Source organism: Camelina sativa, chromosome 15 (assembly GCF_030686135.1).
Source record: "Camelina sativa cultivar CO46 ecotype springtype chromosome 15, ASM3068613v1".
NCBI classification, from domain to species: Eukaryota; Viridiplantae; Streptophyta; class Magnoliopsida; order Brassicales; family Brassicaceae; genus Camelina; species Camelina sativa.
The window spans coordinates 27266747-27550057 of NC_141894.1; the positions used below are offsets into that span (position 1 = coordinate 27266747).

General features: G+C 36.5%; 30 protein-coding genes, 5 long non-coding RNA genes, 3 other non-coding genes and 5 pseudogenes across 61 annotated transcripts; 20 read left to right on the top strand and 23 right to left on the bottom strand.

Moving 5' to 3' along the window:
* The first annotated feature begins 13358 nt into the window (after window positions 1-13358).
* On the top strand, window positions 13359-14675 carry LOC147927184 (uncharacterized). Its single transcript, XM_087487346.1, has 6 exons — window positions 13359-13493; window positions 13580-13844; window positions 14030-14123; window positions 14212-14354; window positions 14434-14518; window positions 14606-14675. Exons 1-6 carry the CDS (start codon window positions 13359-13361, stop codon window positions 14673-14675), a joined length of 792 nt encoding a protein of 263 aa, XP_087343472.1.
* A 535-nt stretch (window positions 14676-15210) lies between these two features.
* Window positions 15211-17780, bottom strand: LOC147927185 (uncharacterized). The gene is made up of 4 exons (XM_087487347.1): window positions 17594-17780; window positions 16878-17509; window positions 15795-16667; window positions 15211-15678 (listed from the first exon to the last, which is right to left on the bottom strand). Exons 1-4 carry the CDS (start codon window positions 17778-17780, stop codon window positions 15211-15213), a joined length of 2160 nt encoding a protein of 719 aa, XP_087343473.1.
* A 3658-nt stretch (window positions 17781-21438) lies between these two features.
* LOC104747471 (uncharacterized) lies at window positions 21439-22859 on the top strand. Its single transcript, XM_010469102.3, has 3 exons — window positions 21439-22005; window positions 22102-22452; window positions 22535-22859. Exons 1-3 carry the CDS (start codon window positions 21564-21566, stop codon window positions 22723-22725), a joined length of 984 nt encoding a protein of 327 aa, XP_010467404.1. The 5' UTR covers window positions 21439-21563; the 3' UTR covers window positions 22726-22859.
* A 396-nt stretch (window positions 22860-23255) lies between these two features.
* LOC104747472 (basic leucine zipper 23) lies at window positions 23256-25273 on the top strand. The gene is made up of 3 exons (XM_010469103.3): window positions 23256-23682; window positions 23794-24664; window positions 24926-25273. Exons 2-3 carry the CDS (start codon window positions 23914-23916, stop codon window positions 24952-24954), a joined length of 780 nt encoding a protein of 259 aa, XP_010467405.1. The 5' UTR covers window positions 23256-23682; window positions 23794-23913; the 3' UTR covers window positions 24955-25273.
* Window positions 25274-25663: 390 nt separating this feature from the next.
* LOC104747473 (WD-40 repeat-containing protein MSI2) lies at window positions 25664-27859 on the bottom strand. Its single transcript, XM_010469105.3, has 6 exons — window positions 27417-27859; window positions 26881-27204; window positions 26655-26798; window positions 26389-26513; window positions 26148-26243; window positions 25664-26053 (listed from the first exon to the last, which is right to left on the bottom strand). The coding sequence occupies exons 1-6, from the start codon at window positions 27732-27734 to the stop codon at window positions 25810-25812; spliced, it is 1251 nt and encodes a 416-aa protein (XP_010467407.1). The 5' UTR covers window positions 27735-27859; the 3' UTR covers window positions 25664-25809.
* A 150-nt stretch (window positions 27860-28009) lies between these two features.
* On the bottom strand, window positions 28010-29764 carry LOC104747476 (gluconokinase-like). 4 transcript variants are annotated; one of them, XM_010469106.3, is made up of 5 exons: window positions 29406-29764; window positions 28970-29046; window positions 28849-28897; window positions 28692-28771; window positions 28010-28598 (listed from the first exon to the last, which is right to left on the bottom strand). In XM_010469106.3, exons 2-5 carry the CDS (start codon window positions 28989-28991, stop codon window positions 28192-28194), a joined length of 558 nt encoding a protein of 185 aa, XP_010467408.1. In that variant the 5' UTR covers window positions 28992-29046; window positions 29406-29764; the 3' UTR covers window positions 28010-28191. The 4 variants fall into 4 exon arrangements, with proteins under 4 accessions (XP_010467408.1, XP_010467410.1, XP_087344816.1 ...); XM_010469108.3 differs by having other exon boundaries at window positions 28692-28763; window positions 29406-29677; XM_087488690.1 differs by having other exon boundaries at window positions 28692-28763; window positions 28849-28891; window positions 29406-29645.
* A 249-nt stretch (window positions 29765-30013) lies between these two features.
* On the top strand, window positions 30014-31745 carry LOC104747477 (chloroplast protein FOR GROWTH AND FERTILITY 2). Its single transcript, XM_087489589.1, has 2 exons — window positions 30014-30500; window positions 30870-31745. Exons 1-2 carry the CDS (start codon window positions 30192-30194, stop codon window positions 31677-31679), a joined length of 1119 nt encoding a protein of 372 aa, XP_087345715.1. The 5' UTR covers window positions 30014-30191; the 3' UTR covers window positions 31680-31745.
* Window positions 31746-38012: 6267 nt separating this feature from the next.
* Window positions 38013-40121, top strand: LOC147927186 (uncharacterized). The gene is made up of 3 exons (XR_015581772.1): window positions 38013-38404; window positions 38494-38602; window positions 38764-40121. It is a non-coding gene; the product is annotated as an uncharacterized LOC147927186 (long non-coding RNA).
* Window positions 40122-49949: 9828 nt separating this feature from the next.
* On the bottom strand, window positions 49950-52718 carry LOC147927187 (uncharacterized). The gene is made up of 3 exons (XM_087487349.1): window positions 51329-52718; window positions 50749-50918; window positions 49950-50588 (listed from the first exon to the last, which is right to left on the bottom strand). Exons 1-3 carry the CDS (start codon window positions 52716-52718, stop codon window positions 49950-49952), a joined length of 2199 nt encoding a protein of 732 aa, XP_087343475.1.
* Window positions 52719-52851: 133 nt separating this feature from the next.
* LOC147927188 (F-box and associated interaction domains-containing protein) lies at window positions 52852-54114 on the bottom strand. Its single transcript, XM_087486995.1, has one exon. It carries the CDS (start codon window positions 54112-54114, stop codon window positions 52852-52854), a length of 1263 nt encoding a protein of 420 aa, XP_087343121.1.
* Window positions 54115-54769: 655 nt separating this feature from the next.
* On the top strand, window positions 54770-56115 carry LOC104748767 (F-box only protein 8 pseudogene; annotated as a pseudogene).
* A 4484-nt stretch (window positions 56116-60599) lies between these two features.
* Window positions 60600-62453, top strand: LOC104747478 (F-box only protein 8 pseudogene; annotated as a pseudogene). Its single transcript, XR_015581604.1, has one exon. The product of XR_015581604.1 is annotated as an F-box only protein 8 pseudogene (transcript).
* A 13173-nt stretch (window positions 62454-75626) lies between these two features.
* LOC104748768 (F-box only protein 8 pseudogene) lies at window positions 75627-76970 on the top strand (annotated as a pseudogene).
* A 1507-nt stretch (window positions 76971-78477) lies between these two features.
* LOC104747479 (uncharacterized) lies at window positions 78478-79307 on the bottom strand. Its single transcript, XR_015581465.1, has 2 exons — window positions 79103-79307; window positions 78478-78961 (listed from the first exon to the last, which is right to left on the bottom strand). It is a non-coding gene; the product is annotated as an uncharacterized LOC104747479 (long non-coding RNA).
* A 1018-nt stretch (window positions 79308-80325) lies between these two features.
* Window positions 80326-80986, bottom strand: LOC147927189 (uncharacterized). Its single transcript, XR_015581577.1, has 2 exons — window positions 80842-80986; window positions 80326-80764 (listed from the first exon to the last, which is right to left on the bottom strand). It is a non-coding gene; the product is annotated as an uncharacterized LOC147927189 (long non-coding RNA).
* Window positions 80987-84172: 3186 nt separating this feature from the next.
* Window positions 84173-85856, top strand: LOC104747480 (putative aquaporin PIP2-8). Its single transcript, XM_010469113.3, has 4 exons — window positions 84173-84633; window positions 84723-85018; window positions 85276-85416; window positions 85513-85856. Exons 1-4 carry the CDS (start codon window positions 84354-84356, stop codon window positions 85630-85632), a joined length of 837 nt encoding a protein of 278 aa, XP_010467415.1. The 5' UTR covers window positions 84173-84353; the 3' UTR covers window positions 85633-85856.
* A 519-nt stretch (window positions 85857-86375) lies between these two features.
* Window positions 86376-88907, bottom strand: LOC104747481 (pre-mRNA-splicing factor SYF2). The gene is made up of 6 exons (XM_087488591.1): window positions 88764-88907; window positions 88017-88158; window positions 87520-87710; window positions 87184-87424; window positions 86933-87069; window positions 86376-86841 (listed from the first exon to the last, which is right to left on the bottom strand). Exons 2-6 carry the CDS (start codon window positions 88138-88140, stop codon window positions 86614-86616), a joined length of 921 nt encoding a protein of 306 aa, XP_087344717.1. The 5' UTR covers window positions 88141-88158; window positions 88764-88907; the 3' UTR covers window positions 86376-86613.
* Window positions 88908-93634: 4727 nt separating this feature from the next.
* On the top strand, window positions 93635-96263 carry LOC104748769 (L10-interacting MYB domain-containing protein-like). 2 transcript variants are annotated; one of them, XM_087489357.1, is made up of 4 exons: window positions 93635-93737; window positions 94587-94880; window positions 94969-95418; window positions 95531-96263. In XM_087489357.1, the coding sequence occupies exons 2-4, from the start codon at window positions 94596-94598 to the stop codon at window positions 96089-96091; spliced, it is 1296 nt and encodes a 431-aa protein (XP_087345483.1). In that variant the 5' UTR covers window positions 93635-93737; window positions 94587-94595; the 3' UTR covers window positions 96092-96263. The 2 variants fall into 2 exon arrangements, with proteins under 2 accessions (XP_087345483.1, XP_087345484.1); XM_087489358.1 differs by having other exon boundaries at window positions 93682-93737; window positions 94592-94880.
* Window positions 96264-98120: 1857 nt separating this feature from the next.
* Window positions 98121-100612, bottom strand: LOC104748771 (pentatricopeptide repeat-containing protein At2g16880). Of its 3 annotated transcripts, none has more exons than XM_087486716.1 (2): window positions 99925-100536; window positions 98121-99808 (listed from the first exon to the last, which is right to left on the bottom strand). In XM_087486716.1, the coding sequence occupies exon 2, from the start codon at window positions 99780-99782 to the stop codon at window positions 98235-98237; it is 1548 nt and encodes a 515-aa protein (XP_087342842.1). In that variant the 5' UTR covers window positions 99783-99808; window positions 99925-100536; the 3' UTR covers window positions 98121-98234. The 3 variants fall into 3 exon arrangements, with proteins under 3 accessions (XP_087342842.1, XP_087342843.1, XP_010468667.1); XM_087486717.1 differs by having other exon boundaries at window positions 98121-99677; window positions 99925-100497; XM_010470365.3 differs by having other exon boundaries at window positions 98121-100612.
* A 9456-nt stretch (window positions 100613-110068) lies between these two features.
* LOC104747482 (UDP-glycosyltransferase 90A1) lies at window positions 110069-112908 on the top strand. Of its 2 annotated transcripts, XM_010469115.3 has the most exons (4): window positions 110134-111261; window positions 111984-112001; window positions 112080-112415; window positions 112580-112908. In XM_010469115.3, exons 1-4 carry the CDS (start codon window positions 110332-110334, stop codon window positions 112766-112768), a joined length of 1473 nt encoding a protein of 490 aa, XP_010467417.2. In that variant the 5' UTR covers window positions 110134-110331; the 3' UTR covers window positions 112769-112908. The 2 variants fall into 2 exon arrangements, with proteins under 2 accessions (XP_010467418.2, XP_010467417.2); XM_010469116.3 differs by lacking the exon at window positions 111984-112001 and having other exon boundaries at window positions 110069-111261.
* Window positions 112909-116713: 3805 nt separating this feature from the next.
* Window positions 116714-118058, bottom strand: LOC104747483 (putative calcium-binding protein At1g02270). 6 transcript variants are annotated; one of them, XM_010469118.3, is made up of 5 exons: window positions 118036-118058; window positions 117828-117879; window positions 117641-117734; window positions 117431-117548; window positions 116714-116936 (listed from the first exon to the last, which is right to left on the bottom strand). In XM_010469118.3, exons 1-5 carry the CDS (start codon window positions 118053-118055, stop codon window positions 116912-116914), a joined length of 309 nt encoding a protein of 102 aa, XP_010467420.1. In that variant the 5' UTR covers window positions 118056-118058; the 3' UTR covers window positions 116714-116911. The 6 variants fall into 6 exon arrangements, 2 of the variants coding, with proteins under 2 accessions (XP_010467420.1, XP_010467419.1); XR_015581903.1 differs by lacking the exon at window positions 117828-117879 and having other exon boundaries at window positions 117880-118038; XM_010469117.3 differs by lacking the exon at window positions 116714-116936 and having other exon boundaries at window positions 116962-117548.
* Window positions 118059-120036: 1978 nt separating this feature from the next.
* LOC104747485 (uncharacterized) lies at window positions 120037-122776 on the bottom strand. 4 transcript variants are annotated; one of them, XM_010469120.3, is made up of 4 exons: window positions 122411-122776; window positions 121685-121847; window positions 121063-121355; window positions 120037-120960 (listed from the first exon to the last, which is right to left on the bottom strand). In XM_010469120.3, exons 2-4 carry the CDS (start codon window positions 121806-121808, stop codon window positions 120247-120249), a joined length of 1131 nt encoding a protein of 376 aa, XP_010467422.2. In that variant the 5' UTR covers window positions 121809-121847; window positions 122411-122776; the 3' UTR covers window positions 120037-120246. The 4 variants fall into 4 exon arrangements, with proteins under 4 accessions (XP_010467422.2, XP_010467421.2, XP_010467423.2 ...); XM_010469119.3 differs by lacking the exon at window positions 122411-122776 and adding an exon at window positions 122003-122272; XM_010469121.3 differs by lacking the exon at window positions 122411-122776 and adding an exon at window positions 121931-122118.
* A 7221-nt stretch (window positions 122777-129997) lies between these two features.
* On the top strand, window positions 129998-133074 carry LOC104747487 (transcription factor ABORTED MICROSPORES). Its single transcript, XM_010469123.3, has 9 exons — window positions 129998-130352; window positions 130593-130706; window positions 130824-130991; window positions 131077-131149; window positions 131233-131301; window positions 131380-131988; window positions 132085-132339; window positions 132444-132620; window positions 132713-133074. Exons 1-9 carry the CDS (start codon window positions 130195-130197, stop codon window positions 132959-132961), a joined length of 1872 nt encoding a protein of 623 aa, XP_010467425.1. The 5' UTR covers window positions 129998-130194; the 3' UTR covers window positions 132962-133074.
* A 71-nt stretch (window positions 133075-133145) lies between these two features.
* Window positions 133146-138289, bottom strand: LOC104747486 (putative ubiquitin-conjugating enzyme E2 23). The gene is made up of 8 exons (XM_087488638.1): window positions 137933-138289; window positions 135639-137687; window positions 135298-135435; window positions 134670-135152; window positions 134447-134516; window positions 134218-134357; window positions 133814-134125; window positions 133146-133724 (listed from the first exon to the last, which is right to left on the bottom strand). Exons 2-8 carry the CDS (start codon window positions 137652-137654, stop codon window positions 133470-133472), a joined length of 3414 nt encoding a protein of 1137 aa, XP_087344764.1. The 5' UTR covers window positions 137655-137687; window positions 137933-138289; the 3' UTR covers window positions 133146-133469.
* Window positions 138290-143841: 5552 nt separating this feature from the next.
* LOC147927190 (uncharacterized) lies at window positions 143842-144712 on the bottom strand. Its single transcript, XM_087487350.1, has 4 exons — window positions 144390-144712; window positions 144206-144294; window positions 143991-144105; window positions 143842-143883 (listed from the first exon to the last, which is right to left on the bottom strand). The coding sequence occupies exons 1-4, from the start codon at window positions 144537-144539 to the stop codon at window positions 143842-143844; spliced, it is 396 nt and encodes a 131-aa protein (XP_087343476.1). The 5' UTR covers window positions 144540-144712.
* A 949-nt stretch (window positions 144713-145661) lies between these two features.
* Window positions 145662-150661, bottom strand: LOC104747488 (uncharacterized). 7 transcript variants are annotated; one of them, XM_087487631.1, is made up of 16 exons: window positions 150395-150592; window positions 149625-150179; window positions 149131-149200; window positions 148987-149008; window positions 148725-148797; window positions 148592-148648; window positions 148435-148490; window positions 148025-148256; window positions 147731-147814; window positions 147565-147639; window positions 147151-147240; window positions 146757-146821; window positions 146438-146651; window positions 146263-146351; window positions 146059-146173; window positions 145662-145942 (listed from the first exon to the last, which is right to left on the bottom strand). In XM_087487631.1, the coding sequence occupies exons 3-16, from the start codon at window positions 149168-149170 to the stop codon at window positions 145895-145897; spliced, it is 1260 nt and encodes a 419-aa protein (XP_087343757.1). In that variant the 5' UTR covers window positions 149171-149200; window positions 149625-150179; window positions 150395-150592; the 3' UTR covers window positions 145662-145894. The 7 variants fall into 7 exon arrangements, with proteins under 7 accessions (XP_087343757.1, XP_087343758.1, XP_019092846.1 ...); XM_087487632.1 differs by having other exon boundaries at window positions 150390-150563; XM_019237301.2 differs by lacking the exons at window positions 148987-149008; window positions 149131-149200 and having other exon boundaries at window positions 150395-150661.
* A 1049-nt stretch (window positions 150662-151710) lies between these two features.
* LOC147927191 (uncharacterized) lies at window positions 151711-157258 on the top strand. Its single transcript, XM_087486940.1, has 2 exons — window positions 151711-156597; window positions 156722-157258. Exon 1 carries the CDS (start codon window positions 153743-153745, stop codon window positions 155021-155023), a length of 1281 nt encoding a protein of 426 aa, XP_087343066.1. The 5' UTR covers window positions 151711-153742; the 3' UTR covers window positions 155024-156597; window positions 156722-157258.
* A 2309-nt stretch (window positions 157259-159567) lies between these two features.
* LOC147927192 (uncharacterized) lies at window positions 159568-161690 on the top strand. Its single transcript, XM_087486941.1, has 2 exons — window positions 159568-161279; window positions 161404-161690. The coding sequence occupies exon 1, from the start codon at window positions 159568-159570 to the stop codon at window positions 161017-161019; it is 1452 nt and encodes a 483-aa protein (XP_087343067.1). The 3' UTR covers window positions 161020-161279; window positions 161404-161690.
* A 5588-nt stretch (window positions 161691-167278) lies between these two features.
* On the bottom strand, window positions 167279-179418 carry LOC147927193 (uncharacterized). The gene is made up of 5 exons (XM_087487351.1): window positions 179290-179418; window positions 178929-179238; window positions 167654-167747; window positions 167425-167567; window positions 167279-167346 (listed from the first exon to the last, which is right to left on the bottom strand). The coding sequence occupies exons 1-5, from the start codon at window positions 179416-179418 to the stop codon at window positions 167279-167281; spliced, it is 744 nt and encodes a 247-aa protein (XP_087343477.1).
* LOC147927194 (small nucleolar RNA R71) lies at window positions 170458-170564 on the bottom strand. The gene has a single exon (XR_015583099.1). It is a non-coding gene; the product is annotated as a small nucleolar RNA R71 (small nucleolar RNA).
* A 428-nt stretch (window positions 179419-179846) lies between the features above and the next one.
* Window positions 179847-180317, bottom strand: LOC147927195 (uncharacterized). Its single transcript, XM_087487352.1, has 2 exons — window positions 180181-180317; window positions 179847-180105 (listed from the first exon to the last, which is right to left on the bottom strand). The coding sequence occupies exons 1-2, from the start codon at window positions 180315-180317 to the stop codon at window positions 179847-179849; spliced, it is 396 nt and encodes a 131-aa protein (XP_087343478.1).
* Window positions 180318-189564: 9247 nt separating this feature from the next.
* On the top strand, window positions 189565-196955 carry LOC104747489 (transportin-1). Its single transcript, XM_010469127.3, has 29 exons — window positions 189565-190024; window positions 190512-190799; window positions 190966-191055; window positions 191187-191264; window positions 191354-191434; window positions 191599-191649; window positions 191795-191880; window positions 191996-192062; window positions 192163-192219; window positions 192313-192342; window positions 192425-192487; window positions 192614-192727; window positions 192798-192911; window positions 192985-193083; window positions 193161-193286; window positions 193368-193442; window positions 193560-193631; window positions 193759-193869; window positions 194199-194282; window positions 194427-194534; window positions 194675-194776; window positions 195262-195324; window positions 195402-195476; window positions 195565-195636; window positions 195728-195852; window positions 195939-195990; window positions 196069-196137; window positions 196248-196307; window positions 196414-196955. Exons 1-29 carry the CDS (start codon window positions 189839-189841, stop codon window positions 196492-196494), a joined length of 2679 nt encoding a protein of 892 aa, XP_010467429.1. The 5' UTR covers window positions 189565-189838; the 3' UTR covers window positions 196495-196955.
* A 1172-nt stretch (window positions 196956-198127) lies between these two features.
* Window positions 198128-204744, top strand: LOC104748773 (transportin-1-like). The gene is made up of 31 exons (XM_087486749.1): window positions 198128-198259; window positions 198471-198601; window positions 198709-198768; window positions 198877-198996; window positions 199074-199187; window positions 199284-199382; window positions 199470-199592; window positions 199975-200049; window positions 200163-200237; window positions 200448-200558; window positions 200652-200738; window positions 200918-201025; window positions 201168-201269; window positions 201420-201482; window positions 201565-201639; window positions 201726-201797; window positions 201891-202018; window positions 202110-202161; window positions 202251-202319; window positions 202432-202542; window positions 202635-202718; window positions 202825-202932; window positions 203072-203173; window positions 203331-203393; window positions 203469-203546; window positions 203642-203713; window positions 203783-203907; window positions 203995-204046; window positions 204130-204198; window positions 204303-204362; window positions 204483-204744. Coding segments are annotated over exons 1-31 (2673 nt in total). The 5' UTR covers window positions 198128-198258; the 3' UTR covers window positions 204567-204744.
* Window positions 204745-220772: 16028 nt separating this feature from the next.
* LOC147927196 (small nucleolar RNA R71) lies at window positions 220773-220879 on the top strand. The gene has a single exon (XR_015583068.1). It is a non-coding gene; the product is annotated as a small nucleolar RNA R71 (small nucleolar RNA).
* A 5677-nt stretch (window positions 220880-226556) lies between these two features.
* On the bottom strand, window positions 226557-228125 carry LOC147927197 (uncharacterized). The gene is made up of 5 exons (XM_087487353.1): window positions 228018-228125; window positions 227444-227935; window positions 227211-227285; window positions 226825-226932; window positions 226557-226679 (listed from the first exon to the last, which is right to left on the bottom strand). The coding sequence occupies exons 1-5, from the start codon at window positions 228123-228125 to the stop codon at window positions 226557-226559; spliced, it is 906 nt and encodes a 301-aa protein (XP_087343479.1).
* Window positions 228126-230421: 2296 nt separating this feature from the next.
* Window positions 230422-231155, top strand: LOC147927198 (uncharacterized). Its single transcript, XM_087487354.1, has 2 exons — window positions 230422-230463; window positions 230709-231155. Exons 1-2 carry the CDS (start codon window positions 230422-230424, stop codon window positions 231153-231155), a joined length of 489 nt encoding a protein of 162 aa, XP_087343480.1.
* A 5249-nt stretch (window positions 231156-236404) lies between these two features.
* LOC104747491 (uncharacterized) lies at window positions 236405-238515 on the bottom strand. 2 transcript variants are annotated; one of them, XR_761163.2, is made up of 4 exons: window positions 237971-238515; window positions 237514-237552; window positions 236843-237420; window positions 236405-236606 (listed from the first exon to the last, which is right to left on the bottom strand). It is a non-coding gene; the product is annotated as an uncharacterized LOC104747491 (long non-coding RNA). The 2 variants fall into 2 exon arrangements; XR_015581379.1 differs by having other exon boundaries at window positions 237278-237420; window positions 237971-238500.
* A 172-nt stretch (window positions 238516-238687) lies between these two features.
* Window positions 238688-254009, top strand: LOC104748775 (transportin-1-like; annotated as a pseudogene).
* Window positions 241626-242138, bottom strand: LOC147927199 (uncharacterized). Its single transcript, XM_087488108.1, has one exon. The coding sequence runs from the start codon at window positions 242136-242138 to the stop codon at window positions 241626-241628; it is 513 nt and encodes a 170-aa protein (XP_087344234.1).
* Window positions 242183-243150, bottom strand: LOC147927200 (uncharacterized; annotated as a pseudogene).
* A 12702-nt stretch (window positions 254010-266711) lies between the features above and the next one.
* On the bottom strand, window positions 266712-267317 carry LOC147927201 (uncharacterized). The gene is made up of 3 exons (XR_015581944.1): window positions 267263-267317; window positions 267111-267157; window positions 266712-267001 (listed from the first exon to the last, which is right to left on the bottom strand). It is a non-coding gene; the product is annotated as an uncharacterized LOC147927201 (long non-coding RNA).
* A 3670-nt stretch (window positions 267318-270987) lies between these two features.
* Window positions 270988-271093, bottom strand: LOC147927202 (small nucleolar RNA R71). Its single transcript, XR_015583223.1, has one exon. It is a non-coding gene; the product is annotated as a small nucleolar RNA R71 (small nucleolar RNA).
* A 10819-nt stretch (window positions 271094-281912) lies between these two features.
* Window positions 281913-282463, top strand: LOC147927203 (uncharacterized). The gene is made up of 2 exons (XM_087487355.1): window positions 281913-282138; window positions 282249-282463. Exons 1-2 carry the CDS (start codon window positions 281913-281915, stop codon window positions 282461-282463), a joined length of 441 nt encoding a protein of 146 aa, XP_087343481.1.
* Window positions 282464-283311: the final 848 nt, after the last annotated feature.

Here is a 283311-nt window from a genome sequence, read left to right on the forward strand (position 1 = left end):
TCCATCACTCTTGTACGCAATCAACGCCTTCATCCTTTCCAACTCCATCTGATTTTCCTTGTGCATATTTAAGATGTTAGCAATCTCCTCTTTTTGTCTCTGAAGCGCTTCACGCATTTGATTCAAACTAGTTAACTTTATAAGATCTTCCTTCACTGTTTTCAGTTCCTCCATCATAGCTTCATCCCACCAATTAAAAATGTGATAGTCCCCATCCTGCATTTTTTTTTTTTTTTTTTTAAACGAAAACCTCAAGTTATGCAAATAAATCTGATCTTTATTCAACCTCGGGGAAACTGTACGTCACTTACCTCTCTATTTCTACAAGTGTAGTGGAGCCTCCCTGGGTTTGTCAATGTAAAAGAAGGTTGTAGGTTTGGCCTTTCACCACAGTAACAAACAGCCGGGATCCCATACTCCGCATCGTCATACTCGACTGGACTCGTGTTTGCCAAATCAGACATTAAGAACGAAACTGATTACGTAATTGAAGGAGGGAAAATAAAGAAAAGAGGAACGTTAAACTATTAACCGAATATCCATCTCTCTAAATCTAATCCAACATCTATGGCAGCGGCTCTCTCTGTTTCCCCCGAATCAGTTCAATGAACCCTAATTTCCCTGAATCTTATAAGATATCGATTATATTCGGTTAGCTTTTATAGAACATTCTGTTTTGTGTCGTTTTTTGTATTGTAAAACAACATGAACTTTCCAAGTTGTGTCGTTTTTCCAATAGATACAAACGGCGTCGTTAGCTTGATAGTCAGTGCCGGTCCTGACCTAAAGCCCGTAAAGCAAGGGCTTTAGGCTACAGATTATATTAGCGATTTTAGGGGAATTAATATCAAAAACGGTGCGGTGGTACAGTGGTAGGATTGGCCTTTACTGTCCTTCAGTGTCACGAGTTCGAGCCCTTGTATAGTTGTTTTTGTAACTTTTTTTTTCTATGTTTGTTAATGGGCAAAATTGGTTGGGCCGGCACTGTTGATAGTTTTGTGTGTTTGCCCGGTGAAACTAAGTACACGTCGTCTATACGGTGGGTTCGAAGCTAGGGAATTGCCATTTTAGACTTTTTCGGAATATAAGGAGCAAAATGACATCTATTAGACATTTTCGAAATAAAAGGAGCAAAACGACCAAAACGACAGATATTGGCATACACGTTAATTAACATCTTCATTACATAGTAATTTAATTATCTAATGAAACATATGTGGCGAGGTGAAACGCAACACAGAAGGGAACCGACGATACACCTAAAGGATTTCACATATAGATTTGGCCACCCACCACACTCCGCAATTTACACAGATGATGTCATAATAACGTGTGTTGGTCGATAACCTGCCCCATTTCAACAACTACGCATGGCACAGTCCGGGAAAGGGATCAACGAACTGGAGGGATATACAAAAGAATCTGTGTACGTGTTTTTACGCGCCGTCTTAAACATACACAACCGTTGGAACAGATCTTCCCCGATAAGCCGTACTCCCTCTGATTGGAGTGGATAGTGATGTGCATCAAATTGGTGAAGAAAACGAACCGCCATCTGCTCGTCCCCATATAACATAGAGAATATTCCACATGCAAGAGTGGACTCGGCTTCTTCGGGAACGTTTTTTTTTAGTAGTGCGATACCGCGCTGAATGTCTCACTCCTCGGCAACGATCCATAGCCCCTCGTTGTAGATTGCTATTCTGTTCCCTGCGTCTAAGCATTTTTCGAAAATACGCCTGTGAATCCCTTCTTCCTGGCGTTCACCATTTGGCTTCCTTGTCGTTTGGAATGAAGAAGGATGTTCACAGATGTGGTAGATGCTGGCAACCTTCAGAACTTCAGGGGCAAGCACCGTTTCCACTCCTCGCCGACCAGCCTTTAATAATGGGGCAAGGAACCACAACCCATCAATTACGAGATACTGGGCTATTTTTATCAAGATCTCGTCTGGCAGATCAGTCTTCTTACGCCTAGAAGTCACCATTTTTTTGGAGTTAAGTAAACTAATAGCAATATGTGCAGATACAAATAGACGGAAACTACAGCCTGCCCACTAATAAAACCTACGATGTGAGAGGTGGTTGGGGAGTTTGGCGAAAATCCTGGTAATTTATACTAGTTTCTATATGACGTCGTTTTAAATTAGCCTATTGTTAACTACTTAATTACGAAGGAACCCATTTTAGGTTTATGAGCTCTCATGCACGCCTACTCGATTAGAATTACTAAAAGAAATTAGTAGTGCGAACCACATGTCAGTTTCGTGTTATCGGATTTCAAATTCATTATATTCGAATTCGTTAAATATCGGCTGTAACTCATCCATCAGCTAACCCTTAGCTTAGACTATGACATTTGTAGGTTCTCTGATGTGACACAATAAAGAAGTGAGTCGTATTTATTTTTGCTTAGATATGATAGTTTTCTCATCATTATGTTTATTTGATGTGTATCCAGTTACGTAATTATCATCACTTCCTCTCAACGAGATCAATCCAAAGGGTTGCTATTCACTTGTTTTGATTGTACGATTATTTAAGCTTCTGTACGTAGACGACTACCACAATATATTATGACTCCCAACGTACATCAACTATGGTGTGGGGAATAAATTATCCTTTTGATAAAACAATACAACATTAAAGATTCTACTTATTATTAGGAGATAGTACAAGCATTCGGTCATTTCTTTTACTTTATAAATAGAAACTTAGTTCATTTTATTTGGACATTAAAAAAAGAATGTCATTTTATATCTTTAAATAAATTATTTTTGTGAAATAGATTCTAATAATAACAATTTTAATATTCAAAATTCTACATATTATTTTCTATCTCAATTTCAATAATTATTAGAATATAAAATAAAAAGGATAGAGTAAGTTTTAAAAATAAAACCATTGTACATAGTATGACGAAATTAAACCAATATTTGAAATAGAAAACAACATTTGATTTCTATTTCTAGTCATTTTTTACTCTGAACCTCATTCCCCGGACAGTCTGACGAACGTCTGCATTCTTTCTGTATGGGTTCCAGAGCTTTCTCCTTCCTGGGCAATTGTTTCAATTTTTATCCCATCGTGTCCCATCACATTGTTAATGTGGTAATGTGCTGCAAACTCACTTCTATAAGTTAAAAAAAAAAAGTACATGTGAGACTGTGAACAGATATGAACACATACGCTTTCATACCAAATACAAATATAATATCAACTTAAATATGCTTGTGATGTCCAAGTCCTTCGAAATCTGCTCGAATGAAGATTCTAGAAGACGCTTCGGTTTGTATAAGACATGGTACGCCTACACACATTTACGTAATTTAGTTGCTAGACAAATTACATGTACTTGCTTCTATCATAATATCAATTTACTCTAACGTACCTTCATAACTCCCAACCTTAAAGAACCGGAAGACACAAAACACTGGTCCGGATTTGTGGAGAACATGACATCCCTTTGATTCCCAATCAGAGAGGAATTGATGGGCATAGAAGTCTGTGAGACGACATTTGACACTTTCATTCCTGCATTAACGCACAGTTGATATCAAAGTTAAATCTATGAAGTTCAAATATATATATGTATATTACTATGTTTATAGCATAATAGGTCCTTAACCTACCATTCAGGAGAGTGAAGACAACTTCAATACACATGCCATCGTAACGTCTTCTTATGACGTCCACATTTACGATGCACCCACAAACATCTAGCGCGGGAAAATCAAAATTTCTAGATGTAACGTTTATTTTGTACTTTTGCAAATGATACACTTAAAACCGACGTTCTAAACTGACCAAACGACCACTAAATAAATCTCAGCAACCATCGCAAGTTCATAATTTAACGTACATTAATATATACATATTAAAGAAATTATAGATAAAACATACCGAAAGATACGGGATGAGTAACTCTGCCACTAGTTATATCATCGATATCCTTGAAGCGGAAGTAATTTTTGTGATTCAAAGGTTGGATCACATCCATGGTTGACTCATGCGTAAACTTGATTTGGTATTGGTGATGAGTATTCCTCTCCTTGAGAGTTGGATTGATTAATTTAAACTCTCGAATATCGTACCAGGTACCGATTTCAGGGTTTGGCGGGATATTTTGGTATTCACCCTGTAGAAACGCCACTTCGATTGTGGAACCCTTCATAACAGATAAATTGTTATACATCAAAAACTGTTGGATTTAGCGAAATAAGCAAGACTTGTTTAACTAACCTCTTCATCCACAAGTAAGAGAACCCGTTTTACAAAGCATTGGCGAATCGACCAAGCGTTCAACACCTTGGCGTGGATACACCAACACCAATTCCTTCTCTCGCGGTCCAGTTCAGCAATACGATCGGTTCTGAAGCTCATGGTGATTTCAGATTTTGGAAAGACGAAGGTTGAGAGCAATTTAAATATTTACGGAGAACGACACCTTGAAACGACGCGGCCTTTCGACTTTCCATGGTGTCCGTTTAATAAGACCCCAAATGTACGTACGTTTCCAATGTAGTATACGTACATATGTATAGTTGTATATTTACAACACTAACAAATAACCGGGAATCATAAATTAATAACGAGATCCCGACCAAAAGGAAAGAGGATATCGCTAAGCCGACACCTTAACCATTAAACTCCTAAATATTAACAAGCATCGATAGACCATAATTATGTTTCCCTCAATTCGAAACCCTGAACCATAAGTGTGATAAACACTTCAAGAGATGGTTTAATCGGGCTTGTTTTAAATAATATTCGGTTATTAGCGGTTTCAGATTTACAAGCAGAATAAAGGTAGATCAAATATTTAGCTGTTCATGTCCAGATTAAGGGTGTGGAGCATAAAAAAAGGTAGACAATTTATGCATGTATTTCTCATGCATTAACCATAAAAAGACAAATAAACTAAAGTTAGAAATAATATCTATCTTGAATGGTAACTTATAAAGTGATAAGAGGACTTGATGCTTTTCACCCTTAATCTGCACTTGAACAGCCACATATTTGATTTATAAAGTGATAAGAGAACTTCATGCTTTTCCCCATTCAAGGCCTTACTCGTGTAAATTTATTTGTAAAATATACTTGTATGGAAACGTGTCTTTTTCTACAAACCGGATTTGAGTCGAATTATATACGAACTACACAACTTGTCCACTTTCACGTCCGGAACAGCCAATAGCTATTGCATTAAATGCGACAAGTACATGCAGGGATTTGACATCTTCTTTAGTGGAAAGTCGTTCTTACTTAAATTTTGAAATGACTATTATCTCATCATAGTGTTTACTGAACACTTTTTAAGCAAGTAATAATTATAAACTTTGCCCAACGAGTACAGTATACTATTTATCTGAACGAAATATATTTTTGGTTACCGAGACGACGAGAGAACAACCTTTATCGTGTGAACCAATATGATGTTGCGTAAGCATTACGTACTCCTTTTCCCAACTAAAACAGTGTAACTTATACTTCATTATGTATTGTGCTAAAAGGAGACGTAGAGTAATTATATTGTACAGTATATATACAAATTTCACCACCTAACTCCTCTGTTGTTGAAGCATATATAATAGCTCCAATAACAAAATCCCAAAAAAAGAAAAAATGGCGAAAGCACACAATAAGCTCCCATATCTCCCTGATGATATTTTACTCGAAATCTTTAGGCTTCTCGCAGTAGATGGGCTGTCGCACCTTGCTCCAATTTTAAAGTCAGGTCGGCGAGGACTGAAGACGGTGCTCGCCCCCTATGTTCTAAAGGATGCAAACATCTACAACATCTGTTGGCATCCGTTATTGATCCAATCGTCAGACGACCCAAATGGTGGCCCTCAAGATAAAGGGATGCATAGGCGTATATTCAAAAAATGCTTCAAAGCTGGAAACAAAGTTGCAATCTACTACGAGGGCCTCCGGATTGTTGCGGAGGAGAGAGACATCAAGCAAGGCATTTATGTTCTATCTCGTAACGTTCCCGCAGACGCTGAGGCAACACTGGCATGTGGTATCTTTTCTATGTTATATGGAAGCGAACAGATGGCGGTTCATTTTCTTCACTTATTTGATGCACAACACTTTCCTCTCAAATCGCATGGGGTCAGATTTGTCGGCAAGTCTGTGTTTTGCCTGTTGTTTACATACCAGGTGGCACTTCAAAACACGTTCATAGATAAACTAGTCTATCCATCTACTCACCTGATCCCTAACCCGGACTGTGCCGCCATCTGTTGTATCCAATCCGGTTTCTTCTCTATAAACTTTCGAGATTACGACATCTTGTATACTAATTGTGGACTTTGGTGGTTGGTGAAATCTATATGTGAAATCCTTTAGTTCTATAATCTCCAATGGTTGCTTTTTAAAGTTTTTAGGTTTTTGTTGTAATGTACGGTTGTATACGTCTGGTACGTACATGTGAACTTATATGAGCGGTGGTACGTACATCGATAATTTGTAGGGTATGTTATTATGAAGTATGTATAAGTAATTCGAACGACGGAGAAGTTCATGGTTATCTCATATTATGGTTGTCATTTATTTGATTCCCGTTCGATAACAGATAATTTCTATTAATTTGACATAGTCGGCACGAACTATGTATTTATGGTAATTGCAGCGTGTATGGTAATTAAATAAAACATAACGATATGAACGGGACTAGTCCATGTGTACGTACACGTCGCACACAATAGAACTAGTTTGGCACCGTGTACAACTATGTATTTATGTACGATGCCCTGTTTCGGTGTACGTACACAAATACATAGTTGTGGCAAGGTGGTAGATGCCATACGTCTGTGTATGATGGCGGATAACACTAAAGAGAATACATTCGTTGATTATAAAATAAACTCCGGCATACACCGGATAACAGTTCGAGGTTCCAAAAAGATAAAAACAACCATCAAGTACATAATATTTCAACATTAACTTAGTTGAAAACGTCGTCACTAAGGTTAAGCCGCAAAAAAAAACATGAAAAAAGGATCTTAAAAGAACGAGCGCAACTCCTGTGCATACCAGTAGAAAAAACAGGACTTACACCCAGTGAGGTAGCTACTGCAAGTACACCTACGGTGGTGGAGGAGAGAAGGCGACGATCTCACTTCAAAAAGGGGACCACAAAGATGGAGGTTCGCAACATGGAACATAACCAGGCCAGCGACTTCAACGGTGGTGTTCATGTGAGGGACCATGAACCAGAAAATATTGCCAAACGCCTCGGCCTCCATCACTTGGCCGGTAAACGTTGCGAACAGCACGTAAGCGAAATTCGCATACGGATCCGTTGGTGCAAAAAAACGTAGCAACGCCATACCTTCACCAACGGTCGGGGAGTTTGAAGCTAGCCTGACGCCCTCAAGATAGTTTGCTAAGATGTGGCCCCTGTAGAGGAGAAGCTCAAAGTAGGGCCTGAACTTAGACTCCATAGTGATGAACTGTGGCCACGTGATGAACGGACGAAGCTGAACAGTTTGGAGGTCGACAGTGTTCAGCGCCTCGACCAAGGCGGGGATAGGAGTGACAGATACGGGGATAAAATTGACAAGGAGCCTTGTAGGGTTTGGCAGCTTGATGGCCAGGAATATCTCGTTTGGAGGGGTGTTCATTGTTTTTATTTTTTTGTTGGAGACGATATGGGCTGTGGATGGTATTTGCTATGTGTAGGGAATAAAACATCTTCTTACGTATACACCTCTATATATAGTGAGGACAGTGGTAATTTTTTTTTAACTATAACAGGTAATTAACTCGATGGTATTTAACAGTAAAATGTACTGATTGTATAGGAATATATTTATATAAAAATGTAATGATTTAAGTCTGTTTATTAGCCACGCTAAAAGTATTCAACAAGCTCTGTTGGTTCTTTGGTACTCGTGTACGTATATAAGTAAAATTACATAACTGATATTTGACATCTACAACCCTGCAAGTCATATCGATTTAAATTGACTTATATGGACGTCAAATCAGTTGGCCATTGCATTAAATTGGCAACATGTCATTGCATTAAATACGAGTACTAATAGATACAAACACATTGTTAATTTCTCTATATTATATATTAAATATAGTGGTTTCAATTTTAAGTATAAAAGGGTACAATTCAATACAAGCTAGACGGGCATGTAACTGTTGATGTAGGTCCTAGCCATGTATCGTACAGAATAAGATATTCGAGGAACTATTAGTTTTCATGGAACTAAACATTTTACTATGTTCAGCTTGTGGAGAATAGGAGAGCAACCTAAAGTGTATTGAAAATCTACCATATTGCTTCATCCCTATGCTTTGCATGTGTTATCAACTTCGTTAAATATATTTGTGTACGAAAATTAAATCAATTGCCCAGTTATCACATCTGACAAAGTTCGTGCTTAGCTTTATTATATTGCCTTATTCTGCAAAGGTGTATCGCTGACAAAATACTTCGTTTAATATTAAGATTAGAAAGGATAGGAGATAAGGTGTACACGGAAACGAGGAAATGCAAACATGTTTCGTTATAACTACCAAAGCATTTGACTAATTCGGCGAGCGCACCACCAGATTGTGCATTTCCTGCAACGATGCCTGTTAGGGCCCACCATAGTGTCCACGTCTTCTTTCGTCATTGAGAGCGCGCATTTTATTGCGCACGAAGGAGTTGTTATTTCCCCATCATCAGGGTAGTCAAAAAACACACCATAAGTTGTATTGTGTGATGTTCCATAGTGAATAAGTTCAGTGATAAGTTCTTCACACATATCTCCAACCTCTTCAGAGTCAAGTGGTAGTGTTTTATAGAAAACAGCCTGGACTCCGGACCCTTTACGGACCCTTTACAGATGCACAACATGGCAGACGCAAGAGTAGCGTCGGCATGTGTTGGTACGTTACGCAGGAGTAAATTTACGGCCCCTTCAATGTCCCCATCTTTTGTTGCAAGATGAAGGCCTTCATAATATATGGCCGTTGGATTATCCGCATCAAGGCACCTTTCAAAAAACTTCCTGTGACGACCACCAAAAATGATATCATCGGGGTCACTGCACATGTTGAAGATGTTTGCCTCTTTCAAGACGTCGCGACGGTAAACTATAGTTTTGCCTCTATTTCCGAAACGTAGGAGTGACTGCATGTACCACCAGTGTTTTGCTGCCATTAGTTTAGCTATTCGCGCCAACAGATCGTCAGGAAGATTTGGGTTGGTCATCTTTGTAATGTAAGTATTATGTGCACATAGAAATGCAAACGATTTATAATACAAACTTGTTGATATGGTTGGGGAATTATTTGGTATGGATATAAATGATACTTGATATAACTGCGTGCCAAGATGGCGAGGTGACATCAAACCACTAATTATTAAGATTTTTCAACATCCACTAACAAAATAGATGGAGTGTCGTTTTGAGAATCTTAATGGACCGTTAATATTTTACGCCTCTTTACATCATAACCATATTAGATCCCCCACATCCTATTAGTATACACGTGTCATAACCATATTACGGATTTGAAGTCTACTATAATCTACTATCTCAATCTTGATTATTCAATACCCGCTCAGCTTAACGTAGTGGCAAACATGACACCAGTTGGCAACTGTGATGTGACAACTAATACCCGCAAAAGTCTTATATGCGAAGACGTAGAAGAGTTGTTTTACAAGCAAGTAGAGGGATGTGACTTATATCTCATCGATGTGTCTTGAAGAGTACGTTTAATATGATGTATTTGTAATCATTACTAAGTTACGAAATCTGGTCACAATTGTACTAAACGACCATAGTGTGAACTAAATAAGTTTCTGGTTAGCATTCTATATATATAATAATTAAAAAACCTGTAACTCCCACCTACAACTCTCCCTTTATTATTGTATGTAGGTGTTAAACGGTACTCCACAAGTTGCAACACATACGAAACATTGTTTTAGATGTTAGCAAGTGAAAATGCCGCATGCAACTGGAAAAATGTCTGATATACCTGATGAAATATTGATTAAAATCCTCGGCTTTCTCGCAGTTGATGGTTTGGAGTACCTTGCTCCAATACTGAAGGCAGGTCATCGAGGTGTAGAAACGGCGCTCTCTCCCGAAGTTTTAAAGGTTGCTAACATCTTCAGCTTATGCTGGCATCCGACGATGTTCCAAACACCACATCACCCAAATGGTAGAGTCCAAAATGAAGGGATCCATAGGCGTATCTTCGAAAAATGCCTAGATGCTGGCAACAAACAGGCAATTTTTTTCGAAGGTTTCCGGGTAGTTGCGGAGTTGGAAGATATTAAGCAAGGCATCGCACTTCTAACTCGTAACGTTCCCACGGAACCTATCTCGACACTAGCTTGTGGGTTTTTTCTATGTTAGTTGGGAACTGCGAGATGGCTACTCATTTTCTTGAACTGTTTGATTCACATCACTACCCACTTAAATCGGAACGAGCAAGGTTTCTAGCCAAGGGGTTGTTCCGGTTGCTGGGTAGATATCAGACGGCGCGAGTAAACACATACTGGGACACATTCGTCTATCCTATTGCTCCCTTTATCCCTAAACCGGAATGTACTTGATTGTGTTTACGGGAGCATGATTTCTACTCTCTCCGGTATGAAGATTATGACATTGTCTGCAGTGTGGCCTCTGGTGGTTGGCGAAAGCTATATGCGAGATCCTGTAGTTATATTTTCTCATAAGATGTTTCACCCTAAACGTACTATCTGACGAATATCCTGTTATCAACGCAGTTCTTAAATCTTCTAGAATCCATGTAAGTACTATAAATCCGGCCTTTAGTTTAGAATGTCTCCTGGTGTACTAAACTTGGTTCATGTAACACCTAATGTTGTATCCTTTATAAGAACGCGGTATCTATCGCTACTTATTATGTTGTTTAAGAATGGTAAGTGGTTGGGTGCCTAAACGTGACCATCGGAGATGAATTATGAATATAAAACTATATAACTCGTACCTTTCCATTGCAAAACCACTTAAATATAATACTAAGACGTACACAACCTGAAAGATGTTAGTGTAATAACAACGTTTATAATTTCATTGTACGTTCAAGAGTATGTACGTTTAGTGTACGTACAATAGTTTATACTTTAAGGCCTTGTACATATTAGAGTTTGCAAATTGCGTGTACGTAGAATGGGAAGGAATAGTTCGGGCATTATCTCCCTTTATGCAAATTTTTTTTTTTGAGCAAAACCCCCTTTATGCAAATTAAATATAAATAAATCCGCTGATGCAGATTCTTCTATTTCGTATTAGTATATACGTGGCGCCACCATAATAACGGATGTCAAATGCGTTATACATTACTTAGACAATTATTTCTCTTATATTCTGCTAGGCTCTACTTAGGGTAGACATGACAGCAGTAGGTTGGACGAAGTGACAACTCCTACCCCCAAAGTCGTGTTACCATAAACGTGATGTGATTTGTATCTCAGCGAGTTTTAATTAAACAGTCGAAAGTGACGTATGTCTCGGCACATTACAACAATAAACGGGTAGGGTGTTAGCTAAATAAGTATCTCGTTAGCGTTCTATAAATTATAATTACCAGTCCCACTGAGTGCAACCTGAACTTTGAGTTCTTCAAACACCCTTCTGTACAAGTAGCAGTTCCTACTGAAAAATCACAGCAAGATGGCGTCTGCGTCTCAAAAAATGCCTCATCTACCAGATGAGATGTTGATTATCATCTTCGGGTTTCTCGCAGTTGATGGTTTGAACTACCTAGCTCCAATAGTCAAGGCAGGACCTCGAGGAGTCAAAACAGCGCTTAGGCCTCAAGTTCTCAAGGATGCTAACATCTCCAGCATTACTTGCCATCCTTCTTGGTTCCAAAAATTACATCATCAAAATCGTAGAATAAAAGAGGAAGGGATGCACCGGCGTATCTTCGAAAAATGCATTGACGCTGGGAACAAAAAGGCAATCTATTACGAAAGTCTCCGGGTTGTTGCCGAGGAAATCGACATTGAGGGAGGTATTGCACTTCTAACTCGTAACGTACCCGCAGAAGATGATGCCACACTAGCATGTGGGTTTTTTTCTATGTTACATGGGAACCTCGACATGGCGGGTCATTATCTTTACCTGTTTTTTGCATACCACTACCAACTAAATACAACTCAAACAAGGATTTTGGGCAGGGAGTTGTTCATGTTGCTGGGTAGATATCAGACGGTGCGAGAAAACACGTACAAGGATACATTCGTCTATCCGATTGCCCATTTGATCCCTTCTCCGGAATGTGCTAAATTGTGTTTATTGGAGCATGGTTTGTACCCTCTCAACTATCGAGACTATGACATGGTGTGCAACAATTGCGGCCTTTGGTGGTTGGCGAAATCTATATCCGAGATCCTTTAGTTATATTATCTCTTTAGATGTTTCGCCCTAAACGTTTCATCTAAATGTCTTCTGTTATAAACGCCGTACTAATATCTACGTCATAGGGTGTACGCGCACTGAATCCGGCCTTTTGTTTCCATGGTTTTCTCTTCTAGTTATTTTTAAGCATGTACCACTTGATGTTGTATCCTTTCCTTTTTTACTGTTCTATCTTGCAAAACAACTATACACAATTGATATATCTACCTATTGTGTATGTACAACAAAGTGTGTTTGGGTACATGGGTACTTACGTTTGGTACGAGTAATGTATTGTTTTGTTACAACTGTGCATTCGGTTGGTGAAGTCGGATGTGTACACATCCCTATGATACATAGGTATCGGGCCTCAATTTTAGTAAGCCCATTCGGTAAGGATTTTTTCCTTATTTTCTTAATAATAAGGTCTCAATTTAAGAGTTTGAGTTGAGGCCCCATTTAAAAATTAAAAAATTACATCGGACTTACTGATAAAAACAATTTAAAAGAAAACAATACAATTTCTTTTCGTATTGGGCCTCCAATGTTGCTGGACTGGCAATGAAATTTTGGGTTGTTTCAACCAAATTGTGACTAGGATAACTCTACGTTTCAACCATTGAATCAATTTTGTCGAAGTGGGTGGGCGCCATAACGTAATTAAGAAAGTATTGGGGGGGGGGGGGGGGAAAACATACATCAACAAGAAAATAAAATAAAACCACGTACAAAACGTAAATTAGTTGTCTGTACGTACATTACGAATTAAAGTAAATTTGAAATATAAACCCGAAGAAAAACAAAGAAAGCGAAGAGTCGCGCTTATTAGAGAAGGAGAGAGGGGGAGTCGGTAGAAAGACGCAACTACCAGTGGCGACGTTTTGTTTTATTTAAACAGCATCACCCTGTCTCCTTTCTAAACCCAGGGTAGAAACGAGTAACAGGAAATTATCAGAAAAACCAAACCATGGAGTTTAGAGTTGATGCCATCGCTGATCTTAGACCAGGAAAAACGAATTGGATTATCCAAGCGAAGGTCTTGAATTCGTGGTATGTTACTGAGTTCTTTCAAAAGCGGGTTCTGCTCCTTGCTGATACACGGGTTAGTCCACTTTGCTTTATAAAATATTTGCACAAAGTTGTTAACCAACACAGTGGTCTTATACACAATTGATATGCAATTTATAGGGTGATACAATCGAGGTGGCGTTTTTACCAGGGACCTACAAGAAAATGAGGAAGTATATCTATGATGGTGATTGGTATGAAATTAGGAATTTCAAGGTCATCCAGCCAACACTTAGGGAGAGGAATACACATCATCCTTTCCAAATCAAATTTACTGATGAGTCGACGATGGGCCTGCTCTCACCGGTGAATCAAAAACACTACTTCCGTTTCGAGGATTTGGGTGATATATCGCGAGGGAGAATTACCCATCCCATATCATTCGGTATGCTTATCTTCAATTTTCACTTACACAAATCGTTTGAAACAACGTTAAAAACGTTTGCTAAATGATATATTAGTGCACATTACTAGTTTTTAGTCCTGATACTAAAGAAATAAGTTAGTAGACAATTTCATATCAAAATACATAGGTCGTAACGTTTAAAGTATGTGTCTATCCCGAATCAGATGTCTGTGGGTGTGTAGTTGGAGTGGAAGACAGAAGATTGCTCGAGGGGGCAAATGCGGCCAATGAAGGTGTCCTCACCCTACTGAATGGGAGGTAAAGGAGATTTGTGCTACATTTTTAATACATTGGCATTTAAAGTTTTTTCCTATTCCCGTTCTATATTAACATGAGAAAACCGTAGGAATGAAACCCTCAAGTGTCGTGCCCTAGATGACTATGCTGCTCGCTTCATAAATGCTTGGGAAGCATTCGGGTGTCATCTTACTTTTACATCCGAACCCGTCTTTTGTATTTTGCGGTTCTGGAAGGTTGGAAGCTACGAAGGTACGTTCGATTTGATAGATCAGATAAGGAAACTAGCCTTGTGAAACCATATACATCTAATTTTGTAAATGTTCTGTAGGTGCTCATTGCCTTGTCAACACAACCGCCTCTTCGCAAATCTATATAAAACCTGATTTCGAGGGAATGGAACATCACAAGGCGATGTAAGCTGTTTGTTTTCCTACTAAAATATATAATTGTATTTCTTGCTACTGTCAAATACGTTAATACACTTTCTATATTTACCGCAGATCTGAATTCGCTGGACGTTACTATATAGAACATATAATGGAGCACGTAGGGGAGAATGCAGTACCTTGAGAATAAAGGAACTAGATGGGCGAAAGGGAGAGCTCAGGGAGTTTAGCATATTGAAAGAACCGCCACAGATCTATGCAATTTATTAACTTTTTTTTTCCCGGTGTGTGTGTACTTTTGAGTGAACCCATTGTTATGCTGATTCTGGATAATATATGGTTATGTTTTGTCAACAAAATATAAAATTTAGTGTACATAACAATAGTTATCTACGATAAGTGTACATGTCAACACTATCCTTCCATCGCATTATGTCCTCTTTAATGGACCATATAAAATACACAAACAGATATATTTCGCTTTTCTAAGCTTCTTATTCAAACAGAAAACCGTTTGCTTGAGATTTCTAAAAAGCTACATGAGTAATAGGCCCAACTAGGGCAGCCGGGGACAATTTCTCCAACAATTATAGTTAAACAACAATGTGGGCTTAGAAATTAAAAAGGTCCATCATTACAAAAAGCTCTGTTGGCACTTAGGAAAAAAGAGTATTATCCTCACGCCAAGAAAAGATAACACGTCTATTGTCGCCCATGCACTACGTATTAGCTGGACATGTTGTACGGTTGTGGCCAACCTGTTGACACTGAAAACAAGCATGCTGTTTGCGGGGCCGCTTCATCTCCAACGCAACCTTGACAAAGGACTTCATCCTCGACATCTTTGGCCTTCCTGGAGGATTCCTAACAAAAGGCGGTTTACATCTGGACGGTGTAATATCAGTAGGAACGATGCAGGATGTATCTATCGGCATTATCGCCTCCGCATACCCACTGCAGAGGCTGTCTCTGCGGAAGTATGGATGGTGCTGGTTTATAACTGATACGTTGGCCGTGTATGCGGCTGCGATAGCATGTACGCATGACATCCTCTCTAGATCAAAACGCCTACATGAACACCTCTTATACCTCAGATTGACAACATGCGTTGAGGTACCACCACTTACTTCAAATCGATCTTCATCAATTTCTTGAACCTTTAGACGCCTTGAATGTTCAATACGTGCCTATGAGTAAATGAAAGCGTAAGTTCATATAACCAAAACAACACAACATATCCACTAACATTTTCCAGGCCTTTCGTTAACATATATATCGATGGATATGTTAATGAATCTCACACCTGTAACAGGTTCTCCACTCCTTTGGTGAGTAAAGTTGGCATTGCGGCAGCTTGTTTTCTCCTTGTAGCAAACCAACGTGTCAACATATTCCAAACAGCTTCTAATAACTCTACAATGGGATAGGCTCTCGCAGGATTCAATACTTTGTTTAGCGATTCTGCAATGTTGCTCGTGGTGAAGTTGTACCTATCACCAGGAAAGTGCGCCCTGCTCCACTTGGTTACATCTGCACGCACCAAGTAAGCATGCAGTTGCGGATTCGCTTCTTGAATTTGCTGGAAGATTTCTTCGAAATCAACTACACGGTACGCTGCAGCTGCTTTTTTTACCAGCCGGAATGTTTCGCTCCCACTAAATCTCAGGATAATATTCTTGTGAAAATGATAAGTGCAGATTCCTCGACTTGCCAGGGGGTACACTTTAGCGATAGCTTTACCAATAGATTTATGCCGGTCAGATATCAGTGCAAGCTCTTCATCATCAGGAATTACACTACTTAATTGAGTAAAGAACCATTCCCACGACACGTCGTTCTCTGTATCAACAACCGCATACGCCAGAGGGAAAATATTAAAATTCCCATCTTGTGTTGTCGCTATCAGAAGAGTCCCTTTGAATTCACCTTTCAAAAAGGTTCCATCTACAACTACAACTTTCCGCATATACCTGAAACCCTTAATGCATCCAGCAATCGCAATGAAAACATACTTGAATCTGTCTTCTGCATCAACGACCAGTCTAGTAAGGGTCCCCGGATTAGAGGACCTCAGCTTGTATAAATATGCAGGTAATTCAGCGTATCCACTTTCAGGTGTACCCCTAACATACTCCCGCGCCTTTATAAGTATACGATGTGCCTTCCAGTAGCCAAGCTATTATATGAAAATGGTCAGTAAAAGACATCAACACTAAACAATATCAACTAGATCGAATTATATATATGTGTAGTGCAGGCCATAGAATCAACTAATTTCTGACAAACCCAACAAACTTAAGCTACGATCTATATGTACACCCTATAGACCATCACATACACAGAGCCAACCATAAAACAAACATATTAAAGTATTCCGGTAGCCAACCTGTACACCATATCGTAGGTTGAGCCCATCCCCAACAAGATTTGGCACAACAGAACCTCCCACACCACCAACATAATCCTTGTATAATTGAGCTAGGATTGGTGGTTTAGCATTACGGCTACGGCCATATCGTTCCGTAACAGAGAAAGTATGTTCACGACAATATTTGTGAATATGAAACACCGGCGAATCACCCATGGTTGAAGCCCGTATTCTCCATTTACAAACTTTTACCCAACTCTCAACGATTAACAAAATGGGCGTTGAATATAGAACATTGTAATCATATTTATCGAATACACTCAGCACCCTCAACCGTGCCACCAACGTTTCTTTGCTATCAAACTTATCCCCCACAGCAATATCACCACCTCCGTTTTCTATTTTGCGAACCTCCTTCTCAATTGCATCAACTGCAGAGTTAGTCTTGCGGGTACGGTTATTTGATTCTGTGTTACACACATTTTCCTCTATACAAGACCCACCCCCAGGTCCGTCGTCCAATGATTCCTCTGCTTCATCCGGGGCGAAGTTGGAGTACAGCAGATAGTCTTCATCCCCTGAACTTGCACCATCGTTGTCGTCACAGTAATCAAATCTACGGTTGTCCTCGTCCCCTGCTTCATCTTCATCTACATCATTTCCTACATTATCTTCACCGTCTTCCTTCCGACTCTCTTACTCATCATCTTTCTGTCCCATTTCCTCTGCCACACCTACGAAATCATCTACAACGACTTCAGGGGTCTTGGGTGTTGGTTCTAGGGTTTTTGGTTTAACTTCCTCGAACAAGGTTTCACCAGATTTAGCTTCGATCTCAACGCATAGCCGGATGAGTTCACTCCTATGCTGTTTGAGAAAGTTTTGAAACTGCCGACCATTCGAAACAATCACCGGTGGCATATAACATCCGCTTTTTTATATCTATCTAACATATAGCTCAACTTTATGGCGGAAGTTCTTTCGCAGAAACCAAAGTCATCGTACACCATAGCAGTAAAGTTTTCAAACTTTGTTTCTTTATCGGCAACTATAATCCTGCACCCTTTTCTAGTATCAACATCAAACAACCATCGCTTTTTGTCTACCCTCCACCTCCCACACGCCAAAACGATATCTTGCTCTTCCATGGATGAACCGAGAGGAAAGATTTACGAAACTGAGTAGGAGAAAGACATTGGCTCCGGCCGACAAACAGAACACGATTGATGAATCTGCTACAAACTTTATTACATGAACACCATAGATCGGAAGAACACGAAAGGTGTTTAGATCTTCTTCCAATAAGTCTATCGCAACGCTAGACTGTCTTTGCCAGCTCAAACAAATTCGTGTTATTCAGGTAAGACTTTACAGCTGTCAATCTTGCTTACTAAATCTACCACGGACAAGAAGCCTACCACAACACTACGAAAACTATTTCAAAAAACAAACAAAGTATACCAAAAATATCTGTAAGGAGAGAAGCCTGTCGCATAAATCTGTCGCAACAGGCCATTAGTCTACCATAAATATCTTTCCACCTTTTTACGTTTACCGCTACACGTGCTAAAAACAAAAGTCTATCATCAAAGGGAAATTCCTCTACCAACTTAATCTAACGAATCGATTTCATATACGTCGACTGATAAGTGTACCAACACTACAACTAAGTGTACCATCTACGTCGACGGTAAAGTGTACCAGCACTACAACTAAGTGTACCAAAAATATCTGACGTACACCTTTAATCAGTCCACGTGTATAAATCTACCATCAAAGGATCGGTAGACTTAGTCCCAACTTCCAATGTTTTTTTTTTTACTAATGGCATTAGCCGTAATTACGTTTTTTCCCAACACTGGTTTCAGGGGTATTAAGGGTACAGAGTTTATTCTAGTAATTACCAACAATTGTGTGTTACTTTTGTAAAAAGGAAGCTTTTATGTAATATTCTAGTAACTCTCCCTAAAATAATTGTTATTTCAATTATTGTAGTTCAATTGCCAAACACATTTGAATATTTCTAATTTGCCAAAAAAAATGTTTAAAAATATATTATTGAATTTTTCCATTAAATCTATATATCCTCTTTTTAATAAAAGGGAAGTACACAACTTCAAATTGATAGACCATATAATATTACTATAGGTTATAACTAAGACTAATTATTTGATAGGTTATATGGATTAATTATTTGATAGGTTATATAGATTTAGGATTATGATCTTCTTAAAAAAAATATTCTAAAGAATAAAATAAAATCTCAAAGAATATTTTACTAACCATATATAGACAAAAAATCTCAGAAATTAACAGAAATTAATCAATCTTCCATATATTACAAGTGATTTCTGATTATACTAAAAAATAAAATCTCACCTAACTTTATCAGAAAACTTTGACTGAGTAACGGGTCAAAATTTGAATATTTAAATTCATTTCATATATTTCTTTTGTTGAATTATATAGTTTTGTATACTTTAATAAACTTTTGAAATAATTTAATTTGGAATCTTTAAAAATAGTTTAATTTTATATTATTATGAATTTCATAAATATATGATAGATCAAAAAGTTCAAAATTATAAACACTCTAATTTGATTTGTTATAGCACGGGTCAATAATATATCACTATAATATGAAAAAAAATTCAAGAAATATGATTTTTTTTTTGCTAGAGCACGGGTTAAAATTTCAAAATATGATTTCTCAGATTAAATTTAAATTTGGAATAATGTTGTTTGATAGGTTTTCTCGGTCACAATAATTTTGACAAACATATGTTACATATTTGGTCCTAAAATTAAAATGCGCTATAATATAGGTTAAATCATAGAATAACAATCAAAATACAATATATAATTTTAAACACTAAACAAATCAAATAAATTTAACAAACAAAAATTAATTTTTTTTAACACAACTTAATCCGCGTTATACCGCAGGTCAAAATATAGATATAGTCGAATATATCTTACAGAATATATGTTATTTTCATAAGTCATATTTAATATATAATTTCATGTCATAGTATTCTATCCAAAAAAACCTTTCAAAATAAATAAAATAATCACATATACGATGTTTTAAATAAAAATGACCAAATAAACAAAAGGAACAAATTTAAACCCGTGCTCTAGCACGGGTCATATTCTAGTCTATACTATTAAAGCAGAAGTACTCACTATACTCAAATTTGACTATGACTTTGTTTTGGTACGTTTTTCATTAAAAATGATCAGAAAATCACTTAATTTAATTAAATTAACCTATAGTTATGATTTATCTAAATGACCATTATACCCCTTGCTCGACCACTTAATTACAACCGGGTCGGGACGCGGATCCTCTTTAACCCGGAAATAGAAGAAAAAAAACTCACGGATCTGTTTCTACTCCAGTTTTATAATATTCAGATCATGTATGTTGTTTGGTTCAAGAATAATTATTACTGTCACCAAACAGAGGTAAAATCCCTATAAATAAGGAAAATAGTATCCGAGTATTTAATGGCTTCAGTAATATCAAATATTAACTACTACCATATTTAATCCCTATAATTATTGCGAATATTAATAATAATGAGAAATCTTTAATACTTATGGATTGTGACTTTGTTGCTTCCAAAATAATCAATAGATTAAATACGAAATTTTATATATATATATATATATATATACATGTAAACTTATTTGATTTGCTTTTATATTGTGAGATATTTACGAAAACAACAAATCAAATTAATACAATTAAATAAAAACAAATCATATTTTTCAATATTTTCTTAACAAAATTATAGTAATTAATTATGATTAGTATAGATGGAAAGAATAAAAAGCGCAGAAATTATATATATGTAAAGTTGTAAACTAATTTACAGAAAATGTGTACTGTATATCCCACATCTACTAAATATTTTGGAATATGGTTCATAATCACTATAAATATATGACTAATATGTTTTGAGTACAAATGAGCAGGAATCTTGATTTATCAGGTATCCAAATTTAACAGTTTAATTTGGTTATATATTTGAGTATATTTAAACTTTTAAAAAGTAAACATATTATAATATATTTACATTTTTTAAAAAAGTATAAGAGATTATAAATATTTAAATTGTTATAGAATATTTAAATTATTATAAATATTTGAACTCCGTCGAAAATTTAAAATATTATAATATACTGTACTTAAATCTATAAAATATTTAAGTAAATTTAATATTTTTACTCTTAAAAATTTTTAAATATAAAAAAGTTTAAGTTAAACTCTTTAAGACATGTATTTTTATCAACTATAAATTAAATTGGTTTTTTACAATTTTGCTGAGATTTGATATATCAAATATTAACTTCTACTATATGCATTAACCTTGTTTTATCAATTGGTTAAACTATCACCAATTTTGCTGAGATTTTATCAAACTATCAATTTTGCTGAGATTTGGTATTTAAAGCTCCCACTACTATATGCATTAAACTGGTTAAAGTACACTTTATGGGCCCAACAAAACATTAAACGGGCCACCAATACTAGTTCTTAGTCCTACGTGTGCTTCACCAAATTTTTAACGTTCGCTCACCAACTTCTTTTTTTTTTATCCTTTTAACTTAACTTGGCCTTCTTCGTCGTACCCAATTTATTTCTCTCTCCCTCTAACCATCTTTTCTCCAATTAATTTCAAGAAAAGAAAAACAAAAATGTCGCCGTCGTTTTGCTCCGGTCGATGCTCCGTCGCGCTCTTCCTCTTAATCTCCGCCGTTCCCATATCTTACCTCATTTCCTTAGAGCTAGCCGTTCCTTCGACTCACGTCTTCTCTTACCATAGCTCCGGCTACTTCCGCGAGTGCGCCAAATGGGACGACGTTGGTCGGAGGTTCCTCGTCTCCTTCATGGACGGAGGTGGTATCGGAGAGATTGTTATTAAAGATTCCGACGACGACGTTCTTGAAGAAGTCACTTTAGTCAAAGACGTTGACCTCGCCGGTAACGCTTCCCTAGGAATCTCTATCGACCGCGTCAGAAACCGTCTCCTCGTCGCCGTCTCCGACTTGCTTGGTAACCGTTACAGCGCTTTAGCTGCCTATGATTTGTCCACGTGGCGCCGTCTCTTCCTCGCTGAACTCAGCTGTCATGGTGATGGTAAGTAAAAACCCTTCTTCTTCTTCCTCTAGTGTGTTAGCCGTCGATGGTTTCTTGAATAGGTTTGAGAATATAGCTTATATGGATGTTATGTAGGTAAAGAGAAAACGTTTGCAGACGATGTAGCTGTTGATGAAGAAGGCAATGCTTATGTGACTGATGCAGTAGGTAGTAAAATTTGGAAGGTTGATGTTAATGGGAAGCTTGTGTATACTATTACAAGTCCTCTGTTTACTCCACCTGGATGGTACAATAACCTTGTTGCTCTTAACGGTATTGTTTATCATCCGGACGGGTTCCTTATTGTTATCCATACTTTCTCTGGTTACTTGTACAAAATCGACTTAACGGATGGGAATCAAGTTAGTGTCATTGATGTTTCTGGTGGTACATTGAGGTTTGGAGATGGGCTTGAGTTGTTGTCTCCAACTAAGATTGTTGTTGCAGGTAAAAGTTTAGACATCTTTTGAGAAGTTCTGTTTTTTTTAATTTTAAAAAAGCCAATGCCAATGAATGTGAGTGTTTTCAGGTAGTCCGTCTTCTAAACTGGTGGAGAGTTTAGATGGGTGGAAGACAGCTTCTGTGACGGGTTGGTTCAGCAGCGGTATGGTTCATAGGTTAGCCTCGTCAGCTACAGTTAAGGAAGGAAGAGTTTATCTAAACCACATTGTTGGATTTGGGTCTAAAAAGAAACACATGCTTGTAGAAGCTGTGTTTTAGAGACTTTTCGTTCTTAGTTATATTATCTCTTGTTAAATTGTGGTAATGATCTCTACATGATTCTATTGAGCTCTGATGTAAAAACTTGTTTCCATCAAATTTATGTTAATCTATTACATAGTTATTCTTTAGAAGATCTTGACACCATTCTAATTACAAATATCAATGTTATCGTCTATGAATTTTTTAGAAGATTTAAACCAAAACTTTGAGTAGAAGAAACAAAATCACTAAAAGTGAGGCAGTCATGACGAGTCTTGGCGTTCGTCCAGGAAGCAAAATATTCCATCGAATCATCAGTATACTGATGCAACGTGACCACGTGTCGTAGCTTGATTAACAACAACTAAAGAACAAGTGGGATGTACAACTAAGCAAAGACTAGAAAACAGAGAGCATATTTAGATTTAATGGAAAAAACTATGGAATAAGATAATTTCCCATTAACTCTTTGATCAAAAAAAAAAAAAAAAAAAAAAAAAAAGATAATTTCCCATTAACCAGAAAACACAGATCAAGAATCAAATCTTATGGATAATTTTGATAAAGGTTCTTCTTTCACCATCACTACTTCACATCACTCATGTAAAGATAAATTTTCATGACATCTTTTTTAGTGTTCTGGTCTAAATTTTGGCAGAAAAGGTTAAAAATTAGGGAACTTAAATTAATTAATTAACCAAAGTTTTTATACGAAATTAATTAGGAAAAAAAAAAAGAAAAAAGAAATTTTCTGCAATTCGAAAAATCCCTTTTGGTGCGTCCATGTCTTTCCGCCATGGAAATGATGCCATCTGTTAATAACTCTTCAACCATCAATGTCCATTGCACCTCTTCGTTTTTAGGGTTTTCCCTTTTTTTCCTAAATTCTCTCTATAATAAACCCTTCTCGCCGTTTCGCCCTTAAATTTCTCAATTCACAATTCGCATTCATCTTCTTGCTCATCCGTTTTAAAGGTACTATTTTTTTTTCATTCAATTGAGTATCAGCCAATGATTAGAGATTCATAATTGGATCGTTTGACTTCTTCTGAATCGTCTTGAATTGTCTTTTCACTCTGCAATTAGGTAATTTACTTGATCGGGAAGCTTGAAATTGGTTCTATTGTTTTGTTTCGAGCACAAAGTCTCGTACTTTTTTGGTTAGGGTTCAGTCAATTAGAGTCAAAGGTTACATTTTTGCTAGTAATGGACGACGGGGAGCTTGAGTTTTCGAATTCGAACATGGTTGGTGAATTATTGCCTAGTAGCTGTTCAATGGATTCCTTCTTCGATGAGCTTTTGAGGGATTCTCATGCTTGTACTCATACTCACACTTGTAACCCTTCGGGACCAGAGAACAACACTCATACACACACATGTCTCCATGTGCACACCAAGATTCTACCTTCGCAGAGTGAGGACAAAGTCTCTACTGATGACACATCTGAATCTTCAGGGAAGAATAGCAAAAAGAGACCTTTGGGGAATCGAGAAGCGGTTAGAAAGTATAGGGAGAAGAAGAAGGCTAAAGCTGCTTCCTTGGAAGATGAGGTTACGAGGCTTAGAGCTGTTAATAATCAGCTGATGAAGAGGTTGCAAGGTCAAGCTGCATTGGAAGCTGAGGTTACGAGGCTCAAGTGTTTGCTTGTGGATATAAGAGGAAGGATTGACGGAGAGATTGGTTCGTTTCCTTATCAAAAACCTGCGGTTGCGAACGTGCCTTTCTCTTACATGATGCATCCTTGCAATATGCAATGTGATGTTGACAACATGTACTGCCTTCAAAATGGGAACAATGGAGAAGGTGCGTCGATGAATGAGCAGGGGCTAAATGGTTGTGAGTTTGACCAACTACAATGCTTGAATAATCAGAACTTAGCTGGCAAGGAGATCCCTCTCTGTAGTAATGGAGTCGGGACATTTAATGTCAATGGATCCAGCGCTAATAAGAGAAAAGGTGAAATTCTTGTTCTTTTGGATCTCTTTCCTAGAGGCTGTCCATTTCAGTTATGCCTTTATACGGTTTTCTTCGTAGTTACCTCCATGTCTTCAATTCTTTACGTAGCCTGATAGTGGTTGATTCTTTGCCTTAGGCACCACTCTGTTGTGTTCTTTGTGGAATTTTGTCATTTTATTAGGTTCCTTCATCATTTTTTGTTTGAACTTGTGGTTTGTGTAAATTTAGTTTATGAACTCATGGCTCTTGCTCTTGGAACAGGTGGTCCTCGTGCAGCGAAAGCAGTTTGAAGTATCATTGATCATGGGATACTATCAATCATTTTCATATTGGCAGTTAATTTTCTTCTAATAAGTAGTAGAGTTCAACTGAATCACCAGCTTCCTTCAAGGCCGTTTGTGCTATTATCCTATTTTTTAATCTCTTGTTTTTTCCTTATGTAATTGCATTCCTTCATTGAGCTCGTTGAAGCTAGAAATAAGACTTGTTAATATTCAATTCGAGTTTGCCATTTGGTTTTGTACTTTAGTAGCTTCTGCTTTGTGGTTCTCTTTAAAGATGTTGATGTTGGATTAAAAAGTTATGAGAATCCGTCTCGACGATTAGTAACTTGATGTTTTCGTTCGACTGGTAGAGTCTCTTGCTTCTGAAATCACTTATATGCTGCATCGATTCTTAATTGCTGAAATTGCAGCTTAGGAGTTGGTATGGGATTTTCCTTGATGTTCCATGGAGTTGAGTCTCTGAACAGTACTATACGTAAAAGAGCAAGAAATGAATGATTCTTGTATCTTGTTGTTTATCTTAACCAGGTTCTGTAGTAGCACAGTAACTCAACTTGCTTAAGCATCCTCTTGCCATGCTGATGATTAATCATGTCTATGAGCACCCGCAGTTTTGACTACCTTTCAATCGTCGAGATGCAGGAATAATCATCAAATTTTGAACTAGATTTCAATTTTAGCCAGAAATTTTGATTTTGTGACAGGAATAATACGATACCAACAAAATCCAAACCTGGTTTACATTAACAAACAGAACTGATTCATGTTAGTACTACAGACGCAAAGCTTGTTTTTCGAATCTAGATAAAAGCACGATATGACTTAAGTACTGCAGAGACAGACCAAATCATTTCTTATTTTTCAGGACTGGTGTGTAAAATCTTCGTTGATGTCGGCCTCAGCATCCTCATCGTCGCGATAGATGCTTTCCGCCATCTGCCAGACCTGAAGACTGTTGTCTTCGGCTACACTTGCAAGGACCCAAGGCTCCTTTTCGTTCCAAGCAAAGTCTGATATCTTCGCCTTGTGGCCTCCATGAGAGAAGAGTAACTCTGGTGGACCATCTTCTGCGTCCAACTCTATCTCAAGCTGCTCTTCTCCAACCCTGTAATCCCCAAAAAGAAACCTTACTCAACGTTGAACAATTTCAGATTAAAACTCATTGTTCTAAGACCTGCAAAGGATATGATGAAACATACCTGTTCAGGTCCCAGACCATCAGCCTTCTGTCCTCCCCAGAAGATGCGAGTACTGTCTCATGGTTAGGATCCCACTCCACTTGGAAAACCTCTCCCCTGTAATTGAAGTCTTTCATTAAAATGGTGGGTTTTCCAACAAACAGCCCTTTACAGTTACTCAGTGCAAAGGCATCAATATTTAGTTCTAACACAATTTATAGATGGCGCAGAAGAGGATATGAGAAAATGTTAAGGAACGTACTCGTGGCTGCTCAAGACATGCAATGGTGCATTCAGCTTGCGGAGGTCAAACAAGGCAACAGTAGAATCTGAGGAAGCTGTGGCTAAAATCCATTCATTGAATGAATTGAAAGACAGATAGTTCACCTGAGAAACACAAGAAAGTATGGCCATACAGAATCTGTAGCTTTTAGTCAATGACTTCCGATTACTGATAGATACATGACTTCCAGTTAACTAATTTAACATTGTTTGATATGTGCAGAGATATAGGGGAGTGGTTCTTACCTCTTTTTCATGTACTTTCACTTGGTGTTGCATTTGGTTTGTCCGTGTGTCCCATATTATCAATCGACCATCCTCACCCGCAGACCCAAAAAGGTTCTCATTCTTCATGTGCCATGATACATCTGCAACAGCACTTTCATGTCCCTGGAACAAAACCAAAGGAGTAAAGATACAGCAAACCTCATCTTCTGGAAAAAAAGGAGACAATATGCCAACTTCCACTTACCTCATACACAAACATTGCATTCAAAACCTTATCTTGCGGTGTAGCTGAAACATCCCAAAGACAGATCTTCTTATCCTGTGAACCACTCAGAAGATAACCCTCCTTGAAAGGACTCCAAGACAATCCATACCCTTCCTTGTCATGTCCCACTAACCTCAGATCAGGATCACACTCACTCGTTTGTGGCTTTTCAGCATGTTTGGCGTAATTAAACAGAAACACCTCACACCCACTTGTCTTTGCACCCACAAGCGTAGGCTTTTGAGGCATGCATCGCGCTCTGTTCACTTCTCCATCAACACGTATCTTCTGCCTTATCTCCACCTGAAACATATCGGACAATTATAAATCTTATGCATCGACTTAAAAAGAAAAAAGTCCAAGTTTCATACCTAAGAAACTAAAACTCGTTAACCTTATCAGTTACATTTCTAACACTCTCAGCTAGTACTTTTATCGAACACTTGGTGGGCATAGAACTAGAGCTAAGAAGAACGCCAAAAAAAAAAGGAATCTATCTCCAGGAATCAAAATACCTTAGGAATGACAGGATCCTGATTAGCGCCGCGCAAACCAGGTTCACCGTTTGGTGTCGGAGTAACGACGTCGGCGACCATGAGGAAATCTTGAGAGTCACCGGAAGTATGAGTTCCGAGTATAAGCTTGTGGACGCCGAAGTAAGGGTCAGCCGCGTAAGGACTGGGCGGAGATGGAACCCAATTGACGGTGAGAGATGGCCATTCGAGTGGGTGAGAGATCAAAAGATCGTAGAGAAATGGTGTGTTCTTCTTCCACACAGAGAAATCTTCCTCCACTTGTTCCATTCCCGTCTCCTCTTTACCTTCATCCGCCATTATCTCTCTTGCCTCTCAATCTCTCGCTCGCTCTATCTGATTTCTGTCCTCGAGGGTTTTTTTCTGGTCGATTTTCCCGCCAAAAATATACAGAGATGAGCAAGGGCAACAAAACCTCGACGGTGAAAAAGAAATGCAGTGATGTTGTTTTGCTTTTATACAAACGGACGCTTTGCCGTTTCAGTGTTGGGGAACCAGCATGCATGTAGTCTTGAGTTTATGGGCCTCAAAGCCCACTCTTAAGTTACCATTTTGTTACTGAGATAAAGTTTCCATTTCGGTGGAATATAAAAATTACTCATATCTAAACAAATTACAGAAGATAGAAAATGGAGAAGATAAAATGAAACATTTTACATTTTTAAAAATCCATTTTACTCATGAAAGTAAGTTTTTATTATTGTATATATTGAATACCAAAGATGAATGGTTTTTTTTTTCTGGATAAAGTCTTCTCTCAAGCCTCAATTTCAAGAATTGTGTTGACTATAACTTCAGGGGTTAGAACAACACTGATTTTGAATATCTTTTCACATTCATCAGCTTGAAGCAGATCAAACTGAGACTGAAGAAGAGTGAGAGGCATGAAATGTTCTCCTTCAGAAGCTCTCTTTTGTAAACGAGCAGCAATCACCTCTGCATTACCTTCCAATAATACAAACTTAACCTTGCAACTTGTATAGCTTCCTGGTTTGTAATCAGGATCAGAACCTCTCAAGATCTCTCTATACTGTTTTCTCAATGAAGAACATGCGAGAACAACGGTTTCTTCGTTTAGTAAACGTTTTCGCAAACTCTCTTGTATTTTTTCAAGCCACGGCTTTCGATCTTCGTCTGTAAGAGCAATGCCTTGGCGCATCTTATCTATAGTAGAACAATGAGCTTTCAGTTAGTGGTTTGAAACATGCATTTTCCCCAAACTTGGATTCTGTCAAAGTATATATATGATTCTGTTACCTCTGTTTGATAAAGAGTGAAAATCATCGGCATCAAGAAAGTCACAAGACAGAGCTTTTCCCAACATCGTACCTATGGTGCTAACAAAGTGAAACAATAACGATAAACATCTTTCTTCATCTTTCTTCAAAGAAGAGAAATGAAAAAAACAACTTACGATTTCCCAGCTCCGCTTACACCCATAATCACGATGACTTTACCTGTCACTATATATGACTAACAAGAATCAGAGAAGAAACGGATCAAAGTGTTGACAATAAGAACATGTTGAAGCTTACCTTCATTGTCACCACCTGACATGTCTGTCTGATGTCTCTGATTAAAACAGGTTTTGGTGATTCTTGAAGAAAACAATCTGCGAGCAAGAAAAGCAAACATATTCTATTAACTCTCAATCTTAGCTTATAATTCTTCAACATAAAACTATATAAATAAATGATCCTGCTTAAAGTAGATCTTGATTTCAATTATTTGCAAAGCTAAAACCTTTCAATCTTAGCTTAAAGCTTATAAACAAGATTGTTCAATCTTCTATCTCACTGACATGATTAACCTACATTTTTGAAATTGAGATCAAAACTACTATGAATCATATTTTCTTGAAATCTTTGCTGAAATTGAAGAAATAATATGAAACTTCATAAGCATTGAATGATCGTTCGTTAATGGATGAAATTCAAACATTAGAAAAAAGAAAAAAAATCAAAAACTTACTGTGATTTTGTTGTTTGTTTCTTTACTCCACAAGAGACCAAGGGTGGAGCAATTGGAGTCTTCTTGATCAAAGACGAAATTCACAAAACTCGCTAGGTTGATGATATATATGAATCGAAACTCCAATGTAAAATTTGGATTGAAATTGAAAGAAAACAAAAATAGGTGAGAGATTCATTATATTAAAAAAAATAAAATTAATTAGGGTGATGGCTGATGAGACGTGAGAGGAAGAAAGACGAAAACTTTGGAGAGAGAGAGAGATGAAATACAACCAAAGATGGAAAATAATCATTAAAATATTAATAAATATGATAACGAAATGTTAAATTTCTTAAACTATTAAAAAGAAGAAGGTTAAAGTCAGAATCGTATAAAAATATTAAAATCACATTAGGAATAATTTTTCTCAATATTTAATACACAATTCGTTTTTCAGTGATAAGAATTATTTAACAGAAAATATTATTCTCTTAAGTTAAAGAGGAATAGAGAAGAAGATAAACAAACAGATTTAATAATTAAATCATTAATATAATATTATTTAAATAATATTTATATTTATAGTTGATTCGACATGATTTTATTAGTATATTCCTTTCACTTTTTGTATTATTGATTTACAAAGGAAACAACAACAAAAAAAAAAAAAAAAAAAGTTTTTAAAAAAGTTTATCTCTTCACCGATTGAGAGAGAGAGAGCACAGTGTCCCTCACTCTCTCTTTCTTTTCTTTTTCAACTTCTGAGAAAAACTCTTTAGCCTCTCCGAAAGAGAAGGAGACGCCATGGATAGGCTTCTACAACCACCGTCATCTTCCTCACTTACTCTCTCCAATTCTCATTCAAGAGCATCTCCCTTCCTCCCTCGCCTCCACAGACTCGATTCGCCGAGTCTCACCTTTACCTCCTCTCGCCGTCCCGAGTCACGCCGACTCAGCTCCATTTCCTGCTTCTTCCGCCACAATCCATCGCCGGATACGTCTCCAGGACTGAACCAGACTAGAGATTTCTTGTTTCCGTCTCCTAAACCCGATGAGTCGAAACCTAATCCAGGATTCATCGAACGGATCGTGAGGAGTTTTGAGCAGCGCAAGGTAAATTACATATCCATGACTATGAAATCTTCTGCAATTACGTTGTGGCTTTGCTTTAGTTTTGGGGTTTGATTTCAGAAGATATTGATAAGAGCTATTGGATTGAGTACTATTGTAGTTTAGGGATTTTATAGCTGCATTGCTGAGGAATTTGAATAGCTTTATGTATCTCCGTGATCAGAGATCTCCGATTACATCTCGTTGATAGAAGAAGGTTAGGATCAGTGGATTTATTAAGTAGTTTACTATATGTTGAGAGCATTGTGCTAAAAAGCCTTTGTGAAATGTTGTGGTCTAAGGGCTTTTCTTTGTGTACTTACCTTCAGATAGCTTAATGCTCTGTTATGCGAATCTGTGTGTTTGTTGCAGACTATGTCCACTGGAACAGTCATATTAGTGGCTGCTGTGGCTGCGCTTTTGGTTAACCCTGTTCTTGTGCCGCCTGCTTTTGCTAGCTTTCAAACGGCTACTAAATCTACTGGTAGTGCTGTTGGTGGTAAACTCCTCCGGACTGAGGTATTGACAAGTGCCTGGACTGGTTTCTTTGCTGGTTGCTTACACACGTTGTCTGGACCTGATCACCTTGCTGCTTTGGCTCCACTTTCGATTGGACGAACGAGAATGGAGAGTGCTGCAGTTGGAGCCCTATGGGGATGTGGTCACGACGCTGGTCAACTCATCTTTGGTTTAATATTTCTGCTTCTAAAAGATAGGCTTCACATCGAAGTCATAAGAACTTGGGGTACAAGAGTCGTGGGCTTGACTCTCCTCGTGATTGGTGCTATGGGAATCAAAGAAGCTTCTGAGATCCCGGAACCATGTGTTGTTACCTTGGAGAATGGGGAAACAGATGAGAAAAGCTCAAAGAAGAAAAAGATTGGGTTTGCCACATTTGCGACTGGGATTGTTCACGGCCTGCAACCGGACGCTCTGATGATGGTATTACCTGCGCTGGCTCTTCCTTCTCGGTTAGCCGGTGCTTCATTTCTCATTATGTTCTTGATTGGGACGGTGATTGCCATGGGAAGCTACACAGTGTTTATCGGGTCATGTAGCGAAGCGTTGAAAGAGAAGGTTCCTAGGATCACAGAGAAACTAACGTGGGCATCTTCTCTTGTGGCCATCGGACTTGGATTGGCAATTATTGTCAGCCAGTTCTTTGGATTCAGCCTGTATTGAGAGACAAAACATTTTCCAGTATTTGTAGTTAGCTCTTAATGCAGCGGAAAATCCTAAGTTAAGCAAGCGCTAAACCTAGTTTAAAAACGAGTTTGCAAGCGACAAACTCGAAGGATAAAACTTTGGAATCCACCAAAAAAAGAGTTCTGGAATCCACCAGAAAAGATAAAAGAGATAAACTAAAGTTGTTTATATAGTAAAACAAAGCTAGCAAAACCCTAACCAAAAATGGAAAACCAATAGAAATATACATAATTAAGAATAAATAAATAAAAGCTAAATTAATTAAAATCCTAACGATTATGCTCCTGCATCAGCTCTAGAGGATAATATAAGATTTTTTGCCTGTACCAACCAAATTTGTATCTTGCTTCAGAATCTACTTCGTTTTTTTAATTTTCTATCAAATGGAAGTTTGAGTTTGACTCCCCAATTTGGTGAGCATCCCATATCATTATCCTTCTAAGATTTTGACTGAACGAATGTAAAACCATGAATGTTTTATAAAAATAAAGTAGCTTTTGTACTCTCTTAACGTTCATCACAGATAGTTTTTGATGTAAATTAAGCCTGGGAATCCACCTAAGTGTTGATCAATGAAAGCAAAGATTTAATTAGCATGTGATGAATCATGTATGAAGGTAGAATTGGAGATGGATATATTAGCTGTGAATCCTCAAACAACACACGATTAAACCAACTTGAATCTTCAAGCTAATTCAAACACATCAATTACTTAGAACTCGAATGCAAACAGAATTCAAAGACTACACACTTTAAATGAAAAACAACTAAACGTTCACTCGATATTCTAGGCTTACAAATAACGGTCTAACAGGCCGAAGGTAAAAAACAAATCGTAAAATGAATGAAAATAAAGCCTTTGTGTTTTGCACTTAATTGACCAAATATATCAAAATAAGGCAAGTTTTGGTGTGTAGTCTTGAAAGCTTGGGTGTGAATCCATGACTCTGTGGGGCGTACAGGTTCATCGAAGAAACATCTAAAATGCAGCAACAATGATAAGAAAAGAGCCGTTGGTGTTTGATTGTGTTTGGCTCCACAAAAGGCAAGTCTTGGATCTTTAGGTTCCCATGTGGTAAGGTGTAGCTGGGCTCCTGTGTGGAAAAATTCAATGTAAGCCAAATGTTCAGCATGAAATCTAAGCTCTATATGATACTGATGTTAATCTATATGTCAATTATAGCCATTAAAAGACCAAACAATAATCACTTTCAAAACCAATGGAAGCCAAATGTTAAGCATGAAATAGAGTCTCCAAAACCAATGGAGGCCAAATGTTAAGCATGAAATCTTTATATTATACTAGATGAGGACCCGCCCGATGGGCGGGTTTAAACTTTTATAAATTTATGAAAATTTATTTTACGTTATTTATAAATTTTATTTTTGTTATAGTACACTGATTTATATATATTTACAAATCTTTCATGTATGTTTTACATTAAAAGTGTATTTTTTACACCTAAATATACAATATGTTACAAATATATTATTTATCACCCACCTTGAAAATGTCTATATGAACACATTAAGCTAACTATTTTATTTTCACTTTTGCATAGTTTTTTAATTACTAAAATTGTTGGTTCAAAAAATATTTTGAATAAAAAATATATTACATAATATACTAATCAATTATGTATCATCACAATTCATAATAATGTATGACCACCATGGAGAAAATCTCGGCTCCGCCATCATTCCTTATGGAGAGAACCACACATGTGGCAAAATCAATTCTTTTAAACCTTTCCACAAACCAGGGTGTAACATTCTTTGAGCTCCTATGGATCTATCAACAATGATTTATGTTTTTCGAATCTATGTATCTATGTTTGTTGTAAGCTTGTGTTTGATTAGCCTATTTTATCCATCCATTAGGTTGATGAAAATATAAATTAAATTAAATAATCCAAAAATACTACAATAAAATTTAAAATACATATTAAGAAAAGAAGACGCATTGTCTGTCAGAACTACGAGACAGATTGTGCAGGGCTGGAGTTATCTGTCAGGCGTTCGAGACGGATTGTGCTGAGTTGATTGCAATGGTGCAGACGCCGGAAGATTGGCCCGCTTTCTCCAATCTGTTGGATGATTTTGCTTTCCTCCGAACCTTCTACCCTTCCTTCACCTTAGTCAAGATTCCACGAGACGTCAACGTTAGAGCGGACTGTTTGGCCCGGACTTCACGAAGCTTACCCTCTGAATCTATTTTTGTAAACTCCTATCCTCCTGTTTGGGCCACCAATCATGAAGTTCTTTTCTAATTTATTAATGTTTGGTTGGAAAAAAAAAGAAAAGAAGACGCATATATTAATTTTTTTTTGTGTCAACATATTAATCTTACCTATTCCCAACTGAAAAAGGAGAAAGTAGGAGAAAATTTTGGTTAAAAAAATAAAAAATATTTACCTTCCCATTAAAAAAAGATTACTACTAAACAAAGTTGAAAACAGTATTTTTGAATAAATTATATAAATATGAGAAGATCTATGTTTATATAGAAGTGAATATTTACAAAAATTTAGAATTAATAATTAACTGTATATTTTTTAAATCATTTTTCTGTTTTTTTTGGTAGAATTAATAACTTGAAATTAAAATAAGTTAATAATATTATAAATTCGAATTTTATGAAATATATATACATATAATCTTCTTATAATTATTTACAAAAACTTTTAATTTTTATTATAAATTATAAATTCTGTAATTTTGATAATTATCTTTTTACATTATTAATATTTTTAAAATAAAATATTTTATTTTTGTTGTAATCAAATTCCTCCTATTAAATATTAACTTTTAATACTAGATGAGACCCGCCCGATGTGCGGGTTTAAATTACTAAAACTAATGGCTCAAAAAACATTTTGAATAAAAAATATATTACATAATATACTAATCAATGATGTATCATCACAATAATGTATGACCACCATGGAGAAAACCTCGGCTCCGCCCTCATCCCTAGTGAGAACCTTGCATCCAACCTCCTCCATCATGGAGAGAACCTTGGCTCCGCCTTCCTCCATTGGGGAGATAACCTTGCGTCCAACCTCCTCCACCTTCCTCCCTTGCGGAGATGACCTTGTGTCCAAACTTCTCCACCATAGAGAGAACCTTGGCTCTGCCCTCCTTCTCTTTGAAGAGAACATGTTCACATCTTTTTGCTATCTCAAAATGGCTTGCTCCGAGTCTCCGACAACCAATGAAAGTAAAAACCTTTTTCTAACGTCACAAAATCTTTTGATAATAACTAATGTTAAATTTCTCAATGTATTCAAGGAAGTGTCTTTGACACACCATGATGTAGTCTCTGTCTCTGTAATGTCTCACTTGCCACCTTGCTTAGTGAGCCCATGTCTATTTTTAGTCTATGGGCCCACCTTCCTAAGTGGGTCCTACATCTATTCCCGGCATGTGGACCCACCCATATTCGATGGCCGGTTTGTTACGTTTGGGAGGCTTTAAAAACTTGTTTACCGACCGCACAAATCAACAAATGATCTTTTCTTGTGTTTTTTCTTCACTTGCACAGTTCCGACAATCACTTACAGGAAGGTCACCCATAATGAAGTTCTCTGAGGACCCTTGACCGAAAAATAAATGCATTTTGGTGACATATGTGGTCAAATCAATTCTTTTAAACATTTCTGCAAACCAGGATGTCACAGTCTTTGAGCTCCCATGGATCTATCAACAACGATTAATGTTTTTCCAATCTATCTATTTATGTTTGTTGTAAGCTTGTGTTTGATTAGCCTATTTTATTCATCCATTAAGTTGATGAGCTTCTACTCGTTATCTCCTTTGGGATTGAATGAATAATAGTAACAATTATGTTTGCAAAAAAAGGAAGGGTTTGTGACTACCAATCAGGGTTGAGAAATTAGAAAAAAAAAATTGACATAATTAAAGAAACAATAGAAAATTATAACTACGCTAATATATGAATCCCAAATAATTCAAAGATAAAAATGTAAATTAAATAAAACAATCTAAAAATACTACAATAAATTTTAAAATACACTATTAGGAAAAGAAGACACATATATTAATCTTATTTTTGGGTCAACATATTAATCTTACATATTCCCAATTGAAAAAGGAGAAAATAGGAGAAAATTTTGGTTTAAGAAAATAAAAACAATTTACCTTTCCTTTAAAGAAAATTCTCAATTAAACAAAGTTGAAAGCTGTGCTTTTTGAATAAATTATTTAAATATATCTATGTTTATATAGATGTTAGTAATTACAAAATTTAGAATTAATAATTAATTGTATATTTTCCTTAATCTATCTTTTTATTTTTTTTTGTAGAATTAGAAACTTAAAAAAAAAAAAATATATATATATATATATATATATAAGTGATTACAGGTGACCTTAAAATTAGAAACTTAAAAAAATATATTATATATATATATATGAAATATATATATATATATATAATCTCCTTATAATTAATTAAAAAAAACTTTTTATTTTTTATAAATTCTGTAGTTTTTGATAATTATCTTTTTACATCATTAATATTTTTTAAAATATAATATTTTATTTTTGTTGTAATCAAATTCTTCCTATTAAATATTAACTTTTACACATGTCAAAATCTGTGATTGATAACTTGACACATGTCAAAATCTTGTTAATGGCTAACTTTCAAAACCCTACTTTATATAATAAGATAAGATGTCAATTATATAACCATTAAAAGACAAAACAAGAATCACCTTGAAAAGCATAAGTATTAAAGAAACGGTTACTAAGAAAAAACAAAAGAAACGGTTATTTGATAGATTAATCGTTTAATCCTAAGTTTCAAGTTTTTGGGTACATGATTGATGCTCTCATTTGCCATAAACTCCATGTCAAAATATTTGGCTGTCTCGCGCTTAAGAAACTAGCAATTCAACATTTCTTTGATATCCATTACCTTTTTTTAAATCACTAACTTGCATATCATTGTAGAGAAAAAAAAAAAAAAGGATAATCAACTTTTACGGTACCAAAAAAAACCATTGTCTTGTCGAGTTGTACCTTTTTGGTGCAAAACAAAGAGATTTTTGCTAAATGTGCCACTTTTTATTTAAAAATTCTCATGAATGCGGAATCCCGTTAATTAATTCCAAAACAAATTGTGTTATACCAGACAAGGGTGATCAAGATAAATGTTATCCTTCTTACCACCAACCTTCATCTTCATGGGTCACTTCTTACTATCTCCAACTAGGTAAGAAATGCCTGTGGGTGAAAGAACTGAATAATATTTTTTAGGCAAATCCACGGCTCACACTCGATAAATATTTTTATCGAAAAAACAATACATCAACATATAAAACTCTCTTTATCAAAAAAAACATATAAAACTTAAATCCAACAAATATTAGATAAGAAATAATAAAAAATTAATATTTTATTTGAAATTCAATTTTTAATATCTAATTTCAGTTAGAGTTTCTTTGAAAGTATTGAAAACGAAGTATACTTTCCCTTTATTATAACAAGTTTGCAGGAATATTTTTAATGAACAAAAATTTTGCAGTAGTATTAATTTTATATCCTTCATCATCGAGTATTACCATGACTAGGATAGGTAAACCCTAATACACTAAAACCTCCGTAAATTAATATTTTATATATTAAAACCACAAATTAATAAATTTTGTTGGCCCGATTAACAAAACTCGACAAAATAATATTTTTTTGAAATCGCCATCTAAAATATGGTTCCAATAATATTATAAATTAATAATGATGTAAATTTACATGGATATGATTTTAATTTTTAAATGAATTTTCTCCTAGATCTCATTTTTATAAAACAATTGTTATGTTGTATTTTTAAACTATAACTATATAAATACTCTATAACATGTCTTAATTAAAATGGCTTATTTTTTTTAAAGTTTTTCAATTCCTAAATATACATCATTTTCATTTTGATAATTTTACAGACTACGAAAATACGATAACTGATATTATTATTCCTAAATTTGAATTTAAGTATGTCATATGTATAAGTGATTAAGTGAATTTGTTTATAGCATTTATAATTTACTGTCAATAATATTTTCTAAAAATAACAAATTCAATTTCAAAACCATAAAATTTATAACATCCAAAAATCTAATCTTGTTTTAATAAAATTATCTCAGTTTCTAATTTTAGAATTTAGACAATTAAAAATACATCTATAAAATAATTATTAATTTTTACTATAAGTTAATCAATTAATACAATAAAAGAAGGAGGTGTTTCTGACACAGCCTCAATACTGAAGTTGACACCTCCGTTGTTTTTATTCTTATTTGGACAAAGAAAAAGGGAAACAAGATAGGGAGCGTTTAATCAATCGATGCTCGATTTTCTTCTTCTTTCTAATTAACTTAACTAACAAAATTAACATCATCGTCGGATCTGATCCAATTGGTGGAGAGAGCTGTGGCTGGGATCACCAGCATCGTCGGAATTAAAACCATTCTCGCTGGGGCCACCAAAACTGCGTTGCTTCTCCATTCTCGTCGTATTCAACGCCAATTTCGATTTCTTCTTCTTTCTAATTAGATCTCTACTTTTCATTTTGGGGATTAAGGAAGATTTCTATGTTGTGAATCGAGAACACGAAGCAATCTCAGATTTGTGCATCGTTGGGCAGAGATGCTTCAACGTATATTTCTCCTCTCCGATTCTGGGTAAGTGTATCTTCAAATCTTTCTTTCCGGATTCAGTTCGACTTTGATTGATCAGTCTAAAATTTGATTCATTTGGTTTGTGTTCACAGAGAGGTAATGATAGAGAAGCAGCTTACAGGTCATCGCGTTGATCGATCCATATGTGCTTGGTTCTAGGATCAAACTATTAGTCAAAGGCCTCAAGGCTATTCCTTTAAGGTAGTTTTATACTAAAGTTCCCTTTTTTTGAGTTCATTGATTGATGGGTTTGTTTGATTTGACAAAATCGAATCTAAAGTTGGTGACTTTAACTCATGAGTCATCTTTTAGTTCTTGATTGTACTGTCTTAGTGTGAATGTTTTTTTTTTTGGGACAACAGATGCTTTCATTCATTCAAATCAAAGCAAATACAAAGGAAAGAGATGCAGAGATCTCAAAGTTTAAACTGAAATAAAGATTACAAAGATGGGCATTCCCCAATGCCATAAAGAGATAGATAGATATCATCGAGATAGAATCCATGAGAGCTATGAAACAGTCACTAAGAAGCGGCTTGGAACATGAGAGATCACGGTAGCTCGATTGCTCATCCTCGAGAGAGTCGGTGGATGACAAGATAGTCACGGTCGAGAGACATTGTGACGTTAATAGCAGAGCCAAAGCCAATAAACTCACCGGAGCGAGGGGCACTAACAAGAGCACCACATTGGCAACGGTTCGGTAGACTAAGGTTTGATGGTCAAGGGTAGGGTGCTTTAACAACCAAAGCGGAGGTTCAGGAACAAACTGGTAGCACCAGGAGTAGCTTCGATAATAGACAGTCCGAGTGATGAGGATGGAGCTGCAGAAAGTGTGCTTGAAGTCGTCGGATGCAGGAGTTGAGAAACAGGGCATAAGACCATAATACTTCAAGATTTTTACAACAGACCATACAAGTGAAACTAGAGCCATGACTAGCCAAGGATATGATTTAGGCTTGGTCTGGTGGGTTGGGTTTAACACCAAAGTGGTGCGGTTGATGGGATGTTGTTGAGAACTAGCAACGCTAATTAGCATAGAGATAAACGGGTTGTGGTTCTTCCAGTTAACAATCGAGTTCACAGTTTGAGCAGATATCCGGGCTCTCCCATACTCTAAGTTACTACAAATCATTCTAGGTAAATGGATTCTCAGATGCAGTCTCCGGACACCGAGTTCTACCAAAGAACCTAAGAAATGTTTATTAGCTAACAGAGGGATAGAAGGAGTAGACCTGGGATTTTGGAGGATGGGTAGGGCCGTTTGGGATGTTAACAAACCAAATTCAAGTCCTGAGCTCAACCGCAGAGATCCAAAAGACTTTAGGGCTGGTCAGGGGAGTTGACATGGGTCTACCAAGCTCGCAGTGTGATAGATCTTAGAGACGAGAGTCCACAAACGGAGATAAGTCGCATCTCTGGGAGCTTCCTCGCCAAACAACAACTCAGGAGCCGTGGGGGAAGAGGAAGCATCAGGGGCGAAGCACAAACCAGATCGGAGGAGATAGAAACACATGGACATTGGATCCGTCGAAGTGTGAATGTTTAATATGTGAATGTCTTAGTGTTAGTGTGAATGTCTTAGTATGAGTTTAATATTTTAGCTCATGGGTCATGTTTTAGGAGGTGCAAATTCTCTTGTAAACCCAGTTTTTGTTTAAAACTTAGATATTTGAGTTTTATAAGAACTGTGATTATCTTAAAGTAAAACTCTTTATTAGTTTTATCTGTTTAAATATTTGGCGATGTCTAAAATATAAGTATCATCTTTAATATCATCCTTAAAGAAGGTTAAGACTGATGTCGATAGCCTTCACTCTCCTTTAAATTTGTGATGTTTTGTCTGTTTTATAGGTTTATATATATTTGCTCGTGGCAGATTTTCGTTGTGTCCATTAATGCTTCATGATTGACATGTATGACATTTTTTTTATTCTCTTGCTTCATCTTGAACCTTTGATTATATAATTAAGAGGTTTGTTGTGGTTAAGTCCTCATATGGTCTTGTGGCAGTGGTCTCATTTTCACTCGCCATCGCTGGTTGCTTTTGAGATCCTCTTTGTTTACATCTTGAAGATAAATATGGTAATTATCAATAACTTTTAATCATTAATCAAGAAATATATGATTGGTTGATTTATTGTAGTTTTGGTTGTGCTCTTTTGTTTGCAGTTGTTGACTAAAAGATTGTCTTCCTACCATTGTTTGCATTTGAGGTAGCAATTTTGATAGATGTTGTCAGCCATTCCATTCAATGCCTCAGGAAAGGGCCGAAAGGCCAAAATGTACAACCTACTCAATTTCTGGTTTCTATAAAATATCACGAAACTGTTGTTTTTCATCTGCTTACATTTGTTAGCTATCTACTCCTGCAAATGAAAATGTAAAATAGGGTTTATATCTGTGAGAATCTTCGTAGTCTTTCCTTCAAAGTTCTGGTGCCTTTGAAGTTAGCTGCAATGATCTTTCTCTTACGACATGTATGGTTGCAACATCCTATCATTCGTTTATCTTAATCTCTCTCAGCAATACGTTTAAGTGTCATTCTTTTATGTGACTCTATATGATTAGTGTATGTGTAAAGACATGGTCCAAGAAATCAGAATTTAGTGGTAGTGTATGCTAAATCAATTTGTTTCGTATGTTTGATTTCTTTTCTGAATTTAAGTTGCATATTTAGATTTGGTCTTGTAACCCAGTTTTCAAGGTAAAGAAATCAAAAACCAAAAACGAGTTCAACAAACAAAGAGATATTCAATAACAAAAGTAAAGTATTTATCCATTAACTTTCTCCACTACTAACGAAAATAACACCAAAATATAATGGAGGTGAACTGGTGAAAATAACCAAGAAACAGAAGAAATTTAAGTCCGGAAAAAATAACATCTCAGCTTTTTCAAACAACCATTTTATTTATTAAATCTCATTTTATAATCTACAGTCAAGGTATGTAAAATATATATATATTTAAAACAACAACGCTATTTAGCTATTCTACCAAAAATAAAAAGCATAATCAACCATCAAAGTTGTTATCATTAAATTTAATACAATCAGCCAAAATAGATTAAATAAAACAAAACAACTAGCAGTAATAATTGTGCTCCAATGCATCATACAAGAAAGAAAAAAAATTGATTTTAGTCTACAATTTGATTACAATAATTAACGAAAATTCAGCAACAAATAACACAAAAAAAAAACTAAAAACAAAAATATTACGAATAAAATTGTCAGAACTATATTATCATACAAATAATTAAAATAAAAACAAAACAAAATACATTCTCGCGGCGTAGTGTGGGTTCTACTCTAGTATTCTATAAATTAAAAAAATGAGATGGTGCTAACATTAAGTAGTAGAGGTTTTACTGTATTGGGTTTAGAGTTTCAATTTATTATCTCTATGTTTCACAAAGAGTGTTATTCTGGAGGTTTTCTTTGTTTCACAAAGACTGTCACTTTATATTTTCAATGTACGATTTTATATTCCTAATGCATCTTTTATATATGATTTCCTAGTTTTATCCATAATCTATGACTAAATTAATCCATTAAACACTTATTAAATAAGGGCATATATATATATATATATATATTAATGTTTCTTAATTTCTGTGAAATATGTCAAAGTGACATTTTTTTTTTTGGATAAAATGTGAATTATATTTACCAAAAGGAACGATGTTTAGTATAAAATTTGGAGATAAACCAAGGAATAACTATGACACTCTTTGTGAACAGTGGGAGTAATTTTTTTTTTCTTGTGTGCCCCCAACCGATTCCTAGCGATATTATAATTTGTATTTTTAATTGGGTTTAGGGTTTCGATTTCGAACCTGACGTTCGTATCCCACCTCATCAATAAATCTTACCATTTTATTTCGCGAAAACGAAGAACAACCAGCTACGGAAATGGTTCTGATCTATGACCGGTTGGGAGTTCATGCATGGGTTCAAATTTGAGGAGAATATGAACTTAGAGTTCATATGCATACCAAAATTGAATACCGAACATCCCTTTGCTTTGTCTTTATTTATTACTGTCGTGGTTAAAGATGTTGATGCTGTTGATTCGTCGTCTCCGTCTCTCACTTTGCAAACTATATATGGTCAGAAGACCTCTCTTTCCCCAATTGGAACTCTACATGGACCAAACCCACAACAGGCTTTCTGTTGCGTTTGGTTAAAGCACACAAATCGAGTCTTCAATTTCCAGTTCAAGATAAGCTACAAAGCTTGATCATGATGCAACGAGATGGAGAGAAATGGCGCATCTAAAGCCACCGGTGATAGAATATAGGGATATTCTGTTTAAGTTCATAGCTAATATCTTGTTAATATTGTTCATTGTATCCCGAGGATATCGGACCTTATTGTAACCTCGATGACTATATAATCTCTGTGAATACAATCATCCTCCTCAAGAAGATTTCATAACTTTCATGGTATTAGAGCTTGTTCGCTCTTGATAACCTTAGCTTCCGTCTCTCTCTTTCATCTCTTTCTTTTCTTCCTTCTCTCTGTTTTTCACTTTCCGGTTATGGCTGCCCCTCAAGGTCAATATGAGCGAGCGTTTGGTGTCACAAACATCAAATCTCACATTCCGCTCATTCTAGACCTTGACGATCATAACTATGATGCTTGGAGGGAGCTTTTCCTTACTCATTGCCTAACATTTGATGTTCTTGGACACATCGACGGAACTATACGTCCGGAAAATGCAAACATGCAGCTTGGCACAAGCGAGATGGCTTGGTCAAGCTCTGGATTTACGGGACCCTGGCACCAGATCTATTTCGTTCTTCTTTTAAAACTGGTGAGACATCTCGTTACATTTGGCTCCGTATTGAAAACCAATTTCGCAACAACAAGGAAGCAAGGGCGATTCAGCTGGACAATGAGCTTCGTACTATGACCATCGGTGATCGTTCGATTCAGGAGTACTGTCAGAAGATTAAATCCCTCGCTGATCTCCTCACCAATGTCGACGCCCCTGTGAATGAACGACATTTGGTCATGTACCTGCTCAATGGGCTTAATGAAAAATTTGATTACATAATCAATGTAATCAAACACAAGGAACTGTTCCCTACCTTTGATGTGGTGAAATCAATGCTGGAACTTGAGGAATCTCGCCTTAAAAAATCTCAACGACTCACATCCACGCACACGGATCATTCCTCGTCGACCACAGCTCTCACTGTCTCAGCACCAACTCCTACGGAGACTCGATCTTCATCACCAGCAAATCATCGTCAACAGTACGGCAACAACAGAGGAAATCGACGGAACAATCGATCGAGAGGAGGAGGACGACACAATAATCATACGAGGCCAACTTACCCGAATTGGGCCGCACCTCCATTTTGGCAAGGCCCGTTCCCTTCTTGGCCCAACTACTATGGGCAATGGCCACAACAACAATTCCGACCCTCTTTCACGACCTCTCCGGCTCCGTCGTATCAGCAAGCACATCTCACTGCAATTCCTCCTTCGTCTCCGATGACAGCATGCATCGCGGATCCGAATGCTTACCAGTGGATAATGGATACAGGTGCGACAGCTCACCTCACCTCCTCACCAGGTAATCTCCACTCTAATATTAGTCATAACACTGATCAATCAGTCATAGTAGCAAACGGTTCCAAAATTCCGGTCACGTGTATGGGTTCCTCTTCCATTAAAAGCCTTTCCCGTCCTCTCAACCTCAAAAGTGTGCTTGTAACACCCCAAATTGTCAAAAACCTTATTTCTGTTCGAAAACTTACAACTGATAATTGGTGTACGGTTGAATTTGATCATTTTGGGTTTTCTGTGAAGGACCTTCCAACTTGGAGGATTCTGCTCCGTTGTGACAGCCAAGGTGACTTATATCCACTTCCAGCATCCCTCAATAAAACTATGCCCACCTCTACTGCTCTCCTTGCGTCCACACGTTCTCTATGGCACAAACGCTTAGCTCACACTCAATCGGCTTCTCTTGATACCAATCTTTCTAAGTCTTTTGGTTTTTGTAATAAAAACAAGTTGTCTCATTCTTGTGAACCTTGTCATTTGGGAAAACAAATAAAATTGCCGTTTGATAAATCTCTTTCAACTGTTTCTAAGCCGTTTGAAATCATACACTCGGACGTATGGACCTCCCCTGTCTCTAGTATAAGTGGGATCAGATATTATGTTTTATTTCTTGATGCCTTCACACATCATCTTTGGGTTTATCCACTTCGGAGAAAGAGTGATGTCTTCTCCAAGTTCAAACACTTTTCCAATTTGATCAAAACTCAATTCAATGCCTTCATTCAAAGTTTCCAGTGTGACAATGGTGGTGAGTATAATAACAAACAATTTCACGATATGTTTGACAAAAATGGCATAATAGTTCGGTTCTCATGTCCTCACACCTCTCAACAAAACGGTAAAGCTGAGCGAATGATCCGCACTATCAACAATGCCATTCGAGCTCTTCTCTTCCAGGCTCGTTTACCACCATGCTACTGGGTAGAAGCTTTGAATGTTGCAGTTCACGTCTTAAACATTCTCCCCTCTACCGCAATTCAAAACAAAATACCTTTCACTTTGCTTTACAACAAACCTCCTTCATATGATCATCTTAGGGTTTTCGGGTGCCTTTGTTTCCCTTCATTGAATCATAACAATCTCTCCAAGCTCTCTGCAAGATCAATCCCATGCCTTTTCCTTGGCTACCCTTCTCAACACAGGGGATATCGCTGCATGGATTTGAAAACACAAAAAATAATTATCTCTCGACATGTGATGTTTGACGAGAGTAAATATCCAGCAGCAGATTACCAGCATCATCATCCCTCCACTTACACTTTCCTTGATGATGTTGATGATACCCCTCCGGTTTTCAAAGCTATCCTCGAAACACCAATCAATCACGAAACACCTCCACCAGTTCCTCCTACACAAACAGTCACCACTTCAAAAACAACCAATCCTACGCATACAATGACCACCAGATCAAAATCGGGCATAGCTAAACCAAAACCAGTTCTGTCTCTTAACATCGCCACAAAATCGCCACTTCCAAAAGGTCACAACCAAGCCCTTCACGACCCTAATTGGAATCCTGCTATGACTGATGAATATGGTGCTATGGTTAAGACTAGGAGTTGGAATTTGGTTCCAAGGCCTCCTAAGGTCAATATAGTTCGCTCAATGTGGCTTTATAAACACAAATATGATGAGAATGGTGCATTAACTCGTCACAAAGCGAGACTTGTAGCGAACGGCAAATCACAGGAACAAGGAGTGGACTTTGATGAGACTTTCAGTCTGGTTGTAAAGCCTGCGACAATAAGAGCTGTGTTGGATGTTGGTGTTGCGTTGAACTGGCCCATGCATCAGCTCGATGTAAAGAATGCTTTTCTGCAAGGGGACTTGAATGAGACCATATATATGCATCAACCACCTGGGTTTGTCAGCAAGGAGTTCCCGAATCATGTTTTCAAGCTCAATAAGGCCATTTATGGCCTAAAGCAAGCTCTTAGGGCTTGGAACTCTCGGTTTACAAAGTATTTAACCAAGCTAGGATTTGTAATGAGCAAAGCAGACAACTCTCTGTTCGTTTACAAGAATGGTACAAACCTAGCTTATCTCCTGCTTTATGTTGATGATATAATGCTCACGGCTTCTTATCCATCACTACTTAAGCGGGTGATTGACAAGTTAAAGGAAGAATTTCCAATGTCAGATGAGGGAAGACTTCGACACTTTCTGGGGATTAAGGTTGACTACAACAAACGAGGTATGTTCTTAAGCCAGCCAAGTTATGCGCAGGATATCATCAAACGTGCCGGCATGACTGAATGCAAACCTTGCACAACTCCGGTGGATCTTCAATCTAAGCTCTCGGCGACTGCTGGGGAACCAATCCCAGATCCAACAACTTACAGAAGCTTGGCTGGAGCTCTGCAGTATCTCACATTCACTCGCCCTGATATAGCCTATGCAGTACACCAAATATGCCTATACATGCACGATCCGCGTGTTCCACACATGAATGCACTGAAACGTATCATCCGCTACTTGCAAGGGACAGTGAAACATGGTTTGCAACTGGTGAAAGGAGACATTACAACACTAACAGCTTATACTGATACAGACTGGACTGATTGCCCTGACACAAGAAGGTCCACTTCCGGCTACTGCGTTTTTCTTGGCTCCAACATTGTCTCGTGGTCAGCCAAATGGCAACAAACAGTTTCTCGGTCTAGCTCGGAGGCAGAATACAAGGGAGTAACGAATGTTGTAGCAGAACTCACCTGGATCCGTAATCTGCTTCGCAAACTACAATTACCTCTGCGCAAGGCGTCTCTTGTTTACTGCGACAACATCGGATCAATCTACTTGGCAAACAATCCCGTTCAACATCAGAGGACAAAGCATATAGAGCTCGATATACACTTTGTCCGTGAGAAGATAGCCATTGGCGAGGTTAAAGTCATACATGTAGCTTGCTCACTTCAAAATGCGGACATCTTCACTAAGGGCTTACCAACATGTCTTTTCAATGAGTTTCGCGCCAGTTTAACCATCCGGAGTCCCGAAGCTTCAACTGAGGGAGGGTGATAGAATATAGGGATATTCTGTTTAAGTTCATAGCTAATATCTTGTTAATGAACCCTAAATCATCTCTCTCTCTCCGCCACACGTATCTATCTATTCTTTGACCCTAACGTCAAAGCTTTTGCTTATAGGATTGAGATGATGCAAAAAGTTTTATACTTACAACACGTTGGCTCAATGGACATTGCCTTCAAGGAGATGCAAATGAATTCATTCTGCGCTTAGTTATGTCCTATTAAGAAGAAAGAAAACGAGAGAGGCATATGAATGATTTGAGAGAGTTATAGGCAAACGGGAATTATGAAGCCTTGTTTTGTGATCTTTTTACCAATTAGTCTAAGCATATGGAAGCCAATAGTAAAACATGAAATCTAAGCTCGTTCTTCACACAATACTATAAAGGTAATCTTATATTTTTCGCATGTGTATGTTCAGTATAGACATAATAAAGATTAATGGATTCGGAGACCCTATTGGTATTGCGTACATCTGCTCTACCAATTAACCACAAAAATTGCTAAACAAGAATCACTTGAGATGTTTTTTTTTTTTGAATTAATGTTAAATTATATTCAAAGAAAAAAATAAACGTTTTACAACAGTTTTATAGAACTGGTGATTACATTCTTAAACCTTTTCAGTAAAGAAAACCATAGCCTCAGTAGAACCTTGATGCCAACCAAGACTGAATGAGGGAGCCATCCTTATCTTGCATTGTGTTAACTCTGTTCCGGACATTCTTATCAATAATCTTCACCAGCTTCTCCCCTGAAGAATGTGGTTCCCCATGTCTCCTATCGTTTCTTTCCCGCCAAACAGAGTGCAGAACATTCTGAAAAGTATAGTTCAGTAGGAACCACCGTGTTTTGTCCAAGTCATTTCCCATGAGCAACTGTATTACCTGCGTCCAATCGGTTGTGTACTTGACTGTAATAAGCTTCCGTACCAACGAGTCCCAAATCTGCTGCGTGTACGGACACACAAAAAAGAGATGTTCTCTTGTTTCAACCGAATGATTGCAGAAAACACAACCTGTAGTTGCAGGTATGTTCCAGTTGACCATTCGTTCCCTTGTTGCGAGTCTGTTTTTCACCACAAGCCAGGTAAGAAAAGCATACCGAGGTGTTGCTTTAGAAAACCAAATTACACGAGACTCCTCCATTAGTGAATGCGTTTCATGGATTTGTAACCAAGTGTCCTTCGTGTGAAAGTTCTTATGATATATGTGACCTTTCCGCTTCCACAGAGATACATCCTGTCGGGTCTGATCACGGACAAGTTGTTTCTTGTGGAGTTCTTCTTCAACTAAGTTGAGGAAATCATACCGACTTCTTCGTCGACGAGTCTGGTCCATTGCTTCAGCTACCGTACTTGACATTGGTATTCCCAGCGACAAGCATCCCCGATCCCCAACCCTTTCGTAAAGACGACCCAGAGGACTCCAGTCATCGAACCAGAAAGAAGTAGAGTCACCATTGTAGACCTCTATTCGATGAAACTGTTTTGTTGAGTCCCTGTACTTCAGGAGTTTCCTCCATATCCAGGAACCAGAAGTAGTATTGTCTTTTTCAGACCAGAACGAACCACTACGGATGAGGTAACGGTGTATCCAGCTGACCCATAGGGAGCTCTTGGCAGAGAGGATTCTCCAAATCAGCTTTAGGACACTCACTTTATTAGCCTCACATAAGGAGCGAAGCCCCAAACCTCCCTCAGACTTAGGGAGACAGACCTCTGTCCACGCTACTTTCGTTTTCTTGGCATTGAGAGATGGGCCTGACCACAGGAACGCCGAGCATAATTGGTCTATTTCGCGAATACAAGCTTTTGGAAGTCTAAAAGCGGCGATCCAGAAGTTTGTAATGCTAAAGATCACCGATCGGAGAAGCTGAAGACGGCCAGCAAACGAGAGTGTTCTAGCAGTCCAAGAGCTTATCTTAGAGCGTATTTTTTCTAACAGAGGAAGATAGTCTGCTGAAGACATGCGTTTGGGAAGGAGTGGGAGACCAAGGTAACAAACCGGTAAAGAGCCAGAAGCAAACGGGAATTGCTGAAGGATCTCGTTTTTCTGTTCAGTGGATACACCAGCCATATGTAACGTTGATTTCTCCAGACTAATATTCAATCCTGAGTGAGTCGCGAAGTCATCAAAGACACTTAGTGCCCCTTGTATAGATGTCTTGTCTCCATCAACAAAGACCATTAGATCATCGGCAAAACATAAATGAGTTAACTGCAGATGTCTACAGTTCGGGTGAAAACCAATAACCTTGTCGTTTGCTGCCTTGTCAAGTTTGCGGGAAAGCACATTCATGCAAATGACAAACAGGTAAGGACTGAGAGAGCATCCTTGGCGTAGGCCACGCAAACTACCGAAATAACCTGCTAGCTCACCATTAACTTGGACAGAGAAAGAGGCTGTCGTTATGCAGGTTTTTATCCATAGCACAAACTGTTCCGGGATGTCCAGAGCTCGGAGGGTTGTGAGGAGGAATTCCCACTGCACTGAATCAAAAGCTTTGGATATGTCTATCTGCATTGCACACCTGGGGGAGACCGTGCCCTTATGATAATCTTTTATAATCTCTGTGGCGAGGAGCACGTTTTCCATTAGCAGTCTATCTTTAACAAAAGCAGACTGATTTGGAGCAATACACTTAGGTAGAATGATCTTTAACCGGTTTGCAAGGACTTTAGAGATCACCTTATAGATTACATTGCAACACGATATGGGTCTGTAATCTTTCATTACCTTTGCTTTTTTCTTCTTTGGAATCAAAGCTAAGATTGTAGAGTTGACGCCCTTAGGTAAGAAGCCAGTCTTAAAAAAAGATTGAACCGCAACTAAGAAATCCTCTCCCACAATAGACCATGACTCCTTAAAAACTCTGTAGTGAAACCATCAGGGCCTGGCGATTTGCTAGATGGCATCGCAAACAACACTCGCCGAATCTATTCTTTAGTGACCTCATGAATTAAAATTTGTTTATCACTCTCTCCGCATTTGAACCCCAAAATCCCCTCCAGGTCCTCTCGAGACCAAGCCTCTAGATTTGCAGGTTGCATAGATAAGAAATCCTTGAAATATCTCTCTGCTTCCAGTTTGATATGATCCAGTTTATCAACCAATCTACCATCTTCACACAGAATTTCCCTGATCGTGTTTCTTTGTTCCCTCAGTGTTGCAGAAATGTGAAAAGCCTTGTTATTTTGATCACCCACTTTCAGCCAATGGAGTTTTGCTTTTTGTTTTAAGTAACTTTCCTCAATCTCCGAGAGTCCTTGCCATTTTGCATATGCATCAGCCTCAGCACTTACCGCCTGTGGAGATGGGTGTGCCATTGTTTGTATCTGTAGCTCACATAACCGCTTATATGCTTCTTTCGTGCTGATGGTGATATGACCAACCAGTTGTTTCCCCATAGATCTCAGAGTCGGTTTCAGACCCTTCAATTTCTTGGAAAACCTATGCATTGCAGAAGTAGAGTGGAAGAGTGGTGGAGTCTCTGCCCACAAATTTAAAAGGCCGCTTAACTCTCCTCTCTTCCTCTGATATATAGAATCTGCATCGCATATGGTCTGAACAACCCCCTGATTCAAAAACAGAATATGACTGGTGATATTGCTGCAACCATGTTTTGTTGATTAACACCCTGTCCAATTTCTTACAAATGACCCCGTCATGCCTTTTATTACACCAAGTAAACTTCTGTCCCTGATAACTCATGTCCGTAAGCTCACAATGACTGACCAGATCCTGGAAATCTCGCATTCCAGGAGAAATAGTCGGTGTTGTAGCAAACAAAGAATGATCTCCTCCCTCTAAGGCCTCATTAAAATCACCACATATGATCCAAGCTTTGTTCCTAAACATTGGTGAATCATGATGATATCGGAGATCTTGCCAGAGAGATTTCCTATCTGCAGCAAGATTCGCAGCATATACAAAGGTTGCAAAAAACTCTTCCTGTTGCCCCTCAATGTGGATAGAGACTGTGATTAATTGGGAAGTCTTATATACCGGAGTGACCCGTACATTATCCCTCCAAACTAACTAGATGCGTCCCAGACGATGCTCATCATAGTTCGATAACATAGACCAACCATTAAAAACCGATCGAAACACTCGATCTACTCTTCTCTCCTTTACTTTTGTTTCAAGTAAACAGCCAAAATCAAAGCGACCTTGGTGTATCCACTCACGAACTACATTATGCTTTTCTGTTTTATTAAATCCCCTGATATTTCAAAAGAATCCAGACATCAGAGATTTTTGGGAGTTTGACGTGTGTGCATTGTACTAGGAGGTAAGTTCCTAATGCTCTGCTGACCTTCTTTAGAGAGAAACTTGTGGCCGTCCTTTGAAGCACGCGGGAGAGAGGGTCTGACTGTCACTGCAGTACCCTGAGGGTCATTGGTGCAATCAACAATAGGCTCATTAGTCATCTTCTCCACAAACAACTTAGCATTCGTCCCCACATCTTGGTTCTCCACTTTGTTGCTATCCGACTCTACTTCCTCAATCTTATCCCCTCGTTCATCTTTATCACTGAGACAAGAGAAACTGTTCGTCACAGTCGAGATCACCTGATCACTTTTAGTGAGCACTTTCCCTGGGCTGCGAGCACTTTTTGTTGGTGTCTTCCAACCTTCCCCATGATCCTCTACATTTTCCTGCACAGCAACAATTGCATTACCCTCAGTAGCGTCTACTGTTTGTCGCGCATTGTTCTCCTGTTTTTCACCCTCTTGCACCTCTGTCACAACAGTCGCCATGATTTGTGTAGTAACCTCCAAAACACCAGTTCCTACACTCTCCTCCGTGTGCACTACCCCGTTTTGTCCCACAGGGGTTACTGGAGATTCAGTTGCGAGACCTCCATCAACCTTTTTCTTTAACAAACAATCTGTGCTTAAATGTCCCCATTTAGAGCAATCCGTGCACCTCAGAGGTAACCATGGATATACAAATTCCACCACTGTATCACCACCCTTACCTGACTTAAAGGAGAAAAACTTTGGAAGTGCTCTTGTTAAGTCCACCTCAACTAAAATCTTCGCGTCCTCAAAAGATTTACATGCCTCAGTATCCGGATGTAGTCGATGTGGCACCCCGAGAGGGCTAGTAATGGCACTCAACACTTTCCAAGAGAAATACTTGGCTGGAACGTTCTTCACAATGATCCACAAAGGTATCGTTTTAATCTCCTCCTGCTCCTGCTCCACTATAGGACTCCATTTAGACAGAACCACCGGAACACCACAGAGGTTCCACATACCACGTCTTAAGATGCGAGCACGAGTGCGCTCATCCTTGATACGAAATCGCACCGTAGTTTTATCCACCACGTAAACATCAATCTTCATGGTTTTATCACCTAGTGTCCAGATCTTGTTCACCAGAGCATGTATACCCCCCACGAACGGAGCTTTAGCCAGAAACTTACCAATCAAAAAATCCTCCCAGAGGGGATGGGCTTCCGCAAAGACACTGTCCGGTATTGTAGCCGTCGGCATACCGTCAACATCCTCAACAGCAAGGTGGATCTGCTCCATCTCTTCTGTGGACTTGACCATAGATACCCATGAACGCGGTTTGGGAACGGTGGCCACAGTAGAGTTGCCTGAAATCTCCCCTTCCTCCTTATTCTCCACTGTCTCCTGGTTATTTGGATGTAAAGGGTCCCCCCCCCCCGGCACCGGAGAGACCTCCGGGGGCATTGAAACTTGGGTGGAAAGCAAAAACCCTAAATCGCCTATTTGATCGCCTCCTTACAAAAACGCACCGTTTCGAATCACTTGAGATGTTACAAAATAAATAATTCAATATTCAAAATAAATAACTCAATGAGTTTCAAGTTTCCAAGTACAAGATGCTCTCACTTGGATCCATGAACTCCATGTCCATGTCCAAATATCTTTCAGGGTTATTGAACCAATAATCTGGTATTCCTTTGATCTCAACCTTTTTCAAATCATTGATTTGCAGATCATAGTAGAGAAAATAAAAAGGAGAAATCAACTTATTTGGTACCAAGATGACCTTGCCTTTTATAGTTGTATCTTTTGCTATCAGTAAATTATCATTGACTAAATGCATCTGAGAGGGCTGCAAAACCATAGTCTTCCTCGACCATTCCTTATTTTTGGCATCTTCAACGATCCACAAATCAACTTTACCATTCACTTGGAGAAAAGTGTAATCAAATACAGCTACCTTTCCACCATACTCAATTGGAGTCACACCCTTCTTATATCTAGGTAGTATGTCTCCAGCCAAGCGTGGTACTTGCATGGTATTCAACTCTTCAGACCTGACGTCGAAACTCACGAGCATATAAGTATGTGAATCAGTCCAAGCCAAATAATATAAAATTCCATTCATATTCAGTTCTATAGGCGAAGGAAGATGATGAGGAAACTCCTTTGCAACCCTTTTCCACGAACTACCAGCTTCTAGTACGAAAATCCAAAGCTCTGACTTTATATTTTTCAGATCATTGTCTGATGCAAAAGTGATTGTGCAGAGTAGTTTATACTGATCATTAACAGGGTCGTGGCAGATAAAATAGAGGATGGTATAAGGAGCTCCTTCAGCTATGATATCAGATTCTTCTACGGCAGGTAAGATGACAATTTGTCTGGTGGTGGGGTTATAGATACGCGCCTTTAAATAAATAGTGAAGCAAATAAAGCCACGAAGAATGCGCAAGAAGAAACCTCCCATCTTAGGGATGGTCAGATCTTGGTCGAATACTAAGGAAGACGGAGACGTGCTGCTTGGAGTGGATGATAAGAGCACAGACTTAGAATATTTGTAGCGATCCAATAAAGACATGTAAAGACGAGGTTGACGTTGAGATGAGACCATGAGGAAACAGTTGCAAAAATATCTGGAGGACAATAGAGATGACCAAAACTTTGAGACACACTTGAATCTCAACACTGATTTCGGAGGTAATCTCGTCAGAATCTCAATCAGGAGATCCAGAGGAATGTCCCGTGCGAGCCAAGTTTTCGGATCTTGCATGGCTCTTCGTCTACTTATGCTTCTTCTTCTCGACCTCTTCTTCATTCTCTCCTTTTGTGCCACGGAAAGGAGAAAAGAATATCTCATTCTGTTGCACAACAACAATCTCCAATCACCACTTTGGAAGTACCCACAAAGTTTCTATCCTAATCCACCTACTCCTTAATCATAAAATACACAAAACTGTTTTTCTTTTTTTCAGAAATTGGAAAAGAAAAAAAGGGTTTTCAGATGTTGATCGACAAGATAGAGTTGGTCGCCTAGACTCACGGACAAAAGAAGATAAGTTGCAAATTAGGGTTTGCACTTTGAAGAGCGATGATGACGATCACAAGTCTTCTTTTTTATTTCTTTTTTTTTTTGCATTGATAGCGAGTCTTCGATTTTGTTGCAATGTATATCTTATATAATAAACCTGACCCGAATTGTGAACCCTGAGTATCTTTCGGGTTATAGGTTAGTCGAACAATAAATTAATAAAAAAATTATATAACTTTGTTGTAAATATTAAATATTTAAGTTTACCAAAAAAGAAAAATTAAATATTTAAGATTTAATAAATCTTTAAGTTTATGATGTCTAGACGTGAATCCTGAAACTTGGAAGCGGAAAAGAGTATAAAAGGAATAGTCGTATTGCCAGCGAACTTTAAAATCCTAAATCGAGATTTGTATCCCGGACCCGGTGGCCGTCTCTTAAATTTTTTTTTTATGTTCTCCCGATTAGAAGAGGACAACTAACTATGGTGCGTTTGTCTCTTCGTGTTGCAGCATCTGCCATACTACAGAATAGAGAGAGAATGAAGTTGAGAAGAAGAAGAGGTAGAGGAAGAACCACGCAACGAACACAAAATAGGGTTGCACCACAGATTCCTATAGAAGAAGAAGAAGAAGCAATGCGTAATTCAATAACTTGGGACGCACGACACCTCCCTGTGGATCTCCTGATCGAGATTCTGAAGAGATTGCCTGCGAAATCTGTTCTGAAATCCAAGAGTGTCTCGAAGTTTGGTTATCTCTCTTGTCCTCTAGAGATTTTTGCAACCGTTTCCTTATGGTCCCATCTCAACCTCGTCTTTACATGTCTTTAAAGGACCGCCGCTTCTATTCTAAGTCTCTGCTCCTATCATCAGCCGTTCCAAGCCCGTTTCCTTCTACCTTAGAATTCGACCAGGATCTGACTGTCCGTAGGATGGGAGGCTTCAACCCACGCTTTCTCCATGGCTTTATTTGCTTCATGTATTATTTAAATGCCCGGATCTATAACCCTACCACCAGACAACTTTATATCATACCTCTTATCAAAGAATCTGATATCATAGCTGAGGGTCGCGACCTTCATTATGATCCTTATACCATCCAATACTATATGGGCCACGATCCTGTAAAGGATCAGTATAAACTACTCTGCACAATTTTTGTAGAGGATATGGGAAAGAAAAGGTCTGAGTATTGGGTGTATGTTCTAGAAAGTGGTGGCTCGTGGAAAAGGAAAAGCGTTGCAAATGATTTTCATCCTCATGAGCCTGATATATTAGCATTATGTATGAAAGGAGCTATATATTACTGTGCGTGGACTGATACATATACATGTGTGCTTGTGAGGTTCGATGTCAGGTCAGAAGGATTTGATATGATGCAAATACCTTGGATAGAGAAGCTAACTACAGATGAGAAGACAGTGTCTCAAATAGATTATGGTGGAACAGTAGCTGTCATTGACATTACCTATCTAAAAGAGACAGGTACCGTGGATCTATGGGTTGTGGAAGATTGGACGAAGAAAGAATGGTCGAGGAAGACTTTGGTTTTGAAGCCTTGTCAGATGCATTTAGTCATTACCAATCGTTTGACAATAAGAGGTACAAATCTAAAAGGCAAGGTTATTTTGTTTCCGCGAGACTTGATTTCTCCCTTTTACATCTTGTGCTATGATCTACACACGAATAATCTCGAAAGGATTGAGATCAAAGGGATACCGGATTCCTGGTTTAGTAAGGATGAAGATATCACATATTTTGACGTGGATTTCCTGCATCCGAGTGAGAGCATCAGGTACTTGGAATCTGAGCGTAAGATTTTCAGATAATTGTTTTTAGTTATTTTAACTTTTAATTTGTTTTTTTCTACATTCTTCTATCGTATGTCTTTTACCTTCTTATAAAGATAGCAAGAGACTAAATAAAAAGTTTGGTATAACCACAGAGAACTTGAGAGGGAACATATTAATAAGTTACCTTTATTTATGTTAATTGTAATGCATTAAGACAAATGGGTTAGGACATATTTAGGCGTTTATAAAAGATTAACCAACAATTCAAAAGAAGCCAGTTAACACATGGAGTAATGGATATCTCCACAAAACTGGCGGAGAGCGAACTTGTTAAATTCAAACTTAGAATATGCCCAAAAATACAAGAATTGGTTCGCTACATATCATTATGAGGAATTGCAGTGTATCACCCAAAAAAATTTAATAATTTACTGACTGACTAAAGTAGTTTTGTCCCATCGGCTAGAGCTTGAAGAATTCCCAACGGGCCTGCGTATTCAGGTCCAATACGTTGTTGTATCCCTGCAGATATTTCTCTTTCTAACCACACAATTACCAGTACACCTGTTATGTTTCCCAATATAAGAGAAAAGATAGGGACAAATATCCATATGAGTAGTAACTGTTAAAAGCTTATATTTTCTATAATATTTCCAAAACTAATCTAAAACCATCACCTCCACCTCCGATCGTTGGCCACCGTCCAGCCGCCCACCACCTCCACCTCAAATCAAATCAGTACATCTCCTCAGCCCAAGACTAGAGCAGGTTATATGGTCTATGCAACAAACTTATTTCATTGAATAACCAAAAAACACGGGAACTAAATCGAAATTGAACTGAACCAAGATACATATAGTTTTCTTATATATTTGGAATGATAATATTATGTGTACTATTTTAAAATCTCGAAATAATATTTATAAAACCAACTAATCAAAAGTGAAACATTACAGTATCATTAACTTTATGAATAATTAAAAAAAAAATTGAAGAATCAAAATACCATATTTTAATTGAAAACCACAAAAATAATTGTAAAAAAAAACTTGAAAACAAAACTTATGTAGTTACTTTTCTTTAATATAATGAGTTAAATATTACTATTTGGTTTTGGATAAAAGTTGAATTTTAAATTTCATTTTTGATTATCATATTTATATTATTTGGTGTTCTATTAATTTTTTCACATGTTTTAATATTGAGTGTAACCCAATCTAAAATATTAGGGGCATTCTCAAAAATGCCCCTTTTTCCATACTCATTTTTTAAAATACCACTTTATGTTGACTATTTTTAAAACTACCCCTCTTTATATACAAAATGACCAAATTGCCCTTTTTAGTGACAGCAAGAATGTACAGTCATCAAAATCGAAAATATTTTCCCGCCAAAAAAATTTCCCGCCAAATTTTTTTTTCCCGCCAAAAAAACAAAATTTTCCCGCCAAAATCGAAAATTTCTCCCGCCAAAAATATTGAAATTTATATATTTTAAAAACATTGTAAACGCTTTTAAAAAACTTTTAAAAGCGTTTACAAGGTTTTTAAAAAGTTTTTAAACACATGGTAAACGCTTTTAAAAACCTTGTAAATGCTTTTAAAAAGCTTGTAAATGCTTTTAAAAAGTTTGTAAATGCTTTTAAAAGGTTTTTAAACACCTTATAAACGCTTTTAAAAACTTTTTAAAAGCATTTACAAGGTGTTTAAAAACCTTTTAAAAATCTTATAAAAACTTTTACAAAGTTTTTAATATCATTGTAAAAGCGTTTACAAGGTGTTTAAAAACCTTTTAAAAATCTTTTTAAAAACCATTTGAAAACCTTTTAAAAAACTTTTAAAAACCTTTTAAAACCTTTTAAAAACCTTTTAAAAATCTTGTAAAAGCGTTTACAAGTTGTTTAAAAAACATTTTAAAACTCTTTAAAAAATCTTGTAAAAGCCTTTACAAGGTGTTTATAAGGTAGAAACCTTATAAAACCTTTTAAAAACCTTGTAAATTTTTTTTGGCGGGAAAATTCTTTTGTCGAAATTTTTTAACAAAATTTTTTTGACAAAAAAAATTTTGGCGGGAAATTTTTTTCGAAAAATTTTTGGCAGGAAAATATGTCGGAAATTTTTTGGCGGGAAAATTTTGTTTTTCTTTTTATTGAATAAAATAATTTTCATCTAAGGGTAAAATGGTCATTAAAAATTAAAAGAGGGCAAAAATAAAAATGGCCAGAAAAGAGGGTATTTTTGAAAAGGGGTATATCAAAAGGGGCATTTTTAACAAATTCTCAAAATATTATCTTAACTATTTGAGCGTTAAATTATTTGAAGTAAGTAACTCATGAATCCATCAAATTTTGATAGATTAGATCAACATGTAAACTCATTTATTTTTAGGTTAAATGATTAAATATGCATACACATCACTAAATAAAATCTTATAGCTAGTTACATTAAGTTTTTATATAGTATTAGTTTTTTTAAGTACCTCATTTCTCAATAATGCTATATATATATATATATTTATATATATTTGCATCGTTTATAGAAACGTTTTTTACAAATAATTTTGTTATATATAGCATCATCTTCTGGATTATAATAAAAAAAATCTGTTAATCTAGTATATATTAGTTTTAGTAAAAAGGCCCAAAAAAATATAATTTTCTTGCTAAGTTTTCAAAATCTATGACCCTAAACCATCACCTCCACCTCTGATCGCCGGCCGCCGTCCAGCCGCCCACCACCTCCACCTCAAATCAAACCAGTACATCTCCTCAGTGGCTCAGCCCAAGACTAGAGCAGGTTATATGGTCTATGCAACAAACTTATTTCATTGAATAACCTAAAAACACGGGAACCAAATCGAAATTGAACTGAACCAAGATACATATAGTTTTCTTATATATGTGGAATCTATATATACATTTTTGAAGTACATTTTGGGTTCTATCCTTTTATTTGTACTTATTTAAAATTTTATTTACAAAGTTAATCCCTAAAAAATTTCCAAAAATAACATTACGTCATATTTGTTTCCTAAATATTTAACATTCTATTCCAACTAAAAAAATTAAAGCAATCAATATATGGAAACAGAAACTATGATATATTTAACCACACATTCTATTGTGTTTTGAAAATATTTTATCTTCGAGTCCTTTGCAAACAAAGAAAACAACAATTTGATATCCATTTTGTTTTTCAAAACCTGTGAACTTTGATTCTTAACGTAGGAAGAACTTCGATTCGCATTTATTTAAATATTATAATTAATATATATAAACTTAATAAAAATTTAAATATTACGAATATGTAAAATTTAAAAAGTTTAAAATACTATATAATATGGTTATATAGAAGATGAGTTATAAAGAGGACGTATTGAAATTAGTAAAATATTATTAAATTTGTGCTAACACGGGTTAAATCCTTATTTTATTATTTGTCAACACTACAAATATTAGAATATTTGACATAAAATCAAGTTGATTTAAATAATATTATGTAAAATAATTAAATCATTAGGAAAAATATGACTTAATCACAGTGTGTAAATTACATATTATGTATTTAGATCCCTTATTTTTTGTTATAATAATTAAAATTTAAAATAAAATCTCAAACACTAAACATAACAAGCAAATGGTTATGAAATGTATTGCGGGTTAAAAAAATAATATAGACATTTAGCCGTACAAACGGCCAGAAAATTTAGTTATTCTTCTATTTACAAAACATCCAATATTTAACAAACAAATACAATATAAAATATAAATAATATAAAAATTATATGCACGCGGTATACCGCGGTTTAAATTCTAGTGATATTATTATTTGTACTATTTTGAAATCATGAAATGATATTTATAAAACCAAATAATCAAAAATGGAACATTACAGTATTATTAATTTAACTTTACGAATAATTAAAAAAAAATTGAAGAATCAAAATACCACATTTTAAAATGAAATTAGATAATTTGATGATTTTTATCAATATCTGATTAGAAAGATATGTTAAAAGATTTTTTTTGAACCTATGCTTTTTGAAAAAAAAAATATAGTCATTTTCTAGGTGATAGAATTACAAAAGTTGAAACTTCTTAGTTACTAATTAGATTAGTTTCATTTTAGAATAATGATAAAGTAGGAAATCAAATCAACGAAAAAAGAAAATGGCTGCTACAACAGTTAGAAAAATTAAAACCGAAGAAAAAAATACATCTTCTTATCTTTTGGCTTCCATCTATTTCATTCAATCTCATAGGAGTAACTTAATTAAAAACTTGGTTTTGGAATTGATGATTCTTAGGCAATCAAAAATAAATAATAAAAGGAATTATTATGATTTCCATATAATCATAACATAAATATAGAATGTATTGAATAAACTAAACAAAAAGAAACAAAAATTTTAGCAAATATATATATTTATAATTTATATATATTGTATAGTTAGTAAAACGCGCAAAAAATTAATTTTCTTGCTAAGTTTTTAAACCTTGTTTGGGAATGGGAGGAGGAAGATGATGCTGCATTCGGTTTGGTTAAGCATATAAACCAAGTCTCCAGTTTCCTAAAAGAAAAAGGACAGAACAGCAAAGAGACAGAAAGAAGAAAGAAAAAAAAGAAAGAGACAAAACAGCAGCAAACGACGCCGTATTGCCGAGTCCCGGCGACTGACTCTCTCTCTATCCGGTGAGTCCCGGCGACTGACTCTCTCTCTATCCGGTGAGTCCCGGCGACTCTCTCTCTCTCTCTCTCTATCCGGTGAGTCTCGGCGACTCTCTCTCTCTCTCTGTCTCTCTATCCGGTGAGTCCCGGCGACTCTCTCTCTCTCTGTCTCTCTTTTAGCAAGATCTAGCTATGGTGCGTTTGTCTCTTCGTGTTGCAGCATCTGCCATGCTACAGAAGAGAGAGAGAATGAAGTTGAGAAGAAGAAGAGCGACGCAACGAACAGAAAATAGGGTAGCACCACAGATTCGTATAGGAAGAGCAATGCAAGGTTCAATAACTTGGGTCGCACCAGAGATTCCTCTGGATATACTGATCGAGATTCTGACGAGATTGCCTGCGAAATCTGTGTTGAGATTCAAGTGTGTCTCAAAGTTTTGGTCATCTCTCTTGTCCTCGAGATATTTTTGCAACCGTTTCCTTTCGGTCCCATCTCAACCTCGTCTTTACATGTCTTTATTGGACCTTTACCACAATTCTAAGTCTCTGCTCCTATCATCTGCTCCAAGTACTTGTCCGTCCTCCTCCTCCTCTTTAGTATTCGACCAAGATCTGACCATCCGCAAGATGGGAGGTTTCTTCCTGCGCGTTCTCCGTGGCTTCATCTGCTCCACAGTTGACTTAAAGCCGCACATCTATAACCCCACCACCAGACAACTTGTAATCTTACCTGCCATACAAGGATATGATATCCTAGCTGCAGAAGATCGTTACGACATATTATACTTCATGGGCCACGACCCTGTTAACGATCAGTTCAAACTACTGTGCACAATCACCAGTATGTCAAACAACGATATGCAAAAGATAAAGTCAGAGCGTTGGGTCTTGGTAGTAGAAGCTGGTGGTTCGTGGAAAAGGGTTGCAAAGGAGTCGCCTCCTCATCTTCCTAATCCTTTTGAACTAAATATGAATGGATTTTTATATTACTTGGCTTGGACTGATATGTATACTTGTGTGCTTGTGAGTTTCGACATGAGGTCTGAAGAGTTCAATATGATGGTTCAAGTACCTCGCAAGGCCGGTGATGAGATGGTACCTAGAGTTAAGAAGATGGTGATTCAGGTAGATTATGGTGGGAAAGTAGCTGTTTTTGACTACACTTATATACTAAAGAGTGGTACCGTGGATCTATGGGTATTGCAAGACGGGAGGAAGGAAGAATGGTCGAGGAAGACTATGGTTTTGCAACCTTCTCAGCTGCATCTACTCAATGGCAATCATAGATTGATACCAAAAGGTACAACTCTAAAAGACAAGGTTGTCTTGGTACCACCAAACTTGGTTGCTCCTTTTTACTTTCTCTGCTATGATCTGTAAACCAATGATCTGAAAAGGGTTGAAGTCAAAGGAATACCTGATCGCTGGTTTACTAAGCATGACACAGACACATATTGTGACATTGAGTTTATGAATCCGGGTGAGAGCATCCAGTACCTTGAAGCTCCTTTTTCAGATGTTGATCGACATGATAGAGTTGGTCGCCTACACTCGCGGAAAAAAGAAGAGAAGTTGCAAATTAGGGTTTGAACTTTGAAGAGCGATGGTGACGATCACAAGTCTTCTTTTTTATATATCTTTTTGCATTGATCGCGAGTCTTCGAATTTGTTGCAATGTATCTATATATATAAAGTTAGCTTTTCTCACTTCTGGTGCAGCCATCTCAGCTGCCATGTCAGCCACATCTTCTTTAAATTTATAGGCTTTACAGATTTTAATAAGTCCTTTAAACAATCATACAAATGACAAACTGATCAACTAAATTTCATCTAAAATCTGTAGGCCCGACACTATTTCATTCAAATTCTCTAGAGCCATCACTATTTTTAAATCCTATGAATTCAATTTTTTTATTTTAAAATAAATTTAAAATATTCATTTAGTGCATATTTTTGTTAATTATAATTAATCGAAAGTTTAAATAAAAAATAATTATGTAAAATAAATTAAATACTAAAATAAGAAAATAATACTATAATTTTTCATTAGTTGTAATAATATAGTTAAAGATTTCTATTAAACTGATCATAATTTAAAATTTCAAATATCAAAACAAGGCAACCCAAGCAACACTTTCAAACAATCAAGGAAACACAACTAGAAATCAGTTAAAATAATTATTTGGCAGCACTTCACAAATCCATCACCAAAGACAAAGACGCAAAGAGATAAACACACATTTAATAAACTAAAAAGATTCAGATATATAAATGTCACAATCAGATAACCGTAACACAAAATTATATGAAAAAGACAAACGAAGAAACAAAAACACAACCCGGACTTTATAAAATTACAGCAAGATAAACAAGAAAATTAATTTTCCCCAAAACACAACTCACATCGAATCAAAAAAATCACTCACAGGACAAACGGAAAAAAAATTACAACAAATAACAAAAAACAACTGCCTTACAGATTTTAATAAGCCCTTTAAACAATCATACAAATGACAAACTGATCAACTAAATTTCATCTAAAATCTGTAGGCCCAATACTATTTCATTCAAATTCTCTAGACCCATCACTATTTTTAAATCCTATGAATTCAATTTTTTTTTATTTTAAAATAAAATTAAAATATTCTATTAGTGCATATTTTTGTTAATTATAATTAATCGAAAGTTTAAATAAAAAATAATTATGTAAAATAAATTAAATATTAAAATATGAAAACAATACTATAATTTTTCATTAGTTGTAATAATATAGTTAAAGATTTCTATTAAACTGATCATAATTTAAAATTTCAAATATCAAAACAAGCAATCTAAGCAACACTTTCAAACAATCAAGGAAACACAACTAGAAATCAGTTAAAATAATTATTTGACAGCACTTCACAAATCCATCACCAAAGACAAAGACACAAAGAGATGAACACACATTTAATAAACTAAAAAGATTCAGATATATGAATATCACAATCAGATAACCGTAACACAAAATTATATAAATAAGACAACCGAAGAAACAAAAAAACAACCCGGACTTTATAAAATTACAGCAAGATAAACAAGAAATTATTTTTCCCCAAAACACAACTCACATCGAATATAAAAAAATCACTTAGAGGACAAACGGGAAAAAAATTACAACAAATAACACAAAACAACTTAGTTAGGAAACCTAAAGAATCCAACATATTTTCATATAAACAAATTTGCAACCCAATTGACATTCACCTTTAACAAAATCAACAAGGGATAACCAAATATCCCCAATAGATGCAAAGCGAGCAAGGAATCAACCAAATATGCAAACCCCAAAAAAAAAATCAAAGGAAAACGATTACGATAGGAATGACTGAAAAAAAACGATTACGAGCATCAAAGACATAAGCTCAATCCTCAAACAGACCTCTAGATAGGAAAATTGCTCTTCTCTTATCCGTTCACGAGGACATCGGATTTTGAAAAAGAACAAATCAATTTCAACTCAATAACATACAAATAATGGTCCAATTAACCCACAAATTATAAGCTTTACAGAGAAATTGGGTCTGAATGAAACAAACAAAAATAACCTAGAAAAAAATTAACAATAAAATCCACAATAAATAACTTAGTTATTTTTCTTAATAAATTTCACAATATTTTTCACTCCAAACACTAAAACATTGACAAAAAAAATTACTCCAACAGTTTACAAAATACATAAATATTAAATAACAATCCAACCACAAAATGGAAAATAATAATAAATTAATGACAACTAACAGCTACAACAAAACAACAACTTCAACTAAACAATGTTAACTCCTAATAATAACTTTTTTTTAAAAGCATTATAAACACACAAGATGATCTCAATTTTTCCTTTAAAACCAGCAAACTAAATTATACTTACTCCAAAACATATTTTTATTAAAATATCCAACAAAACAACATAAGCAACCAAAATTAAATACAAAAACAAACGTAAAGATGAATTTACAAAAACCAAAAAAATTATACACAACAAAACTCGGAATACACCTTCATCTAACTACTGCGCGTAGCGCGGGTCGATTGCTAGTATATTATATAATAAACCTAACCCGAATTGTGAACCCTGAGTATCTTTCGGGTTATGGGGTTAGTCGAACAATAAATTAATAAAAATTATATAATTTTGTTGTAAATATTAAATACTAGAAAGTAGCCCATGCGATGCGTGGATTATGTATTCATTATTAATTTGAAATAAAAAATGAAATTTCTATTCAATTGTATATGAATTGTACATGTAATTGTTAATATGTGTATTGAAAATTAATTTTTATAATACGGTTTAACTATAATATTTTAATATATATTTGTTATATGATAACTTCATAAAAGAGTCATTTTGAGATAGAGAAAAAAAGTTAAAGTACACACTACACAGTATTGTTGAAAATATTTAAACAATATGTTACTATAATAATATGACCATTGTTTTAGTTACCGCAAAATCAATTTAATTTGGTATTTTTGTTAAGTAATTAAGATAAATTATATTTATTTACACTTTTGTGTTTTTTTATGGAAAAAATTGATAAGTAGTCTAAAAAGAAAATTGTAAGACCTTACTATATAATTACTTTGATAGATAATTTAATGTTGTTCTATATATTAATTTTACTTTCATCATCTAAAAGTAATATTTAACAACAAATAATATCCTTATATATATACAAAGTAACTAAATTCTAAACCCTAAACTCCAAATACTAAACATACTAAACATTATCTCTTCATCACTCTTGAATTAACTTACCTCAACTTTTTATGTTTTGTGAATGATTTCATAAATAAAGCATTTAACTTTTATAAATTTTATACTATGGAGTATTATTATACCATTTTTTCCATTGCTTGCTTTTTTTATGACTCACTTTACCTATGTATAATTAACTTTCATTTTGCTCGGTCCAAACGTTTAAAGTGCCTTTGATATGCCTCCATCTTCATGGATAGTGATTCTCTACAATCCAGCATGGCCAATATTGTAATATGAAACAAAATCCCTTTCATCCAACAAAATGAAAATGTTGCCACAAATCATATTCCAGTCTTCTTTCCATTTATCATTGAATTTTTTTTTGTCAACATATAATCGACAAGGCCCGATTTCTAACCAGTCCCTACTAAGCGGGGTAACGCGACTTAGTGGATTCGAACTTCGGTGGGATCAGTCGCAGAGGTGGTGTTGTAACCCCTTGACTAAAAACACTTCCCATCATTGAAAATTTTAAAAATTATGTGGGACTGTATTAAATGGTTATATTAGACAATACTCCATGTGTTCCTGATTAATCCATATTTTAGGATTTTCAAACATATTAAAAACTGAATTTACTTCCATTTTATTTTGTGTTTAACGAATTTCAACCAAGAATATTCAGTTCTTTTTTTTTTGAAGTTTACAATTTGTCATTAATTCCTCATTAAATATATATAGAAAACCTAAAAATTGTTTTTTGTGTAACATTTGTTTTTCTCTATAAAATGCATTAATAAGGAATGGATGGAGTAGATTTTAGTGAGAAAAATATGTTGTGACTATTATAATATACATATTATTTGATGGCCTGATGTTCATATATTTTACCATGTTTTCCCTTAGTTTATTCACATCTTTTGCATCTTTTGCTAGCCATTTTCATCATTATTGTGTAGTTTTAGGCCAAATCATGCATTAGAGTTTAGTTGCATTGCATTTGCATCTTTTCATGCATAAACAGGTGATTTTGAAGCTTAAGGAGCATGGAAACAATCCTAAGGAGAAGTGAAGCAATCTTGAGGAGGAAAGCAAGAGAGTTAAGGCTGAAGAACCAAGCTCCGGAGTCCAGCTCAACCAAGCACTCGACCGTGTGGGTAGATGGACTCGACCGAGTGGAGTGTGCACGAGAGAAGCCAGCTCGACCATGGACTCGACCGAGCACTGGTCAAGTTGACCGAGCCGTTGACTACTTTGACTTTTTCTATTTTTAGGGTTTCCACCTCCTCACCTATATAAGGCCTTGTACCTGCAGCCACCAAGGAGAGCAGCTTTTTAGATATTCCTTAAACCTAGTTTTTACCTTTTTTAGCTTTATTCCTTTTGCATTTTTATTTTTAAGATCTTGTACTTCCTTAAGAGAGAATACTAGATTCTTATATTTTGTTGGTTCTATAACTTTCAAGATATTGAGAATTTGAGTTTCATCCTTTCATCAATATTGAAGATCTTTGTTTAATCTTTCTAATAATGCAAGTTTCAATATTTTCTGGGTTTTTGACTTTGTTCATCATGTATTGTTGTGAGTAGTTTGCTTAGGATCTTGAGGATGGGTTAGGATGGATTGATCTTGTGGTTTGTGTGATTTGGTCAAGCTTGATTGTTGTAGATCTCTTCTAGGGTAGATGATCTTAATGCTGATTCTATATCTGAGAGGGTAGAGTCTGATTTCAAGCTTCTTAGCATAACACCAATGTTTAGGAAGCATAGATAAGGCTAGATCTAGAGCTTACCATTAGGCTTGCTAAGAGATTAGAGGTCTTGTTTGGTTTGAGATGTATTGCTTAATGCCTGCTTGTGTAGATTCTTTACTGTGTGAGAACAAGTCTAGAAGATGCATAGGCTTGATTGTTTCTTGACCATGAGAGTGGGAGAAACTTGTCTTAGATTTATATGTCTAGAGGTTAGCTCAAAGTTTCCTTGAGATTTGTTGACCAAGTTAGACAACCACAATGATTAGTTCATCCCATGAATCCATCCTCAGGACCCTCTTTGTTTATTGAATTTACAGTCTTAATCCTGTTTCTTGCTTGTAGTTTGATTTGGTTTAGCATTACTCTGTTTTTATTGCATTGCTCTGTTTTTCCGAATTTGTCTAGCTCGACCACTCACTCGACCTACACTCGGTCGAGTGCTGCTCGAGTTCATCCCCAGAACTTTGTGTTTCATGATTTGTGATTGTCTTGTTTCATTCCTGTTTCATTCTAGTTGCATTTACTTAGTGTCCTGTTCATTACTAGTCTTTCATTAGTTCACTAGTAGAAGTTTCTATTTCTGTTCTTGCATCATTACTGTTATAATCATCCTGTTTCATTTGCATTTAGTTCTTAGTTCTTGTAGTTTACTTTCTGCATTTTACATTTTCATCTTAGGATTGTTAGTGACAAACAATCTTTACATTTGTCTTAACTTAGATTCATATGCATATCTTAACTGTTCACAAACACTCATTTAGGATTGATACCTCTTGTACTGCAATAGCATAAGGGGAATTGAAACACCCATCCATCATTCCATTCATACCTTACCATTGCATCATCATCATCATTCACCACACAAATAAACCTGTTTTAATTTGGCACCATTGCCCATTTGAGTGTGTTTTGTGACATTTAGGATCCATATTAGTCTAAGATTAAGTTCGTTTATACACTTGAATCTTTTGTTGTTGGGTTGAAGTTCCATTTCAGGTACCAGCTCGACCATCAGCTCGACCCCAGCTCGACCGAGTCGTGATCGAGCACTTGATCGAGTCAGACGCCGGATCTAAATAGACAGCACTTCCCAGTCGACTCGACCATCAACTCGAGCCTGTGCTCGACCGAGTGTCTGTTCGAGTCAGTAACCATGTTTCAAGGCAGTCAATTCCATTATGTACCTATGCAACAGCAACAAAGTTTCCAGACTCAATGGTGTCACCCTCCAGCGTTTCAGACCTACCAAGCCCAAGAACCTGACTTAAGAGAAATGATGCAACAATTGTTGCTTGGGCAAGCCAATAAGCAGCTTGAGGAAGCAAGGCAGTTTGAAGAGCTGAACCAAAAATTGGATTCTTATTCTCATGACCTGAGATACCAGCTTGAGAGTCTGACCTCTTCATTCCAGTGCATGGAGAGCTCCATTTCCTCTACTTCAGCTCCTAAGCCACACCAACTTCCTGAACAAGCCATTCAAAACCCAAGGGAGATCACTGTTAAAGCTATCCATCTCCATGAGGAATATGTCACTGAGGACAGTGAGGTTCAAGGTGGGGAGGATTGGTCACTAATTGAAGCCCAGAGTGAAGGTCTTATTGAGCAGACTGAAGCAGAAAAACCACTCGACCAGGTGGTCGACCACACACACGATCGAGTACCTGATCGAGTGACTGATCGAGTTGTATACATTCCTCCTGCTTACAAACCGCCTCTACCATTCCCAGGACGTTTCAAGGCTCAAAAGATAAGGGAATTGAGGGAGATCATTGAGAAAAAGGAGAAGATAGCTTTGCAACAAGAGAAAGAGAAAGCTTTGAAAGAAGAAGCTGTGGTTGTGAAACAAGAGGAAGTGATGGCTTTGAAGGAAGAAGTAGTCATTGAAAAGAAGGAAGTAATGGCCATACAACAGGAGGTAGTCATTGAAAAGAGGGAGGAAGTGCTTGCTTTGCAAAAGAGGAAGTGAAAGCCTTGAAGGAAAAGGCTGTTATTGAGAAGAAGGAGGTGATGGATATACAAGAGGTCATCATCGCTTACCAAGAAGAAGAGAGAGGACCTGCTTTGGAACAGTATGCTCCATACCCTCTCTATCAGGATTTTTTACTTGAGATGTCAAAGAAGAGGGCTCATGACCAAGATATGAAGGATTTGAAAGAGATTGGGAAAGGTATTGTCCCAACAAAGCTTGAAGATCCAGGCTCATTTAACTTACCCTGTTCCATCAGCTACATGCACTTCAATAAGTGCCTTTGTGATTTAGGAGCTTCAGTGAGCTTGATGCCATACTCAGTGGCTGAGAAGTTGGGGTATGAGGACTTCAAGGACAGCAACTACTATGTCAGTCTAGTAGATGGATCCAAGAGGGATGTGGTTGGAGTGATTAAAAATCTCCCTATCAAAATAGGAGAAGCAAGGATCCCAACTGATTTTGCAATCATGAGCATGGAACAAGAGCCTAAAGACCCTCTTATCTTGGGAAGGCCATTCTTAGCTACAGTTGGGGCTGTTATTGATGTGAAGATGGGGACTATCAAGCTCCACCTGACTGAAGACTTCACTATGAAGTTTGACATTAACAATCCCACTAATCTGCCCTCCAAATATGATCCACCTTACACTATCAAAAGAAAGGAGGATCATGAGGTCTCAAGTGAGGAAACTGCTTCAAGGGGTAAGCTAACCTTTCAAGAAGATTCAGTGGAGAAGCTTAAGAATTCTGTTCAAGAACTGACTGCTTTAGTCAAGGATCTCCAAGTCAAGCTGAACAAAAGGACTTTGAAGAGAGCAAGGCCAAAGCTCAAGGTTAAAAAGAAACATGGTTCAAGTGCTAAGGAGGTAGTGATCAATAAGGAACACAAATGTTTTCAAGTAGAACCAGGGGGATTTCATCACCTCCTTGGTCTCCAACTCAAGCCTGAAGAGGCATCAAAGTCAAGCTTAGTGACTTTAAACAAGCTCACTAGGGAGGAAGTCCCTAAGGTATCCCTGTATATATTACTTTGGAATTTTGGTATTTTGATTTTTGCTTTGGTGTTTTCATGGTTAGGAAAGCTAGGGAGTCTGAATAGAAGAATCAGACTCAAGATATGGAGACTCGCGGTCTAGCTCGACCCCCCCACTCGGACATGCACTCGACCGAGTCACGGTCGATTGGCATTGTCGAGCTGCCCCAATCACCTTCCTCCAGTCACCAGCAGGACCCCAGCTACACCTTTGATAGTATGCAGGAGGATGTGGACAGCTTCTTCTCCAATCCTTGAGGTAACATTATCACCTTACCATTGTATATACCATAGCATTTCATATGTTGTGTTTTGTTTTAAGTCTTGAATCCTCAAACAAATTTCTTTCACACAAGGGACTGTGTGATTTAAGTTTGGGGGAGGGTTTGAGATAGCATTTGATGTTGTGTTTTGTTTTCTTATTTCAAATTTTTAGCATAATCATGTTAGCACTTGCATAAGCATCTAAGGCATAGAAAAACCATAAAAATTTTAAAAATTTTGAAAAAATCTTCATAAAAAAAGAGTGTTCATGTAGTTTGCATTGCATATTAGGATCTTGTTTAGCATGTTTCATGTAGAATTGCATAATATTTGCATTAGGGATCTATGATGAGTATTTCCTTGTTAGCTTGCTTAATTCACTATACTAGGATCAATGCCCAATTTAATAGTACTTTGATGCTAGTTGAGTAGTTAGAAGCATAAGATTGAACCAAGCCTTGAATTCCTGCATTGCATTTGGTCTAAATTGAAGCATGTTATGATTTGATGCCATTTCCTATCTATAAGAACCTAATATTGACTGTTAATTATCAACTTGTGCATTGCTTTAAACTCATGGATACCATATACATATTTGGATCATCTTTCTCCTTTTGCCACTCTTGTTGATCCAAGTAGCTGATTTCACTTTTAAATCAGTTTCCCTACCCCCAAACCAAACCTTCTTTCAAGCCTTGTTTATTCTTGAGTGTGTGAGGCCTATTTTTGGGATTGAGCTTGGTAGAAAGTGTTAGGTTTGAACTGACAAGAGTAAGACCTTGTGTAGTTCTAGTTTGCATTTTTCAAACTAGATAGGACTAGGTGGTTCACTTGTTGGGTTTGGGACTTGGTTGTTTTGGAAAGAAAAGAAAGAAAAGAGAAAGAAAAAGGGTAGAGTCTTTAGGAGGGGAATGTGTTTAAGCAAAAGCTAAAGTCTAGTGAAAGGATGGGAAGTAAAAATTGTTATCTAAGATGGTTCTAGTTAAAGAAAAGAAAAGAAAGCAAAGTGAAGTTTAGCAAAAGGCTTGTATGTCTTAAGAATAAGAAGAAAAGAGAACCATAGCAATAAGAAAGATCAATTAAGAAACCTCTCCTAAGACTTGAAAACCAAAAGAGAAAAGGGTTAAAGAGAAAAGAAGAAGTTAAAGGGTAGCACTAGGATCATTTGGGTTTAGATTGCTAGGATAAACACTTTGGGTGCCTTTGGGTCAACAAGGTTTTATTCTTGTATGTGTCTAGGTGTTCTTACCTTTAGCATTCTTCTAAAGCTCAGTCCATTTTCATGAGAGAACCTTGATATTGACAAGCCCTACTCTAAAAAGAGACCATCTTTGTCTCAAAACCCTTTATTACCAAGCCAAATGAGTTTAAGCATTGCATAGAATTGATTCATGTTCTTGATTAATGAATGTTAAAGGAAATGGTTGATTTGAATGCATGTGGATGTCTTAGGCTCAAATCAATAAAGGTTGTGAAATGCTTGTCTAAAATTTTTAACTCCAGCTCATTCAACTTGCATCATAGTATTAGTAACTTAGACATTGATTCTAGATGGTCTATTTGCAAGCTTTAGGAGCTGAGATCCCACTTTTAAACCTCACTTTCCTTCTTATGTCTTGTTTATTTGCTTGAGGGCAAGCAAAGACTAAGTTTGGGGGTGTTGATGTTCATATATTTTACCATGTTTTCCCTTAGTTTATTCACATCTTTTGCATCTTTTGCTAGCCATTTTCATCATTATTGTGTAGCTTTAGGCCAAATCATGCATTAGAGTTTAGTTGCATTGCATTTGCATCTTTTCATGCATAAACAGGTGATTTTGAAGCTTAAGGAGCATGGAAACAATCCTGAGGAGAAGTGAAGCAATCTTGAGGAGGAAAGAAAGAGAGTTAAGGCTGAAGAACCAAGCTCCGGAGTCCAGCTCGACCAAGCACTCGACCGTATGGGTAGATGGACTCGACCGAGTGGAGTGTGCACGAGAGAAGCCAGCTCGACCATGGACTCGACCAAGCACTGGTCGAGTTGACCGAGCCGTTGACTACTTTGACTTTTTCTATTTTTAGGGATTCCACCTCCTCACCTATATAAGGCCTTGTACCTGCAGCCACCAAGGAGAGCAGCTTTTTAGATATTCCTTAAACCTAGTTTTTACCTTTTTTAGCTTTATTCCTTTTGCATTTTTATTTTTAAGATCTTGTACTTTTTAAGAGAGAAGACTAGTTTCTTATATTTTGTTGGTTCTATAACTTTCAAGATATTGAGAATTTGAGTTTCATCCTTTCATCAATATTGAAGATCTTTGTTTAATCTTTCTAATAATGCAAGTTTCAATATTTTCTGGGTTTTTGACTTTGTTCATCATGTATTGTTGTGAGTAGTTTGCTTAGGATCTTGAGGATGGGTTAGGATGGATTGATCTTGTGGTTTGTGTGATTTGGTCAAGCTTGATTGTTGTAGATCTCTTCTAGGGTAGATGATCTTAATGCTGATTCTACATCTGAGAGGGTAGAGTCTGATTTCAAGCTTCTTAGCATCACACCAATGTTTAGCATTACTCTGTTTTTATTGCATTGCTCTGTTTTTCCGAATTTGTCTAGCTCGACCACTCACTCGACCTACACTCGGTCGAGTGCTGCTCGAGTTCATCCCCAGAACTTTGTGTTTCATGATTTGTGATTGTCTTGTTTCATTCCTGTTTCATTCCTGTTTCATTCTAGTTGCATTTCTGTTGCATTTACTTAGTGTCTTGTTCATTACTAGTCTTTCATTAGTTCACTAGTAGAAGTTTCTATTTCTGTTCTTGCATCATTACTGTTATAATCATTCTGTTTCATTTGCATTTAGTTCTTAGTTCTTGTAGTTTACTTTCTGCATTTTACATTTTCACCTTAGGATTGTTAGTGACAAACAATCTTTACATTTGTCTTAACTTAGATTCATATGCATATCTTAACTGTTCACAAACACTCATTTAGGATTGATACCTCTTGTACTGCAATAGCATAAGGGGAATTGAAACACTCATCCATCATTCCATTCATACCTTACCGTTGCATCATCATCATCATTCACCACACAAATAAGTCTGTTTCATGGCCTTAAAACATAATATAAATTTTGTGGTCTAAGGTTATTTAGTCTGCTTGTCCTCCGGAACTGGCTTGGCTCCTTTCTCGATAAGATATTAAAACAAACACATAAACCTAAAATAAAGACGTTAAACTAATCCTCAGCAAAGTTGAAATAATGTCTACATATATAATAACCAAGAGTAAATTTTGATTAAAAAGTAAATAAAGGAATTCAGATTAAAATTTAGTTAATCATTTTTTTAAAGAATCTACCTTTGTATCTTGAGAAGACTTTAGCTGAGCCTTTAATATCCATTGATTCCATTCCATGGCTTCTATATAATATAGTTCTGCTAGCTTCACTAAGCTATAAATCTACAAAACTAAAAATAATAAATAACATGTCAAAATAACATGTTCTATAGACATGTTATCATCAACTTGGATCATCGAGGATTGGAGAAGGGTACCATCATAATCAAGAAACATGACGATCTTTTTTCCTCTTGTAGCGTTGATGATATATGTTATAACAGGTCTAGAATTTGAGAGTAAATTTGAGTCCAAGTATTTAAGCAAATGTCTACCTACGTGAATGTTAGATAGATGTTACTCTTAGGTTCAAAATATTTTATTAACAGTTACAAATTTGGAAATTATGGAATTTGGTGTCATAACTTTTGTAACATAAATATTTGCAACGAAAATCTTTTCATTAGACTAAATACATTTCAATGCATGGTTATTGAAATTATAACTCTCTTTAATGCATGGTAAAAGCAATTTGTAACCCACTACATGATATTAAATATAAATTTTTAATATATTTTCCATATAAGAAATAATCAAACTTAATGATTTAATTTATACTATTTTAAATATGTCACTTACATTTTTCTAATGAAATAAATAGATAGAAAATCAAGAAAGTCAACATATATGAAAATTTTATTATATATATATGCTCTTGACAAGATCGATTTTCTGTTGATATGTGTCTTGATATGAAAAGAAAAACTATTGTTGTGTAATTTATCATAATTTAATAAGATTTTAGTTGAAGTGTGGAACTGACTAACTTGATTGCGTACTCAATTATTGATAGAAAATATTATATGATTTTAAAACGTGTAAAAATTAAGGTTTATAAAATTACATAAAGGCTTAATCATAATCATGTATTTAAACTATTTCATTTCTCATCCAAGATATGGTTTTTATTATGATATTTTCTTTTATTATAAAAAAGTAAATGTGTTTTTTTTCACTACAAAGGATGAAAGACAAATTAAATAAAATGTAAGAAAAATGTGTAAAGTAGATGTATCAAATATCATTATATATATAATATGAGATTTTATTATAAAATAATCTGATTTTGTTTGACAAAAGAAGTTAAGATATAAAAGTGGATTTAAAAATAATCTGATTTTGGACAGGATTAATGTTACATACTGTTCGGAACTTCAAGATGTTCGGGAACTTGACACAGACATTAAACCGGAAATGATTTAGAATTTGGAGGTGGAGTAGGAGAATTAAACCAAAGAAACCTGATGATTATGAGATCTATGAAGGTACATCAGAGGTGGTAGCTGCTGGGAACAATGGTTGTGAGAAGGTGAGTACAGGTGAATTCGACATCGTTTGGTTCGTATACTCCTGATGGGTGTAAGGGCTGTCAATTATATTTGTTGGGCTTGTAACTGGTCTTATTTTGTCAAGCCTAATATGAAAACTTAAAAACAATGGCCTTTAAAACTAAGAGAGGACATGTGTCAGTTATATAATAAAGCAGGTGTCATGTTCTAAGCAGAAATTGAGAAAAACCTTCTCTTATTATATAAGATTCAATTATTAATAAATCTTTAAAATTATGATGTCTAGATGTGAACCCTGAGACTTGGAAGCGGAAAAGAGTATAAAGGAATAGAGTATTGCCAGCGAACTTAAAAATCCTAAATCGAGATTTGTTTCCCGGACCCGGTGGCCGTCTCTCAATTTTTTTTTTTTATGTTCTCCCGATTAGAAGAGGACAACTAACTATGGTGCGTTTGTCTCTTCGTGTTGCAGCATCTGACATACTACAGAATAGAGAGAGAATAAAGTTGAGAAGAAGAAGAGGTAGAGGAAGAGCGACGCAACGAACACAAAATAGGGTTGCACCACAGATTCCTATAGAAGAAGAAGAAGCAATGCATAGTTCAATAACTTGTGACGCACGACACATCCCTCTGGATCTCCTGATCGAGATTCTGACGAGATTGCCTGCGAAATCTGTTCTGAAATTCAAGAGTGTCTCGAAGTTTTGGTTATCTCTCTTGTCCTCTAGAGAATTTTGCAACCGTTTCCTTATGGTCCCATCTCAACCTCGTCTTTACATGTCTTTAAAGGACCGCCGCTTCTATTCTAAGTCTCTGCTCCTATCATCAGCCGTTCCAAGCCCGTTTCCTTCTACCTTAGAATTCGACCAGGATCTGACTGTCCGTAGGATGGGAGGCTTCAACCCACGCTTTCTCCATGGCTTTATTTGCTTCATGTATTATTTAAATGCCCGGGTCTATAACCCTACCACCAGACAACTTTATATCATACCTCTTATCAAAGAATCTGATATCATAGCTGAGGGTCGCGACCTTCATTATGATCCTTATACCATCCAATACTATATGGGCCACGATCCTGTAAAGGATCAGTATAAACTACTCTGCACAATTTTTGTAGAGGATATGGGAAAGAAAAGGTCTGAGTATTGGGTGTATGTTCTAGAAAGTGGTGGCTCGTGGAAAAGGAAAAGCGTTGCAAATGATTTTCATCCTCATGAGCCTGATATATTAGCATTATGTATGAAAGGAGCTATATATTACTGTGCGTGGACTGATACATATACATGTGTGCTTGTGAGGTTCGATGTCAGGTCAGAAGGATTTGATATGATGCAAATACCTTGGATAGAGAAGCTAACTACAGATGAGAAGACAGTGTCTCAAATAGATTATGGTGGAACAGTAGCTGTCATTGACATTACCTATCTAAAAGAGACAGGTACCGTGGATCTATGGGTTGTGGAAGATTGGACGAAGAAAGAATGGTCGAGGAAGACTTTGGTTTTGAAGCCTTGTCAGATGCATTTAGTCATTACCAATCGTTTGACAATAAGAGGTACAAATCTAAAAGGCAAGGTTATTTTGTTTCCGCGAGACTTGATTTCTCCCTTTTACATCTTGTGCTATGATCTACACACGAATAATCTCGAATGGATTGAGATCAAAGGGATACCGGATTCCTGGTTTAGTAAGGATGAAGATATCACATATTTTGACGTGGATTTCCTGCATCCGAGTGAGAGCATCAGGTACTTGGAATCTGAGCGTAAGATTTTCAGATAATTGTTTTTAGTCATTTATCTTTAATTTGTTTTTTTTCTACATTCTTCTATCGTATGTCTTTTGCCTTCTTATAAAGATAGCAAGAGACTAAATAAAAAGTTTGGTATAATCACAGTGATCTTGAGAGGGAACATAAGTTACCTTTATTTTACACGGCATATGTTTATTAAAAATTTGGGAAAACTCAAGAGTTATTTAACAAATCTACCACATTCAAAAATATTTCTTGTGACTTCTACCACATTTGATAACTTCTTTCACACAATACCACAAACCAAAAAAAAAAAAGAAAAAAAAAACCTGTCTCATATTTGTTTCATTTTTTTTTAATGAGACATTTTCTTTTTTATTTTATTTTATTTTATTTGTCTCCACATCATCCATCGAATCAGGATAAAATTCTGTCTGCTTTTTGAAAATTTGGATAAAAGTCAGTAGTGATATGTGAGGAAAATTTAATGACATTTGATCTCTTGTTTTTTTTTTGTCCAGTTTTACTCCGAAAATAGGTCAAAACAACACTAAATTTCTCATCCATTCTTCTTATGTTCCTCTACTCCCTTTAGTTTCAACAACCATAGTTAAGTGACAGAAGCTTAGGTATTTTTACGGTGGACATAATTTAATTATTTTTCTCAATAAACTTTTTTATCTTTGTCTACTAGATTATAATAATAATGTCCATGATTTAATTATGTTCACGAATATTTGAAAATATACTAGTTGCTAGTCTGGTCTATAGACAATAAATATAAAAAGTTGTATATATACTCTTATCCATGTTTACATAAGAAGAACTTGTCTACTGACATTTAACAAATTGACCTTGTCTACAAGTCTTGAAATGCAAGTTGTCCACATATTTAACTTGTCTACAAAACGAAATAACTTGTAGACACTATACACACCCCATCAATAGACACGTTGACTTCATGCCTCAAACGTGGACAATTTCTGTTAAGGATAATAGTAATTTGTCTACATATTTTAACAAATGCATATTGTCTTACATATATTCTCAACAACCTAACTACTTGTAAGTCATTAACTAAAGTAAATTGTCTACTGATCTTGAGGAAACAAAGTTTATGTTTGTTCGTATGAAGATCGATTGTGTTAACAAAGAACTCAAACCTTAAGTCTTAACAATGGACAACATATCACAGTCTACCATGACCAACCAAGGGCAAGTAACGTGTGGACAAGTTGTATTTCGTTGACAATGTTGTCTATCAATCCTGAAAATTGTGGACAACAATATACAACAATACATGTTAAAATGGTGTCCTCTATCAAATTATAACTAAAATCATTTCTAGATTATAAATCTTTTTAGTTGATGACTACTTAGACTAGACTTGTAAAACTGGTGGACAAGTTGTCGTCAATCTTTCGAATATTGTTTAACAATTTGAATATTGTGAAATTCCCCTAAACACAAAATTCATGTGTCAGATTCTGTTCTAAGTACTGTTACGTTAACTCTGTGCATTACAAGAAATGCTAATTTTGGAATCATGTTCTCGTTTTATTTTGTGAAATAATTAATTCAAGGAGACAAACAAAACTAGACAGCATAAAAGTAATGCACAGAGCAAAGGTTTGACTTTGGCAAAAGGAAGCAGCAAATATAAGTAAACGGACTCGAGAAGAGACGACAGTACGTTGTCTCATTCCTTAATGTGCATATTTATCCACGAGTCTCAGTACTTTCGCTGGATTAAATCCAATAACTTGGTCCTCTAACCATCCCCCTCTGAAGAAAATAATGGTCGGGAGATCACGTACGTAGTAGCGTTCTGCGATGACTGGCGCCTTGTTAATGTCGATTTTGTAGAAATTGAGCTTACCCGCGTATATCGAGTCCTCTTGCTCCAGTATGCGGTCCATCATGGAACATCGTTTGCATTGGTCGGATGTGAACATAACCAGCACTGGAAGTTCAGACATCATCACAAGGGAATCCCATTCCGATTCCGTGATATTTTGTACTACATTATTAAATGAACAAATATAGAGTTGAAACGATATATATCAATGCAAGAAAACACTAAAGCAACAATATATAGTTATTATATATATATATATATATATATATATATATATATATATATATAATTTGTTAAAGTTACCCGTATTGAGCTTAGCGGAATAGGGCAAGTCCTCGTTAGACACTACCGTCTGAATCAAGGGATCTGAATCTGAACACATCCCAACACTAAACCCGAAACACGCCAAGCACATTACAGTTACTGCCACACGGGAAAGAACCCTAAATTGGTCCATTCGGTACTTTCTGATATGTCTCTTTGTATATCTCTCGACTCGTTTGAAAGTGTTGAGAACAAAGCCGTCTACTTTAGTTTTATAAGCGTCCACGATCTACATTACATCCCACACACTACATTAGTTTTACTTGAAAATTCGCACGTTTATTCACTTGCTTGAAGCTTCTCTAAAGTCAAATCATTTGCATATTATATACATATATCGAAATCACCACATTCTCACTCTTCAATTAAGAATCTTAGCTGTATATATTTTGTCCTTATCTTCTCCCACTTGAACACTTCAAAATTAATAAACTAAAACACGAGTTTCTCTTACATATTCCTTTTTTTCTTTTTAAATGAGAAAAACAAAAGAGAGATCAAAGATGAATTATAGATTATGCTTTTAATCGAATGTTACAACATTTAGATAATATTGTTATCATACAACAAATAATGGTTTTATCATCCACGACATAATTAGTCACATAACTAAATATAGGACGAAACATTTCACAATGACAATCCACGACATAATTAGTCACATAACTAAATATAGGACGAAACATTTCACAATGACAAATTGTATTTGTAGTTTTGTACTATAGTGATAGACGATTCGGCTTACATGATACTTACGATATCGATTAGTAACTTTCTATGTATTACTTAAAATCACGATAATATTTATCAAAACTTGAATATTTTGAGTAATTATTGACCTGCAAAATGCTTTGAAAATCGAACTCAACTCTATAGAAAATTTGAAAAGTTCTTTTTCATATTAAACAAAAATGGCTTTCCACTGAACATATTGTTCTGAGATGTAGTTGATTCGAAAAGAAAAAGAAATATATCTTTAAAAAACAAACAATGTATTTTGACAACATCATATAATTGAATCGTATTACAACTAATTAAAAGTTGTGGCAAGTGTAATTATCAATCGTATTACAAAATTATAAGTATGAAAAATCGCATCAAATCGTTTTGTCCGGTTGTGGCTTTTTTGTATAAATAATTTGAGTATGATACATAAAGGTCCCTTTGAAGAATACACCAATATTAGTGAAAACAATATAATGTTTGAGAAAGGACAGCCTTTTAACTAAAATTTCAAGGAACTAGAATCGTTTCATACGAAGAGGAATGGATACTTTGGTTCCCACTAGAGAGGTGTATTCAGAAAAAAGAAAGCAATACATGAATGCTTCAAACACAAGGTAAAAAAGATATTTTTGCAAACTAGAATTGTTTTCAGAATTGTCTACGAGATAGAGACAAACAAACCTCCTCTTTTTCCTCAGTGGCAACCAAGGCCTTTGTCATCATCTCCATCACCATTAGGTCCATCATGGAATTTGAAGCTCTTCCCACATGATTTCTTCTTCTTCCCCTTGCCATACCCCTTCTTCATCTTCCCCTTGCCTCGAAAGTCAAGGGGAATTTGCTTCTTCTTCTTGCCACCATAGTCTTTCTTCTTCTTGCCACCATACTTTGATCCTCCAGCTAAAAAGTTGAGCCCTACAAAACAACCACATATTAGAAGCCATTTCACGAAATCTGAACCAAAACACTTGTCAAAGTCAAGCAAACCTCACCTTCCCACACGAAATCCATACTAAAACCAAGCAACCTAACAAAACCTAACTGGGCCAGATTTGTGCAATTAAAGACAAATATCTTTGCAAAATGATGAACTAGAATTGTTTTCAGACACCGAAGTCTCCGAGATAGAGACAAACAAACCCCTCTTTACTCAGTGGCAACCAAGGGCTTTTGTAGTGATGGGTTTAACCTATAAATAAATGAGTTTACATGTTGATCTAATCTGTCAAAATTTGATGGATTCATGAGTTACTCCGAATAATTTAACGCTCAAATAATTAAGATAATATTTTAGATTGGGTTTCACTCAATATTAAAACATGTGAAAAAATTAATAGAACACTAAATAATATAAATATGATAATCAAAAATGAAATTAAAAATTTAAATTTTATCGAAAACCAAATAGTAATATTTAACTGGTTTTATAAAAGAAAAGTAACTACATAAGTTTTGTTTTCAAGTTTTTTTTTTTCAATTATTTTTGTGGTTTTCATTTTTTTGTGGAATGCCCTAATTAGTGTATAAATTAGGTAAATATACCTCTTTGTATGTAAAGAAAATATTAGAAGATTCCTTTTCTTATCAGTAATTTTTAAATTAGGTTAACAGTTTAATATATTAATAAAAAGTGTGAATATAAAAATAAGTTCTTTATATTATTTATATATTTTATTTTATTTTCAATAGGTTAAGAAATTTTTTATTATTATCTTCTAATATATTAACAAATTTAGAACTGATACATGACTATATTTAGATTTTATTTGAAACGTGACGCAATTTTTTAGTTAGCAACTTTGGAAACTAAATTTTAGAAAATAAGATATCATGGTTATTAGGTGATTTTATTTTGTATTGCCTTACAAAGTTATTTTATATATTGAACGTTGTTTTTGATAATGTAAAGACAGCTAGTAGGACTGTTAGAGTGGATTCCAATATAATTGAGAAACTAGATTAAAACCCGTGCTAGAGCACAGGTTGAATTTTTTTTTTTTATATTGTAATTTTTATATAAATTATAAATTATAAGAAAACATCTGCTAAATATAATGGACCCGTGCTAGAGCACAAACTGAATTTTCTTTTGTTTATCTTGTAATTTTTATTTAAAGCATCATATATGTGATTGTTTTATTTGCTTTAAAAGTTGTTTTTTATTTCATGAAACACGATGCCATTAAATAGTCTAAAAAAAATTGTGTACTTCCGTTTTATTATATAGGGGTTATATAGTTTACAAACAGAAATTATGTACTTCAATTTTATTATATAGGGGAAAACTTTTGTTTATTATCTAAAATAAAAAAACTTTCAATCCGTGATACCAAACAAACAAAAGGAAGAAATTTTTGTAGGGTTTCATTGTGTAACCATAGTTATTTTTTTTAGGTATATGAATATGAGCGATGTATTTTTTTGTGAGAGGTGATTTGTATTATTTATATTGGCAGTTTTGAAGATTCTTCCGTGATTACAATAACTTTTATAGATTAAGATATTAGGAATCACGATTAATAGGGGAATATTCTGTTTATTATTTTTGGAAATCAATTATGTTTGTTGTTTTTGGAAATATATTCCGAAAATGAACAGTTTACACGGATTACACCTAACATATATCTTGTAACAAATTAATATCAATTTTTTTATAACCCAATTATAACCTACTATTAAAATTATATAGTCTACAAATTTGAAGTTGTGTACTTTCCTTTTATTAAATAGGGGATTACAATAGTGAGGTTTTCATAACATAACATAATACGGTAAAACCTCTATAAATTCATAATATTGAGACCAAGACATTTTATTAATTTATAGTGATATTAATTTATCTATAAATTAATAATTATTATTTTATAGTATAAATTAATAATTATTAATTTATAAATATATTTTTAATTGTTTAATTATTTAAAATTATGAATTGAGATAATTTTAGCAAAATAATATTAGAATTTCGGATGTTGTAAATTTTGTGGTATTAGAATTGAATTTGAAATATTTAAAAAATATTATTGACAATAAATTACAAATACTATAGACAAATTTACTTCTACACATGACATATATATATATATATATATATATTAATTTATGAATAAGAATATCAATTATCGTATTTTAATAGTCTATCAAACTATCAAAATATAAATGATGCATATTCAAAAATTGAAAACTTTAAAATATTTTAGCTATTTTTATGAAATGTTATAGAATATTTTATATCATTATAGTTTGAAGATATGACATAATAATTTTTCTACAGATATGAGGTTTAGGAGAAGCATCCTATATTATATCAGCATATATATATATATATATATATACATTTACATGATCATTAATTTATGATATTATTGGGACCATATTTTACATTGGAATTTCAAAAAAAAATATTATCTTATTATCTTATCGAATTTTGTTATTTTTTACACTGGTCCAACTTAGGACTAGCAAAATTTATTAATTTATAGAGGTTTTACTGTATATATATATATATATATATATATCACAAATATACCCTAATGTTATCTAATCACTAGATTATAACCCGCGGTATACTGCGAGATTTTTTTTTTGTTAATATACTATTTTAATACTAATTTTGCTAAATGTATTCTTTTGTTTTTTTTTTAATTTCAACTTACTAATGTACTCTTTTGTTAATTTTAGTTATTTAATATATTATCCTTGGTATACCGCACAACAATTATTGTTTAATACAATCTTAATTAAATCATGATTTGACATTTTTTATATTAGTGTTGTTAAAATAGTAAAATAAGAATTTAATCTGTATTAACGTATAATATTAATGATATTTTATTTTTTAATATTATCAATTCAATATTGTCATGTCATATAACTCGTCATGTAATATAAATTGTTTGTGTTATTTTAAAAAATTTAGTAAGTTTAAATATTCATAATTTTAAAATTTTTAATTAAGTTTAGATATATCATTTATAAATTATAAACTTCTTAAAATTTTATAATTTACTATATACAATAAATTTACTATATATGCATGTTGAACATACACTTTTTATTAATTAATTAATATATGTTCATTAAAAAAATTCAAATCACAATATATGTAGAAAAGATAGATTTTTATTAAATTTATGTATTATATGATGATTCATTACATTTAAAATTTAAAATCAAAAAGAGATGATAGGAGAATTTTCTTAAAATCTAGAATAAATTTTCTAAAAATTATATTAATTGTAGAATATTATATATATGGATATTAAAAATATTTTAATTGTGTTTGGTTATAAGAATAGTAGAGAGAGTTAAGTAAACTTGTTTGTATATGAATATAAACATTTAATAGTATTTAATGGTAAATGTTTCCAAAAACATATTTTTCAACAAAAAGTATTGCAAAAATACTAGTATAGATATGTAACATGCAAGATTCTCTCCTTTATAAAGCAACACAGAAGAGAAGGAAATATCCATAGTGAAAGTGAGAGCTAAGATAAGAAAAATGTCGAAAGAAGTGAGTGAAGAAGGAAGACATGGCAAAGACTACGTGGATCCACCTCCAGCTCCGCTTCTAGACATGGCTGAGCTTAAGTTCTGGTCTTTCTACCGAGCTATCATCGCGGAGTTCATCGCCACTCTCCTCTTCCTGTACGTAACCGTAGCTACAGTCATTGGCCACAAGAACCAAACCGGTCCTTGTAATGGCGTTGGTTTACTCGGCATTGCATGGGCCTTTGGTGGCATGATCTTCGTCCTCGTCTATTGTACCGCCGGTATCTCCGGTAAATAGTTCAACAAAACTTCTCCTAAAATTTACTAATAATATTTCATTTTCAAGATGTTTAAGATATGAAGTTTGTTTAAACTGCAGGAGGTCACATTAACCCAGCTGTGACGTTTGGTTTGTTCTTGGCTCGTAAAGTGTCGCTCCTTAGAGCGGTTGCGTACATGGTGGCTCAGTGTCTTGGAGCCATTTGTGGAGTTGGACTCGTTAAAGCCTTCATGATGACTCCATACAAACGTCACGGAGGCGGAGCTAACGCTGTCGCTCATGGTTATAGCACCGGAACTGCTCTTGGTGCTGAGATTATTGGCACATTCGTCTTGGTTTACACTGTCTTCTCCGCCACCGACCCCAAAAGAAGCGCTCGTGACTCCCACGTCCCGGTTAGTAAAACATCTCAAACCGGTTGTGTGTATAAAGTTGAAATCTTTAAAAATGTTATTTCATGGGTTTTCAAAATGGGTTTGTGTAATTTCAATAAAGTTGAATTCTTTTTGAATATTTTACATATGTTTTTTTTAAATGGTTTAGTGTAATGTTTGAATAGTTTTCAACTTTTCAGCATGGGTGCAATTCGTGTAAATTCTATGATAATAAAATAAAAAAGTTGAAATGTTATGATTGTTTTTTATATTTTTAGGTTTTGGCACCGTTACCGATTGGGTTTGCTGTGTTCATGGTGCATTTGGCTACTATCCCCATTACTGGAACTGGGATTAATCCAGCTAGAAGCTTTGGTGCTGCTGTTATCTACAACGATGACAAAGCTTGGAACGACCATGTAAGTAAAGTCATCTCTCATTTACAATCAGTTTTAGTTAGTTTTTGTTGAATAATAATTAACTGAACTTTTGGGTTAATGGGTTTGATATTAAAGTGGATCTTCTGGGTTGGACCGTTCGTGGGAGCATTAGCAGCAGCAGCATACCATCAATACATCTTGAGAGCTGCAGCAATCAAAGCCTTGGCTTCATTCCGCAGCAACCCAACCAATTGATGCATGCATGAGAGACTTCTTAGAAACTATCGAAATTTGTTTTATGTGTGTTTAGTGAGAGCAATTTGTGTGTGTTTTAACTTTTAATTTGGTGTAATGTTTTTCTTTTTAAGGATTTATTCATTTTCAATAGTTAAGTTTGGTTTAATTCATCTTTGTATCGTTGGTTTATTTCATGTAGGACATCTTATGATTCACTTTACATTGTAGTCCGAATTAAAACATTCCTTGGTGTTTTTGTCTTACCGTACTTGGATTCTTCTTATCCGATTGTCGGATTACAAACAACTCACATATTGACACATGCTCCTTAGTTAGAACTTAGAAGTAATAGACTAATATAGCTAAAGCCTTGGGGCATGGAATAAAGATGGAGTTTAGCAATAAGCAATGTCACACGGCTCGTCTTTTCAGAAAAGTAGAGACACAGAGAGGATAGAGATTAGAGAGGGTTTGTGTGGTCCTTTTGATAAAGAGGTCAAAATTTTGGAAAAGAGCTCAAAAGCAAACAGAGATGGAGAGGAAAAAAGATAAAGGACCACCACACGAAATGGTCCACACCTCAATTGTTTTCACACTCTTTCACAATGTAGCCGTTACTTATGATCACTATCTCTCTCTACTATACATGCCTTACTTGGTTCGACAATCCCGAAATCACAGTTAATGAAAATGAAGTTTGTTTCCAAAATTTAGAGTTTTTGCATGTCCTGACTCCTGAGCTTTGGCTACCGAGATTCTAGTTTTGAGAAGGAAACATAAAAGTAAAAAACAACTCTGGTTACCGTTTGTTCACTCTGGCCAGAGAATTTACTGGTACAGAATTTTGTATGGATTTGAGGTGGCTAAAGAAAAGATCATTCTACAATTTAGTTCTCTCAAGGATAATTTAAAGACAAATAAGCAAACAACAGCATAGAGGTTTACTTTTCGAACCAGATATCCATTCCCTTGTTTCCAAACCATGTGAGCTCAAGTAGATTAGTCGGGTAACGCAGTTCCTCGCTCCAAGTTGTTTTTGATCTCCAACGTGTATTTCCCAAACGCACGCTCGATCTTCTTGTTGAAATGCTCGTTTCTGTCGTTGATGGAATCGATATCCTTCTCTTCCCGGAACTTTCTCCTCCTGCTAAACTCTTGTCGCTTTTGTTCTCTGTCGAAGAGCTCTTTTGCCATCTTGTCTATCTTATCTTGCGAAGTTTTTGGAGCCTGCAAAAGTTTAACAAAGGATTGAGCTATTCTATGTGTCTTTGCTATATAAATTTGAGTCTAAAATTGACCAAAATGACTAATCACAAACCTTCCCATATTGCAAGCTTGACGCCTCACGGTAAAACTCTGGATCAGCTGCTCTCATTCTGTTATACTCCTCTAGATCAACCTTAATGTTCTTTGTCCGTTTCTTATATGCGTTGTATAACGTCTTCTGGTTAAAGACTGAAAATATTTTAACATTTCACACATTAGCCTCCCAATAATTGATTTAACGATCGACGTGAAAACATTAATGAAAAGAGAGCAAAGTAACAATTCAGTAAGAATGTCACGTACCATCCCAACCAGCAGGCGTAGGTTCCTTTTCCCATTTTTTGTACTTTGATTCTGCTGCTTCTTGAGTATCAAGCATATAAGCCTTTGTCAGATCTAAACCATTGGCATCGAGAAGTTTCCCAATCTTTTTCTTCCTCTCCTCCAACCATTTCTGTTTTGAGATTCCTTTCGTCTCTGTTGGTGCTTCCATTTTCTTCTTTTCACTCCCGACATCCGTCTGATTGGATTTTCTAGCTTCATTCTGAAAAAAGTTAAGTGGAAAAATGGAAGAGTTATTACATTTATAAAATCTTTGTATTTTTAAAGAGTTACAACTGACTGTACATAAAGACTTACCATCTTAAGTCTCAACTCAAACAACTTCTTCTTCCTACCAGTAAGTTGGCTCACGTCTACTTCAGGTTCTTGGTTATCCTCTTCCTCCTCTTCTTCTTCAGAACTATCTTCCTCTATTCTTTTATCATCGAGCGAATCCCTCCCTTGCTCACGATTAGGGTGACCACTCCCACCGACAGCTTCAGCTAATCCTTTTGGCAAACAAAAAAAAAACAAGTCTCAGATCTAAGAACAACACGATTTTTTCATGAGTCAGAACATCACATTAACAAATAACAAGTCTCTATCCGTGTCTGCAAAGAGTGAGTAAATCACAGAATCAAAACTCAGTCACATTGAGCATCACTAGAAACTTAATGGGCAGCTCTCTAAACGAATAACACAGCAAACAAACAATAAACTTCAAACAGCTTCTGCTACGCATCAAAATCATAAACCATAATCACAGGAAACGAATCAACACAGCTAAACAACTAGAAGAGAGAAAGAACACAAACCTGCATTCTCCTTCTCCAATCTTGCCTTCACTTCAGCAATTTTCTTAAAGCAAAACTCGACACACTCGTGATAAGGATTCGAAGCATTTATACAATCCGGATGCACTCTTCTCGCATTAACCATATTTCCAAGTGTACAAAACTGCAAAGAAAAACCAATAGAAAAAATAGAGTTATCCCCAATACAGCATTGAGATTTGAGAACAAGAACCAAAGAGGTACAAGTAATAATATACCTACATCACAATACTATATAAACACCTAAGGCACCTAATAACAATAGAATCCACACATCAAGCTGATGCAATTAAGATCTTAACTGAGTTCAATGTTAAAAAAAAATTGTGTCATGATTGAAGCTAACTAAATAACACAGGAACCTAATGAACACAAAATTCACATACAGAGATGATGCAAACAAGAACTTAAACTGGGTTGACTAAAAAATCATAACTTGATGCAAATTCAAATCGAGATAGAGCTAATTTGTTCAAACCCTAAAACAGGAGACGAACGATTTTAGAATCCTTAAATTATAAATCACTATAAATCACCATTAATTTCTAAATTCCATGTAAGAAACACACAACCTTATGGGTAACATCTCGACGAAAAACCTAAAAGTAATGGAAACATATATAAACCATCTACTCAAAACCAAAACGATTGAAATCGATGGAACAATTAAAACCTTAGAGATACATATAGAAGTAACAATCTTAACTGAAATCGAATTAAGAAACCAACCTTTGAAGAAACAATCAGCAAGTATGAGAAGAACACCAGAAATTTTCACGGACGATAGAACTCTTTTTTTTTTTTTTCCTTTCTCCTCAGTTGAGAAGAAGAAGAGATTGGGAAAAAGACATTGTTGGAAAAAGAAAAGTCGATATAATAAAGAGATAATTTGATGGGCTATATCTGGGCCTGTCAAACATGACTTGGGCCAATACCAATTGGAAAAATGTAAAAATATCAAATTACCAAAAGTGGCGAGAAAATCATGAATTTTTACATACGGTAAGTTAAATATCTATTTTCTATTAATTTCCAAATATCTATTTTCTCAACAAGTTATTGTCGTATTCTTTGTTTTTGGAATAGCAATCGTCTGGCATCATCACCTCGGTAACATGTAAACCATGAAATTTGTCTCATATTTTGTTGGTGTCTGTTTTTGTGAATCTCATATAGACATATTTCTTCTCTGATGTGGCCTATATAACACATGTATTAGATAATGTTTATGGAAAAGGTCGTTAAAGCCATGTCTCCATCATGGTTAGTGAATTTTGGTTTATAGTGCAGGCTTTTTGATGAAGGAACTTGAGTATTGTTGTAAGAATCCTAAAATATCTATTTGAATTTCAACTGTTTGGAACTTGGAACTGTGATATGTTTTTGTTCTAAACAGCATTATTTAGTTGATAAGATTTTAATACTTGTGTTTAGCTTTCTGGGACTTGCTTTAGACGTGTAAATCTCTCTTATGGTACTTTTTAATTCATTTAATTCATTTCAGTACCATATATCGATGAAGAAGGAAACTCATGGAAAAACCGATGTTTTTATCAGTAAATTGTTGAAGTCAGCAACATGACAAGGTATCACCATCTGTCATGCTTTGGATGCATATTGTAGTGTTGCAGGTCTTATATTCTGTTGACTGATATGGAACCAGTTTATAATGACTTTGACTCTTGTAATTTAATTTGATATCACAAGCTTACAACTTTGCAAGTTTAATTGAACAGCTTTAGGTTTATACACATGTAATTAAGACGTGAACATGTTGTTTCAAGGAACACGAGATATTTTATCTAAGTTTTGTGTGATGTCAATAGATAACAATTCTTCCAGTGAATATGTTTTACCAAGACAAAAAAATTGATATTTGAGGTAACTTTCACAATTTTATTCTCCAGTAAAAAATAATCATGTGAACTATGCTTCATAACCTTTTCGATTAGTCATTTTGTTTGGTTCATCAATGAATAATATACAAGTACATAGTAAAGAAAATATATGGCCAAACAAAGAGAGTTATTGCATGCTTTTGATTTAGTTTTATAAATGTCGTTCACGAAAAAATATTGTTGTTGGACAAAGAAGGGGGGTGTATTCAACTTGATATTTTAAGTGATTTGTGTGAAACTTACAAATCATATGTTATTCAATCATGTATTTTAAAAAGTCTATTAAAATCTATTGTTATTGAACTGTTGATTTAAAAATCTACTTTAAAATCTACTGTTATTCAAAATAGTTTGTGGATTTGGATTTTAATGATTTTTGAGATTCTGGAGGATTTAGGTGGGATTTGTTTAGTTAAAAATAGAGAAATCCAAATCTTATGGTTTTACGTGGGATTTGAAAGAATTTTACAATAAATCATATCAACTTTCCTAAAATATTTCAAAATTCCAAATTTTCTAAATCCCATCAAATCTTCCAAAATCATGGTTTCAATACACCCCCGAAGATTGGTATGAGGTATCTCAGGAGAAAGATTGATAAATAAATTAAAAAAAAAAAAGATTAATAAATAAATAAAATAAAAACCACGATGTGGTGGGCTAGTGGTTCTAGCTTGGAAGGAAGAGTCGCCCTGTTGGTCCAAGCCAGGGATCGATTCTCCTCAAGCGCAGAATTGCTAGCTTTATCCCTTTGGCCACATGGGTATAGGCCAATTGCTTACGGCCCATTTGAAAGTCTGGGGGACCCTACCCATGGGATAAACTCTCTCCAGGGATTAGTCTCGGACCCCTCCATAGGTCTGAGGATTTACCCTGAGTTATCAAAAAAAAAAAAATTGATAAATAAATAAAATAAATGAACTAAACAAAAGAGGGCAGTGAATTTGATCAATAAGCACCACCAGTGTTTTGGTTCACATAGGAAATTGTAGTTCAAACAAATAAGTGATGAAGATGATTTACAGCACTTCGCTTTCGTCTTTGATTCTTAATGAGGACTTCATTTCGTTCAATTTCTCAGGTATATTACTCTCTTCAGTAGCTAACATAGCAAAAAAAAACTCCCATATGCACTGCACTACATAGATTAAAAAATAATAGAGACAGTTAGAAGATAAATGTCAAGATGAATGAGAAATACTATAAAGACTAATAACAAGAAAAAAATGAATTTTGATTTTTAAATATAAATTACTGTGGAGAACTTTCTATATAGAAAAAAACAATAAACAACTAAATTAATAGTACCATATAGTTTTTTTTTTTTAATTACAATGTTAAATACAACATCATGGTAGTCTTTCTACTTGCATACTAAAGTAACTAAAAAGAATTTAAAACTAATTTAAATATTTTTTTTAAAAAAATATAGATATCTAAGAACCATTGTATTTTTGCTTTAATCATTTGTACCACTAACAATAGCTCGATTTCCGCAAAGAGGTCAATAAATCAAAGTGTTTCCTTTGAAACCTCTAACTCAATATATTGATTTCAAAGGAGTTTACAAAAAATTACACAGAACCACAAAGATACAACTTAGTTCATAAACATTGAATTTAAGAAACGATTTATCAAAATAATTTATTTTGATGAATCAAAGAGTTTTTCATGGCAAAATAATATGCAAACAATTATATTCAATAATTTTAACATACATGGTGATACATTAGCTACATGATAACTTAAAATATTGCCGTTAAAAATAAATTATAGATTTATGTTAAATATGTAGTCACATGAATAAATTGTTTCTAAAATTAAAACAAACTAAACTATTAAGTTAAAGAGATTTTTTTAAAAAAAAGTCAAATATTAAGTTAAAGAGATGAATATATCATTTACCTATTTTTAAATTTAATTAATATATTTGTAGTTGCTTTTGGATCTACATAATAATAAACAGTTTTGTGATGGTATCTTTTACATATAAAAATAGTAAATAAATCAAATATACCTGCTACCCGGGCGTAGCCCGCGATAATTCACTAATCACTTAAAATATTAGATTGAATACATCCCTCTAAAAGAGCACATCTATTGGTTATTTGTATTTAATTTTATTTTTTTAAATGAAAAAAAAATTATGAAAGAGATATCTCTGCATAGACAATTTTGGTAGAAATAGTTGCATAGATATAAACAATTTGAAAAAGATGAGTTGAATAAAATAGGACGAATATTGTTCAATTGATTCATCTGCGAAATATGAGATGAACAACAAGTAGAACATCGATCAAGATGCTCAAATAAGATTGTGACCATACACAAGCTTTCCAAGATGAACATAATCTTGTGTATCTCTGTACAGATTAAATGTGAGAATTGAGTTGGGTTGTTAAGTTTTTTTACTGCTATAGAATTTTGAGGGTGAGAATTGAGTCAAAGGAGGGAGCAAAGAAAAAGAGTACTAAAAAGATAAGTTGAGTCATAATTTTCTGCAACAATGTGTTGTTTTGTCAAATCAGGACACTTCAATATTTCCTACAGAACAAGAGATCATATTTGACTATAATGATCCAACTACACAAATATACTATTTGTAGCAGGGTCAATCAAAGTCAATAAAACCATATAAATTGATTTAGACTCAATTTCATTTCAACCAAATCTAAGTCTAAGTTGAAACAATTTTTTTGACATATATTTTACTTAACCAAATATTTTAATTTATACAAAAATTGGAAAAAAAAAATTATAATAGAGATAATGGAAAAGATTATCAAAAATTCTCATATTGTTTTTAGCTTCCTATTTATTTTCTTTCGACCATAAGATTTACTGATTTACTATTTTATATGTAGTAATAAAAGTCTCCCATTTTAATCTTGTCCAAAAAATAGATAATAATTATGTTTAGCCAAAGATAGGTTTTTTTTGACTAAAACTGCTTGGTAAAAAAAAATAATAATAATAATGACAATAAATTTTCACTCATTTCATATTAAAATGTTTGCACTTTGTTTTTTTTTTTTGACTAAAATACACTTTACTTTTGATATAACTAAATACCAAAATGTAAAATAAGGATAGACAACTTTTTGCACTTTTTTATGACTAAAATACACTTTACATTTAGTTCATTTGCTATTTTTACTATGTATTTTTGGAGAATAATGTTGAATATCAAATATTCACACTAAAATTTTTCCTTAACTTTTATTTAAATATATAACATGTTATTTTACGGGCAAACGTACTTGTGATAATATTATGTGTAAACTTAATCAAGTTCATGTATATAACAAAAAAGACTCATGATAATTAACTTAATTATATAACTTGTCATATTTAAAAGATCTAGCACGTAAACTTGCTTGTGTATGTAGTATTTTTATGCCTAAACTCAATCATCCACATGATTAAAAACTCATAATAATTAACCTAATTAAATAATATACATAAACTCACCTATTTTTGAAGAAAGAAAACATCAAGCGTAAGTATGCCTAAGAAATAAAAAACACGACTCATGGTAACTAAAGTAATAAAAATCTATACTTTACCTATCTTATTAATTAACACTAAAAAATTCACAATATGCTTTAGTAGAATCAAAGAGTAATTGTCATTTTATGCAACAAATTAAAACCTGGCAACATATTAATAAAATAATAATAAAAAAGTGTCCTCAGAGAAGTAGCTCCATTCAGCCGTTATAAAATGGGGCCCTAGACGTACGCATAGACATAGTTATCTCAGACGAGAAGCACCAGTCTTGAGCGGTGGAAACGGTCTGTCTCTGGTAAACGTTTTACATATATATACCTTGCTGTTTTGTTTAAATCATCAAAGAAAAATTTGTTGTTCTCCTCCGTAACGGTCTAAGATTGCTCTCCATTTTAGACAATCATGAATCATGAGTCACAGAATCGTTTTTATTTAAATACAAGTTAGGGTTAACATAAGACTAGATCTAGTGTAACAGAAAGAGCTCAAAAACTATTGCTATGACTAATTATTCTATGTATTATGTGTTCCGCTTCCTCGTCAAGTGTGGTCTTCTGGATGTTTAAGATTATGTTTTTGTGAACCATAGATTGCATAGTTTCATCACATGAATAAGCATTAAACAAGCACTAGATCTAGTTGGTTTTTCAGAATCTGCACTCCAAAAACTATTGTTATAACCTTTTTTATAAGTCTTATGTGTGTCCTCATCTTTTTGTGGTCTCCTGGATGTTTTTGGATGATCATCTTTTAGAAGATTATCCTAAGTAAATTTTGCTAGATTGAATTTGTTCTGTGAATTTGATTGATAAGTCACAATAACAATTGCAATTGTTTATAGTATTTGTTTCATGAGTTTCTGGCTTTAATACTAGGATTAGTTCTAGATTTAGCCATGATGTAAAATTTCTATGACATATATATTTGGATATATACTTTATATAGATTTGGTTACGGTTTAAAGCTATGTTTTGAGAATCCGTAGATTCATGGAATGGAAAAAATATATATTCCTGCCAATTTTATATATTTATTTCTCGCGGTATCTAACGGTATTACCGGTCAAAACCGTTAATATAATATTATTTTGGAAGTAACATAACATATGTTTTTGTTGTTTTCTTTGCTTTATCTATTGATGTAGTAAAGAATTATGACACCGAGAGCCTCGTGGCAACCTGAATACCACAGAAAATTTGTGGACTTATGCGTCAAGCACAAGGCGTTAGGGCATTTACCTGGAATGAAGCATATACTGACACCTTTTGGAAAAGAGACGGGAGCGAGGTTCACCATAAACCAGCTTAAGAATCATTATGATATGATGCTCAAACTGTGGAAGGTGTGGTTAAGACTGGTTCAGTGCAGTGATATGAAATGGGATCCCCAGACAAAAAAGTTTGGTGCCACTGATCAAGACTGGGCCAACTATTTACTGGTACAAACCAACATTTAAAAAATATATATAAATTCTAATGTTTTTGTGTTTGTTTATAATAATAAACATCGGATTGGATTTGTTACAGGTGCATCCTGAGGCTCGGCCGTATCGGTGGGAGTGGCCTCCATTGTTTTTCGAGAAACTAGAGGTTATCTTTGCAGATGTTAACATAGATGGTGATGAAGAAAATGATACTGGAAGCGCCGCGTCTAACACAGGCCATCCTCGGTATATATGGTCGTCGTCCTCATCACATGATATTTTTGTCGAGTTATGTTTCCAAGAGTCATTAAAAGGAAACAAACCAACCAGACGTAAAGGAAGTTATCCAAAGGAGACTTGGGATATGATGGTCGAGACGATGAATCGGGAAACAGGAGCAAACTACACACCAGTGCAGCTCAAGAACCACTGGTTTAGTACAAGGCAAAACTGGAGGGAATGGTGTGAAACTGTTGGTGCTCCCACCTTGAAGTGGGATGCCAATACAGGCAAGTTTGGAGCAACCAACGAGGACTGGAAGAACTACTTGAAGGTATAACAAAACGTTTACTCGATATCTTTTTTTTATATATCAATTGGTAAATTTGAAGCTTGGGAATAACACTAGACTGAATCTTTTTATGTTGTCGTTGTTGATTCTATAGGTTAATCGTAAAGCTTCAAAATACAGATGGAATCCCATCCCTCACGCTGAGAAACTAGCAACCATCTACAGAGGTATCGAACCTGGAAATGCTCAACCCCGTACTTATCGCAGGAGAGTGACCCATCATCATTCTGAAGCACCACAGATGCATGAACCAGCTCCCTCATCAGCAGTCTGCATAAACGAGCCAGTCACAGGAGGAAGTGACGATATAGCTGATAATTATGAGGACAACGTTGACGAGGATCATGAGCCTACTCCGCTGATTAGGTTAGACTTGGAGGATGTTGAAACTGTAACTCCGGTATGCCACAGGTTCAATACCGAGCTGATGGAGAATATTCCGGTGGATGCATCGACTTCGGTCAAGAAATACGAGTATACCATTCCGGAATGCATGGAGTGTTTGGACGCCATGGATGAGGTTGAGAAAGGCAGTGATCTTTACATGTTTGCCTTGGACTTGTTTATGACGAAGGAGCACAGGCAGATCTTCTTGCTGTTGAAGACCTTAAGTTTGAAGATGTCTTGGCTGCTTCGACGTCGATACAGTGACTAAGATCCTACCTCCCATGTCTAAGAAGGCAAACATGGCTAAGAATATCGTATTATGTATGTTTATTTTCTTTATTTATTTTTATTTTCAAGAAAACTTTATGTTTGGTTGTTCAAGTTTATTTGATGTTTTTATTTCTAGTTTATTTTATATATGTTTATGAGTATTATGCAAAGCTCTTTTCCTTTTCCATTTTCCTAACTGTTATGCCAAACTCATGATATAGGTATTATCTACAATATGTTGGAGTTTCCTTGAACAACAAGTAACCATCATCTTCTTAATGAATTTATGATTTTTTCAAATATAGTCATATAGGTAATAAGGATGAAAAACATGATTTTGCTTCCTGCAGAGAAGTTCTCGTTTTCATTTAGATTTTCGAAGCTCTTCTTATAGCTAGCTAGTTACTGGATCATAAAAATTCATCTCAATCAAATTAAAAAATCATCTTTTATTAATGCATTCACAAAAAACATCTTCTTATAGCTAGTTACAGTATTCTCATAAATAATATTAAAAAATGTCTTCTTTTTTTCTTGTCGCTACATAAAAAGTGTCTTTATTTGACATATTGTTAAATCTAACGCCTAAAAACGCATTAAATGTATCTGACAAAGAAAACAAGGGAATATGTATAAGTAGACAAATTCTTCTCTCTGGTTCTCTCCTTTTTTCTTATTTCTTTCACAACCATTCTTTGATAAATGTATTTTTATGCCACTAATATTTGTTTTTCTCTCCATCTCTCGATAAATTTAAACACTGCTGAACGCTCTTCATGTTAAGAGGGGGTTATAAGAATAGGTTTTGAAGTAGTTTATTTTTTTATAAAAATGATTAAAGTTTGAAATCTGATCAAATTTTGTTAACTATGTCTATTGGAGAGGTGATTTCCAAAATCAACATGGAATTGTAAATTGTAAAAATCAAAACACATGGATTTTGAAATAACATGTTTTATCCTTGGATTTGAATCCTTCTATTTTACACTTTCAAATCCATTCAAATCCATTAAAAACATAATGTGGATTTTGAAATCCAAAAACAAATCATTAAATGAATAACATGAGATTTTAACAAGTATTTGTAAATCATATGATCAATAACACATAATTTTGATAAGTATTTTAAAATCTAGAATTGAATAACACATGATTTTTGTTTGAATTTCTAAATCCATTAAAATCATAGAACCAATAACCTCTTGTAAACTTTTTTTTCTTTCTCAGTGGAGAAGAAGAAGAAGAGATTGGGAAAAAGACAATTGTTGGAAAAAGAAAAATCAATAATAAAGAGATAATTTGATGGGCTATAGATGGGCGTGTCAAATATGACATGGGCCAATACCAATTGGAAAAATGTCAAGAAAGTATCCAAAAGTGGCGAGAAAAACATGAATTTTACATACGCTAAATTAAATATCTATTTTCTATTAATTTCCAAATAAATTATGTATTTTTGTTGAATTATTTTAAAAAATTACCAACTTTCGTTGATTTTTTCATGAATTTGAATTATACCAACAATTTAACGGTTTGGTTATCCATTAACAGATTCTTTTAAATAGAAAAAAAAGTTTGTGATTTTGTTTAGAAAGTCATTTTAACATTTAATATCTTTTTATCGGATGTCCCCGAGGGACAAAACATATATCTATTAACATTTAATATATATTAACAAATTTATTTACGTCATGTCTCATTTGACAAGGTCAACGAAAGTTCCTGATTTATTTGGAAATTCAATAAAAATTGGAAGTTTAATTTACCACAAGCAAAGATCAGATTTTTTTCCACCAATTTTGGTGAGTTCATGAATTTTTTGACATATTTCCCAGTAATAATAAGAAGAATAACTTTTTTTTTTGTTTAGCATCAAACTGACTTTAATTATTCCTAGAAAGATAAATAATTCAGTCTAGGTTTTCTTATTTGAATTACAACTTTCAAAATTGTTTTGTATGTTTATATTGATGTAAATATATGAGACTTGAAATATTTCTAAGAAGTTATCCCCCTATATACAATTGTTTTTAAAAATAAAAATCATTTTTAACATATGAATACTATATTATAATGTCTTTTAGCAAAGTATAATTTAAGAAAATCGAGATACAAAATGAAAAAAAAAAAGTGTTCTTCCTTCAAGATATTGAATGGCCCTTTAATCTTCCTCTACTACAGAGTTCATTTATTACATCTGAGTAAGCAATAGTTTCAGTGTTAAGTTCCTCCTTTGATTCACTTGTTGTTTGATTATTCTCTGTTTCTGCCTGCAAATTCTGCTTCATCGAGCCAAACTTTTCAGAAATTTTCGCCAACAATTCATCAGCTTCACTCAGCTTACCGTCTTCCATAAGTGAAGTGATGATACTGTTGTACGTAAACCGATCAGGCTCTAGTCCTTTCCCCTCCATTTCGGATAGAAGATCATATGCTTCTTTTAACTTCTTGTCCTTGCAGAAAGCCGAGATCATCGTGTTGTATGTTACTGTATCAACCTCTCTCTCCTCGATTAGCGTATTGAAGAAATTGAGAGCCTTTTCTGTCATACCCTCTTTACAAAGACCATTGAGAAGAATGTTGCATGTATAGTTATCAGGCTTGAAAGAGTGTTTGATCGATTCGTTATAAAACTCGAATGCTTTTTCGACCCGTCCTTCTTTGCAGTATCCTAGGATGATTGAATTGAAAGTACTATCATCAGGAAGCAAACCGCTCCCTGCAAGCTCATCGAATTTCTCCATTGCTAGCTCAGTTTTTCCATGGTGACAGAGACCTCCAATTAAAGAGTTGAACGTGCTCACCGTAGGAGTTATCTTTGTCTTCTTCATCTCATCCCACATCTCCAAAGCTTTCTCCACTTTTTCTTCCCTGAAGTATCCCGTGATCAATGTGCCATAACTAACCTCGTCAACGATATATCCTCGTTTGCACGCACTATTCAGCAAATTGTAAGCATCATCAGGTTTCCTCTCTTTACATAGAGCATCAAGAATGGTATTAAGGGTAATAGTATTCATCTTAAAGCCTTTTTGCCCCATCTCACGCATCATCTCAAGGGCACCACTCAAATCTCCTACTTTCAAATATGCTTTAATCAGAGTATGATAAGTTACTCTATCAGGAGAAAACCCGTGCACTTCCACCAATTCCTTAACCTTTCTAGTAACCACTTCCCTTTGCTCTTCCTTACAAAACCACTTAAGAGATATATTGTGAGTCACTTGGTTAGGTTTAACTCCATCAATCTCCATTTGATCCATTAACTTCCTAGCCTCCAAACTAAACCCCGATTTGAAACACCCATCAATCAATGTATTGTAAGTAACCACATCTGGCTGTAACTTCAAATGCTTCATCTCATCCACTAATTCAAGAGCTTCCCTGATACTACCGGCATTGCAAAGCCCATTGATCAACATATTATAAGTCCAAAGATCCGGTAACATGTTTGTTTGCTTCATCAGCTCCACAATCTGAAATGCTTCTTTCAACGAACCCAGCTTACAGTAACCATACACTAAATTATTGTAAGTAACCCTATTTGGCACCAATCCATGCTTCTTCATATCCAACAACAGTTCCTTAACATCATTCAAACGCCCTTTCTTAGACATTGCTTTCAGAATCGTATTGTAAGTAACATTATCAGGATTCACATTGAACTCACTAACCATCCTCTCTAACATTCCTACAGCATCATCAAGCTTGCCTTCTAAGCAATACCCATTAACCAAAACATTGAAAGTTATCACATTTACGGAAACACCAAGCTTAACCATATCATCAAACAGTTCTCTAGCACTCGAGATAGAGAAGGTAGAAGGGTACCTAACTAAACCAAGGAGAAGCGTGTTGCAAGTGAGCAGATTTGGTTTGTGCTTTAACCGAGCCATCTTCTGAAAGATCTGTAACGCGACGTGAGGCTTTCCAGCATGAAGATACGCACTGAGAGCAATGTCGAATAGAGCCTTAGAGGGACGAGGCGAGAGATGAAGATTCGGGTGAAGGAGAGAGTTGCAAAGAGAGAGAGATGCATCAGAGGTGCGTATGTAGGAGACGAGAAGAGACTTGGCGTCGGCGAATTTGTGGTGAGAGATAAGAGAACGGACGACGGTGAGAAGGGGAAGAGGTGAATCCGATGGAAATGATTCTGGAATTGAAGTCTGAGCCCATTGGAAGAAGGAGACTAGGGTTTCGGGTTTCTTAGCGAGTGAAGGAGAAGAGAGGAGAGAGGTAAGGAGAGGCTGTGTGATTTGAGGGATGTAGGGATTTAGGGTTTCGAGCAAATGGGTTTTTTCTGATGTGAGGATTGATGTTAGGGTTTTTAGTAATTGAGATTCCGGTGGCTTCAAAGTCGCCATTTTTGTTGGCAAACAGTGGAATTGATTGCATCGTCTCCAAGAAGAAGAAGAAGAAATGAAGCTTTTCACAGTGATGGCTAAAACAGTAATGTGTAAGATAAACCGGGATTACACTGAACCGGAAATTGTAGACCCGATTTTTTGTATGAATAACCAAACGCAACGGACACTGTCGTTTTCAGGATTATCAAGAAATTGATTTCTTTTTTGTTTTGTTTTAGTTTGTTTGATTTTAGGTGTTTAAAACCTGAATGAGATGAATTTTAGTTTGATTGGTAATAAATTTTTAGAGTTAAAAGGTACTAATCTTGAATTTGACAAGAGAAAAAGGTATGTCAAAACTATATATGGACAAGAAAACAAATGTATATTTCACTTTTAAAAATGTATACATAAAATTATGGAAACCAAAAATGTCTTCATTCAGTAATCGCAATCATCTTTTTTTTTTTTTGGCCAAATTCCTACATTCGTAGGAAGCAGGACTTGATCCCTGGTGTGATGGTGCCTTCTACAGTTGGACTTACCGCATGCCACTACACTCAAATCACTTCACAATCGCAAACATCTTTAGGAAATACATTTTTCAAATTATTACGTACTGTATATATCATCCAACCAAACATTTTCCATGTTTAAACATATGATAAATTTAGGTAATTCATCAGTTCCTAAATATATTTGCACTATCTTTTTTCTACACTAGATATTCACTTGCGTTACATCGCGGGGCTATATTTTTTATTTAGAAAGTCAATATAGAATTTATTTATTATATTAACTATATATGTAAATAATATCTTTTGTATTTTTTAAATCTACTATAATTTTACGTCAATATATTATGTAGTCTATAACTTTCATTATCAACATGTAGTGATGTTTTATATAGTTAGGATATCTTTATTGTTCATTTAAATTTAATTTAGTTACATAATATATTTTATTTTTATAATTATATGAGTATACTATAATTTGATTTTGTAATTTTTGTTATTTCATCTCTATATCATTTAACACTTTTGTATTTATAGTTGTGCAAGTCATTAAAATTGTGGAGCGTTTTTTTGTAAAAAATTTTTAAATCAAGAAGTTTAATCGGAAATCTAGGCTGTTATTATTGTCTTTTTTTTTTTCTTTTTTTTTTGTCAACAACAGATCAGCTCAAACGAGCCAATTGGTAAGAAAATCGTTTACAAACAAAATTTGGTGCGGAGATGTACGCGCTTGGCGTGCCAAAGAATCCGCCCTTACATTAGCATTTCTAGGAATTAAAGATAAAGAGAAAGAAGGGAATCCTCCCTATCAGTGTTGATGTCGTCAAGGTACGCCGAGAAAGCTGGCCAGTCGGAAGGAGAAGACACCATCTTCACCAAGTCTGAGCAGTCGGTATAGAAAGCCACCTCTCTGAAGTCATGGCCGATCATGCGGCGCATCGCCCAAAAGAAGGCTGTTATTATTATCTACGGTTAATCAATTGTGTTTAATATTTAGTACAATTTTTCTATAAAATGGATTAGTTAAATATAAAATATTTAATGCTAATGGGCGTTGGTCCGATACTTTTGGAAATTTGAATAGGAGAAAATCTTCTTCAATTAGATTCTGAATTTGATATTATTTAAAGTAAAAAATAATTATAAAATTTAATAGCAATGACATAATTGTAAATAGGTTTGAACTTGAAGATTTATTTCATAAATGTTTCCAAAAATGTATATATAGATTGAAATTTGGATGACCCTAAATCTAGAATAGGAACCCTTACCAAAATACTAGTCATTGCTCCATATTTTCATATATTGTCATATAAAATCATCTCCTAAACACGTAAACTGCAAAACGTACGCGACACAATATTGATCAAATTATCTTAGAAAATAAAAAGGTACCATTAAAGTTCATTCAAGTACATATTCTAAAAGTTTCAGATTACTATTAGCAACCAACCTGTAATAAAACAAGATGATCAAAAATCAAAATACCGGCTAGAAGTTCAAGCGAACTTCTTTTTAAAGATTAATATACTTCATAGGTATCTGTCCATTGAAAAAGTATTAGTGAGAAAAATATACATACGTAATCATGTGAAAATAATTTTTTTTTTAAAACATAATATTTGACAAGAAAAGGCCGTCATTTAAAATGTTTTGTTGTAAAGTCTTAAGAAACTCCTACATTTAAGCTTTTCAACACACTTTAGTCTACTAACATTAAAATATTTTATGTTAATGTCGAAGAAACAAGCCAACATGAATTGAGACAATGTTTTAATGACTTAGTCTAGATCTAGAAAAAGAAGTGAGAAGAAAGTGTGTTCGTGACGTACTGTTCCATCACTTGTGATCGAAAACTCATTTTTTACTTAATTTATCGAGTGTATATTGTAATTGCATATTGTAGTGCTATACAAATTGAATATAAAGACTAAAAGTGAAAATAAAAACAAAAAGAACGAAAAAAACAAGTAAAAGTACATATGAGAGGGAAATCGAGTTCACAATCATATGTTTTATCTCTACAACAATATACGATATAACGTCTGGAAGGTACAAAATTATAAACGATTCTTTTTCACTAATTTACAAACACACACTCTATGGCGATGATGATACAATAACAACACGAATACAAACCAATAGATTATAAATACAATGTTTTATCAGTTATAAATTAATATATATATATATATATTAACATAAATATAAGCATTTGCGTTTTAAATTTAGAACATCTAATCTAACTACTGAAGAAGCATTATATATTCTATATATGTCGACGAAACGAGCCAACATGACATGAAGCTATATAATGTTTATGAAGTGAACTTCTAGAAGAAGAAACGAGCCAACATGACATAAAGCTATATATATATAATGTTTATAAAGTGAACTTCTAGAAGAAGAAGTAATTGTATATACGTATCTACAAAAATATCATAAAGTTATAGGTATAGTCGTATAGATGACAGATGTAGTGCAAATCTCACAATTACCTATATATATAAAAACGTATTTATAAAATCTTTTGATTAAATATAGTTATTATATTAGTTGTGAAATTATATATGCATATTTGATTTTATATAATTTCTTATAACATATTATTTTCTAGTGGTCGATCGTGATATAATATAACACGAAGGATTCCGAAGAGGATACTGAATCCCTTATCTTTTATCTTCTTCCATATATTTTGTATATTATATTTCTAGAGTATTGGTTTCTAGAAGAAATTTAGAGAACTTATGGTCTTTGCTTCCGTGAGAAAGTGATTCCTAACATTTGTCTTGCCCAAATCTTTCGTGATTCCTTTTTCTTTCTTCGTATAATTTTGACGTTTAAGATAGCCATTAATATAGAGGAAATTACACGATTTGACAAAATTACTCATGCGTGATATTTTTCATATAAAGCTACAGGCATTATTAATATAGGGGAAATTCCACAATTTGTCAATTTTGAGTTTTAATAATGCATGGATTATCACTTTTTCTAGCGTTGCACAAATTGTCATAGTTAGAAAGTGATTTCACTGATTTGTAATAAATTTATTTATATTACAAATGAATGTAAAATTACAAAATATTCACTTGTATTTACATAAATGTTGATATATGGTGTACATAATAAATGTAGAACTATACCGATGTAGTATAATGGTTTTTGCTATTCTCATCATTAATCAGTGTGTCTCCAACTTAATACAATGTGCAAGTTATTGATAAACGATAACTAATTTTGTATTTTAGGTCTATTAAACTTTAGGTTTTTTTTTCTCAATAGTCCATTTCACTCGTAATAAAAACGTTATTTTTTCTTTGAATATAATTTAACATTAAATTTTTAAAAATAATTAATTTTGTAAACTAAAATTAATGAGTAAAGTATCATAATTGATATCAAAAATGTGTTATCTTGTATTAAATTTTAATTAAAATACAAATGTTTAGGCCAAAAGAAATCACTTGTAACTTGATCTTATTTTAGCAAACTCACTTGTAACTTGATAGGTATACAATAAAACTAAGTAATGTGTTTGTTAAACATCAAAGATGACACTGTTCTTTTCCGAATTAATTTTCTTTTTTTTTTTTACTTTCTTCTATCTCACTAATTTAAATCCATTAGCTGATTGTTTGACACATACTTTTGTGATTAATTATAAATATTATTCTTTTGTTTATAATAATGGTTTCCTCACTTTAATGCGTGTCGTTGGAAAAAAAAATCTTTTTATGTCCAAAAAAAAAGAAAACAAAAATCTTTTTATGAATTAAAACTGTTATTTAATGCACCAACTCTGTTGTCATGCTATTTTGATAATAACCAAATAATTAGTCAAATATCGTATCCTATATATATATATGAGAAATTCCTTTAAATACCACTAAAAAGGTTTTTTTTCCAAAAATACTACATTTTAGTTTTTTTTCCAAAAATACCACAAAAGTTTTTTTTTCCAAAATTACCACTAACACAAAAAATTGAATTTTAAGCATGTAGAATTTTTTTTTTTTATGTTTGGGTTGACAAATTTAGTTTTAGGGTTTAGTTTTTAGGGGTAGGGTTTAGTATTTATAATTTAGGAATTAGTTTTTAGTATTAGAACTTTAGTTCAATTATGTGATATTTTTGGAAAAAAATACATTTTAGTGGTAGTTTTTGAAAAAAAAACTAAATTGTGGTATTTTTGGAATAAAAAACTATTTTAGTGGTATTTATGACAATTGCCCTCTATATATATATAGTAGGCTTAAAACTAAATTCACAAAATTATATCTTATAATGACATTCAAGTCATGAGGTAGAATATATATTGTTGAAATAACTTGACGTACATAAACTAATACAACATATTAAAATTTTATTTTAAAATAGAAAATATACAAGATTTTGTATAAAATAAAATTTAACCAGTGTTATAGCACATATACTTATCTAGAATCATTATAATATAAAATTTACAAATAAGTTTTTTTTCAAGTCATCATATTTAGCATATGATTTTATTGCATAATATTTTATCCAAAAAAACTTTTAAAAACAATCAAATAAATTATATTTTATATAAAAATTAAAATATAAATAAAATGAATTTCAACCCGTGCTCGGGTCTTAATCTATTAACCTATTAAGCTATAAACTTCAAATTCAAAACCAATTGGTGGATAAATCCATATATTATACTAGTTAAAATCTTTGTCCACCTTTCAATGTGGGATAATGCTACTACTAATATGTTTTCTTTAGATGATAATCTTTCTAACCATAGATTTCGTTATTTTCGGATAAAGATCAGTGGACCAATCAAGGTCAGACCGATCATGGATCGGGCTCTTATTCCATATAAAAATATGAGTTTCCAATTCAAAACTAATTGGTGAATGCAAGGGTCCGATTTTATCAGATAGGATTTTTCGGATTTTGGATTTTTTGGATTTATAATTCTAAAATCCGTTCTGATATTTTCAAATTTCTGATTCGGATCGGATTTTTCGGGTTCGGATTCTGTTATCAAAAGTACTCAAAAATCTAAAATTTTGTGTCCAAATCTATTCAAACTACTTGAAATGAACCAAAATATCTAAAAATTACGCTTATTTTTTACCTAAATATACACCTAAGTTATTACAACTTGTAAGTATTACTAAAATATTATTACTATGTATTTATATTTTGGGCATGTTCGGATATCCATTCAGATTTCGGTTCGGATCGGGTTCGGATTCGGATTTTCGGATCCTTAAATTTAGAATCCGTTCAGATATTTCTAAATTTTTGGTTCGGATCGGGTCAGATTTTTAGGCTCGGATTTGGATCGGTTTCTTTGGATTCGGATATTATGCTCAGGCCTAGTTAAAAGTTAGGAAAATTCTCATAAATACCACTAAAATGAGTTTTTCTCAAAAATATCACTTTTAGTTTTTTTTTCAAAAAATACCACTTTTTTATCACAAAATATATATTTCCTAAAAGTACCACAAAATTAAAATAAAATTTTACATTAAAAACTAATCCCTAAATCCTAAAAACTAATCTCTACCCCCTAAAAACTATACCCTAAATCTAAATTAGTCAATCCAAACCTAAAAAAATTTACCCAATGAAAAATTAATTTTGTGTTTATGCTATTTTTAGAAAATAAAGATTTTGTGGTATTTTGGGAAAAAAACGTAAGAAGAGTTGTATTTTTGGAAAAAACTGAAATTATGGTATTTTGAGAAATTTCTCTAAAAGTTATTTGTGAAATTACACAAAAAGTTATATTAAAGAATATAAAATATTATTATATTAAATGTTTGGATTTTAGCTAGTAAAATAGTCAGAAAAAGAAAGGAGAAGGTGTGATTTAAATTATTTATATATATATATATATATATATATATATATATATATATTTTTTTAACGTTTTTTATTAAAATTAAAGGAAAGGTGCATAATCTAGAAATAAACTACTCCGTAAATACAATGGAGGATAAAAAAACGTTTGAGCAATTACTTGTTGATGATGAGCTAGCTTAGCTAATTTATCATCAACTTGATCACACTCTCGTTGTATAAGCGAGAACGACAGTTCAGTAAAACGATCCGCCCAACTGCGGATATCAACGAGAAGATCATCTAGAACTTTGTAATCGCCTTCCAGAATAACTTTGCAGTAACCACGACACGAAACCAATGGTATAGCATGTAGCAACGCGAGACATACGGTCTCCAAAGGATTAGATGCTTGCTTAAGTTTTGAGCTTCTGGATAACAGAATAGGTTCCTTTATCATCACAGATTATCTAACCAACTCCGATGCTACCATCATGATAATTGAAGCTTCCATCAAATTTAACTTTGACTATACCTGTTTGTGGTGGGTTCCAGTTGCATGATTGAGGGGAGTTATCTGGCGGTGTGCAACGACGAGATTGTTGTGCAGATGGTTGTGTCGCAACCAACCATTCCGCAACATCATCAGAAGCTTTAGTAAGAACTTAATTTAATGGTATTAAATGGATAAAATTTAGGTTCGTTTTTAAGGGTAAACTTTTTTGTTTACCTCATTTTTCATATATCAATGAAAAGATGTCTAGTAATATTAAATATAAACAAAATATTTACTTCAAACTAAAATCAGAATAAATCAAAATAAATTAAAAAAAAAACAGAATCACTAAACAAAATAAATATTTATGTAACATTATATTAAAATAAAAATAAATTAAATAAATAAAAATATTGAAACGAAAATCATTAAAAAATTAATTTAGTTGAACCCAAACCAATATATAATCTCGTTTAATTATAAAATCTAAACCCTGATTATCCTTCGTAAATCCAAACCGACATATAAACTCATTTAATATTATAAAATTTAAACCACAATTCTCCTTTGTAAAACCAAAACCGACAAAGAAACGCTTTTAATATTATAAAATTTGAACTTTAATTCTCCTTTGTAAATTCAAACCGACATATAAATTTGTCTAATATTATAAAATATAAACTCTAATTAATTATTCTTTATAAACTCAAACCGATATATAATCTTTTTTAATTGTAAACTCAAATCCTCATTTGTAAACTCAAATCGACATATAATCTCGTTTAATTATAAAATGTAAACCCTAAATCTTTATTTTTAAAACCAAACCAACATACTTTAATTTAAAACTAAAATCATCATAATCCTCTTATATAAATTCAAACCGATATTTAAACTCATTAATAAAAAATCTACTGATTTTTTTCCTTAATTTCTTTTGTTTTATGAATTTAATTTTGATTTATGAAAGAGGAGTTGAACAAAAAGGCATGCATGGTCAATATTATGGTCAATATATAATCAAGCAATATTCTCAACATTTTTTTTTCTTAATGTGTTTAAGGAATCAACTCCCTTTAGAAACTCGAATTAAAAGGATAAAGTTCAACTTCCATTACAGAGTTACCAATTTTTTTCACCACTAGTTTACTACTAAATACTTGGTAAATTTATAAATTACTAGGTTAGACCCGTGCGATGCCGCGGGATATTATTCTATATATTTTGAAATACATTTGATATTCAAAGTATAATTTTTAATTTTTTGAAATTATATTAATCATGAAAATTATGGTTTACACAATGTTAAGATATAGAAATGAACCGAAAAACCTACAATGGTTTGTAACTCCGTAGTATTTGTTATTACAATCATTTATTCGTATAATTGGCTTAACTCTACTATATGCTATGTTTTTTTCTCCTATTATTATTGGAGATATATTAGTGTAGTGTTATTTTGTGGTGTATTTTTGTAGTTTACAAATTTAATCATCTAAGTTTATATAGTTTGTGTTGTTGTTACGTTATTATTTGTTTGTTTCCTTTTGTAAATTACCTTTTTTATAATAAGTCGACATATGTCAAAGTAAATAGACATATTTTACTTTAGTTTGGTTTTAAGTTATTATTTAAATATTATACTTATATTAAATTGTATACAACATTTATAAGGATTATGTTAATTGTCAAAGTTATTTTAAAAATTATAGATGATTTAGTTTTCTTAAATTAAAACATTTTGTTTTCGATCTTAAACATTGTTTAATTTGTCACTAGTATTCTTATATGTAAATCTTGAGAAGCAAGGAACCTTTGTTATCACAGACCAAAATTCAAACACTGCAGTCATCACTGTGAAAAGGAATCACATAGTAAATGCATAAGCAATAAGATAAACATATGAGAATTTTTGTTTGATAATACGTAACTAATTTACTCTAGTTTATGTATGCTTCAGAAAGAGAGTTTATCTTTTAATCACGCTTGAGAGATTACTCTAGTTTGGTTCATATCCCTTATATGTATAAGTTTTCTCACAAAAACAAAAAAAATACTGACATGTTGCGCTCACAAAGCTCGAGAAATTATTTCTTTATTTGTCTTCAGTTTTTAGCAGTATTTCTATTTACATACCACTGTATATATATTTTTTAAATGACACCCAAAATTTAATTCTTTTATTTTCTTTGTAACTTAATTGTATCAATTACTTACATTTCCATAAAATTTTAAGAACTTTTGATTCATATGGTGAGATAATATAAAATTCATATTATAATTTCCATAATTTAAATCTTAATTATTATACAAGAATTTTATATATTCAAATAAAACTAAGAAATATATACTACACAAATAAACTTTTGATCCCAAATAATAATTTTACCGATTATAGATTTTGTATATATAAATTACAGTAAAATAAACTGCCAAAATGACGTTAGATTACAAATAATACGTAACCAAGAGGTTAAAAGAATCTTGTGTCCTTAATCTTCACCTTCCTCAGTTGTTATACACATGTTAATTTAGGTTCTTTTATTATTTTTCTTTACACAATATTGTAATTGGGCTGAGCCCATAATAGAAATCAGAAGGAATGATATAGAATGGAGAAATATGATTATTGGACAAAAATATTGAGGTGTATTAATTTTTATAATTTGATTGACTAACTGTTTTAACTGATGTGTCAACTCCTTTTTCAACTAAAAAGCTGATGTGTCAATACTGTAGAGAAACACATTCAGTTTTTATCGTATTGATCATTTTTTATTTTGAGTTTTTTTTTTGCACCGAACTTTTAGAATTTAAAGTGTTTGCATAAGTCATAATTGGTTTCGAAAGTAATAATGGCGAGCTCGAATTATTGCACGCAGAAAAGGTGAGCAAATGAGAATTGTGACATTGACAAAATAGTTATTTATGCACTAAATTTAGTGATATTTAATCAAATATTACTTCCTATATGGCTATATATAGAGGAGATGAAATCTCTATATAGAGGCTTGCAAACCGAACACATATATAGTACTACGACACAAACAAACAAAACATGGCAGTTTCAACAAATCATCACGTGGTTCTCTTCCCTTACATGGCAAAAGGCCACACCATCCCTCTCCTTCAATTCGGTCGTCTCCTCCTCAGTCACTGCGACAAAGAACCAACCATCTCCCTCACCGTCACCGTCTTCACCACTCCCAAGAACCAACCATTCGTCTCAGAGTTCCTCTCCGACACACCGGAGATCAATGTCATCTCTCTCCCTTTCCCGGAAAACATCTCAGGGATCCCTCCCGGCGTCGAGAGCACCGACAAGCTCCCTTCCATGTCACTTTTCGTGCCCTTCACGCGCGCTACGAAACTTCTCCAACCACTCTTCGAAGAAACACTCAAGAATCTTCCACAAGTTTCGTTCATAGTCTCCGATGGATTCCTCTGGTGGACATCAGAATCAGCGACTAAGTTCAAGATTCCTAGATTGTTTTTTTTCGGCATTAACTCTTACGCCTCTGCAGTCCTCAAGTCTACTTTTCATCACAAACTCTTTACCGAACCGGAAATTAAATCTGATACAGAACCAGTCACTGTACCGGACTTTCCATGGATCCAGGTTAAAAAGTGTGATTTCCACGATATACCTAGCGATCCGAAACAATCAGGTCCAGCTTACGAACTATTTATGGACCAAGTGATGGCGAACAGCAAAAGCCATGGATCTTTAGTCAATAGCTTCTACGAGCTCGAGTCAGCATTTGTTGATTACGAGAAGAACGACTCTGATAGACCAAAGTCGTGGTGTATTGGACCACTGTGTTTGACAGATCCTCCTAAACCGGGGAGTGCTAAACCGGCTTGGATTCAATGGTTGGATCGGAAGCGAGAGGAAGGACGTCCGGTGTTGTACGTGGCGTTTGGAACGCAGGCAGAGATATCGAACGAGCAGCTCAAGGAACTTGCTTTAGGCTTGGAAGATTCCAAGGTACATTAATATTGCCTTGAACGGTTCTTCTTTATAGAGGCTTTTGATTTAACCCTTCGAAGGGTTATACTTTAGTTTTTCCAAGATACAGTAATTCAAGGTAGGTTTTCACACATTAATTAAGGTGTTATACTTTAGTTAGACATGATTAAATTAAGGTCGCCACGATAATTAGGGGTTCCAAACTCTAAAAAGGTGTTCTCTATGTTAAGTCAATGCTTTTTTTTTTTTCTTTTTTTCTTTTAGGGTTCAATAGTAGTAACCAAGAAAAGAAGAGCAATATCAAAACGTTGCAAACAAACGTCCAAAACTTAACATTTTAAATATCATTTTAAAAACTTTGTTTTCTCTATCTTTTTTTTTATAGTTGAAAATATAGTTTTCTGTCTGTCATTTAAAAAAGATAAAGACAATCCTAGTGATTATATCTTTATGAAATTGGAGAGCCATTTCCATTACTTAACCCTACACTACAGTGTCCACTGTCGACTGTCATCGTGACCGGCTCTGAGTAATATAGGTTTTTTTTGGTTTGTCAGCCTAGTTTCATGACTTTAATTTATAGTGTGACTACAAAAAAACGGTATTATTAAGTTTAAGACTTTAAGTTATCAAATGCATATTGCGAATTAAAAAGTGTTTTATCTGAGGAGGTGTTTTGATTCTACCGTTACGTTTTTGCTCGACCTAAATCCATGGTCTTGAATGCGAAACTATACAAGTTTGGCATTATTTGCAAGGTATGCTTTATCAATCCACATGTCGTGTCAATATTAAATGTTTCACTTTCATGCATGTCGTATTTTGATTCATTTCAGGTCAACTTTCTGTGGGTCACAAGACAAGACGTGGCAGAGATTATTGGAGAAGAATTTAACGATAGGATAAGAGAGAGTGGGATGATAGTGAGAGATTGGGTGGACCAATGGGAGATATTATCACATGAAAGTGTCAAAGGATTCTTGAGCCATTGTGGTTGGAACTCAGCGCAAGAGAGCATATGCGTTGGTGTCCCCTTGCTGGCTTGGCCGATGATGGCAGAGCAACCACTCAATGCAAAGTTGGTTGTGGAGGAGATAAAAGTTGGAGTAAGAGTTGAAACGCAAGACGGTAGTGTGCAAGGATTTGTGACAAGAGAGGAACTAAGTCGAAAGGTATTGATTGAGATACAAACAAAGATGTTCTATTTTTATATTTATTTTCATAAATCAATCTAAAATATTGTTAAACTAAATTAATTATAACTAACCCACGTTTTCATTTTAATTTCAAAATTTTTATATGTTAGATTTTAGTTTTAATTTCTACTAGCGTACAGGTTAAAGAACTAATAGAGGGAGACACGGGGAAAAACGCAAGAGAGAGTGTGAAAGAATACTCAAAAATGGCAGAAGCAGCTTTGGTTCAAGGAACTGGTTCGTCTTGGAAGAATTTAGATTTGCTCTTAAAGGAGTTATGCAAGAGTAGAGAGCCAAACGCCAAACGGTGCTATAAGTTGAGTGGTTGAGGACTGGATAACTGAGCCGGGTTTAAACCATAATCAAAATCAATATCCAATATATGGTTATGAGATCTTGAATAATTGGTGTAGTTGAAAAATTGTTTACTACGAACTAAACCTGTGGAATAAACATTGATCCTGAATAATTGATTTTTTTTTTTTATTGACGATCAAACTCCATATATTAAGTTATCGGAGATGACTCTCTTCGAAAGAGAGCCAATTAGGTGCCGACGAGCTTACATGGGAAAAATAGAAACCTCGTGCTCTTGCACATTTTGCAAGTTTATCGGCACGGATATTATCCTCTCGGGAAATATATCTAATACTAAAATTAGCAAATCTATCTCTGAAATGAATAAAATCCTTCAATTCTGATGAAAAGGTTGGCCAATCCTTGATATTAGACGTCATCCTTAGGAGGTCTGAACAATCCGTAGCAAAAAGAGCTTTATCCAAGTCCAACGCTAATAAGCACTCCATAGCCCAAATAAGGGTATCTAACTCTGCATGTAATGGGGATAAGCTTCTGCGTGATCCTTTTAGCCCCATGTGCAGGACTCTATCACCGATAGACGCAATCCAGCCATGCCCACTCCTATTCACCTCTGTATGCCAAGATCCATCTATAAAGCATACAAGAGATTCTTGAGGAATTGGGATCGAAGGTATGCATGCTTCTACTACCGCTGGTGCTAAGTCTCTGTTATTTGCTCTTCTCCAAACTTCTTCTTCTTGGATAGCTTTCTCCATAGTATCTTGCGGAGACTTAGATATATTTTCAAACACTTTCTTATTTCTTGCCTTCCAAATGTACCACATCACCCAAGGGAAAGTTCGCAGATTTTGATCAAGAGCACCATAGTCTCTACCGCTCCCATATAGAAAATCGAGATTGCTATATAGAGAAGATGAGGGAAACACCATAGGATGGGTAGGTATTGTCGATAAAGCCCATACTTGACGTGCTGGGGGGCATTCGAATAGCATATGATTTATAGTTTCCTCCTCCGCTCCACATCTAGGGCAATCTTTATCTCTGCCAATATGGCGATAATGCAGGCGTTGACATGTTGCCATGCACCCAGACACACATTTCCACACGAAGTGCTTAAGCTTCCGTGATGTTTTTAACTTCCATGCTTGCGCCTTGAGTGTCGTGACACTAGGTCCCTGAACAGGGAGGTTACAAGCAGGGCGAGAGATAGCTCTCGCGGCTTCGTATCCAGATTTAACGGTATAATTCCCAGACTTTGTCAAGGTCCATGAATAACCGTCTCTCGAGGCATTCAAGCTCGGTTTAATTCCCAAAATAAGGGTAATTTATTTCGGGGGAAAGAGTTCCCGAAGACGCTCCATTTTCCACTTTTTGTGTTAAAATCAATCAAGGTGTTAACACAGATCAAGGGGTTTCTCTCATTAGTAAGTCCTTGTGGCGGTCACGCTGGCGTATCTGGAATCCATGGTTCAGTCCAAATGCATGTGTTGAACCCCGAGCTTATGGTCTTACGGATTCCATATGAGAGAACATGTTTTGCTGCCAACATGCTTCTCCAACCATATGAAGGTCGATTTGATACTTGTATCTCTAATGGACTACAATATCGAAAATATCTCCCTTTAAGAACTCGACTAAGGAGCGAATCTGGATATCTCAGCAATCTCCATAGCTGCTTTGCCAAAAGGGCAAGATTAAACTCTTCCAATGTTTGGAATCCTAGCCCACCTTCCGAGATTTGGGTACACATTTGCTCCCATGATATCCAGTGTAATCCTTTACTATCTGCTCTGTTGCTCCACCAGAAATCGGCAATGGCACTAGTTAATTTGGAACATATAGCTTTTGGTAAGAGAAAACACGACATTACGTATGTCGGAATTGCTTGTGCCACTGATTTAATCAGGACTTCCTTGCCACCCTTCGATAGGGATTTTGAGGTCCATAAGTTTATTCTCTTATGAAGTTTATCCCTCACAAATGCAAAGACTTGTGCCTTTGACCCATGAATCTTTTCAGGAAGGCTCAAATAGGTACCCATGCCTCCTTCTTGTGATATGCCAACAATAGATTTGATCTCTTGTCGTATATGGGTCGGGACCTCAGTTCCAAACAGTATGGAAGATTTGGAGAAGTTAATTTCTTGTCCGGATGCCTCGCCATAAAAGCGGATTATATCAATAATTTCTTTACATTGTTGAGGGTCAGCTCTGCAGAAGAATAAACTGTCATCTGCAAAAAGTAAGTGTGAGACCCGTGGGTTCGCATTCGAGATACGTAATCCCTGGATCTTCCCCTCTTTTTCAGCGTTCTTAATCTGAGCGATTAGTGCCTCAGTACAAAGAATGAATAAGTATGGGGAGATGGGGTCTCCTTGTCGAATCCCTCTAGTTGGCCGGATTCGTCCCTTGGGATCGCCATTGATCAGAACGCGGTAAGAGACAGAAGTAATGCATTGCATTATCCATCCTACCCATTTTTGATCAAATCCCATTTTTTCCATCAAAGCTCTTAAGAAATTCTATTCCACCCTATCATAAGCTTTAATCATGTCTGTCTTAATAGCCATAAATTTTTTCCGGTTGGCTTGGTTGGAACGAAGGGCATGGAAGTTTTCTTGAGCAATGATGATATTATCTGTGACTAATCTTCCTGCCACAAAAGCAGATTGGGTCTCGGATATAATTTCTGGCAAAAACCTCTTGAGTCGTAAGCTCAAAATTTTTGAAATCACCTTATAAATCACATTACATAGACTAATCGGGCGAAATTTGGACATTTCACGAGGTCATTCTCCTTTCGGGATTAAACAAATATTTGTTTCATTTAGCTTGCCGTCAAAAGTCCCAGAGCTAAAGAAGTTCTTCACCATTTTTGTGAGATCACTTTTTATGGTTTCCCAAAAATTTTGGAAAAACAAGACAGTCATTCCATCCTGGCAAAATTGTTTACTACGAACTAAACCCGTGGAATAAACATTGATCTTGAATAACTGACTTTTTTATTCGATGGTTTTGGCGATATAAGACTAAATTGATGAAAGCTAAACCGGTCTCATAACCTTACAGAGTTACAGGTATAACTTCTCAAAGTAGAAACAACGTGCTGGTTTAGTGGTTTAGCACGGTACAACCATCATGTATTGTGAATTAGTGAAGAGTTTGTCTCGATGAAAGCTAAACGGCTAAACCGGTCTGATGCCAATATGCTTTAGCAGAACAACCATCATGCATTGTGAATTAATTAGTGAAGTTGTCTCGTTGACCATTAACCATCAACCATCAACCATCAACCATCATTAGCTTGTCCTCTTCCAAAGTATTAAGAGAAATTACAAATTAGTGAAGAGTTTCAGCCATTGATGATGATTTTATTAATTCGAATTAAAAGTATAAAATCCATAACTTTTTTAAAAAAAACAAAAGACTAGATTACTTAGTTAATGTTTTGACTCTCTTGTATGTCACATCTTGTTCATTTTGTTTTTGGTTCGATGGATACGCCAACACAAAGTAGTTAGCAACTTCCAAATGTTAAAAAGATGATATTTGTTAGAAAAATTAACTGAAACTTGAAATCCACCATAAAAATAAATAAATAACATGTCTAGCTCTGCAATCATTGCTAGCTCTTCTACAACCTTGAAATTGCAAATATAATTTGATACAGCAATTGAGTACTTTCATCTCTCACCTTCTTTCTAGAAAGTGAAGATTGAACAAGACAAAGAAGGTAAAGAAGAAAGGACACATTGCACCTACTCACGTGCACTGGGAACATGTCATGTACAAAGATTCAATTTCTTTATTTTTGTGGACTCGATTATTATAAAATGTTACAGTTTTTCATTGACGGATATCTGAATTAATTAAATATTGAGCTACCCTTTTCGTATAGGTGCTTAGAGCAAACCTATTGCAGATCCTCAAATTAGTGTCTCTAACTTTTAATAATATTAAAAATAATATTAATTTAAATTTAGATCTTCATCCCATTGGTTTTAGTTTTTATCCTTCCATTAGTCATCGCCAAATATGAGTGTTTTGATTCCAAACTCAACTCAAAACTGAACATTGATTTCTTGTTCTATGTTGAGTTTGCAACATATTCATCTCTATCCGGACATAATATAGTCACATTTCTAGCTGGTATTAGATATTACTCGATCGGTTGCCTCTGAGAACCATTGTCCAGGTACATATGAAATAAAACAGAACAAATCTGTTAGCCTTTCTTGAATTCAAAGAGTAATATACAAGTGACTGACATAAAGCTAAACATCATATAATAAAACAAGATCAATACTCAAGTGCTTTTCACGGAACAAGTAAAGATGAGGATGATGATGCAAGACAAGCAGTTGGAGGCAAAGGAAGAAAATTCTGCAGGTTGTAGAGATGATGAAATCAAGACACTTAAAGAAGAACTGGAAAATATGAATAATAAGATGGCTGAGCTTCAGAGTGATTACAATGAGCTTCAACAAGAGTATGAAAAACTAAGTAAGAAACAGAATTGCACACAAAAACAAAACTGGGGATTGCGTTGGCAAAAGGTGAAGAAAGGCTATAGACAAAGTTGCAGTCTTACTATAGACAAAGTTGAATCATGAAGAAACAGCAAATGAGTATTGACAATCAAAACTTGTTGATGAGCAGAGAGCATCGTACTGATAATAATAAGGAGGAACTAATTCTACGTGAAGCAACTGCGCAACTCTGTCACCACAATCGTTGAAAAGCAAATCCCTCGAGTTCACAACTCTAAAATAATCCTTAGTAAGCAAACCTATCATCATCACCAAATCACAAATTAAAACGCCACATACACATGGAAACAACAAACATCAAAGCCAAGAAGATTGTCACAAAGTTAAATACCATCGCCACGGTTATTAGTACGGCCATGGAGTATGTAATTTATAAGATAAACAACAAACATATTAACAAGCTCTTCGTTCCCTACCCAAAACTCCTTTAGAACAAAAAAAAAATCAGAAACAGAGCATCAAGACATGGAGTATGTAATTTATAAGATAAAACTGTATGCCTAATTTGTTAGTGATACATCTGGCACGCTGGTACCATCTTGAAATTGGAATCCAATTCTCTTCACGTACCTATGAAGTATGAACACAACAACCTCAACAAAATCATATTTGTTTCAATTGAATCAGAACAAACAAAAAAAAAAGGTCGAATCTTTGAATGGGAAAATCAGAATCTGAAAATAAAGGAATCAAATTTTGTGAGAGTAAAAAAAAAAAGAGACTCACCAAAAGAAAAATCGATTCATGCTTTTTTGGTTTCGTTTGTGTGGAATTGAAAGAGAAAAGAAAAAAAAACAATACAAAACAAATGAGACCAATCAACTTTTGACACGTGGGTGTCTCCCAGTATCTAAAATGATGGGGGCAGATGCACAGGTCTCTGATTAATACCGATTAAAACTTGTTTTTTTTTTTGATTTTATTGTTAAAAAATAAAAAGACATCCCATCAGGTTGTTCAATGGGATTGCTCTTAACCCTAGGCATATTACCCTGAACCCGAAACCCGAATCCGAACCCGACCCGAAGTAGGAGATTCGGGTCAGATTCGGGTAGTATGTAAAACCTGATCGGGATTAGTACTTTTGAGATTCGGATACCTGAATATCCGAACCCGAATATCCACCCGAAGCAGAAGTCAGATGGTTGAAAAATCCATGTAGAGACAAGAACATTACTTGGATTGGTCGACTTCTTTACGAAGCCTCAGTGTATTCTATTTGGAAGGAGCGGAATTCACATCTCCATACTTCTCTCTCTCGTCCAGCCTTGGCCTTGATCTAAGAGATCAAGAACATCATTCGAGCTCACCTTGGCCCCCTAACGCTCAAACAAAAGATCTCTAACCCAGATGACTCTCTCTTAGTTACTTGGTTTCGATATTTTCTCTAATATTTTCTCTTGATCCTTTGTATAAGTTGGTAAGTGTTACTCGTTTGGAGACACTTTTGTATTATTTTCCTGGAGTTAATGAAAAGGTATATTATTAAAAAAAAAAAAAAAAAGAATATCCACCCGAACTAAATATAAAAATATGCATTTAAAGAGATTTGAACCCAGAACCTTAAGAATTTAATGGTGCACTTTTAACCATTTTGTCATCTTAGTTTCTCTGTATTAACGTGAAACGTTAAATATTTATATATATAAAAATGATCTAAAATTTATAAAAATAATAAAAAATTCGTTTTCTTTTTATGGTTTGTTTGAGTTTGGGTAAACCCGAATTATTCGAATCTGAACCGGTAATATTCAAACCCGATCCGATAGTATAAAAAACTCGAACGGGTTCTATATATCTAAACCCGAAAATCCGAACCCGATCGGGTTCGGGAATCCGAATGTCCAGGGCTATATATATATATTTTTTTTTTTGAAGATAAAATATTTTTGAAACCACATATCAACTTTATTTAAGAACTATCAATTATTGAATCTCGAGTTTGACAGATAAAACAGATTAGAAATTTTAGTTAAAAGGGTATAGCACATGTTAATAATATTGACAATTACTTAGTTAGCATGTTGAAATAAAACTATCACTATCACATCTCATGTTGAGTAGTTTTATCAATGTGAATGGTATATATTAAATATGACACTGCCAAAAGAATAAGTCAATGTTGTTCAATGCAATGGAATGATGCATATACTGTTTGACATATAAAGCAGAGAATGAAAGATAGAAAACATCTGTTTAGTGGTTAAAAAAGGGTCCAAAATAGATCAAATTTGTTATTTGCTGAATTTAATGAAAAGAGGTTATTTACTAAATTTAATCAAGTTTACACAATGAACATGTTCGTTTCGTCGCCGCAACTAATTGACGTCCAAAATCAAAAGCTGCGTTTGCCGCAGCATCATGCCGCATGTACCTGCGGCAATCAAACAAACAACGATATATGCGGCAGCCACAGCCGCAATAACTTGCGGCGACTAAAACGAACAGGCTAAATAAGCTATTTCTTTGAGTTTTCCTTATACTTAGTTTATTTAAAAAAATTCATTTGTCGAAAGCTGAAATGCCATGGATGAAAAGAAAAGATGAATCAACAAAAAGATGGTAAATAAGGTTTCAATCCAAAACTAACTCTCATTTCTCTAGAAAACATATGGTACAATAATTCATATATCTACTAGTACATATTAGCAGTGTATTAAATATCAGAAATAAAACAAGACATGTGAATAAGAACAAAGTGTTTTATTGATGTCAGAGAAAACAAAAAGGGACAAAGTAATATATTATCACCAAAAAGAATTAAACAAGAAAATAATACATTAATACTGGAGGGTGAATAATAATTCACCTTAATATGACTCAGATCAGGTTTAGACTATTGTAAAAAACATCTTTATATCAAACATAAACTAAACACTCTGTCTTAATTAATCTTCTAGAGTATTTGGTGTAGTTTACTTCTTGTATTAACAAACATCACAGAAGCTCATCAAGAAACGTCTTCCCTTTATATTTCTCAACCTTAAATCCCACCTCCTCCATCCGCAACCGCTCTGTCTCGAGCTCAGCCAGCTCTGCTTTCATCTCCTCGACCCTCGACCTCGCTTCCGCTACTTCCTTCTCTATCCGAGCCAAATCAGCCTCCTGAATCTCCATTTTCTGTTTCTTAGACCTCACCAATCCTTCTTGCCTCACTTTCTCTGAGTCTGTGTTTTCTTGATACTGAGCAAACTCCTCAAGAACTAAACGCATCCAGCCAACGTCGATGTTCACGGACTCCAAGTCCTTGAGAACCGCGACCATCTCTTTTACTTTTAGTTCGGTCAACTGCCCTACCGGGGTTGACCTAAGTTCTTGCATCAATGTGCATAGACACTCTAGGTATCGGGATCGCATTGATGCTGATTCTAGCTTGCAGTTTGCGGCTATGTCTCCATGTTTGTCGAGGATTGACCGTAGGATTGTGGAAACACCTGAGCTCACACGGTATTTTCCAACTGAAACACACGAGTCTGACATTACTGATATAAGGTCTAGCTCTACTCCGTCCTCATCATCATCATCATCATCATTGGTGCATGATCTTGGAGGGCTTACGACATTGAAGACAGTAATCTCACTGGCTGTGTCATTCTTGCCACTGTGTACATGTTCTCGAGGTCTTGGTGATACAGTTTTGCTATGATCAGCCTGAACAATAATATCAAAACAAAACAGAACATGGTAAGATGACACTGCAAGCTTGTAAGATTCCACTTAAATAATAGCTTAGAGAGGGTAATTAAGACATACCATGCTGTTTGGGGATAGAGGAACCGTTCGTGATGGCTTCTCTGGCTTATGGTTGAAAGAATCATGCTGACCGTTGAGGTCAATAGAGATTTCATCAGAGGATAGAGAGGGTAACGATTTGTTGGCTTCTGGAGTTGCTGTCTTCTTCACAGCTACTGGGGAAGGTCTTGACTGACGAACCTTTGGGGAATTAGCAGCACCGTTCTGATATTGCCTTGTATTCAAAGGTGAAGGTGGCTGTGACTCTGTCTTTTTCTTACCGAAACTCCCCGGGAGGCTAAGAATCGCTGAACCTGTAATAAACAATTCAAGAATAAGGAAAGGAAGGATACAACTTTGCCAAAACCATTGAAAGCGAACAACAACGCCTTGATCAAGTTATAACTGTATTTAATAACAAACAACCCTCCATGAATTATCCTTAAAGCAAATACATAAAACAAGGGCAAAGGCTCAACAAGCTGCATCGACAGATCGATAAGCAAAAACGTATGAATGATGAACACTTTCAAGTAGTAGTAGCCCATTAAGAATCAGGCAATTCCATCACAACAAAAGCATTGCAAAGGCATACTTAAAGATTAACAGATCAAAAACATAGTGTGAGGACAGATAAAAGAACCTTGCTTCTTAGAATGCTTCTTCCCACGGCCATGAGAAATCTTCTCTAAACAATCAGAAGCACATTCATGGAAAGGGTTTGCAAAATATCGACAATCCGGGTGAGCTTTCCGATTGGCATCCATGGATTAAAATCAATAAACAGATTCAATCAGAAGCAACAACTGAAAACAAACAACAAAAAACAAGAAGCTTATATCAGTATGAATTGCAAAAACAAAAAGGAGCCAAGCTCTAAGAAACTAACATAACAAATATGGCCTTTCAAGTTGAACCAAAGTCAAATTCAGGGTATGTAAAAAAGGTCAAGACTTTACACCTCAAATTTAACAACTCCACACAACAAAATAGGATTCACATCTGGTTTCCACCAAAGAAGACAACTTTACCAAAACATATGCATAAATGAAAACTATGGTACCAAAAAGATCCCCACAAACAATAACTCGAATCAAACAAATTAAATAAAAAGAAAAGACAACTTTTTTTAGTTTGGAAAACATCGTTTTCTCTTTGAATTTAATGATAGATAAAGCAGAGAGACCCACAACAATCTCTTTGTAACCATAACAATAATTAATAAAGCACCGATTTTTACGATCAAAAGCTTCAAACTTTATTCACCCCATTTGCATTTACACATAGAAGTATACATAGAGAGAGAGAGAGAGAGAGAGAGAGAGAGAGAGAGAGAGAGAGAGAGAGAGAGAGAGAGAGAGAGAGGTACCAGGATACTAGGAATGGGGAAGAGAAAGGTCTTGAGTGGAAGAGAAATAGAGTTCTTATCTTGTACTATATAAGAAGAAGACGTAGAAGAGGGAGGTGTTTGATCTGTCTTTTGCATAACAAATTTGATTTGACCAAAACCTGTAAGAGAATATAAAGAACGAATAGTTGAAGATTCGACTAGGTTGACCATTAAATGGGGGGAGGAGAATGGAGGTAGATGTAGCAATCAATCAAAGGGGCTTCCAGAAGTTGACAACTAAAAACCGGAAGCTGCTAATGAAAACGAGAAAAGGGAAATGAATAAAGAAAAGAAACTTCTCTTTCTCTTTTTGTCTTAGTTTCACACCTACTAAATTAATTAACCGATTTTTTTACTCACGTGTGTGTGACTAGTAGCTTCTTATTTATGTTTTCTCTTTGGTTTCAAGTTTAAACTTTTCATCTTTGTAAAATTGTTGGTTTAATTTGTAGTTAGGTAAAATAAGTGGAGTGGAATAATGTATAAATGATAAAAAAAAAAATATATACTGTACTAAAAATCTGAAATTTTATGAGACAGTTTTTTTGTGCAATTTTTAAAAAAAATAAAAAATAAAACATCACTTAATCAATTTTGGGTACTTTTTCATTTACACTGTGTAGAATTGGATACCGAACTAACTTGCCTTTTTATTCACATTCATATTATCGTTTATATACATACAACATTAGGATTACAATATACAAGACTAGGGTTACGTAAACCGTCATACAAGAGTAACAGACCTAAGCCCAACACACACAAAACCCACACATATGGCCCAACACTCCCCCTCACGTTGGAGCATGTGGATTGGAAATGCTTAACGTGGACATTAGTGCCTCAAACTGAACACGATCCAGCGCTTTCGTCACGATATCAGCCAGTTGATCCGAAGTCCCAATATGATGTGTGGCAATGGTTCCATCAGAGAGTGCATCCCTCACTGCATGACAATCATTCTCAATGTGTTTCATGCGCTCGTGGAAGACCGGATTTGCAGTAATATGAATAGTTGCTTTACTGTCACAGAAGAAACGTGTGGGAGATGTTTGTTCGATGCCCAATTCTTTCAACAACCGACGAAGCCATTTGATCTCGCGAAGACCGGCAGCCATGACACGATACTCAGCCTCAGCGGAAAAATGTAAAACTGTCTTCCAAGAAATAGGAGAACCACCAAGCATGACAACAAAGGCACTGATCGAACGACGAGTTAACGGACATGAGGACCAATCCGAGTCACACTAGATGGTGAGAATGAGATCATAATCTGCTTTAAGAAGAATACCTTGACCAAGACAACCTTTCAAAAAACTGACAACATGAAGTGCAGCATCCCAGTGAGCTTCACGAGGCTTCTGCATGAATTGAGCCAAAACATGGACTGAATAACTTAATTTCGGACGTGTATGGGTAAGATAAATAAGACGTCCTATCAGACGACGGTAGGGCTTTGGATCAAGAAGCAGCGGACCATCATTATTGGCGAGATGATGACTTTGTGGTAAAGGCGTTGTCACGGCTGGTGTAGCACCAAGATCACCACAATCGGAAATAACATCCAAAGCATACTTGCGTTGAGACAAAAATATACCTTCAGAGCCACAGCTGACTTTAATACCAAGAAAGTATATGAGTTTGCCCAAATCCTTCGTATCAAAACAACGAGACAAATAATCCTTGAATTTTTGAAGCATATATGCGTCATTACCACAGATGAGAAGATCATCGACATAGACCAAAACATGAAGCTCAATGTTCGCACGAGTGTAAGAGAACAGAGAGTAATCCTCATAAGACTGAACAAAGCCAAACCGAAGCAAGGCATCAAACAACTTCTTGAACCAACACCGAGGAGCTTGTTTAAGGCCATAGAGTGACTTTTTAAGAGACAAACTTTGCCAGGGTGATAATGACGAAAACCAGGAGGAAGTTTCATGTAAACCTCCTCTTCCAAATCACCATGAAGAAAAGCATTATTGACATCCATCTGATACACTTCCCATTGTATGGCGGCAACTAACCGGAGAACATATCAAACCCTGGTGATCTTAATCACGGGTGCAAACGTCTCGTTATAATCTTCCCCTTCGACCTGATGATTACCAAGTATAACGAGACGAGCCTTCTACCGTTCGAGCGTGCCATCCGCCTTATATTTCGTCTTGTACACCCATTGACTCCCAAGAGCTACTTTACCGTCGGGTAGGTCTGTGACATCCCATGTATCTTTGTCTTCAAGAGCCACAACCTCCATAGTCATTGCATCATTCCAGACTTTGATCCGTATGGCCTCTTTAAATTTTTTTGGCTCCTTAGACTTTGTAAAGGTAGCTAAGAAAGCTCGATGCCCTGGAGAAAACTTATCATCAAAAACATAATATGTCAATGAGAGAAGTGGCATACCTTGGATCGTTTGGGAAGACTTTGATGGCTGAACAGGAGGAGCGTGATGGGTAACCGCAAGTGTTGACAACACGTGATTGGTAACGACATAATCACTTAGACGAACATTTTCCATACGTACTCGTTCACTACAACGTAATGGAACAGGCGCTGGACACGGAGCAGCAACCAGAGGGGCAATGACATCAACAGCTGGAGACGGAGGAGGCGGAGGATACAAGGGTTCAGTCAGAGACAATGGAACAACAACAGTTGGTGTACTCCCCCTTACTTGAGTGTCCGGTGAAATAAGCCACTCGCCATCAAAATCACTAGAGTTCAGAGGAACGTACGATGAAGACTCAACATTTTCAGCATAAGGGAAAGAAGTCTCTTGAAAAATAACATCACGGGAGACAAAGAAGACATTCTGCTCAATATCATAGACCTTCCATCCTTTCTTACCAAAGGCATGCCCAACAAAAATACAAAGACGATTGCGTTCCCCATATTTGTCTTTATCTCGGGAAACACGATGCACATAACAAGCAGAACCGAACACACGCAACTGATCATAGGCAGGTTTACAACCATGAAGAATCTCATAGGGAGAAAAACCTTTGTGTGTCGAGGAAGGCGTGCGATTGATTAAGTAAGCAGCGGTAAGAACCGCCTCTCCCCATAACTTGGTCGGCAAAGTGGCTTGAAATAACAAAGCTTTAGTGACATTAAGAATGTGCCTATGCTTGTGTTCTACTCTTCCATTCTGCTGCGGAGTACCAACACAAGAAGTATGATGTAAAATGCCTTGTTCCCAAAAATAAGAGGAGAGACACATGATTCCATACCATTATCACTACGCACTATTTTCACTGTTTTCCCAAACCGTTTTTCTGCATATGCGAAAAAATTTGTTAAAATACCCCGGAATTCCGATTATTCTAGCATCAAAAATGTCCAAACGACTCTAGAAAAGTCATCAACGATAATTAAAAAATAGACTCCACCACAAGAAGCCGGAACATGATAAGGCCTCCAAACATCACAATGAATCAAGTAAAAATACTCGAATGCTTTATTGAAACTGTCATGAAAAACTTCTCTTGTTTGCTTGGCTCTAAAACACACTTCAGAAGGACAAGAGCCGGCTAATTTACTCCACTTAGACTTCTGCACCTGACCTAGTGTAGAATACACTACACAAGGATTCTCTACAAAAAAATAGGAGTTAGCGCTCCAGTAGGGAAGGGAGGTCTCCCTTACAGGAAGTTTGTTCGATAGGACAAGCCCATTCCGAAAGGCTTGCAGACTTTATACGGTAGAGTCAACTTCAAAGTGGATTTGTTGTGCGAAGAGTGCGTTATGACCCATGGCCGCCTGCCTGGTGGGATAAGCCAGAGAGGGAAAGGAAGGAATCAATTATTGAGTGGGAGTAGGGTCTATTTAGATGCACTAGAAAACATAGGTAAATCTGAAAGCACAGAAAAAGAAGGATGTCCAAGTCTCTGATGCCACAATGTGTCGTCAACAGCAGCTTTCACACTATGTATCTTGGCTGAAACAACCTCTTTCAAGTGGTAAACCCCATCACGCTCTTCACCGCTTCCAATCAAAGTCTTCGAAAAATGGTCCTGCAAACCACAATATGTATCAGTAAACCACGCAACACACTTTGTTTGCTTCAAAATTTTGGAAACTAAAACTAATGTGCAATTCAAACTTGGCACATAAAGAACATTCTCCAAAGAGACTGTGCTTGATAATGGCAAATTTCCAACACAAAATGCAAAAGTTTTGCTCCCGTCCGCAAAACCAACATATCAAGGAGAAATCTTTTCAATGTGTTGAAGAGAAGAGAGATTTCCCGTCATATGATGAGAGGCCCTTGTATCAATAATGACATCACCTAGAGATTTCTTACCAGACAATCGATCACCACCACTGGCGGCTTGTTTTTCTTTGGTTGCTTTTTCGTCAAGCAACTGTTGCAACATCTTCATCTGATCTTGCGAAAAATCTAGAAAAACAACTGGTTGGAAGTTGTAGTGTGAGCCGTGACCGCTCCTCGACCACGACCTGCTCATGTTCCCCTTCCTTGTAGTCCCCTTCAAGTACAACGACCTTGGGAACGTTCTTTTCACCAATCTGGAAACCCAACGAGCTGCCAACAGTCTAGTTTGTCATGCCATGTTGTCCCACAATGAGAACAGAGTTTTCTACCACCCGACTTCAGAAGAGACGAAGAACCAAACTTGTTGCTGCCTTGGGGATCGGAACAGCCCAAATAGGCGATCGAGTCACTCGTGGTGTCTTGTACAGACGAAGAGAACGACTCACTTGCTTCACGTCGAGCAACAAAGCCGATGACATCAAACAGTTGTTCACGGCCGCGAGCAGAGGATAGTCGTTGTTCCTCGTGGATAACTTTCGAATAAGCTTCACCAAGAGATGGTAAGGGTGTTGTACCAACCAGATTCGTACATAGTCCACCAAACCGAGCATCATCAAGTCCCAACAAGAATTGATGAAGCTTCTCCTTTTCAATCTTTGTAGCATACTTTGCGGTAACACCACATGAACATCCGCCACAAGAACACACCGGAGGAGGATAGTAATTATGCAACTCATCCCACAACTTACACAGTTTACCGTAATACTCCAAGACACTCTGCCCATCTTGCCGACACGAGGCAAGCTGAGCCTTAATCTGATGGACACAAACTTCGTTGCCAACAGAGAAACGCTGCTTCAAATCTTCCCATAATTGATGTGCGTTAGAGACAAAAGAGACAGTGGACTTAACCTTTGCCTCAATCAACGAACGGATCCAGCCGACAATCATTCAGTTAACTGTTTTCCAGTTTTCATAGTTAGGATCACCGAGAGGAGGCTGTGCAATCGCTTTGTTGATGAACCCAGTCTTTCATTTTGCCTGAAGAGCGTCGAGCATCTCTTCAGACCACTCATTGTAGTTATCTCCATTCAAAATAACAGAGGAGATATAGTTGTGCCCAGATTGTCGGAGCTGGAAAACAAATACGGCTACACCGCCACCGTTGGTTTCGAGACAAGAGCCGAAGCAGCTGTTTTATGTTCTTCAGCAGACATCTTTTAACACCAAGAAAATCTCAACTAGAGAAAGAAGGATCAAAACTATTGATCAAAGACAACGACTTGAAACAAGAAAGAAGAATGATCTTTAGAAAAAGTGTTTATAAATTTTGATCTTAAACTCTGATACCATGTAGAATTGGATACCGAACTAATTTGCCTCTTTATTTCCATTTATATCATCGTTTATATACATACGACATTAGGATTACAATACACATGCAAGACTAGGGTTACATAAACCGTCATACACAAGTAACAAACCTAAGTCCAATACACACAAAACCCACACATACGGGCCAACACGCTGTGTTAACCGAGTGGTTTTTACCTTTACTTTACAGTTCAAATTTCATTTTAAGGTTTTGATCTATACATACATATATCTTTGTTGATTACAAGTGCTTATTTCATTTCAACAAAAAAAAAGTATGTAATCACTTATTGGACTGTTCTATTTACCGTCATGAAAACGATAACAAAATCAATGTATTAGGAATGCTATTGAACGTGAGAATTTAATAGAATATGAAAGATTTAAATATATATATATATATATATGTATTTTATATTCATAAATTTTTGTTTCAATTAAATGGTTTTTAAATTATTTTAAATATAAATGTTATTAAATATTAATTAAGATGGTTTTTAATGATAATATATATCATTAGAAAATAATTTAATAGAAAACTAAACAAGTGGGAGAAAAAAATCAATTTGTGGAAAAAAAAAAAAAAAAAACTAAACAAAAGACGTGAATAACCAATTCTCACCTTATACACTCTCTCATATATGAATATAATTCATTTATTGTTTTTAATTCTATATATATTTTTAATTAGATTCAATTTTCTAAATTCAATTATTGAATATGGCCATATTTAGTGAAGACCACTCAAACAATGGTTGCACTAACCCTGAATTATTTTTCGTAAGGAAAAAACTTGATTTGTTACATGATGGTTTTTCAAAAAATTTAGACCCATAACAACAAACAAGACCGTGTCTACATATATCATTCTCCTAGACTCCTAGTCACCACCTTAATGCATGTTAGGATCCCACGTAGGGAATCAAAAATGACATAAAAGAACAGATCAAAATACTCTTTACTATATTTGGTTCCGACTTGTCACTCATAAAACTTAACAATGTTTGTTATCTTGCAAATATATTAGTAAGTCCTCTGTAGTGTAATTTTGAGAACAAATAACATTCTCTATATATATAAGTTTTTATATTTTGTAATTCATCAGTAAACTATATCAAAACTTTTCACATAAAAGTAATTATTGTTTCGTTTATCCGGACAATATCATGACATACGATACGACTGTAACTCAAATCTCCAAAATAGAAATTGTATATATACTCCTGAAATCAAATTGTAAATCTATTATATATATATGATATTAGTCATATGACATAAATATTGTAGTTAGTCATAGACTCATATGATATAAATATTGAAGAGGAACATGCGTGTAGATGTAATTCAGATACATAAACTTACGTCGGACTATGGGAGTGGTTTTGTTTCGTAATCGGAATTTTAGCTTCATGAAAGGTGGACAGTTGGATCTATGGGATATTAATTAGGAGACAAAACTAGCTCAGCGTTGCTCCTCGAATAACAATAAAACAATATTTTACGTGAATAATATAATTCCTTTCTTATTATTAATTGTTTTCATAGAATAATTAATTACTTCTACCCACAATTATTTTTGTAATTTTAATTCTCAATTCATATAAATAACATATAAGACTTTCTTTCTTTTTCTTGTTAAAATGAGATTACATATTTACGAAAATAAGGAACCGATCGAAGAGAACTAAAACTGAGCAATGAAAATAACAAAGAATGAAACAGAAAAAAAGAGAGAAAAGAAAAGGGATAAATAGTAGTTGAGACACCGAAAGAAGAATGCATAACCTAAACGGAACGAAGTGAGAAGCTCTCAACAAAGTTAGTTAGCGTTTTACACGTTATCTTAGCTCATGCAAATCTGCCCCTTTCATCATTCTAATTATTTTTTTTTCTTTATAATATATACTTTTCTTATAATGCATTTGTTTATAAATTAATACATTCCATATAATATATACATGATCGTCATGCATGTCCTGCACTTTACCTACCAAAGCCATAAACAAACTTTCTCATAAGATAGATGAGAGAAGAAATCATAACTCATATATATGTATATAAATAAAGTTTTGTGGTGACGTTATTGTTACATGAAAAAGCTCAACCTTGTATGGAAGTAATTAGCTGCTACCTATTCATTCTTCTACTTGTTCTTCTTCTTTCATGCAATCTTTTGTTTTCCTTTGCTACCTCTTCTTGGCTTTCTCTTGTCAAGTTTTCAGCAGTCACAAGATTTTTGAGGAGCCTTGTTTTTTCCGAGAATCTTGTGTAAGTTCTTGTTGGCATATTTTCCTCATGATATTTTAGTTCTATAAATCATGAGAAATGATTCATTTTGTCTATTTAATTGCTGAATACATATTGGTTAGAGTTTGAAGAGACACTTTATATGATTTTTGGATAGGAGCTAAGGTAGCCGAATCCTTAGTTCTATGCCAATGTATATATCAGGTTTGATAGAATTTTGTGGCTTTGTCGACGTTATAAGGCTTTATTTGATTTATGCAGTAATCAGTTTGAGAGAATGGGGAGTAATATGAACTTGTTGGAGAAATTGAGGCCTCTTGTTGGTGAAAGAGCTTGGGACTATTGTGTTCTTTGGAGACTAAATGAAGACCAAAGGTTGATTTGATTTTTTTTTTTTTTTAGTTGTTAAGCTTTAAGAGTTTCTCTCTCTCTCTATCTATCTTTCTTTCTCTTTCGTCACATCTATTGTTATTTTGGTTTTGGAGGAGACAGGTTTGTGAAGTGGATAGGATGTTGTTGTGGTGGGACAGAACTCATAGCGGAGAATGGAACCGAAGAGTTTAGCTTTGGAGGTTGTAGGGATGTTATGTTTCACCATCCTCGGACCAAATCTTGTGAATCTCTCTCCCATCTTCCGTCTTCAATCCCTCTTGACTCCGGGTATGATCATATTCATGCTACACGTCCATATGTATTCTTTCAGAAGAGTTATCTTGAGACATAAGAAAAATGAACTTTGCTGTAGGATATATGCGGAGACTCTTCTGACTAACCAGACGGGTTGGTTGAGTGAGAGCTCAGAACCAAGTTTTATGCAGGTATTATCCGATTTTTCGAAGTTTTGAGTTATCACAGTCACATGAACAACTAGTCTTAAATTTTTCAGTCTTCTTGTATACAGGAAACGATCTGTACGAGGGTTTTGATTCCTATATCGGGAGGACTAGTGGAGCTTTTTGCGACCAGACATGTATGTTTATGTATCTTAATTATGTCAGTGTTTTGGTTTTAAACTGTGGGGGTTAGTGAATGATGTTTGCACGTATAGGTCGCTGAAGATCAGAACGTGGTGGATTTTGTAATGGGACATTGCAACATGTTGATGGATGAAACGGTAACGATCAACATGATGGCAGCGGACGAGGTTGAATCAAAGCCGTATGGGATGTTGTCTGGTGAAATCAATCAAAAGGGTTCCAAGGATGAAGACATTATGAATCTCCCGTCATCGTACGATATCTCTTCCGATCAAATCCGGCTCAATTTCTTGCCTCAGATGAGTGATTACGAGGCACAACAGCACTTGAAGATGAAGAGTGACTATCATCAACAAGCCTTAGGGTATCTCCCGGAGAATACTAATAAGGAGATGATGGGTTTGAACCCATTTAACACTATGGCAGACGACGTGATGGGCGAGCCTAGCTTGCTTGTGAACGAACAGCAAGTAGCTAACGATAAGGAAATGAATGAGAACGGTAGGTTGGATTCAGGGTCGGATTGCAGCGACCAGATTGATGATGAAGATGATCCAAAGTACAAGAAGAAGTCAGGGAAAGGATCTCAAGCTAAGAATCTGATGGCTGAGAGACGGAGGAGGAAAAAGCTAAACGATAGGCTTTATGCTCTCCGGTCACTTGTTCCCACGATCACCAAGGTATATTCTATCTGCAGTTATCCTCTCGGGGTTTGTTTCTTGGTTTCTTGTTTGTTTTTCTGCGTTTTTCTGAAACCAGTTTTTGTGGCATGGAAGTTGGATAGGGCGTCAATCCTTGGTGACGCGATTAACTACGTCAAGGAGTTGCAGAATGAAGCAAAGGAGCTTCAAGACGAGCTTGAAGAGAACTCAGAGACTGAGGATGGATCAAATAGGCAGCAAGGAGGGATGAGCCTAAATGGGACAGTGGTAACTGGGTTTCACCCGGGGCTTTCATGTAACTCCAACGTTCCTAACGTGAAACAAGATGTTGATCTTGATAATTCCAATGATAAAGGGCAAGAAATGGAGGTTAGAGCTTTTTAAGAAGAAACTAGCGATCACCTTTCTTCTATATTGAACTCTGAACTCACATTCTCATGATATCGGTTTTATGTTCGGTTGGGGGGTTTCAGCCGCAGGTGGATGTGGCTCAGCTAGACGGCAGAGAGTTTTTCGTAAAGGTGATTTGCGAATACAAACCAGGAGGCTTCACAAGGCTAATGGAGGCACTGGATTCTCTGGGACTGGAGGTTACGAATGCTAACACGACTCGCTACCTCAGCCTTGTCTCTAATGTCTTCAAAGTCGAGGTATGATTGATCTAAAGGACCTGCGGAATGAAGAAACAGAAACCAAAACAAAATATACAAAAACTAAATGTTTCTTTATTCCCATGTTACAGAAAAATGATAACGAGATGGTGCAAGCTGAACACGTAAGGAACTCGTTGCTTGAAATAACCCGGAACACATCCAGAGGATGGCATGATGATCAGATGGCGACCGGTTCTATGCAAAACGAAAAGAACGAAGTTGATTTTCAACAATATGATGATCACCAGCATCATCATCACCCGTTTGATCATCAGATGAATCAAAGCACCCATCATCATCACCACCACCAACACATCAACCCTTACCACAACCAATAAGGACAATCCCCAAAGTTATAACATGTTGTCATATCAGAATTTCTACAAGTTAAAGAAACATATAAGCTTTGATTCGAAGAAGAAAGAATAAATAAGAGATGCCAGTTCGAGAACGTTTTATGTATACCAGTTACCAGATAGAATCAAGGCGAAACTACTCTAGAATTTCATCGGACAGAAACTATTATCGCAAATAACTTCACTGAAATAATCTTTGCTAGAAAGAACTTGACAACCCATGAAAAAAGAAACAAGTGTTGAAGTGCACCCCTTAAACTTAGTAGGCTCCAAAACACGACCAACCAAAAAAATGCATTTGCCAATATTGTTGGAGCAGATGGGGTTACAACTTAGCAACACGTAATTCTTGTATAACTCCAAAAAAAAAAAAACTGATACACACATTTCAGAAATATCTGAGTTTGAAACTTGTACTAGTAAAGAAGCCGCAAACCTTCACTTTGTTCATTGACAATGATGGGTGTATCCAGCTCCTTTGAGACTCGTGTTATTGCTGCTGAAGATGCTTGAATTCATTGCAGTCAGCTCCTACATCGCTCAGCGCTGAGAAAAGCTTTGGTGCTATCTTAGCCAACATAAGCTTAAAACCAACCGAAGTTGAATTAGCGCTGCTGCGTTCATCAATAACGGATGCATCTTTGGCGAGGGCACCTATGAGATATCCTTTCATGTACGCGTCACATGCCTTCAAAATGTAGTAGCCGCGTTTTCTGAAATGGTCTTTGATGAGTTCTTCAAAATCCTACAGATTGCATCACAAATTAAGAAAAGAAAGCTGGGGAAAATGAGAAATTAGGTAGAAATAGCAACAGAGCTTCACTTCACCATTACCTTTGGTGGTTTCCGCATAAGATACATCATGGTTTTACAATTTAGCAAGAACGCGTTCTCGTTGTATCCCAGTGAGTTTTTTTCTCCTTCTGCAGTTCCAACCTGCTTATCATACCCGGCTTCATTGAAATAAGGCTTTGAATTCAACACCAATCCCTGGAGTGAAACAAGAACTTGAAGGATGCTAGATGATTTGGGATCCCAGACTTCATTTCCCCTGCCTGTCCAGGTATTAAGAAGGCTAAGACAGACCTTGCCTTCTTCATACAGATTGGGGTTTAACCTCCAACCACCAGAATGATAATATGCCGACTGCACATGACAGAACATTATTTTCATATTAAGCATAGCTGGATCCAACATTAGGTTGCACAATAGTAATAATATAAATTAGAAACCCATACCGGTGGCACACTAGGGTAGTCAGATGGAAGGTGAAAATCAAAAAAGAAGAGACCGTCTTGGTATGGTGTTCCATATGCCCCGACTATTACCGCCCTCAAGAGATCCATTCTATCTTCGTAAGCACGAACAAAGATTCCATCTGCCAAAGTTAAATCACTTTTTTTAGATAAGATGCTACCATGATGAGATACTGCTGAACGTTTTAACTGTACATCTAGACATTCTTACCCGGAAGATTGTTCTGAAGTATTTTCCAGTCTTGATCAACCTTCTTGAACCACTTTCTTTCTTTGGTTTTCTGCAAGATTGATACGACAATTAAGATTCAAAAGTAAGTTTCCAATTTAAACTGCCATGTGAAAGAACCATATTTTACAGGACACGGAAATTGAATATTTTAGTTTTTTGAACCAACACATGAGTCATCTTAAAGTGCAAGTCCTTGAACTACCTGCCCATCTGCGTCAAGAAAATGGTGGTCCAGAGGATCCTGTGATATATCAAAGCGTCTGAAACTGCAACTATCACCTTCACAAGGTAGTGGCTCGTCTTCACTCTTTGATGTTTCCAATGCTTCATCTTCTAAAAGTTTAGAGGCTTCCCCACTCAAAAGATTCTCTGCGTTTACTTGAGTTCCCTTTGACTCACTATTATCAGTCAAATTGACTTTTGATAGACTAGGGTCATCAAGGAGACGATCTCTTTCATCAGAAGGGTTGGTCAATTCAGCTTGCATATATACATTTTCATCTGTGTAATCAGAACTGGAAGAATCTTCAGATTTCCGTGCACGCGAAAAGATTCCACTAGCCAGTCGAGTCACAAATTCGATTGCAGCCAGTGGAAGAGCTAGGGCACCGTTCCTACCTGAATCGGTCTCCGCATTGATATCTGCATCAGAGTTTCCCTCAATGGAACTACTCCTTCCAAGCTCCTGAAAATCAAACATTCTTATTAATTTGCAGACAAACGGCAATGCCTATGTTAATAGGGAAGTAAGTCAGTGCCATAACATTTTGTTTCAGGAGACATAGTTAACTAATTACAAAATTAGTAACTTTTTATAAACGGAAATAAACCTCTACAGAAATCCCAGGAGCACCCCTATCATCTTCGTTTAAAGTTTCCCAACTAGCAGCATCACTTGCTTCACTTTCTCCAGCAATCGATTCATCATCATCATCCCGTCCAACTACATAAACTGCATGAGGGCCAACCTAGGAGAAAGCAAAAAAAATTATCAATTAAAAATCATCTAGCTCCAAATAGGTCAGGGACATACATTGAACATCCCCAATGAATAAGTTGAAACAGCAACAGTATCAAAAGCACTCAAAGTTTCCGTACACGTTGCAAATTATATAATGAGACCAGACCAGTAAGAGATTGTAAGTGGATATACTAGTTTAGGTTGACGTACCGTTGATATTGTTCCATCGGCCCACATTACTTCAATATCACCATCCTTGAGGCCAGTAATATTTCCAACCCATGAGAGCTTTGAAAGTTCCGTATTATTATCGTTTTCTTCATTATCCTTATGGCTTTTAGCTTCTTGATGGGATTCTGTATCTTGGTATCCGTCGTCTTGCTGTGTTGCCTCTAAAGAGTTTCCAGGAGAAGATGCTGGTAACGCAACGGTAACAGGTGATAAGCGAACAACAACATCCCCATAACAGTAGTCATAATCTGGATGGCCCTCTAGCTCATACACACTAACAATTTCTTCCTTTTCGAACTCACGGGGTTCTTCTACCCTTTGAAGTGGCTTTATCCATCTCACAGAAGCGGTACGTTCTTTTGCATTGACATTTTTCACAACGCCAACACGTCTAGGTTCAGTTGTGTTATCACCATCATCAGAAGTTTTCTCCACCACATACTGTTCAGAGACAAATTCATGATCACCAGGAGTCTCAATTGGAATCAATGTTGTCGCTTCCCGTCTACATTCTGTTGTACCATCCTGCCAGGCTACATCAACGCATGTTCTGCTATTAACTATCAAAAGAGCTTGTTCAAAGCTTTCCTCTTTTTTCTTTACCTTTTTGTCCTTTCTGATAACAAGTTTGCGTATCTTCTTACGACTGAGAGGCCAAAGCTCTTTCGAATTAGAAGAATTTTTTTGAGGAAGATCTTCACTAGTTTCTTCTGGCAAAGCTTGAGCAGTAATACCAACAGGTTCAATTTTTCTGCTTACTCCATCTTCTAAATCGCACCCAATATTCTGTTTCAGTTCAGCACCATTTGTTTGGGAATCATAAATTCGTAATTTAGATACATGCTTGTGTAAGGGAATTGTAGCAGATTGATTCACCGATGGAAGAAGGCCCCAGTCACCTACTTGCCAATTGGCATGGGTGAAACATGACAACAATGTCAAATTACTTGGGTTCTGCTCCTCAGGTGGGGAAACAGAAGAATCTGGACCAAAGCCAGCTGAGGCAATCCAGTAGACAAAAATAGATCCAGCAGTAACTTTGGTCACAGTACCTTCTAACCGATTGGGCTTCCACAGTCCAGATAACCACCTGGAATTCTTAAAGATGGAAGAGGAGCTTGCTTTGACCCGCTGGCCTGGGTAATAAGGAAAATTTGCATCTTCTTCAAGATTATTCTTGGGAATAGGTTTAAGCCGAAGGGGTTCAACACGTAGAACTTTACACATGGAACCATCATCAAACAAGACAGTCACATTGTCCAAAACATCATCAATTCTACCAAGCCATGGGCCATGAACCACATAATCACCAACAGCAAAATCCCTGACGCGTTTCAAATCCTTGGTTGAGATGTCCTTGTGGATAGAACCATCGGGAGCCAACAAATCTACAGATATGTTAACATCCACTACAACTCCCACCTGGCCAGTTGGCTCATAAGCTGAAGCAACGTAATCTCCATGTAAGAAACCACGGTCTACAACGGTAACATCATTAATATCTTGAACAGGCTCAGTGTTATCCATCCAAAGCACACGAATCTGATCTCCCTCAAGTGCACCACATTTATAGTTCCCATCAGCTTTCTTCTCACCAAGATTTCCAGCAGCATTGCCATCTCCATGACCAACATTCTCTTCACTAGCCTTTTTCCCTTCCTCTTCATCCGCATCATCATCATCATCATTACCGTCATCATCATCATCATCGTCATCGTCGTCTTCCACATCAGTAATATCACTATCAGAGTCAGAATCACCAGCTACTTCGCTAACAACACCAATACTACCGGTCCTGTTGTTTCTAACAATATCTTGTCGATAAATATTAGGTTGCTCGTTACTAACTGAATCATCAACAGACCTATCGATAAGACTGCTGCTGTTATTCACAGTTGAATCACATATAGAGACACTTGCCAATTTATCAGCAAGTCCCGAGTCAACCCCACCATTCGTTGATGTACCAGGGTCGTCATCTTGCTCATGTTCCATCTAAAAAGACGAACTTTTTCAAAACCCCAATATCTACAGAACAAAAAGGATCAAACAAGAGAGAGAGTTTAGGATCTAAAAGCTTCTAAATTGATTCAAGCTAACACAAGATGATTAAGAAAAAAATCACAAAAGCGGAAGACAACGACCATAGAACATTCCGGTTAAATTCACATGGAACATCAAAATATTAAGCAGAGATTTTCATGAGACGGGAATATAATCACATTGAGCTGGTGCTAATGTAACAGATTCGAAACAATGAGTTAAAGTAGTACCGGATTCGAATCGTTGAGAAGATGTAATGACCGGAGGAAGATTTATTTTTCCAATCGATTACGTTATGATCGGTGTATAAATAAATATGCTTTTGGTTTTGTCTCTATCGGAACAAAAAGAATCGAGGAGAAAGATTGAAGAAGGCAAAAGAACAACAAGGAAGGAGGAGGAGGAAGCTCAGCGGCGTCAAGGGTATATTCGTTATTTTGTATCTCATGTCTAATTGTACCTTTTTTTTTTTAATGACATCTCACCAGCACTCACCGATGATTTTAAGGATTTAATCTCAGCCGTTGGATCTGCTTACCAAGTCGCCGGTTTCAGTTTTTTTTTTTTCTTTTTCTTTTGTTGTATCTGATTATTGTAAATTTGCATAAGGTATGTGAATTATATTTGTTATACGTATTGAGAATGATTTGACTAGGTAAAAGACAATAATATTCGTTAAAATATTTATTAATCAATTTCAAATCATTAGTTGATTTGATAGACCTGTTCTGTTCTACTACGAATGTTACAAAGATAAGTTAAAAAAAAAAGTTATTTAATGAGGGAAGATTACGTAAAATTTAAACAAATTGTGCCCTCGTTTTATAAATGTCTCTTTTTTCCTTTTCACTGTTTAATAAGTTGAGGATTTACAAAAAAAATGAAAATAAAAAGAGTTGAGGCTTAAAGAAAGGTATTAATTGTTGATGTTCAAATCGGTTACAATTAGAATGTTTTAGTTCGGTGAAAAGGAGGTCGAGGTTCTCTTTTATTGATCGGTGCCGAGGCACAAAAGGACGGGTTACAACGTAACTAAGACGAGTTAAAAACAACGGGTGAAATATAATAGACGAGCTGCGAGCTCGTCGATTCTAACTTTGGACGAGAGAGAGCTTGTACTTGCTGTCCATAATATTTCTTTTTTCGTGCAACCCCTTATCTCGAACGCCGTACGCCCGTATTTATAGGGAACTGTGTTGGTTCGTTCTCCGAAAGGACCAAAATACCCCTCCTTAATTGGAGGTTTATTTGGGCCTTTTGTTGGGGTGAGGATCTACCCCTAACAGTATTCCTCCCTCATCACCAGTTCGTAGCCTTTAGGCGGAGAACTTTGTCCGAAGGACTCGTCTTCTCCCTGGTGGCTCCGCGTGGGAACCTAGTTCGTCTGAACGATTTCGGGTTTTCAATTTCTCGACTGTTGGGGTGGTAATTCTGGACAAGACTTTGAGGAAGTGAAAGGTAGCGCGTGAGGTTCCTCAGTTTTTGATGCTAGGGGTCGAATCATCGTGTGCGGTTCTTGATGCGCGTGAAATCCGGAAGTCGTACCATCACCAAGTGCGTGCTGTAATGATTACGCTTCGAGATTCCTCCTCCCTTTTCTATAAATACCTCCTTTCCTTCTCATTTTCTTCATCTCATCTACGAGTCATCTTTCGTCCTCGAGTTGCCAGGTAAACTTCTTCTCCTTTCTTTTTTTAAACTCGTTCATCTTCTCTCGCTTGTCTTCGATGTCTTCCCCCAAACCTGCTTCTTCCGACTCTTCTGCGGTGAGTCATCTCCGACAAGCGACCTCTTCGGATTCCGATGATGTCGCCAGGCCGAGTCGTGGTGGCCCAGGTCGTCGACGAGTCCCCATTCCGATTCGTTTTCTGATTCAGCTTTATTCGCTGAACTTCAACGTCGGGCTTTCTCCCACGCAGCGACTATGAGTTCGTCCCGTCTCCCTTGTGCGATCCCCTCTCTGATTGATGAGTACCTGGACGACTCTTGTATTCCCGAGGATTAGGTTGTTGTTTGTGGGTCGTTGCCGGTTATTCCTCGCATTTCTAGGGCTCGGAGGCACATCCTCTCACACGTTCCCCAGACGACTATTAAGCTTGACTCGGCTGAGAGAGCAGTTACATTCGGCGGGTTGTCCCTTCTTCCTCCTATTATTATTCCGGACGAAAGTCAGCGTCCGTGGGATGCTCCATATGGTTACGTCTGTATCTCGGAGAAGCTTTTCACCGAGTGTGCGATTACATTTCCCCTCCCTGCTTTCTTAATGTCATATCTGGCCAACCGTAAGATGGTGATATCCCAATTCGCGATGGTGACTTTTCGGAATGCGGTCGGCATCTCTATCTTAGCCGACGCAGTGGGGGTCACTCTTTTGATCCAACACTTTGAGGAACTTACCTGGTTTATTCCCATAAACCGAAACAAAACACCGTGCACCTATTACGTTGGCTCACTTGTCGACGGGACTAAGGGGATGACTTACAACTGGGCCGGGTCGTATTTCTTTATGAAAGTAGTTCCGGGGGTCGTCGAAGATCCTTCAATTCCCTTGTACTATGGGTGGAATCTTTCACCCGGTAGCCGACTTGCTCTATAGCTTTTTACTTTGGTTTTCTGGTATCGTGATTGACCCTGTTTTTGTCTTGCAGTTTCTGTACCAAGGTGTCTGCTTCCCTATCCTGCTGCTTTTAGTGCTGAAATAGATAAGATCAAGTCGGTTGGTCCTTACGTTGGGTCGGGGACAACTCGAGCAATGAGAAAGACATCAGTAAGGAATACCTCGTTGTCGAAAGCAAAAGCTTCAAAACCGACAAGTAAGTATTTGAGCGAGTTACAAGTGACCGAGCTCATCTTTTTTTTTTAATATCTCGTCGATTAGCAGGAATGGGGCGCTTAAACTTGGAAGTTCCTGACGTTTCTGCTCGTTTGCGTCAATCTACCGGGACAACGTCCACTCAGCTTTCCGACCCTCCTCGTCCAACCAATCGGTCAGAGGGTTCTTTGCCCGAACCTTCGGCGGGCAAGAAAATTGCGTCGTCGCACAGAGCTTGTCTGGCCGAGGCACGCGCGGGGAAGAAGGCTGTAGTTCCTCCTTTTCCTCCTAAGTGTCAGGTCGGCCCGGTTGAAACCCTTTCTTTAGGGAAAAGGAATGACATTTCTGGTCGTCCAGTCGCTGTTAAGTGTGTTGGAGTGAGTACCCCTTAAAAGAGGAAAGATGGTGCGGGCTTGTCTGGTCCTGATTCGTCCAATAGGCAAAAAGTAGTAGACAACGAGTGGGATTTCTGTTACTCCACGGCGGCTCGTGCTTTCCCAAATGACACTCTCTCCTCTACTGAGTTATTCCGCAAAATTCATTTCGGTACAGGGCGCCTTATACCGGTCGATCGGTTGAGGGATAAGGACTCGGTCACAGACGTTGCGAAGACGTCGTTTGAGGTGTGTTTTCTATTATTCGGATGTCTGTTGTTACGGTCATCCTTTTGAATATTTTTGACTGAGTTTTTTGTTCTGCAGCTTATTGCGACGATCAATCCGGCGGTTTCCTGTTACGAGCGCAACATCCGTGAGTTAGAAGCTGCTGCTGCCGAGCGTCCTGACCCTTCAGATGACAAAGTCAATTGGCTCACAGAGCAACTGTCAGAGGCCTTAAGTTCAAACCGAAAGCTGAAGGAACAGGCCGCGAAACTTGAACGTGGTTATGGTGGGTTGGTAGCCGAGAGGCACGGCTTTGTGTCAAGCTGGGGGCTGCTGAGTCGTCACGTGATGAGCTGAAGACGGCGCTGGAGTCTAAAACGAAAAGGTTGCGGGATTGTCGAGAGGACTATGGTCATTACGTGAAAATCTTTGCCTATCGCCATCTCACCGGTCGTGCTTAAAGGCTCTTTTCGAAGCATAAGAGTTATGCTGATGCGTTTGAGTCTTCTCGTCCAAAGTTTTTGGAGTATAATCAAGCCGTCGAGAATGAACGCATGTTAGAGGCACTCGTCGCGACGGTCAAATTTCTCTCCTGGCTGAGGGGTTATTGAGAGGGTTGAAAATGTGGCTGCCCAGCTTAAGGAGGAGGTTGAACAGGTCTTCATTCCCGATATCGTTGATGGCGACTTTGACATGCCCTCGTGTTTCACTACTCCCTTCCCAGAGGTGGAATGGGTCAGTTCGCCGGGCTTTGAGGAAACTCGTCATGAGTGTGAGGATGGGGCGTCCAGCGACGAGGAGAAGGAGGCGATTAAGATGCAGGGGAGTACCTTAGCGACAGAGATTCCCGGGAATGAACGAGAGGAGGTGCAGAGTGAAGAAGTTGTCGGCCAGGAGGAAGGACAAAACGTATTGGTCGTCGCCCAAGCAGAAGGGGAAGGTGAGCAGGTCGTCGCTCAAGGGGAAGGGCAAAACGAGCAAGTCTCCACCCAGGAACGAGAGGAAGACTCTCGGTCGCCGGTTTGGTTTGATAAGGTCGTAGCCGTATTGGGGATCGGCTCCCAATATTATCTATTTAATGAGGGTGATCTTGAACCCATCGGTAGGAGGCCTTTCGAAGATCACGCGGAGCTTGATATTTGCCAAATTCGGGTCGACGTGCTGTGCCGATACATCAAGCAATTGGGGAGCACCGATCATTACTTTTGCGAAAGCAGCCGTGTTGAGGGAGACTACGCTTATCTCGAGAGAAGAGGGTTGCTAGGGGTGTAGTCGTCCCGATGGACAGGCTGAAGGAATTGCAAGAGTCGTGTCGTTTTTGGCAGACGACACTCGGTGGATTGGAGTTTGACGAACCTTTAAATGTCGACCTTGAGATCAACGAGTGAGCTTCTCGTATGTGGTGATCTGTTTAGTTTATTTTTCTTCTCTTCCCCCCCCTTTTTTGTTTTTGGGTATGTGCCGTAATGGGATCGGCTCCCGTATCGTACTGTTGCCGAGTTAGGGGTCGGCACCCATTGTTAATTTTAACGGAGCCCTCCTTTTTTTTATACTTTCGTCGTTTCAGCTATTTAGGTACAACGCGCGATGGTTAGTTTATCCTTTTTACGAGTAGCGACGCGCTTTGTTTTAAAAAAAAAAGCAAGTGCGACCTATGATGATCGTCTTACTCCAGTATTGCGAGTTGCGACTCGGCTAATTTTTCTTATAAAATCATGTGCGACTCGTGATGATCGGCTTACACTTATTTTGCGAGTTGCGACTCAGCTTATTTTTCTATAAAATCAGGTGCGACTCGTGATGATCGGCTTACCTGATCGGCTTACCCTTATTTTGCGAGTTGCGACTCGGCTTAGATAATACGCCGAGTCATTATCATGCCAGGATAACGGCTTACAGATGGTTCGAAAAGTCGTGCAAACTTGAGATAATAAAAAGGAAATTATATTACTGGCAGTTGTGTCCCGTCAAACGGGACTGCCTACGTACCCTCCGATCAGGAGGGATCAAGCCGCTCGTAGTTCACATTACATGATTTTTCGAAATTGAAAGCGAGCTAAACGAGCCGAGATCTCGTCTAGTCGTTGTAGGTCCGTGGTTCAAACTTTCAAGAAAATTTCGACTTGGCTCCCCCTTCCTGGTGCGCCAAATTGTTGATGTCCAAATCGTTCACAATTAGAATGTTTTAGTTCGGTGAAATGGAGGTCAAAGTTCTCTTTTATTGATCGGCGCCGAGGCACAAAAGGACGGGTTACAACGTAACTAAGACGAGTTAAAAACAACAGGTGAAAGATAATAGACGAGCTGCGAGCTCGTCGATTCTAACTTTAGACGAGAGAGAGCTTGTACTTGCTGTCCGTAATCTTTCTTTTTTCGTGCAACCCCTTATCTCGAACGCCGTACACCCGTATTTAACTATTTATAGGGAATTGTATCGGTTCATCCTCCGAAAGGACCGAAATACCCCTCCTTTCTTGGAAGTTTATTTGGACCTTTTGTGAACTGGGCCTTTTGTTGGGGTGAGGATCTACCCCTAACATCAATGTTAATACACATACGTACGAAATCTAAAATAATTTGAGGCTTAAATAAGTAACTAAAAATACAAAAAGCTTTTAAAAAAGCTACGAAATCTAAAATAATTTTGATCTTCATTGATGCAAATTTAATACTCTGTCTTAGGCTTCGAACATACGACTCCTTAAACCTTAGTGACGGAAGCTCGCTATTTACCCTCGCGGAATTTAGCCTCGTAAGCCTCTGAAGTCTGAAAAACAAACGAATAAGAAGATTCGTGTTAGTAATATATAATGAAATCAAATAAGAGTTTTAAAGATTCGTGTTTAGTATATATAATGAAAGCCAATAATATACCATGTAAGTAGCTGTCAAGATCCTTCCACTAAACCATCTTCCATGAAGAGCACGTTGTGCACCCATGGCTGCTTGTACCTTTACAAATCTCAAGTAGACCAAACCGGCACTGTTCCTGTTTTCCAAAGAGAGACATTCAAAAAGTTAGAGATCAATTTATATATACTCTTTTCGAGAGTGCGAAAAAAATACAATACCCTTAAGCGGTCACTTACCTGTCAACATAGATATGATTCATTCGTCCGAAGTTAGAACATTCTTCTATAACATCCTCCCTAACATCAACGTCAAAATCAGGATCATTCTGCACCAAACAGTTACATAATTATAAAGACGAATTAGTTTGAGATAGGAACTGTTAAAGAAACAAGGAAAACGTTTAGTAGATGCATGACTAACCTCTGTGGATGGATCAAACATGTTTTTAAGCAGAAGACATTCGCTAGGGATATTTACAGTTGGATCACATATAGAGACACTTGCCACTGAATCAACAACTCGCGAGTACTCAACCGTACCATGTGTTGCTGTACCAAGTTCATGTCCCATCTCAAAAGCCAAGCACAAGTTATGATAACAGCTAGTCTAGATAATCTCCACACCAACTCGGAACAAGATTTTCTGTCTAGTTCAAAAGCTTTCCACACAAACTCTGTTAAAGTGACAAGTGAATTACTAAACCAAAACCTTTGTTACTGTATGGTAGTAGAAAACCTCTCTCTAGAACTCCCCAATCTCGTTCTAACCAGATAAGAACCTCTCTCTAGCTTGGATGGATATGTTTTCTCAAACAAAACCTAACCTTAATTTATAATAAAACGTAAAGTAAAAGATAAGGAAATAATATAACGTAAAGTAAAACACTCTAGGATAAGGAAATAAGAAAATGGAATTCCTAAAGTGTTTTCCTAAATGAGAAGATAGAAAAGTGCTGTACTTGTATCCAAGAGCTAGTTTAAATACTTCAGGTTAAGAATTTACATAATATATATGTACTAGATTAGGACCCGTGCTAGAACACGGGTTGAAATTTCTTTTATTTATATTATAATTTTAGAATAAAATATAATTTATATGATTGTTTTTAAAAGTTTTTTTGGATATGCAATAAAATCACCTGCTAAATATGATGGTTTGAAAAAACACATATTTTATAAGTTTTATATTGTTAATTTTGTAATTTTATGTGTGGGAAATGGTTATGTTTGTTGTTTGTTTTTATTTTAATTTTTGAAGATTTAATCACGTGCTTAGGTAAGATTTTATTTTCAATTGCACAATAAGTCTCAGAAATCACGATTAAGTGTGTAAATTGCTAAGATTTTTTTTTTTAATGCATAACAGTATATTTTTATGCTTAAAAGTATATATTTTATACCAATAAATAGAATACTAAAGATTTTATTTTGGAAATTGTATAAATCATTGAAATATTCTGTTTAAAAAGGACTTTTTGGAATTTTCTTAAGTGTATTCATATATGCAGTATATTTAATTTATAACCAACTTATAAAAAAAGTTGTGTGAATAAAGAATTTTTATAAATTCAGATAATTAAAAAAGCTGAATAATATAGAAGACCAGTTCGACAAAGATGGGCAACTTGCTTTTTGATTGCTAAGCCAAATAGAAAGTCGAAACATTCTAATGAAATCTAAAAACATGTTCGCATAATACAAATACTGAATTTAAACTTTTAAAAAGTTATCAGTTACCATCACACATAATAAATAGTACCGAGAGTCCGAGACTTAAAAATACAAGAAGCGGGTAAAAAGACATAAACATAAATTGGACACAAGATTGGATTTGTAATAACCCTGAAGGACAGCAAACTTCACCACCGCAGATTGTTATCTTCATTTATGCTTTAAACCATATTAAAAACTTTGTCTCGGCACCATTTAATCGACCTTACTCTCGGGGAATTTAGCCTCGTAAGCCTCTGTAGTCTGTTAAAACAAAGGAGACAGAAAGAAGCAAGATTCGTAAGTAGATGATGAAAACGAAAACAGTCTGATGAAGAAAGTGAGACAAAGACAAGTCATGGCTTTTTTTTTTAGGATACCATGTAAGTGGCAGTAATCATCTTTCCGGCAAACCATCTCCCATGGAGAGCACGTTGTGCACCCATGGCCGCTTCCACATTCTCAAATCTCAGGTAGACAAAACCAATGCTGTACCTGTTTTAGCAACAGAGTTTCAAAGTCAGAGATCAGTCTACTCTTTTCCAGAGTGTGAAAAGTTACAATATCCTAAAAAGCTCACTCACTTGTCAACATAGATATGATTCAGTTCTCCGAATTTGGAGCATTCGTCTTTAACATCTTCTTTGATATCCTCGTCAAAATGAGGTTCAGTCTGCCAAACAGATACAAGTGTAAACAAGATTTAACTTGAGGTACGAATTGTTAAGCCAAAACAAAAATATTAAGCAGATCACTAACCTCTGTGGATGGATCAAACATGTTTTTAAGTAGCAGACATTCGCTGGGGACACCAAGTGGGTCGACCACAGCTGGTATATTTACACCGGGAATAATGCCGGCCCCTACTAGTCCAGCAACAGCAGGAAAAGACCCTTGTCCAAGGGCAGCAGTTGCCAGTGGAGAGATTGTAGAAACTCCACTGTGAATAGATGCAGCTGTAGTAAGGCCAGTGCTGCAGAGAAGGTTGGAGGATTTAGTGAAATATAAATGAATGACAAAAAAAAAAAAAAATGAATGACACAAACTGCAAAAACCGAGAAAGAGGAAAGAGGGAAACCTTGATGCAGTTCCACTACGATCGAGCTTTTGCATGAGAAGCGCCCGCGATTGTGCATTCAGAGACTGCAGAATAAGCAACCAGGTAAGACTACAAGAACAAATGCATTTACTGACAGTGTTGGAAAGATAACTCCAATTTCTTCTACTCCACCATGGATCTTACACATAGTAGCTATTTAATTTTATAGAGAACCAGATCAAGTACTAAAATTGTCTATTAACACCCTTTTGTTAAAGTTTAAAAAACTTATGTTCATATTTTATCTATACCAAATCCTACACGCAGTAACTATATCTATTAAGTGAAACAGGCAACTTGAGTTCTCCCTATAGATCCATGAAATATATCCACTTTTGGAGGTTATGCTAGCGAGATTAAGACAACTACTAACCAGGCCTCCTCCATCGTCATCATCCAAATCACCAGTGGCTTGCGTCTGTCCAGCATCTGGAACTTCAGTTTGATCAGTTACAGCTGACACCTAATGAAACATAAAACTACATTATCAACAGATATAATATGCATGTGGTGTTACATGCATGTTTAGAGCCTTTGAGAAAGATTCAAGATGTATTAATGCTCAAAGTGTCAGCCAAAATAATTCACATACAGGTGTCACACTACTCATAGAATTTGCCTTCATACAATTAATAATGAACCATTACTAAGCACAAAGAACATGAATTTCTGTTCAGGAATTATATCATGATTTTACCACAGAAAGAATCCATCCAGAAAGTTCAACCACCTTCAATACTACGGAAATCAGTTGAAATTTTTTAAAAAAAAAAGGTTCAACCACTACCTTGATTGCACGACCTACAATCTCCAACTGCCCATTTAGATTCAGTGCGTTTCTAGCATCCTCCAGGCGAGCGAACTTGAAGGTTTAGAAATAGAAAAGAATTCTGTTAATCAAAAAGGTACAGTAGCCCAAAAGCGTAATCAAGACTGACATTGACTCTACCTACCTGAACAAAACCAAATCCTTTGCAGAGGCCAGTTTCATCACGAGGTACTTGCACCAGCTCCACACTCCCAAATGGTTCAAAAACCTAGGAATGCCAAAAAGAAAGCATTATGAACGCAAACTATGATCAGACAATGAGCAATTACAAAAGAGGTCTATGATCCTCAAAGCTCAATAGGCATATGATTTGAACATTACAGGAATAACTCTGTTCTTACGGTTTTTTGACATTCATACAAATAACACTTCCTCTACATTAAACATAGAGCAGTTGCCAGGAAAAGTAAGAGTTTACCTTTCGCAGATCATCTTCTGACATGTTAATGTGGAGGTTACCAACATAAAGACGTCTAGCTCCCCCAGAGTAGGGGCCCAACATCCCCCCTGCTCCAGCAGCAGCAGTTGTTGACTGAACAAGATTCTTCTCAGCTTCAGAAGGTTTTACCATAACAGGCTGACCAAGGAGAGGTTGTCCAGATAGAGCAATAGCCATAGGGACAGACATTGTATCATAAAATTCCACATACCTGCAAGCAGGATCAACTCAGAATCCAGCAAACAGTACTAAATCAAGATACACCATAGCATTTTCACAATTTATGTGCTCAGAAGTTATTTACAGCTGAAGAATTCTTAAGCATAAAAAGAACTTGTTATAGCCAGTAGCCACATAATTTTCAGAGAGTTAAAGAGTTCCAAACTCACCCGATTCCCCTCGAACGCCTGGAAATTCGATCCATAATTATCCGTACATCCCGTACCTAAAACCATATTACGGAGACAATGTGTTTAAATCTATTCAATAGAACCAACCAGAACAACATTTATATGGCGACATTAAACCGCAGAGTAGTGGACAAACCTTTCCAGCTCTGGAAAAGAACTCATAAACATCCCTTTCAGTTGCCCTCAAAGCAATCTGTTGTACACAGAAAATATCAATTATTGATCAAGTTATAATGCTTAAAGGAAAATAGCTATAACAACAGGCATACCTGATAGGCAAAAACTGTTCTCTGGTCTCTTTCAGGATCAGCCTCAGGCTCTACCTTATCCTCCTTTTTGCGTCTGCATAATAACAAACATGTAAGCTTGTTTAATTTAATATCAGAAACGATTTCATCCATATTTTACAAGATGTCACAACATCTTTTGAATATGCCAGTGAAAACATATCAGAAGCCATCTTCTGGTATTTTGCAATATGTTAATATTATGACAATTCAAAACAGATAAACTTTTCTCCGATAGGCGTACACATGTGAAGCACGAGATGGGCCTGCAGGGAACTATGTGAAGTCAACAACGGATGAACAATAAGCTCATAAATTAAAACTTAGATCTTCTTTCATTTTAAATTTAGCACGGGACCAACCTGAAGTCTAACCAAAAACATTTTACCTTCTATTACAATGATAATCTTAAACGGAACGAGCCCCATCAAGTTGTACAGAAGTCAATACCAATGGACCTAATAGCATTAGTATGAACCTGTTAACACTTATAGCTCACACAAAGTTTTTGTAGCATTACCCAAAAAGTATAAGAGATTTGATTTCCTTATTCAGTTGTCAAATCAAGAAGATGGGAAGCACTAGGAGCCCACATCCTCAATTTTAGTCACAACATCCCAATACTAAGCTAAAATTACCATGTCGAACTCCACGGGAAAAAGATTGAATGGCAAAGCAGCAACTAAACACGGTACATAAATTTAAGAATCAGATTCTAAAATGCGAACTTGCAAGCAATAAGTGGAGTCTAAAGATGATCACCGACTCGGATGTGTACCTCTCAGAAGTATGAACCAGTTATAGCAGAAAGGTACACTGAATAAATGCAGTTAGCATTTACGAGAACAAGATTCAAATAAAGAAAAGAGATAGAAGGAGCACCTGCGATCTCTATCCCGGTCCTTGGTCTCTCTCTCCTTAGGTTCTACTTCCTGGCTCTTCTCTCTTTCCTGACTCCGACGTCTCTCAGATCGACTTCTACTCCGCCGTGAACGATCTCTCTCCCTATCTTTCTCATGGTCACGCCCTTTACTGTCACGATCCCTGTCTTTGTCCCTCTCTCTCTCTTTCCCGTTTCTTTCTTCTTTTTCTCTACTCTTTTCGTGATCTCTATCCCTATCCTTGTCCCTGTGCTCCCTGCTACTTCTATGCCTATCCCTCTCTCTGTCTCTAGAACGTGAACGGTGGCGAGATCTCGACCGCTTAGAACGCCGACCATCCTCATCCTCATCCCTCTTCTCATCACTCCTGTGCCTTGAGCTTCTACTCCGCTCTTTCACCTCAGATTTGGCTTTCTCATCACTACCATTCCCAACTTCATTCTCCAGGAGGGGATTCTCAACAGTCTTCTCTAGGTACTCATACTCATCAAAGTCCATCCTAGAACTAGTCAAATAACTTCAACACCAGATCACTCTCACCCACAATGCCCAAAACCTACAAAAAAAAGGAGAATCAGGACAATCTCAAAGACATCACTCCCAAAGGAAAAATTACTGAAACGGCAAGTGACTAAATCGATTCCAAAACCTAATTCATATCTACAACTAGGTTTCTCATACCGATACTGTTACGAGAAGAAGAAAAATCAGGATAAAATGGATTCTAGGGTTACAATTGAAAAGAAAAATTGGTAAATCAGTTCACCTTACCTCCTCTGGTAACGAAACTTGAAGACGCAAAGAGAAACGGCGAGGTGAGGGAAACTCGAAGCTGCTCTCAATCTGGAATCTCCCGCTCGCTATCTAGGGCAAAAAGCTCTCTGAACGAAGAAGACGAAGCTTGTGAGGTGGTCGCTAACTCTCTCTATTAGTTTTACTTACCAACTTGCCAGATTCAGTCTAAAACCCTCTTTATGGGTCTAAGGCCCAATCCATTTTATTTTACTTATTTTTTATTTTTAAAATAAATACACTATTGTATATTTTCTCGTGTCCTTTGTTCGTCGAGTGTGCCCTTTGTTCGAGTAGCTAAGACCCGATTATGTAGATCATCGATATTCTTATTTCTTGTTCATTGCATTCTCTATATTTGGTTCTCTCAATTTGATGCTTGATAAATAATTGCATAAAGTGTTAATGAATATAAAACATGAAGTGACTAATCAATGCAACTGGTAGATTTTGGTCAAATAAAATCAAAAAACATCTATAGATTTGTTTTTTTTTTGATAAAGTGATAATAGATATAAGATATGAATCGATTAATCAATACTATAGAGGATATAGATATGCAAAGGCTATAATAGTAAATATTAAATCTCTAATCACTCTTGTATTGTGTATATAATGTAATCTTTTCATCTAATAGAATCATTAAGCCTTTTATTTGGTATCAGAGCTTTCGATACCTTAACTTAAGTATATAGATATTTTTTTCTATGCCACCTCACTCTTTTCTCCTCTCCATTAGCCATGTCGACTACTTCAAGTAAAATAATTGTTGTTAACAACTCTCAAAACCTGCTTCATGTGAATATGATGAATGTGATGAAGTTCACTAGCACCAACTTTTTGATGTGGGGTCGTCAGGTTCGTGCTCTCTTTGATGGTTTTGATCTCACAGGTTACGTTGATGGTTATGTTGACGTACCTCCTCCTACCACCACTGTTGTTGGTGTTGCCACTGCCAATCCAGATTACAAGATCTGGAAACGTCAAGAACGCCTCATCTACAACGCCGCCTTACTTGGTGCTATCTCTATTTCCGTCCAGCCGCTCCTCTCCAACACAACCACCTTAGCTGAGATTTGGTCCACTCTATCGTCGATCTATGCGACTCCCTGCCGCTCCCATATCTAGCAAGTGAAGCAACAAATTGACCTTTGGACTAAAGGTGATAAATCTATTCAAAAATATTTTCAGGGACTTACTACTCGTTTTGATAAGCTAGCTCATCTTGGGAAGCCTATATATGGAGCATGATGAAGCATTCTAAAGAGTCTTCCTGATGATTACATGCATATTGTTGATCAACTAGAGAGACGTGAAACCTCACCCTCTGATATGATCGTGGCAAGCAAGGAGCCAGAGGCTGCAGAGCAACCGGAGGTGGTGGGAAGGATCACTCGTTCAAGAGCTAAGGAGAGGGCCAAGGAAGCTCATGCACTCATAGTGACGGGTCATTCAACCTACCAAGGATCCAAGTCTTCAACATATCCAACCTGAAGACTTCACCCGGTAATGATGACTAGGTAACTTAGGTGAGAAGTTTGTACTCTTTTTCCCATAGCTGAGTTTTGTCCCAATGGGTTTTCTCAGCATGGTTTTTAATGAGGCAAATGGATCACTACGTCGAGTTATCTAGAAGTCATTACCAATGGGGAATAATGTACTTCTGTACTAGTTAAAGTGACTTTTGTACTACTACAGGTCACTTAGATGTTTTGCTGTTTTCTTATTTCCTTAAAACGTTTTGTTGTTTTATTTTTAACTTCCTGCTGTTTGGAGTGTCGAGCCTAGGGTTAATTATAAAACCCACAGCCACGCCTCCTTTGTTCTTTAGCGAAGAATGATGTTGTGACATGAATTGTTGATCTTTCTTCCTCAATTTGATTTCTTGAATGCGTTCTTGAATTCTGGGTTTCTAAACACTTTGTGACATAGAAACTCTTCACTTGTTTTGTTCCATACAACCACCTAAACATCTATCACCATCGAACCATTGTTTTCTTCCTTCGATCTTCACACATCATCACCCAAAACCATCCGTTCATCATCACATTCCATCCACATCACCTGTCACTCGGTTATCAGCCTTCAACAGAGTCCAATCCTAGGGGAAATCGTATCATGTGGTATCAGAGCCAACTCTGTGCCAAAGGCTGAGCAATTCTAAACCCTAATCTCGATTTATGTTGTTTAATTCTTTGTTTTGTTCGTTTCTGCGTTTCGTTGTGAGTCTTGTTTAGTTTTAGGATTTAGTTTATTGTTGATTCGTTTGAGTCTAGGTCAAGTTTTGTGAGTTTAGGATTTAGTTTTGTGTTGTTCGAAATTAGACTGCAAATTAGGGTTTGTTTATTTCGAGTTTGTTCATTATAGGGTTGGTATTGATCGATTTCTCTTGTAGTTTTGTTCGATATTAGGTTTATATCCGTGAGTCTATTGTTTAAAATTATGAGTCTTAGAGTTTATTTTCGTTTTTCTCATTCAAAGAACAAGTTACTGCGAGTTTCTTCTTTAATTTGCAGGTACAATGGAGCTTTCTCCAGAGGCTATGGAAGCTTTGAACCAAGCCATGTCTAAGCAGATAGCTGAAGCAAACAAAACAATGTCTACTCAGTTTCAGCAACAGATGGAGCAGCTCAGTAACAAGTTTGAGAAACAGTTCAAGGACATAGCTCACGCATCTAGTGCTTCAGATTAGAGTTCTTCAGACCCGCCTAGTCCCAGTGAAGCTCTCCGCTTAGCTAAAGGAAAGGCACACGTGGGAGCTTCCTCCAAGCACACACGGATCAGAACAGTTAATACACTTACCGGGGGGAGAGAAACTTGTTTCCATCAGAGGAGAAGCACTCAAGGTACAGAAAGAGAGCATCGCAGAACTGGCAGAGATCACACACACCCACGACGAGCTGAACAAGTAGCTGGGCATCAGATATACATTGATTCAGAGAGAGATTATTCTGAAGAAGAAGAAGTTTCAGATCATAGTCAAGAAACAATGAGGAGAAACCGAAACAGAGATCATGGTAGGGAATATGATCCTTTGAGGCAGCAGCTGAAACATCTCAAGATTCAGTATCCTTCTTTCCATGGAACCAATGATCCAGAAACTTATCTAGACTGGGAAAGGAAGATGGAATCCAACTTTCAGATTCAAGGTACTTATGAGTTGAACAAGGTGAAGATAGCCATATCCGAATTCAGTGGTTATGCTTTGTTGTGGTGGGAGCAGTTGGGACTTACTAGACATCGACAGAGAGAGCCTGCTATCACTACATTGATTCAGAGAGAGATTATTCTGAAGAAGAAGAAGTTTCAGATCATAGTCAAGAAACAATGAGGAGAAACCGAAACAGAGATCATGGTAGGGAATATGATCCTTTGAGGCAGCAGCTGAAACATCTCAAGATTCAGTATCCTTCTTTCCATGGAACCAATGATCCAGAAACTTATCTAGACTGGGAAAGGAAGATGGAATCCAACTTTCAGATTCAAGGTACTTATGAGTTGAACAAGGTGAAGATAGCCATATCCGAATTCAGTGGTTATGCTTTGTTGTGGTGGGAGCAGTTGGGACTTACTAGACATCGACAGAGAGAGCCTGCTATCACTACCTGGGAACAGCTAGTCACGCAGATGAGGAAGAAGTTTGTGCCTACACACTACCAGAGAGAGATTCTTAACAAGCTGAGGCGTCTCACTCAAGGGACTAAGTCTGTAAGAGACTACTATCAGGAGCTGGAAACGCTTATGATCAGAGTTGATTTGAGGGAAAGTGAAGACATGGTTATGTCTAGGTTTCTTGGAGGTTTGAACAGAGAGATTCAAGACAAGATAGAGCTGCAGAACTATGAAGATGTGCAAGAAATGGTACATAAGGCAGAGCTGATTGAATCGCAGATCAAGAGAAAGGGAGTGAGGTCTACATTTACGCCTGACATGTCCAAGCCGAGAGAGTTCAGTAAACCCGCCTTCACCAAGGACAGCAAACACGTGACAACCACAGTCAAAGAGGAGGTTAAAATCGATTCCAAGCCCAAGAGTAGCACCTCTACAAGTCATATCAGGTGTTTCAAATGCCAAGGGATGGGGCATTATTCCAGAGACTGTCTTAACAAGAAGATGTTTCTTCTTCAAGAGGGAGGAGAGATTGTGCCAGAAGAAAGTTCAGAAAGTGAAGCAGAGCCTGAACTAGATGAAGAAGGAGAATCCGCAGTCATGGGAGAGATGTTAGTAGCACGCAGAGCTTTAAGTGTACATATGCATCCAGATGATAGAGGTCAGCGTGAGAACCTATTTCACACCAGGTGTAAGGTTCAAGACAAGGTCTGCACTTTGATTGTCAATGGTGGTAGCTGTACTAATGCAGCTAGTGAAGAGATGGTACAAAAGCTTAATCTCAAGACTACTTCACATCCAAGACCTTATCAGCTACAGTGGTTGAACAACAAGGGTGCTTTGACAGTCACGCAGCAAGTGATGGTGAAACTAGCGATTGGGAAGTATGAGGATGAGCTGCTTTGTGATGTTATTCCAATGAAATCAAGTCACATCCTTTTGGGAAGACTATGGCAGTTCGACAGAAGAGTGTTTCAAGATGGTTACACCAACAAGTAGTCATTTGAGTTCAAAGGGCACAAGGTCACTCTTCTACCACTTACACCCAGCGAAATCTACAAGGACCAGCTTCACATGAACCGCAAGGATACAGAGAAAATGTCTCACAGCCTGTACATCAATCACAGCGAGTTCAACAAGCTATTTGAGCCAGAGATGACCACATTCAAGTTTGGGTATAAAGAGACACTCACCAGCACTAAGCCAGCAGAAGAGCTTCCATGCGAAATCATAGAGATTAAAGAGGAGTACAAGTATGAGTTTCCAGAAGAGATATCTCCAGGTTTGCCGCCACTATGTGGGATAAAGCATCATATCGAATTGGTACCAGGTTCAGCTCTATCGAACATACCAGCTTACAGAACCAATCCAGTAGAAACTAAAGAGCTTCAAGAGCAAGTAGAAGAGCTGATGAGCAAGGAACACATTAAAGAGAACCTCAGTCCAAGTGCAGGTAAGGATAATGTAATCACAGATGCATTATCCATGAGGTACACTCTCATTTCTACTTTGCCTTTTAATCTAGTAGGATTTTATGAGACTGACATCGACTTTGCTGAGAGCTATGGCAAATGCCATAAGTTTGCTTTTGAAAACTACTATAGGCAGGATGGGTATCTGTTCTTTAATGATAGATTGTGCATACCAAGAGGATCCATGAGAGAGATACTGATCAGAGAAGCTCACGGAGGAGGACTAGCTGGACATTTTGGAGTGTCAAAGACTCTACTTGGACTGCAAAAACACTTCTATTGGCCTCAAATGCGGAAAGACGTTGAGAAGGTTTGTTCTAGGTGCTATATCTGCAAAATGGCGAAGGGTAAGGTACAGCCTCATGGCTTGTACACTCTTCTAACGAATCCTTCTCAACCTTGGACTCAAATTTCTATGCATTTTGTTCTTGGCTTACCTCGAACCAGAAATGGTAGAGATTCTATTTTTGTTGTGGTTGACAGGTTTAGCAAGTTGGCTCATTTCATTGCAAGTCACAAGACGGATGATGCTGTTATTGTAGCTAATTTGTTTTTCAGGGAAGTCATAAGGAGGATCAATGACAACGCATATCAGACTGATCTTCAAGGTAAGTATACCATATCATCAACAGTCAATGTTTCTGACTTGCTCTATTACTATGCAGATTCTGATTTGAGGACAAATCCTTTTGAAGAGGGGGAGGATGATATGATCGTGGCAAGCAAGGAGCCAGAGGCTGCAGAGCAACCGGAGGTGGTGGGAAGGATCACTCGTTCAAGAGCTAAGGAGAGGGCCAAGGAAGCTCATGCACTCATAGTGACGGGTCACAGGTTACCTTGATGGTTATGTTGACGTACCTCCTCCTACCACCACTGTTGTTGGTGTTGCCACTGCCAATCCAGATTACAAGATCTGGAAACGTCAAGAACGCCTCATCTACAACGCTGCCTTACTTGGTGCTATCTCTATTTCCGTCCAGCCGCTCCTCTCCAACACAACCACCTTAGATGAGATTTGGTCCACTCTATCAACGATCTATGCGACTCCCTACCGCTCCCATATCTAGCAAGTGAAGCAACAAATTGACCTTTGGACTAAAGGTGATAAATCTATTCAAAAATATTTTCAGGGACTTACTACTCGTTTTGATAAGCTAGCTCATCTTGGGAAGCCTATATATGGAGCATGATGAAGCATTCTAAAGAGTCTTCCTGATGATTACAGGCATATTGTTGATCAACTAGAGAGACGTGAAACCTCACCCTCTGATATGATCGTGGCAAGCAAGGAGCCAGAGGCTGCAGAGCAACCGGAGGTGGTGGGAAGGATAACTCGTTCAAGAGCTAAGGAGAGGGCCAAGGAAGCTCATGCACTCATAGTAACGGGTCATTCAACCTACCAAGGATCCAAGTCTTCAACATATCCAACCTGAAGACTTCACCCGGTAATGATGACTAGGTAACTTAGGTGAGAAGTTTGTACTCTTTTTCCCATAGCTGAGTTTTGTCCCAATGGGTTTTCTCAGCATGGTTTTTAATGAGGCAAATGGATCACTACGTCGAGTTATCTAGAAGTCATTACCAATGGGGAATAATGTACTTCTGTACTAGTTAAAGTGACTTTTGTACTACTACAGGTCACTTAGATGTTTTGCTGTTTTCTTATTTCCTTAAAACGTTTTGTTGTTTTATTTTTAACTTCCTGCTGTTTGGAGTGTCGAGCCTAGGGTTAATTATAAAACCCACAGCCACGCCTCCTTTGTTCTTTAGCAAAGAATGATGTTGTGACATGAATTGTTGATCTTTCTTCCTCAATTTGATTTCTTGAATGCGTTCTTGAATTCTGGGTTTCTAAACACTTTGTGACATAGAAACTCTTCACTTGTTTTGTTCCATACAACCACCTAAACATCTATCACCATCGAACCATTGTTTTCTTCCTTCGATCTTCACACATCATCACCCAAAACCATCCGTTCATCATCACATTCCATCCACATCACCTGTAACTCGGTTATCAGCCTTCAACAGAGTCCAATCCTAGGGGAAATCGTATCATGTGGTATCAGAGCCAACTCTGTGCCAAAGGCTGAGCAATTCTAAACCCTAATCTCGATTTATGTTGTTTAATTCTTTGTTTTGTTCGTTTCTGCGTTTCGTTGTGAGTCTTGTTTAGTTTTAGGATTTAGTTTATTGTTGATTCGTTTGAGTCTAGGTCAAGTTTTGTGAGTTTAGGATTTAGTTTTGTGTTGTTCGAAATTAGACTGCAAATTAGGGTTTGTTTATTTCGAGTTTGTTCATTATAGGGTTGGTATTGATCGATTTCTCTTGTAGTTTTGTTCGTTATTAGGTCTATATCCGTGAGTCTATTGTTTAAAATTCTGAGTCTTAGAGTTTATTTTCGTTTTTCTCATTCAAAGAACAAGTTACTGCGAGTTTCTTCTTTAATTTGCAGGTACAATAGAGCTTTCTCCAGAGGCTATGGAAGCTTTGAACCAAGCCATGTCTAAGCAGATAGCTGAAGCAAACAAAACAATGTCTACTCAGTTTCAGCAACAGATGGAGCAGCTCAGTAACAAGTTTGAGAAACAGTTCAAGGACATAGCTCACGCATATAGTGCTTCAGATTAGAGTTCTTCAGACCCGCCTAGTCCCAGTGAAGCTCTCCGCTTAGCTAAAGGAAAGGCACACGTGGGAGCTTCCTCCAAGCACACACGGATCAGAACAGTTAATACACTTACCGGGGGGAGAGAGACTTGTTTCAATCAGAGGAGAAGCACTCAAGGTACAGAAAGAGAGCATCACAGAACTGGCAGAGATCACACACGCCCACGACGAGCTGAACAAGTAGCTGGGCATCAGATATACATTGATTCAGAGAGAGATTATTCTGAAGAAGAAGAAGTTTCAGATCATAGTCAAGAAACAATGAGGAGAAACCGAAACAGAGATCATGGTAGGGAATATGATCCTTTGAGGCAGCAGCTGAAACATCTCAAGATTCAGTATCCTTCTTTCCATGGAACCAATGATCCAGAAACTTATCTAGACTGGGAAAGGAAGATGGAATCCAACTTTCAGATTCAAGGTACTTATGAGTTGAACAAGGTGAAGATAGCCATATCCGAATTCAGTGGTTATGCTTTGTTGTGGTGGGAGCAGTTGGGACTTACTAGACATCGACAGAGAGAGCCTGCTATCACTACCTGGGAACAGCTAGTCACGCAGATGAGGAAGAAGTTTGTGCCTACACACTACCAGAGAGAGATTCTTAACAAGCTGAGGCGTCTCACTCAAGGGACTAAGTCTGTAAGAGACTACTATCAGGAGCTGGAAACGCTTATGATCAGAGTTGATTTGAGGGAAAGTGAAGACATGGTTATGTCTAGGTTTCTTGGAGGTTTGAACAGAGAGATTCAAGACAAGATAGAGCTGCAGAACTATGAAGATGTGCAAGAAATGGTACATAAGGCAGAGCTGATTGAATCGCAGATCAAGAGAAAGGGAGTGAGGTCTACATTTACGCCTGACATGTCCAAGCCGAGAGAGTTCAGTAAACCCGCCTTCACCAAGGACAGCAAACACGTGACAACCACAGTCAAAGAGGAGGTTAAAATCGATTCCAAGCCCAAGAGTAGCACCTCTACAAGTCATATCAGGTGTTTCAAATGCCAAGGGATGGGGCATTATTCCAGAGACTGTCCTAACAAGAAGATGTTTCTTCTTCAAGAGGGAGGAGAGATTGTGCCAGAAGAAAGTTCAGAAAGTGAAGCAGAGCCTGAACTAGATGAAGAAGGAGTATCCGCAGTCATGGGAGAGATGTTAGTAGCACGCAGAGCTTTAAGTGTACAGATGCATCCAGATGATAGAGGTCAGCGTGAGAACCTATTTCACACCAGGTGTAAGGTTCAAGACAAGGTCTGCACTTTGATTGTCGATGGTGGTAGCTGTACTAATGCAGCTAGTGAAGAGATGGTACAAAAGCTTAATCTCAATACTACTTCACATCCAAGACCTTATTAGCTACAGTGGTTGAACAACAAGGGTGCTTTGACAGTCACGCAGCAAGTGATGGTGAAACTAGCGATTGGGAAGTATGAGGATGAGCTGCTTTGTGATGTTATTCCAATGAAATCAAGTCACATCCTTTTGGGAAGACCATGGCAGTTCGACAGAAGAGTGTTTCAAGATGGTTACACCAACAAGCAGTCATTTGAGTTCAAAGGGCGCAAAGTCACTCTTCTACCACTTACACCCAGCGAAATCTACAAGGACCAGCTTCACATGAACCGCAAGGATACAGAGAAAGTGTCTCACAGCCTGTACATCAATCACAGCGAGTTCAACAAGCTATTTGAGCCAGAGATGACCACATTCAAGTTTGGGTATAAAGAGACACTCACCAGCACTAAGCCAGCAGAAGAGCTTCCACGCGAAATCATAGAGATTAAAGAGGAGTACAAGTATGAGTTTCCAGAAGAGATATCTCCAGGTTTGCCGCCACTATGTGGGATAAAGCATCAGATCGAATTGGTACCAGGTTCAGCTCTATCGAACAGACCAGCTTACAGAACCAATCCAGTAGAAACTAAAGAGCTTCAAGAGCAAGTAGAAGAGCTGATGAGCAAGGAACACATTAAAGAGAACCTCAGTCCAAGTGCAGGTAAGGATAATGTAATCACAGATGCATTATCCATGAGGTACACTCTCATTTCTACTTTGCCTTCTAATCTAGTAGGATTTTATGAGACTGACATCGACTTTGCTGAGAGCTATGGCAAATGCCATAAGTTTGCTTTTGAAAACTACTATAGGCAGGATGGGTATCTGTTCTTTAATGATAGATTGTGCATACCAAGAGGATCTATGAGAGAGATGCTGATCAGAGAAGCTCACGGAGGAGGACTAGCTAGACATTTTGGAGTGTCAAAGACTCTACTTGGACTGCAAAAACACTTCTATTGGCCTCAAATGCAGAAAGACGTTGAGAAGGTTTGTTCTAGGTGCCATATCTGCAAAATGGCGAAGGGTAAGGTACAGCCTCACGGCTTGTACACTCTTCTAACGAATCCTTCTCAACCTTGGACTCAAATTTCTATGCATTTTGTTCTTGGCTTACCTCGAACCAGAAATGGTAGAGATTCTATTTTTGTTGTGGTTGACAGGTTTAGCAAGTTGGCTCATTTCATTGCAAGTCACAAGACGGATGATGCTGTTATTGTAGCTAATTTGTTTTTCAGGGAAGTCATAAGGAGGATCAATGACAACGCATATCAGACTGATCTTCAAGGTAAGTATACCATATCATCAACAGTCAATGTTTCTGACTTGCTCTCTTACTATGCAGATTCCGATTTGAGGACAAATCCTTTTGAAGAGGGGGAGGATGATATGATCGTGGCAAGCAAGGAGCCAGAGGCTGCAGAGAAACCGGAGGTGGTGGGAAGGATCACTCGTTCAAGAGCTAAGGAGAGGGCCAAGGAAGCTCATGCACTCATAGTGACGGGTCACAGGTTACCTTGATGGTTATGTTGACGTACCTCCTCCTACCACCACTGTTGTTGGTGTTGCCACTGCCAATCCAGATTACAAGATCTGGAAACGTCAAGAACGCCTCATCTACAACGCCGCCTTACTTGGTGCTATCTCTATTTTTGTCCAGCCGCTCCTCTCCAACACAACCACCTTAGCTGAGATTTGGTCCACTCTATCGTCGATCTATGCGACTCCCTGCCGCTCCCATATCTAGCAAGTGAAGCAACAAATTGACCTTTGGACTAAAGGTGATAAATCTATTCAAAAATATTTTCAGGGACTTACTACTCGTTTTGATAAGCTAGCTCATCTTGGGAAGCCTATATATGGAGCATGATGAAGCATTCTAAAGAGTCTTCCTGATGATTACAGGCATATTGTTGATCAACTAGAGAGACGTGAAGCCTCACCCTCTGATATGATCGTGGCAAGCAAGGAGCCAGAGGCTGCAGAGCAACCGGAGGTGGTGGGAAGGATCACTCGTTCAAGAGCTAAGGAGAGGGCCAAGGAAGCTCATGCACTCATAGTGACGGGTCATTCAACCTACCAAGGATCCAAGTCTTCAACATATCCAACCTGAAGACTTCACCCGGTAATGATGACTAGGTAACTTAGGTGAGAAGTTTGTACTCTTTTTCCCATAGCTGAGTTTTGTCCCAATGGGTTTTCCCAATGGGTTTTCTCAGCATGGTTTTCAACAGAGTCCAATCCTAGGGGAATTAAGCTGAAACTATGCTTGTTTTCAACAGAGTCCAACCCTCCCTTCCTGAATTTCTCCAAAAGCTGCTCAACCAAGAAATTAAGCTGAAACTATGCTTGTTTCTTCCTCGTCACTGCTGATTACAGCCAATGCTGTTCATACTCGTGGTCCAAACAATCGTGGTTCTTTTAGACCCAACTAGCGTCATAATCAGACTTGGCAACGACAATAACATTTTCATTCTCGTTCACAAAACACAACACCACACGGATATCAAGGACGATGTCATATTTGTGGTGTTCATGGGCACAGTGCACGGTGGTGCTCTCAATTTCAGCTCTCTGGTGGCAAACATTTGTCCATGTCATCTTCGCTTATGGCTTTGGTTCCATGGCAACCTCGGGCGAATCTCACCACAGCTTGTCTGCTCCTAACAACAATTGGTTGCTCGATACTGGTGCGGCACACCATCTTACCACAGACTTGAACAATCTCTTTCTTCATCAGCTCTACAATGGTGGTGAAGAATTCACCACAACTGACGGCTCTGATCTTAACATCTCGCATATGGGTTCCAATTTTCTCTCTACCCCAATTAAACCTCTTCGTTTAAATATTTTTTTTTACGTACCAAACATTGCTAAAACCTTATTTCCGTTTATCATTTGTGTAATGTTAATAATGTATTTGTGGAATTCTTCCGGCTCATTTTCAGGTGAAAAAAACTCAAAATGGGGGTCCGTTTACTCCAAGGGAGAGCGAAAAATGAGTTGTACGAGTGGCCAGTCCCATCCTCTTCATCACCCATTTCTCTATTCGCCTCACCATCACCCAAAGCTTTTATTCCCTCATGGCATTCAAGACTTGGCCATTCGTCTCCTCCTATTTTACAGTCCATTATTTCTCAATTTTCTTACCATGTTCTGAAACAACAAGTAAACCTCTTCCTTGTTCTCATTGCCTTATCAATAAAAGCCATAAACTTCCTGTTTATACAAACACTATCGTCTCAAACAAACCACTCCTATATATTTATTCTGATGTCTCTTATTATGTCAACGGATGGTTTTAAATATAATCTAGTGATTTTGGATAACTTCACACGCTACACCTGGTTGTATCCATTGAACAAAAATCTGACGTCCAGAACATGTTTATTACGTTCAAGGCCTTGGTCGAGAATCATTTTCAAGCGAAGATTGGCACCCTCTACTTGGATAATGGCGGTGAATTTGTGGTCTTGTGCAGCTTTTTATCATCTCATGGCATATCGCATTTAACAACACGTCCACACACGCCAGAGCATAATGGAATTTCAGAACGTAAGCATCGACATATCGTTGAGACGGGTCTTACGTTCTTGCATCAAGCCTCAGTTCCTAAAATATGTTGGCCTTATGCGTTTGCCACAGTCGTGTATTTGATCAACAGAATGCCAACGCCGGTGCTCCACAACGTCTCACCATATGCAAAATTGTTCCAACAACCACCCAATTATCACAAGCTTTGTGTCTTCGGCAGTCTCTGTTTTCCATTGCTTCGACCTTACAACACTCATAAGTTGCAAGACTGTTCTCTTCCGTGTGTGTTTATGGGCTATTCACTTACTCAAAGTTCTTATCTTTGCCTTGATGTCTCCGCTGGCCGGATTTATACTTCACACCATGTTCAATTTGTCGAATCCAGCTTTCCATTTGCTTTCTCTTCTTCCCAGCCCAATATCATCGTCCCACCATCATCATCTTAACCAAATCCTGAATCATCACCCTAGCTAGTTCTTGTTCCTTTTTGACATCAACCACTTATTTCAGCTCATCTGCGACAGCCCCAAGCTACGATCCTTCACACAATAATCGTGTTGACGAAGACCGTGAAGATAATAGGCTGTTAGGCCGAAATAAATCAACAAGCCCATTAAGAGCTACACTTACTTAACCAAGCTCAATAACCACCAAACCAAGTCCACAAATGACCTCACCATCGTCTTTTTCTCCTCCTACCTCACCACTACCAGACCGTGACCCTGTTCCTGTATCACAGCCGTCACCACGACCAAATCTCCAACCACCACCACAATCAAACCCTCCATCTTAACCCCTACCACCAAATACACTGGCTAACCATCATATGCAAACTTGTTGGAAAAACAATATTGTCAAACCCAAAACTAAACTTAGCCTCTCAGTTACCACAACCAAACCAACCATTCCCACCACTTTAACCCGGGCTATGTGAGATGACAAGTGGAGAAACGCTCTGGGAGATGAGATGAATGCTCAATTACGAGCTCATACATTTGACTTGGTTCCACCAAAACTAGGTCACAATGTTATACCGACAAAGTGGATTTATACTCTAAAGTACTTACCTAATGGCTTGCTTGATAGGTACAAAGCTCAATTAGTAGCGCGAGGGTTCAATCAACAATATGGTCTTGACTATTCTGAAACATTCAGCCCAATGGTTAAGTCAGTGACAATTCGCATGGTTCTCCAATTGGCGGTCAATAACTCTTGGCGCATTAAAAAACTTGATGTCCATAACGCGTTTTTACATGGCACACTGAAGGATGAAGTGTATGTGTCCCAACCTCTTGGTTTTATCGACAAGGACCATCTCCATTATGTTTGCCGCTTAAACAAGGCGTTGTATTGCCTGAAATAGGCTCCTTGCACGTGGTATCAAGAATCAAAAATATATCTCTTATGTATGGGGTTTTACAATTCATTGGTGGATACATCTGTGTTTGTTTAGCATCGTGGTACTGATGTTCTCTACACTCTCGTTTACGTTGATGACATTATTGTCACAGGAAACAACAACACCCTCAAAATAGGCTTCATTGCCTCCTTACCTACACGTTTCTCATTGAAAGAACCGACAAATTTGCGATACTTCCTCGGCATTGAAGCAACTCGCTCCACACAGGGACACCATCTTATGCAACGAAGGTACATTATTGATCTCTTGAACAAGACAAATATGTTGAACGCAAAACCGGTGTCCATGCCTATGGTTCTGAAAACCCACGTTGACTCTCAGCTCTAGCAAGCCTCATGCTAACCCCACCAAATTTTGTATGGTCTTGGGGAGACATCGATTTTGCGGTGAATCGTTTGGCCCAGTTTATGCATGCTCCTACATATATGCATTGGCAGGCAGCAAAACGTATTCTTATGTATCTCACCGGTACTGTCGCACACATCATCTTCTTAAGACCCTCGACGCCATTGACAATTCACACATTCTTGGACTCGGATTGGGGAAATCACTGTGATTATCTTATCTCAACAAATGTTTATATTATATACATTGGTCAGACCATTGGTCAGACTTCTATTGCCTGGTCTTCTAAAAAGCAAAAGGGTGTAGCTAGCTCTGCAACATAGGCTGAATATGGAGATGTTGCTAACACCACCGCTAAACTCATATGGATATGCTCGTTACTCACTGAACTCGGTGTCACCTTACCAGCTGCCCCAGTCGTTTACTGCGATAATATTGGCGCAACTTACCTTTGTGCTAATCCGGTCTTTCATTTTTGGATGAAGCATATAGACATTAACTATCACTTTATCAGGGAGTAAGTACAGTCAGGTGCCTTGCGCATGTCTCATATCTCAACACATGATCAGCTAGCCGATGCACTTACTAAACCACTAAGACCTCACTTCACCGAGCTATTCAACAAGATTGCAGTGACTCCAGCCCCTCGACGATACTGGCCCTTTTTTAGTGGATTTGTTGGGGGAATGGATGGCGCTTATGTATGTGTTAAAGTAAAGCCTGAACTGCAAGCCATGTATTGGAGTCGACATGATAGAACGAGCTTCAACGTAATGACAATATGTGATATGAATATGCTATTCACATATGTTTGGAACGGAGCACCCGGTTCATGTCACGACACAAGAGTACTCTCACTCACTCAAGATGGTGATCCTGAATTTCCATTGCCTCCTTGAGATAAATATTATGTGGTGGATTTAGGATATCCAAATAAGCAAGATTTCTTAGCTTTCTACAGATCATCACAAAATCGGGTTGTGAGATATCACTTGTCACAATTTAACAACGGTCCTCCCCGAATTGACAAAGAAGAGTTATTTAATAGGTCTCATGCATCTTTATGTTCTATTATAGAACAAACTTTTGGAGTATGGAAGAAGAAGTGGAGGATTCTTAGGGATGATCCTACATATGGTTTGGAGGTGCAAAAGAGAGTAAACTATCGCCACGATGGGACTCTACAACTTTATTAGAGTTTTGATTTTTTGGATACGTATTTCTTTGAAGATTCTTCAGAAGTGCACACAGAAAACGAGCACAATGACTCAAATGAACAAGATGAGGTCAAGAGAGAAGATAGACCATATATGACAAATATATGAGAAAATATTGCTGATATGTTATGGGATAATCGAAATAATAGATTTTGATTTGTAATTTTAAAAACATTTTGTAATAGTTATTATTAATTATGACTAAAAATATCATTAAAATTGTTTTTAATCTTTTGTACACACCACTCCAAACTATAGTCCTATTTTTACCATTCATAATGGTAGATGTTATGAATACTATTGTATGATATAGTGCATACCATTGTTTACTCCCTCCATACTACAGTCCATACTAAAATGTTAGTACGCATTATGTATTATGGAATGTATGAAACAACTCCAAGTCTCCAAGTGACAATCACACAGAGGAAGGCCTTAATGGAGTTCTCTACAAAATCTGGACATTAATAACTTTGTGTTCTAAAGAGAACTTCTTTGTGTTCTCTACTAAAGTCTTTGGTTTTAGGGATAGTGATATAAAGAGAACTTCGTTCTTCAGCTCCAAAGCTATATTTAGTATTGTTAAACCCATATAAATATTGACTAGGGAGGTACCCGTGCTTTAAGCGCGGTAATAAAATTTTAACAACAATAGTTTTGTTACTTCATGATATGTTACTTTTCTGATTTAATATGTCATAATTGACATATTTAAACATAGTATTTTATCTTTTGAAAAAGTTTAAAATGTTTTATTGGATTGTTAAGTACTTTTTGTGTTTGCATATATACAGAAAGGTTTATCTTACTAAAGATAAATAATACTCTCAATTTGAAATATTAATTGAGTCTTTAAATAAACAACTAAGTTACTAAATTGTAGTAAACAGATATTGAAATTCAATAAGTAAATTCTAAATTTTTAAAAGCGTAAGCAATTTCCAATAGTTTAATATTATAATGTATTATCTCAATTACAAAATAAAGATGAGAGTAATGCAAAGTTGGATTTCAAGTAGCGGTTAATACAAACATACTAAATTTTATAGACATTCAAAATGAGAAAAAAATAAACGGCCAACACCCCATTCTTAACATTTGAGTGCCTGAGCTTTCACCTTGTTGCTTCATCACATGGTTTATATAATAACGTCCAGCAAATTCAGACCTGTAAATTATAAAGTGTTTTAAGAAATTTTACTTTAAAATCATACAAAACTTGTTTTAATATACATAATTACATCTTACATACCCTGGTGATGCTCTAGTCCTTCAAACTCTGGTTTATGAAGATCTTCGAAGAGGCCAAGGTGTTTTCAAGACACGGTGCACCTACAAACATTTATAATTTTAAGTGAATATATTGGTTACCTTATGATGATTATATCAGAACTAATTTATGTTATATACCTTCATATTCTCCCACCCTCATAAACCGCATTACACATAACACAGGTTCGGATTTGTATATGAGATGGCACCCGCTTGATTGCCATATGGTCATGAATTGAGAAGCGTAGTTGTCTTTGAGACGACACTTCACAGTCTCACACCTACATGTTTATCAAATAAATAAAAATCTTAACAGAGACAATTCTAAAACGTAACTGTCTTAAAGGTAGAGTAAATATCTTTTTACTTGCCATTCAACAACATGAGAACAACTTTATTAATATCAATGACACTCGCAGGCTTTCTTCTATCTTCCACATCCATTATACACGCACAAACATCTAGTTTGGGAAAAAGACAGAATTTAGGTTTCCAAAATGTAGCTCATCTGTTTTTGGTAAATTTTAAGTCATACTTTTCTATGAGAAGGACCAATACACAAAGTTTCATAAATCCTAAAAAGAATCTAGTTTTTTGATGTTCATATATTTTACCTTGTTTTCCCTTAGTATATTCACATCTTTTGCATTTTTTGCTATCCATTTTAACCATTATTGCATAAGCTTTAGGACAAACCATGCATTAGAGTTTAGTTGCATTGCATTTGCATCTTTTCATGCATAAACAGGTGATTTTGGAGCTTAAGGGGCATGGATGCAATGCTGAGGAAAAGTGAAGCAATCATGAGGAGAAAGCAAGAGAGTTAAGGCTGAAACAACAAGGTCCGGAGTCCAACTCGACCGCACACTCGACCAGACACTCGACCGTGTGCTGAGGAGGACTCGACCGATTGGAGATTGCAAGAGAGAAGCCAGCTCGACCAAGCCACTCGACCGAGCAGTGGTCGAGTTGACCGAGTCGTTGACTACTTTGACTTTTTGTATTTTTAGGGCTTCCACCTCCTCACCTATATAAGGCCTTGTACCTGCAGCTACCAAAGGGATCCAGCTTTTTAGATATTCCCTAAACCTAGTTTTTACCTTTTTTTAGCTTTATTCCTTTTGCATTTTTATATTTAAGATCTTGTACTTCCTTAAGAAAGAAGACTAGATTCTTGTATTTTGTTGGTTCTATAACTTTCAAGATATTGAGAATTTGAGTTTCATCCTTTCATCAATATTATAGATCTTTGTTTCATCTTCCTAATAATGCAAGTTTCAATATTTTCTGGGTTTTTGACTTTGTTCACCATGTATTGTTGTGAGTAGTTTCCTTAGGATCTTGGGGATGGGTTAGGATGGATTGATCTTGTGGTTTATGTGATTTGGTCAAGCTTGATTGTTGTAGATCTCTTCTAGGCTAGTGTTCTTAATGCTGATCCTATATCTGAGAGGGTAGGATCTGATTTCAAGCTTCTTAGCATCACACCAATGTTTAAGAAGCATAGATAAGGCTAGATCTAGAGCTTACCATTAGGCTTGCTAAGAGATAAGAGGTCTTGTTTGGTTTGAGATGTATTGCTTAATGCCTGCTTGTGTAGATTCTTTACTGTGTGAGAACAAGTCTAGAATTGCATAGGTTTGATTGTTTCTTGACCATGAGAGTGGGAGAAACTTGTCTTAGATTTATATGTCTAGAGGTTAGCTCAAAGTTTGCTTGAGATTTGTTGACCAAGTTAGATAACCACAATGATTAGTTCATCCCATGAATCCATCCTCAAGACCTTTCTTGTTTATTGATATCTTAGTCTTAATCCTGTTGCTTGCTTGTTGTTTGATTTGACTCTTGTATTGCTCTGTTTTTCTAGCATTGCTTTGTTTTCCGGATTTAGCCAACTCGACCTCCCACTCGACCTACACACGGTCGAGTGCTTGCTCGAGTTCATCCCCAGAACTCTGGTTTATGATTTGTGATTGTCCTGTTTCATTCTTGTTTCATTCTAGTTGCATTCATTTAGTTTTCAGTTCATTACCTGTCTTGCATTAGTTCATTAATAGTAGTTACTATTTCAGTTCTTGCTTCAAATTCAATCATTCAGTTTCATTTGCATCCAGTTCTTAGTTCTTGTAGTTTATTTTCTGCATTTTACATTTCCATCTTAGGATTGTTAGTGACAAGCAATCTTTACATTTGTCTTAACTTAGATTCATATGCACATCTTAACTGTTCACAAACACTCATTTAGGATTGATACCTCTTATACTGCAACAACATAAGGGGAATTGAAACACCCATCCATCATTCCATTCATATCTCACCATTGCATACATCATCATTCACACCACATATAAAAATACTTGTTTCAATTTGGCGCCGTTGCCCATTTGAGTGTGTTTTTGTGACATTTAGGATCCATATTAGTCTAAGATTAAGTTTGTTTATACACTTGAATCTTCTGTTGCTGGGTTGAAGTTCCATTTCAGGTACCACTCGACCAGTCACTCGACCACCACTCGACCGAGCGGTGATCGAGCACTTGATTGAGTCAGAAGCCGTGTACATTTGGACACCACTACCCAGTCGACTTGACCCCCCAGACGAGCCTGAACTCAATTGTGAACCTGTTCGAGTCTGTACTCGCGTTTGTTGATGCACACAAGGTCAAAGGGGAAAGATAATCTTCAAAGGCCTATTGACAACATACATAGGAAGCCAAAGGGTTTGGAAAATCAGAGAAGAAGGGTAGTTCAAGTTCAGCAAGAGGATTCAGTGATCATGGAGCAACAAGCTAACCATGAGCAGAGGCCTAGGCACATAGGTACTGGAGATGCACCCAACACCCACAACCAAAGGGCTGGAATTGTGCCTCCAACTGTAGCAAACAACAACTTTGAGATCAAAAGTGGATTGATCTCCATGATTCAAGCCAACAAGTTTCATGGGTTGCCAATAGAGGATCCACTTGATCATCTAGATGAGTTTGACAGAATCTGTGGTCTAACCAAGATAAATGGAGTAAGTGAAGATGGTTTCAAGTTGAGGCTCTTTCCATTCTCACTTGGAGACAAGGCTCACCTTTGGGAGAAGACTCTTCCTACTGGAGCAATAACCACATGGGATGCTTGCAAGAAGGCTTTCTTAGCCAAATTCTTCTCCAATGCTAGGACTGCTAGATTGAGGAATGAAATTTCTGGGTTTGCTCAAAGAAACAATGAGACCTTTTGTGAGGCATGGGAGAGGTTCAAAGGATATCAGACCCAATGTCCTCATCATGGTTTCAGCAATGAGTCACTCTTGAGTACCTTGTATAGAGGAGTGCTTCCAAAGATAAGGATGTTGCTTGACACAGCTTCTAATGGCAACTTCCTCAACAAGAATGTGGAAGAAGGCTGAGAATTAGTTGAGAATCTTGCTCAGTCAGATGGCAACTATAATGGGGACTATGATAGGACCATAAGGAGCTCCTCAACTGATCAAGAGGACAAATATAAGAAGGACTTGAAGATGGTCAATGAGAAACTTGACAAGATTCTTCTTAGCCAGTCCATTCACTTCATTGGTGAAGAAGAAGATCAAGTTCAAGAGGGGGAGACTGAATTTGCTGAGGTATGCTACATGCAAAACCAAGGAGGATTCAAAGGCTACAACCAAGGGGGTTTCAAGAACAACAATCTCTCTTATAGGAGTACCAATGTGGCTAATCCTCAAGACCAAGTCTATCCACCTCAACAGCCTCAACAGCAACAAACCTACATCCCCAAACAATAACATCAAGTGTTCCAGCCTCAGTTGTGTCCCCCACCAGGGTTTCAGACTAACCAAGGCCAAGAACAAGACTTAAGAGCTATGATGCAACAATTGTTGATTGGGCAAACACAAGGTAAGATTGAGGAAGCCAAGCAGTTTGCTGAGTTGAACCAAAGGTTAACATCACAGTACAATGATCTGAATATGAAGTTTGAGGGTCTTAATTCAAGAGTGAAGTATATGGAGGGTAACATAGCCTCTACTTCAGCTCCAAAACCCAACCAACTCCCTGGAAAAGCTGTTCAAAATCCAAGGGAGTTCACAGCCAAAGCCATTCAATTTCAAGAGGAAGAAGTCACTGAGGACAGTGAAGTCCAAGTTTAGGGGAATTCATTAGTTACTGAAGCCCCAAGTGACATCTGTGCAAAGAAACAGGAGCTCGCAGGCGAACTCGACCAGGAACTCGAGCAGCCACACGACCGAGTGCATGCTCGAGTGGTCGATCGAGCTGGGGACTCTGAAGCTGTCAAGCCTGCTAAGTATATTCCTCCTGCTTACAAGCCTCCACTACCATTCCCTGGGCGTTTCAAAGCACAAAGGATCAAGGAGTTAAGGGAAATCATTGAGAGAAAGGAAATGTTGGCTAAGCAACAAGAGGAAGAAAGGGTTTTGAAGGAAGAAGCTTTGGTTGAGAAAAAGGAAGAAGTGATGGCTATTCAAGAGATCATCATTGCTTACCAAGAAGAGGAGAGAGGACCTGCCTTGGAACAGTATGAACCATATCCTCTCTATAGAAATTTCTTGCTTGATTTGTCAATAAAGAAGGCTCAAGCTCAAGATGAGAAGGATCTTGAGAACCTTGGAGGAGTAATCATCCCACTTAAGCTTAAGGACCCAGGGCCATTCTATCTGCCTTGCACAATCAGTTACCTCCACTACAATCAATGCCTTTGTGATTTGGGAGCTTCAACAAGTGTGATGCCATACTCCCTAGCTCAAAAGCTTGGGAGAACTGACTTCAAATCCACTAAACTCCATGTGTGCCTAGCTGATGGGACAAATAGAGAGGTAGTTGGAAGATTGGAGAATGTCCCACTCAAGATAGGGAAGGCAAGGGTTCATACTGATTTTGTGGTCATAGAGATGGACAAGGAGCCTGAAGATCCAATCTTGTTAGGGAGGCCATTTTTAGCCACTGTTGGAGCAGTAATAGATGTTAGGGAAGGTCTTGTGACCTTGAACATTGCTGAGGATACAATCATGAAGTTCAACATCTATAACCCAACCAACCTGCCCACCATTGATGATCAACCCTTCACTATCAAGGAGAGAGTTGATCATGAGGTTTTCAAGGATAAAGGAGACCCTAAGGCTGAGCTCCCACTTCAAGAGGATTCTGTTGAGAAGCTTAAGAGGTCAGTTCAAGAGCTGTCTAGTATGGTTGAGGATCTCCAAGTTAAGCTGAACAAGAGGTCTTTGAGGAAAGCAAGACCTAGGCTCAAAATCAAGAATAAATATGGTTTGTGTGCTAAGGGTGAGGTGATCAAGGATCAACTTCACAGTGACCAAGAGGTTCCAGGGAGGATTTCATCACCTCCTTGGTATCTAAATCAAGGATGAAAAGGAAACCAAAGTCAAGCTTAGTGACTTTAAACAAGCTCACTAGGGAGGAAGTCCCTAAGGTATCCTTTGTAAATATGGTTTAATTTCTTAGTAGTTTTGATGTATTTTCTTTTATGTTTTTGTTGGACAGGCCTTTTAGTGAGAATGTAGTTGGTTAAGAAGAGATGTGGACTTGGAGAAGAAGACTCGCAGGCCCACTCGACCAGGCCACGAGAGGTACTCGGCCGAGCTGGATACTAATTGAGGCCCATTCGATTCCCATTCTTCTAGAATGATCGAGTGGGGGGAAGAACAAGGAGAAAAATTTTGAAATTTCAAATTTGGTCAAGGAGCTCGACCACGTGCTGGTCGAGTGTGGGGTCGAGTGGAAGCCAAAAGCAAGTCAAAGATTCCCAATTCAAATTTGAATGGTATGGAAGCTCCACCCTTGTCTCCTTGTCCCCTTAGCTTCTTTATATAGTCCTTGCACGATCCTATACCTCTCACATTCTCTTATTTGCTCAAAACATTTAAATTCAAGCTTTAAAATCTCTTTCAAAGTTCATCTCTTGCTCAAGCTTTGTTCTTTCAAGTTTTTGGATCACTAACCTATTAACTTTGAGCTTTGAGTCTATTTCCTTCAGTTTCTTTTGAAAATGTCTTCCAAGATAACCAAGAAGTCTCACCAAACCGCTGCAAGCTCCATGGAACGTCGTGATGCTAGCCTTGAATCAAGAGGAGAAGCTGGGAGGGTCACTCGACGGACCACTCGATCGACCACTCGACCGAGTGGCGGTTCGAGCAGCCGGTCGAGCCAGGTGCCGCGTCAAGGGAGAGAGCTAGTTGAGGAAGATCCTGAGAGGACCGAAAGTGAGGAGGAAAGAGAGCCTACTCTCAATGAGTTTATGAGGAGACACAAGGCTAAGGGGAAGAGGCCAGCTGTTGAAGTTGAGCAAGAGGAGAGTGATGAGAGTGAGGAAGAGAGTGAAGAAGAAGAATTGTTGGATGACTGAGAAGCTGAGTCTTGTGGACTGTCAAAGAGGCAGGTTTATGATGCTTTTATGAGGATGGAGTTCCTGGGAACTAGATATCCTCACAAGGAGACCATGGAGAAGCTTGCTATTGATGAGGATGTGGAATATCTCTTTGAGAAGAGCAATCTCACCAAGTTTATGGGGCTTTGCATGGAGGGCTACAAAGAGGAGAGTTGTGAGTTCCTTGCCACTGTAAAGCTGCATACATATGCAAGGAAAGACCCTGAGGTTGGAGCTGGCCACATTTCCTTCTCTATCAAAGGAAAGAACCATGAGCTTTCAATGAAAAAGATAGCCAATGTGTTTGGTTTTGAGGTTGGGAGCAATAGGAGTTTGATGGTTCCAAGAGGAGAGTTGTATGCTGTGTGGGAAACCATTGGAGACAACAAGCTCTACTCATCCTCAAACTCCAAGAGCTCAAGGATAAGGAGCCCAATCCTAAGGTACTTCCACAAGGCTCTTGCCAACACCTTCTTTGAAAGAAAGGAAACTGGGAACATTAATGAGGGAGAGCTAAAGATGATTGATTTGGCTCTTAATGGAGTGATCTTTCAAGCAAGGAATGGTGCCATCATTCTTGGGAGCACAGTGGAGACTGATCTAGGAATAGTGCTCATTGACCACATGATTCAATTGAGAAGTTGGGTAGGAAAGTTGGAGAACAAAGGGTCAAGAGGAGCACTTACCATTGGAGGCATCATCACTCCAATCCTTCAAGCTGCTAAAGTTCCACTTAGAGGAGAAAGTGTTTCACCAAGATGGATTGACTCAAGCTACCTCACTTCTACTCTCATCCTAGCCAAGGAGATGCATCAAGGGAACCACATCTTCAACTTTGAGCTTCCAACACTTGGGAAAAAGCAACTCATATTGCCTAACCAAGAGCTCACCACCATTCAAGAAGGAGCCAACATTGATTTTTGGCCAGCTGAGGAGCATTGGTTTGATGGAGTGGTTGAACCTAGAGTTGAGGTTGGGAATGCACAAGTAGCTGATGGAGAGGAGCAGTTCTACTTTGAAGACTATGAGCCCAACCCAAGAGATAGTAGAGGAGTGAGGGAGAATGCCAAGAGATTAACTCTTTTGCAAAAGTGGGGCAAGTGGCATGGAAAGAGGTTTGACAAGCTGAAGAAGAAGGTGACCAACATGGCTAAAACTATCAAAGGCTTAAAGAAGGAGATTGCTGAGCTGAAGAGTGAAAACTCATCTCCTAGCCATTCAAGCCCTTTGAGGAGAAGTAGCTCAACTAGAGCACTTTCAAGGGTTGCGCATCCTGTGGAACCAGCTAGGGCTTCAATGTATGAGCCAAATCAGAGGAAGAGGAGCTCAAGTACCCTAGAACATCAATTTTCGAGGCACTCGACCGGGTCACTCGAGCACCCACTCGACCGAGCACCTCCAATGCACTCGGCCGAGTACCAGCCCAGATCACCCTATGGCTTCCCACCTCCAGCTGCTTATCCAGGTTATCCATTATACCCCCCATCCCACCTCAATACTACATGGATCCAGCTCTCTACCAGCAGTTTTGCCAGCAGCAAGGTCAACATTTTGACATCCGCGGTCCAACTCGACCCCCCAACTCGGACATGTACTCGACCAAGTCAAGGTCGATCTCCATCGTCGAGCTGCCCCAAAGCCCATCTCCAAGTCACCAACAAGAACCCAACTACTCCTATGACAGCATGCAGATGGATGTGGACAGCTTCTTCCACAACCCCTAAGGTACCATCATCACCTTCACTTGTAAATATCATTGCATTTCATATTGTGTTTTGTTGTTTTTGATCTTGAATCCTCAATCCAATTCTTTCACACAGAGGACTGTGTGATTTAAGTTTGGGGGAGGGTTTGAGACAGCATTTGATGTTGTGTTTTGTGTTCTTATTTCAAATTTTTTATCATTATCATGTTAGCACTTGCATAAGCATATAAGGCATAGAAAAACCATAAAAATTTGAAAAAATTTTGAAAAAATTCTTCATAAAAAAAGAGTGTTCATGTAGTTTGCATTGCATATTAGGATCTTGTTTAGCATGTTTCATGTAGAATTGTATAATATTTGCATTAGGGATCTATGATGAGTATTCCCTTGTTAGCTTGCTTAATTCACTAGACTAGGATCAATGCCCAAGTTATTAGTACTTTGATGCTAGTTGAGTAGTTAGAAGCATAAGATTGAACCAAGCCTTGAATTCTTGCATTGTATTTGGTCTAAATTGAAGCATGTTGTGATTTGAAACCATTTCCTATTTATAAGAACCTAATATTGACTTTTAATTATCAATATATGCATTGCTTTAAACTCATGGATACCATATACATACTTGGATCATCTTTCTCCTTTTTACCACTCTTGTTGATCCAAGTAGCTGATTAAATCATTAAGATCAGTTCCCCTACCCCTAAACCAAACCTTCTTTCAAGCCTTGTTTATTCTTGAGTGTGTGAGGCCTATTTTTGGGATTGAGCTTGGTAGAAAGTGTTAGGTTTGAACTGACAAGAGTAAGACCTTGTGTAGTTCTAGTTTGCATTTTTCAAACTAGATAGGACTAGGTGGTTCACTTGTTGGGTTTGGGACTTGGCTGTTTTGAAAAGAAAAGAAAGAAAAGAGAAAGAAAAAGGGTAGAGTCTTTAAGAGGAGATTGTGTTTAAGCAAAGTCTAGTGAAAGGATGGGAAAAAAAGTGTTGTTTAAGATGGTTCTAGTTATGAAAAGAAAAGAAAGAAAAGAAAAGTTTTAGCAAAATGCTTATATGTCTCAAGAATAAGAAGAAAAGAGAACCATAGCAAATAAGTAAGAATCCCCCATCCCACTAGAAAGATCAAATAAGAAAACATCTCCTAAGACTTGAAAACCAAAAGAGAAAAAGGGTTAAAGAGAAAAGAAGAAATAAAGGGTAGCACTATGATCATTTGGGTTTAGATTGCTAGGATAAACACTTTGGGTGCCTTTGGGTAGACAAGGTTTTATTCTTGTATGTGTCTAGGTGTTCTTACCTTTAGCATTCTTCTAAAGCCCAATCCATTTTCATGAGAGAACCTTGATATTGACAAGCCCTACTCTAAAAAGAGACCATCTTTGTCTCAAAATCCTTTATTATCAAGCCAAATGAGTTTAAGCATTGCATAGAATTGATTCATGTTCTTGTTTAATGAATGTTAAAGGAAATGGTTGATTTGAATGCATGTGGATATCTAAGGCTCAAATCAATAAAGGTTGTGAAATGCTTGTCTAAAGTCTTTAATTCCAGCTCATTCAACTTGCATCGTAGTATTAGTAACTTGGACATTGATTCTAGATGGTCTATTTGCAAGCTTTAGGAGCTGAGATCCCACTTTCAAATCTCACTTACCTTCTTATGTCTTGCTTTTGCTTGAGGGCAAGCAAAGACTAAGTTTGGGGGTGTTGATGTTCATATATTTTACCTTGTTTTCCCTTAGTATATTCACATCTTTTGCATCTTTTGCTATCCATTTTAACCATTATTGCATAAGCTTTAGGACAAATCATGCATTAGAGTTTAGTTGCATTGCATTTGCATCTTTTCATGCATAAACAGGTGATTTTGGAGCTTAAGGGGCATGGATGCAATGCTGAGGAGAAGTGAAGCAATCATGAGGAGAAAGCAAGAGAGTTAACGCTGAAACAACAAGGTCCGGAGTCCAACTCGACCGCACACTCGACCAGACACTCGACCGTGTGCTGAGGAGGACTCGACCGAGTGGAGATTGCACGAGAGAAGCCAGCTCGACCAAGCCACTCGACCGAGCAGTGGTCGAGTTGACCGAGCCGTTGACTACTTTGACTTTTTGTATTTTTAGGGCTTCCACCTCCTCACCTATATAAGGCCTTGTACCTGCAGCTACCAAAGGGATCCAACTTTTTAGATATTCCCTAAACCTAGTTTTTACCTTTTTTAGCTTTATTCCTTTTGCATTTTTATATTTAAGATCTTGTACTTCCTTAAGAAAGAAGACTAGATTCTTGTATTTTGTTGGTTCTATAACTTTCAAGATATTGAGAATTTGAGTTTCATCCTTTCATCAATATTATAGATCTTTGTTTCATCTTCCTAATAATGCAAGTTTCAATATTTTCTGGGTTTTTGACTTTGTTCACCATGTATTGTTGTGAGTAGTTTCCTTAGGATCTTGGGGATGGGTTAGGATGGATTGATCTTGTGGTTTATGTGATTTGGTCAAGCTTGATTGTTGTAGATGTCTTCTAGGCTAGATGTTCTTAATGCTGATCCTATATCTGAGAGGGTAGGATCTGATTTCAAGCTTCTTAGCATCACACCAATGTTTAAGAAGCATAGATAAGGCTAGATCTAGAGCTTACCATTAGGCTTGCTAAGAGATAAGATGTCTTGTTTGGTTTGAGATGTATTGCTTAATGCCTGCTTGTGTAGATTCTTTACTGTGTGAGAACAAGTCTAGAATTGCAAAGGTTTGATTGTTTCTTGACCATGAGAGTGGGAGAAACTTGTCTTAGATTTATATGTCTAGAGGTTAGCTCAAAGTTTGCTTGAGATTTGTTGACCAAGTTAGATAACCACAATGATTAGTTCATCCCATGAATCCATCCTCAAGATCTTTCTTGTTTATTGATATCTTAGTCTTAATCATGTTGCTTGCTTGTTGTTTGATTTGACTCTTGTATTGCTCTGTTTTTCTAGCATTGCTCTGTTTTCCGGATTTAGCCAACTCGACCTCCCACTCGACCTACACACGGTCGAGTGCTTGCTCGAGTTCATCCCCAGAACTCTGGTTTATGATTTGTGATTGTCCTGTTTCATTCCTGTTTCATTATAGTTGCATTCATTTAGTTTTCAGTTCATTACCTGTCTTGCATTAGTTCATTAATAGTAGTTACTATTTCAGTTCTTGCTTCAAATTCAATCATTCAGTTTCATTTGCATCCAATTCTTAGTTCTTGTAGTTTATTTTCTGCATTTTACATTTCCATCTTAGGATTGTTAGTGACAAGCAATCTTTACATTTGTCTTAACTTAGATTCATATGCACATCTTAACTGTTCACAAACACTCATTTAGGATTGATACCTCTTATACTGCAACAACATAAGGGGAATTGAAACACCCATCCATCATTCCATTCATATCTCACCATTGCATACATCATCATTCACACCACATATAAAAATACTTGTTTCATTTTTCGAATACAAAGATACCAATTAACTATATTGACGGATTGTACCAAAATAATATAAAATCAATTAAAGAAATACTTACCGAAAGAGATGGGATGATCTATTCTTCCATGATATATGTCATCCAAATCCTCGAACCGAAAGTAATTCTTAGGACTTAATGATTCAAGCAGCGTCATATTGGTATCATCCGTAAATTTAATCTGATAAGGATGATGAGTATTCCTCTCCTCCATGGTTGGATTGATCACTTTGAAATTTCTAATACTATACCACTCACCATCGTCGATATATTTCGAGAGTTTAGCGAGTGTATCGGGTAAATAAGGAGCTTCAATGGTGTCACCTTCACAGTTTAACAACAATTGTGTAAGAAGTCTTATATACAATAACTGTTAGAACTTGAAATTTAAGTAAAAAATCATTCAACAAACAACCCTAACCTTTACATCCACAAGAAGCATAACTCGTTTGGTAAAGAACTCTCTGACTCTCCAAGAATGTAAGACCTTGGCGTTGATACACCAATTAGTTCTTCCGGCTAGCAGATCAACAATATAATCGAACCTCATGATTTTCTCAAATTAGGTTTTTTCTTGAATCTTCTCTGTTATCGAAAACAAAAAGGAGATTTTTGATTTGTAAGAATACAAAGAGTCACGACTAAACGTTGCGTCTTAATCTTTTTAGTTTCTCACCTTTAGTCTGATTATTAAAAATTCTAATATTATATAAATAAATACAGTTTTAATATAAGGTTTGTCACACTTGCATGTACAAAATACAATTTATGTTAACATATTGAAGATGTTTTCACTTTTCATTTTTAAAAACTTAACACTTAGATATTAATATGAAAAAGGTAATATTATTAAGGGGAAAAAACTGAAAATCTGATGACAATTGTATGAGCTTTGCAAACTCGATCACACTTCATAGTATCTCGCAAACTCCTATCCAACGTTTCAAAACAAAATATGTTCATCATTGGAGACTCATCTCATATAATGAGCTTTGCTTCTCTAATCAACTCGGCAATATGGGATTGACCATCTATCGAATACGTTGTATATTTGTCCACATTGATGGATATACCAAATCTAGAATGAGCTGTCCTACCACATTTCATAAGTAAAGCAGCTATACCACTTGATGCAACATTAAGAACAATATCACCCCTAGATCGTATATCAACGCCAAGAATACTCCACAAGAATGTTTTTCCAGTACCACCAAATCCATGAACAAAAAATATACCTCTATTGTTTCAATTCACATCATCAATAATTTCTAGGAAGACATTTTTTTGCTCATCGGTTGACATACGTAACAACCTGTCGTAATCCTCTCTTTGGTCAGCACATTTATAGTTCCTCTCATCTATGAGAAGCATATTCTCATTATTATCCATTATAGATTGGTCTGGTTTAGGATTCACAATAGTTGACAGAGAGCTTCCATTAGACCGCATAATCATTTCAATCTCAGCTTAACATATGTTTGTTAACTGATCCTGACTTAACATTAGACCTGCATTATAGAGTATTTTGATTTTAGTTGACATATTTATGATCAGAATAATAATCGTAAACGTCTGTGTACACCAATATATCTTAAAATTTTCTTATATATATTTATAAAAATAACTATATATGTACTTTGGTTGTTCGTACGGTTCCTTTACAAATACAAAATATCTTTGCACAATATATCTTTTGTAGCGATCCAGAGATCAAGAGACACTGAATCACCTTTCAAAAGAAATATTATGACAAACAACTTCCTTAGAAACAGCCCAAAACACCATGTACTTACCTCCTTTATAGCTAAAATAAATTATTTGTCGTCATCAAATAATCCTAATGCAATGCAGGCATCTTTAAATTCCTTGTACACATCTTTACCAACTGACGAATATGATCATTTTGTGACCTAAGCTCATACTTATTTCCGTTATTCGGAACTATGGAGTCTTTTATATGATCCCAAGTATTGAATTACCCAACATTGGTTACTTTTCCAATGACATCTTAAAATTTAAGACGTAAACTCATATCAAAATAGTGCATAGTACATTAGAAGTTAATTACGGGAGATTTTAAATTATGGAGCAAAGGTAACTTACCGACCAAGTAATCATCACAATAAGATTTTTCTATTCGTATTTTGAAGGATTCAAACATGAAACACGATCAGTCAGAGAATACAGACCATAATATAACTTGCACTAAGCGAAACCAGTAATTATAAACAAATTTAGATTTTCAAACGCATTGAATGAAAATTTGTTTTAAGAACCTTGGAAAATATTCGAGATTTGATATCAATCATAAGCTCTGACCGACGTCTATATATATAACCTAAGAGATTGCTATATATTCCTAAATATATAAAATTATTTAATAATATAAAATTTGTGTATTTATAATAATAGATATGTGTAAATATATAACATATATATCTCTTCTATATGTTAATTTACTGATTTAAACAATACTTACTTACATCCTAATCTATCGATTATATAAAATCTAAATAAAAGACTAACCAAAATATATTTATTTCCATCTTTATCACTTTAAGTTTATAATTGAAACAACCCGACCCCCTTTTTTTTTTAACAATTAAATACAATGTATAATTAAGCATCCCATACTACTTAATTAACCAACCCAAACCACAACTCAACATTAAACCAACAATAACATTAAGCACAGCGGAAACATACCAATAATACAAAACCAACAACATCATCAATACAATAACATTCCTAACCATTCTATCCGGCAACCTAACATAACACTAACCAAGGTTCCAACAACATAACCAACAAATCCAATAACACACAAACGAGACCCTAGATCATCCTCCTCCTCATCGCCATGATTCCACGATCACACTTTTGCCTTTACCTGCACACCACAAACAACAATTGAGATGCGTAAGTATAATCATAAATACTTAGTGAGGCCGTCCTCCCATCTACTAGGTTATACACACAAGCATATGAGACCCTCATGTTTAAGCAAAACAAACAACACACAACAATATATCAAACCAGGAAAACAAGTCTCGGCTGAGACCAGTGTCGACCGATGCCTCACGGTGTCGATCGATACTACAAACAATGGTGTCGACCGATGCTAAACAGTGTCGACCGATGCCTCTTCTGCAGACACGATCTGCGCGAACACGAACGTTGAACTCCCCTTCCAAATCATCTCGAATCCGTCTCAAACTCACCCAATTACCTCGGAAATCACTGGGAATCACAAAAGCAACGAAGCCAAGCAACAAAACAACACAAACAGCAAAGAAAACACCCAAACAAGAGAGATCTCATGCTTAGATCAACCATGGTCAAGCACTCACCTTATCAACTGATTATAACAACCAATAAAACTAGTTGAGACCCTCCTAACGTCTGAATCAGCCCAGAAACGCCCTACAACAAGCCACACAACCAAAAACGACTTATAACAAAACTGGACAGAAACATCAGAAAAGAGTAGTCTCAAAGACGAAACCCTAAAATAAAAACCAACCGTTAACTATCAAATCGCTCCGGTGAAAAGCTACCCCTAGACGTCACGAAGCTTCCCACAAAATTTCAGCACGATCAGGCACCACACGAGACCACGATCTCAGTTACAATCTCCGATGGTCCCAACTCGCGTCTGAGAAAACGTGTCTCACGAAACTGCCAATAACTCATCGAGTTTAAATCCAAATCTACTTCTGTAAAAAGGCGAATGACGATGAAAGATTTGAGAATAAACCTACCAAATTTCATTATATTTGAGAACGATTTGATATGCCGAAACTGTTTCCTCCCAAACCCTAACGATTCTGATCTTTCTCCTTTAATCTCCTTCACACCACAATAGGCTCTCTCTTCTCTCTCTCTATCTCTGAAAACGGCGACAAGACACCCTAAAACCCTTAATTTGTCGCTTCTCCACTTATAACACGATTTAGGGATTTTCCTTGAACCAAACCGAACCAAACAGCAATTAAAACGAACCAGACCAAACCAGAAAACATGGTGTCGATCGATACACCAAGAGTGTCGATCGACACCCACACCAAAACCTTAAAAATTGGTTCGCGGATGTTACAATTCTCCCCCACCAACAAGGATTCGTCCTCGAATCCCGCAAAACCGTCCAACTGTCAAGGACCTCCGTGCCACCGTCAACACGGCCCGCACGTCTCCGACCGGACTAAATACCGTCAGCCAAGGTTTCCCGTGCACTGTCGCAACAGCCCGCACACCTCCGATTGAACCATGAGGTCTCCCTCTAGCCAATATACTCCCATCAAAGACACTATTTGCTCACAACTCAGTGCTTCCCCTGTCCGTGGTCGCAACCAACGAATCATGCCGGCTCGCTATCAGGCCAACCGCCTTAAACTACGGCATCCAGGAAGTCACTCTCACACACTCCCCCCGCTCTCGGGTCGCAACCCTCGAGACATACCGGCTCACTGCCAAGCCGCGGCTCACAGCTACGGTATCCAGGGAGTCTCAAATATCCCGCTCTTGGGTCACCACCCTCAAGCACGCTCTCGGATCGTCATCCGAAGCCTCATACCACTCCCACTCTCTGGCCAAAAAGTCCATCGAGCTATCAGTATCACATGAGTTGGGCCCACACGGCCTTGAGCAAAACAAACCTGATGCCATCGAGTATCTCCCGGCTAGATCTACCTCAACACTTCCCACAAAAATTCCCCTTTTAGAAACTTTCTAATTCTGGAAACTTTCCTTTTGTGGAAACTTTCTATTTATGGAAACTTCCAAAAATAGAAACCCGAGCTATTTCTCTTTTTCCCATGACGACAACAGTCAAACATAAAGAAAAATACTCATCTTATTAATCTCAAAATGTCATAATCGTTACAACCTCAACGAAAATACAACAGAAACAATAAGATACAACGATCCAATCCATCAACCCGCATTCCGAGCACCACCTCATCATAGTACTGAGTCGCACAACCAACCACCCCTAAGCGACCAAGTATCAAGAGAGATGGGCTGGAATACTCCGTACCCGTCTCCAGCCACGGACTACAACTCAGACCTGGCTAGACAAGCTTAAGTCGCGGCCTGCTTCTCAAACCACTTCTTAAACCTTGCCTTCATCCTCGCTTCAGGCTCCCAAGTCTGCTCCTCTACTCCATCACAGTCCTACAGGACTCTCATCAAAGGAATCTTCTTCTTCCGAAGTTCCTTGACTCTCCTCCCGAGTACCCTCAACGGTCTCGCCTCCAACGTCATGTTGGGCTGAAGATCCTCAGGAATCTTAGGCAACAGCCGGTCACCCTCGTGAAGACACTTCCTCAGCATCGACACATGAAATACCTTGTGGAACGCACGCATAACCTCAGGCAACTCCAGCCGATATTCCACTGGTCCCACCCGCTCAACCACTCTGCACGGACCCATGTACCTCGGACTCAACTTAGTCTCTGACAATGACCTGTTCGGACCCCGCAACATAGCCATCTTGAGGTACACTCTATCGTCAACCTGAAACTCAAGATCCTTTCTCCTCTTATCAGCATAGCTCTTCTTCCGATCCTAAGCCTCCCTCATGTTCAGCCTCAGAACCCGAATCTTCTCTGAGGTCTCCTGAACAAAATCCGCACCATATATGCTCCTCTCCCCCACCTGAGTCCAACATAACGATGTACGATATGGTCTCCCATACAAAGCCTTATAAGGAGCCATCTTAATACTTGCCTGATAACTGTTGTTGTAAGCAAACTCTACCAGGTTCAGGTGAGCTGCCCAATGGCCACCCCAATCTAACACACAAATCCTCCAGCGTCTGGATCGTCCTCTCAGACTATCCATCTGTCTGGGGATGATAAGCTGTACTCATATGCACCTTAGTGCCCATCTCTGCCTGAAATACCTTCCAGAACACCGAAGTGAACTTGGAATCCCTGTCAAACACAATGCTCGCTGGCACCCCATGCAATCTGACTAACTCTCTCACATACTTCTTAGCCAAGACCGCTGCTCCATCAATCTTCTTAATGGATAGAAAATATGCTGACTTAGTCAACCGGTCCACAATGACCCAAATAACATCAAAAATTCGTGACACTGGCAATCCTACCACAAAATCCATCATGATCATATCCCACTTCCACTCTGAAATGGGTAGACTCTTTAGTAATCCGCTTGGAACCTGATGCTCAGCCTTCACCAGCTGACACACGTCGCACCTCGCGACCCAACTAGCTACAACCTTCTTCATCCCGACTTAATGATAATACCTCTTGAGGTCACGGTACATCTTAGTCGCTCCTGGATGAATAGAAAAACATGCTCGCATGAGCCTCCCTCAAGATCTCCTATCTCAAATCCTCATCCTTGGGCACACAAATCCGACCGTGCACCAAGATAGTACCATTAGTTGAGACCTGATACTCTGAATCAACATCCTTAGAGACATTCAACAGCCCCAAATCCTTCTCCTGAGCCAACCACACCCTGCTCAGAAGATCCGCTCCATAAGCCGCCTCCTAACCCAATGGTTCTCGAGGAACCACACACAAGCTCAACGCACTGACCTCTCCTACCAGAGACTTCATCTCATGGTCCTGTAGTAACCTATCAAACCAAGGAAACTCCTGATCTTAGTGACCTTCTGTTGTCTAGGCCAATCTCTGATAGCCTGAATCTTCTCCGGATCTACAGAAACTCACTATGCAGAAACAATGTGACCCATAAAGCTCATCTCACGCTGCTAAAAACTGTACTTGCTCCACTTAGCAAACAACTTCTGCTCCCGCAGCTTCTCCATAACTGCCCTCAAATGCACTGCATGCACCTCAGGACTCTTAGAATAAACCAGGATATCGTCGATGAAAATAATGACAGATACATCCAGAAACTCCTGAAACACACTGTTCATCAATCTCATAAACACTGCTGGCACGTTAGTCAATCCGAAAAGTATCACCACAAACTCATAATGCCCATACCTCGTCCTGAAAGCAGTCTTCCTCACACGAACGTCCTGCGCGAACACGAACGTTGAACTCCCCTTCCAAATCATCTCGAATCTGTCTCAAACTCACCCAATTACCTCGGAAATCACTGGGAATCACAAAAGCAACGAACCCAAGCAACAAAACAACACAAACAGCAAAGAAAACACCCAAACAAGAGAGATCTCATGCTTAGATCAACCATGGTCAAGCACTAACCTTATCAACTGATTATAACAACCAATACAACCAGTTGAGACCCTCCTAACGTCTGAATCAGCCCAGAAACGCCCTACAACAAGCCATACAACCAAAAACGACTTATAACAAAACTGGACAGAAACATCAGAAAAGAACAGTCTCAAAGACGAAACCCTAAAATAAAAACCAACCGTTCGCTCCGGTGAAAAGCTACCCCTAGACGTCACGAAGCTTCCCACCAAAATTTCAGCACGATCAGGCACAAAACGAGACCACGATCTCAGTTACAATCTCCGATGGTCCCAAATCGCGTCTGAGAAAACGTGTCTCACGAAACTGCCAATAACTCATCGAGTTTAAATCCAAATCTACTTCTGTAAAAAGGCGAATGACGATGAAAGATTTGAGAATAAACCTACCAAATTTCATTACATTTGAGAACGATTTGATATGCCGAAACTGTTTCCTCCCAAACCCTAACGATTCTGATCTTTCTCCTTTAATCTCCTTCACACCACAATAGGCTCTCTCCTCTCTCTCTATCTCTGAAAACGGCGACAAGACACCCTAAAACCCTTAATTTGTCGCTTCTCCACTTATAACACGATTTAGGGATTTTCCTTGAACCAAACAGAACCAAACAGCAATTAAAACGAACCGGACCAAACCAGAAAACATGGTGTCGATCGATACACCAAGGGTGTCGATCGACACCCACACCAAAACCTTAAAAATTGGTTCGCGGATGTTACAATAATAAATACAAATAATCATCCATTTAAAGTAATTATATATAACATATATATATATATATTTTCTGAGATATGTTAATTTTCTTTTTCAACAATAGTTATTTCCATCTTTATCATTTCAAATTTGTAAATTTTATTTGAATCGTAAATTTTATCCTTTGCCAGTATGATTTTTACAAAAAAGATATATAACAGTTATTTGAGTTGTCTAATATGTATATTTTCTATTAAATATGTGTAACTGACCGAACTATATTAATTCTGATCTTTAGATTTAATTGGACGTCTGGTGCTTGTTGAAAGCTCTGGATACATTTCGGCTAACAACGTGCACACTGAACTTTTTTTCGAAATAAAAAACAAAGAGTAAGTTTTCCTATTATAAAACTTTCTTACATATTTATCGTCTTAAATTTACCAAATTTTAAAAATTTGAAGATATACACGATTATTTCGTCATTCATTTATGTATAATTTATTAATTTGTTATAGAATAAATTAGAACTTTTTCAGAAACCTTTATAAATAAATATTTTCATAAATCCAAGCTTTATTAAAAATTTAAGATTCTATTATACAAAAGTCATAAAATAAATAATTCTATTGTTAATAAATTAAATAACCTTTAATGTTACAATTACAAAAATTAGATTAAATTAAAGAAACAAATATTATAGGAATATTGTAGGGTGAAAAAAATTGTCTTCTCTTTGATCTTGGCTTCCACATCATGTCTTTATGATACCAAACAGATGGGTTTGAAATTTCAGCATAAGCGATTTCTTTGCCTTGAGTAGCTTGTATATTGAATATAATCCAATCTGAGAATTTAGTTGTTGTAGTCGTTGAAGGAATCATAACATCATCTTCAGGATCATCCTCAGGACCATCCTCATTGTAGTATTCTTTAGGTTTAACCTGTTCAATATTTTTTTTAATAATGAAAAGTAATAATTAAAACATAGAATTATTATCAATTCTCATATAACATCATTATTTAAATAATCTACATGAAATTTAAGCTAAAGATAAAAATTAAACAATTTTGTTTCTATATTCCCAATACATGGCTATTAACGATCATAGTTATCCTACAAATATGGCAATCCAAGTGTAATCAACTTATAAAAAGAAATTATATATAATAGAAATAATTTAACATGTTAATCATTTCGATTATATAAAATAATACCTGATATTAATTAGAAACAAATTTATTGATCGATATTATCTATTACATTAACAGAAAAATAAAAGAATAATAAGATCCATATGCAATATATTTCTTTAAAAATATGGAAGATAAATATTTGATTGAAGAAATTTTTTTTTTGAATGTTATTATAATTTTGAGAACATAATAAAAGAATAAAATTTATAACCTCATCAAAAAAGAATAATTATTATAACTTTTTCGAAAGGTGAACCAACAACAACTAAAGCTTTATGATTTATGGACTTGCTTTCCAAGAAACCACTATACGAACAAAAAAATAAAAAGAATGAGTCGATTAATCATAAAAACAGAAAATCGGAATACAAATAAAAAATGTTGAAAAGATGATTAAATAATTAAACGTAAAACCTCAACAAAAAAAAGCAAAATATTATACTTTTTTGTAAGGTGAACCAACAACAACCAAAGCTTTATGATTTATTAATTTTGCTTTCCAAGAAACCACTATACGAACATAAAAATAAAAAGAATCAGTCGATTAATCATAAAAATAGAAATTCGGAATACAAATAATTTTTTTTGTGAACATGATTAAAGAATTAAACGTAAAACCTCAACATAAAAGCACAATATTATACATTTTTTTGTAAGGTGAACCAACAACAACCAAAGCATTATGATTTTTTGCTTTCCAAGAAACCACTATATGAACAGGACAATAAATGGGATCAATCGATAATCATAAAAAATAGCAGATCGGAATACAAATATAAATTTGAGAACATGATGAAGAATTATTGAAATTGATAAAACTATAAATTCGATAGAAGAGGATTTTTTTGAGAACATGATTAAAGAATTAAACGTAAAACCTCAACCAAAATAGCACAATATTATACCTTTTTGTAAGGTAAACCAACAACAACCAAAGCGTTATGATTATTGGATCTTGCTTTCCAAGAAACCACTATATGAACAGGAAAATAAACATGATCAGTTGATGAATCATAAAAAACATCAAGATCGGAATACAAATATAAATTTGAGAACATGATTAAAGAATTATTGAAACTGATAAAACTATAAATTCAAGAGAAGAGAGTTTTTTTCTTTTTTCTTTGTTGAGTTATGGTGAAAGCGAACGATAGCATTGTATTTATAGTTGTAAATGATCTATCTTTTTAGGGTTTCCAGTAAGGAGGTGTAGTGTCGTCGTTTTTTTTTTCTTCAGAAGCCCATTAATCTATAAACAATCTAAGCCCATTAATTATCTCAAATCTGTAGAATTTATAGTATAAAACAGAACTATAGTTGTAAAAAGGGTGTTTTCCAGGAAATTTAGGGATTAAATTAGCAAATTCTATTTTTGCAAATAACTTTTTATGCGATTAGATTATTTCTAAATCAATTTTTGATTTATTTTTAATGTGAAAAATAGGTAAATTTATGTCCAGGGGCAAAATATTTCAATGTCAAGGGCAATTTCATTAGTGGTAAAATTGTAAAATTTTGCTAAGATTGAACGTGAGACGTTTTCACTTCTCGTTTAATATACTTGATTTTTCAAACAGTTTGAATATAAAACGAAATCTGCCAAAAAAAAAATTTTAAGTTATTTTGCAAAAAGAAAAATAGACAAACTAAGAAAAAAAGCCCATCAGAGAAACTTTTAAGAGAACTAATAAAAACCCAACAAAACCCAAACTTTAGTAGCGTTCCCTTCTAATTCTCTTCTTCTTCGTCTTCGTCTCTTGTCTTTTTTCCAAACTTTTGCTGTGCGCTTTTTTTTTGTCCAAAGAATCATATTCTTTTGCCCTCTCACACGAGTCAAATTACCTTTTTGCCACAACAATCATGGCGGCGACGGCGGTGGTCTGGCAACCCCGAGACGACGGTCTCGCCGAGATCTGCGCTCTTCTCGAACAACAGATTTCTCCTTCATCCGTCGTCGACAAGTCTCAGATTTGGCAGCAGCTTCAACACTTCTCTCAGTTCCCTGATTTCAACAACTATCTCGTCTTCATCCTCGTCCGCGCTGAGGTTTTTAGAACTTTTCTCTACTCTCTCTTCGCTTCCTCAGCTTTTTTTTATTGTTTGGTCTCATTCGCCGTATTGACTCAATCTACTTGTTGAGGACGACGACTCTTCGGAGTTCGGATCGTTGAATTTTCATTTGCTCTTTGGATTCTCTTTGTCGCTTAGCTTAGCTGTTCCTCCTGCGTTTCCATTGGATTGCTTTTGTTTCTCCAGACTAGATTATGAGTTTCTGTGTCCTGTGCCCTAATTGATTTATCTCCTTTTGATCGTATATGTTGTGAATGAACTTTGTGATTCAATTGACTTGAAGTTTACTTGAATCCAGATAACTCATTTCCTTATCTTGAGAACTCATTTCCTTTCGGTTTTAGTAGTAATTGCAGAGTTTACTAGGCAAGACCAGTCTAGAGTATTTATATTGATTATGTTATATGCATTCTACTTGAATATCTGTTTCTTAGCTGATGAGTAATTGTATGATGGTGGCCAGGGTAAGTCCATAGAGGTCCGCCAAGCTGCTGGCTTGCTTCTGAAAAATAATTTGAGGGGTGCTTATCCATCTATGGTTCAAGAAAACCAAAAATACATCAAGTCAGAGTTGTTGCCTTGTCTGGGAGCAGCGGACAGGAATATACGGACTACAGTTGGAACTATCATCAGTGTTATTGTTAATATCGAAGGAGTTTCTGGATGGTCTGAGCTTTTGCCAGCTCTTGTTACTTGCTTAGACAGTAATGACCTAAATCACATGGATGGTGCGATGGATGCATTGTCAAAGGTATTAGCAGCTACGCATTTCCTTTCCTGTTTCTTGCTCTTTTTGTTGAACCTTTGGTTTATGAACCTTAAGCCCATGTTATCTAAGTTCTGATTGGTGGTTGTAATATATGTGCAATTCTTTCGAAGTTTTTGTGATATCTATGTGTCATATTCTTACCGATCAGATTTGTGAGGATATCCCGCATGTCTTGGATTCAGAAGTGCCTGGCTTAGCAGAGCGCCCTATCAACATTTTCTTGCCTAGGCTATTTCAGGTAAGCATCTCATATTTGTACACAGACTTCGGAACTCGGTTGTAGCACTTGTTAGGTTCTATTTTGATTTTTTGTCGTCCTGTTGGATTGGTTGCGATAAGATTTTGATTACCACTCTTTTATTTGAGCAGTTTTTTCAGTCACCCCATGCTTCACTGAGGAAGCTTGCCCTGGGTTCTGTGAACCAATATATCATAATAATGCCTGCTGTAAGTATTGCCGAAGGCTACTTGTAAAATTTCGTTTTTGTTTGATATGGTATAAAGGACTGTGGTTAGTAACAATCTACTTTTTGCAGGCTTTGTTCCATTCCATGGATAAGTACCTTCAGGGTTTGTTTGTCCTCGCCAATGATCCTGTAGCAGAAGTCAGAAAATTGGTACTCGTCTTATTTAAGCTTCTGTCAATTGTTTCTTATTTTTGTCAGTACTAGAGAGAGTTATTTTGGCTTCTTTAGATGACATATGTTATAATCAGATTCTCATCTCATTTCTTATGTTCTTATGCCTCCGTAATAATGTCTTTTCTTCCTTTGCTTAAAAGGTCTGCGCAGCATTTGTGCACCTCACGGAAGTCCTCCCCTCATCTATAGAGGTATTTTTCATTGTGGTTTTAATATTCACCTTAATTCAAATCTAATTCCAAATGCCCCTTTTTTTTGAGGTACTTTATATGTAGTCTGAGCATTTCTTCTACCATGCATCTCAGATATGTCTTCTTCCCTTATTTTCTTTTTCAGCCGCATCTCAGGAATCTCATGGAGTACATGTTACAAGTTAACAAAGACCCTGATGAAGAAGTTTCTCTCGAAGCATGTGAATTTTGGTAAAGTTTTGTTCTCTTTGTTTGCTCTATTGATGACGGTTCTATTACCTTGTTTTCTCTTATTTTCCATCATTGTCGTCATTTAATAACATAAAGCAATATTGTTGTTTGGCAGGTCTGCATACTGTGACGCTCAGCTGCCGCCAGAGAACTTAAAAGAGTTTCTGCCACGCTTAATTCCAGTATAGTGATATTTCTCCTTTTCTTCATTATATTTTGGGCACTTAATCATTTACCCTGAGGGTGTAGTTTTTAACGTTACATAAAATATATCTGTTTTAGGTGTTGCTTGAAAACATGGCTTATGCAGATGACGACGAGTCACTTTTGGATGCAGAGGTTTTTTTTTTTTTTCTGTTGATATTTTATGTTTTGTCACCTTTCTCAATATAATTGTCATTTATTTATATGAAAACTGCTTACTTTTTGCAGGAAGATGAGTCTCAACCAGACAGAGATCAGGTGCAAATTGTTTGTTCTTGTCTTTGTTTTTTCTTATAGATTTATCCTTCTCTAATTTTCATTCATTTTGGTTCCCCTACAGGATTTGAAACCTCGTTTTCATACATCAAGACTTCATGGATCAGAGGATTTTGATGATGATGATGTATGTATTTACTTTTTGTGTCATTTGATATCTGTACAGAAATGCATGTCTTATATGATAACAATTAATTAATACTATAAAAGTAACAATTAATTAATACTTTTTAATGAGTTTCTCTGGGTACAGGATGATGACTCGTTTAATGTGTGGAATTTAAGAAAGTGCAGTGCAGCAGCTATTGACGTTCTCTCCAATGTATTTGGAGATGAAATCCTTCCAGCACTCATGCCCCTAATTCAGGTAAATGTTATTCCTCTTGGTCTATTTGAAATGAACACAATTAGCTAAACCATGTTCTTCCAAGCTGCAGACAAAATTGTCAGCTTCTGGTGATGAGGCCTGGAAAGATAGGGAAGCTGCTGTTTTGGCTCTCGGGGCTATCGCTGAAGGCTGCATGACTGGTCTTTACCCTCACTTGGCTGAGGCAAGTTCGTTTTTGATCCACATCATCTCATATATATGATATACATCAACATGCTAACGCCTTATTTCTGCAGATTGTAGCATTTCTTCTTCCTCTTTTAGATGATAAATTCCCGCTCATACGAAGCATATCTTGCTGGACGCTTTCTCGATTTGGCAAGTATATTATCCAGGTATGACTTGAACAGGATATAATACGCTTTAACTGCTTCAAACGGTCTTTAGATAATTCACTGTTTTTATTTTCTAGGAAAGTGGCAATCCGAAGGGTTATGAACAGTTTGAGAAAGTTCTTATGGGTCTTCTCCGCAGACTCTTGGATACGAACAAGCGGGTCCAGGAGGCTGCCTGTTCGGCTTTTGCAACTCTTGAAGAGGTACCTATTGGTTTTGCAGTGTGGTTTTTGGTATCATTTGTTGATGTTGGTTGACCATGTGAATATTCTATGAACGTGTAGGATGCTGCTGAAGAGTTAGTGCCACACCTGGGGGTGATATTGCAGCATCTGATGTGCGCTTTTGGAAAGTATCAGGTCATTAAGTTCTCTTAAAATTAACTGCTTTGCCTGACTATATCTCTGGGGCGGCTATTATCTACTTCAAACCACTGTTCTATATGTCAACCTAACATACAATTTTCATATACCCAGAGGCGGAACTTAAGAATTGTTTATGATGCTATTGGAACACTGGCAGATTCAGTTAGAGGAGAGCTGAACAAGGTATAATGATTGAATTTGTACAAGTTTAATCTGATCTTGTAAATTTAGCTCATTGGCTAATATCTATCAAGTTCTATTTACTGGTGGTTGTATGTATTTTTGGCCTAATTATTTTTCCCTTATGCAGCCTGCTTATCTTGAGATTCTGATGCCCCCACTGGTTGCAAAGTGGCAACAACTTTCAAACTCAGATAAAGATCTATTTCCATTGCTAGAATGCTTCACTTCCATTTCTCAGGTATGGGCTACTTGTCAAGGTCTTAAGAAATCTGTAAGGTCTTGAATCTGTTTCACGAATGAAACTACTCTGAATGATCCTACTCAGTGAAGTTATAGTTTTGGTAGTTTGAATGATCACTGAAAAAGAATCCTGGAGGCTTGGTTGGTCAGCTAGAAACCCAAAAATTCCTCAAAATGCTACTAATAGTAGGAGACGAAGTTATGAATGTCTGACAAGTTCATTTGTTATCCAAAAAAAAAAAGTCTGACGAGTTCATCTTGACCAAAAATTAGACTGTTTGCAGCATGAATTCTCTATGTTTAACAAATTGTATTTCCATGTTTCAGGCTTTAGGTGTAGGATTCGCTCCATTTGCTCAGCCTGTTTTCCATAGATGCATGGATATCATCCAACTGCAGCAGCTGGCTAAGGTTCCATTCAGACTTCTGCAGTTTCATTTCATTTGGGAATTAGAGTGACTTTTGCCAGTTTAACTAAGTCACTTGCTTGGACGTACGTAACTATTGCATACTTTGGTTTTCCGTTTGATCAAAGCTTGCTTCTGGTTTTTGTAGGTTGATCCTGCTTCTGCTGGGGCTCAGTACGACAGAGAATTCATTGTTTGTTCTCTTGATTTGCTTTCTGGACTTACTGAAGGGCTTGGCAGTGGGATAGAGTCTCTGGTACTTCATTCTCTTGATGTCTTGCTCATACAAAATATTACTCATAATTTCTCACCCAGTAGATAACTTTTGTAACTTCGCTGATCATTGTTATGGATTTCCACATCCGGATATATTCTTACGTCATTGCTCTTATGCAGGTTTCACAAACTAACCTAAGGGATCTACTTCTCAAGTGTTGCATGGATGAAGCTCCTGATGTCAGACAAAGTGCTTTTGCCTTAATGGGTGATCTCGCAAGAGTAAGCTACATGTCCTTTTATGCTTTGAATATATTCCTTAAACAACAAGAACTAGCATGGGAAGTGACAACTTGTAGTTATGTGAGATTATATGTTATAATTTGATATGAGCTTGTGTTTTAGATTTGGCTCTAGTAACCGGTGGTGAGTAATCTAGCCTTAGAACTAAAGAATTAAATAGCTTAAGCTTTCTCTTAACCAGAGTCTCTCTTAGAGAATTAGGGTAATTGTTGGAAGTTGAATTCTTATAAATCAAAAGAGGCCTTATAGAGGAATCTTACAAGCTCTTAAAAAAAGGAGAAACACCAAACCCTCATTCTACTATGAAATGGAAAAAACTTAATTGCCTTAATGCTAAAGAAAAGTTCCAAAACCCAAAACACTAAACCGGCTAAGTTGCTGCCGACTTCCTGCGGTTGTAAGTGATGCCAAATCTGGTATCCTTTTGCTAGAGTGAAATAATGCTTTTTGGCTACTACTGACAGGTATTCCCGGTCTATCTACAACCCCGCCTGCTTGAGTTCCTTGAAATTGCAAGCCAGCAACTGGTTGGTATCCAAGTTTTTATTGTTACTATACCTATATTCTTCGTCTATGGCACTGATCACATCTCCGCTTTGTACAGAGTGCAAACCTCATTCGAGAAAACCTTTCTGTTGCAAATAATGCTTGTTGGGCCATTGGAGAATTAGCGGTCAAGGTAATCCCAAAAATACTATTTCATCTATTAAAGCTAGAAGTTTGTGGTTAAGAGCAGAGTTGTGAGTGATGGGAACTTATTTTTCCAGGTTCGTCAAGAAGTCTCACCAATTGTTGCCAACGTTGTCTCTTCCCTAAGCGTGATTCTTCAACATGGAGAGGTGACTTTGGCAGCCTATTCATTGTTTTCATGACCACATCTAAGTCTATCAACTGCGGTATTTGATGAATATGCCTAATTTTGTGAAGCAGAATGTTAATAAGGCACTAGTTGAGAACAGTGCAATTACCCTTGGGAGACTAGCATGGATTCGTCCTGACCTTGTAGCACCACACATGGAGCAATTTATGAAGCCATGGTGCCTGGCATTGTCAATGTTAGTGAACCTCTGTGTTGAATTTGGAGTCTTTACGTTTCCAACCTCTGCTCCACAGAAAAAATCTTATCATGCTTTCTTTTCAGGGTGCGTGATGACATTGAGAAAGAAGATGCATTTAGAGGATTATGCTCAGTGGTATGTCTCTATTCCTTGGTTTGTGGTCAAAACATGGAAATCAAGTTTGGTATGTAAAAATGTTCTCTGCAAATTCAGGTTAAAGTGAATCCATCAGGAGGTGTCAGCTCACTAGTTTTCATATGCCAAGCCATCGCAAGTTGGCATGTAAGTAAACAGGAAACAAACTGTGGCTCTTGTAGCTAAATTTAATATCGTTACGGAGCTTTGGATCAATTGATTGATACACACATATGACTATTTATTTTTTGTCACAGGAAATAAGAAGCGAGGACGTACAGAACGAAGTCACCCAAGTACTGAACGGCTATAAACACGTAAGTTATGCTGAATGCAATTCAGTGTTTAGCCATCCTAAGCGCTTACTCGCGTATTGTATGAGTAATCTGATGTCAACTTATATAATTCATCTTTTGGGTTCAGATGCTGGGAAACTCATGGGCGGAATGTTTATCTGCTTTGGAAACTCCTGTAAAGGAAAGGCTTGCGAGATATCAAGTGTAGTCTCAAAATAGAGAGATCTGCTCTAGCTGCTTATTCATTGCAAACAACAAATAGATTCAAGAGAGTTTGAGCACAAAACGCTTGAGACACCATTTATTTGTGCAAGATTAAATGAAGGGCCAAAAGGTCAGTAGAGAAGGCATACAGTACAGAGTTTGTGTGTGTGGGGGGCTCTTCAGATTTACATGGTTGAAATTTTTTACTTCCTGTCTTTATTATTTTTTCTATTTCTACATCGATTCTTGGTCCCTTTTTTTTTTCTTTTGCGGGCAACGTTGTATGGTGGTTTGAGCAGTTTTGGTAAGATTTCAAAAAACCTAAAAAGAGCTAAGCAAAGTTTAGTTTCATTGTGCTTCAGCTTGTTTGAACTATTGGGACCTGTGGATACCAAATAAGAAAAATGTGACTGGGATTTTATGTATGATCTGCCATCGTTCTTCAATTGCATTTTGCGTTTTACACTTTTATTTCAATAATGGTATCTCAATAGTCAATAGTTTACGTATGATTCTTAGCATCTTCACCCGAAACATTTTACGAGTTGAAACACCAAAAATCAAACTCGAACTTACATTGCTTCAAAAACAAGTGGAGCCACGAGTAACACGAGTCCCTCAAACCATTGTATTGGACTTGAACTCATTATATTACCTCACCATCAATTGGAGTCACAACGATCAAACCAAAGAGTAGAATCAGGAAATGTTTTAATCGGAAACAGTAACAGTAGGCTAATCCTAAAACCCACAACAGAATTAAACACCTCCTCAGTCCCAAAACAAATTGCAATCCAAACGGTATATATTACTCCCTCCGGGTTTTTTACTTGTCGTTAATGTTTTTACATAAATTAAGAAAACTATAAAATTTCTGTTTTGCATTTTATTAATATATTTTATAATTTTTTTCATTGTTTAAAAACCTTAAAACAGTAAAGATAAAAATGAAATATTCACTAAACATCTGCATTAAAAATCTAAAACGACAATTATTATGAAACAAAAATTAAGTCCTAGAACGAAATTCAAATTGAAACGGAGGGAGTATAATACTGACTACTGACAAGACAAGTTGAACTTTTGGTTAAATGATACTTAATGGGTTGTTATCTTGGTTCCAAAAGAGTTTCTTTTGCTTCAGATTCACAGCAGCTAATCAAAACATTAAATTTGGGGTCTTCCTCAAAAGAGCTCTAGGGATTCAACATGATATCCTTCTTCTCTCCCTCGATTTTGATATTTGTTCATTTGTTTTTGTTAAAAGAGAGAACAATTTGTAAGTAAATGCCTTAGCTAAATCGGCTTTAATATCTCTACCTAATGTACCAGCATATTAATCAATGAAAACCGGTTTGGTTTGACAAAAGAAAAAAAATTGGATTCCTTCATTAAGATCTTTTACTCATATGGGTTTTCTAAAAACTAATTTGACTGAATATAAAAAATGCATCATCAAAAGAAATAAAGTTCAGTCAACCCATAAGAAGTTTTGTTTTCTAAGTATATATCTTTACTAAATAAACACTATTTTTTGGAAAATACCCTTTTACCCATTAACAATTATAAACATACCATTTTAATTTATTTTCCGGAAAATATTTATATATAATAAACTGAACCCTAATTGCATTTTTAGATTTCTTTTTCTCTAAATTAGTCACCGCTGCCTCTCTCTCTCTATCTCCGCCGCATTTCTATCTCTCCGCCGCATTTCTATATCTCCCTCCGTCACTTATTTTCGACTTTTTTCTTCGTAGTAACATCGAGTAAGTTTATTTTCCTTTTCTTATTTATTTGTTTCTATCGATTTATAAAATTTCATACAAGTTCGTTTACATAAAAGTGTTTTTACAAATATTGTAAATATTGTATGTTATTTGTTAGATTTATCTTTTCAATTTATAAATGTTAAAAGATTGTTTGATTAACATTAATTGACAATCTTATGTTTATTAGTCATGTTTTGTGTCTTCTCAGTGGCATCTCCGAAACTCATGGAATACAAGTCGCAATGGATAAGAGAGCAAAAAGAAATGATTCTTAATCTATGCCGTCGTCGTCAGCTACAAGTAGAGGAGTTTAAGGAGTTATTGCCTCATCTAATTCCAGTATAATGATACTACTCCTTTTCTTCTAAGTATATTTTTTGGCACTTAATCTTTTTTGTTGTTAGTCTGACACTCTGACACTATAATTTCATTTCGATTTGTATTAGAGGTTTCTCTCGGTCATGGCTTATAAAGATAACGATGTGTCACTTTTGGAAAATAACGAGGTTTCTTTTTCGCCCATATTATATGTTTAATGACGTTGTGTATTAATGAGACTATTAAGTTAAACGATTCAAATATAAAATAAATAATTCTTTAATGACTAATTCTAGGTACATGATGCTGACTCGTCTAACGTACGGAGTCTAAGAAAAGGCGGTGCAAAAACATTTCACATGCTCTCTCATGTATTTGGGAATATTATGGTTCAAACACTCACGCCAATTATTGTGGTAAATATTATTTCTCTCGGTGGTATCTTGAACTGAAAACAATTGGTTTGGTTAGTCCTGTTCTTTTCAAACTGCAGACGAAATTATCAAGATCTGATGATGAGACGTGGAAAGAAAGGGAAGCTATTGTTTTTGCTCTTGGAATCATTGCTGAAGGCTGCGTTCCTTATTTTTACCCTCACTTGCCTGAGGCAAGTTCGTTTATGATTTTAACTCTCATCACATATATCCGAGTTTTCTCCTTTAATTAAAGTTCATTGATATGCTAGTGCCTTGTTGATCTGCAGCTTGTAGCCATCCTCCTTCCTCTTTTGGATGATAAATTCCCTCTCATTCGACGCATATCATGTTGGACACTTTCTCGATATGGCATATATCTTCCTAAGGTATGATTTGAACAATATCTTCATGCTTAAGTACTGTTTCAAACAATCTTTAGATGATTTGCTACTTTTTTTTTTCTTTTCTTGTAGGGAAGTGATCATAAGAGTTATGAACAGTTTAAGAAAGTTCTTGCCGGTCTTCTTCGCAAACTCTTGGATAATAACAAGCGGGTCGAGAAGGCCGCCTGTTCAGCTTTTACAACTCTTGTAAAGGTAACTCGGTTCACAATGTTTTTTTTTTTTTTTTTTTTTTTAATAAACAAAGTTGAGCTTGCATTGAACCTCCATTAGTCCATAACTACAATTACTTGGTTATCAAACATTCTCCCGTATGAAGTGAGACACCAACTCCACATGTTTCCTCCTTGCATGAAATACTAAATGGTAGAGGGGGAAAGTATTTATAATTCTAACATACTTTGACCATACCCACCAAAAAAAAAAGAAACTTTGACCATTAAAAAAAAAAAAAAAAAAACTTTGACCGTTGGGCCGGACATTAAAATTCCATTGTGATTTAAAAGCATGTATAATCTTGATGATGTGATTGTGGTTGAGAACTTGAGAAAATTGTTTTTTTTTTATGAACCTGTAGGATGCAGGTGTAGACTTGGTGCAATACCTGGAGGTAATGCTAGAACATATTATATGCGCTTTTGGAACGTCTCAGGTGAATAAATCCTCTTGAACTTCACTGCTTTGCCCGACTAAATCTTTGTGGTAGCTATATATTATCAGTTTCCAAACAACTGTTTCTTTATGGTTACCTCACATATACTACAGAGGGAGAACATCGGAATTGTTTATGCTGCAATTAAAACACTGCCAATGGTTGTTCGAGAAGAGCTGATAACTAAGGTAACATGGCGTGGAAGGGATTTTAGTTTTTCTATGCACATTTTATTAATAAATCTTTAACTTCGAAAACAATATTAATCGAGATATCTGAATTTATTGAATTAGGAGTTCATAGTTATTAGAATTTGTTTTAAGTAGTGTATGAAAAAGATGCAAAAACAACTCTTTCATAATTTTGTCTTTCTCATGTATTTTCTACCTACTATGCAGCCTGGTTATCTTGAGATTATGATTTCCTCACTGGTTGCAAAATGGGAACAACTTTCAAAGTCAGATAAAGATCTCTATCCAATGTCAGAATGCTTTATATCAATTTCTCAGGTAATGGACGAGTTCGTGATCTTGTCGGGAAATTATAATAATTTGCAACAGGGAGTACTCTTTATTTCTAACATATTGTGTTTCTATTTCAAGGCTTTATTAGGTACCAGATTCATTCCATTTGCTCAGGCAGTTTTCAAGAGATGCTTACGAATCATGGAAAAGCAAAGACTAGCCAAGGTGTTATTATTATTATTAATTATTATGATTGATAAAGTATCTGGCTGATGTTCCATTTAGAATTATGAGATTCAATCTCATTTGAGAATCAATTTTTTTTTTTTTTTGTTTTGTTTTCCAAACTATACCGCACAGTTTTGTTTTATCGCTTGATCAAAACTTGTTTCTCTTGTTTGTAGGTTGGTCTTACTGCTGCTGGGGTTCAGTATGACAAGGAGATTATCGTTTGGTCTCTTGATTTTCTTTGTGACCTTGCTGAAGGGCTTGGGAGTGGAATAGGGTCACTGGTACTCCATTTTGTTGATGTCGTGCTCACATTGTTTAACTTGTACTCATAAAACCACACTTGGTGGATAACTCAATATTTATGGTCAATGTTGGTTAAATTTTATAACCAGATATAAATTTTCTTTCACTGCTCTTATACAGGTTGAACAAAGTAATTTAAGAGTTATGCTTCTCGGCTATTGCTTGGATAATGCTTCTGATGTCAGAGAAAGAGCTTTTACCCTTATGGGAGTTCTTGCAAGAGTAAGAAGCAAAATACAAAGTCGTTTATATATATTTTCATTTAACATAACTAATTAAAAGGAAGTTATGTGAGATTATATTTTATAATTTTGACTCTCTTTTGCTATATATATTAGTGTGTGTCATAATGCTTTTTGCGGTCACTGATAGGTATACCCGGTCTATATACAACCCAACCTACGTGAGTTCCTCGAAATCGCAAGCAAGCAACTGGTTGGTACTTGGTATCCAATTTACTGTTACTATACCTATTATTTTCTTCTATTGTATTGAAATGTATCTATGTTCTGAATAGAGAGCAAACGTTATAAGAGAAAATGTTAATGTCGCGACTAATGCTTGTTGGGCCATTGGAGAATTAGCTGTCAAGGTAATACCAAATACTATTTATGCTAATTATGCTTGAAGTTTCTGGTTAGAAACAATCTTGTGAACTATAGGAACTCAATCTTTCAGGTTTGTCACGAAGTCTCACCATTCGTGACCAATGTTGTCTCTTCCCTAAGCTTGATTCTTCAACATGGAGAGGTGATTATAGCTACCAACTTATATACTTAAGATTCTCTTGGCCATGTCTATGTTTATAAGCTGCAGTATCTGACGAGTATGGCTAATTGTAAGGTGTGGGACAATAAGGCACTAATCGAGAACAGTGCAATTACCCTTGGGAGACTAGCATGGGTTTGTCCACAACTCGTCGCGCCTCAAATGGATTCTTACTTTGAGCCATGGTGCATGTCATTTTCAATGTTAGTGAGCCTTTTTGTCTTGGATTTGAAGTGTTCAGATTCCTTAGTTTTGCTCCATAGCAATATTTTATTTATCATACTCTCTTTTCAGGATCGATGATCCCTATAAAAAAGAAGAAACATTTAGAGGGTTATGTGCAGTGGTATTTTTCTCTCTACTCGTTGATTTGTGTTGTGCTTGTAACATGTAAATCAAGTTTGAGCTTTACAAAAGTGTACTGGAATAATTCAGGTTATAATGAATCCATTAGGAGTTGGCAGCTCACTTTTTTTCATATGTCAAGCCATTACGAGTTGGCACGTAAGTGAATAGAAAACTAAGGGAGTACTTGAGAAGTATATATATTTTTAAATTTACGTTCTATTGGTTATATAAATTTTGCTACCCTATTTAACATGCATCCCTTATGCAGCCTTGTTATCTAGAGAATCTGATGTCCCCACTCATTTCAAAGTTGCAACAACTTTCAATATCAGATAAAGATATATTCCCATTGCTAAAATGCTTCGGATCCATTGCTCAGGTTTCGACAAGTTCACCTTGACGGAATATTTAGACTGTTTTTGTAGCATGAATTCTTTATGTCTAACATAAAAATGTGTTTCAATGTTTCAGGCTTTAGGTGTCCGATTCGCTCCATTTGCTCTGCATGTTTTCCATAGATGCATGGATATCATCCAAATCCAACAGCTGGCCAAGGTTTCTCAGTCACAGGCTTGATATATAATCATTTCAATATTTCATCATAACTGCCGCAATGTTGTTGTTTTTTTGTGTGATCAAAACTTGGTTCTCTTGTTTGTAGGTTGGTTTTGCTCTTGCTGGGGCTCAGTATGATAAAGAGTTTATCATTCATTCACTTGATTTTCTTTATGACCTTGCTGGAGGGCTTAAGAGTGAAATAGAGTCACTGGTATTCACTTTTTTTTGTTGTTGTACTCATAAGTCCTGACTTAGTGGATAACTTATTTAGTTGCTCTGGTCATATTTGTTAGTATTGAGTTAATTTTTACTAACCGATATATATTTTATTCATGACTCTTATGTTGCAGGTTTCACAAAGTAATTTAAGAGATATGCTTATCAAGTATTGCATGGATGAAGCTGCTGATGTCAGGGAAAAAGCCTTTGCCCTAATGGCCGCTCTTGCAAGAGTAATTAAGTTGCAAAATACAAAGTCGTTTATACATATTTTCATTTAAAGTAAACAACAAGGGGATATATGTTATGTGAGATTATATGTTATAAATTTGACTCTCCTTTGCTAGTTATATTACTGTAGTAAAGCGTTTCTCCACCATGTACTGACAGGTATTGCCGGTCTATCTACAACCCCGCCTCCGTGAGTTCCTCGAAATCGCAAGCCAGCAACTGGTTGGTATCCAAGTTTTATTATATCTTCAACTATTGTACTTAAATGTATCTATATGTATATATTTTTTTGTACAGATCAGGGAAAACGTTATTAGAGAAAACCTTTATGTCACGACTAATGCTTGTTGGGCCATCGGAGAATTAGCTGTCAAGGTAATACTAAAACACTGTTTCTGTTATTGAAGTTAAAGCTTCTGGTTATTAAGAGCAGACTCGTGACTGATCACTGATGTAAGTCAATGTTTCAGGTTCGTGAAGAAGTATCACCAATTGTGGAGAACGTTGTCTCTTCCCTTGGCTGGATTCTTCGACTTGGAGAGGTAACTCTACACAGTTATAAATTTAAGACTATCTTGGCCATGTCTAAATTTTATCTTCTTGTTAAACAGGGTGTCAATAAGGCACTAGGTGAGATCAGTGCAATTACACTTGGGAGACTAGCATGGATTCGTCCAGACCTAGTTGCACCGCGCATGGAGCACTTCGTGAAGCCATGGTGCAAGAAATTGTCAAAGTTAGTGAACCTTCGTTTTCAAGGGAAATGTTCACACTCCTATATTTTGCTCCATAGAACAATTTTTATCGTACTTTTATTTTTCAGGTTATATGATGGCACTAAGAAAGAAGATGCATTTAGAGGGTTATGTGCTGCGGTATCTTCCTTTCTACTCCTTTGGTTTGTGTTTAAAACATGTAAAAAATGTTTGATTTTAACAAGTGGTCTGCACAAATTCAGGTTAAACTGAATCCATCAGGTGTTGCTTACTCAGGTCATTTCATATGTGAAGCCATTGCGAGTTGGCACGTAAGTTAACAGAAAACTAACCATGTCCCTTCGAGTTAATTTCAAATGTTTGGAATAATTGGTTGATGATACATAAGTGACAACCTTTTCTTTATATATTACAGGAAATAAAAAGTGAGGACTTACAGAAAGAAGTTTCCCAAGTGTTGAACGTCTTTAAGAATGTAAGATATGAGTATTTTGAAATTTAGTGTTTAAAAATTTCAGGCACTTGCTCATGATGTACATTAGAAGTCATTTTATGTCAAATGACTAATGTCTTTGATTTAATCTTTTGGGTTCAGATGCTGGGAAGAAGTTCATGGGAGAAATACATCTCTTCTCTAGATCCTCTTGTAAAGGAAAGGCTTGCGAGATATAAAGTGTAACATTTGATTGAACATACACTGGTTAGTTAGAGAGATATGCTCAAGCTTATTATGTTAATTGCAAACAATCTAATCTATACTAATAAAAAGTAGGAGCTATAAGCTCCTAAGGCTGTCCACCTAGGATTTAAAACAACCAATAGTGATAAGACATGTTACTAATTAATATTTTCTAAAATCTCCAGAATTTTATATATTAAGAATTATTTTAAACAACCTATCATGATTTGACATGTTATTCATTAACATTTTTTAAATTTCCAAAATTTTTTAGAAAAAAAAAATTTTTAATTTATGGAAATCAAATAACTATACACAATATCCCACATCGGCTAGAAATTTTTTAGACAATATATCTACAAATTTGAACCATTGTCTAAATATAAATATAAAATTTAAATTTAAATTTTTTAAAAGTTAAAAATATTAGAAATATTGAAACTTTTTAAAAGGTTCAAATTTTATATTTTGAAACCTTTTAAAATTAAAAAATATTATAAATATTGATGTAAAACATAAATTATCTTATTTATCTACATTTGTGATTTTTATTTCTTATGAGCTGTAAAACCTATATTTGTGTATGATTTTATAGATGAGTTGATATTCTTTCATTAATTTTTTTTATTTTTGGGTCTAAGGAAGAAGGATTGACATCGCAAGACCTTAATTTGATGTTTGAGTCAAATTTTGAGGTTTAAAGAAGAAAGATGGACGACAAACACACATGTTTTATTAGCTATACATAGGCATGACCAGGGTTACAGCTGTCACGGTTACGGTTTATTAACCATCGGTTATGGTTAAATTTTTTTAAACCTTAACCAGAACCATTTAATAAACGGTTAAACAGTTACGTTTAAATACGGTTACGGTTCAAGCGGTTACTGTTATATAAGGTTACGATTATCTGATAAAATGATACGGTTGATATTTTTGATGATATAATATAATTGATATTATTTATTTATAATTAATATGTTCTTATAGTGTACTCATATTTCTATATATCATATGATTCATATTAAATAAATAATTATTAGTATGTTTTATTATGTTTTTAAAATATTATAAACCAAAGTAAGGATTTTGGTTTGAGAATAAACGCGTGGATCTAAAACCAAATAAGTATATGGATAAAATTATCAATAATTGGGTGCATGTGTTGACTATGCTGGTCTTCATGAATTTCACAAATTTTATGGGAAAATAAATGATTTTGTTCTTGGAGTTTGATGGGTTAGCAAGTTGTGTGGTAGTCTTAAAAAAAGGTCTTTCAGCGGAAGAATGTGAAGAAGTTGACGAGGAATAAGAAGAAAAAGAGTATAACGAAGAACCAGATGGTAAAAGTAACGATGACAATTACCACAAAATTTAACAATGAAAATGACAAGAAATAATATGAAGAATAAGAAAACATTGAATAAAAAAACACGAAAACATAGGTGGTAGCGATCAATTAAATATGAAAACGAGTTAAATTCATGATTATAAAATTGTTTCGTTTTTCTGGTGGTCAAAGAAATGGTTTAGGATATGTGAGGTCATCAGTTTGATTTGTCTCGCCTGGACATCGAGTTAAATTCATGATTTTTTATCAGATTTGATTTTATAACACAACTGATTTTTATATTTTAAAAGATTGTGTATCTGAAATTTTTTTTTCCTTAGTACTAATTTTTTTATGAGATAATATGTTATTACCGTCATCAATCACATATAATTTTTATCAAAATATATCAAATAAACCCACGCGTAGCGTGGATTCAAAACCTACTCTATACTAAATAAAAGTAGGAGCTATAAGATTCTAATGCTGTCCACCTAGGATTTAAAACAACCAATCAAGATTTAAAACAACCAATCAGGATTAACCACTTCATTATTTAACATTTTTTTAAAAAATCAATAGTTTTCTATTTAAAATATCCAATAGGGATTAGACATCTCACTAATTAATATTTTATTAAAATATGATAGTTTTCTATATTGTTAAGATTTTCTAGGAAAATGGAGCTATAAGCTTCTAAAGCTGTCCACCTAGGATTTAAAACAACCAATCAGGATTAGCCACTTCATTATTTAAAATTTTTTTAAAAATTCAATAGTTTTTTGTTTAAAACATCCAATAGGGATTAGACATCTCACTAATTAACATTTTATTAAAATATGCTAGTTTTCTATATTGTTAAGATTTTTTAGGAAAAAGGAAAAATTTAAATTTATGGAAAGAAAAAAACTATGTACAACGTCCCACATCGGCTAAAAAAAGTTAAGACAATGGTTCAGAACCATTATAAATAAGACTAATGCTTCCAACTATAAATGACCAGGAAGCTTGATTGATCAGACATCGAAATTTAAAAAATTTATTCAGTATAATCCTGTTCTTTTTGAGCAAATAGAAACTTTTAAAAAGTTTCAATATATTATAATATTTAAAAATTTAAAAGTTTAAAATATTATAAATATTATAAATATTGGAACTTAAAATTTTTTTAGCTTTTAAAGAGTTTTAAAATATTAAATTTTTTAAAAATTTAAAATATTATAAATATTGAACGTTTAAAAGGATTAAATATATCTAATATTTCAATCTGACAGAATTTTTAAACTAATATAAATATTTAAACTCCATAGAAAGTTAAAATATTTAAACTCTATAAAAAGTATAAGTTTCATTAATTTTTAACTAGGAAAAAGTTTAAAATATGAGTATAGAACGTAAAACCATGGTGGATATGGGGACTCATGTCGTGTGGTTATGGCAAGTGTGGTGGAGGAGCTAAGATAGGTTAGGGAAGGAAAATGAGAAGAAGAGAAAGAAAGTGAAAGGAAGATGGAGAAAAAGGTTATGTGAAGGAGCCAACAAACCAAGAAACCATAGAAACTGAGAAAACTTCAATAAGAATTAAACTCAAAGATTTGTGTGTTACTCCATGGCCAAGTAACTGATGGAAAGTGGTGCAATTTATGCTAAGGAACATGAACAGTTCTAAAGGCCGTAAGGATGTCCGATCGAGGTGAAGCTTATCTGTGGCTGGACCGAGTGTGAGATTTGAAATATTGTGCATAGAAAGAAGATTTAGAGGAATCCACTTTCTTATGATTGTAATCTAAAACATCTAGCACCCAACAATAAAGTCTGATCATCGCCTTACAGCAGCACCAAGCCAAACCTGAGTTGGGGTTCGATACTTTCCAAGAGCCGTCTATTTACAACAGGTACGTTATAATAATTTTCCATATTTAATGTTAGTGTATAGGTATTTAAATAATTTTTCAATCTAATTTTTTTAAGACAAATTCATATAAGCATATCCGCGCGTAGCACGGGTTTATAACCTAGTATATTAAAGGAAAAGTCGAAAGAGCTCGCATTAATCCTCACAAAATTTGACCTCTCTTACCCTTAGAAAAATATCATTTTGAAAAAGCTTTTCTCCCCTATTTGAATTGCAGAAACGCACAACATTCATCCTCAGACCAGGAATTACTCTTTTGCCATTAATGAGAATTAATTCTGGACCTTTTTACCCTTTTTCTAAGTTTTAATTTTTTTAAAATAAAAAACAAAATTTGTTTTACAAAATCGGAAATCTAATATGTCTATGCAATATCTCTTTTTTAAAAAATGGAAGATAAATATTAGAATATATTACGTATATTCGTTTAAAGAATATTTTTATTTTTAAAAATATTAAATTGGAAAAGATAATTATGACTCTTTTTCTTCTAAGGTATATATATAGAGGCTAAGCCAAAACAATAGAAGTCAGATTCATTAAGCTAAACATATAGTTTTGAGAGTAAAATTTTTTTTTTTGGTTCTAATGAATCAACTTTACTATTGTATGATTTTGATTTTTTTTATGTTGATGTACTATCGATATGCTTTGGTGCTTTGCATGATTAATTTTTATGCTGCTATAATTTTTAATTATTATGTTGAATCATATCAAAAGTTTTACTTACTGTTTGATGTGTTTTAGGTCTACCTGTCATGACCATGGATGTTTTTTTGTATATCAAAAAACAAGATTGGATGAACAAGTTGATGAAGCAAGCAAAAAAAATCAAATCAGTAAAGTATTATTAGTAATTGTGTTTTTTTTGTGGTGATTGTTTTCTCTACAATCAAAGGAGAAAAGACAACTTTTGGTAATATAATCTTAGTCCATTATATGATTCATCGAATTCTAATTTTTATGTTATCTTTTTGTAGTGGTTGTTTGGAAAGTAAGATCAATCAATCATAGTCTTTGTCTATGATTTCTCTATGTTTGAAAACATATATGTTGTATTATTTTCTATATTTTGTTTTGTAATTTAGTAATTTGAAATACACTCTTATATGTAACCTAATACATATTTTATTTTTTGTTTCAGTTGAATTCATTGATGATCATCGATCATAATTGTGGATCTACAAAATTTGAATATAATGAAATACATGTATTAATTTTTGCTAATCTGGATCCTTAATTTTTTAAAATAATATTGTTGATAATGTTTTTTGTAATGATTATAGTTGCAGAAAAACTATGGTGGATTCTATTCATAAAAAATTATGGTAATTTTCTAAAAACATGGATATAATTCTGTCTACAAATAAATTTAAATTATAATTCTATTTTTATTGAATAATAATATAATGTTTGTGATTTTTTTTTTTGAAAATAAAATGTTTGTATATAATAAATCTTTTTCTTTTAAATTAACAGAAAAGATGAATTCACGGATGATCATAATTGTGGATCTACCAAATTGAATTTAGCAAAATTCACATATTAATCTTTGCTAACTTGAATACTTATTTTTTTTAAAAATACTATTGATGCTAACCATTTTTTGTAATGGTTATAGTTGCAGAAAACTATGGTGGATTCTTCTCATAGAAAATTTTTGGTAATTTTCTAAAAGCATTGATTTCCTTCTTTTTGTGACTCAACTCTAGCAACCTAACAATAGCTAGACCACAATCAATCAAGCCTCTAGAACATCTTTCTCTTCACTGTCCTGATTCCAAGATTACACTTTGATACTAGAATTTTATGTCTCCTAGTAGGTTTCAATTAATCTTATGTAGTTGTAGTACTTAAGGTGTCAATCCAAATGAGAAACTTTTCTAGCAATCAAGATGCAATCAAGAAATCACAAGTCAAGCCAAATTCAAAGAGAGTGCTTTTCTAACAGTCCTAGAATGATGACAATACAAAGCGGAAATGAGTCATAGAACTAGAAACGAGAATGCATGACAAGAAGCGAAAATGAATAAAAACATAAACGAGTCGAAGCATGAACTAAAAAGGCAAGAAACGAAACAGTCTCAGGAATGTAATAAAATTCAGAAAGGAAGAGGTCCTAAGGATGGGAGTAATTGATGTCGGTGGAGTATCCTAGTCTATAGAGTATTTAACATGCCACAAGCAAACCATCCCTAAACAATGAACATCATTTCTTAGCTAATCCATTCTCTTGACAGAAGCTACTCAAACTCAGTCACTTCCAAACCTAGCTCTTGCTAGAGAAACATAATCGAGCATGGCATGAAAAACAAGTTCATTCACGTCAACAAACATCCTAGACAACTAATCTCTTAGGCTAGGAACGTAAGTCTCTGGCACTAGTTGGTCAGACATTTCATCGAACACCTTTTGGATGCGGAAATGTCTAAAACCCAGTTCCAATTGATCAGAGAGAAACTAGTATTTCTAACTCTAGTCCAGAAGGGAATCATACAATCAAATCTTAAACACATTATATCCTAAGATCCTCCACCTAATCTATCCCATCCTCAAGAACTACCACACTACTCAGATCCGAAAATCATCATCAAAGATACAAATTCAAAAAACATTGAAACAAGCATTCTTAGATAGGTAAAAATGAGATGAACAAAATTGCAGAAGAAATCGAATCAAAATACTGAATAAATTCAAAGGTATCGGGATACAAAGTGTCAAGCGTTTTAGGTGGCTAGGGTAAACCTTAAGGGAAAGAACAAAACGAGATAAAAGCAAAAAAAATCCCGTGAAAACTTAACAAAGCCTATTTATAGGAAAAACATGGAAATCTCTAAAACATAAAACGACAATGTAGAACGTCGGTTTGGGAATCCTTCTCGGATGCGTCTTCGGGACATAACCAGGACATCGGTTTCAGAGCGTCGATAGAGTCGCATCGTGAGAGTGTTCAGAAACTGTCGATCCAGTCGCGACGTGAGGGTGCTCAGAAACTGTCGATCGAGTCGCATCTTGAGGGTACTCGGGAGCTGCTGATTGAGTCACATCTTATGGGTGCTCGGAAACTGTCGATCGAGTCGCGACGTGAGGGTGCTCAGAAACTGTCGATCGAGTCGCATCTTGAGGGTGCTCGGGAGCTGCTGATCGAGTCGCATCTTAAGGGTGCTCGGAAACTGTCGATCGAGTCGCATCTTGAGGGTGCTCGGGAGATGCTGATCGAGTCGCATCTTAAGGATGCTCGGGAGCCATCCTGGGACGTCTCGGTCGAGTCGCTGCTAACATCTGATCGAGTGGGAGCTCTCCTTTGCATGCGGGTCGAGTCGGATTTCTGAACGTACATGCATCCACTAAAACGGAGATAACTCATGAACCACGACTCCGATTGGTTTGAATAAACTGCATTGGAAAGATGACTCAATTCTCTACAACTTTGATGAAGACGTCGAAAGCTGAATCCCAAAGTAAAATCTTCACTCGACTCGATCAAGGATGTGGAAGCTTGCGTCGCTGGGTAGTGTAGATCGAGTCGCTTAACTGCTCTCTTGATCCTTATTTGCATTTGATGGTTTGGACACCTCCTAAAACACCTGAAAAAAATCCAAAATGCAAGATGTATGCAAGACCAATGCAAAGACTACCTAGATATGCATGTTGAGCAAAAGAGACTAAAAACAATACAAAGCAATGAGTTAAGAGAACAAAATGAATGACAAATGCATCATGAAAATGTGTAAAATATATACATATCAACTCCCTCAAACTTATTCTTTGCTTGCCCTCAAGCAAACAACCAAGAAAAAAGTATGGAAGAGAGGTTTGAGGATGGGTCTCAGAACCTAAAACATGCTGAATAGAGTAGTTAGAATCAAGGTCCTTGTTATTAGTTCTATGTTGCATGGTGAAGGAACTCTGATTAAAAACTTTAGACAAGCTCATCACAACCTGAAACGATTCCGAACGCTAGTCTACACATGCCATCATTTCTATCATTCCCTTTAACATTTATTAAAAAAGAACCATGAATCAAGCTATGCAATGTCATCAAACTCATTTGGCAGGGGTGAAAGGATAGGGACAAAAATGGTCTCCTTTGCAAGTGGTTTTAACAATATAGAACAGGGGTCTCTCACGAAAATGAGTTAAGCTTAAGAGAAGGCTAAAGGTTGAAATTAACTGATACATACAAGAGCAGTACCCCGTCTACCCAAAGGTCCCAAGGAAACTTGGCTCTAACTTTCTAACCCAGAAGTTGGTCCTATCTCTACCCTTCGTCGATATCTCTTCTAAAACCCATTCACTCATTCTTTTAACTTAGCCTTAGGAGGAGGTTACTTCATATCAATCTAGCGGATGGGAAACTTTTTTTATCACTATGGTTCTCTTTCTTTTCTTCTTAGAATTCTAGACTTCTTAAGCGTTTTGCTTTCTCTTCCTTGTCTAAACTTTTCTTTCTATGCCCAGAACCAATAATAACTCTTTTACATTGCACAACCAACATCCTTTACTAGACTTGTAAACCTTGAAAACACATTCCCCCTCCTAAAGACTATTTACCCGTTTTTTTTTCTTTCTCTTTTCAGAACAAATCCAATCCCAAAACCCAAAGTCGAGTTCTCACCTATCCTACTAGTCCGGATAGCGCGAACTAGAACTACACAGGATCTTACTCTTGTCGGTTAGAACCTAACACTTTCTAGCAAGCTCAACTCGAAAAAGGCCTGACACTCAAGAATATGATTGGCTTGAAAGACGGTTGGTTAAGGGTGCGGGAAACTGTTCCAAAAATGGGAATCAGCTACTTGGATTGACAAGGGTGGTAAAAATGTGAAAGACAATCCAAGTATGTATATGGTATCCATGAGTTCAGCTTCAATGCATAACAAGATAATTGCAAGTCAGGTTTAGGTTCAGATAGATAGGGAATGACGTCAATTCAAAGCATGCTTCAATCTTACATTTTCAAGTTCAATCAACAAGCATCAAAGGACTAATAACAAGGGCTTTGATCCTATCCTATTGAATCCAATCATGCTAACAAGGTTCAATCATCATCAACCCCTATGCTAAATGCAACAACCCTACATGCACAACACTAGACTCAATCCTAAAATGCAAATGCAAACTACATGAACACTATGTTTTTGTGGAAATTTTCGGATTTTTTTTTTTTTTAATTTTTTTTAATTTTTTTTTTTTTTTGGTTTTTCAATGCAAATAAATGGATGCTATCTCAAACATGATATGATGCAAAAAAAATTGAAATAAGAATCACAGAAAACATCATCAGATACATTCACTCATGAAATTACTCATGAAATTCATGAACATCCTCGTGAATCTACCGAACGACTTGTCTCGTGCCTTGCCCCAATCCTGAAGCTTGTTTAGACGATCATGGGCCTCCCTAACACCCTTTCCTAGTCTCGGTGCTTTGTACTCATCAAAGTGATACCTCTCAGGGCGATAGTCTTCTGAATCCTCCTCCATCGGGTTGTCTTCTTCTGCTGAGATCTCCATTCTCTGATCCTCTTCCTCAACATACAAAACGCTTCTATCAGGGATAAACTCAATGTTTTCACCATTTAGGATCGTTGTTAGACTCGCACAAGGGAGAAGGATCCTTGCTTCTCCAACCTCTGGGTGAACGAATTTGTAGACAAACTTTCCACGCTTGTTTTCCCAGTCTAAAGTATGAATCTGTTACAGGTGGTACATATCCATCCAGCGCGGCGGGAAACGAGTCCGAAGGGAGAGGGACGCCTGTTGCTTCTAAAATCCATGTTACAACCCCTCCCATACACATAATTCCAGGTGAATGAGTGTTGTTCAGTCTCACCACCCATGTCTTGTAAGTCAGCAGATGGTTCAACAGGAAGAAGGCGAACGATGTGTCGGAAGCGTCGCCTCTAAGCATAACACCTTCTGTAGTCTTTTTTAGCAGGTCCTTGAGTGCCAAATCCAACATGTCAAGCTCTGCCTTGGTGACAAGGCTAGTGATTTCCTTTGCGTAGAAAATGTTCGGAATAGCCCTGTGGAAGTATCTCAACACTGGACTTCTTATTAGCGTCCCCTTCGACCTTGAGGCATTGAAGCGCTGCTCAGTGCTAATCAAAGCCCATAATGACGACGCCTCTTCCTTGTCGATTTCCGCTGCAGTGCCAGTCCCACTAGTGAATCCAAAAACTTCCTCAAGTTGCTTCACAGTAAGGCTGTACGTCCGACCATGTACCATAAACGTGAAATAGCCCAAACTGCCATCTGACTCCATCTCAGGCGCATCCGTGAACAGGTGAACTTGCAAGGAACTTAAAAGCTGGATATTTTCCTCTCTGTAAGCGTTCTTTGGCGTGTTCATAAGCTTGCTAAGGTTGCATTGGCCGAAAAGATATTCTACATCTGCTGCTATATCAAGGTCCATCATGGTTTGACTGTGGGGATATCTTGTTCCCATAAACTCATGTTGCTGAAACAAATCATAGTATTCCTGGGCAGACAGGTTCATTTTAGACTTCTTCTTGACAGATTTCCTTGATGATGCACTCTCACGAGCCTGCTCCATCTCATAATCGCTACCTTCATCCCTTTGTTTCACTGGCTTTTTCCCACGAGCTTTGTCTTTACTAGATTGTTTTACTGCTCTGCTTGACTCAGCGTCTTGCGTAGGCGGCTTAGAGGTAACAACACGTCCTGGTACCTGACAACCATACTTCTCATACATCTCATCCCAAAAATTGTCAGACATTGTAAAGCTGAGACAATTCAAACTCAAAACCAAAGATTAGTTGGTTAGACCAAATGACAACACTAATCGCAAAACGCAATGTTGAAGTGAGAGTGTTAAAGTATGAAACGGATCGAGTCGGCGCTAAGGCGAAACGGTGTTGCAACAGTAATTGGTCGAGTCAGGTGGGTCGAGTCGGGAGCAGCTAAACACAACAGATCGACGAAGGACGTCTCGGTTGGTAGCTCCGCGACGGTCGATCGAGTCAGCACCAAGATGACGCGGATCGAGTGAATGTTGAGTCGAGTTGCGAGAGGGGGCTTCACGGCAGCTCCGGTCGAGTGGAGTCGCGGCGAGGGTCGAGTCGAGTTTGGCCTGATGGCGGACCGTGAGGGTGGATCGAGAGAGATGGTGAACAACTTGCTTGAGCTGAAGCTTAAACGAGAACTTCTCAACGATGACGAGATGACGGTGAGATCCGGTCGAGTCGAGCTGCGAGAGGGGGGTTCACGGCAGCTTCGGTCGAGTGGAGGAGTGGTGAAGGTTCGTCGAAGTGAGTCAAGTGAACTGGACTTTTCTGGTCAGCGAAAATGAAGTGTGGAGATGAAAGCTTTTTGAATGACGGGTTGAGAGTAAACGGGAGAAGGGTTAAATAGATGGGTGAGAAAGATGAATTATGGTGAGGTGATGGAATTGATATGTCGTGCAAGTGGAGAGAAAAAGAGAGTGATGGTGGAGTGATGTGAGGTGGTGAGACATAAAGATGATATTTCTGGTGGGGGGAAGCAAAGGGTGAGGTAAATTGAAGTGATGGGCACGTGGGAAGGAGGGGAAGGGTGACAAAACCAATAATTAAGATTCCTTCCTTATATTGCCTTCTGTTTTCTTCTGTAGATTTCCCTCTTTTTGTTAATTTCGCTTCTGTAGCACCATCATACTCGGTTTAACCCCTGATCTCACTAGTTTGACTGCCCCCTTTTTTATAAGTTGCTTAAACTCCCTTCTGTAGATTCCTAAACACAAGAAAATCAAAAACAAAAATTAAAAACACAAGGATCCTAAAAAAAAAAAAAATATTTACAATGATACCTTTGGGACTTCCTCCCAAGTGAGCTTGTTTAAAGTCACTAGCTTGACTTTTCAGCTTTTTAGGCTTTTGGGGGTTCATAGAGGGGCACAGAGATCCCCTCTGGTCGGACTTGATCAACTAAATATTTCTTGACTCTCTGACCATTTACAGTGAATTCACTACCATCCTTGTTCAGAAGAGTGATAGCTCCGAATGGCAGAACTTCCTTGACGTCAAAAGGTCCAGACCACCTAGACTTAAGCTTTCCAGGAAATAACTTAAGTTTGGAGTTGAATAGCAAAACCTGATCCCCAGTCTTAAGCTCCTTGACAATAATTTTCTTGTCATGAAAATTCTTTGTCCTTTCCTTGTAAATCTTGGAACTCTCATAAGCATCAAGTCTTATTTCTTCCAACTCATGGATGTCAAGAGTTCTCTTAGCCTGAGCTGTGTCAATATCCAAGTTCAGCAACTTGATAGCCCAGAGCGCGTTATACTCAACCTCTACAGGGAGATGACATGCTTTACCATAAACCAGCTGAAATGGTGTTCTGCCTATTGGCGTCTTGAATGCTGTTATGTACGCCCAGAGAGTCTCGTCCAACTTGACAAACCAATCTTTCTTCGAGACCCCAACAATCCTTGACAAGATTCCCTTGATTTGTTTGTTCGAAACCTCAACCTGTCCGCTGGTCTGAGGGTGACACGCAGTCGACACTTTATGCTTGACACCATACTTTCTCAGCATACTCTCAAACACCTTGTTGACGAAGTGAGTTCCACCATCACTGATCACTGCTCTGGGTATCCCGCACCTTGGAAAGATTATACTTTTGAACAACTTAAGAACAACTTTGTGATCGTTGGTGGGACTGGCAATGGTTTCGACCCACTTAGAAACATAATCAACTGCCACCAGAATATAGACATTACCATTTGATGGAGGGTTGAAAGGTCCCATGAAGTCTATCCCCCAAACGTCAAATATTTCTACTTCCAGGATTGGATTTTGGGGCATCTCGTTCCTCCTTGTAATGTTGCCCATTCGTTGACAAGCATCACACTTGGTGATGAAACTGTGAGCGTCCTTGAACAAGGTTGGCCACCAGAGACCTGCTTAGAGAACCTTCTGAGCTGTCTTGAACGTGGCGAAGTGACCTCCATAGGTGGAGCCGTGACAGTGCTCAAGCACTCCCTGTACTTCCCCTTCTGCTATGCATCTTCTGAACAGACCGTCAGAACCTCTTTTGTACAAATAGGGTTCATCCCAGAAGTAGTGGTTGACTTCTCTGAAAAACTCCTTCTTCCTGTAGGGATCCATGTCATCAGGAACTTCTCCACAGACCTTGTAATTCACGAAATCAGCATACCATGGTGCAGTATCCGAAGTGATCGCCATACAGTTGATTTTTAGGTTCTCAACCCCGGCGTCATGCATCTGCTCACAAACCTGGGCGACGAGAAGTTGTTCCTCAGGCATTGAGTCATCTATTGGAACAGCATCTTCAATCCTCATCCTTGACAAGTGGTCTGAAACTCCATTTTCTATTCCTTTCTTGTCAACTATCTCCATGTCAAACTCCTGGAGAAGCAGGATCCATCTCAACAGTCTCGGTTTGGTATCCTTCTTCGAGTAGATGTGTCTCAGAGCGGCATGATCGGTATACACAATGACCTTCGAACCCACAAGATAACTCCTGAATTTCTCGAATGCAAACAAAACTGCTAGGAGTTCCTTCTCTGTCGTAGCATACCTTCCCTGGGTCTCGTCCAAGGTGCGACTCGCGTAGTAGATGACATGAAGCTTCTTGTCAATACGCTGTCCCAGAACTGCTCCAACTGCGAAGTCTGAAGCATCACACATGATCTCAAAAGGATGATCCCAATTCGGAGCTTGCACTATGGGTGCTGAAACCAAGGCTTCCTTGATCGTGCTGAAGGCTTCCAAACATGCTGCGTCAAATTCGAACTCAACCTCCTTGCACAGCAACCTTGTCAAAGGTCTTGCAATTTTTGAGAAGTCCTTAATGAACCTCCTGTAAAACCCAACATGTCCCAGAAAACTCCTGATGTCCTTCACTGTCTTAGGCGGTTGAAGCTGAACCATGACCTCAATCTTTGCCTTGTCAACCTCAATTCCTCTTTCAGAAATCTTGTGTCCCAGAACGATCCCTTCTTCAACCATGAAATGGCACTTCTCCCAGTTCAGCACCAGGTTCGTCTCCTCACATCGCGTCAATACCCTGCACAGATTCAACAAACAGGAGGAGAAAGTGGAACCGTATACAGAGAAGTCGTCCATAAACACTTCCACTGACTCCTCAATTAAATCCGAGAAAATTGAAGTCATGCACCTCTGAAAGGTGGCAGGAGCATTGCACAAGCCAAATGGCATGCGTCTATAGGCAAAAGTGCCATAGGGACAAGTAAAGGTTGTCTTTTCCTGATCATTTGGGTGAATAGGGATTTGGAAGAATCCACTATACCCATCAAGGAAACAATAATAGGGATGACTAGCTAGTCTTTCCAACATTTGATCAATGAAAGGCAGAGGAAAATGATCTTTCCTAGATACAGCATTCAACTTCCTATAATCTATACACATCCTATGTCCTGTGATGGTTCTAGTTGGGATTAACTCATTTTTGTCGTTTTTGATCACAGTTATGCCTCCCTTTTTAGGTACACAGTGCACTGGAGATACCCAAGTACTATCAGAGATAGGATAGATAACTCCAGCATCAAGTAGTTTCAGGATTTCTTTCTTAACTACCTCTTTCAGATTAGGATTCAATCTTCTTTGGGGTTCAATACTAGCATATGATTCATTTTCAAGATTGATCCTATGGGTGCAAAGACTAGGTGAAATTCCCTTGATGTCATCTAAAGAATAACCAATAGCTTTTCTATACTTTTTTAGCTCAGTTACTAGCATCCCCAATTCATCATCGCTCAACCTAGCATTCACTATAACAGGATAAGTAGAATTGGTTCCCAGAAAGACGTACCTGAGCCCGGAAGGAAGGGTTTTGAGTTCTACCTTTGGAGCTTTCAGTTCCGACCAGTCGTCAGCATGGGAGTCTGGAATGATCGCGGTCGAGTGAGAGGGGTGCGACTCGATCGAACGGGACATTGGTGTCTCGAGTCGGGTCTTGAGGTCGGTCGAGTGGGAGATATCACGTTCTGAACTCTCTGTCTCAACTGCACGTACCTCCTCTGCGTGAGATAGCTGCTCGAATTCCTCTGATCTATCCGTTTTTCTGTGGGAATCTAGCAGATGCTTGTAACAAGTGGTCTCCTCATGCAGAAACCCTTCTTCTCCATCCATGGTTAGAGCAATTTTGAGATGATCCTCTTCAGCTAATTCCTCCAACAACTCATCAGCCAATTTATCCATCTCTTCAATGTAGAAGACTTGTCCTCCTATTGTTGGCTTCTTCAAGGTATCCTTGATGTCAAACTTCATAGTGAAGTTGTTGCCCAGATTGAGGTCAATCTTGCCATTTCTGACATCAATGATGGCTCCTGCAGTCGCCAGGAACGGTCTTCCTAGGATCAGAGGATCCTTTGGTTCTTCGTCCATCTCTAGAACCACAAAGTCGGTTGGCACTTCCACGTCTCTAATCCTGACAGGTAAGTCCTCTAAGATACCATGTGGAAGTCTCACTGATCTATCTGCAAGGATGAGGGAGATTTCGCATCCCTTAAACCTTGTGAAACCCAACCTCTTAGCTACAGAGAATGGCATCAGATTCACTGAAGCGCCAAGATCACATAAGCACCTCTCAAAAGACATAGGTCCAATGGAGCAGGGTAGAGTGAATGATCCAGGATCTTTGAGCTTCTTGGGTACAACCTTCTTCTGTATGATTGCACTGCACTCAAGACTTAGTACAACCATGCCTTGAACTTCTTTTGATCTCTCCATCACTAAGTCTTTGAGGAATTTCTGGTAATGAGGAACAAGTGCGAATGCATCCGGCAATGGCATCCTCAACTCAATCTCCTTGACTTGTTTTTCGAACAAGGCTTTGTATTTCTCAGTGAGCTGCTTCCTAAACCTCACTGGAAATGGTAGAGGAGGCTTGTACGGTGGAGGGATGAATCTCGCAGGTCTGTCTTCAGAAATAACAGGTTCCTTAACAGCTTCAGGTTCGGACTGCCTCACTGGTTCAACTGGGTCTTTGACTGTTTCGACTGGATTCTCCATCTGAGCGTCATCTTGACCAAAATCCTCCCCAGCTAAGTCCTCACTGTCCTCAGTGACGTCTGGAACTCCTTGCCTGGGAGGCAATGTTTTCCCACTTCTCAGCGTGATGGCATTGGCGAACTCCTTGGGATTCTGAACAGCTTTACCAGGGAATTGGCCAGGTTTTGGTGTAGAAGTAGTAGCCGATTGACCTTCCATGTACCTTATCTTCGAATTCAGAGCTTCGAATTTGACGTTCAGATCATTGTAGGAGCATTCCATCCTCTGACTAAGGTCAGCGAACTTTTTTGCAGTATCCATGGAACCGCTAGCGTGACCCTGAAGAATTTGTTGCATCATCTGCTTCATTTCCTGATCTGGGGTAGAAGTAGGCTGAACTGGTTGAGGGTGGAATCCTGGCGGTGGTCCGGAGGGAGCTTGGTAACCCTGCTGGAACTGTTGTTTTGGAACGAATCCCGGATTATAAGGCACAAAAAGTTTTTGTTGCCCTTGCTGTTGTTGTTGCGGCGGGTACACCTGATCTTGTGGATTAGCAACATTGGTACTTCAGTAAGACAAATTGGGGTTCGTCTTGTAGGGGTTGTAACCTTTGTTGTATCCACCCTGATTCTGAACATAGCTGATCTCTTCACTCTGCTCACCCTCCCCATCTGGAACTTGGAAAGGGTCATCCTCAGAGACGAAGTGGACACTCCTCTGCTGGGTCAGCAAGATACGGTCAAGCTTCTCATTGACATTCTTGAGGTCCTTCTTGTACTTCTCTTCAGACCCAGCGTCGCTGCGAAATGTGCGGTCATAATCCTCGTTGTAGTTGCCGTCTGACTGAGCGAGATTCTCCACCAGTTGCCAACCTTCATCGACGTCCTTGTTCAGGAAGTTACCGTTAGAAGCGGTGTCAAGCAGCATACGTATTTTGGGAAGGACACCACGGTAGAGAGTACTCAGTAGTGACTCGTTGCTGAAACCATGGTGTGGGCACTGGCTGTTGTAACCCTTGAAACGCTCCCATGCTTCACAAAATGATTCTGAGCTCTTCTGAGTGAAGCTGGAAATCTCATTCCTGAGACGTGCTGTTCTAGAGTTGGAGAAAAACTTGGCCAAGAATGCCTTCTTGCAGCCATCCCAGGTGGTTATTGATCCCTTGGGAAGGTTTTTCTCCCATTGATGAGCCTTGTCTCCCAGGGAGAATGGGAAGAGGCGCAACTTGTAACCGTCCTCACTCACGCCGTTAATCTTGGTAAGACTGCACAGACGGTCGAACTCGTCCAAGTGGTCGAGTGGATCCTTCATAGGCAACCCGTGAAACTTGTTGCCTTGGATCATGGTGATCAGACCACTTTTGATCTCGAAGTTGTTGTTCTGCACGGCGGGAGGGACGATTCCAGCACGTTGAGTGTGAGTGTTCGGTGCATCCCCAGCACCAATGTTTCGCGGTACCTAATGTGGTTCATGCTGTTGTTCCATAGTGACGTGTGCGGGATGATCAATGGGTCGACGAGCTTATCGTGGGTGTTGCAACCGGTTGATTTCGTCGATCACAGGAAGGAGATTCTGTTGTCCTCTTGATCTGGTGTGCATGCAAGGGGGCAATCAACAGGTACCTGAGATGCAAAACAAACAAGTAGAAAACCAAAGCAAGTCAGTACGCAGAATGATTGTGTAACAGAACTTAATCTTGCAAAACTTGAAATCTTAAATGTAGCAAAAAGAATCCCAAATGGCAACGGCGCCAAATTGATACTAGGATTTTATGTCTCCTAGTAGGTTTCAATTAACCTTATGTAGTTGTAGTACTTAAGGTGTCAATCCAAATGGGAAACTTTTCTAGCAATCAAGATGCAATCAAGAAATCACAAGTCAAGCCAAATTCAAAGAGAGTGCTTTTCTAACAGTCCTAGAATGATGACAATACAAAGCGGAAATGAGTCATAGAACTAGAAACGAGAATGCATGACAAGAAGCGAAAATGAATAAAAACATAAACGAGTCGAAGCATGAACTAAAAAGGCAAGAAACGAAACAGTCTCAGGAATGTAATAAAATTCAGAAAGGAAGAGGTCCTAAGGATGGGAGTAATTGATGTCGGTGGAGTATCCTAGTCTATAGAGTATTTAACATGCCACAAGCAAACCATCCCTAAACAATGAACATCATTTCTTAGCTAATTCAATCTCTTGACAGAAGCTACTCAAACTCAATCACTTCCAAACCTAGCTCTCGCTAGAGAAACATAATCGAGCATGGCATGAAAAACAAGTTCATTCACGTCAACAAACATCCTAGACAACTAATCTCTTAGGCTAGGAACGTAAGTCTCTGGCACTAGTTGGTCAGACATTTCATCGAACACCTTTTGGATGCGGAAATGTCTAAAACCCAGTTCCAATTGATCAGAGAGAAACTAGTATTTCTAACTCTAGTCCAGAAGGGAATCATACAATCAAAGCTTAAACACATTACATCCTAAGATATCCCATCCTCAAGAACTACCACACTACTCAGATCCGAAAATCATCATCAAAGATACAAATTCAGAAAACATTGAAACAAGCATTCTTAGATAGTTAAAAATGAGATGAACAAAATTGTAGAAGAAATCGAATCAAAATACTGAATAAATTCAAAGGTATCGGGATACAAAGTGTCAAGCGTTTTAGGTGGCTAGGGTAAACCTTAAGGGAAAGAACAAAACGAGATAAAAGCTAAAAAATTCCCGTGAAAACTTAACAAAGCCTATTTATAGGAAAAACATGGAAATCTCTAAAACATAAAATGACAATGTAGAACGTCGGTTCGGGAATCCTTCTCGGATGCGTCTTCGGGACATAACCAGGACATCGGTTTCAGAGCGTCGATAGAGTCGCATCGTGAGAGTGTTCAGAAACTGTCGATCGAGTCGCGACGTGAGGGTGCTCAGAAACTGTCGATCGAGTCGCACCTTGAGGGTGCTCGGGAGCTGCTGATCGAGTCGCATCTTAAGGATGCTCGGAAACTGTCGATCGAATCGCATCTTGAGGGTGCTCGGGAGCTGCTGATCGAGTCGCATCTTAAGGGTGCTCGGGAGCCATCCTGGGACGTCTCGGTCGAGTCGCTGCTAACATCTGATCGAGTGGAAGCTCTCCTTTGCATTCGGGTCGAGTCGAATTTCTGAACGTACATGCATCCACTAAAACGGAGATAACTCATGAACCATGCCTCCGATTGGTTTGCAATAAACTGCATTGGAAAGATGACTCAATTCTCTACAACTTTGATGAAGACGTTGAAAGCTGAATCCCAAAGTAAAATCTTCACTCGACTCGATCAAGGACGTGGAAGCTTGCGTCGCTGGGTAGTGTAGATCGAGTCGCTTAACTGCTCTCCTGATCCTTATTTGCATTTGATGGTTTGGACACCTCCTAAAACACCTGAAACAACTCCAAAATGCAAGATGTATGCAAGACCAATGCAAAGACTACCTAGATATGCATGTGGAGCAAAAGAGACTAAAAACAATACAAAACAATGAGTTAAGAGAACAAAATGAATGACAAATGCATCATGAAAATGTGTAAAATATATACATATCACACTTTGCTTTTACCTGTGGCACAACACAAAAGAGAGGCGTAAGTATTACCAAAAATACTTAAAGAGGCAATCCTCCCACCTACTGGGCTATACACACAAGCAATAAGAACACCAATCACAAACAACAATCACAATAAAACATAAAAAACCAAACCACAAATCGTCGTCAGTTGAGAACTGCATCGACCGACACATGCCTTGTGTCTACCGATGCAACTCCCTCTGCATCGACCGATGCACGCCTTGCATCGCGCCTCACGTCGACCGATACATACCTTGCAACAACCGATGCAATTCTCAAAATCCCTAGATGCATCGATCGATGCACTCCTTGCATCGACCGATGCATCATGTCGATTGCTCTTGAAACATCGCCACTACGTCGACCGATACACTCCCTACATCTGTCGAAGCAGTTTCCCTAGCGTCAATTCCCGAGATCTCATGTTCAGATAAGCCATGGTCATGCACTCACCTTAAACAAGAAGATTCTGACTTTAGGACCACGAAAATTAACAACACAGCAAGCCCAACACATCCTCAAACCGGGATATCCACTCCCACGAACAAATCTCCCAAGGAAAAGCTCCAAATCTAACAAAACTTAAAGGAAACCTTTTAAGAACTTTTCTTCTCTTTCTCCTTCTTCAAAATCGACCAAAAGGTGGCTAAGTGGCAAGTTTTTAGCTTAAATACTCGGCCTTAGGGTTTCCAAACCCAAAAACGCAGCAAAACAAGCGTTTCACTTACTCGTTACGCATAAAACGAACCATGCATCGATTAATGCAACTCCTAAACCAGGATTCCAGTTTGCAGGAGTTAAAATTCTCCCCCACCAACAAGGATTCATCCTCGAATCTCGCACTACCGTCAATCCACCAAGGATCTTCGTGAAACCGTCACGACGGCTCGCACATCCTCCGACCAGAAAGAACACTGTCAGCCAAGGTTTCCTGTGCAATTGTTGCAACTGTTCGTACATCTCAAACTGATCCCTCGAGGTCTCCCTCTACTAAATATACTCACATCCTAGACGTTATTTGCTCATAACTCAGTGCTTCCCCCGTCCACGGTCGCAACCAACGAATTATGCCAGCTCACTGTAAGGCTATCCACCTTCAGCTACGACATCCAGGAAGTCTCAACCACTTCTCCCACTTTCAGGTCAAAACCTTCCAGACATACCGCCACACTGCCGAGCTGCGGCCCACAGGTACGGTATCCAGGGAGTCTCAAAATCCTGCTCTTGGGTTGTCACCCTAGAGCGTGCTCTCGGATCGTCATTCGAAGCTAACATACCACTCCCACTCTCTGATGCCATCGAGTATCTCCCGACTATATCTACCTCAACACTTTCCATTTTTGGAAACTTTCATTTTTAGAAACTTCTATTTTTAGAAACTTCAACTTTTAGCAATGCGCTTCACGGAATCACGTATCCCAAATACAACCTTATCTTTGTCCTTAGTCGCACAACCAACCACCCCTAAGCGACCAAGTATAAGGAGAGATGGGCTGCAATACTCCATTCTGCTCCAGCCACGGACTTCACCGCACCAACATCTACAACAACAACTAAGACCAGGCTAGACAAGTTCAAGCCGCGACCTGCTTCTCCAAACGCTTCTTGAACCTTTCCTTCATCCTCGTCTCTGGCTCGCAAGTCTGCTCCTCCACTCCATCACAGTCACAAAGGACTCTCATCAAAGGAATCTTCTTTCGCCGAAGTTCCTTGACTCTCCTCTCGAGAACCCTCACTGGCCTCGCTTCCAAAGTCATGTTGGGCTGAAAATTCTTACGAATCTTAGCCAAGAACTGATCATCCTTGTGAAGACACTTCCTCAGCTTCAACACATGGAACACCTTTTGGAATGCACACATAACATCAGGCAACTCCAGCCTATAAGCAATATGTCCCACCCGCTCAACCACTATGAACGGACCCATGTACTTGGGACTCAACTTAGTCTCTGACAATGACCTGTTCTAACCTTGCAACATGGCCATCTTGAGGTACACTTTGTCACCCACCTAAAACTCAAGATCCTTCCTCCTCCTATCAGTGATATGCTCAAATTTAACCTAGAGCTACTCTATCAAATTAAGAGATCACTTTAGTATTTAGGGATCAAATCCCCAGAGACTCTAGACTCACACAATAGATTTAATAATCTTTTTCTTTTGCTAAACAAGAAAATATATTAAAATTAAATTGCAAGGTTAAATAGACAATAAAAGAGTTGTAAATCAATGGGAATAAACGCTAGGTCTATGGAAATTCTTTAAATACAATTGTAAAATAAATCATTTCTCACTGCAAATATTATCTAAGTTTAAAACCCAAAAATCCAAATCTCTTTGCAAAATCCAAGTTAAAAACCAGCAATAAAATCAAGTTTAGATTTGTTCACAAAATCACTAATTCAAATCTCTTTGCAAAAAGTAAATTTTCTCACCAAATGTTTTTGTCAGGAAAATCAATTATATTCTCATATCAATCAATAATACAAGATCTAAATCCAGATGACTAATCAAAGATCTAGCATTAAAAATAACCTATGGTGAAGAACAAGAAAAATAATGAATCCAAATAAGTTAATCAATCTAACAATCCATGAAATCCCTATTGAGAAACCGTAACCTAATAAGCAGATCTACTCAGACATAATCAATGAAACACAAATCAAAATCTGAATAAATTGCATTAAAAAAATAGAATAGAGAAGTAAGGGAGTTCTGAATCTTCTCTGTAGGAGTCTTGATTCTTCTCTCCAAAATCTCTCTCTCAAAAGTTGCAGGGAAAAATAAATCTTAGGTCTAAACAATGACCTAGAAAACCTATTTATATTCCTAAAACACGTTCAGAGACTAATGATGCAAATATGGAAAACTTTGGTCAGATTTGTAAATCTTCAAAACTTGGGCTTCTTGTGTCGGCTAAAAGGGGTGTCGACCGACACCAAGGGTGGTGTCGATCGACACCATCACCCTAGATTGTCTCTAAGTTGATATCCTTCGGTTCAATGCTCCAAAACGGCCCAAATTGATCCACTTTGCTCCATGCATGCCAAAATCCTATAAAACCTATAAAGACTCACAAAGAACCTAAAAACACATCAAAAGACTCTAAAAGACTCATTATATCATGGTTAAAAACCACAAAAACCATGATATATCAATCAGCATAATTTCTCTGCCGATCCTGAGCCTCCTTCATGTTCAACTTTGGAACCCTGATGTTCTTCGAGGTCTCCTTAACAAAGTCTGCACCATATATGCTCCTCTCCCCCACCTGAGTCTAGCATAACGGTGTACAACATGGCCTCTCGTACAACGCCTCATAGGGATCCATCCTAATACTCGCATGGTAACTATTGTTGTAGGCAAACTCCACCAAGCTCAAGTGATCTGCCCAATGGCCACCCCAATCCAGCACGCACAACCTCGGTAAATACTCCAAAGTCTGGATCGTCCTCTCCGACTGACCGTCCATATGAGAATGATAGGCTGTACTCATATGCACTTTCGTGCCCATCTCTGCTTGAAATGCCCTACAGAACACCAAAGTGAACTTGGAATCCCTATCAGACGCGATACTCGCAAGCACACCATGCAATCTGACTATCTCCCTCACATTCTTCCTAGCCAAAACCGCTGCTCCATCGGTTTTCTTGATGGCCAGAAATTGTGCAAACTTAGTCAATTGATCCACAATGACCCAAATCGCATCAAACGTCCGTGACACTGGCAATCCTACCACGAAGTCCATCGTGATCATATCCTACTTCAACTCTGGACTGGGTAAACTCTGCAATAAACCACTTGGAACCTGATGCTCAGCCTTCACTAGCTCGTAAGTGTCACACTTCGCAACCCAGTTGGCTACATCCTTCTTCATCCCTGTCTAGTGATAATACCGTTTGAGGTCACGTACATCTTTGTCTCTAATGGATGAATAGAGAACATGCTGGAATGAGCCTCTCTCAGTATCTACTACCTTAGACTCTCATCCATGGGTACACAAATCCGACCATGCACAAGGATAGTCCCATTAGCAGAGACCTGATACTCTGAACCCTCGGTCTTATAGGCATTCACCATCCCCACATCACTCTCCTGAGATAACTGTACTCTACTCAACAAGTCTGCTCGATTAGCTGCCTCCAAGCCCAAAGGCTCCTGTGAGATAGCACACAACCTCAATGCACTAATCTCACCCACTAACGCCTCCATGTCATGCTCTTGAGCCGAAGCCTCCCGGTTCCGACTCAAATCATCTGCAACCATGTTAGCTTTACCAGGATGGTAAGCTATCTCCAGATCATTTTCTGTTACCAACTCCATCCAGCAGCTCTCCCTCAAATTTAGCTCGAGCTGAGTGAAGATGTACTTCAAGCTCTTATGATCAGTAAATACCTGAACCTTTCCGCCATAAAGATAGGATCTCCTAATCTTCAAAGCGAAAACCAGCGGTACCATCTCTAAATCATGGGTAGGGTAATTGGCGTCATGCTTCTGCAACTGCTGTGAAGCATAGGCAATAACCTTTTCCTGCTGCGTATGCACACATCCCAAACCAACTCTGGAAGCATGTATACACAACGTAAAGCTCATTCTGCTCTAGCAGTGCCAACACCAGCGTGATAGTCAGCATCTGCTCAAGGCTTGCAAAACTTGTCTCACACTCCGTTGACCACACAAATAGAACCTCCTTCCCTATGAGCTTAGTTATCGGCCGTGCCATACTCGCAAAACCCGGAACGATTCTCCTAGAACCATAAGGACTCTGATACCAAATCCCATCCCGTCTATTATTATTATTATAAATTTCTAGTGATCCCATACCCACTAACAACCTAGCAACACTCAACATCAGCGAATAACATAAACAATACCAAACAATCCAACAAATAAATCCATTAATGAATATTCTAAAATTGACAAAGTCAAGAAGCAAAAACTAGCATCCTACAATGTTCTAATGTTCTCAACTCTAGCAACCTGACAATAGCTAGACCACAATCAATCAAGTCTCTAGAACATCCTCCTCTTTACGGCCCTGATTTCACGATCGCACTTTGCCTTTACATGCGCCACAACACAAAAGAGAGACGTAAGTATTAATAGAAATACTTAGTGAAGCAATCCTCCCACCTAATAGGCTATACACACAAGCAATAAGAACTCCAAGCACAAAAAAAAATCACAATAATAATAATAATAGACGGGTCAATTCCCGAACGCCGTCTTCACCAAAAATTGTCTCTCCATCATCACCAATCGACCATGAACACATTCACACCAAAACCAGTCATAGGAAAACACGAAAATCATAATAAACAATGCAAAATAAACCCTAAATCACAGAAAATGCAAAGAACTCAGAGATCTTATGCTCTGATAAGCCATGATCATGCACTGACCTTAAACAAGAAGATTCTGACTTTAGGACCACAAAAATCAACACCACAGCAAGCCCAACACGTCCTCAAACCCGGATCTCCACTCCCACGAACAAATCTCCCAAGAAAAAACTCCAAATCTCACAAAACTCAAACGAAACCTTTAAGAAATTTCTTCTCTTTCTCTTTCTTCAAAATCGACCAAAAAGTGGCTATGGCGAGTTTTTGGCTTAAATACTCGGCCTCAAGATTTCCAAACCCAAAACGCAGCAAACCGAGCGTTTCACTTATTCGTTCCATACAAAACGAACTATGCATCGATCGATGCACAGCCTACATCGATCGATGTACCCCTAAACCGGGTTTCTGGTTTGAGGGCGTTACAGTAGAAGATAAAAGAGAAGTACAAGAAAGAATAAAATTTGAATAATATAAACTGCACGTATTCCTAATCTAGTAGGATATAAAGGAGAAGTATGAGAAAGAATAAATGTTTATATTTACATAATTTCCGGGTTTTTAATCAAAATTTGGTTTTTTTTTTTGTAATTTCAGAGGTTTTTACCATTCATTGCATTATTTATATAAGAAAACCATGTCATTTTCTACCAAACCCAAAACTATGTCATTGTGTATAATTATTATCTGATCTTTACTTAATTAGTTTTTATTGATAGTTTAATTGAGGAACTTAAAATAGATTCACTAATATGTATGAGTTGTATCTTTAAAACCTCTTACTTATGATTGTACACTTTGTTTGAGGAATTTAAAACTAGATTAGCCAATATATAAGGATTTGCCTAGAACAATATCTAGAAAAACCTCGGGACATAATCAAACTTTAAATTTTATGGGGAAGGAAAAATGACTTTACCAGTGTTCCATAAAACAAATTTTGTATAAAAATGCTGCACCAAATACATATTGGTGACTAAAATCCTTGTTTCATGGATAGTATAGAGCAGACTCTTTACTAACTAAACTCTATTATAATTTTAAGTTTTATATGAAAATGCTGCACCAAATATATATTGACGCTTAAAGCCCTTGTTTGATGGGCTTTAGTCCAGAGCCGACTCTTTACTAACTACACTCTATTTTATAAACTAACTACACTCTAATATATTTGTAAAATTATTATTTTACCCTTTTACATTAGCTTTTTAACATACATACCAATTTTTTTTTCCAAAATAGAAAGCTTAAAAACTAAACCCTTTTAATTTAATGTTCGGCTGACAAAAAAAAAAAACTAAACCCTAGTTTTTTTTCTTTCTCTTAAAATTAGTCGCTGCTATCTCTGTCTCTCTCTTTCTCTGACCGCCTCATCTATCTTTATCCCAGTCGTGTCCCTTTTTATCCCAGTCGGGTCGCTTTCTCGTTGTCTATTTGTTTCCTTTCGTACAACATTGGGTAAGTTTAGTTTCCTTTTCGATTTATTTTCTTCTCGATTTGCAAAATTTCATATGAATTTGTGATGTAAATAGTGTTTAGCCAAATATTTTATGTTATTTTGGTCTTAGATTCTTATTTTTTTATTTATTAATGCTAAAAGATTGTTAAATTCTAATTTAATAGACATAAAATGTTTAAATGGCTTTATTTTTTCTTTTTCAGCAGCATCTCTTGAATTTCATGGCAGACAAGGCACATGTAATGAAAGAGCTCAATGAAAAAGTATCTCTTACAGCATCTAAAGTTTGGTTTTTAATATTCCCACTCGATGTGCCTATTTGTTTTTTAATATTGGTTTTTTGCTTACTATGTTTTTTTTTTCAATTGAAAGTATCCATAGGATTTGGTTTATTTGGTTTATTCCTTAGGTTATTTCCATTTTGGATTTATTATGATTTTGAAAATATCATCAAACCAAACCGAAAAATAATTTGTTCCGGTTATTATGGTTTTTGGTTAATTTACAGTTAGACTTTGAGGTTTTAAACTCCCCTCCTGTGGCTCCTAATCTTGTTTTGTGCAGAACGGATGGGGCATGGAGGCAGTCCACAAAGGTTGCAGGGATTGGCTGGACTATAACAAACCATGTGGGGATTACTTCTCACCACTCGGCGGTTTGTGAACATGTATCATCAGCTCTTATGGCGGAAGCTTTGGCCTGTAGAGCTGCTGTGCTGGATGCGATCAGTTTAGGAGGCGTTCACCTCTTGGTGGAATATAATTGTCAACAACTGGTGGGGGCTATCAATGCCCGATCAGTTTTGCTTGAAGTTCATGGAGTTTTATCGGATATTCTTATTGCTACTTCAAGTCTTTCTTCCTTTGTATGTCGTTTTATTCCTAGAGCTGCTAACTCTGTTGCAGACTCTCTTGCGAAACAATCTTTGTTGTTGGCGAACTCTTTTGCCGGTTAAGTTTTCTAAAACAAGTTTGGGTGAACAAAAAAAAAAAAACCCAAATTTAACCAAATTTTATATTGTTTATAATATTTTGTCTATTTTTGTTTTTAAAATGACACCAAATAATCCCTACACACCTAAAGATTATTTCTGTGTCATACAATAAAAGTTTAAATGCACCAAACTTTGCAAAATATTCCGCCACATGCAGCATAGGATTGGTAACTGATAATAACTTTGTTGTCTCTATAAGTTTATTATCGATTTAAGTTAATAAGTTGACTACAGTAGACGAACTTGTTAACTATATGATAATCTTGTTAACTATATAACTTAGTTATATTGATAACCAAGTGATATCGAAATCAAAGTTGATATAACTTATTATAGTGTATGATAACAAAATTTATCATACAATGTATATCGGAATTATATCGATAACCAAGTTATATCGATACCAAAATTGATTTAACTTATTATAGTATATAATAAAAAGTTATCATGCAATATATATATTGATAAACGCAAACGAAAACAAGTAATGGCGATCAATTTATTGATTTATATCGATAATCCAGTTATAATAAAGTAAGCTTACACCTTCTAAGGAAGTTCTATCTATCTGCCACGTGGCACCTATGAATCTTTTATTTTTTTTTGTTGTTTTTCTCATGTTTAAGCTAATTATTAATATGCTGTAAATGGTTAACGGGCTATAGAAATATCTCGACTTCCCAAAACAAAACCGACGGAATCTCAAAGTTCTGTCTTCTCCTCTTTCTCGCCTCTCTCTCTTCCCCACCCCTCCCCTTCTATCTATTCAATTACCGCCATAAACCCTCATTAATCTCACCTCCATTTTCATGGTGTTTCGTTGACCAACAACGGAGATCTTAAATCAATATTTCGTTTGTAAAAATATTACGTTAACGTCGTTAAAAATTGTAACAATGATATGTGGAAAACTGAAAAATCGTGATAGTTCATGTATTTTTTTATCACCTATAAAATAGTTTTATTTTTTCTATCAACGAAAAAAGTTTGTGTTTCTGGTAAATATCAAATAAGTCATGTATTTTTTGGCATTTTTCTCTTTTTTTGTTTCATCTTTCTAATTTAAAAATATAAGTAACACACACTTCTATTTTTGATTATTATCATCTAATTTAAAAATATATAAGTTATTTTCATATTTATTTTGTTTGTGACATATGACAGATTGTCATGTAATCTTCTTTTAAATTTATTTTGTGGTCTCTTTTTAACATTTTCTTACCGAATTATTTTATATATTTTATATTATATAATATATATATTTTTTTCAGTTACTCTCTCCTTACTAGTCCATTTAGTGTTTATTTTCTTAAACATATAATATTTATTTTTAATTAAACCTAAAATATAACATATTTAATCTTATATATTAATTCATACTTATTATACAATTTATTACTAAATTGTAACAGAAATTACATAAATTGTGAATTGACTATTTGTTTTCTCCATTCACTTTCAGTTAAGTACCCTAACAATTATAATTATAACTCCTCTAATTTAATTTTTGAGAAATGTAACTTCCATCACTGCTTATCTTATAAATAATTATTCTCACATCCTCCTCCCTCATATCTCAAATCCTAAATTTTTTTTTTTTGGTTTTTTGTTTTAAATGTTCTTGCATTGGTTGAAAACTCAATGAAGATTATATTTTTATATTATATAATATTTTCTAATTTCAGTTACTCTCTCCTTACTGGTATATTTGGTATTTATTTTTTTAAACATATAATATTAATTTTTAATTAAACCTAAAATACAACATATTTAATCATATACATTAATTCATACTTTAAATATACACTTTAGTACTAAATTGTAACTGAAATTACATAAACTATGAATTGACTATTTATTTTCTCTATTCACTTTCAGTTAAATGCCCTAGCAATTATAATTATAACTCCTCTAATTTAATTTTTGAGAAATGTAACTTCCATCACTTCTTATCCTATAAATAATCATTCTCACATCCTCCTCCATCATATCTCAAATCCTAAATATTTGCTTTGTTTTTTTTGTTTTTAATGTTCTTGCATTGGTTGAAAACTCAATGAAGATAATATTGTAAGAGTTTAATCATATATTTTATATTGTTCTCCATTTTATTTTTTCTTGCTTTTATGTACTTCTTTCTGTACTTTAGATGTTAGATTATTTCTTACATATTCATATATACATATATTTATTTGATTCTTAAAAATATGTAATGTTCTAACTTCTAAGGAAAAAGAATTTTGTAATATAATTATGAAATATCAAATCAATTTTTCTTAACTCTGTCTTACCTCTAACAAAATTGTAATACATTTTTGAAGAATACTTATCATTATATTTAGTTTCTGATTAAACAAATAATTATATAAAGATCATTAAGCTATATTTATTTAATTCAAATATGTACTTCAAAAGGATTTTTCTATATAAAAAATAATATAATATTCTATTTTCTGTCTAGCTTTTACTACAAAGATGAAACAATTATAACTAAATCTAGCAATATAAATTAAAATGAGGGCAATATAAAAAAGAGACTTAAAAGTAAAATTAATCTTTAGGAATTGTACTTTAAATTTTTGCTTGCACTTCATATGATTTTATAGAGAATAATTTCGTTTCTCTACTTTAGGTTATGTGTTAGCTTATATAAACAACTTAAATTAATATTTGAATATCATAGTTAATTTTCATTTTATCATTTTTCTTAACCTCAAATCCTCAGAGAAATAAAAAAACATAGAAAATCAAGAGATATGTATGTGTGATTATATTTAAATTAGTTATATATTTTAATTTGTATAATTTTTTTAAAATGTAAATTTCCTAAAACATTTAGATTTAGATTTTCTTTGTTTTTTAGGATAATTAAATTAATTAATATAATTTATTATATATATAACAATCCGCGCATGCGCGGGATATAACCTAGTTATTATATAATTAACAGGATTATCGTATATCAATGTAAGAATGATCAATTATAAGTATTTGATTAATACACTAAATCTCATATTATCGTGATAATTTTATAAATAGTTTTTTAAATTTATATGTATCATGTTAAATCAGTTATTATATGTATGGTATCAGCTAAAATATACAATAATATGTTTGTATACTTTTATAGTTTAGTTATCACATTACTTTACACATTAGTATATATACTTACCTGATAATTTAATTGTTAGGTTTAACTTATATGCTAACATTTTATATACGTTGTTAATTAATTTGTTATCTATACATCAACATTGAACACACAAAAATGTGACAATAATCTTTGCCATCGAGGATTCTTCTTTTTGATCGATTAACCACATCAAAACTTTAATTCACGTCACCTCTTTTCTCTCCATCTCCGTTTCAGCCCATCAAACACTCACATCACCGTCGCCGTACCAGTTATATATTTCTCGATCGTAAATATCGCAACCGATATTTTCAACATCACCGCCGATAGATTCATCATCACAGTTGGAATCATCACTATCACTCAAAATCATTTTTGCTACAGGAAGTTAATCCACTACTTTATGGGAAAGCTTAACCGTTATATTGTCATGGCCTTGTGTCCGTGAACCACCACCGTCGTCACAAATGAATCACACAATTCACCGATTTGCTTCTTGGGTCAGCTTCTGATAGCTATGATTTTTATTCAAATTTATTTCATGTTTCCATTGTTAATCTTGTGGTCTCGATTTTATCTTTATGTTGCCATTGTTCATCTTGTAGTGTACTGTCGTCCAAAAAAAAAGTTGCCACATGAGAAAGAAAAGAAAGAAGAAAAGAGAGGAGCGAAGTCATAGGGATAAAAAAGTCTAAAATATGTTGATAGTGATGTTTGCACAGTGACAAATTGGTCCAACTAATTAATGAGTCGTCTGAGGGTACAGTTTGATAATACTCTTAGGCCTATTAGCAAAAGAAAAAAAGGGAAATTTTATTTAGAAAAATACTTAGGTTCCCCTTAGGGTAAACCTTTGTATTCACCCTCTCTCCTTTCAATCAATCAGAATGTTCCATCTAATATTTCATTTAAAAAATAACTCAAAATTAAATTAAAAAGCAAAAAAAATAAGGAAATAGATTATGTATACTTCTATTAAACGAAAATTAAATATTGAGTTGGTTTAGATTTTACAATTAAACTAGGTTAAATATCGGTTTGAGTTTATAAATAAGAATTAGGGTTTAGATTTGACAATCAAAACAAAACTATATGTCGGTTTGGGTTTACAAATGAGGTGGTTAGGGTTTAGATTTTACAATTAGAACAAAATTATATGTTGGTTTGGGTTTACAAATGAGATGGTTAGGGTTTATATTTTATAATTAGAACAAAATTGTATATTGGTTTGGGTTTACAAATGAGATGATTAGGGTTTAGATTTTACAATTAGAACAAAATTATATGTCGGTTTGGGTTTACAAATGAGATGGTTAGGGTTTAGATTTTATAATTAGAATAAAATTATATGTCGGTTTGGGTTTATAAATAAGATGGTTAGGGTTTAGATTTTATAATTAGAATGAAATTATATATCGGTTTGAGTTTATAAAAGAACGGTTTAAGTTTTTAATTCTATAATAATTTATACAAATTTTATTTCCTTATTTTAGAAGGGTATGAATGAATAGGTTCACCCCTACGGGTGAACACAAGTATTGTTCTTTTTTTTTTTTTTTATTTTGTGATCAACGGATAGAAGAGGTTCCTCTGACGTATCGATGAGCTGGAAGCACACCGATGACAAAACCTTATAGGTGAACCTCGCAGCTCCGTTTCTTTATTCTTTCTTTTTTCTTCATCCATTCTTCCTCCGTTTCCAGCTTTCAGCTTTCTCTTTGTTTAGGTTGCAGTTTTTGATGTATTTGTTTATAGATTTGATTGTCGAGGATTCGTTATTAGTTTTGGGGAGACAGTTAACGAAATCCAATTCGATTCGTGGTGTGGGTGTTGAGTAAGTGATTTTGCGATTTCTTTGCTTGCGAAATTTGTTATTTTTTTTTGTTGATAAAGCTTGCGAGATTTTTTGGATGAAGAAAGGAAATAAAGATTTTGGAGTGTTTGTCCGTTATTGGTCAATTGTTTGTTGCAGCAATGGGATATTTGTAAGTATTTGAATAATTTGTTTGTTGTTTTGAAAATTGATTAAACCTGTGGGGATTATCATTAGTGGTTGTTTTGTTGTGAGGATCAGTTATTGGAAAATAGATTGTTGAATAAGATTGTTGAATAAGATTTAATGAGGAAAATTGGTAAAACTGAAATTTTTTTGTTTACAAACTAGTTAGCTTTCTTCATCCCTTCTTTCATCTCTGTAGCTTCAATCTTGTCCCCATAGATTCATTATCCTTCTTTATTATGGTTTGTTGACCTTGATGCCATGTTGCTGAGCTTTCAATCTACAGATCAAAGCCAAAAAAAAAAACTAATCATCTGATCAAGGTTTGGAAAACAGAAATAGACACAAAAAAACATGATTCAGACCAAACCACAACCAATATCAGACCAAAACAGAAACCTTACTGAAATGATTTAACAAAAACCAATAAGTAATAACAAAAAAAACTGAAAACAAAGAACATGAACATAAATCCAACCAACAAAATTAAAATCTGAGACGAATATCATGGTTTACCTGCTGAAGTGTTGATCCCAAATGATTACTATCCCAAAACCAAAGTAGATGGCCAACAAAGCTAACATGGTTTGGCTCAGCAGGAATGACAACAACATCAACGTAAGACACTTTCTCAAAATATAAAGTTTCAGTTTTTTTTTTAATCAAGGTGGAAGGATGAATTCGTGTTTGTGGATGGTGTGATAGGAATTATAGTAGTCCTATAGAAAGGCTAAACGACATAATGTGGAGTGAGAATGGTTTAGTCCAATTTCCGTTTTAATAGTAGAAAATTAAAATCTCAAGCAAGATATGAGAGTCAAGTACTGGAGTTAAGAATATAAATAAATACACAAATCTTAGAATCTTAATTGTGTGTAACGCTTGATGACATGTTGATGATGCATTTTCTTAGTTGACCAAAATAAATGAGAGGTGCGTGGAAGGGATAACCTTTTTCACCCTTTATAACATGGATTGTACAAACCCAGTTTTCTGCTCCAAAATAGCAGGGAACTGCAATTTCAGATAAGTGCAAGTTCAGATCCACCAAGCAGCACCACCGTCAGGAATGAATGGAAATTGAACAAAGCTGACTGTGATTATCCAAAAGATTGAAAAAAAACTCTTAGCTAAAATCGCTGAAATAAACAAAATTCACAATGTATCTTCAGAATGCATTATATTACCATTGTATCTGATCACTGACGCACTTGCCCTCCTTGAATCTGAAATAACCAGATGAAACAATTATATGGATCATATGAGAACCGACTGGAAGACAGACAAGACTAAATGAAACTCTATAAACATAAATGAAACCAAGCTCATTGTGTATCAAAATGCTTCTATATAGAATAAGAACTCAAAAAAGAACTCAATGTCCGAAAGAACTTCTATCTTCCTAGGTTTAGACAAAACAAACAGCAAATGTTAAGACTAAGCAGACATGACAAAAACAAAACTGAACTCAATGTGTCGAGAAGCGCTTCTATCAATTTTAAAGATAAATGAAACAACAAATTTTTAAGATTAAGCAGACAAAACAAAAGTTGCTAGAATCCTAAAATTCTTGACAAGAACAAAATACAAAACACAAATTAAATATACAAAAGAGAAGAGATGAGTATAATAAAGTGAAGGTACCTTAGTGGTGTAAACCTTCTCACTTTTTGAGACGAAGAATCTGATTAGGGTTTTGCTGGAGCCGAAGCAGAGGTTTTATGGCGACACTCGTCAATGTGTATGTATATAAAGTTCTCGAAAGAAAAAAGGGCTTTGAATTAAAACAACACACACAAAAATCATCAACAAAAACCTTATAATTCAATTCTATCCCCACCGATAAATCACTGCACACACACAATTCAATAGAAAAAACCTTACAATTCAATTTTATCCTCACCGATAAATCCTATAAGATTGAATAAGATTGAATATATAGACGGATCATATAGCGAATCGAAGTCCATAAACTTCATATCTTTGTACTAAATCAGGTGACGCGAGAAATATAACAAATCGATGCTAATGGCGATTTGAGATTTAACATATTGGGATTTTAGAAGGAGAAAGGACTGAGGATTGTTGCAGTCCATTGTTGAAGGAGCTCGTGGTGGAGAAGAAAGAGAAGAAATCTAATAGTCTATGTAGAAGACGACGAAGGGAAAAAATTCAAAGAGGCTTTGATCAGTTGGACTTAGGAAAGTTATATTTGGGCTTACAAATATATGCTGACGTGGACACCCTAAAATGAGTGAAAACTCTGCTATTATATATATGATTGGTGCAGAATTAAACATTTTCTTAGTGGGTGTAGTTTAAAACTTTCAAAAAATTCTTTATCAGATGTTGCTTTCAAACATGGCTTACGATGAATCACTTTTGGGTGAAAAGGTTTCTTTTCCGTTGATCATATATGGTTTCTCACATTTTTCAAATTATATGAAATGTTTGAAAGCAATTTTCTTTTGCAGGAGGATGAATCTCAACCAGATATATATCATGTGCAGTTGTGTGTTATTGTGACCTTGATTTTTTTTTTTTTTTTTTGGTTTAAAAACCTTGATTATTCTTAAAAACGATTTTATTCAATTTTCATTCATTTTACTATTTTATATGATTTGAAGCCTCGTTTTCGTACATTATCTATCTATTTTATGTGATTTGATATAAGCACACAAGTTGTGTTGTGTTTAATAATAATGGGTTATATATACAATGCAAATATTTTAGTTATATTAATTATTTTTTATGACAGGCACATAGTGGTGACTTGTTTAACGTGGGAAATTTAAGAGCACGCACTGCAAAATTTATTGGCATTCTCTCTGATTTACATGGAGATGAAATTCTTCAAATACTCATGCCCCTTATTGAGGTAAATATTATTAATTTTTGTTGGTATATCGACCTGAAAAAAATAGCTAAAAACATGTTATTCTAGGTAAAATTATCAAAATCTGATGATGAGACTTGGAAAGAAAGGGAAGCTGCTGTTTTTGCTCTTGGAACTATTGCTGAAGGATGCTGTAAACTTTTTTACACTCAGTTGTGTGAGGCAAGTTCATAAATGATATTTTGTCATCTCCTATATATAATACTAAGGAGGTACCCGCGCCTAAAGCGCGATATTAAGATTTTAATAATAATTGTTTTGTTACTTTATGATATGTTATTTTTCTAAACTAATTTTTTAAAACTTTATAATATTTTATTGGATTATAAATACATTTTTGTATTTGCATATATAGTAAAAGACTTATTTCACTAAAGAAAAATAATTTTCTAAATGTGAATTACTAATTGAGTCTTTTAAATAAACTTCTAAACTGTAGTAAACAGCTATTGAGATTCAATAAGTAATACCAAATTTTGTAAGAGCGTAAGCAATTTCCAAAAGTTCGATATTAGAATGTATTATCTAAATTACAAAATAAAGTTTAGAGTAACGGAAAGTTGGATTTGAGTAGCGGTTAATACAAAAACTAAAATATAGAGTCCTTCAAATAGAAGAAAAAGAGACAGCCAACATCACATTCTTTACATTTGAGTTACTGAGCTTTAACCTTGTTGGTTCATCACATGTTTTATATAATAACGCCCAGCAAATTCAGTCCTGCAAATATATAAATTGTTTTAAGAAATTTGACTTTAACATCATACAGAACTTGATTTCATAAAAATAATTACATCTTACATAGCCTGATGATGCTCCAGTCCTTCGTACTCTGGTTTTATGAAGATCTTCGAAGAGTTTAAGGTATTTTCAAGACATGGTGAACCTATGGACATTTAGAATTTTAGGTAATTTTATTGATTACCTTATGATAATTAAAACTTACGTTACATACCTTCATATTCTCCAACCCTCATAAACCGCATTACACAGAATACAGGTTCGGATTTGTATATGAGATGGCACCCGCTTGATTGCCATATGGTCCTGAATTCAGTAGCGTGGTTGTCTTTGAGACGACACTTCACAGTCTCACACCTACATGTTTATGAACTCAATTAAAATGTTGACAGAAACTAATTTGAATTGTAACAATCATAGAGGGAAATTAAATATCTAGTACCTGCCATTCAACAATGTGAGAACAACTTCATTAATATCAATGATACTCCCAGGCCGTCTTCTATCTTCAACATCCATTATACACACACAAACATCTAATTTGGGAAAATAGAGAATATAGGTTTTCAAAGTGTTGCTAATCTATTATTGGTAAAGTGTTATTATTCCTTTTTTATGTGAAGAACCAATACACAAAGTTTCATAAATCCTAAAATTAAGAATCTACTTTTCAAACACAAAGATACCAATTAACTATATAGACGGATTGTTTCAAACTAATATAATCAATTTAAGAAATACTTACCGAAAGTTATGGGATGATATATTCTTCCATGTTTTATGTCATCCAAATCCTCGAACCTAAAGTAATTCTTAGGAATCAATGATTCGAGCAGCGTCATTGTGGTTTGACCCGTAAATTTAATCTGATAGGGGTGATGAGTATTCCTATCCTCCAGGGTTGGATAGATCACTTTGAAATTTCTAATATTGTACCACTCACCATCGTATATATATTTCGGGAGGTTAGCGAGTGTATCGTTCAAATAAGGAGCTTCAATAGTGTCACCCTTCACAGTTTAACAAAAAATTTGTAAGAAGTCTTTTATAAAACAACTGTTAGAACTCAAAATTTAAGTAAATATCATTCAGATAATGACTCTAACCTTTTGATCCACAAGAAGCAGAACTCGTTTTTTGAAGAACTCTCTGACTGTCCAAGAGTGTAAGACCTTGACATTGATACACCAATTAGTTCTTTCTCGAACCAGATCAGCAATATAATCGAATTTCATGATTCTCTCAAATTAGGTTTTGCTTGATTCTTCAATGTTAACGAAAACAAAAAGAGGATTTTTGATTTGTAAGAATACAAAGAGTCACGACTAAACGTTGCGTCTCAATCTTTTTATTTCTCGCTTTAGTCTGATTATTTTAAATTATAATATTATATAAATAAACACAGTTTTAATATAAGGTTCATCACATTTTTTATGTAGAAAATATAATTTATGTTAACGTGTTTAAGATGTTTATACGTACTCAATTTTCAAAACTTAACACTTGGATATTAATATGTTTTTCCGTACTCATTTTTAAAAACTTAACACTTGTATATTGATATTTTAAAAGGTAATATCATTAAGGTGAAAAAAACTGAGAATTAGATGACAATATTATGGAATGGAACGTTATAGTAGATATTAGATGCTTAAAAGAAAATCATATATTTTCAAAGACTTCTTTGAAAACTACATTAAGGGTTTTGTTCTGACATTTCCCTTCTTCATCTGTAATCAAAATCTTCAATCCTTTTCTGCTTGTAACTCTAGAAAATGCAACGTATAGTTGTCCATGTGTAAATATGGGCTTGGGTAGATACAATCCAACATGTTCCAACGTCTGTCCTTGGCTTTTGTTTATAGTGATCACAAATGCAAGAGCAACGGGAAACTGACGACGCCTCATACGAAAGGGAAACTTTGCATCCGGTGGCGACACAAACATCCTAGGGATAAGAACTTTGTCATTGACGTTTCTTTTACCTGTTACAATCCTTGCTTCAATAACATGATTCGCCATTTGTGTTACAATCAATCTCGTACCATTGCATAAACCTCCCTTAGGATCAATATTCCTAAGCAACATGATAGGTGCTCCCTTTTTTAGCGTCAGAACATGGTTAGGTAATCCAGAAACGTGAATACTGTTTAAGAATTCCTGAGTGTAGATCATATCGTCGTATGCACTTGTATCGGAAGTCTCGATGCTGTCTGAACTCAAATACTGTCTTTCTTCCCCTGGATATAATAAAATTCAAATAAGTAACTGTTTATATTGAATTTTGTTTGCAAAAAAAATATTTTTTAAAAAGTTGCACTCTTAATTTACCTTGAAGTTGAGAGAGCATATATTGATTTATTTTATCGACATCATCATTTCTTGGACTAAGAATAGCTCTTTCGCAAAAGAATTTTGCATTGGTCCTTGTTGGAAATGATGGACCGTATATCTGTTTAACAATTGCTTCTATAGGATTATCACATGCAACAATCAATAAATCCTCGGGTATTTCTATTTCTACATCACCATTGTTAGGCTCGTTGATCTTGCCATCCCCAATATCGAGTAGCCATTTTGAAAATGTGGAGAGAGCATCTGCATCTTGACTATTTTTCGCCTTGCGAAGCCTCATGTTTTGTGTAAGCCGAAGTACTTTACAACTATCCCAAAGCAATGATGAGTATATAGAGGCTAAAACTGTTCCAACTCTCCCAGCCTCTGGCACAACCGGTAAAATTTGTCTAAAATCACCCCCTAAAACAAAAACTTTACCTCTAAAAATCCGATCACACTTCATAATATCTCGCATACTCCTATCCAAGGTTTCGAAACAATATTTGTTCATCATTGGAGCCTCATCCCATATAATGAGCTTTGCTTCTCTAATTAACTCGGCAACATGTGATTTACCATCTATCGAACATATTGTAAATTCGTCCACATGGATGGGTATACCAAATCTAGAATGAGCTGTCCTACCACCTTCCATAAGTAAAGCAGCTATACCACTCGATGCAACATTAAGAACAATATCACCCCTAGATCGAATATCAGCGCCAAGAATACTCCACAAGAATGTTTTTTCGGTACCACCAAATCCATGAACAAAAAACATACCTCCCTTGTTACAATTCACAGCTTCAATAATTTATAGGTAGACACTTTGTTGCTCATCGGTCGACATACGTAACCACTTGTCTAAATTCTCTCTTTGTTCATCACGGCTGTAGTTTCTCTCATCTATTAGAAGCCTATTCTCATTATTATCCATCACAGATTGGTCTGGTTTAGGCATATTCACAATAGTTGACAGAGAGCTTCCGTTGGACCGCATAATTATTTCAATCTCAGTTAAGCATAAGTTTGTTATCAGTTCCTGACTTAACATTAGACCTGCATTAGGGATAATTTTTTTTTAGTTGACATATTTATGATCAGAATAATAATCGCATACATTAGTGTAGATCAGTAAATTTTAGAAATACTATACTATTATATTTATTTATATTTTAAAAACTAAATACTTACTGTGGTTGTTCGTACGGTTCCTTTGCAAATACAAAATATATTCGCACAATATGTCTTTTGTAGCGAGCTAGAGATCGAGAGGCACCGAAGCACTTTTCGAAAGCAATAGTATGACAAACAAATTCCTTAGAAACGGCCCTAAACACCACACACTTGCCTGTTTTATAGCTAGAATATATTCTTTGTCATCATCCAATAATCCCAATGCAAAGCATGCATCTTTAAATTCTTTATACAGTTTACCTTTTACCGTTTTTAAAAAATCAAAACTTGTGGCACCTGGAACTGTATTAAGTAAAACTCTCAAGTAGTACGCCGGGCCTATCGAAGGTGGTACATATGTAATTCTACCTATTGCAAAACTTTTTCTTCTTTCAGATCTTCGTTGCCAGATTTTTTTACTATTAATCCACACAAACATATTTGGAAATTCAGCATAAGTGAGACTTCTACCTTCCGGATGTTTTTTTTATTGCATTCCATCCAGGCCAACAGTTTAGATCTTCTGGCTGAACGCTTCATTACATCTACAATAGGATCATCTTCATTGTAAACTACCAATTCCTGTCCAGGAAGATGAAACAGAAGTTTCTCAACGGGAGTAGTATGATAGCAAATCGGAAAAGCCAATATTCGCCAAGCTGCTTCACATGCGGAGACATATCTAATAAAGAAAAATAATATTAATAAATATTAAATTATTATGGTTTACACATATTTTCAATTAAACATATGTGTTAAATAAATAGGCATACCTGCAGTTATAGTATTTCTTGATTTCATTCTGATCGTCTTCGTCTCCTACGTTAGCTCTAATATAATCTGGCCCTTTGGTAATGTACTTGAAAAGATATTTCACTGAACGTGACTGATTATACCACTCAACATTAATATAAGCACGATAACGGATAGAAAATTCCCGGTTATACGGAATAACAAAGCTGTTATCACAATCAAAACCTTTTTTATGCACGAATCTCCCATTTTTCCTTCGTTTGTATATAAAGATACCAATTATGAAAGTTTCTAAAGTAGATAAATAAAATAACTCACCGATCAAGTAATCATCACAATAAGAACCATTTAATATTCGATTATAATCGATGAATTCAAAATATTCTTCACCTCCAACAATCGAAGTCTAACTAATCTTGGTCTTATACAAAATAATAATCTTGTATCGATGCGTGGTAGCTCTGCATGACCCATATTGATCGACAACTTTAAAATTTTCAAGCTCAATCCAATCGCCAAGATGAAATTTGGACACAAATCTGTCATAAACATCACCACGAAAACTACACTGGATCTTTATACCCTATTTAAATAAAACAAATATAATTAAATTTCTATCAAAATTTGGAAAACCTGATTACCTAACAATTTAAACAATTAGCAAACCTGATTATCACTTAGGACCATCTCTAGGGTTGAACCAAGACGAAGAGTTTTTTCTTCCCATAAACACAAAATCCTAACACGAATTTTCCATTCGTATTTTGAAGGATTCAAACGTGAAACACGATCAGTCGGACAATTCGTAGCCATAATTTAACCTGCACTAAACTAAATCAATTATTATATACAAATTATGATTTTGAAACATAACTAAAGAATTATGTGTCGAAAGTTTTAAAGAACCTTGGAATATTCAAGAGTTTTGGATATTGTACTTAAGATCTATCAAACGTCTCTGTATATATATAACCTTAGAAATTAGTATATTTTCCTAAATACTAAAATAAAATATTATGAGATTCGTGTATTTATAATTAATAATAGATATATGCAAATATATCACATATATATCTATTATAAATTTTATTTACTTATTTAGACAATATTTACTTGCATCATAATCTCTATATTATGTAAAATCTAATTAATATATTTCATTTCCAAAATATAATTATTTTCATGTTTATCACTTTAAGTTTTCAATAATTATTATCATTCAGATAATGATCCGTATGAAAAAAATATATATAACATATTATAAAGATATATATGTCATTCATCTGATTATATAAATGGCATGCATCTGTCATTCATGAAAGGTACTCTGTCAAAAGTATCTTTAAAAGACATATTTGAATATAAATTAAAAATCCCATAAGAGTTATTCGCATAATATGCGAAAATATAGGTCCAATATTAAAACAACAAACAGCTTAACTTAATTCAATAGTAAGTAAACGAAAGTTTTTTACGAAATTTAGGAATAGGCGAACAAGTCTTAACATTAGATCGAATCATTAGAATCACTCTCATCTTCTTCTGAGCCGTTGTAATCTTCATCGTCTGATGATTCATGGAAACAAAGACTGCGAAAGATAAAGGAACATAATAACTAAAACATCTTATAATAAAGATTCCATATTAATAATCTGTCATAGTATAGGAAATTTAAGAACTTATAGTGCAGGATCTGTAGTGAATGCTCTTGCTTCGTTGCCAAGTAAAAATTTAGAACATCTTATTTGAGACATTAGACAATGCCGACCTTTTTAAAAAAATAAGTAAGTTCCAAATCTTTAATTTGATATATTGGCTTATCTAAAACAAATGCTTATATATTGCTTAATACCTCCAAAGACAGAGATTCTCCAAAATGTAAGCACACACAATATTGGTTCACTGGCATAGGAAGGACTTGCAACATGTTGTTCCCATTTTTCACGAAATTCCGAACATGTATCACCGACGGCAATACATTCAACCTGTTCGTTACTTTGCATTAAAAAAAACAACAATTGACAACTTCAGTCTTAATAATTATGTACTATTTTCATTGGCAAAAATAAATCAAATGAGGTAGTACTTGTTTTTAAAATTTTAAAACTATAAACTTACTTGATGTTAATTACAGTAAAGGGAAGAACCTCTTTCAGACCATTGAATCCAACTTCATTTTCTAGGAAAACAATTTTACGACCTTGCCTTACCATTACCACCGTTCCACAAAAATCTGAAAAAATCAGAAAACTATGAATCTAAGGAAATAATGTTTTATAAAAACAGTAAGTTAAACAGTATATTTAAATTAATTTACCAACACAACAATTACTCTCATCTTCTGCAGCATTTTCCACTGTTAGTGCATCTATTAGATGAAAAAAATTGTCTCCACATCTAGGAGGGATCGGAGTGATGCGAGTTTGGCGAGTGATCAATATTTCGAAAGAATTGTTACAATTCCTGTAAATATTCTGATTTTCAACAACTTGGAATTTGTAAAGTAGAAACCATCGTCCTTCTTGCAACACGTCTATGTACTCAGCAAAGTAAAGTTGACTTCTGAATTTAGCTTCAATTCTTTTTCCCTAAATTATATGGAAAAACCTAATTTCAGATTTAAACTTTAAGGAGATGATGGATATAAATGGATTGTTACCTTCCCATCAACCAAGATCAAACAAATGTAGGTAGGCTGCATTATAATGATTTCGGGTATCCACAGCCTCAATACTTTAACAGCAATACTCAACCTATCTGTTGATGGATTCAAATCTTCTATGTATGCAACCATCTCCTTGTTTGGTACTTGGTTATTTTTTAGAAAGAAGAAAGGTGAGAGGTTAGACGTTAGAAAAAAGAAAGGAGAATAGGAAGAGTGATTGGAAGTTACGTAAAACAATTATGTCAATTTGGTAATGTCAGTTCGAAATTGTTTTAACCAATGCGAAGACTTTGAAAATAACAAAAAACTTTTTTATTTGGACTTGCATCCATACATGCATTCGTTCATATTCTCGGTTTGAATTTTGCTGTTGCTTGAATTAAAGTTGTTACTAATCGCATATACCATAATTTTTTCAACGATCTCAATTTCTATTGAAATAAAAATATGAGAAATATGACGATAACAACTTTATATTGTCTTCCATATAATAGCTTTATGACGATAAGTATTTTATATGTATTGAGAAGACTGTATATCATACAAAACTCATTAAAGTGAAATAATTTCAAAAAGATGAAAGATAAATATAATAAATTTATGACTACTGTTACATTTAAAGAAATTTCAAATTAATTTAACGAAACAAATATTATAGGAATATTGTATGGCGATTGAAATTATCTTCTCCTTGATTTTCTCTTCCATATCATATCTCTAGGACACCAAACAAATGGTTTTGGAATTTCAGAATAAGTAATTCCTTTAGCTTGAGCAACTTGGGTATTGAATATAATCCATTCCGAGAATTTAGCTGTCGTAGCCATCGGATGATTCATACCATTATCCTCAGGACCATCTTCATTGTAGCATTCCCTAGGTGAAACCTGTTCAATATTTTAGTTAAAAGTAAATCAAACTTACCAAATAAAACATGTTTATATAACGTTTTAAAAATAGATAAAACATGGTAGAATTTAAGTTACACATAAAATTACATAACACGATTTAAAAAAAACGAAATACCCATAAATCGAATCCATGGATATCTACGATCATAATAGTCCTGAAACATGGCAATCCAAGTTTAGACAAAACTACTATTTATTATTATAAACTATAAATAATTTTTAAAAGGAAAATACAATCGTGATAAGAATTATAATTATAAGAAATTATACCTGATATTATTAAGTATCAAAGTCTCCTCCACAATACCTAAATCAAAAAATTATTATTATTATATTATTATATATGAAACAACCATACAAACAGGTAAATACAATTACTCTGTAGATCTGTAGTGAAACTAATATATAGTAAAATATAGTAATATATAATCTCTGCCTCGCAACCAATATAATTTTGAGATCATGACAAAAGAAACTAATGTAAATCATCATTCAAAATAGTAAAATGTTATACCCTTTTTTAAAGGTGAACCAACAATAACCGAAGCTTGGTGAGATTCGAATGTTGGTTCCCAAGAAAACACTACACGAACAGGAAAACACATTAAATTAGGTGAATAATACAAAACAGTAAGATTTGAAATTTTACTTTCCAAGTAACAGCTACACGAACATGAAAATAAAAGTGAATCATAAGAAACAGCAAAATCTGAATACAATTATTATATAAGAAACAACCATAGAATCAGGTAAATACAATTAATCTGTAGATCCGTAGATTATTCATAAACACATTATAGGAACACCAATATAAATTTGAGATCATGACAAAAGAAACTAATGTAAATCATCATTCAAAATAGTAAAATATTATACCCTTTTTTAAAGGTGAACCAACAATAACCGAAGCTTGGTGAGTTTCGAATCTTGGTTCCCAAGAAACCACTACACAATCAGAAAAACACATTAAATTAGGTGAATAATACAAAACAGTAAGATTTGAAATTTTGCTTTCCAAGAAACAGCTACACGAACAGGAAAATAAAAGTGAATCATAAGAAACAACAAAATCAGAATACAAATTAGAAATTGAGAATATGAACGAATCTATAAAACTCAACAAAAAAAAAAACGATTTTATACCTTGATTAGAAGATGAACCAACAACAACCAAAGCTTTATGATTTGTGGATCTTGCTTTCCAAGAAACCACTATACGAACAGGAAACTAAAAGGGATCAGTCGATGTATCATTAAAAACAGCAAGATCGGAATACAAATAAAAATTTGAGAACATAATAAAAGAATTATTAAAATTCAAGAGAAGAATGCTTTTTTCGGGTTATGGTGAAAGCATACGAAATCATTGTATTTATAGTTGTAAAGCATCTATATTTTTAGGGTTTCTAGGTTTTTAGGGTTTACAGAAAGACGGTGTTTTCTCATCGGGCTTTTTTCATGCATAAACCCATAATTTTTATTTACGTGGATCTTTAAAAAATCTAACCTAAGCCCATTAATTACCCAATTTATGCGTGTTATATTATGGTCATGTATCCTTTGATTAAGCGTGAAAGAGATCTTATTCATAAAATTTAGGGATTAATTTAGCAAATTCTATTTGTGCAATTAACTTTTTATGCAATTAGATTATTTCTAATCCGATTTTTGATTTATTTTTAATGCGAAAAATAGGTAATTTTACGTCCAGGGGCAAAATATTACAACGTGAAGGACAATTTCATTAATGGTATAATGGTAAAATTTTGCTGAGATTGAATGTGAGACGTTTTCACTTCTCGTTTAATATAATTGATGTATCCGTTAATAAAAAGTTTACTAATATTCGAGTGCCTTGTCTTTGCAGATTGTAGCAATCCTTCTTCCCCTTTTAGATGATAAGTTTCCTCTCATACGAAGCATATCTTGCTGGACACTTTCTCAATTTGGCACATATGTTTTTAAGGTATGATTGAACAAGATATTTTTTGCTTCTACTTATTCAAACAATCTTTTTAAATGATTTGATACTATTATTTTACAGGAAGATGATGATCTCAAGAATTCTGAACTATTTGAGAAAGCTCTTGAGGGTCTTCTTCCGAAACTTTTGGATACAAGCAACCGGGTCCAGAAGGCGGCATGTCTAGCTTTGATAACTATTGAAGAGGTAACTTTTCGTTTTGCAATTTTCTAAGTTATGTCAAGTGTAGAGAACTTCTATAGTGCTTAGCGTTAGCTTAACTAATACCTACATACCCAAAAGAAATTAACCGAAGCCGAATGTATCTTTAAGAATGAAGAAGAATATGAAAGAACGAAGATACTTGTAAAATATATTATCAAAATCATTTTAGAAAAACTTAGAGAAGTTATGTTCACGAACACTCTTTGAGAACCTTATATGTAGCACCTTTTGTTTTTATTAGTTTTTCTAATTTTTCTAACTTAGACAAGTTATGGTCATATATATATATATATATATTTTTTTTTTTTTTGTCAAACAGTTATGGTCATATATATATACTTCAAATTTATCCTAATATGTAGAACCTTTACTACTATATCAAATTATTCTATTATTAATATCTTGACTCTCTTACATTAATATATAAATATTTTTTCCCATAGAATTCTCAAGAAAATCTTAAGGAGGTGATATTTTCTGTAGTATTTCTTGAACTATAGTATAGAAGTTGGACCTAATTTCAGTTCCAATTAAAGATTGTTCCATCATGAACCCATAATTAAGTTTCATCCAAATTCAAGTTAAAATTTTAATAAATTGATCTTTGTTGAGAAAAAATAATTTATTTGTCAACTTCTAGGATGCTGGGGAAAACTTAGTGCCACACCTGAGTGTCATACTACGCCATCTAATGCGCGCTCTTGAAATATATCAGGTCGTTAAATTTTCTTAAAGTTAACTATATTGCCATACTAAATCTTTATGCAGCTATTATAGACTTCAAACAATATTTTATTTTGTTGACTACCTAACACATTGCTTTCATACATCCAGAGGCAGAACTTAAAGTTTGTTTATGATGGTATTAGAGCACTGGCAGATTCAGTTGGAATCGATCTGAATGAGGTATGTGTACGGCTAATATGGTCCTGTAAATTTAGCTATATGGCGAGTAATATATATATATATATATTATTTTTAATAGTGGTAGTTTCACATGTTTTAACCTACTTAAAACTAACCCCTTATGCAGCCTAATTATCTTGAGATTTTGATGCCCCCACTGGTTTCAAAGTTGCAACAAACTTCAAGTTCAGATAAAGATGTAATTCATTTGCTAAAATGCTTCACATCCCTTTCTGAGGTATATGGTACTACTTGTCAAACTCCATAAGGATATATATGTACGGTCTTTAATTTCTAGATTATTTAAATTATCCTAGTAAGTGAACATTTTGTTATTTTTAAGAACTCAAATTAAATATGGGGTTGAAAACTTCTTGCATTTGATAAATGGTTAATTTGAGAGCCTATTTAATATTGCTACTAACACTATGAACAATCTATTTATGACAAGTTGTGTTTCCATGTTTCAGGCTTTAGGAGTAGGATTCGCTCCATTTGCTCTGTCTGTTTTCCGGAGGAGCCTGGATATCATCCAACAACAACAACTAGCTAAGGTTCAATTCATAATTCTATGAAATCATTTCAATAGAGACTTGGAGCGATCATTTTCCAATTTATTTTCTTAATTTTTCTTTTTTCACATGCTTGAGTTTAGAACAATTCTACATTTTATTAGGGCTTATACATAACTATTGCATGCTTTTTGTTGTAAATCGATACAACAACTTTGTATTCAATCAAGTACTGATTGATGGATCTAACTCAAGCTTTAAACACGGAAATAGAGAGAACACAAAAATAGAGAAACACAGAGATTTGGTAACCCAGTTCACTGCATTAGCAGCTACGTCTGGGGAGGAAACAGAGTCCTCAACATCCATTATAGATCAAGAGTTACATATGTGTTATGGTTACAACATACCTCTCACACTCATCTAACATCGTAGATAGAGTCTCACAAGAACAACATATGAAAGAAGAATAACAAGAGATTGAGCCTAGATACACCGAGAATCTACATCTCTCTCTAGCTATGTTCACCTCTTCAGAACCGCCTGAACTAGGGTTCGGCGCAGCTCTCTTTTCTCTCACTTTGACCTTATGTATTTATACCTAATACAGAGTCAGTTCTTGTATGGGCTTCACACTAATATATGGCCCAGTTTCTGACAGACCAAACAGGTCCATGTTAAACAAACGTAGACAAGTTTCTGATCCACTACAACTTCCTGTTTCAAGGTTGATCATATCTCAACACTTTTGTTTGTTGTTTAATTATAGCTTGTGTTGGTTTTAGGTTAACCATGTTTTTGATAAGGCTGAATACAAAAGAATCATTGTTAGTTCTCTTGAGCTTGTTTCTGGACTTGCTCACGGACTTGGCCGTGGGATAAAATCTATGGTACTCCCGTTCTTGATGTCTTGTTCACACGGGGTTTACTCATGATCACCCAGTGAATTACTCAATTAGTTTCGCTAATATCAAAGTTGTATTTTATAATATGACCCATTTAATTGTCAAAACCGGATGTATGAATACTCACATCATCGCTCTTACGTAGGTTTCACAAAGTAATCTAATGGACTTGCTTCTCAAGTGTTGCATGCATGAAACTCCTGATGTCAGAGAAACTGCTTTTGCCCTTATGTATGATCTTGCAATGGTAAGGTGTACTTTTATTCGTCAAGCTAATTTCCTTTTACATAATCAAATTAATGTCAAGGAGAGTGACAGTTACTAGTTTTGTGAGATTATGTCATCATTTGTGCTAGATGTGTTAAAGTAATCATTGGTTTGTGGATATGACTAACAGGTATTTCCGCTTTATCTACAACCCCGCATGCCTGAGTTCCTCGTCATCGCAAGCCAACAACTGGTTGGTATCCAATTACATTGCTATGATACATTATCTCTTTGTTTATTGTATTTGACTGTATTTATGCTTTGTAAAGAGTGAAAATTTTACCGGAGAAAACCTTGGTTCTGCAAACAATGCCTGAAGAGCAATTGGAGAATTAGCGTTCGAGGTAATACCAATTTGATATATATTTTCGATTTATGCTTGAAGTTTTTGGTTAAGAGAAAACTCATGGATGATAAGAACTCAATATTTTCAGTTCCGTCAAGAAGTCTCACCAATCATGACCAATGTTGTCTCTTCCTTAGGCTTGATTCTTCAACATGGAGAGGTGAGTCTAGCAGCCTTATAAATTCAAGATTTTACAGGCCATGTATCTAGGTATGCCTTTTTTGTTGTTGTAAATAAATAGGCATTAGTTGTGAATAGCGCAACTACACTACTTGAATGCAATACGATTGACCTAACTGTGAACAGTGCAATTACCCTTGGAATACTAGCATGGATTCGTCCAGACCTCGTTCCACCACACATGGAGTACTCTATGAAGGCTTGGTGCAAGACATGTGCAACGTGAGTGAACCTTTGTCTTGGATTTGGCTTGGTAAAATTGTTTCTAACTACACTTTCTTTTCAGGTTAGCTGATGATGACATTACGAAAGAAGCTGCATTTAGTGGGTTATGTGAAATGGTAATTCTTCTCTCTAGTTTTTGCTTTTTTTATAACATTGATTCAAGTTTGATATTTTACAAGTGTTCTCCATAATTTAGGTTAAAGCGAATCCATCAGTAGGATGCAGCTCAGTTGCTTACATATGCTTAGCCTTTGCAAGCTGGCAAGTAAGTGAAAAGAGAATTAATTGTGACAACTCTCCTAGCTCAATTCCATCTTTTCACTAAGCTTTTGGACAATTGGTTGTGACCATTTAACTTTATTTTATCGTAGGAAATAAGAAACGAGGACCTCCAAACCGAATTCACTCGAGTGCTGAACGGCTACAAAGGCGTAAGTTTTAAGTTCATATTTTAACCAAAGAGCGCCTCCAAGTGCTTGTTAGTGTACATTAGAAGTAATCGGATGCCAAATTGTTAATGTTTTTTATTTAATATTTTCGGTTCAGATGCTAGGAAGAAACTCATGGGCTGATTGTGTATCTGGTTTGGATCCTCTTGTTAAAGAAAGGCTTGCGAGGTGGTATCGGATGTGAGATTGATCGTGTACACTGATTAGTCTCAACTCATAGAGATCTGCTCTGGTTTATTAATTCTCATTGCAAACAATAAATAGAATCACAGACTTTGAGCAAAAGAGTTTCAGTTGCATTTACATTTTAAATACAATATGTGATCATTTGGATACTTGGATTCATGATTTATTCACAAACTATAATTGGACCATTGATAAGTCTTCTAATCAAGTTGTGGTTTCATTTTAAAAGAACAAGTGTCATTGTTATCTTTTATCATTAACAAGAAGTGAATTGTTTCAAAAAGGTCAAAGTCTTTACATATAACTAGGTGATACCCGTGCTACAGCACGAGATTATATATTTTGTTAGTTATTTTTTTTGTAATTTGTATTTTTGTAATATAGTTTTTTATTTTAATTTATTTTCTTTGTTTATATAGTATTTATTTGTATATTTGGGGTTATACAGTAAATTGGAAATCCTAATAGAGTAAGTAGTTTGTAAAATGTAGTTTTTCACGGAAACAGACACACCACAATAGTAGATAGTACGTAGTTTTGTAAGAGAATAGACACTCCGCAATATCGGATAGTAGTTTTGTAAGAGGACAGACATATCCTGCTTCCATGGCTTAATTTATAGTTTGATAAAAATACATGTTTTAACGGATTTAACTCAAAAAAAATTTATATTTTAAAATTTTAAGAATTAAAATATTAATATTACTTAAATATTTTATAGACTTTAAATATATTATAATATTTTAAACTTTCGACGGAGTTCAAATATTTATAATAATTTAAACGTTGTATAAAAAATTTAAATATTTATAATATCTTAAAATTTTTTTTAAAACGTAAATATATTATAATATGTTTACTTTTTAAAAGTTTAAATATTTTCAAATATAGAACCAAATTAAACTGTTAAATTTGGATACCTGATAAATCAAGCTTCCTGCTCATTTGTACTCAAAACATTTTAGTCACATATTTATAGTGATTATGAACCATATTCCATAATATTTAGTCGATGTGGGATATACACATTTTCTGTAAATTAGTTTACAACTTTACATATATATAATTTCTGCGTTTTTAATTCTTTCTATCTATACTACTCACAATTAATTACTAAAATTTTGTTAAGGAAATATTATAATATCGGAAATCAAGCAATTTAGTCAGATTTGGTAACTTGAATATTCGTTTTTAAAGATTTTAACTGAATCACTAAATATTCCTTTTAAAAAATTATCTGTTAAGATCAATCTCGGTAATTAAGGAAATATCCGAATTTTTGGTAATTAAAATTTATGGTTTTCATTTAAATACCTTAAAGGAAAATGAAATCAGAGTGTTTGCCTATAACGAATAACTCTGTTTGGGATCTTAAATAACTAATCTTGAATGAAATAATATACTGGATCTGAAAAATATTATTCTGGAGTACAAACAGATCCGCGGATTTTTTTCCTTCTGTAGGCGGATATGTAAGGATCCGCGTCCCGACCCGGCAATTTTTTAAGTAATCGACCGAGGGTATTTTCGTCATTTAATGAAATCAGAACTATAGGTTAATTAGATTAAATTTTGTGATTCTCTAATCATTTTTAATGAAAAACCTACCAAAACCAAGTCATGGTCCATGTTTTAACGGATTTAACTCAAAAAAATTTTATATTTTAAATTTTTAAGAAACTACAAGAAAACACGCGATTTGCGATGGCAAGATTTGTCGCTCTTCCCTCGCAAACTGGTGTTAGCGAGGGATTTGCGAGGATCGTCAATTCCTCGCTAATCGTGTGTCGCAAATTAATACACGTAGCACTTCCCTCGCAAAATTTGCGATGAATTGACGTCCGTCGCAAAACATCGCAAATTGCGATGAACAACATTCCTCGCACCTCTCTTGCAATAAATGTCCGTCGCAAAGCACTCGTAAATTGCGATGAACAACATTCCTCGCTTTCCTCTTGCAAAATATGTTCGACGTAAATCCCTCGCAGATTTGCTAGATTTTTGCGACGTTGTTTCCGTCACAAAGTTTTAATAAGATTATAAACCTAGATATGTGTTTCGTCGCAAAATCCGTAGCAAATTAGTAATCATCGCAGATCCGTAGCATAAATTTGCTACGGAATTAAGAATTTTTTTCATTTTGATATATATATTTTTGATTTTCAAATTTATATATTTATATATTTATATTTTCACAATATTTTATAAGAAATAGAAATTATAATCAAAATATAAAATAAAATTCAGACATATTAACCGAGACAATTTTTTGTTTCTAAACAAAAAATTAAGAAACAAAAAATTGTCTTAACAACAACATTAGAACCATGTCCAAAAAAACAAAATCAACCTTAGAACTTAATATCAAATTGTCTTAAAAAGAGGGTGATAGAGAGGGAACCCCAGTTCCGGTTCCTGTATCTGTGCCAGTGGTTGTGCCTGTGTCTGTGCCTGTGCTGTCTAGTGTTGCTGGAGGATTGGAGTCAACAAGCCTGCTTCCAAACTTAGCAGCAAACTCAGGATCCTTGCCGGCAAGGTAGTCAAAATATGCATCATAGCTATGCATCCTTTGAGCACTGTCTTGAATTTGAGTGGCCTGGGTTGCAAGAGTAGCTTCAGCGACAGCAAGCTTCTGAGCAAGAACAATCGGATCCTCAGTAGGCGGAAGCGATGGTCCAAAATGGTCTGAAGATGCTTCATGTTGCAGAGAACCAACTCCATAAAGTCTATTTTTCTTCCTCGGAGCAACCTACGAGCAATACAATCAAACAATTAGTTTCATATTCATTTGAAACAGCCAACAAGTGACATACAAGATTCGGATCCTAGAACAGACACAACAACACAAATGTAGCATATCCTAATCTTATGACAAACTATCAAGAACAATCTTAGCATACCATATGACAAACTAAAAACAACAACACAAACTCATACAAGACAAACTTTAGAGTTTTCAAAAGCACACAAGAAATACGTTCAACATCCAACAAAAACTCCAAACAATAAGGCAACATCAAACATCCAACATAAAATAGAAGTTTACCTCGGCATAAATTTTGTTCTTGGCATGAACAGACAACCCACCAGAAGCAGAACTCTCCGTGTTATCCCCTGAACAGAGCTGAGACTGAACCTCTTGTATTGATGACACTTCATTGAAGATGGACTCTGACTTTCCATCGACAAAACTCCCATCGGGTTTTTTTGTGAGTGTCTTCTAGGACACGTAGATAATCCGGAGTGCTTTCACCAGTCACCTCAGACTAACACAAAGTAAAACAAAAGACAAAGGTCATTAGTAAGAAAAAGACAAGAAGTAACATAGAATTTAGAAACTTGTAACTTGTAAGAATTAACAGACAAGAAGTAACTTGTAAGAATTTAGAAACTTACAAGTTTTCTGGCACGAGCTTTAAAAGAGGTCTGGCCTGAGCGGTGTTTATGTATGCCAGTGCCATCAGGATCATGATATCGAGCATTACGACCGTTGATACTCTTTTTTCTGATTTGGGATCACGCCAATACTTAACTAGTCCATCCCATACTTGAGGATCAATCCATCGCGGCCTTGCATCATCACCATTCTCCCTCCACTTTCCCTTCCACCGGCACACTTGATCACACATCCGCTCCTTCAACTTCTTCTCAAACTCATGTCTAACTCTACCGTTTATAGAACGGTCCCAGTTATATGTTTGCTTGTAAAAAGAAAACAAAATATATTAGTATTGATCCAAGCTACATAAGTTATATATCAACGATTAAACTAAACTAAACTATTACTTACCGCAAAAGTTTCATACCAACGATCTACGACCGCATGTGGCGTTTGTGACCAATTAGCATGAGGCTCTTTGAAATCTCTTTCAAAGATGCTGCGGACAGTGGCTGCAACGCCTCCATCATCACAAAACCTAGGGATAACATAATTGTTTTGATGTAAGTATTGATCCTAAAATTAAAAATTCAAATTTAAAATTGAAATAAGTTAATCATTCTCTTACCAGAGAGTTCCTGGTGGACGGTTTGGATCTAATCGTGTTAGATTTTGACGGCCAGGACTCTCGAGTAACTCCTCCAACGTCATACTGTTTAAACGTTGAGGCAAAGATGTAGGAGTGGCTGGAGATGCAGCAGCGGTTGGAGGCGTACGAATGGGTGGAGATGAAGCAGGTGTCGGAGGCCTATGCTGTGAGGTTGCATGTCGAGAACCTTGAACCCCCGATGACGACCCTCGAGAACCACCACTGCATGGACTTGGAGCATTAGTCTGCGAGAGGAATCGTGTGTAGTCGTTCCAAGAAAACATCTACAAGAAAAAAAAAAGTCTGAGATCAAATTCGAATAAATTAAGGTTCTAAATCGGTTTAGGGTTAAGGGTTCTAAATCGAATAAACATCTACAGATCGATTGAAAAACCCGTGAATCGAATAAAACAACACTTAAATCGAATGAAAAACCGTAAATCGATTCAAAATGAAACTATAGAAAAATGACTGTCAGATTTACCTTTGGAGAAGCCGAGTCGAGTCGAAGAAGAAGAAGATTGGAGGAAGAAATTAGGGAAAGAAGAAGGATTAACCGGAAAACGGCGAGAGGTTAAACGAAGAAGAAGGAAGAAGAAGAGAGAATTTAGGGTTTTGGATGCGGCGTGGTTTGAGCGAGCTCAAACTAAGGGCTGCGGTGTATATATAAACTTTTTGACTTCTCGCAAATCCGTAGCAAATATTGCGACGCCGTTGCAACGTTCCCTCGCAAAAACGTCGCAATAGGAAACCCTAAATATTGCGACGGCTTTGCTAGAGTTCCTCGCAAATACGTTGGAATACAAAACCATATAATTCGAAAATTAAAACAACAAAAAAAACTAATTAATGTTTATATTAAATTAAACTAAAGATTAAATAATGTTTAGACCTTAACTAATTAATGTTTTTATTAATATTTTTAAAACCAGCAAAATCTTGGGTCCAAGATTCAAGCTAATATTTAAAATGTTTAGAAATATTACAATTACTTAATATTGCCAGGCATTTGCGAGATGACCCTCGGCAAAACCTCGCAAATACCTCGCAATATCTATTGACCTCGCAACTACGTAGCAAAACCATTGTAAAACACAACAAAAACTTATGAAAAAAACACAACAAAACACCATTATAATTTACCTAGTGCCAAATATGATTCACTATCCATCCGGCATGTTTGCTGGTGTGTGATAGTTACCCCCACGTTTACATGTTTCTTGAGCACCATAGTAATCGATCTGTTCAAACAAATCATTGCCAGAGGCGTAAGTTGGTGGGGGAACACGCACAACTTTATTCTTTCTGAACAACTTCTTGTTCCTCCGGTACGGATGATGCAAGGGAAGAAATCGACGATGACAATCAAACCAACAAGGTTTTTGCCCATACTTTAACTGAAATGCCTCTGTACCATCCATACAATAAGGACATGATAATCTTCCATGTGTGGTCCACCCAGATAACATTCCGTATGCGGGGAAGCACTAATCGTCCACATTAGCACTGCCCGCATATTGAAATTCTGTTTTCTTGAGGAATCATATGTCTGAACACCTTCATACCACAATTGCTTAAGCTCATGAATCAGAGGTTGCAAGAAGATATCTAGAGCTCGCTTCGGATGCTTAGGACCTGGTACCAAAATACTCAAGAACAAAAATTCGCTTTGCATACACATATCTGGAGGAAGATTGTATGGTGTCAATATAACAGGCCATAAAGAATACTGCCTCCCTGACATACCAAATGGACTAAAACCATCTGTACACAACCCAAGATAAATATTCCTACACTCTTGAGCAAAGTCAGGATATACCGATTGAAAATGCTTCCACGCCTTTGCATCAGATGGGTGTGTAATCTCTCCTTCGTGTGTAGAATGTTCTGCATGCCATCTCATTGCCGCTGCAGTCCGTTTTGATTGGTATAGGCGTTTCAATCTATCACCAACAGGCAAGTACCACATACGTTTATATGGCACTCGTGTCCTTCCTTCAGTAGGCTGATATCTCGGCTTCCCGCAAAACTGACATTCCTGCAGCTTAGCATCATCTTTCCAAAAAATCATGCAATAGTCAACGCACACATCAATCATTTCAGATGGTAATCCAAGACTCGCAACCAACTTCTGTATTTCATAGTAGTTCTCAGCCGATACATTATCAGGTGGCAAATACTCTTTAATGAGTTCAGCCCAAGAATCCATGCAAATCTCACTTAAGTTATTATCAGCTTTAATTGTCATCATCCTAGATGCCAAAGATAACTTAGAATGCCCTTCTCTACATCCATCGTAGATAGGTTGATTTGCCGCATCTAACATATCATAAAAACGTTGTGCATCTACATTGGGTTCTTCCGTATTATTCTCAGGAAATGCAGCAGTAGTTTCATGAAATGCATCATTAACCATATGATGAAATCTATTTTCTTCATTATACCCATAAAAACCAAATTGATCAGATTCTTGATGCCCATAATTACTAGGTTGATCAACAGCATAATTCATACTACTACTTCCAACGTTACTGCAACAACCCTCTCCATGACGGAACCATACATAGTAATTTGGCATAAATCCTCTATTAGAAAGATGCTTCTTCACTAGATTAAATTCCAAATAATTAATGTTCTTGCACCTAGGACATGGACAAAATATTGTACCGTTTTCACGAGCAAAGTCTTGGTTGGTCGCCTGGTACATGAAACCGCGCAAGCCATCACAAAACTCTTTCGTCACATCACCGGTGTTTGGGTCTCTATGATTGTACATCCACCGTCGTATTGTATATATCTCGTGCTCTCCACCTCCAAACATTATTTTCTCTAGAATTTTTTTATCACAAATTTTTTTTTTGACAATTATTTTTCTCTCTTTTTTTTTCTCTTGCTCTCAGAATTTTTTTTTTCTCTCCCACCAGTTTTTTTTTCTTATTGCTTTGTGTTGTAGTTTCCATGTCTCACGGACTGGCTATTTATAGACTTTCTAAAAATATCTGCTACGGATTTGCGAGGGAATTTGCGACGGATTTGCGACAGGTTGCTTTTAGATATTTATTTCTTGCTACGTTGCGAGGCAGTGTCCTTTTTGCCGACAAAACAGGTACACTCGGGGAAAACGTGCTTGCCGACATCTAGTCCTTCGTAAACTCCTCGCAAATTTGCTACGGCAGTCTTATCGCTAATTCGTCGTAAATTTGTTAGGGAATTGCGTGTCATTTGCGAGGAATTTACTTATCCTCGCAATGGTGTCTTAGTTCCGTCGCAAATTTGCGAGGGAAATATCTGTCGCTAATTTTGCGAGGAATTAACGACAACGTTTTCCGAGTAGCAAAATAATTGCAAATCCATAGCAAATTTGCGACGACGTTTCTCCGTCGCAGATATACGTTGCAAATCACGTGTTTTCTTGTAGTGAGAATTAAAATATTAATATTACTTAAATATTTTATAGACTTTAAATATATTATAATATTTTAAATTTTCGACGGAGTTCAAATATTTATAATAATTTAAACATTGTATAAAAAATTAAATATTTATAATATCTTAAACTTTTTTAAAAAACATAAATATATTATAATATGTTTACTTTTTAAAAGTTTAAATATTTTCAAATATAGAACCAAATTAAACTGTTAAATTTGGATACCTGATAAATCAAGCTTCCTGCTCATTTGTACTCAAAACATTTTAGTCACATATTTATAGTGATTATGAACCATATTCCATAATATTTAGTCGATGTGGGATATACACCTTTTCTGTAAATTAGTTTACATATTTACATATATATAATTTCTGCGTTTTTAATTCTTTCTATCTATACTACTCACAATTAATTACTAAAATTTTGTTAAGGAAATATATTATAATATCGGAAATCAAGCAATTTAGTCAGATTTGGTAACTTGAATATTCGTTTTTAAAGATTTTAACTGAATCACTAAATATTCCTTTAAAAAGATTATCTGTTAAGATCAATCTCGGTAATTAAGGAAATATCCAAATTTTTGGTAATTAAAATTTATGGTTTTCATTTAAATACCTTAAAGGAAAATGAAATCAGAGTGTTTGCCTATAACGAATAAATCTGTTTGGGACTTTAATTAACTAATCTTGAATGAAATAATATACTGGATCCGAAAAATATTATTCTGGAGTACAAACAGATCCGCGGATTTTTTTCCTTCTGTAGTCGGATATGTAAGGATCCGCGTCCCGACCCGGCAATTTTTTAAGTAATCGACCGAGGGTATTTTCGTCATTTAATGAAATCAATAGGTTAATTAGATTAAATTTTGTGATTCTCTAATCATTTTTAATGAAAAACCTACCAAAACCAAGTCATGGTCCATTTTTACTCTAGAGAGTACTTCTGCTTTAATAGTATAGATAAATAATATATTAAAAATCTGAATTCCAGCCAAAACTGGTATATCAGAAAAAAAAAAAAAGATATATCAGGAAATAATTGAAATAAGTGAAGAAAAAAAAAATCAAAATTAAAATTCTTCAGGAATGCTTCGTAACGCAGGAGTCCAACATGCCGCTCCTTTCTTCTCCCACACCTTGGCATGGTGTTTTCTTCGTAGTTGTATCAATCTTTGTTCAACCAACGACGCTCTTAAAACGTCGTCATCACCTTTGTAAATGAGCTTCTCCACGTCACATTTCTTTACCAACATTCTAATTCTGATCAGTCCATTCTCCTTCGTTTGTTCGTAAACAACACCGTTTCTCTTCGCCAGCTCTAATGCTCCGATCAAGTTGTTCTTCGTTAGCCGCTTGCTGCGAAGGTCCTTTACCAAACTTACCGCCCGGAATATACCTCGTTTGGATAGCAATGTCCTCTTCAGCTCCATATCTATAATTCTATTATTTTTTGTTTTTTTTTGCAATGGTATTGGAGATTTCTTTTGGAATCACGTACGTACGTACATGAGCATATATACTATGCTTTATATGGTCCAATACACCGGATCTAGCGCGTTATAATCAGAGATGGCTGGCTAATAATTGATTTAATTCGATTATTAGTGTATTTGACCAATGGCACTCGGTAATCATTGGTGTTAATTAACGAATATTATGTATTGAAATTAAATTCCCCTTGGTGATCGATTTCATGCAACCGGGTGTATTTGACTTTTGTATTTTAGTCCTTATAACAACTTTTGAAGTTTTGTTTTTTCTTCTACGAAATTAGTATTTTGTTGACAAATTGTTATCAGTCTTTTTAAACAGTCTCGCAAAAATTAAAATTGGTGTTTATTATATAGCAATTGTTTTTGAACATTGGGCAATTCATATATATTTTTTTTCCGGTTCTGACTTAGAGGATGTGGTTACAATTGCTAGAGTTTGTAGCAAGTTGGTAAGAATACAGCGTGTTTGTATTTATTTTAACGATTTAAATGACTAGTATAGCGATTGAAAATAAATGTATACGCTGCTAAACAATCCTAAAAGTTGACTACAAGTGTAAACGAGTTAATCCAAAATAAATGATGAAAATACTGATAACCAAGTTTCCCAATGATACTTATTTAGTTATTTTCCCTACTTTTTTTTTGGTTTGGGAAATATTAATTATTACCCCACAGCTACGGATAACTATCTAGCACAAACTAACACAATGGCACAATCACAATGGAGTAAAATATTGGGATATATATTTACATATTTATGTTATATTGTGAATATACTCTAATAGGGTTTAGGAATTTATATAGCTTGGTCTCCGAATTTAATATATTCTCGTTTTTCTTTGTATATATATGTGATGTAATGGTTTGAGATCAATTACACAAACATTTTGAATACCTAGCAATCTTAAGTTTGACATAGTATTAGAGCCAAACATCTAAATTTAGTTTTTCCGTTTTCGTGTTCTTGTTTCTCTCGTCTCACTTTGTTCCTTTGTTTTGTTTTCTAGTTTCTCTCATACGTCTGTTTCGTTTGATCCTTTTCTTCTTTTTGTTACCATGGCGGAAGAAAAAGGAATTGTTTCCAAGGCTTCTAACTCCACCATAGTCACGCCTTATACTTTGTCTTCTGCTGATAACCCCAGGTCTATGATCTCTTCGGTCATGTTGACAGGAGATAATTATTCTGAGTGGGCTACAAAGATGTTTAATGCTTTTCGAGCCAAGAGGAAGATCGGATTTACTAATGGATTAATCAATAAACCACGAGAGGCTGGTTGTTGGCTGGTTGCGAACATGAATCTCTCTGCGTGTGAGATCTACAGTGTCGTTTATTGAAGATGCATCTGATAAGTGGGAAAACTTGAAGAGCCGTTTCTCAGTTGGTAATAAAGTTTGGATCCACCAGATTGTATGTCAGTTGGTGTCTTGTCGACAAGAGGGTCAATCCGTTATGGATTACTATGGTAGACTTGTGACTTTGTGGGACGAACCGCAACAGTATCGTCAACGTCCTACTTGTACATGTGATGCTTCTGCTAAAATTGCAAAGGAAAGATGTGAAAGTTCATCAGTTTGCTATGGGACTTGATGAGTGACGTCTCTCTATTTTACACCTTTTTAACCATCTTTTTTTTGTCATGTTTTGCATTGTTAAGAGTCTGTACTTAGTGTTTTTAGGTCCTTAACCTTATATATTTGTATTTGGGTGTTTTAGAGTGTTGCATTGCTGCATTGTTGCATTTTGGATGAAAACATGTACTTTGGAGGCTAAAAAGAGCAAAAAGAAGGATTGACAAGTTGCACCTATCACAAGGAAGGATCTAGTGTCATTTATGGAGTTTACACAAGAGGATTTGAAACATCAAGAAGGAAAAGGGAGGCACCCGACCATACCACCCGACCATTGCCAAAGAGCACCCGGTCGAGTTCATGACGAGACCCTGAAATATCGACTCTCATGAAGCTTTTACGTTGGGATTCAGCTTCTGAGTTCTTCATCAAAGTTATAGGAACTCGAGTTAAATTTACAATGGTGGAAATTTCAGGCCAATCAGAGGTGCGGTTTAAGAGTTATCCTGTTTTAGTGACCGTATATACCTCCAGATCGAAGAATGGAACCACCCGATTGTCTATCCGACCATGCACCTGAAGTGGAGCTCGAGCCTAGCTTCGGATGCTTCGGATGACACCTGTTGAGGCTATGTCAAGTGGTTTCAATATATAAACCCCCTTTTAACCCATTTTCGAGAATCAAGCATTGAGAGCCGACTTTTACACTTTCCTTTGAGCAAATTTTAGAACTTAGCATCTATTTTCCAGTTTTTGTAGTTCTTTCAACTTGAATTATGTTTATATTTTACTACTGCTTCTTTCTAATAAATATTTATCTCTTTTTCATCTTTATGATTATGCAGTTTTTATTAATTTCTGGGTTTATGTTCTTTGCCATGAACCTTGAGTAGTGAACCAAAGTTTCTAGGGATGGGATATGCTAGTAGGTATTCTTAATCGATTAGGATGTTTTAGATTGAGTTTTTATATAAAAATACTCTTATGGATTAATGTTCTTAGTGCTAATTTCAAACCGAGAGGTTGAGATTAGATTTTAGGCATTTATGCACCAAGAGGTGTTCGATGAAATGCCTGAATCAACTAATACCAGAGTACTCACTTAGCCTAAAAAAATAGATGAGTAAAGAGTTTATTGACAATAGTGAATTGGATTTTAATGCGTGCTTGGTCATGTTTTTCTAACGAGAGTTGGGTAAGAGAGTGATTAGGGTTGATTGTTTCTGCCATGAGAGTGGATTAGCAAGGTTTAGAAATTCATTATCTAGGAAATAGATTGCTTGAGGCCTGTAAAATATTTTAGGTTGAGAGGTTTTATATATAGAAACCACTAGACCCTAGGGCCGCAACAACTATCATCTGAAGCATCTACCCAAAGCTAGGGTCGAGCACCTCTTCGGATTGCGCTTCAGGTAGTTCTTCTGCACAATCATTGTAACACCCCGACCTTAACCTCTTAGTGGGCCTCATGTCCAATCCCAGTCCATGGGCTCACCTTCCTTAATAGGCCTCACGTCTTCTCACTAGGCCCGTGAGCCCATCCATATCCCACGACCAGTTTTCTACGTCCGGGAGGTTTTAAAGACTTGTTACCATCTCTACAAATCACCACATAATCTTTCTCTGTGTTTTGTCCTCACTCGCACAGTTTCAACAGCCACTTCCTAGAAGGTCACACATCATAACACTACTCCAACATAAACACACTTAACTGTGAAGTTCTCTCAGGATCTTTAACCGAAAAGATATGTGCATTTTGGTGACATAGGTGACCAAATTAATTCTTTTAAACCTCTCCGCATCACTACAAGAAATATTGACATCAATAGCACACAAAAATGCTACTATAGGTATTTGGTAGCGTTTTCATAAACGCTAGGACATAAGGAGCTACAATAGCCCCCTAACATATCATAGCGTTTTTTAGTACGCTATGAAATGTTGACCTATTATAGCGCTACTAGTCCGCTATTGTACAATTTATTCTAGCTCCTTTTCCGTGCTATTGTATTTGTTTAATTTACATCATATATAATACATGATTCATTAAAATATAATTTGATTTAATTGATGAAAGACAATTAGATCAGAAAATATGAAAAGTTGACGAAGTCTAAACATACATATCAAAAGTTAACAAAATTTAAATATAAATATCAAAAGTTAACAAAGTTTAAACATAACAAAGACAATGAACTCTAAAGATTACAATCTTCAAGGAGCGTTGCCAGATCGAGAGGACCCTTCTACTTTTGGGCGTTTGTTTTGGATGTTTCAGATACAACTCTTGTACAGTGGATCAGTGTCTTCTTCGTCTACCTCGATGCGTATTAAGTAGCCTAGGTGAGCGAGAGATCGTCTGTACTCTAGCCTTGTTATCTCCTTCACATCATCATCCGCAGCACTTCCTTGACCTTGCTCACCTTGTTTTCTGATTTTCGGTATAAGGGTCTTTGCTGGGAGGCCACATATGATTCCTTTAGCTTCCATTGAAATCGTTTCTGCATTGTTAAAAATTATCCCATTAGTTTCGGTTTTTTTTTGTATCAACAATCAAAAGAAAGCAATTAATTTCAATCGAGTGAACAAAGGAGGAAATAAAAGACAAACCTGGTACAATCGATTACAATCAATACAAAGATTTCTAGATCCAAAACCTGGAAACGAGAAAAGAAGAAAAAGGAAACGAGAAGATCGTTAAATTTGGGACAGTAAAACGTTTTTTTGATTAGGAAAAAATGAGGAAAACAAAAGCTCTAAACCTTTTAGATCTGGCAGAGAATCGTCGAAGATTGAAAACCAGAAGCTGCGAATGAGTTTAATCGTTGATTATGTAGACAATAAAAAGTTATCGAGATGTACAAAAGTAAGAAAAGAAGGGTTAAGTAAGAGTTGATTGATGACCGTTAGATTGCATCTAATCGACGGTAGATATGAAGAATTTGGTGGTGCACACCTTAATCAATCAGCCAATGAAATAATTGTTCTAGTATTAACATGTTAACAGTATAATATTTTGTTATGTTTATTTGTATTAATTTTGAAATATGGTGAAAAAATAAATTAAATTAATTTGTTAAGTTCTACATTGTCTAATTCATGTTTTACTATACTTTTAAATTTATTTGGTAAGTTCTACATTGTCAAATTCATGTTTTATATACTAGTATACAATGCTTTCAACAAAGATATACAAATTTAGGGTATAGAGTATAGGGTTTAGGGTCCAGTATATGAATGGTTAATTGTGTAAAAATGAAATACAAATTTAAATTTCATATAAGTTTAATATAATATTAAACTTTAAATTAAATTTTTATTACTAAGAGATTGATTACATGTAGGGTTTAGAGTATATGGTTTAGGGTATAAAGTATAGGGTTTAGGGTTCAGTATATGAATGGTTAATGGTGTAAAAATGAAATACAAATTTAAATTTCATATTTTAGACTTAATATAATATTAAACTTTAAATTAAATTTTTATTACTAAGAGACTGATTACATGTAGGGTTTAGAGTATACAATTTAGGGGTTAGATAGTATAAGAATGGTGAATGGTGTAAAAAAATAGAAGTTTCATATTTTTTACTTTATAAAATTTTAAAATTTTATAAATAGAAGTTTTGTATGTTAAATTTGATAAAATAATTAAATTGCCAAATATTTTTTTTAAAATTGGTTTAGGGTTTAGTAAACGGTATTTTGACAATCCATGTATGATTATCTTATTTTCTAATTTTTTCCAAACTATTAGGAATATTTGTATATTGAATTTTTCTTTGTCCAAACTATATATATGTCCTATAAAGTTTTTTTTTATTGTATGTATTTTTAAATAGGTGTGAAACATTATATATAGAAAGATCCATTAATTAATTTATTCGAGCCAAGTAGATTAATATCTGAAAACATACATAGTCTGATTTATTAAAACCTTAGAATTCCAAATAAACATAGATCATGGAAAAACAAGTCTACGAACAAACATAAAAAACAAGGACATGTCTAAAACTTAGAAACAAGTTCCCCCATCTGTAACAGCTGTTGTCATTCCTGAAAAAACAGAATAAGTTAGCCATCAGTTGTTGTCAACATGTTTTCCACACATGTAAATTAAATATATACTAACCATTACTATTTTATCTTCTGACCAGGCAATAGAAGTTCCAAGTGCATCTTCCATATACTCGATTTCAGAAGATTGCCTCCAAACTGCAGCATCTTTAACAATCACAACATCAACCCATACTTGACAAGCATTAGGCCCCAAAGGAACGTGATGTACAAGTTGCTCAAGACTATTAGATGACCACCGTCCTTCAGCAACAACAACCTTCTTCCCGGATATATCCATCAACTTGCATTTTGAATTTGCTTTGAATATGAGACGCTTCAAGAACAACCAGGCAAAAAATGAAAGCATAACGCAACAGGAACAACCACAACAAATCATGCAAATTTTATCCACAGCCCAATCAAATAAGTACCTGTGATTTGCGACGAGGAGATGCCTCTAACAGAGTAGGTTTAGATTTGGTTGAAAGTTTCTTCAAAGGAGCTCTTGGAGTTACTGGAGACTTGTGATGTGTCTGTATTTTATAGGGTTTTAACTATAGTTTTTAGGATTGTTTTGGGTCTTTTCTTAGGTCCAAGTGTGCTTTTAGAGTCCTTTTTGTCTTTTGTGAGTCTTTACAGGTCCTAGGTGACTTTAGGAGGAATCTGAGCGTTCTGGGGATGAAAATATGCATATGGAGCTAAATTGGTTGAAGACTGATCGAGCTAAAAGGCAGATGGAGTGAGAGCAGAAATACGTTCCGGATCGACTGATCCTCGCGAGATCGACCAATCCCGTCCCCGACGCAATCTTTCCTTTTTCGATTTAAACCGACTTTTTAGGGATTTATTTTACTATTTAAGCACGGGACTCGACCCCTAGAAAAACAACTTTTACTCTACGCCGTTTTTGAGCACTTGTAAGCTTGGGAGAAGATCTCTTATCCTTTCTAACCCTTTGGAGAAGAATTCTGAACCCTATTATTTTCTCTTGCAATTTAATTATGATTTCTTCATCCTTGATTTGCTGTGCTTTGATTTCGATGTTTGAGTAGTCTCTCTGTTGGGTTTCGGGTTTCAAAAGGGGGTTTTATGATTTATTGATTTAGGTTGTTAGATTTGGGATTGATCTATTGTGTTCTTCATCTATTGTTGTTCTTATTGCTTAAACTAGATTAGCTACCTAGTTTATGATCTTAGGTTAAATTCATCTAGGCATCAAAAGTGTTGTTGAATTACTTGAAAGAACATAGATGAGCAAGGTGATCCTTAGCCAACGAAGGTTGAAGTTAAGGCACCTTGTGAACAAATCAAACTTGAACTTATTGCTTGCTAGGATTGTTTAGATTCAAACGACGGTTTAGGGTTCATTCAATTCCTTGCATAGAAAACTAATGCTGCGACAGTAGGTTGGTTTTATATTTGAGATTTGAGTTCAAGAACGGTTCCTAAAGCTATCCCAATCCATCACCTAATTTCGTGATCATAACCCTTGATTAATTCCCTGCGCCCAATGCTTTCTCTTAATTTTACAAACTCTTATTTATTTTCTGTTTTGTTCGGTTACTTGAAAAACAATCTTCTTATTGCTTTAGCTATACTCGGTCTAAATAGTTTCAAAGTGCATTGCTTGATCTCTGTGGATTCGACCCTAGAGTACTACGACGACACCACTTGATCGTGGTTGAGTGTGCTTTGGGTTATTGATTTAACTCTAGATCAATTTGGCGCCGTTGCCGGGGACCAAAACGTTGCCTTTGAAATTTTAGATTCACGTTTAGTCTAAGGTTTCTTTATTCTAGTTACTAACAAGTTCTTGCAACTTGTTTCTTTGTTTCAGGTGTATGCATACAAGGAGCAGCAAGAAAACTGATTTGCGCATACTAGGGAACAAGGAATTAGCACAGCTTGAACGTGAGAACCGGAGAGCAAAAGCCTAGACCAATTCTATGGCTGACGGAGAGAACACAGGGGCTAATCCGCCCAACCCTCAGCTTGGCATCATCCAACAACAGCAGAGGCAGAACCAGCAAGAGCAAGCTGTACTGAACCCACCTCCGAGGCAAGCCACCTTGAGGGATGAAGATGCTCAGAATAGGCTGTTTGCGAATCGATCTGCGATTCAACATCCCGCTCCTGCAAGGCAAGACTATGAGATTAAGCATAGTCTATACAATCTGGTTCAGAACCGTGTGTTCCACGGTTTACCATCGGAGAGTCCTCTGGATCACATTGAAGCTTTTGAGAGACTGACCAGTACGACGAGGTCCAATGGTGTACCCTATGAATATCTAATGCTGACTCTGTTCCAGTTCTCTTTGGCGGATAAGGCACTTAGATGGCTGAACCTGTTGGATGCTGGATCGCTCACCACTTGGGCACAATGTAGAGCAGCTTTCCTGAATCACTTTTACACCAAGTCACGTTCAGCCAAACTGCAAAGTAAGATCCTACATTCTCGCAAGGAGGCATGGAGTTGTTTTGTGAAGCATGGGAAAGGTTCAAGGAGTATCTTCGAGACTGCCCTCACCACGGTTACACCCAAGAGAATCTGATGAATATCTTCTATGGGGGCATCGAACAGAAGTATCAAATGGCATTGGACTCAACCAGCAAAGGAGATTTCTCCACTAACACCGCAAACGAAGCCAATGCACTGATAGAGAACCTTGCAGCCAGCAATAGCAATCACGGCACTGACTATGACCGTACTGTTTGGGTCAATGCGGTCGAGACTGATGCTATTAAAGATCTCACGGCCAAGGGGAATCTCCTGCTGAAAAGGGATCACCAAGTGGTTAACATGTGCGAGGAACAAGCTGGGGGATATGCAGACTTTGGAGCTGAGACATACCAGGAGGGTAAGGAGGAAGTAAACTATATGGGAGGACAAGGGAACTTCCAAAATCGAGGTTTTAACCAGAATTTTAGGAATCATCCTCATCTGTCCTACAGGAGCAACAATGTCGAGAACCCCCAGGATCAGGTCTACCCACCGTGACCTTAGCAGAGCAACTTTGCACAGGACTTCCAGAACAAGGGTACATGTTTTGGAGGATCGAATTTTCAACAGAAACCTCAGGTCAACAACTTCGCGCAAGGGTATCAACCGGTTGCACCGCAGGCAGCAGTCTCACAGGAGAGCAAACTGGAACAGATGATGCATGCTCTGATGGAGAACCAGAAGAAAAACACCACTGAGGTGACTGTCAAGATCGACAACATGTACTCTGAGCTGAATGGGAGAATTGAATCGTTAAATTCTCACATGAGAGTGTTGGAGAACCAAGTGGCACAATCCGCAGCTAGAGTCAAGGCACCTCCAGGGATACTTCCAGGGAAGAACGAGGCTAATCCAAAAGAGTATGTTAATGCCGTCACCCTTCAAAGCGGCAAGGAGCTTCTGGAACCGCAACAGAAAGCAGGGAATGACCAATCCAGCGGCGGGACTGACCAGTCTAAAACACAAAATCAGGAAGGTAACCATGACGAAGTTCTCAACAACATTACTGATGATGTTGTAAAACATGGATCAACAGTTCCTGAAGAAAAACAACCCAGCGGACCACAACAACCCTATGCACCCAGACTACCTTTACCTACTCGCCGCAAGTCAAAGATTCAAGAGCGAGAGTATAAGAAGCTGAAGTCAGTAGTAGGAGAGGTTCAAGTTAGACTCCCTTTCATCGAAGCAGTAAGGATGGTTCCAGCTCTTAAGAAGTATATGAAAGAGATTCTAACAGACAAGCTCAGTCTGGAGAAGGGAGTGATGTACCTCACACAAGAGTGCAGTTTTATGCTCCAAAATCGAATGCCTGATAAATGTGGGGATCCGGGACCATTTACCTTGCCTTGCACGATAGGAGATCTCAAGTTCATCAAATGCCTCTACGACCTAGGAGCGAGCGTGAGCCTTATGCCACTCAGTGTTGCGACGAGACTTGGACTCTACACCTTCAAACCGACCCAAGTCACCCTCGTCCTAGCTGATCGTTCCACTCGACGTCCATAAGGAGTGTTGGGGAACCTACCAGTGCAGATTGGGAACTGCTACATTCCTACAGACTTCATTGTTTTGAAACTTGATGAGGAATCCTAAGAACCAATCCTACTTGGAAGACCCTTCTTTTCCACGGCTGGTGCGATGATAATCGTTAAAGAGGGAAAGATCGACTTGCACATGGATGATTTGATTTTGAGGTTCAATCTGGAGAAAGCAGCTAAGAAACCTACAATTGATGGTCAAACCTTTTGGGTTGATACAATAGGCGAAATAGCGGATGAGCTTTATGATGAGGTGTGTACAAGTGATCATCTAGCTGTCGCATTGACAAAGAAGGAACCAGAGCTAGGATATCTGTTTGAGGAGACTAAGAAGTTGGCCAGAACACTCGACGCTACAACAGTTCTGAAACATGAAGTCTTATTCGTCAATTTGTACCCTGGACTGACTGATCCGAAAGCTGGACTGACTGATCCAGCCCCTCTTGTGGAAACACCCAATAAGGGCGGTGGATTGACCGGTCCAGACGATAGATCAGCTGATCTCGAAACTAGCTCTGGGACCAAATGGAGTCAGGAGGATTGGAGCGAACTCAAGGCTCCCAATTTGGACTTAAAACCACTCCCTAAAGGGCTAAGGTACGCTTATCTCGGACCTAACTCCACGTATCCTGTTATCATTAATTCTAACCTGAACAATGTTGAGACCGCACTCTTGCTCTGCGAGTTAAGAAAGTATAGGAAGGCTTTGGGCTATTCCTTAGATGACATTTCAGGTATATCACCGGAGTTATGCTTGCATCGAATTCACCTTGAAGATCCATCTAAGTCTTCCATCGAACACCAACGGAGGCTAAACCCGAACCTCAAGGAGGTAGTGAAGAAGGAGATCCTTAAACTGTTGGGAGCCGGAGTTATTTTCCCAATCTCTGACAGCACTTGGGTTTAGAAGCTGACCCAAGTGCTGTCGAATTTCTGAGAGAGGAATAGAAGCTGACAAAGCCAAGATAGAAGTCATGTCCAGCCTACAACCTCCAAAAATCGTCAAAGACATACGCAGTTTCCTTGGTCATGCTGGGTTTTATCGAAGGTTCATTAAGGATTTTTCCAAGTTAGCCAGACCACTCACCCAGCTACTATGCAAAGACATCTCGTTTGAGTTTACTGCATATTGTTTGGAGGCCTTCCTAACAATAAAACAAGCACTGATCTCGGCTCCAATAGTCCAACCACCTGATTAGGATCTCGAAGTTATGTGCGATGCAAGTGATTTTGCTGTTGGAGCAGTTCTGGGACAACGCAAGGATGGTAAGTTGCATGTTGTTTACTACGCTAGCAGGACACTCGATGGGACATAGACCAAGTACGCCACAAGAGAAAAGGAATTGCTCGCCATAGTCTTTGTTTTTGAAAAATTCAGGTCCTATCTGGTCGGATCCAAGGTTATTGTGCACACAGATCACGCCGCACTGCACTACTTGTTAACTAAGAAAGATGATAAATCGAGATTGCTGCGATGGATACTACTACTGCAGGAGTTCGGTCTTGAGATACGGGACAAGAAGGGGATTGAGAATGGAGTTGCAGACCACCTTTCTAGGCTGAGAATCGATGAAGAGATCCCCATAGATGAAGGACTCCCTGAGGAGAATGTGTATGTGGTTGCTGCCTTCATCGACTGCTACAAGGAGAAAGCTGATGTTAAGGTACTTCAACAGACAGTTAACGATTCGCCATGGTATGCCGATATCGCAAACTATTTGTGTGCTGCGGAAGACCCTCCAAACTTCACTGGATATGCTAAGAATAAATTCCTCAGGGATGTGCAACGCTACTTCTGGGATGAGCCTTTTCTCTACAAGCATTGCGCTGATGGCCTCTACAGGAGATGTGTTCCAGAATCAGAAGTACAAGGGATTCTTTTTCACTGCCACGTTCTAGCTATGCAGGACACTTCGCTACTTTCAAAACCGCGACAAAAGTGCTCCAAGCAGGCCTCTGGTGGCCCACTTTATTCCGAGATGCACATGACTTTGTCTCCCGATGCGACTCTTGCCAGCGACGTGGAAATATCAGCAAGCGGAACGAAATGCCGCAAAACTTTATCTTGGAAATAGAGGTGTTTGACTGTTGGGGAATCGACTTCATGGGGCCTTTTCCACCCTCTTATGGCAACCTCTACATACTTGTTGCAGTGGATTACGTTTCCAAATGGGATAAAGCTGTTGCCAGTCCTACTAATGATTCCAAGGTGGTCCTCAAGATGTTCAAGCACATAATTTTTCCACAGTTTGGTGTTCCTAGGGTGGTAATAAGCGACGGGGGCACTCACTTTATCAACAAGGTTTTTGCAAACCTTTTGCAAAAACATGGCGTGACACACAAGGTTGCTACCCCTTACCATCCACAGACCAGTGGACAGGTCGAGATCTCTAATCGAGAAATCAAGAGCATCTTGGAGAAGACAGTCAACTCAACCAGAAAGGATTGGTCTTTAAAACTCGATGAGGCATTATGGGCATATCAGACTGCTTACAAAACACCCATCGGCACCACCCTTTTCCGGCTGGTTTATGGGAAATCATGTCACTTGCCTGTTGAGTTTGAGTATCATTCCTTATGGGCGACCAAGCAGATGAACTTCAATGTCAAGACCGCAGCAGAAAGACACCTTATTCAGCTGAATGAGCTTGATGAGATTCGCATGGATGCTTATGAGAACACCAAGATATACAAAGAGAGGACCAAAGCCTTGCACGACAAGACGATTATCTCCAGGGATTTTGCTGCGAATGATTTGGTCCTTGTTTTTAACTCTAGGCTGAAGATATTTCCTGGGAAGCTGCATTCCCGTTGGTCCGGACCTTTTCGAATCAAGGAATTCATGCCTTATGGTGCTATTGTACTTTGGGACCAAGAGGGAAAAGAATTCACTGTCAATGGCGAACGTTTTAAGCCATACCTAGCAGATCATGATCTGATTGAGGCCTCTCTCCGTTTGGAGGAACCACAGGCTGCTTAAGCAGCAAGAAAAGTCAGGCTTGAGACTCTAAACAAGAAAGGAAGGAAGAAATTTCTGTTTTCGGGTTTTTGAACTTAAATTGAACCGGGTTAAACCGGTTTTGTGTTCATACCCCTTAAAACCTAATTTCTTTTATTTCTTCTTCCTTCCTTCCTCGACATCCCTCGCCGTACATAAACTCGATTTCCCTCTCCTCTCAAATCCTCTCTTGTTTGATTCAAATTTTGGGTTTCTTCAACTTGTTTTTTCATCCTTTACCCAACCCGATTTTTGTGCCAATCATTCGAACAAGGTAAGTGTTCTTTTTCCCAATTTATATTCGGTTTCGGCAATTCCAAGGTTTTCACTTCTCAATTTTTGAGATTTATGCTATTCTCTCTTCTTTACCGTTGATGAGTGCATTAGTGAGATTGATTGTGCTACATAAATCTTGGAGCTAGATTTAGGTTGCAATAGCTTGAATTTAGCATAGGTTTGTAACATGGCTTGATTTAGCTTAGGGAATTTTCGATTGTTTCGATTTTTTCTCTCATATGTTGGCTATTTACTCTTTTGTAGACAATGCCTAAACGAAGCCGTAGCGGTAAGGAGACTGCCACTCCTTCCGAAGAACCGCCAACAAGAGTTTGGAGTGATGAGGATACTAAGGGTTTGAAACTACTCGGACAATGCAAGATGGAGCCAACTCGTTTCGTCGATCGGGAGCTCTTTGAGAAGATGGGTATGCTGTCAGATTTTGATGAGTTGGTGAAAAACATGGGATTTGGTACTTTCGCTGAGCAAGCATGGGACTTGCATGATCGGCTCACACGAGAGTTTCTTGCCACTGTGCAAGTGGATTTGCCAGGCGGCTCTGATATGATGGCCGAGCAGTGTTCGATCAGCTTCTACCTACTCAAGAAACACTATGTCATCTCCATGTTTGATCTATGTGACATATTCGGTTTCCCCAGAAACACATTGTGCACGATGGAGAAGCTCGACAGTAGGACAGAAATTTGGAAGCTTATTGCTGCTGGGCAATATGCTTCTCGGAGCGCCAGGCAGTCTCGCATCCGCAACCCCGTCCTCCGAATCACGGCGAAGTTCCTGAGTAACACAATTTATGCTAGGGCTGAGACTAGCACATTGCAGCTACCTGAGTTGTAGATGTTTTTCCATGGTCTTCGCAAGTTCCATCACGCTCCGGATTCCCCTCTGTACCAGCAAACTCATGATGTTAACTTTGGCTTCCTGCTATCTAAGGAGTTTGAGCAGGTTCGGAGGAACATGGCTCATGCTAAGAACAAGAGAGTTCTCATCGGCAGTTTGGTGCCCCTATCATCGAGTATTGCGGCGTTGTTTTGCCACCGCACGCTAAGGTGTCACAGCGGAAGTTGCTTGACCTCAAGTACATGTTTACTAGTGAGATCTTGGTGAGACACAACTTCTGCTATCGCTACCAGACCAAGACCGGTCAGCTTCGTTATATGCTGATCCCTATGCCTTTCGTCACCTCCCTCCGCAAGGTTCAGAACATCAATTTTGATCCTCCTGTTGACATTCTTATGGATATTGACGGCGTACTTTTGGGAGAGGAGCGAGAGCCTGCAGCCCTCCGATCCCGTAGCCACCCACAACCCGCAGGGACATCTACCCCTTCACAGTCGTCTCAACCGCTTCCACCATTTCCTCCTTTTGATGTGAACCAGTTTCTTGCTGCACCACCTAAGGAGCCAGCTCGAACCGAGTTTGAGAGATGGGTCTACGATACTCAGTGGAAGAACAACATGTTGCTCACTCGATTGGCTACTTGGCTCCAGAGTTTTGCACCATCCTGTTTCGCACCACCTCCAGCGGCTCACATCGATACCGAAGACGAGGAGGACACAGCTACTGAGCCTCTCCAGTCTGACCATTCCGCGATGTCCTCACTATCTCAGCAGATCTGACCAGTAGCTACCTCTTTCCGGGTTACTCTGTTTCTTTTCTAGGATTTTTCTTTTTATCTTTTGATTTTTCTTGTCGGAGGTTTCTTTTCCTTCGCTTTGCTTTCACACCGGGACGGTGTGAAGTGAGTCTGGGGGAGGGATATCTCCAAGTAACTAATGTCGTTTTCTTTGGTTGTTTCTTTTGGATTTTTCTTGAGTCAGTTTGTCGTGTCTAAAAAAAAAAACCAAAAATATTGGGAAACTATGATCATTGCTTTGATCTAACACTCTTATGATTACTTTTGTACCTCTGATTTGGAATGAAGCTTGGAATGAACATGAGCAGTCTCAACACGCCCCAAAAGACACTCGCCAAAGAGAACAGTAAGTTGAACCAGAAGTTGTCTCTAGCTTTGACAAGACTTAACCGGAATTTAATTTCTTACCGTGGGGCTTGGTATACATCGGACAAGACTCCTCCCTTGAGCTTCACGAGACATGCAACTCCTCACAAAGTATGCTTCCCCTCTCTCTTCCCTTCGATACTCAGCTTAAAAAAAAAAGAGAAAAAGAGGATATAGGTAATAAAAGAAGTGAACCAAGGGTTGTGTGTAAACCCGTGCATCCTTCGGAACTCGTGGAAACCTATCCGCAAGAAAAGAGCAAAGGATTGATAAAAAAAAAATGATACCCTAGAAAATTAGGGAGAAATCAATCCTTTGGAAGTGAGAAAAGAGAGAGGAAATGGAGTATAAGAGGAAGTCTTGGGCGATAAGAGGTTGAAGGAGTCAACAGTTCAATGATCGATACTCCCATGGTAAGATCACACCTTTTTACTAATGTAATGTAGAGAGACAACGACGGGGAGACTGAAGGTTCTCTAAGGCCGTGGAGTTCAGAGTAGGGAGTGTTGATCCTAATCATGGGCAGAGTACAGAAAGTAGTTCTCAATTTGATGTGATGAAGAGTGCAAAGAAGAGATCCCCAAGAAAATGTGAGTTTCCACTTTCAAACATTTTCTCTGTTCTTGAGTCTTTGTCTGTTCTTGCTTGAGGACAAGCAAAGATTCAAGTCTGGGGGAATTAATGTGTCTTTATTTTATAGGGTTTTAACTATAGTTTTTAGGATTGTTTTGGGTCTTTTCTTAGGTCCAAGTGTGCTTTTAGAGTCCTTTTTGTCTTTTGTGAGTCTTTACAGGTCCTAGGTGACTTTAGGAGGAATCTGAGCGTTCTGGAGATGAAAATATGCATCTGGAGCTAAATTGGTTGAAGACTGATCTAGCTAAAAGGCAGATGGAGTGAGAGCAGAAATACGTTCCGGATCGACTGATCCTCGCGAGATCGACCAATCCCGTCCCCGACGCAATCTTTCCTTCTTCAATTTAAACCGACTTTTTAGGGATTTATTTTACTATTTAAGCACGGGACTCGACCCCTAGAAAAACAACTTTTACTCTACGCCATTTTTGAGCACTTGTAAGCTTGGGAGAAGATCTTTTATCCTTTCTAACCCTTTGGAGAAGAATTCTGAACCCTATTATTTTCTCTTGCAATTTAATTATGATTTCTTCATCCTTGATTTGCTGCGCTTTGATTTTGATGTCGGAGTAGTCTCTCTGTTGGGTTTCGGGTTTCAAAAGGGGGTTTTATGATTTATTGATTTAGGTTGTTAGATTTGGGATTCATCTATTGTGTTCTTCATCTATTGTTGTTCTTATTGCTTAAACTAGATTAGCTACCTAGTTTATGATCTTAGGTTAAATTCATCTAGGCATCAAAAGTGTTGTTGAATTACTTGAAAGAACATAGATGAGCAAGGTGATCCTTAGCCAACGAAGGTTGAAGTTAAGGCACCTTGTGAACAAATCAAACTTGAACTTATTGCTTGCTAGGATTGTTTAGATTCAAACGACGGTTTAGGGTTCATTCAATTCCTTGCATAGAAAACTAATGCTGCGACAGTAGGTTGGTTTTATATTTGAGATTTGAGTTCAAGAACGGTTCCTAACCCTTAATTTTGTGATCATAACCCTTGATTGATTCCCTGCACCCAATACTTTCTCTTAATTTTACAAACTCTTATTTATTTTTTGTTTTGTTCGGTTACTTGAAAAACAATCTTCTTATTGCTTTAGCTATACTCGGTCTAAATAGTTTCAAAGTGCATTGCTTGATCTCTGTGGATTCGACCCTAAAGTACTACGACGACACCACTTGATCGTGGTTGAGTGTGCTTTGGGTTATTGATTTAACTCTAGATCAACTTCCTACAAAACAGTTCAAAGAATCCTGCAAAGTTCTCATGTCCACTGTAGGCCTCCATAGATATGCCTTTGGGTTAACTACCGCATCGACGTAAACTTTGATTGCATTTGGACCCAGAGGAAGTCCATTTACCAATGCCTTAGGTTCCCGAGACTGCCATCCGCCTTCAGCGATCACTTCATCATTCCTAGCATAATCCATGAGTTTGCATCTGTTTTTTGAACTAGTGACAGGACTCTGCGAATCGGAAAAAACGTGCAAAACAGATAGAAGGATTATTTAACAAAGTATAATCTATATACAACAAACAGTCAATAAAACACACTTAACCTTAGGTTCAATGTCTTCTGTAATGGCACCTTCAACTGGAACAATACATAAATCGACATCCGATGCAATCATTTCCCCAACTACATCCTCAATAGTAGACATGTCAGGCACAAGTCTCCATAGAAATGCGTCTAGCTTTGTAGTTGATTCAATTAAAACCTTCACGGCATGAGATCCTAAAGGAATCCCATGCACTAATTCATAAGCATCATAAGAAACAACACGACCCTCAGCAACATTCTCATCAGACGAAGTCCAGTCAACCAAATAACACTTAGGAAGTGATTTGGTATTTACACTCTTATGAATAGAGTTTTCACCGACATCAGCCTCTTGTTTCTGCAATTTCAGAAACATCATTCAATTAATATAAGTAACTAAGTATTAATATCACTAATAGAATATGTATAAAGTAAACTAACCTGGGTATGAAGTTTTTCAATTATTTGCTCTAAGTAGTGAATTTTATTCTCCATTTGAACATGATTTTCTTCCATGGCAGCCATCGAGTTGCTGTTGACTTGGAAACATGCCAGTTTGGTTAAGCTCATACCTCTACCCATTGCCCGTAATCTTCCTAGATTATCAGGTCCCAAAATCTGTGTAAGCAAATCTTCCTTTGGATTCGTTGTAGCTGAATCCTGAACACCATCACTTTATATCTCTGATGCCTTTCTCTGCAAACAAATACCAAATTAATATACAGCACCCACTTCATTAATTCCAGTTTATAAAGTAATCGAAAAGGAAGAAACATAACATACAATCTTTTCAGCCGCATCGATGTTAACAGTAGTACCATCTTTCATTGTCCGTGACTTCACCCACACTTTTAGCCTTGACACCTTAGATGGTTCTGAGCTACTCTTGACTAATTCTTCTCTCAATCTGACCATTCCTTTACTGCCACAAGTATGAGGTATCTGCTTATGCCTTCTTCTCTTATATGAATCACTGACTACTTTAAAAGCATTGCTAGTCTTATCTTTGACAAATTTACGCCATTCAGCTGGTCCCACATTATTCGGACGCAGACCCATCCTATCTTTCAGGTTCTTAGCTCCTCTGACCTGACTGACAAGACGTGATTTAGAGGACCTCCACAGACATCCCATATGCTTAAACGCATCATTTTTTTTTATATTCTTCATCAAGATCAAACCTTGCCTGCATACAAAAAAACACATGTTAGTCACTAACCTTTAATAATTTAAAGGTTACCTATATTTGCCCATTGACAACGGAATATAGGAATGTAGAAGACATTGTAATCAAACAGTATAATATCCACCATTCTGCCATAATAGGACACAACATCAACCATTGGAGAATTGTCTTTTGCACAGCCAAGCGATCCACCAAAATGAACAGTTTCCTGAAAACCAACAACAAAGGCCTGCACCTTAAGTTTGACGCTATGAACTCCAGAATCCAGCAGCTTGAGGACAGGGCTGCTTCCACCTCTGCTACACGCAAATCTGCCCATGTTATTCCCTTACATAGTAAACGCAATTTACCTTCCCGCGAGGGACCACATAACATCACTGAGGACAGTCGATGACTTAGATGGGGAGAATTTTGGTCAGGAAGCAACTACCGTGCATCCACCAAGCTAACCAGCCGTTCAATCCGATCTGGTACCCGATCATCCTACTTAAGTACCTGATCAGGTTGATGCTAGGGCAGAACCAAGCCCTCCTAATAAGACAGGTAGCGAGAAGTAGAAAGAATGAAACTTTATTCCCCCACCTTACAAGCCGCCACTACCATTTTCTGGGAGGTTTCACAAAGAACTTCTAGAGAAATACAAGGCCTTATTCGATAAACTGATGAAAGAGCTTGAGCTCCCGATGCCTTTTATGGACGTGTATGCCCTCATACCTCCATACCAGAAATTCCTGAAAGATGCAATGATGGAGAGGATCAAGCAAGTCCAAGGGATGGTCATACTTATCCACGAGTGTAGTGCCATCATTCAGAGAACAGTCATTCCTAAGAAACTTGGCAATCCTGGATCCTTTACCCTGCCATGTTCGATAGGACCTCTGTCATATGGTAAATGCCTCAATGATCTGGGAGCATCAGTCAGCATCATGGCACTAACTATTGCTAAATGGTTGGGATTTGAGAAGTTTAAACTATCAACATACAATTAATCTTGGCAGACAGATCGGTAAGAGTTCCACATGGGCTGTTGGAGGACCTGCTGGTAAGAGTAGGAGCAGTGGAAGTATCTACTGATTTTGTGGTCTTAGAAATCGATGTAGAACCAAAAGACCCAACAATCCTAGGAAGACCATTCTTAGCCACAGCTGGAGCAATGATAGATATGAAGAATGGAAGGATAGATCTGAACCTAGGAAAGGACTTCACCATGTAGTTTGATATTCGAGACACCATGAAAAACCAACTATAGATTACCAGGTTTTCTGGGTTGAAGAAATGGACAAATTGAGTGAAGAAACATTTGTAGAAGTAGGAGAAGAGGACTGCCTTAGTATAGCACTAACAAAGGATAGCAAAGAGGGATTTGTTCATAAGAATCAAAGTACTACAAGGAGCTGTTGGACACCTACAAGACAGTCATTGAGCCAATATTGAGTGAGAGTCTGAATGTGATCGTGTAGGAAAGCCCAGAACAAAAAGAAGAAACTTTAGCAATCCGACCAACTACCCGATCACTTACACGACCACCCCGTTGAGTATAATGTCGTGCAGCAGCTCGAGCTTAGTGGCGGAAGGAGACAACCCGACCAACCACCCGATCAGCCCCTCATGTAGCATGATCGAGCACCCCATCGGGTCACAACATCCATGCTCTAATGACTGGTCCGAGTTGAAAGCACCAAAGGTAGAGCTAAAATCTCTTCTATCTGGGCTAAGGTACGCCTTCTTAGGACCCAATTCAACTTATCCCGTTATTGTCAATGCTAGTTTAACAAATAAAGATCTGAAATTGCTTTTGCACTGAATTAAGAAAATATAGAAAAGCAATTGGTTATACTCTAGATGACATTAAGGAAATCTCGCATGATCTTTGCACTTATAGGATTAATTTAGAAGATGATTTGTACTCTAGTGTTGAACCTCAGCGAAGGCTAAATCCTATTTTAAAGGAAGTGGTATAGAAGGAAATTTTAAAATTGCTTGATGCTGGAGTTATATATCTCAGTTTCAAGGACATGCGGAGAGGTTTAAAATAATTGATTTGACCAACTATGTTGTCCA

Bases quoted from the DNA above. Each gene is read 5' to 3' on its own strand.
- LOC147927184 (XM_087487346.1), top strand. From the start codon at position 13,359: ATGGAGTTTAGAGTTGATGCCATCGCTGATCTTAGACCAGGAAAAACG. The intron at 13,845-14,029 runs GTATGCTTATCT...ATCCCGAATCAG, and splicing joins TACCCATCCCATATCATTCG to ATGTCTGTGGGTGTGTAGTT. The intron at 14,355-14,433 runs GTACGTTCGATT...AATGTTCTGTAG, and splicing joins GAAGGTTGGAAGCTACGAAG to GTGCTCATTGCCTTGTCAAC.
- LOC104748773 (XM_087486749.1), top strand. The intron at 200,050-200,162 runs GTGAATAAATCC...CATATACTACAG, and splicing joins GCGCTTTTGGAACGTCTCAG to AGGGAGAACATCGGAATTGT. The intron at 201,798-201,890 runs GTGATTATAGCT...GCTAATTGTAAG, and splicing joins TGATTCTTCAACATGGAGAG to GTGTGGGACAATAAGGCACT.
- LOC104747473 (XM_010469105.3), bottom strand. From the start codon at position 27,734: ATGGCGGATGAAGGTAAAGAGGAGACGGGAATGGAACAAGTGGAGGAA. The intron at 26,799-26,880 runs GTAAGTGGAAGT...GTTTTGTTCCAG, and splicing joins ATGCAATGTTTGTGTATGAG to GGACATGAAAGTGCTGTTGC. The intron at 26,244-26,388 runs GTACGTTCCTTA...CTTCAATTACAG, and splicing joins CATGTCTTGAGCAGCCACGA to GGGAGAGGTTTTCCAAGTGG.
- LOC104747482 (XM_010469115.3), top strand. From the start codon at position 110,332: ATGGCAGTTTCAACAAATCATCACGTGGTTCTCTTCCCTTACATGGCA. The intron at 112,416-112,579 runs GTATTGATTGAG...ACTAGCGTACAG, and splicing joins GAGAGGAACTAAGTCGAAAG to GTTAAAGAACTAATAGAGGG.
- LOC104748771 (XM_010470365.3), bottom strand. From the start codon at position 100,457: ATGGCGACTTTGAAGCCACCGGAATCTCAATTACTAAAAACCCTAACA.
- LOC147927193 (XM_087487351.1), bottom strand. From the start codon at position 179,418: ATGAGGTTCGATTATATTGTTGATCTGCTAGCCGGAAGAACTAATTGG. The intron at 167,748-178,928 runs GTAAGTATTTCT...TTCCCAAACTAG, and splicing joins AGATCATCCCATCTCTTTCG to ATGTTTGTGCGTGTATAATG. The intron at 167,347-167,424 runs GTATATAACATA...AAATGTTTGTAG, and splicing joins GAGGGTGGGAGAATATGAAG to GTGCACCGTGTCTTGAAAAC.
- LOC104747488 (XM_019237301.2), bottom strand. From the start codon at position 150,121: ATGGACTTTGATGAGTATGAGTACCTAGAGAAGACTGTTGAGAATCCC. The intron at 148,491-148,591 runs GTTTGTCCACTA...ATATGGTTTTAG, and splicing joins TCTTTTCCAGAGCTGGAAAG to GTACGGGATGTACGGATAAT. The intron at 146,822-147,150 runs GTTAGTAGTTGT...CTTATTCTGCAG, and splicing joins ATGACGATGGAGGAGGCCTG to TCTCTGAATGCACAATCGCG.
- LOC104747486 (XM_087488638.1), bottom strand. From the start codon at position 137,654: ATGGAACATGAGCAAGATGACGACCCTGGTACATCAACGAATGGTGGG. The intron at 134,358-134,446 runs GTAAGAATGTCT...TAACTTTGGCAG, and splicing joins ACTTCAGAACAATCTTCCGG to ATGGAATCTTTGTTCGTGCT. The intron at 133,725-133,813 runs GTAATGGTGAAG...TGCAATCTGTAG, and splicing joins TTATGCGGAAACCACCAAAG to GATTTTGAAGAACTCATCAA.
- LOC147927199 (XM_087488108.1), bottom strand. From the start codon at position 242,138: ATGATCTACACTCAGGAATTCTTAAACAGTATTCACGTTTCTGGATTA.
- LOC104747471 (XM_010469102.3), top strand. From the start codon at position 21,564: ATGTCGCCGTCGTTTTGCTCCGGTCGATGCTCCGTCGCGCTCTTCCTC. The intron at 22,006-22,101 runs GTAAGTAAAAAC...GATGTTATGTAG, and splicing joins ACTCAGCTGTCATGGTGATG to GTAAAGAGAAAACGTTTGCA. The intron at 22,453-22,534 runs GTAAAAGTTTAG...GAGTGTTTTCAG, and splicing joins AACTAAGATTGTTGTTGCAG to GTAGTCCGTCTTCTAAACTG.
- LOC147927198 (XM_087487354.1), top strand. From the start codon at position 230,422: ATGGCAGACAAGGCACATGTAATGAAAGAGCTCAATGAAAAA. The intron at 230,464-230,708 runs GTATCTCTTACA...GTTAATTTACAG, and splicing joins TGAAAGAGCTCAATGAAAAA to TTAGACTTTGAGGTTTTAAA.
- LOC147927191 (XM_087486940.1), top strand. From the start codon at position 153,743: ATGAGGAGAAACCGAAACAGAGATCATGGTAGGGAATATGATCCTTTG.
- LOC104747485 (XM_010469120.3), bottom strand. From the start codon at position 121,808: ATGGATGCCAATCGGAAAGCTCACCCGGATTGTCGATATTTTGCAAAC. The intron at 121,356-121,684 runs GTTCTTTTATCT...TGTTTATTACAG, and splicing joins GAAGCATTCTAAGAAGCAAG to GTTCAGCGATTCTTAGCCTC. The intron at 120,961-121,062 runs GTATGTCTTAAT...ATTATTGTTCAG, and splicing joins CTCTATCCCCAAACAGCATG to GCTGATCATAGCAAAACTGT.
- LOC104748769 (XM_087489357.1), top strand. From the start codon at position 94,596: ATGACACCGAGAGCCTCGTGGCAACCTGAATACCACAGAAAATTTGTG. The intron at 94,881-94,968 runs GTACAAACCAAC...GATTTGTTACAG, and splicing joins ACTGGGCCAACTATTTACTG to GTGCATCCTGAGGCTCGGCC. The intron at 95,419-95,530 runs GTATAACAAAAC...TTGATTCTATAG, and splicing joins ACTGGAAGAACTACTTGAAG to GTTAATCGTAAAGCTTCAAA.
- LOC147927187 (XM_087487349.1), bottom strand. From the start codon at position 52,718: ATGCCCCCGGAGGTCTCTCCGGTGCCGGGGGGGGGGGACCCTTTACAT. The intron at 50,919-51,328 runs GTCAGCAGAGCA...ATCTTGCTGCAG, and splicing joins CAAGTTTCTCTCTAAAGAAG to ATAGGAAATCTCTCTGGCAA. The intron at 50,589-50,748 runs GTCAGTCATTGT...TTTTTGAATCAG, and splicing joins TGCGAGATTTCCAGGATCTG to GGGGTTGTTCAGACCATATG.
- LOC104747487 (XM_010469123.3), top strand. From the start codon at position 130,195: ATGGAAGTAATTAGCTGCTACCTATTCATTCTTCTACTTGTTCTTCTT. The intron at 130,992-131,076 runs GTATGATCATAT...ACTTTGCTGTAG, and splicing joins TCAATCCCTCTTGACTCCGG to GATATATGCGGAGACTCTTC. The intron at 132,340-132,443 runs GTTAGAGCTTTT...GGGGGGTTTCAG, and splicing joins ATAAAGGGCAAGAAATGGAG to CCGCAGGTGGATGTGGCTCA.
- LOC104747472 (XM_010469103.3), top strand. From the start codon at position 23,914: ATGGACGACGGGGAGCTTGAGTTTTCGAATTCGAACATGGTTGGTGAA. The intron at 24,665-24,925 runs GTGAAATTCTTG...CTCTTGGAACAG, and splicing joins CAGCGCTAATAAGAGAAAAG to GTGGTCCTCGTGCAGCGAAA.
- LOC147927203 (XM_087487355.1), top strand. From the start codon at position 281,913: ATGAAAGAGCTTGAGCTCCCGATGCCTTTTATGGACGTGTATGCCCTC. The intron at 282,139-282,248 runs GTAAATGCCTCA...TAATCTTGGCAG, and splicing joins GATAGGACCTCTGTCATATG to ACAGATCGGTAAGAGTTCCA.
- LOC104747476 (XM_010469106.3), bottom strand. From the start codon at position 28,991: ATGTCAGGTGGTGACAATGAAG. The intron at 28,772-28,848 runs GTAAGTTGTTTT...TCACTTTGTTAG, and splicing joins GTAAGCGGAGCTGGGAAATC to CACCATAGGTACGATGTTGG. The intron at 28,599-28,691 runs GTAACAGAATCA...GTTCTACTATAG, and splicing joins TCACTCTTTATCAAACAGAG to ATAAGATGCGCCAAGGCATT.
- LOC147927192 (XM_087486941.1), top strand. From the start codon at position 159,568: ATGGTGAAACTAGCGATTGGGAAGTATGAGGATGAGCTGCTTTGTGAT.
- LOC104747489 (XM_010469127.3), top strand. From the start codon at position 189,839: ATGGCGGCGACGGCGGTGGTCTGGCAACCCCGAGACGACGGTCTCGCC. The intron at 191,435-191,598 runs GTACTCGTCTTA...TTTGCTTAAAAG, and splicing joins TAGCAGAAGTCAGAAAATTG to GTCTGCGCAGCATTTGTGCA. The intron at 193,632-193,758 runs GTATAATGATTG...TCCCTTATGCAG, and splicing joins TTAGAGGAGAGCTGAACAAG to CCTGCTTATCTTGAGATTCT.
- LOC147927197 (XM_087487353.1), bottom strand. From the start codon at position 228,125: ATGGCACGGCCGATAACTAAGCTCATAGGGAAGGAGGTTCTATTTGTG. The intron at 227,286-227,443 runs GTCTCTGCTAAT...TATTATCACTAG, and splicing joins CCGAGGGTTCAGAGTATCAG to ACAGGGATGAAGAAGGATGT. The intron at 226,680-226,824 runs GTTGTGCGTGCT...CCGTTATGCTAG, and splicing joins ACTTTGGAGTATTTACCGAG to ACTCAGGTGGGGGAGAGGAG.
- LOC104747477 (XM_087489589.1), top strand. From the start codon at position 30,192: ATGGATAGGCTTCTACAACCACCGTCATCTTCCTCACTTACTCTCTCC. The intron at 30,501-30,869 runs GTAAATTACATA...TGTTTGTTGCAG, and splicing joins GGAGTTTTGAGCAGCGCAAG to ACTATGTCCACTGGAACAGT.
- LOC147927188 (XM_087486995.1), bottom strand. From the start codon at position 54,114: ATGAGATATTCTTTTCTCCTTTCCGTGGCACAAAAGGAGAGAATGAAG.
- LOC147927185 (XM_087487347.1), bottom strand. From the start codon at position 17,780: ATGCCACCGGTGATTGTTTCGAATGGTCGGCAGTTTCAAAACTTTCTC. The intron at 16,668-16,877 runs GTTGGCTACCGG...TTCATATAATAG, and splicing joins ACCTACGATATGGTGTACAG to CTTGGCTACTGGAAGGCACA. The intron at 15,679-15,794 runs GTGTGAGATTCA...ATTTACTCATAG, and splicing joins GAGTGGAGAACCTGTTACAG to GCACGTATTGAACATTCAAG.
- LOC147927195 (XM_087487352.1), bottom strand. From the start codon at position 180,317: ATGCGGTCTAATGGAAGCTCTCTGTCAACTATTGTGAATCCTAAACCA. The intron at 180,106-180,180 runs GTTGTTACGTAT...TTGAAACAATAG, and splicing joins CAAAGAGAGGATTACGACAG to AGGTATATTTTTTGTTCATG.
- LOC104747480 (XM_010469113.3), top strand. From the start codon at position 84,354: ATGTCGAAAGAAGTGAGTGAAGAAGGAAGACATGGCAAAGACTACGTG. The intron at 84,634-84,722 runs GTAAATAGTTCA...TTTAAACTGCAG, and splicing joins TTGTACCGCCGGTATCTCCG to GAGGTCACATTAACCCAGCT. The intron at 85,019-85,275 runs GTTAGTAAAACA...TTATATTTTTAG, and splicing joins CTCGTGACTCCCACGTCCCG to GTTTTGGCACCGTTACCGAT.
- LOC147927190 (XM_087487350.1), bottom strand. From the start codon at position 144,539: ATGGGACATGAACTTGGTACAGCAACACATGGTACGGTTGAGTACTCG. The intron at 144,295-144,389 runs GTTAGTCATGCA...TGTTTGGTGCAG, and splicing joins TGTTTGATCCATCCACAGAG to AATGATCCTGATTTTGACGT. The intron at 143,884-143,990 runs GTATATTATTGG...TTTGTTTTTCAG, and splicing joins TCTTGACAGCTACTTACATG to ACTTCAGAGGCTTACGAGGC.
- LOC104747481 (XM_087488591.1), bottom strand. From the start codon at position 88,140: ATGGTTAATGCGAGAAGAGTGCATCCGGATTGTATAAATGCTTCGAAT. The intron at 87,425-87,519 runs GTAAGTCTTTAT...AACTTTTTTCAG, and splicing joins TTGAGTTGAGACTTAAGATG to AATGAAGCTAGAAAATCCAA. The intron at 87,070-87,183 runs GTACGTGACATT...AAATATTTTCAG, and splicing joins TACGCCTGCTGGTTGGGATG to TCTTTAACCAGAAGACGTTA.
- LOC104747483 (XM_010469117.3), bottom strand. From the start codon at position 118,055: ATGAATCGATTTTTCTTTTG. The intron at 117,735-117,827 runs GTATCACTAACA...TTTGTTCTAAAG, and splicing joins ATGGTACCAGCGTGCCAGAT to GAGTTTTGGGTAGGGAACGA. The intron at 117,549-117,640 runs GTATTTAACTTT...TGATGATGATAG, and splicing joins TACTAATAACCGTGGCGATG to GTTTGCTTACTAAGGATTAT.